The 211,248-nt window shown below is 41.9% G+C and overlaps 8 protein-coding genes across 20 annotated transcripts; 6 read left to right on the forward strand and 2 right to left on the reverse strand.

Moving 5' to 3' along the window:
* Positions 1-24,247: 24,247 nt before the first annotated feature.
* Positions 24,248-31,918, reverse strand: wnt7ab (wingless-type MMTV integration site family, member 7Ab). 2 transcript variants are annotated; one of them, XM_029506920.1, is made up of 4 exons: positions 31,562-31,918; positions 30,822-31,048; positions 28,113-28,384; positions 24,248-26,248 (listed from the first exon to the last, which is right to left on the reverse strand). In XM_029506920.1, the coding sequence occupies exons 1-4, from the start codon at positions 31,630-31,632 to the stop codon at positions 25,766-25,768; spliced, it is 1,053 nt and encodes a 350-aa protein (XP_029362780.1). In that variant the 5' UTR covers positions 31,633-31,918; the 3' UTR covers positions 24,248-25,765. The 2 variants fall into 2 exon arrangements, with proteins under 2 accessions (XP_029362780.1, XP_029362781.1); XM_029506921.1 differs by having other exon boundaries at positions 30,822-31,071.
* Positions 31,919-32,645: 727 nt separating this feature from the next.
* Positions 32,646-36,784, forward strand: fbxw12 (F-box and WD repeat domain containing 12). The gene is made up of 10 exons (XM_029506475.1): positions 32,646-32,838; positions 32,936-32,973; positions 33,120-33,286; positions 33,384-33,511; positions 33,702-33,908; positions 34,004-34,168; positions 34,343-34,553; positions 34,795-34,976; positions 35,103-35,233; positions 35,394-36,784. Exons 1-10 carry the CDS (start codon positions 32,737-32,739, stop codon positions 35,491-35,493), a joined length of 1,431 nt encoding a protein of 476 aa, XP_029362335.1. The 5' UTR covers positions 32,646-32,736; the 3' UTR covers positions 35,494-36,784.
* Positions 35,841-42,571, reverse strand: ptpdc1b (protein tyrosine phosphatase domain containing 1b). Its single transcript, XM_029505458.1, has 9 exons — positions 42,484-42,571; positions 38,842-39,007; positions 38,600-38,680; positions 38,384-38,502; positions 38,134-38,271; positions 37,010-38,034; positions 36,435-36,617; positions 36,224-36,334; positions 35,841-36,129 (listed from the first exon to the last, which is right to left on the reverse strand). Exons 1-9 carry the CDS (start codon positions 42,569-42,571, stop codon positions 35,995-35,997), a joined length of 2,046 nt encoding a protein of 681 aa, XP_029361318.1. The 3' UTR covers positions 35,841-35,994.
* LOC115046032 (protein bicaudal D homolog 2-like) lies at positions 42,243-85,089 on the forward strand. Of its 5 annotated transcripts, XM_029506111.1 has the most exons (12): positions 42,244-42,809; positions 59,345-59,557; positions 67,138-67,290; positions 67,903-68,117; positions 68,206-68,452; positions 72,821-73,078; positions 73,203-73,406; positions 73,520-74,068; positions 74,597-74,748; positions 79,621-79,852; positions 81,518-81,599; positions 83,239-85,089. In XM_029506111.1, the coding sequence occupies exons 1-12, from the start codon at positions 42,570-42,572 to the stop codon at positions 83,250-83,252; spliced, it is 2,559 nt and encodes an 852-aa protein (XP_029361971.1). In that variant the 5' UTR covers positions 42,244-42,569; the 3' UTR covers positions 83,253-85,089. The 5 variants fall into 5 exon arrangements, with proteins under 5 accessions (XP_029361969.1, XP_029361972.1, XP_029361971.1 ...); XM_029506109.1 differs by having other exon boundaries at positions 42,243-42,809; positions 81,518-85,089; XM_029506113.1 differs by lacking the exon at positions 81,518-81,599 and having other exon boundaries at positions 42,245-42,809.
* Positions 85,090-89,507: 4,418 nt separating this feature from the next.
* On the forward strand, positions 89,508-138,344 carry fgd (faciogenital dysplasia). Its single transcript, XM_029506236.1, has 19 exons — positions 89,508-89,846; positions 118,560-118,730; positions 121,587-121,788; positions 122,081-122,690; positions 125,160-125,249; positions 127,176-127,312; positions 128,120-128,276; positions 128,482-128,620; positions 129,937-129,995; positions 130,496-130,642; positions 130,753-130,845; positions 130,940-131,019; positions 131,170-131,200; positions 131,907-132,011; positions 132,494-132,547; positions 134,432-134,533; positions 134,692-134,820; positions 135,816-135,956; positions 136,923-138,344. The coding sequence occupies exons 1-19, from the start codon at positions 89,825-89,827 to the stop codon at positions 137,166-137,168; spliced, it is 2,715 nt and encodes a 904-aa protein (XP_029362096.1). The 5' UTR covers positions 89,508-89,824; the 3' UTR covers positions 137,169-138,344.
* Positions 138,345-149,330: 10,986 nt separating this feature from the next.
* susd3 (sushi domain containing 3) lies at positions 149,331-154,591 on the forward strand. The gene is made up of 5 exons (XM_029506717.1): positions 149,331-149,959; positions 151,549-151,743; positions 152,649-152,796; positions 153,068-153,235; positions 153,334-154,591. The coding sequence occupies exons 1-5, from the start codon at positions 149,872-149,874 to the stop codon at positions 153,635-153,637; spliced, it is 903 nt and encodes a 300-aa protein (XP_029362577.1). The 5' UTR covers positions 149,331-149,871; the 3' UTR covers positions 153,638-154,591.
* Positions 154,592-154,660: 69 nt separating this feature from the next.
* LOC115045673 (caspase recruitment domain-containing protein 19-like) lies at positions 154,661-159,098 on the forward strand. The gene is made up of 6 exons (XM_029505459.1): positions 154,661-154,682; positions 155,819-155,964; positions 156,062-156,218; positions 156,785-156,853; positions 158,326-158,391; positions 158,516-159,098. The coding sequence occupies exons 1-6, from the start codon at positions 154,661-154,663 to the stop codon at positions 158,638-158,640; spliced, it is 585 nt and encodes a 194-aa protein (XP_029361319.1). The 3' UTR covers positions 158,641-159,098.
* A 10,265-nt stretch (positions 159,099-169,363) lies between these two features.
* Positions 169,364-210,638, forward strand: LOC115045926 (serine/threonine-protein kinase WNK2). 8 transcript variants are annotated; one of them, XM_029505907.1, is made up of 30 exons: positions 169,364-169,672; positions 170,294-171,109; positions 186,553-186,725; positions 186,883-187,103; positions 187,182-187,339; positions 188,857-188,945; positions 189,416-189,635; positions 191,316-191,589; positions 191,671-191,786; positions 192,081-192,959; positions 193,581-194,798; positions 194,909-194,947; positions 195,455-195,646; positions 196,695-197,018; positions 197,250-197,293; positions 198,910-199,069; positions 199,167-199,283; positions 199,715-199,885; positions 200,141-200,183; positions 200,404-200,502; positions 200,886-201,688; positions 202,056-202,113; positions 202,214-202,272; positions 202,454-203,115; positions 203,886-204,112; positions 204,320-204,544; positions 206,391-206,489; positions 208,854-208,898; positions 209,398-209,699; positions 209,809-210,638. In XM_029505907.1, the coding sequence occupies exons 2-30, from the start codon at positions 170,480-170,482 to the stop codon at positions 210,160-210,162; spliced, it is 8,001 nt and encodes a 2,666-aa protein (XP_029361767.1). In that variant the 5' UTR covers positions 169,364-169,672; positions 170,294-170,479; the 3' UTR covers positions 210,163-210,638. The 8 variants fall into 8 exon arrangements, with proteins under 8 accessions (XP_029361767.1, XP_029361765.1, XP_029361768.1 ...); XM_029505905.1 differs by having other exon boundaries at positions 200,886-201,682; positions 202,190-202,272; XM_029505908.1 differs by having other exon boundaries at positions 200,886-201,682.
* The last annotated feature ends 610 nt before the right edge of the window (positions 210,639-211,248 follow it).

Below are 211,248 nucleotides of genomic sequence, written 5' to 3' on the forward strand. Positions count from 1 at the left end.
CAAAAAAGACTGACTTCTGTGATTGTGCACTAATTTTAGTCCCTTACTCTTCACTTGGTGAAAATCGTAATAACTAGTTAGACCCAGAAATATCAAGGAAACAATCAATACAGCTCTCGTCTGAGGCGTTCCTCTGAACATAACTCACAATAATAGCTACATGTGTGTGACTGACTGGAGCTTTCAAACACACCCAGTGACTGAGATGCCACTCGTGGTATGTACAATACATAACGAGCCCTCGAGCTGTGATTGATGTCTCTTTCCCCTAATTAGCTTTATCTGCTCTTCAAGATTAGTTGGTGCTGTGTTTCAGGGACAGTGAATCACACGTCCCAGACAGGGGAAGACACTCACATCTATTATGGGTTTAAGGACACTGACAGGAAGTTTTGAAAAGTCCTGGACTAAGGAAGAGGGGCTCTAGTTCTACAAAGGACAGATACAGCGCCGCAGTCATTGTACCAAAGATCACTGGGCCTCCTGTATAACCTCAGTATTATTACAAATGTGTTTGGTGACTTGTTTTCACTTTATCCGTAAGTAACCTCAACTAAATTACATTATCTCTTAAGGAATCAACTTGATTTCTTGTATCTTTTTGTGTTGTTTGTTTTTTTAAATGAAATTTGAGGCTGCTCAACTGTTTTATCTTGATTTGGCCACCTCAATCACTTCTTAAACTAAATTATTCTTGCAAAATTTAGACATTGGACTCATTCATCATTCGTCTTTTGCTGCAGGGAATCGGAGGGAAGGTCTGGGAAAATCTAGGTTAGGAAAATGAATGGGGAATGCTCTCCCTTCAGTCAGGAGTGAATGATGGCATACCCTGGAGCCAGGCACTCAATCCACATTGCTCCCGCTGGATCAAGGCTAGTGATTGTTTTGACCTATTATTAGTGTTATTTAAATCAATATGCGCTTCAGGCTTTTTTCCCAAGCTTTGCAATCTGCTTTAATTTTGCTCCTTTTTAGCTGCACATCAGTATCTGTTAACGATAGTATTGATAATTTTGACCTGAAAGGGCTCAGTTTTGGATAAAATGCACCAGGACACCAATATCGCTGAAGTCCTACTCTGAACATTTGTAAAAAAAAAAAAAAAGAAAAAAGAAAAAAAGAGAATCTTTTTTTTCAGAGCGTGGAAAATGTTCTTCACTATAGTGAAAATAATGAAAGCAAGAGTCTGAGAGGTTGGTTAGGTTAGTCTTTTGTTGTCCTGAGACAGTTTATGAGAAGAGGATTGGGTGTTGAATTGTGTAAATATATAAATATTTTTTTTGTTTTAATCTTGTCCAAAAAAAAAAAAAAAAAAGAAAGAAATTAAAAAACAGTCTCACTTACTGTGACTATATAGGGAGATTGAATCTCAAACAGATAAGACCTGGGCCCGGAGAAAATGAATGCAAAGGATAAAAATATTTTAATGATGACGATAATATCGATTTTATACAATATCAGCGTTTGTCTGGGTGCAGGTTGGAGTGAAGGTGGGGTGAGGGTGGATGGGGAGGAGGTGGAGGAGGGTGGTGCTACAAACATGCTTGCCTTTGATAGCTCAGGTGGTCATCACCTGAGGGGGAAAAGAGCATTAATGGGCATTCTCAGCAGCAGACAAGCACAGGCTAGTGCTCCCTCCTCCTTGGCTGCCATAAACAGGGGGAAGTATGCATCATTAGATTAGGCTAAAGCCAAACTACTGCAGTCGAGCCCACTCCGTGCAGTAGGTAGCATCATCGACTCCTACTACACACTTCTCAGTGCGATTGGCTGGGTCAAATTTGAGTCTCAGGGCACTACATCGGGATGGGTGAAATTGTTGAGCGGTTAACTGCCTCACAGGAAGTGTTGCTGTCATAGATTTTGCTTTCTTTCTTTCTTTCTGTTAGAAGCAAACGTGCTGACAATACAGTGTGATGAAAGAACACCTATCAAACGCGATACGTCGGGAAACAATAGACTTTGAAAAAGAGAGTTTATTGAAACATTAAAAAATCCTGCAGCAAATACAATTTCCATGGGTGGATCACATTTATTTAGGAATTTGAGCTAAGGAATATAAGGAATTGAACGTGAGACGAGAAGTGAGATATTTCGTTTGGCTAAACGCAGATTTAAATTTGCACAAAAAAAGAGAAGTAGAGTTGAGAAACAAAACAAAAGACAGAGGAATTTGCCTGAGAGGAAAATGAAGGAAGGTATGTGAAGCTGCTGTCACTTTGAGGTGCCTGATAGCTCAACTTGGCTGTCATAATATCACATTTTAGCAGATATTGCACCATATCCCGCGTATTAAACCCTTGTGAGAGGACTTGATCTCTTTGCATGAACATTAATATTAAACCCAGCCATAAAATTATGGCATGTTACCCCCAGCCTAATCTGTGAGAAGGAACGAGATGTAGAGTAGAATATGAGATTCAGCCCTCTGGGCGGATCGAGGAAGACATAGCTCATCCCTGCAGGAGCAGATTGACCGGAGGGCAAACTCCTCTCCGGGTCTCCTTGGGTGGGGAGATTTACTGGAGCCTTAATCACAGGCCGACACCTTGGCAGCAGGTTCTCTGGCCAATGGGAGAAGAGCGGCAGGTGATCGCCAAGTTAACTGCTATTTCTGACAGAATGTAATGCTAGACATCTTTGGCATGTGTGACTTTTGACACCACAAAACATGTTTTCTACTTTCTGGATCTACTGTACTGACTGTCAGATCAAAGATCGATGATCAGTGTGGTCTGAACTGTGAGTATTCATCTGAACATTAGCATCTTCAAGATTCTTCTGGTGTGATCCCATCACACATGGGTGTATTATTATTATTATAAAAAAAAAAAACATTTAAAAAGTGATTTTAACATGTATAATGTGTCCTGTTTTATTTTGATACTCACCTATTGCCCTCCCCTTCCTGCCTGTTTAATTGCCTGCCCTGCCCCAATGTATTGCACCTGCTTCCAGTTGTGTCTGCCCTGATGAGTTTAGCCTCTGCCCTCCTCTCCCTTTGTGCCAATTCAACTTGCTCTGTGAGACGAGGAGCCGGCGGATCAGCAGAGAGTCCTCTGTCAGTTCCTCTCAGAGTCCTGACCTGTTTTTGCCTTCTGCCTACCCATTCCTGTACACTGACAGACCTCAACCAGTTAAATGAAGGGCTGTTCTCCAAGCAAGATATCTACGTGTGAAAATAAAATTAGTGATGGGCGATATCACACTTCTACAATTCGATACAATACCGATATTACTTTCTGCCGTCTTTAATTAATACTGATACTGATGATATTTTATGTGATTTATTCCCCCCCCCCAGGTTTAAAGTGCGCCTGTCCCTTTTCTCTCAGCTGATGCTCCACTTTCTCCATTCGCCTTCGCCATCAAGACCACATGCTAAGTTGATGCTAGCATAGCATGCTACAAACAGTAATAGCTGACTGGAGTCATGGCTCTCTTCTGGTCACGTGACATGGGTGGACTAGTCCAACTTTATCCTGCAGTAGGGTGTTTCACCACGAAACCCTGGAGTAAGTTAGCCTATAAGACTCGGAAGAAACACATATGCTTTAATTTTGCATTTATTAATTAGAATGATAAATGTAATCGATGCTCAAATGAATACCGTGTGAGTACCGAATCGATGTGCCCATCACTCTTTTCCTATGCCTACGCTGCTTATGTGTCAGGGTCACAGGCAGGCCGGAGCCAACTCCAGGGGACACTGGTGGAGAGCTCATCCTGGACAGATCAGCAGAAAACAATCATTCATCAAGGAGAACATGGAAACCGCCCGCAGAGAAGCCCGGGACCTTCCAGCTGTGACGCAACACAGCCAATCGCAGGTAAGAATGTACACACCAATATCTTTGCCCTGCTTTGTTGCATCATCAAATTGGGCAAAAGGGGGAAAAAAAAATCATCAGGCCTCTCCCTCCTGTTAAAGTCATTGTCTTGCCACCTTGGTGGGCGCACCTTAATTATTTTTAGAACAGCACATTAGTGGGACAGTGCTTCCTGTAACACATCAGGTGATTCACTTCCACAGCAATCACTTCTAAAATTAAACATGAATAAATAACTTGCCCAACATTGTAGTGCTGAAAGATATTAGGAAAAAAACAAAACAAAACAAAAACATTTTTCCTGCCAACCGACAAGGCCCAAAACCTTTGGTATTTAAACTGAGATGATGAGATAATAAACGGATAGATAGATAGATAGATGTCATGTCGGTGATGAGGCTGCATCAATGGATCAATGTATACCAGCACACCAGCTGTGATCCAAATCATTAGTGCTTATGTATCTGTTTCACCAATGCCCTGAAAAAGGGCCTCCCCAATTTAAGCCATGAAATTTCACAATATTCAGCAAATGAATTTGCAAGATGCAACAGGTACTGCACTGCTTTCATGACTGTCTGCATACCAATGTGACCGCAGTCTAACTATTACTCTCTTCATCTCTGCCCCCTCCGGCACCAGGGTAGAAAACCCTGTGTTCTCTCTCCAAAAAGCCCTTCTTTAAGTCTTCAGCGGGATATGTACATTTGTTTGTGTTTATCCCTACAGCAAAGTCTTTTCATGAATAGGCCTTTCATTTATAGAAAAGGGCAGGATTGGGGGAAAATAGCGTTAAATGTTCGTGAGATAGATATGAAAGCGCGCACTACATCTGCTGTTGCAGCAAAGACGACACATTCACTCAGTTGTGCTGCCTGTGTTTTGTTAGGATTGATGCCTTTGTGTTTATTTGGTGTGAGTCTCGCTGTATGTGGCAGTGAACAGGTTCATTCTGACTGACAGCTGCTCAGTATTCTTATTCATGAGCACAAGCAGCAATCAGCGTAAATCACTCACTGCACTTTATACGCTTCAAGAAATATATTTTTTTTTAAGGACACGTTGATTTGCTGTTATATCTGTCTAATTGTCTAACTTGTCACTGATGCGAGTCATCACTGATGACTCAGGAGCGACACGCCCACATAATGGTCTTGCTGCAGTGGGAAATTTCCCCAACTCTTCCCAATAAGCTGCCGTTAACAAGCAACTGTAAACAGCTTCAGTTGACATTTAGCCATTTTTTTTTTTGGCTGGCAGGGGAAAGAGAGAGAGCAACCCAGTTGAATGTGTTGAGTCAATGTCACTGCAGAGGTATAAAAGAGAGTAAGGTGTGTTTTCTGCTCTGATGCAGAATGGACGGTAACACTGATGGTTATGTGTCCACGTGCGGTTTTAAGTAAATTCCAACATTGCTTCACCCAGATTAAGACCTCCTGACCTGCTCCCACATATTTTGTCAAGGATGGTCTTAGGATGGTGACAAACTTTGTTTCTTATGGACTTTTGAAGGTCCACATTGGAAACTGTATTCTTACTCACTTGTAATTTCAGCCATTTTTCTGCATGCTCGATGGTGAGAATGAGAAAATCAATGGCTGGATCAATTTATCAGGTGCAGCCATTTCTGACATGCATTCCACATTTTGGAGGTCACGGACTTATTTCAATTCCACGTGGTTGACAAATAAAAGGAAAGCCATGGAATTTGAGTGGAGGGTCAGAAGGGATATCTTTTGGAAGAATACTGTTCATCCTTCCACTGGGGTTGTACCCACACCTTACAAGGACACTGCTGTTGGTTCGTCCTTAAATTTGTGCATGTTGAATACCGAGGCTGCGGTTGGCAGTGCAGCTGTACATTATAGTTTTGAGATTTATTTCTCCAATTTTCAGAACACCTCCCAATGTAAAATGATGCAGTCCAACACCACAACAAATATAGCTTAAGTTATTTGAAGACCTTGTTGCTGTTCAAAACGTTATTGTCTGACTGTAGTAGTTTTTTTTTTTGGTATTAGATTCTACAGCTTCACCTAGTAAAATTTATGTTATGTAATATTGTTTCTTTGTAATTTGAGTGAATGCATTTGCATTTGTGCAAAAATACACATTATTCTCCTTTCAAATCTGCTCCATGAAAAATGAAACGTGTTTAAAACTCTTCTGTCACAGCTGCTCTTCCCTCCATCTGTGGCCTCATGCTTGCTCTCTCTCTCCACCGTCCACAGGTGCATTTTCCCACAAAGTTGGCGGATCACTGTGACCTTGATGCCAGCCATAAACTGCCGCTGCAGTGGAGATGGGCCAGTCAATTTTCAAATGGAGATGAAGACTTTCTTGGTGTTCTCACTGGCACTGATGTCATGCTGACTTTACAACGGAGAGAAGGCAGCTGTGACACAGAAGCCCGTGAATGAGACTGAGGGCAATGAGCAGGAGGAAACGTTTCGCTCCAGTGTCAGGGCAGAGCTGAGGGAGCTGAGAGACACGTTGGGAGAGCAAAACGAAGAGCTGAGGCATCTGCTGTCCAGAGTAACAGCCACTGAGAGCCTGGTGGAAGCCTTGGAGACTGTACTGAAACACTCACATCAGAACAGGAGACATTTACCTGAGCTTATGTGACGCAGCTTTTGGAGGGCAGCTTGACCGCTGCTGAGCTCCTGGCGGAGGAGCTGCAGAAGCACTGTGCCACGCCTTTGTGTTGCAATCATGCATACATTGCACGTTTTGTGTTTGCTTCTCAGCAGAAGCTCAGCACTCTGCACCAAAGACTGACAGACAGCGAACGGCCTGTGGATGAGTTGGAGAAACAGCAGGTAGGTAAAGTTTATGCATGGACCAGCAAAATAAAGTTTATGGATTCTGTAATGAACTGTGCGCACACGGTTATGAATGTGTGTGTCTGCGTGCTTCTGTGTCGTCATTTCAGGACAAAAGGCAGCAGTGCAGGGCCTTCAAGATACCAACTGAGGTAAAGAACTGCTGCCTTTGTGGTTTTTCTTGTATCTGGTTAAGTATGTGGATGAAAGTAACTCAGAGCTTGATTGTGTGTTGGTCATAGTGAGAAAACTGGCTTTTTCCACATCTGTCTTCACATCTGGTGAAGGTAACACTAACAGCGAAGGCTTTGCTCCACTCATCTACGGAATTGTAATTTTTTTTTTTTTCTAAATAACTTTACTTCGATCAGCTTTGATGGACCTTTTCTGTCTATACTTTAGGATATTTCACTGCACCAGTCAGAGGGGTGTATGACTTCAGATTTACTGGCCATGTAGCGCACACCCTGTGGTTTTAATAGGACCCCAACCACAGATGCTAAGGACAATCTATCTAATGGTGTGGTTTTGGAGTTACAAGTGGGAGATGTTGTATCAGTACAGATTTCTGGGGATGTTACTGGGATGACCAGTGCCACAGAACAACCTTTAGTGGATTTCTGCTGTTTCCTTTGTCAGACTTTATAATTGGAAACATGGGAACTATATTTAGGTCAATGCGCACCAATAACTGCTATTTAAGGGTACAAAATTTCTGAGAAATAAATTTAGATTTATGAGAATAAAAATAGCTAAATAAAGGTTTTCCTAATAACTAATAATTGATGTGTGATATATCTTCTACATATTTTTCCTTATTTTAACAGCTGAAATAGGCAACAACATTTTTTTTCTTTTTTTTTTTTTTTCAGCCTTTGGTATAGTAAATCAATTTATAAAACGAACCTTAAACTGACTGCTGGTTAGTAAACGCGATGCTGGGTGAGGGAGGTGTTATATTTTAAATATTTTTTTCGGCTTTAAAGTGAACATCTTAAACAACACTGTAAAAACGTGTCAAAACTACAAATGTTCACAGTTCTTCCCAGATTCATTCTACAAATTAAATTTAAACTGAGCTCATCATACACTTCTTGAAAAGTGCAATTTTCTTGAGCGAACCACCTCAATGAAATAGCTATACTCTGTTTAGACTAATAATTTATGCGTGCTATAATTTTTCTACAGAAAAGTTAATTCGCCTTGTTACTTTTCACTCCTTGCGAATATTGCAATATTATCATCTTCATGTATAAATCAAACAAAAGAATAAAACTAGCAAAGTTACTACCTAAAATTATTATCTGTAGAAGCACTTTAGAAAATTCGTAATAATAAAAAGCCTGCAGTTATGCCAAACCGCCATGTCATTCAACATAACACTGTTCACATCCATCCATTTGCTATCTGTACGAACTTGGTGTCGTGGTGATGATGGAGCCAATCCGAGCAGGGACGGGAGGTCGGCTCTGTAACACGTGTCTGTCCAAGCTGCCCTTGTCCTATCAAAAATTTGGAAGCAGGTTGTGGTCCAAATTAGGGAAATTCTTTTCAACAGTAAATTATTAACCTACCGTCACTAATTAGGTATTTCATTGACAATGCATTGGTAAAACTTTTGGTTCCTTTTTCTTTCTTTTTTTTTTTTTTGGCAGAAGAAGACGTTCAGCCCCAACAGATACAGTATCAGGCTGTACAGACTTAAGATAAACACAAAGAAATTGGTCTGTTAGTAAAGCAATTTATTACTGTTTTTTTTTTAGTGTTAGACATAGAACATTACATTTTTCTAAGTAAATATCCCCATAAAGTAACAATAAGCAAAAGACATTTTCAAACATAGGAAGGCTTGCGCAAAAGTAGTGCAGACACATGATGACACGTGAATATGTATGGATGGATAGTGTCCTCGACCTCATTTGAGAGAATGATGTCAAGTCTTGAAACAAAGCCTTCTAACAATGGCTCACTATGGATGAGGTGGACACATTAAATTATGAAAATGAGGAGGAACAAACTCCAGAATTCCTCAGATAAAGGAAGAAAATGACATCTCATGAATGTGATCATTGTTTCCTTTCCTTTGGTGTTTCACATCATAAACCTCCCGGTATGCAGCTGCATCAGCGTTTGAGCTTTGACTAAATCCAGTCAGACTCTTTGTTGTGCAATCATTCAGATCGCACAGAACACCATGCATATACATATACACAAACTGACATACACACACAGACACACATACTTACACAACAACACACCTCAGTTATCAGTCATCTACTACGGCTCTGATAACCATGATCAACACACAACACAGAGCCATGCAAGCTACACCTCCTTTCACTGTCAGTGTCTGTGGTGAGTTCTTTCTCTTGTGCTGCTTTCTACATTCCCCGCTATTTCCCACAATGCACAGAGAACGCTATCAGTTGTAATCCATCTAGAAACCATCAGATGCCCTCACAATCGAATTTCACACCCTTGCTGGAAGATATCGCAGTGAGAAAAACACAGTGGGCAACATTATTCTACATCTTTTGTCTTGTGAAGGAAAAATGGAGGCCATTCCAGAGTAAAGGGCCCTCAAAGGAGTAATTCAGCTGTGTTTATGGAAAGAGCCTGGAGTGCACTGGAGACGCGGCGTCTCCTTTGAATCTGATGAGGTGTTTAGATCAGACCTGCAGCAATGCTACGGCTAAAGAGTGCTGTTAGTCTGATCAAACAGCTGCCAATATGAAAAAGACTACCATATCCTCTCAGCACCCGCGGCTGTGTGAAATGAATACAGCCTCTCTAGTTTCCCTCTCACAGGCACCTCTTGGGTTGGAAACATTTTTTTGTAATTGCCTTTAATTCTATGTTAGGTGTCCCCACAGTGCCACTATTAACGTTAAGGCTAAGCTGAAGAAGCTTTTCAACCTTTGTCATCAGGGCTTTTGCTCATTTAGAGGGAATATTATTGATCTGACTTTAAGAACATAAGAAAACAGAAGACACAAAATTGTATCCCTGTTATTTTCAATATTCCAATTATTGCCATGAATTGCCATGTATTTTCAATTGACTGTTTGTGTGTGATGTTGTGACACACCCCGTTGTTTTGGCATAATTTAGTTGCTGATGAATCAGATGTCTTGGGAAATGGATCATGGTTGAGAGTCTTTAATGAGAGAGGGAATTGTCAATTTGAAAACCTCGGTCTTTGTTTCATGAAGGTAGTCTTTCATTTGATGTCTTTTTTTCTCTCTCTGGGAAGCTTAGGGAGTGAAGGCTCATTAAAGCCCATGACACAGCCGGGAGAGTTGCGTGTCTCTCTCTACCTCAGTTAGAGCTCTTCCAAGAGCATCTATTGAACTGTGAATGTTTTGATTCGGGCTGAGTTCAGCAGAGCAGGGCTCTGTTAAGTGTAATTTGGCATCTTCTTGGTGGGTCAGAGTTTTTCACAGAAAAGCAGCCGGAGCGCGGCAGCTGGCAGACATGTTCGAAAAGCTAGTGAAAGTATACTGACACACATGCCTCGTCTTGTATGCATGTGTTCCCACAGACACACACGCGTGCGCACACGCACACAGCAAGGGAATGACAGTATTTCACTTGACTTTAAAATTAAAGGACAGATTCATTATAGGATTATAAAGTCAGCTCTTGAAAAAAGAATCAGCATTTTGTGAGATTAGTATCAAATCTTCATAGAGAATAACTAATGATGGGGTAATTTATGGCAATAACATTACAGCAATTGCAAAGTAAATTAACATAAAATAGTCTAAAAGCAAATGATAACTGTCTGATTACGGCACACTTTGCTCAGTCTGCCCTTTTATTAGCGCTTTTCCAATGTTATTATTTGCAGCTTGTTAATCGTTTATACACGATAACATAAAATATTATTTCATTATTATGAGGGAACATGAAGGTGAGTCATAATGGCAGTTTATGATACGATTGTATGCAGGTGGGAGCCCCCACTAGGTGCTATTAGTCTTCTTTTCTGCACTCCAGAAACATGTTTGGTGCAAGCAAAGGCCCCAAGGCGAGTACATGTGCATTCCTTTCTGCCTGATTTAAAAGAGGAGTCTCATCTTTTTTTATGCACTTAGTTGATCAGAGATGAACAGGAGGCATTCCTTTATCAAAACCTTGGCCATAAAATGGTAGAAGTCATGTGACCACTCTGGAAATTTACCTTTTAATGTTGATTTGATCCATTTGCTGGTGCTCCGGGGGGGGGGGGGGGGGGGGGTGTAAAATTGTTGAGAGAGACAGCTTGGTATACAAAATTAGAACATCTCTTACAGTAGAAAATGAAGCTTTGTTTTATGTCTTATTTGTGACGTGTTTGCACTGAGGATTGCAGAGAAACACAAAAGATGATGTCACCAAATGGACGTGATGACCGCTGCTGTCCTGTTCGTGAGATGGGGCGGCCGACGTGCCAGCAAAACGTGAAGTCACACATACGCACAGAAACTCATGCACAAGCACATGCAGGCACACAGAGGGCAGCTCTGAGCCAACAATTCAGTGGAAATCAAGCCCTGCACAAAGGCCAGAGCATACAGATGCCTATCTAACTCAGAACCTACCGCCGCAACACCTGATCACATTTGGATTTAAATTGACCAAACAACACATGAAGAACAAGCTGAGAGAAACAGACATTTTTTCCTCTCTCGCGAAAGGTCCTATTCAAATGCTTTAACTTGAAATAAGAGACGCTGTGAAATGTCATAATTCACGTAGACCTTCTTCATTGGTCTGTCCGCAAAGAACATTTCTGAGGGTGCAGCTACATGAAAGCTTGTTGACAGAGGCCAGCTTTATTTTGCGCCAGGGATACAGACTCTTTGGCCCCCACCATAGATATTATAGCATGCTGTGTGAGTTTGTGCTGTTTACAAAGGATGTTAAAAATAGGACGATGCAAATCACATGGATTGGCCACGGGAAACCAGTAGCATCCAGCTGCCGAGCTGCACAGCCAGCAGTTTCAGACCTGCACTTCCACTCAAACCTGGCACATCTTCAACAAGGGAAGTTTACACCTGCAGATACAGACATGCCAATGTAATGTAAGGAAACAAAATATTCTGAAATATTTCGACAACTTTCTATATTTGTTGCTGAACATGAGAAGTATGAATGTGGATCGTTAGGAAAAAAACATATATAAATGGTGGCATTTCTACAAATCATCAAAAGTTGATGTTCACTTGTTTCCACATTATATAAAAAAAAATTGGATATTGGATAGATAAAATATGAAAATTTGAACATTAAATAAGGGGACGGCCGTAACACTGTTTACACTGGAGTAGTCATTTTGCCATACAATTAACTTCACTGTCAGCTACTGAAACAATGTATTTAAGTGATTTTATGAAATATGTAGGTTGCAAAATATTTTTCAAAAGAGTCACTGTACTGTTACAACCGTCACAGTGTGAAGGGACATTTCTAGGATGTCTAAACGCACATCCCTGAAGCCAATGTCAATGAGGATTTCCAGCGACGTAAAATCATTGTGTATCCAGCACACACAGACAGCTGTTGCTGTAAGCCTCATAGTCTGCAGGTGCTGCCGCTATTCCCTAACTGGTTTCTCATCAGAATAGTTCCCACAAGCGATTTGGAAGCTGCATGATGAGAATGCTGATTTAAAACTGGACATGTTTGTTCGGATTTGGACAAGATGCAAAGAAATGAGTAGATATAATTGCTATAACTACGTGACTTTTACATGTGCTGAGGGAGCTGGGTGATCTCTGTGCTAAGTAACATCCCTTCAATGGGAAACTATTCCTTTAATACCTATGCATTTGAATTAGGACATCATACGTCTGTATCTGCAGTTTTAAACACCTGCCAATGTTACCGCAGTTTCCTACGGGAGGCAGACAGCCGTCCGTATTGCTGTTGGAATGATGACTTGAATCCCCCTTTAACCACCAGCCTACGTAATGTGAATAAACAAATGATTGAATGAATGACTAAATCGTATTTATTGTTGTTGTAGCAACTCAAAACGCTTTGTACTGATGGAACAAACAAACAAGTAAATACAGCACCAAGGCTTTATGAGTTACAGCCCATAACCTTGAAGTGCTTTGCATCTGAAAACAAAGAAGACCAAAAAAAACCAACAACAACAGCAAAACACGGTGACGTAGTCTTATTTACTTTGGCTTGGTGCTTATCTACCGAGATGACATGTGTTTGATGATACACAGTTCTGGGTGGCCCCAAGAGGTTTCTGGGAGTCAAAACCTGGATACAAAACTGTGACTATCTACTGTATGTCAGCCTCTGCCAGCCTTTGAAGTTTCAGCTCCAGAGACATTTTGTTTATTATCTTATGTCAGGCTTGGCTTTTCAAATCAAGTGACCTTGTTGTGTGTGTGGGGCAATATATCTTTCACCCTCAACAGCTCGGTCAGATATGTCACACCTGACACAGGAGGTTGTGATTGGTGGTTATGAGAAAGTATCTACAGTCTGTTTCTCATTTTCCCAAATTTCACGTCTTACCTGCTGGCTGAGCTGTGTTCAGGATGCGTTTTCTTCCTGTTTCATCACCATTTAAGGGCACCGTCTTCTCCCTTTTAGCAGAGCAGTCTTTTCAACCAGTTTCAAGCTTCCTCTTTACTTGAGTGTTTTACCTGCAGGGCTGTGTTTTCTGTGCTTTTGTTCTACTCTGGCTCATTGATTCTAATATGGGCTTCCTGAATGGGTTATCTTCAGACTTGTTCCCACAAGAGCTGATGACTCAAAATGATTTCAAAGATGCATGATGAGAATGTAGATCTTTGTGGTCTTAAACAACTGGATTTGTTGCGATTTATCCTGAAGACCCGAATTGAAACTTCAAAGACCTTACAAGGAACACAGAGGTCTACAGACAATGGCATTGAAGCTGTGATTCTCTCTTCTGTACTTTGGGCAGATTAGAAGCCCCGGGGTCCTGAGGCAAGTGGGTTCCCCACTCCACACCCTGGCATATTCCTTCCACATCAGATGAGTTATGTAAACAGAGCAAGCAAACAGAGATAACAAGTTGCTGAGTATATTAAGATGTGCAAAAACGGGAATGACAGCAAGATCGGGATTGGATACAGATTGAGAGTCGGGGTCTAGCTATATTGGTCTGTCTCTCATTGGCCCAAATAGCTGAACAAAGGGGTTGATTTTCTAAACAGTCTGATGCATGCACGATATCCAAAGAATAAACTTAAAAAAACGGGTGATGCCAACCTCCCTTTCTCACCTCACCGAAGGATTAGCATTTTTCTTTCGTAGTTAAATATCTTGGCAACTGCAGGTGTTTGGAACAGATTTGGAACAGATTTACGATTCCACGCGCATGAAGTTGCAATATGAAAAATGCCTAAAAAGGTAAAAATGATATTAGTCCCATACCTTGAAACCAAATAGTTGCAAAACTTGAATCCATTCCAGTCAGCCGCCACCGTACTCTGATGATCCCAGCATGCTAGCAAAATGCTAGCATGTTAGCATGCCTGTGATTGAAGGCAGTGGAGGTGTGGCCTCATACCTGACATCTTCTCAGTTAGCATAAGACCTTTCTCGCAAACTGCTCGGTCCTCCCAACCCACCAACTATGGAATGCCTACTGTCTGCTACGAGTGGTTTCCACTCAGAGTAATAAATATTCTGCGTGTGAGCAATCGGCAAAGTTGTATAATGATGAAGAGTTGAGGCTTGCCTCGGAAGAAGCGGTGTCACCGAAGTAATGAGCTGGCTTCAAGTGTTTGTTTTTTCAAAAGACATTTCTCCTCTTCGTGGTGCAATCGTCACACAGTTGGCGGACTGTGTTGCGGCATGTTGTGCTCAAGAGAAAATGTGAACAGGGATTTGTTTCTGGGGTTCCCAAAATATATTCTCAATTGGGAAAAAACAAAAAAAACAAAACCAAACAAAAAACGTCCAAAAATAGTATCACTGAACATGAAGTCAGAAAAGAGTGCGGTCGGAGAGATTTACCTCAACTCTATTAGGCCTGGATGAAACTGAAGGTAGTAGTAATTATTACTCAAATTCCTCTGAGATGAGTAATGATTCAACCTGCAACTCCCATAAAAAGTATATATGGACTTTCATTTAGCCACCAAAACAACTACAACTACTTCTTTACTTGTTAAAAATATCCCCGGTATGTCTACGGAAACAGACCTGGGTGCTTATTCCAAATCATCACCCCAAAAAAAGAATATGAAAAAAAAAATTTGATTTTCCAGCAACAACATGCACAAGACAGCAGATATGCCCTGAACGCAAATACACACTCTGATTTCATGAGCAAGATTTGCACAAGCAATCACAAATAAATAAAGGTGTTTACTACATTTTAAATTACAGTTGTAAATGTAATGAACAGCTGCCAAATCTATCTATAGTGTGCAGGGGCATTTATCCTTCCCACAAAACACAGCAAAGCAACTTACCCAAACACCCGGGGCTATCAAAAACACACTGCTGCAGTTTGGCACCTTCCCCCTATTATATGCTTTTTGAGTGTTGCCCCATGATCATTTGATTATTGCATTAGACACACATCATGACTGTTGCTGTAATCTGACAAGTGTAAAACAACAAGAGTTTTTCTAGGACACTGTTGAGCTAATCAAGAAAGTCATCCAGCAGCATGTTTTTCTCCGCATCTGGAGTTTTGATTGTAAATCATTGTGTCCCCGGGTGCTAATGTGGGAGGGTTAGGGTTATTGCCGTTCTCCTCCATATGAAACCTGCCGTCTTTGTGCAAATATAGTTATGCGGGTTGGCACAGAACGCTGAAGGAATTTGCTGCTCTTCTTTTCATTAAATGCATAAATTCAGGAAGGCCAAACACTGGCCGACAAGACACACTGCTCGGGAGAAATCCCAGAGCGCATGTTGCAAAATGTAAATGTGCTCACTCAGTCAATCCCCCTCATCCATGATGGGATACTTCTGTCAGTGTGGCCCTCTCAAATGGAATTACTGTCATAGTTGGCAGGATGACTCTCTTCAGGTGATAAAAGAGGTGTTGATACAGAAGCATCTGGCAGGCTTCTGAGCTCTAGACAGATTCTGCTCTCACCCTCACTCGCCAAAATCAGGCCACAGACGACATCTGTTTGGGCTGTAGCTTAGCCCAGTTAGCTGCGATTGTGAATTTCACGTAGCACCTCGCTTGGGCAAAAGGAAAATGCAGAATTTGCCGATGCAATGTAGATTAAGGATAAAGTCGCCCAGGAGGGGAGGGTTCAGCAGGGTTTTTCCTGAATGTGCAGCCCAAGGGTTGTTTTCGAAATGTTTTGATTGATCACCAAGGTTCAGAGAGGAATCTCGCACAATTTTACACAAATTAGGAAAGAGAGAGAAGGGGGAAAAAAAAAACAACAAAACACCGGGATGCTCAGAGCCAGTGGCATTTAGGTTTGTACACAGACTGCAGTACAACCGCTTTTCCAGTATTCATATCAACCAGGTAACAAAATATACACACATGCAAAGACACTTCTGTCTCTCAGATTGGGCCGATATCCCTGAGGGACCAAAGCCATTTTTCATGTAATTACAGAAAACCTGCCCGACTGGCTTTGAGGCAGCTTGTGAAAGGAGGGACTGAGTCTTTCTTACATTGTACAGTAGAGCTAACCAGTTACTATTAACAAAAGGTAATTTGACTTGTTTCGCTTTCAGCCATTGGCACAGTTTTGGTGGCACATCAAAGAGTTAACAGCGGTGAGCAACAGTAAATTGGCTGGTTAAACAGATCAGGTGTTACAGTGGTTTCACTTCGTTTCAATCCATTTCACAACAGTTTTGTGGAAACTCATGATTTGTACTTTACTGCCCTTAAAAGACAAGTATGTTGTCTGGCTGCGCTACTTTTCTATGAAGTTCTTGCTAATTTAAATAGCTTTTAGTCGGCAGAGTGGATTTTCTTTTTTTTTTTGTTTTTTTTTAAAGGTTATAGGCCATACATCAGAAAACCAATTCCAGCAAACCCCTGCATTGTAAGTCAGGTTTTTGCATATTTGAACAGCTCAGTTTGAGTTTAACAAAAGTTACTGGAGCACCCATGGTCTTACCCAGGTACTTTTTTTTTGGCGGGGGGGGAGATAAAGAACAAAAAATCTGCTCATTTGTAGTATTTGTTGTTTCATGGATACTTAAACGTGTTAAATAAACAAAACTGATAGACTAAATTGATAATGACACCTTAGTTCGTATTTCTATGGCTTTTTCTATAGGCTTTTTGTGCCATAGGTGCGGTAATACAGTGCATTGTACATGGAACAATATAACAAACTGTGTACATAAAGGAAAATACTTTTGAGTATTTATAAAAGCACACACTCCAGTGTATGAACCGAGGAACTAGCAGGCTGAAGTTGTCGTAATATTAATTGTTTGACTCAAGCAACAAAGCTGTGTAATTTGTTCATCCCTACAAATAGAATGTCTGATCTGCTATCATCCTTCATCTCCTGATATTTATTTTTTATATGAGACATAATTGGGTGCGTCATTGTTTGCCTTGATGTTTAATTTGGCTTTAACAATCCATCTAGTTGTTTTGTCTCTCTAGACCTCACTTAAGCTACACCTTGTCTGCTCCCCATCTTAATCCTGCACACGTCTTCAGTTTGAGCTCAAAGCCGGGCGGTTCAAGCATGTGTTCACAATAGTGGAATTTTTCCGTTATTGAAAGACACAAATATATCATATGACCGAACACTGACAACTACAGTCTGCTCAGAGAGGGACAGTAGTAGAAAAGGAATTTCCCCCAGGACAGACTCGATGAACTGACGCTGTTGTTGGGGTGCGCAGCAGGTCTGCAGCAGCAGAGGAGGCGGCTGCTCTGAGGTAATGTTTGCCTCTGTCTCTCTTCCAGGTAAACCTGGCATTAGACCACTGATGTATTTCTCACATTCTGTCTCTCTTTTTCCTTTTTTGTTCTATCTCAGAGGAACAGTGCCGCACTTCATGAGTGTCCCATTTCTCATGAGCAGCAAAGGAAACTCCTGTTATATGATCCTGGTCCCTGACCGTAGGGGGCGATTCTCTCTAGTATCACTTGACCATTATTCACTTTCGTGATTATCATTAATGGTTGCATCAGTTGACTGGGAATAAAACAGATAGATGAGGCCCTATCATGTCAACAACACACCAAAAATCACTCATGCTCTATCACATAGCCTGAGGCTTGAGCTTCCTGTAGTGATCTAGTAGTCCCTGTAAGCCCCTGTGTAAATCCATCAGGAAACACTTTTCTCTTTCTTGCTAAATAATTGCGTTTTAGCTGTTTTAGCATGTTCGAGCCCCCGGGTTGTCTACACCTTTTCTTAAAGTGCTATATAACTCCTCAGATATATTGAAGGCATTAATATTGCACAGTTCACTTGTCTGACTCTCAGTGACCTTGTCAAGCTTCTCTGTGCTGCAGCACAGTTGTTTGATGTCTCAATGTGAGGACTTGCTGTCTGCAGCACCAGTCCACCTGTTACAGTCTGATGTGTGGTGTGAACATGTCGCGCTATCCATCATCAGGCTTCCTCATGCTTGAGCTAAACTTGCCATTGTGTTTTTTAATCCACGGGTCACAACTTTAAACACTGCTTGTTCCAGGACTATTCATTCTCTCTGCCACCAAATGTCGTTTCTTAGTGAAATTAGTTCAATGTTAAGAAATAAATGCCAAAACCTTTGCCCATCATATTTGCTTCTGGGATATTTTTCCGTTTGATACATTTTCTTTTACCTTCCTTTGATAGCATTTACTTTTCACCACAGAGAGCCAACATACTTGCATCGAAAATGTCATACAAGAAGCTAATAAACTGGCAGAACAATACAATAAGGTATAAACACTTTGCATGCACGTGCATGACACTCCAAAATACATGTTGAAACAACTGGTTTTGGTCTGAAGTTCCCGTATCAGGTGGTGTCAGATTATTCCTGCTCTGGATGCTTCTCAGGATTTTTTTTTTTTTAAGGATCATAGAATAACTTTCACTGCAGGTTTCTCACAGTCATGGAGTAATAAAATGCAGTCTCAGCGTGCTAGGTTTTTGTGCTGAATAATTTTTATTGAATAGTGGATTTAAAAACACACAAAAAATCCAACTTGAACACTAAACAATTTATGTATCAATTGTAAGGTTTAAAATGAATCCATTACCAGACAGCAAGTGTTTGGGGATCTAAAATATCACAGCTGAATTTTAACTGATTACTGATTAACAGTATGATATAGACATGTTAGCCTTATCTTCAAATTTCACGATGATAAGGAAGAAAAAATCACTCCCAATACTCACCTTTGTGTACATTTCTTCTTCAGGCTCTGATAATATCAGACTGCCTCCGGATGAGGAAAACTTGTCTGACAGTTTTTCTGAGAAAGCACTTATTGGAATGCGTCCTCCTTCTCCCAGTCTGTTTTGCAGGTGTCATCTCAGCAGAAACCATCGTGAGGACGAAGAACCACTTAGACTTCCTGTGAGTTTCTGTCGCAGCAGATACCGCTTTGTTCGGCCCACTCATCCTGTCACTAGACACCTATCTTTTTGAAAAGCAGTGATTTATGATGGAGGTGATCATTGTGGTATCTGTGCCAGCTGACAATGCTCCAGCTGCTTTTGTTCTCTCTTCGGGAGTCGCAGGTGACATCAGATCACAGTTGGATCATGTTTACTATCCTCTGTGTACAACTACAGGAGATACACTTCTTTCCAGCTCTGATTCTGCCTGCCCTCCCCCCCCCCCCTCCCCTGTGTGTCCTACTAACATTACCATCAGTGGATATCAGTCATTTATTTGGCAGCAAGAGAGAGAAAAAAAAAATCTGAAGACTTGTTGCCAGAAGCCCTTCAGGGTCTCTGTCACTGTCTGGCACGGTGTCAGGAGTCACTGCCCATTAGGCAGACTTTCTGGGTTTACTGCACCAAGAGGAGACCCTTGTTAATGAATGGCCAGCCAAAAGAAAATGTCACTTTTATTGCCTGTTTCCACTATTGTAAAGACAACAACAGCATTATAACATTACAATAACCATAAATCAATATACTGTAGGTAATAAAGCCTCTGTAAAATCATTAAAGGCAAGTGAAAGTGAGAATCTCTCCCCCTTCATCACTCTCTTTATCCCGTTTCTCTTTTGTCCTATTCTTTATCTCATTACCATCACTGAAGCCGAGCATCCAGCTGTGTTCCCCTGCCCTACAGAGAAACCTCTGACCCCGCGCTGAACTGCAGGATCATCTACCACTGTCACCAAATGACCTCCACGACTCTGAGGTCATTTGGTGCACATTACCTTCCTGTTTCAATTCTTTTCATTTTTAAAGCGAGTTAGGCACTTCATCTTGATCGTGCATGTATTTGTGGGATCCCAGCCCCCGAATGGAAAAAATGAAATATGCTTAGAGGAAGGAACAGAATGACCTGAGATACCACCTGCCAGACATCTCCACAGAGGCCTTTACCTTGTTTACAGCCAACACTGGCTATTATTTACAGGGAGCCACAGACATAAAACGTCATACAAGTGGTTATTACAGTTCATGACATCAGTGTCATGAACAGTGTGTGCTGTTAACCACATGCAAAGGCCCCTTTGTGACCCACACATACAAACTCTTAATTGTACCGAACACAAATTGCTGCGTGTCGTTACAGAAGGATAATTTACCTTCAAAGACTTTTCTATAATTTCATTTCTGTCCAGCGGCAGGAAATAAAATGAAGATAAGGCAATTGAAAAGGACCGTGGCACTGACTTCAAAACACTTTTGTCACCAGCATTGTGGGATACATATCAAAAGAAGTACTTTCAGGTATCTCTTTACCTCTTTGGGTTGAATGTGAGGGTGTTTCCATATCTTGTCAAAGCATGAGTGGAGAAAGGGAGAAGATTAATGATATAATAGCTCTGACCACACGGTTTAGTTATTTAAACTGGCAGCATCAGTTCAAATTGTTTCATGGCTTTCTGCAATGATACGTTTAGGAGCGTGTCCGGACAGGTTACATGATGCTAGAAGAGAGAATTCATTGCAAGTGCACAGCCAAGAGACAGGAGTTTGGAAGCTATGACACCATCAGTAAAAGTACATGTAGTGAGTGTTTACTTACCAGCAACTTGTTTGTACACCTTTTCTGTTGACAGACTGAGAAATTAGAAATTTAAATGCCGTCGGCATTGATGTGATTGCCTAATATAAGGATGGAAAAAAATTATAGTTGGCTGTGTTTCTAGTTTCATTTCAGTGTTTGAAAATGTGTCTCGATGAAGTGAGCACACAAAAAGGTTGCAGTGGCTAATGAGCCCAGTAGCTTGTCAAACAAACAATCAAATCAAGGAGAGAAGATGTCAGCTTCTCCTTTGCAGGGGGCAATGAAAAGCCGTCAGGTTAAGAATCTGGCCAGCTGACTGTCATGGTGTTGGATGAAGATCTGTGATTATATGCTAAGCGCCTCTGAGTCTTAAAGGGTTGTAGTGAGTTTGGTGTTTTTGTTCAAAACATCCCATGTCAGGACGCCCGAGACGTTGGAGGATTACTGTAAGCTTAGCTCAGGTGACGTCTTCAGTGGAGGAGGGTTGGTGGGAGGGGTGGGTGGTGGGGGCCAGGTATGAGGGCCCTCCATAGCTCTGTTCCAAAGCACTCTAAAAGAAGGGAAAAGTATCATATGGGGTGCTCAGATCATTTGAAGATACACAACGCACCATCAAAGGGAGCTTCTAAGATACTCACTCAAAGTTCTTATTACTCCTTTTCTCACACGCATTACTGTTCCATGATTACATATTTGAAGAGCTTTCAGAAGCAGGTTAAGTGGACTGGTATGTTCATTCAAGTCGTCAAGTCAAGTAAATGGCTCCTTCAAAATACCCCAGAGAGCTGATCCAGCCTGCGTTCTTCCCTTAATGCCCCTGATAATACCTTGAAGCTATTTGACCACTGTGTTTACCTGTAGAATCAGATAGACCATGGGAAGTCAGATACACCCTGTGAGGGCCAAACAGTTGTGGATCTCTCTTGTGGGGAGTGGATATTGTTGACTATCTCTGGCTTCCATCTCTCAGACTCAAACAGCATGGGTTAAGAGAGTGCATGAATGAGCTCTGTGCCCATACAGTATCTCTGGAATCACATAAAGACAACTTTGTGCCGTGCAATTTACTGTGCAGCACTCAGGTGCTTGTGCATGTCTCAACCAGAGGAAAAACAAAAGTATGACTGACATAATCATGTGTCAGAAGATTTATGGTCAGAGAGAGCGAAGGGTAGAGAAAAAACTGGAGAGCACATTTTCGCGCTCCTCCTCCTCCTCCTTCAAATTATTGTCTTTAGCGCTGTCCACTTGTTTGAGTGAAATGTTGGAAGCTGTTGAAACAGAATAGTTGAGACACAGAGAGCGCCGGTTTGACGAAGGCTGTGTATAATGGATGATTTAACATCTCTTTTACTATGAATTTATGAACCATTTCGTCATTCGCTGGTGGCACATTTCCAATCTTTGCAGGATTCCAGAGGAAAAATCAGAACAAAGTTGCAGTCTGTTTCACGCGTAACTTTAATTCTGTGATTAGCTGTCACACATAACAAATGAAGAGGTGAGTCTGCATAAAGTAATCAGATCACTTTGGGCCGCGCAATTGGGTTTTAGTTTCATAACAGGAACTGCAAAGTGTTGAAGTTTGAAAACGTTCTGCAGCATCAGATAGTTTTTGATTTCAGCTATAAATTTGGTCACTAACCAGCCTGACTAATGATAAAACAGTAAGCAGGATGGGTCTTGCTGAGATATTCTTTAAAAGACTCATTGCTGGCTTTGACACTAATTGCCGGCTGGGGCTCACTGCTGAGCTGTCCTGATGTAACAGGACATGAGAGCAGATAGGGAAGCTGTGGCACGCATCCAGCAATAATACAGGGGAGCGAGCCAGACTACCAACCATAAATCTACAGCTCCCACCAATCTCCGTCCTCCACAGGTGATGAGTGTGTGTGTGTGTGTGTGTGTGTGTGTGTGTGTGTGTGTGTGTGTGTGGTGTGTCTGTGTATGTGTGTGTGTGTCTCTTTATGTGTTTATAAACAAAACTCCAAAGGGTAAAGCAAACCCTACTTCAGGGCAACATGGATATTACACCCCTGAACATCTTGGCATGGGCCTGCTCCTGTTTATGGAGCAACACGGCTAAGAGTATAATTAGCATCTCAGTGATCCTGCAGGGTGTCTGACTTAGGCTGCGATATCAAAGAAGGTGGTGTTTTGTGCTTGTGAATCAGTGGAGATGAAGAAGTGACTGTGGCCTTTATGTGATGGTGTTTTGCACCTGACTGGAAAACACAGCAGGTGGATTATTCCACAGCTTTTAAAGAAGTAAATAACAGCCTCGAGGGTCTGATGGCCTAAATATTGGTTATTGACCCACATTTGTCGGGCACCTTTGTTCAGTGTATCCACACAAGCATGTGGTTTTAAAATGTTAGGTTATTACAGGTGAAAATAAATAGTGACACATATGAATGAATGTTTTTGTTTTGTTCATGAGATAATGGGATGTGTGTCTTACAACACAAAACCCTAGTTTAGGTTTAACCAGAGCTTTTGGAGCATCTGTCTTTTCTTATGCGTGACTCTTTTGTATCAATATTATGAAAGCTGAAAGCTTTTGTCAGTCAGAGACAAGCCTCTGCCATTATCCTGTTTCACGCCCTTTCTTCTCTCTTTGCTTTGGACAGATTTTCACCGCCAACGACACGAAATACGGCTAATCTACTGTAATTTATACCTGAATTCTCATGAGTTTAAATTTATTCTGGATGATGTTAAAAATTGGCCTTTTTTTTTTTTTCTCTTTTACAAGGAAAATGCCTGGAAAAGTTGTAAAAAACGGCACAGGTGAAAACTTTATATGCTACATTTGTCAATCCCAGGAGATTATTGGGAGCAGGATTTCGAGTCCTGTCTCCTGACTGCACTTCCAGGCCAATGAGAGAGGAATCTGTAACGACTGTGGGCTTTAGCATCGTTAACATTTCCCTGACACGTCGGCCGGCCTCTCTTGGAGACTGCCCCACATTTTCTTTGCTGCACTGGAGTTGTTGTAGCAACTAGTGGCCCAGGAGTGAATGAAGCAGATGTGCGAGTCATCTATCACCTGACAGCTCCCACTCCCCCAACTGAGCAAGTCATCATCGTGACAGTCTGCCGACCAGTCTCATCAATTACACTGGTACCCTACCATTAGAGCACAAACACGTTTCTCCGTGGACACATTCAACTGCTTCCCAGTCTGCAAGATGGGCCCTCAATTAAGCCTGAATAACTTTCCCCTCTCAAAGAGCGAATCTCTTTCTGTGCCTGAGTCTTGCTCGCATTGTACTTGTAGGGAAAAGCCTTTGAGGGCTGATTTATCTCCATGGCGACCGTATAAAAAATTGCGACTATTTATCTTTTATTTTATGACATTTCACTAGTGAACGGTGATGATGGTGCAAACCAAAACACGGCTGCAATTAACGAAGATTTACCTTCATGCTGAAAATAATGACTCTCAGTTAATTGATTCCTATTTAATGAGCACTTTGGTTAATGCATGGCACAATGTTGAACAACTCCATTATAAGGCTAATTTATGGCATTTAATCTGTTACGAGATATTTCTTGGTCATTTATGAACATTCAAGCACATTTTATGTTTGCAATACTACTGAAATCTAAACACCCCTCACTGTTTTATTTTAACATGAGGCATTTTCATTTGCTACGTCAACATCAGAGTGAGACTTTAGGAATGAAAGAGCAGTAAAGAAATCCGGTCTTGCTACTGTTATTTTGTTCCTGTATTCCATCAGTAGTAGTCATGAAATGCAGTAAACAAAGACTTTTGAACACAAGACACATATGAACAGTTTCTATCACTTACAATATACAACTATGGCAGTGACAGCAGGGCCCCACTTGCATATATCAGCTGTTTTGTGTTTTTTTGTTTTTTTGTTTTTTTCCCTCAAGGGTCTCAAAACAGGTGTCAGAACTTGACAATGAATATGCAAAAGATATAAATAAAACATTCATATAAAAATAGGCTTTTACAAAATATACTCTATTAACCAATATTTACCAAAAGTGGAAAATGTGCCCATGTTTTTGATCAGTGAATAAGTCAAGTTAAGCTTGTTAAATGAGCTTGAAGTGAGCAATGCCATTGAAGACGGTCAGTAGAGCGTATAGCCTTCTACCTCAACAAGTTGGAGTCTCTAGACTAGCAGCAAAAAGAGGGAAGACAAACTCTTGGGAAGGTCAGAAGGTCGGTGTGAGTAGCCTACAGCAGTTTTATCTGGAACAACATTATTCTACACGACGACACTTTATTCCAGGCAGATTCAAATCCAGTGTGTTAACCGTAGACAGGTTTCGGTTGCTTTAATCTACTAAAACCTCCCAACATTTAGTTACTTTTGATCCAAAGTGGACAAAATCAGTAGTTTCTTTTTTAATATAGAATAAATTAATATTAATAATTTCCATTCTCTAAATACAGTATGTTAAATATTCCAAATGGTTGTGTCGTTTCATCTGTGCACAGGGAGTGAAAACTACAGCAGTGTGTTCTGCCCAGCAATCACCTCCACCACAATTAATCTGCATTAGCAAAGTCCAGACAGGTAAGGTGTCAGTAGATGTCCATATAGCTTAAGGTCTTGACATTTCGCCTCGGTGACGAAGAGCGGTCACCGTGTCGCATATGTCACGGTACAGTTTTTCCCTTAATGGTGTTTTGTCTCCACACGCCATCCCGTCAAACACAACAATCCAAGAAGAGCAAAGAGCTTTGTGTGCAAAGGAATCATGACGCCCCATCCTCAGCTTACTGTATACACAGTACAGGAGTTCCTCTTTATGAATTAAAGGACTGCAATGGCAGCCCTTATGTTATGTTTAACAGTTCCAGTTTGTCCATGACAACACCGAGATAAGAACAAACATGCTCCCATACATCATCATAATCGCCTACAAACACATGCGCACACTCACACACGCGCACACACACACACACACACACACACCATCCAATAAATATTTTCACTTGCATGTGTACACCTCTGTCCTTTCACTGCAGGTGTTGCATTTGACGTAGCAGCACCACAGGAATTTGCAGTTACACTGCCAGACACGAGAGTATTGGTGTGTGTTGTATCCCCGGCCGCAGCACATCAAGTCACAGCCGCTGATGTGTTGCATCATAGTCTTGTTACACACTCGGCCCTGCGTCCCCAAACTCCCCGACACAGGGTCTGCCTCACAGTAGTTAGGCGACTTGTCAATGTACACCAGGTCTGTATCCATGGGCTTCCGGTAAGAGTAAGGCTTCTTGATCTTGAGGAATTTAGGGCGCTTGTTGCGGCTGGCTTTCACTGTTTCCACGTGCACGGCATGGGCATACTTCTCCTTGAGAATGTAGCCGAGCTCGCGGAACTTGGGAAGTGTAGTCCAGCAGGTTTTGGTGGTGCAGGAGCCTGAGACGCCATGACATTTACATTCCAGTCGCATGTTCTTCTCCAGGATCTAGGCGCACAAAAACAATTTAGCGATGCAGTAAGAACTAGCAGGCATAAAAACAAACTCTGGTGATGAGTGATTGTTGTACTCTCATGAATGAGAGCCCTACTAAATTATTAGATCCAATTATGTACCTTACTGTAATAATGGTTTTATTTCTTAATCAGGTTTCATTTCTGAAACCTGGTGTATACAACCCTTTGACTTGAAGGCAAGTCACAAATGCGCAACCTACTAACAATGTGACTGACTCCATAATACATTAAATACCACCCCACCGTATAGCAGTGTGATACCATATACACAGAAGCCAAAATAATGTATCAGATTTCAGGCTCTGTGTGTGTAGTTACCACACACAACACACAAATGTCAAGAGCGACTGTACAAAGCGTCGAGTGACTGGGATTACTGCTAAACCCCGAGCTGATGACAATGAGAAGAGCCATTGACTGAAACTGGAATTTTTGTCAGCAACAAGGCCAATTGCAACTTCCCCGTGCAGAAACACTCGGTCTACGACGTACGATATGGTCTTAAACAGTCGGTGGCGAGATATTTATACATCTGTGCTCTTGGCAAGTAAAGTGTAACACTAAAACCCAAATGCAGACATGAGAACAAGGGAACAAGGACCAAAACAACAACTTTTCCGTGGACAAACCACTTCATAAAACCCTTGGCTTCAACTGCCTAATCCATCAGTTGTTCTGTGACCAACACTTGTGACAGCCTTTGTCCTGACGTCGTCGACCAGGGAACTGTGAGCAGCGCTCTTGCTCTGTGTCACTGCTTTTGATTAGCATAAATAAAGGAGAAAGGGAGGGGGGGGGGTAAACTATCAAAACAGAGGGACTATTTATTAGCAGAAAGAATAGGAAAGAGACAAAAGTGTAAGCCCACAAATATGGTCTTTTCCCTGGGAGGCAGTTTAGCCATCCAGATAAGCCAACTTGAATTCATGGTCCTGAAACTCTCACGGAAAATCATCACTCTTAGCACAATTGTGTCTGAGGAGGTTTTTCAGCCACCATGTTGGACGTGTTGGTTTTGAGAATGAGGTGATTTTGGCACAGTTAGATCGGAAGAGGGGATATGAGTTAACTTGGGCAAAGCTGTTTCCTAACTCCAACCTCACTCCAGCCATTGGGCACAATACTTCACTGAATCTCTAACTTCTAGACTTACTGGAGTCTCTGCAACTCTGCAGGGATAATCAAAGAAAGCAATCAAAGGGCTACACACCAAGAAAACATCTTTATTCATCTGTATTTTATAGCCCCCCAAGATCTCATTTGGACAGTATGAACAACAATGTGGTTGAAAGTGTGGTTGGAGATGCAGGTGGCGTGCCGATAACTGCAGTTATCTGTTGTGTTCAGAGGAGTCTTCCAAACAACAGCAGAAACACGCCAAGCAACCAAACAGCAAGCACCCATTAGGTGCGAGCACAGTGCACCTGATGTGGGTTTATGATTTTAGAGAAATTGTGGGTGGGGATTGTTGCAAAGGTAACTGTATACTCTCCCAATGGTGCAAAGCATGGGGGGACTGGGCTAATGCCTTTTTGTACAGTGTCAATCTATTTTCAGAGCAGAGATCTGGGCTGTAATCAAACCCTGCCACTTACCTAGCTCTTAAAAGCAAAGCAAAAAGCAAACCTTTTATTCTACTGCTTGTTTCATCTTGGCCCTTTTGCCCAGGTCTTTGGCAAGGTTCACCCACCCCACAGCATGGCAGAGGCTCAGACCAGCCTGAGACTTCCTCTTGTTCAATATCACATCTAGTCTCCACTTGCCTTACAAGAATCTTCCTCTTTTTTCTTTTTAATTCTGAGAGTCAATGCGTTGAACAAAAACATGTCACCTACCTTACGTCCCACCTCATTGTTATGGAGGTTCATGAGTGTCCTTGCGTTCTGTTTGACCTCACGGGCATCGATGAACACTTTTGAGAAGCCCAGGCCGTAGCTGATGTCTGCCGAGCAGCCTCCCCACTTCCAGCCTTGGTCTTTGCTGTAGAAACCCTGCTTCTCCTTGTCACAGCTACAGTCACTCAGGTTACCCTGTGTGCAGGCCGCAGTGATGGCATGGGCCACCCCTGCTGCAATGATCGCATAGGTGAATGCGGCCTCTTTGCTGCCTGTTGGAGCAGGAGAGGGAAAAAAAGGTGATGAATAAAATGTAGCAAGTACATTTAGAATTTGTGAAGTACGTTGTTTCACCTCCACTTTAAGGGAAATACAGTATGTATGTAAGATGATTTTAAAAAAGGAAAAGGAAATTAATTATTGACAATGTGCTTACATCACTGTCTTACTGACACATCACTCAAAGGCTGCAGTGTTTTGAAACCTGACCTGGAGAGTGTCCTGTTCATGAACCAAAATGGCTGCTTTTGCTATAGTCAACAAAGCAGCATGAATAAGAGGGTTGTCGGGAAGGAAGGGCTATCGATCCGTTCAGAAACTGTCACATTCTGTGTAAACTCATAAGGGAATGACATCTGAATCTTTCGTTATCTCACCCAAGTCCAGCTAACAAATCATTTACACGCACACGGAAATATCGACAAATAAGTAAAGGTTAATCTGACAGGACTCATAGGAATATCCAGAAGCTAAATTCTCCAGTCTGATAATCAGTCAAGGAAAAAACCCAAAGTGTGATACATCTTTTCCAAAGCCGTATATAATGCAAACAAAGCGACGGTTTTTTTCCTGTAATACGTAACTATCCACAATAATATGTGCACATACATAAAAATGAATGACAAGTCCTCATTTTCATGCAAAAAGGAAACTGCTGGCTACAACATCCATCATATCTAGGTGTAAATAAACTCCTTATTTGTTCAAAACAAACATTGACCCTTTGTTGTGTTTCCTCCCGCCAACCAACGCACTATGTAAAGCTGCCCTTGCCATTGAAAACAAACAAAAAAAAAAACTCATATTGCAGCATCAATTATGTGGACGTTTTTCTAGACTCAATGGGCGCCGAGCCAAAAAAGAAGGTGTGTCAGTTCTGACTGCTCCGTTGTTAATTTTTCCCCTGCAGTTCTGAGTGCATGGGTTCACCACAAGAGATGGTATGAATTCTTCATGTCCTTGTAATGAGAGGTGGAAGATATTAAAGGCAGAGTGGACAAAAGCGTGTGTAAGCTGAACCGGGAGTGCCAGTACTCTCTTCTTCTGTCTCGTTTTGTTTCTCTTTTATCTCTCCGTGTGTTGCTTCTTTATATGGATATAATCTCGGACAGGTTAATGCAACTGCTAAGTTCAAGTACAAACTTACTTTAAGCCTGAAAAACTCAATATCGATGCACGTTGCATTCCTTGGATGCATTATGTCAGCTCACTGGTCAGTCCTCCCTTTACTTTAAGAACAATGGCGAGCGACACAGCTCCACTCAGAATGGGCATCAACAATGGCATTCATTTACAACCATTCGCCTTCTACGCTAATCTGATCGGTGAAACCAATCTATTTGGTATGGCTGTCCAAGCCATAGACTTCAACTCCCCTCTTGGAGACACAGACCAAGTCCCTTGATGGTCTAAAACTTCTTATTCACGAAGGAACAGATTGTCCAATAATACTGTTTTCCTTTCAACAGTATGAAAAGATAATCCTTTCTTTCCAATGGCAGCATGCGAGATGGCCCCAAACAGCCGGACCAAGCTATTGACTATTGTGTAAAAGTGGATTTGAATTTTCTTTCTTTATACTTGAATAGGTCTGGTTGACGCAAAAATAATTTTAAATTCTTGTAAGGTTTGTATCTAAATTGTTTTACAAATATAACTCTGGTTATCAAGTCCCTTTCAGTGTGGCTCAATGTGTAACTATACACAATACCCCATTAAGCCTTTCTTCAGCCAAGATTTCCTTATATTGCTTCCTCAACATCTGACTGTCTTTAATCCAATGTATCAATTTTTTAGCAACCAACAAACAAGCGACAAAACTCCAGCCACATTTTGTCGTCATCATGTTCATCCCGTCTTCGTAGGAGGGATTGTTGATTTGGACAAATTTGTTTCTCTGATTTGGTGCTTTCACATCTTGCTTTTCTCCACTGTAACCTATACCCGTGGTAAGAGCCGCAGTCCTTACAGTGGGAGCCACAGCACCCATCTCTGGACTGGATAAAGACCAGTGAAAATGTGTCTCCAGAGGCTCTGTCAGCCTGAAAAGAAAGGCTGCCAACATTCACAAGAGCTTTGTTGCAGAGCTGGCTTCAGAAACCTTTTATAAACGCTCAGAAAGCCCTCCTCAATGAAAAGTCCAGAGCAAAACGAGGCCTGATGTAAATGACACTTGTTCCTTATGTGACGCTTGCATACTAAAGACAGTGATACAAAGAAGATCGTCCTTTATTTCAAGAACAAATCATTGAATTATGTTTTATATAACTAAAATAAAATGCTATATAATTCCAAAGGGTATTTTTACCCCCTTTATCCATTTCTGTATAAATCTTGGAATTCTCTTGAATTTTTTTACAAACCAATTGCTGAGGTGATGGAGGGAAAAATCTAATTGTCAACAAACATTAGTAACAGATAGCAACATACCCACTTTCAACTCTTTTCCGAAGACTGTCCTCTCTCCCAGCGCAGAGCAGTTCCAGCGCCCGTTTTTGAACTGAAACTGACACTCGTTGATGCCCATTTGGGCTCCCTCTCCGATGACGATAATGGCATCGGGGCGACTCTGACAGATAATCCGCTGTCTGGGGGCCAAACCGGGGATCTTGTTACAGATTATGCTCGCACCTAGGGCCACCACCGACGAGAAGCCACTGTGAATGGAAGATGGATAGGACTGAGAAAAAGGAAATCGCAATCTTAACCCCCCGCCACCCCCCCCCCCTCCAATGTTTAATAACCCCTTTTGGAAATGGAAAGTTTTGATCGGATTATAGTTTTTTTTTTTTTTAATTAATAAAATATTCCTTGGTTACCCATATTAGGTTTCACTTAAATAGAGATTTTAAAACGTGCACCATAAAACACATTTTGCATGAAGTTAGCATGCATTAGTGGCAGAGTGTTTTTAAAAGTATGGAAGATAACCATAATAAAGGAAATGCCGTCCAGTGATAAGACCGCAGTTGCCACGAGTCAAAGGGAGATAAGTTGACGCGCTTCACTAAAAGTTTTATTTATCATGAATACAAACAAAGCAGACGAGGGGAACCAATCTGGGTTTTATTTTGAAGGACGGACAGGTAAAGGTTATTGACCGCTAAGAGTTGGGCAGAGAAGAGCGCGACAAGAAAGCCAACGAGAAGGCAAATGTATCCGCAGCTCACCCAATTTTCAAATAGACGATTCCGAGACAAAGTAAAACTCTTAAAATCCAGCGTCGTGTTCTCCGGCTCATTGCGGCCCCGCTCTCAGGCTCATGCACCGATCTGCGGAGTTGATGAGTAACTTGTGAGCGACGCTTCTTCTCCGATCGATCCCAGCCCCAGGTAACTCCAGCGGAACTCCAAAAAGGGCAACGGCAGCAAAAAAAAAAAAAAAAAGCATCAAAAACTAGCACAGCTCGGCGACTCTTCTATGAGGTATCATCCAGACTCGCTTTACTTGGCCATCCTTCTGCGGGCCCTCTTGTCATTGCGGGATGTCACAGGTAACCTGCGGGGTGAGCAAGTGCGGTTATCTCTTTCTCACAGTTCCTCCGGAGCCCGCAGGTCTTGGCTATATATCTGGCTCATCTACGTGGGGCGTGTTCACAGGAGACATGGGGCCCTGCTGAAGAATCCCGCCAGGGCTGAATCTCAACACACACACACACACACACACACACACACACTATGCTATGAATTCACCTTGACTGATTGGGCAGGCTATTTATTTGGCTGAGTTGAATGTTTTCATCAATTTAGAACTTGTGGAGATGTCCCTGTGCTTGCTTCACTTAAGTTATCAATATTTTTACACAAAATTCGCAAAAAAAAAAAAAAAAAAAAAAGATCGTAACAAAATAAAAAAGTACAGAAGTGGATACTCAGCCTAATCGAATCTTTTTTTCTTCTGCTTCTGTTAGATTTTAATTGGACGAATAAAGCCAATTCCCTCGAACAGGAGAATATAAGTATATTCTGCAATTTTTTGCGTGGGTTTATCAACCAGAGGGAAATGAAACATATAAATGCATTTATACAGCTTGACTTTGTTTTATATCCAGGAAGAATGAATCCACTCATCACTTGTATGATGTGGATATGAATGGCTGTGGTGTGCGCCGTCTGCGGTGCGCCTCTGGCCTGGATCAGTGTCGGTCACTCGGGATCGTTTACCTTTTGTTATGGCGACATCTGCTGGTCGAAGTCAGACTTGCCTTGTGACGCGCCTCCCCTTTTTTTGTCCCTTTGGAGTTTCCGTAGCGTGCCCAACATTTTGACAGCTTGTAGCTTGTTGTGCCGTGGTGTCGGTGAGTTATCGGTGATCAGGGTGGGAGATCATTGATGGCGGTGTGAGTATGGACCCCCACCGCCCACAGCAGCTGATCGGTGACTGTCTCATTCATATTTTTACTTTCCTAAACGAGGACGATTTAAACTCTGCCTCTTATGTCTGTAAGGTAAGGAGTGTCCAAATTGCGGAAGTTGCCCAAAAACTGCTTTGAAAAAGTGCCTTTTGTGTCAATTACTTTTGTTGTTGTTGTTGTTGTTTCTCAGGACTGGCGTGAAGCTGCAGAAACACCTTGGTTATGGAGGTGAGCTGTCAGCTCCTTTATTTCTGTCCTCCAGTGCAGAGATGCATTGACTTTGCATAGTAGGGGCTATAATGGTAGATTTGGGCTGTTGACCCCCCCCCAGGTCAAGTCAACGATTGTCACGTCATATTTGTGTTGCTCCTCAGGAGACTGTGTCTGCAGCGCTGGAGCTTTTGTAATCTTGCTGTGTTGAGGGGAGAAGATGTGAATCTGTCATGGAAAGGATACTTCGTGCGAAGGAGCTACTTGGAGATGAAGATGGCAACGGGGCGCTCAGGAGGATACACCTGCAAAAGCCTCAGAGGGCACAAAGGCACACACTCTCTTTCTTTTTACATGCGCACACTTGAAACTCATTAACATGACTCCATCGTTTCGGTCATCCCTGTTTAATGTGTGTCATCCATCAGACCGGGTGGTTGGGCTGGTGTATGTGCAGGGGAGTACATCCTGCCAGCATCCTGACCTGTGGAACAGCAGTGGCACAGTCTGCAGTTCCTCCAGGGACGGGACAGTCCGGGCATGGAATATCAAAAATGTCAGTGCACATCTCACACCATCATGCACCCCGAGAGACTACTACTGCTTTTAAATGAATTCTATGTTGATGGAATTGAATCATATGTAGACTTTGACTTTGACATCCATCCATGGATCATATTCAACAAGGTTGAAGAAGAGAAGAGAAAGTGTTTGTATTCACATCTTTATCACTTTCGCTCTCTCAGGGTGAGCTTCTGTGGTGCAGTCCTGTGCAGAGCCCATTGATGGGGATTGTAAGTGATGAACAGCGTGAAGTTGTGATCACAGCAGACTCCACGGGCCTAATCAAGACCTGGCAGAGCCAGACTGGCCAGGAGCTGGCCTCATTTTCAACGGCATCTCCGCACTGTACATTACTGCAGTACAATATCAACAACAAATGGTTTCTCACTGTAGGTAACGTCAGAATATCCTCTTTTGTTCATTTTGAAGTCATTTCTCTTTGATAAGGAAAGGCACACATGGCTCTCATTTTGTTTACTTCCAGGTTGGGACCAGTCAGGGATCTCTGTGTACACTATCTGAGTCCTCTTTGACTAAAAAGTCCAGCGTAATGGTGTGCGACACCTTTAAAGTCAACATACTCCTAGTTTCACCTGACAAAAAATGGATCACAGCTGGAACCATGGACAACAATGATTTAAGTCCAAAGGTATTTCTTGTTGTGTTTGACAGTCTGGTTCATGTTTGTTTTTCCTGCCCTGCACCTGTTCTCGCATTGCTTTCTTTTACGCCATTACCTACTATCCTAATCGCAGTGGGGCAATAGGAACAATGGAGCATTAATACACATCTAGCTTATTTCTGCTGCTTGCTTTGATCCCAGGTGATTTACACTGAGAGTTTGACCTCTCCGTCTGAGGACGAAGATCCTCTGTCCCAGTCTTTGCCAGTCCCTGGATGCCAGGCTGCTGTCTTCATACCCACCCAGCCTGCCAGACTGGCCATCATCCACCACAAGGATGGCTCACAAAACAAAGCCCTCACTGTCTTTGATGTCAGCATTAAAAAGACTAAGTACAAGTCAGAGATCCAGGGTGAGGACAGAGATATGTCTGGATTGATAAGTAATGCGCATTATATCTGACAGTGAATCTCGTAATAGTTATTTTAAAATTAGTTATTCAGCAGGCGAATCATTCAGTTGGACGCTATTTGCTCAAACTTTCTTTCTAGTGGATCACCAATACTCTATCTACAGTAGAAATGAACATTTCCTTCATTTTAAATATACAAGTTATTTTTTTCTAGACTCATGTATGATTTGTGTTGTAATAGTCCAGCAGGTGGAGTCCTCTCCCTTGCCAATGAACATCAGATCCTCATCCATTCTTCTAGACGCAAAGGGCAGCAATCACTTAGTGCTGGCAGCTGACCAGGAGCTATGGGTTTGTTCTTTGAAAGGAACTGTACTGGCTAGCTTTAAAGAGCATACCATGCCAATCTCCTCCATGTGCTTGGTGAGTTTTTGTCATTTGGATTTTGGAAAATATGCAATTACCTGTTGAAATTCTTTGTTTTGTAGAGTACAGTAAGCCCTCTGTGTGTCTGAAAAGACTTTTTTGTATGTGTTATCACATTGACAGGATAGCTTTCGTGTGGTGACAGCATCTCAGGACCTCTCCTTACGAGTACTGACATGGAAAAATGACAAAGGCAATGGAGCGACTCTAGAAAGCAGATACCACTTAATTGGAGGCTCTCACACAATGTCCAGGTACTATACTCTGTGCCATATTACTGTATATCTGCTACATTTGGGTATTATCTATGAATGTGATGTTGCATCAATATATCCTGATAATTGCACAATTTCTTGTGCTTTCTTTTCATTTTCCATTTAATTGTGGCTCAATGCTTTGTGTATGATGTTCCAGCGGGTTCACACACGTTGCCTGTGACTACACCAGCATTGTGGCCTCAGTAGAAGGGAAAGATGGGAAAGACGTCTTAAAAGCTTATTTTTTCACCTCCTGATCATCTTTGGCCCACAGAAAAGTACCCGCAGTGAGTTTACAAAACCCACTGGAAGGAGGAACAACTGCTTTTATTATCAAGTGTCACATACTGCGTACCCACATTATGATGATTTGTATATACAGAAAATGTACATGTAAACTTCATGAGAAGCTTTATTACATTATGGGAAAGGCATTGATAATCTGTGTGATACAACATGCTTGTTGAGGAAGTATTTTGTAGCTATACCCTTGGTGCTGAGGTATTAATGTAACCAGACTTAAGGCGTAGCTTATTGCAATTAAATATTCCGATATTCTGTTCTTTGTTAGAGCACTACTTAGGTAAAATAATACATATGCAAGTTAGTTGTCTATCTGTGAAAATAAACTACATCCAATAAATGTTTAGCCAACATTGACTATTTAGTTGTTAAATTGTCAGAAGGCACAGAGGCATCCTTTCTCCTCCATGGTGTTCATACAGAGCACCACACATACAGTACATGACTCAGTGGTCCTATGGTAAAGAGAAAGGAGACAATGGACTATCATCTGCTTCAATGGCAATGCATCTCATGTGTTCAAGGATGCACCGTAGCACTGAAGTCAATGACTCATAGAGTTTGCTCCCATCTTCTGAGTTATTTTCCATCTGTTCAGAAGCAAAAATTCTTAATTTCTTGGAACAAAAATCAATAAAGAGGGAATTAATTGTTGAACTAAATATAATGAGATGTTTTTCTTACCCAGGTGAAAGCCTTGATAGTGCGATTCAGAAATGTATTTTCAACCTCTTCTGGTATCCTCAGCATATGAGCCATACAATTTAATATGCAGGTTAATGTTTCCTTAGGAGCCTGAAAAAAGGTAATTTGGTTTATTTTCTTTTTTTTTTTTTTTTTTCATTGTAGAATTAAAGTTGTTTCAAATGTGAATCAGTACATAACAGCCTCTGACCTTGTCAAGTGTGTTGAGAACAGTTTGAGCATCAGTGTTGTCGGGGTTCAGGGCTTTGGCATCCTGAATGGAGATGACTGGCTCTTTCAGCTGCTCTAACCATGTCCACATAAGTCCACTGAGGATGAAGGGATCCCGCTCCATACACAGCCTTTCCCATGCACCACCTTGGTTCAGCTCTGCCTGCAGACATTCGGTCATTTTAGTCTCCATGTGACACAGGCAACTTGTTCTTTGTCATTACAGCATGTTATGGACATGGGTGTCTTTGTATACCATGTACTAGCAACTGTATGGTTCCATATAGTGTTGGTTAGTGGCTCATTGCTCTTGTAATTAAAAAAGATGATTTTGTTGTGTGCCATATAGGAAAAAAGTAAAAATGTCATATCATTGAGTTGATTGCAGCTTTTGGTTTTACTTGCGACTTTGTTTTGGTGATATTATGACATTTTAGCATAAAATCATTTTATGTAATGGACAGATTTTAAGCAATCCATAACTTTCCATGCATTCCGACACATATGGTCTCAATTTCATTTTCTACCACCACACCACTAGTTTGGGTTAGTTACCTGCCAGGTTAGGACTTTTATCTTGTGCTCCTCCTCTCCATCAAGAAAAAGGTCCAGTGCTAGTGCTTGTGCCACGAGGAATCTCCTTGCACCCAGGGATAACTCTGACTGCAGGGTGATAAAGGGAACCTCTGACTTCTCCGAATGATCCTCAGTTTGATCTTTAGACTTCAATGCATTCATTTCTAACTCCTCCCTCTGCTCTGCCTTCCATCTGGACAATATGCTGCCCTTTTTGGAAAAGTCATTATTCCCCGCTGACTCACTACGTTGGATGGTTTTCCGCTTTACTTTCTTCAGCAAAATAGATCCATCTTTCTGGTTTTCCTCATTCTTGATTTTCCACAGAGAGCCTGTCGAGCTGTGCGAGACATCAGACACATTGCTATTTGAACTGTGACGCTGGTGTCCATTGATTGACTCAGAGGGAGAAATTGTCATTTCAACATTACTTTGAGACAGGGATCCAAGAGGCTGTGTGAGGAGATTCAGCTGTGAGCCTAATCGTCTCAAATCGGACTCACTGTAGCTCAGACTTTTGCGGTGGTAGAAGATGGGTGGTTCATTGAAATGTCTTGGTAAGGTGGGTGTGCCTGGTAAGCGGGGCTCTGTTGTGAACAATTCAGGGCCCATCCTTTCAATGACACTGAGAGTCATCTCTATGTCTTGAATATCAGGGGCTTCCAGAATGTCCTCCTCGATCACCTGTCGGTTCACTGCAATGTCCAACAGCAGCCTGGACACAAGCTGCACAATCTTTGGCAAGTACTTCAGCTCCCTCCTTTCATTGCCATGCAGAATGTGTCTCTGGCGGTTCAGAAACTGCGAAAGTGTTACTGGGTTGAATCGAGGTTCAGCACAGGAAAACACACTCCTCAAGGGGGCAAGAAACTGGGCAAACTCTCTTACACAACGCAGCTGTCCTCGAGTTTGGATGGAACCAGGGCGTTTCGCACGCACATATACAATAGCCTGATTAGCTGTCATCTTTGTAGCGTAGGCCAAAAAACACGCCAGCAGCACACCTGGACAGACGAACAGAATAAATCCTTCATTGTACGACAGTTTGCAAAAAGCCTGATAAGTCTGAAGGTCTCGATGCACTTTTTTTTTTTTAGTTTTACCTGTTCTGCCAAGGCCAGCGTGACAGTGGACTGCTATCTTTCCCTCCTGTACAGCGAAAGCCATGACCTTCACCATGTCTAGCACAGTGGTGAGATTAGCCACGCCATAGTCACTCCAGCCAAAATTATAGAAATAAACTGAAATGGTAAGTAAGTTTTGGTTACACTTGTGCAGCATTAGCACATCATAAAACACAAGAATAATGCCAACAGATACAATGGGACCTTAATTATTGCATATGGTCCTTACTGTTGTTTTCCATGAAGACCTCTGGGCGGTATGAGAAGCCACTCTGCGGCTCCAGAGGGTTTCCACAGCTGGCATGTTCGCCAGGTATCTGAAGGTTAATTACTGTTTTAATACCAGCCCTTGACGCAAGCACATACACAAAGAGAGAGAAATACACTTAGTCATTGTTCATAGTCAGAAAGCAAGCTGCTAAGATTTTCTAAAAGTCATTTATACCTTCGGAATTGGTCAATAATATTGTATTCTTCAATTATTTGTGTAGAGGGTCTGGACATAGCGAGGAGATGATCTGTAACCCTAAAATAACAGAAAAAAAATGTGCTAGGATGTAAGGGGTATAATGATTTTTTTGTCTAATACACATAGCTTCTGAATTGTAAAACAAACAAACAAAAAAACTACCACTGTTATATTCTGTTGCACTATCGCAACTACAGAAGAAAAAGAAACAGGTATACCAGGATGAATAGAGGCCTTTTATAGCCTGTTTGTCATCACTCCAATAACCCGGGTTGTCATATTTGCAGGCTTGACCTCCACAGCCAATCGAGCATTGCATATGTCCAGGGATGACATGACGTATAGCTTCTCCTACGATTGTGTACTTTGCCTTGGGAGCTCTGACTGTTATTGTTATTGCAGGAAGAAAAGGAAAAAAATCCAGTGTTACACAAATACCTTTTAGTAATGGATTATTGTTTTGTTTTTGTTTTTTTAACAGCATAAACATCTAAAAACTACTTAAATCTTATGTGGCGTTTCAAATGCTTCGCAAAAGTAGTCAACAGAAAGACTCCATCAAATGTGGGCTGGTGTGCAACACCTAAATAATTAAGATCATCAGTGGTGAGTGCTCACTTAGAGGTGTCTAATCCTTGTCTGGCATTGCAAGTGTGTCATCAGGGCATCAGAGTAAAAATAGTTATTCTAATGGCACATTTGAAATCCATTTTAACATTGCATTTTGGTGAAATGTAAACCTGCAAATTTTGTTGTAGCTAACCAACTACTGACCAATAACCGTGAACAGATACAATTTTACTGATCTGACCTCATCAGTCTTACTTACGGTATTCCATCAGAGTTCCACCTCTCGTGTTTGAATGGAGTGCCATATGAAGAGTCACTCACACTGACAACCACAGTCATAGCACAGCCTGGACACACATATTTGCCTTATTAGACCATTTTATACTTTCTGGAAACAAACAGTGCAGATTCACTTTATGTCTGGAACACATTGGTGTACAGCCTGTATCTAAATCTGGAAAATGTCATTCATTAATAACCTTTTTTTTTTGCATTAAATTTTAGTTTTTTAGAGTAAAAAAAATATATTAAACATCATGACTAATTTCTTTACTACATTACAAGACAAGTCAGCAAGAACCATTTACAAATATGCAGCTTGATCCTGGATCAACATCATTAGTCATATTGTTTCAAATGTAAGGCAGACATAATCTATTTTAAATGATTGGGTATATGCTTTTCTTAACTGCTAACTTTTACTTTTGTAAATCATCACAGAACTAGATTCAGGGTCATATTTCATATACAAAATAGTCAACAATGAATTAGGTATTAAAGGAAGAAATAGAGCCAATCTCTCAATTAATATGTAATCAAATGTATTTTTAATTTTCAAAGAGTACTTACCTGTATTAAGTGAGATGAGATGCTTGTGACCACAATCTCAGAACACAAATGGTTTTGAATTGCAATCGCCAACATTTCTGACATCAACCTCAACTGCTGGGATGTTGTCTTTCCCTCTCAAGCTCTGTGGAAAGTCAATCCGTGGCCTCGCTTGATTTGATTCATTACAGATTATCTCTGTGTAGCCGGGTGGGGCAGCGCAAGTATCCTGTGTGCTCCTTTGTGGAAAGCCGTTGATCTCTACAGGATGATGAACCAAGTATGGGATTAAATTAACATTGAGAATGTGTGGAAAAGTTGCAGGGATGGTATCCTTTTTAACTGTTTCCATGCACAGGTTCGTTCCCTCTCTAGCCTGGGGGTGGGAGTGTAGTGCTATTCTTGACTTCTCCTGGATTAGACTACTAATCTTATTATTGCCTTAGTATAAAATGGAGGACCCACTCCTCAACAAAAAGATGCAAAAACAGATTAAACTATAGAAGCATCGTGTGGCAATTTTGCTGAACTGATTGGAGATATTATTATCAGCAATATATTTTGTTTATTGATGCCAATACTGTATATTAACCTGAACAGATTCTCTCTGTGATTCCTTCTATTTACGCCTATTGTTGTGACTAACTACAAACTAATTTGAGATTTCTTTTCACAAGAGGACACAGAAAAAGTGTGAATCACTTCTTCACTCCACTGCTCTGGTGCTACAAATAGTGGGACCTAAGTGACAAAGCAAGCAGATAAAATTTGATTGGCTTACCATGTACCTTGCTAAAGCTGGAGAGGTTTAGGTTACAAGGGAGAGAACAGTTTATAATGTGCAGTGTTCTGAGAGCCAATAATCCCAAAGTAATGCCGTGTACCTTTTTAGGCATCAAAAACAGGGTCTGGGAAAATTGCAGGCAGGATTACAATCGAAATTGTTTTGGATAGCTTTCTGTCAGTGTTCATTATAATATGGACAGATGCTTGGCTGTCAGGCTGTATTACTGTCTTGCTTTAAATTAGGCAATATTTTGCTATGCAGATTCTGGGACATAAATCTTAATACTCTAGTCTTTGAGAAAAGTGACGACAGATTACAAATAGCCTATTAACTTAGGTAATTAACTGTGAAGCTTCTTACAAGAGTAACAGAAGACCTGAGACATGTGGTGTATGTAAGATAAGAAAAGACTCAGAGTAAATCACAGGCATGTGATTTCAAGGCATATCTTACCAGTCTTCCTGTAACAAGCGTAGGACGAGAAATGAGACTGTCAGATGGTCTGAACAAGAGGAAAGGTGACAGTGTTAAACAGTAAGACAGCAAAGTAACAATGAATAAACAAGTTATTTACTTCAAACTGTAGTTCTGATGTGGTTCTGACAGTGTTCATAAGAATGAGAGGATAGTTTGTGACTGTAGACAAATAGGAAACTTTATTTCCTGCAAAAAAAAGAAAAAAGTTGACATTCTTTTTATATATTTTTATACATAGAGGAAGTATATTTTTGAAGCATTTTCTAAAATTATTCAGTTTTATACATACAGAGAATAAACTCTTAAATCGGGTAATAGTGACTTAAGATAAAAAATACATTTTGTAGATGCTACTGGTTCACACGTGTCTGTACTTATCCGAACAGATGAATTCGTGTATTTATCCGACAGATGGCAGCAGATATACAAGTAGCTGCTGTTTCAGCGCCGCCGTAAATCTCTATGACAACAAACTCTGCTAGCCGGAGAGTGATTTCCGTGCTCCACATAGGCAAGTGAACAGAGCCTAGAGGGAAATGTAGTTCTATTCATGGCATTCGTAGGCCACCGCCCACGGCCGCTTGTACTGCAAATACTACATTTCCCAGAAGGAACTGTAGTCCGTAGGCGCGGCCCCCATCTGGTTGCGTAGGCGTAAACGGACAGTTCAGCTGTTTGAAACAAGCCGGTGTCCAGCGCACGAAAATACCGGAAAGGACGCGAATCCGTTTTCAAATTAAAAGGCACCCATGTAGATACTTTTGGAAAACAGCAATGCATTTTTGAAGCTCTATGTGTCCACCCTTAAAATATATAATGTTATTATTTCAATATTCAAATAATACAGAGTATATCAGCACAATTGCATTGGTCCGTGCCTATTTATTTCGACAAGCGTTTTACTTTGAAGGTGAGAAACAGAACTTGTATTTCCTGTGTCTGGTCTTGGCAGCTGGGACTCCTGCTCCGGAGCTGAAGCTCCAAAAAGCCGGGGGAGAGGAGAAAGAAACGCAGGACCTCAGCGATGGAGCATTAATACGAAACAACAAGGAGCTCCCCCGTCGGATAAAAAAAAAAAAAAGACAAACAGTCCTCTACATGACCAAAGAAGCGGGACCGGCTACAAGAAACGCAAGCGCAACAATCATGCAATTTAAATACAGACGAATTTGAGCAACCGCTTCTTCTTCAAGGTTACACCGCTTGAAGACGCCCGGCATCTCCCTCATCCTCCTGTCGTAGATCAGCTGGCGTCTCGTTGGTTGGTCGTCACCGGTACCGACCATGTCCGTGGAAGAGCAGGGATACCCCGACGCGATGCTGCTGCTGGAGGCCCGGCCGGAGTGGATGCGGACCGAGATCGAGCGTCTCTCCCGGGAGCTGAGCGAGACCACGAACGAGAAGATCCAGGCGGCGGAGTACGGGCTGGTGGTGCTGGAGGAGAAACAGCAGCTCAAACAGCAGTACGATGACCTGGAGATCGAGTACGAGGCCGTGAGGCAGGAGCTCGACCAGCTGAAGGAGGTAGGCAATGTTTTAGAAATGATTTCTGTCATCCAGGATTTATAGGCCCCTACACATCAACTCTTACGCCATAAACCTCACGTGCATTCCTGGGGTGTATATATTAGAGATGATAGCTAGGTCATTGCCCATGTCATTTTTATTGTATTTGTATGCCTTTTCCACTACAATATCACAGACAGGCTCCTGGGTTTCTGGGACATTTGACAGGCACCAGCCAAAAAACGGCTCTCTGCCTCTTATCCTGCAAGGTCAAAGCTGCAGTGTGAGGATGGGATGCTGAGCCACCATCTCACCCCACCCCGTCTTTGCGCACGGTATCCCCACATTGCCACTGCCTCCTTTAATTATTTATACGACTCTTCTGGCCCTTGCCTTTAAGACCTTCCTGTGTGACTTACAGCTAGTTTATGCCTGGTGTGTTTCCACCCCCACCTCTGTAATGTCTCAGTCACTTGCAGACATGTTAACTGTACAGTTGTGGCCTTTGTTAGTGATCTGCTGTACTTTACTGTGCCTGGTTGTAAAAAAAAGCAGCCTAAGTAATTCACTGGTAAACTGCTTATTTATTTTGTTGTTGTTGTTCGCTTTCTCAAGTATATTTGGACTTAAAGGTGATACTAAAATGTCATGCTTACTTTAAAAATAACACTTGTACAACACTTGTACAGCCCAGTTAGGACCTCATCTGTGAACAAGAATTACTAGTTTATTTGAAAGGGGCGGGAGTAAGTTTGAATATTTGAAACTTCCCGCTCAGAAAAGAGAGGGATGAACAACTTGCAGAGGAAAGCAGACGTGTTATGACCCTGTGGGAATGGAAAGAATGTAGAGAGTGACGGTTCAAGCTGGGCCAGGGAATCAGATAAAGGATGTGCCTGTTTTTCTGAACAGTGGCTGGACTTAGTCCCTACTGTTGTATCACACTGTGAAACCGTCTTCACTGGAGCAGCAGTTTGTCAGTGCGTTGCGAATTCGATTAAATATTGAATCTTCTGAAAATTTTCTCTGCACAGAGTTCCTGCTTTGTCACAGGCTTGTTCATGGTTACTCACATCCTCCTTTGAGTTATGGGTTCTTCCTGTGTCCTTCCACAGGGCCAATCAGGCAACCAACAGCTGACAAAGCTGACTTGGTGGTAAGCCCCTTCTTGCCGTAGTAGAAATCTGCTCATCATTCTCTTGGGCTTTGTGCTATTCAGAGAAAAGAGACATACAGAGAGCTCTATGCTTCTCCCTCCTCTCTGTCTTCCAGTGGCTCTCTCTTTCTTTCTTGCTAGTGGTTGCTATTTCAAAAAATAGGAGGTCTGTGGGCTTCCTCAGCAACTCCTGCTCAGATTCCCAAGCATTTCTTTGGCAAGGAGGCCCAGCTCTGCCACAGGAGAATGACAGCAAAAAGCTCTCAAGCTCTGAATAGAAGAAACAGACTGGAATTGGCTTGAAAGAGTCACCATGGCAGCAAACGAAAAGAGAATATAAAGAAGTAGGGACATTTTTCTGGAAATGTTTTTTTTTTTTTTTTTTATACATACTTGCTTCAGAAATAATATATCATTGTGTGTCTGGGAGGACTCATAATGGTGTCTGGTCTCTTCTTCTGTTTCATAGGGAACAAACATCACCCAATAAACTCAATTGTTTGCTGTGGTTGAAGTTCTTTCTTTTCCATTTGACTGGGGTTATTTTGGCTGTAGATCACTGATCAGATGTTAATGTCTGAAAGACCACTGCCATGATCCTTTATTCCTCTACCCATCCCCCCTGCCCCAGCCTCTGTATGAAGGGAAGAAGTGATGCTATCAAAAGAGAAATACAAACAAATTCTTCTGAGATCCCTCTCCATTTCCTCTTTATTGTCCTCAGGAGAACAGTCAGTAAGGGGGAGCAAACACAAGATAAGCTACTGTTGCTGCAGGGGCTCAAATTAAAGCTTATCTCAGTGGTTGGTTTCCACTTGGAAATCCAAACTCATAATTCAACATATGACAAGACAAATGTTACATCAGTCACTTCGTGTTCTGATTGTTGGGGGACCTTTTGCAGAAGGTTGGTCAAACTGACCTGTGTGACTTTGCCCTCAGCTGCTGTTAAAGCACATAGGACAGTAATTTGTTTGGTCAGGTACAAATGCCATGTCTTGAGTACATGGCTACTATTTACACTGTTGGTGGCTGTGTTTGGAGGTCTCTTTTCTTTTCAAGGATCTAGACAGACTGGAATGGATTGTCTGGGAGATGTACAGAGTAGCTCAACAACGGATCCAGTGACCATAAACCTGTCCCAATAGAAAAAAGCTCAGATTTATGTGTATTCATAGCCACTTAAATGCCCAGATCTTAGATTTTTGTCTTGGTTTGGACAGGGACAACTGATCAGAAATCACCTTGACAGAGGGGCAAACATCCCCTTTCCTTTAGCCAATCTTCACTCCCTTGGACAGGACAATGATTTTCACTCCTTAACACACCTACACATACACACTACTCTTGAGGGAGGAAGATGGAGGAATTCTGTTGCTTAGTAACCTCACAGCTCTGAGACTAAATTGGAGCAGCCATGCTGTTTCCCCAGCAGGTGCTACTTCCAGACTATGCACACAGCTTTCTACAATAATATTATATAGTCATGGTATATTGCTGGAATTAACCATTAATTGGTAAATTCTATTAATTGGCTGCTCCTTTCTCTTCTCTTATGTATGCATCATATTCATATATAATTAACATTTGTTACCAGGTATGCAGCTATGAATATGTTAATTGTTTGCTGCATATCAACCAACCTCTCCCTTTGTCACCTCACTAAGCTGGCCTGACAAGGAAATCCCTCTACTGGAACATCATAGTGAATATGAGTTACTTGGTCCACTTCCCTTCTGCTACCTGCTATGGGAAACTGACTGGAACACTGCTAACTCTTATTACATCCACTTGACTGGTCATGTATTATAATCATACAACTTTTACTTACAAATTTCATATTAAACAAATTGAATATGTCAGACAGAATACTGTGTATTTAACTCAACAGTTTACAGTTTCTATTTAATCAAATACACACTGTCCAACTGTGAACTCGGATAAGGGCATACCTGCTCACGTAGATGAAGACTTGTGGACTTTTACCCAGTTACTATACAGATTGCAGAGTACAGGTTCAGACACAAGGTAAAAGTAGCTAATGAGATTACACTACAGTGTAACGGAGTGACAGCGTGAGGTGGTGTTCCGTCAGCTGTTGTTGATATTCTTAAGTGAAGCTATTCAGATGACATCACGTGCCACACCTCCATGGTTTAGCACACATCTGAGGGAGGTGTGTGCAGTCTGTACAGAGATCTGGAGAGGTTGTGGCATCTGTGATTTTCTTGACCTTTTGACCCGCTGCCTTTTTTTTTTTTTTTTTTTTAGATCTGTGTGAATATAACAAATTAAGTAGAACACAGAGGATAAATGACATCATCTTTAATCGAAAGACCACAGGTCATCTGACTGTCCCCACTTTGTTTGTTTTTCTGATACCAAGGAGCTCATTGGGTCCGTCAGCGATCTCACTGAAGTCATCCAGTTGCCCACAGAGCCTGCTCAACCACTGAAACACCCCTATCAGTGTAGCAGCAACTGCATACTGTGTTGTGGAATTCAACAGGACAATCAGCACCCTGAATATTGTTAAGCTCAGTAAAACCTGGGATCTCTGTGCTCTGCTTGCTGGACCTTTGTATGTTTGAATCCAAAGGGGTTAACGGGTCTTGGATGTTACAGATGAAGGGAGGTTAAATGCCAGCAGAACACAATGTATGACAAAGGAACGACTGAGAGAGGCGTCCCATTGTGGCTGTGTTTGAAAGGATTAGTCACTTTTGTCCCTTTTGAAATGGCAGATCACTAAAGGATATATCCCAATGTCCTTAAACAAAGATATCTGGTGTGACTCTAAGCCCTTTCTGTGGCGTTAAATGAGTTGGATGCTGATTGGACGTCAGTTTAGAATACAAGGAGGACACAAAGTCCACCTGGTCGCTTACATGAGGAGTAATAAATAAAGTCAAGCTCATACATCTGGATTAGCAAACTAGGCATCAGCTCATTAATAAGTTCCCCTCTCTGACTATCATCCGTTGTTTGTCTCATATGTCAGCCAGTCTTGCAGCTCATCACAAACTCCAAATCATTACTGTTTAGGACACATTGCTCAGTCCTTGTTTGTGTTCAGTTCTGGTTTTGCGTCTGTTACATGGCATTTGCTAAAACTTTTAACATTGTTTGGAGTATTCTGATCGGCCCTTTTATCCGTAGTGTCTTTTGTCGGATGACAAGACCGCAGTTAAGGGGTAATCTTTTCTAAATGGCACTAAATAAAGTCCCAAATCCCCTACTCTCTGGGCCTAAGAGGATGAATCCCAGCCGCTATGCACAGGGCTTACTGAGGCCTGGGAGCCTGCCAGGCCCAGCCACATTCATCAGGCTCCATAGCCAGCGACAGGTAGGTGCATTTTAGTGTAATGCTGCACAGAGATTGTCAGGTGCTCTTGGCAATCTGCCATGTTCTCTTTCACCTGGCCCAATAGCCTACTACACAGGCTGCCAAGCCTAGCAGTCTGTTCTGAGGGCTGTCAAGCCTGGCAATCTTTTTATTTAACCTTTACCTCAACATGACTCAAAAAAGTATGCAAAACATTGTCAAGTCCACCCACACAGTAACTTTACAAAAATCTTCCAGGAAGAATGATCCACTCCCAGGCAGATATAGCGCTCCCTGTCACTGGACAGCCATATGGTGAAGTAATAAGGGAATCAGCGTGCCTTGCTTTATGTATAGTAGTCCACTGCTAATCTGTAATGAATTTTAAAAGCTTTCTGTCTGTTAGTTCTAACTAACTTTTCTCTAAAAATGGCAAACAGTTCCCACCAACATACATACCAAATAAAAGCTCAGGTTTTAGGAGGTTAAATGAAAACTTTCATACCTTTGTGAAATCCTGCATAGGTGCAGGGTAGAGACAAAGGAACACATAATCATGGCCCTTGTAATGAAGGTGATTACTGACTGTGCGAGGTTGAAACTGTCTGATAGAAATTGTTGATGTATACACATAGAAGAGCATAGCCTTGTGACTTGACTATTTTTGCGTGTTCCAGATAACACACAGAGACTCGGCCCTCTGGCTACAGTCAATATGATCAAAGTTTTTAGGTAATGCAAATAAACTGTGTAACCCAAACAGCTGAAGAGCTAAGAAATGACGATGATTTAATTTAAACTATTTCATATGCTCGATCCCTGGGCAGTTGGAAATGTAGCACATAGTAAGTTTGAAGTACTCTATTTAAAAATCTCTTCAAAGATTTGCTAAGCTCAAATGTATGTGTAGATAAGTGGTATGGCAGCCCAGCAGGGTCATGATTCTAGCATTGTAATCCAATTTGTGAAGACTATTGCTGGATCAGGAAGAAGTCCAGGCTAAAAGCAGGAGATGAGGTCAAAGTAATGACTGTATGCCTCTGACAATACAACATGGTCCAGTCAGCCAATGGACCAGTCTCAAGTTTCCATTATCCTACGCTGCATAACCACAAGAAATTATTATAAATCCCTCAACAAAGAAGCCTGTGTGTATTCATCTGAGTTTTCATTGTTTGTGTAAGAAACACAATGGCTAATTATTCCTGCTCTACTACATGTCCAATTGTTGTGTATAGTTTCATTGTTTCTGTTGTGTTGCATATTTTATGTTCACCAGCTGATAAAACATTCATATTATTTATTTATTTTTTGGATTAAGGTAATCAGAATTATTTTCTGTTGCCTTTTGAATGGGTTTAGCATGTATTGGGGTAAAACACAGCTAATGTAGTAGATGAGTTTACCACCTTGCTACTACACTTTTTGGGCACAAGATAAGAAGTTGCATCATAGATGAGGTAGATACTTGAAACATATGCTGCAATCATAGCTGCAGGCCTATGGTGTACTTTTAAGGTCAGCTGAACCAGTTCAAAGCAGGGACATATTTATTTCTGCTCAGATTGCAGTGCCTTATGTAAACCAATGAGTCAGCTTGGCAGCTAGGTCGGGTTTAAGTTGGTAACTGTTTGTTTTAAGCGCTGCCACGATCATTACTTGAACAGAGTCTTAAGACTAAGTTTGTATCTGTATCACATTGTCCACAAATCATTTTCTTGTGTGTTACAGAATCCAAGCAACATAATCAGCAGAGAATATCATATTATACATTTCTCTGTAGCTTTGTGATTTGATACAAATATTGGCTATAGGTAACCATACTTTAGGGCTTTTATACAATCTGCGCAAAGCTCAACCAAAATGTCCATCTTCCTTCTATTGAAACTTAACTCTCCTGCCCCATGACCTGCATCCTGTTTACTCTCAATGAGCTTTTTATAGCAGATGGGGAAGCATGTGAAATATGACTCTGTATCAGTCCGGATATCTTTTAGTTCATCAGAGGAAATGACCACATGACGGTCACCTGGTGAATTATTACCAATGTCATCTCTTCTGAACGAAAAGAAAAATAACTAAACTACAACAATATAGATTTTGTCTGATTGTTTTTTTTTTTTTTTTTCCTTTTCTAGATGTCCTTGCCTTTTCTGCTGTGTTAATATCAGCAGTTGTTATGCTTTTCTTCCTTTCACAGTGCCCTTCTGGGCATTACCACAGCAGCAAAGACAGGGACTGACATTCAGTAACATTGTGGAGTCAAATAGTTTTAAGCCATTTTTGCATTTTCCAACGACTTTAACTTTCCTCGCCATATCTGTGGATATTTAATATATGTGCTGAATGAAAAATGTAGTTGGGCACCAGCAGATTTTACTCCCATACCACATACATTGAAAATATTTTAAACTACATAATAGTGGTTTTGCAAGTTTCCATCAAAAACCTATGGGATTATTTAATTTTAACAAATAGTAAGCAATATGAAATGCATAAATGCTGATGTCCTTTTAATGCTCTTTTTCAGTAACATGTCCCCACAATGAGGGATGATTTACTTTGAAAGGTTATGAAGTAATTTTGCCCTTTAGGATATGTTTATACATTTATATTTTTGGGAACGAGAAACAACCCCTAAGAGGTGGGACACACACATATTAGCATGTGTGATGAGCAGGAATGAACTTGTGCTGGGTATAAGTGAACAGATGGTGGGTGCCCTGAACTCCACCCCTTGATAGACACACATATCTGAGCAATGTGACTTGCCCCACCCATAATCTCCCACTTTTGTTATGCAGTTTCTTCTTTGTGCTTTGTATCAGGGCAATACAAGGTTCGGTGCAGTGGCTGAAGCGATCATGGACATATAGACACGCAGTTGTCTCTGTTTAACATGAGACACACCCATCTCTGGAGTCTATGAAATTCTGCATAGTCCAGTCATCTCAATTATCCCCTGACTGGGAGAGAAGCAGCTCTTTTCTCACATAAATTTATTATATCGGGGGCGATGAGGGCAGCTTCTGAATGGCATCTTCTTGTTTTAATAGACCATCTATTCAAACATTTGTAAACTCAAATTTAAAGGGCCATCGCCTTGGGGGTCCTTCAACACCACATAGCAATCAGAGAACAGCAATGTGTTTCCAGTCTCTCCAGACCCCAGTTCCACTCCCCGCCACCATCACCCTCGCCTCCACCTCGCTCCTCAGGCTCCTATTGGAAATAGGCTAGTTTAATGTCTCCCTGTTGCAATATACAGAAGTCTCAGGAAGTCCACGCTTTGAAACCCTGAGGGCTGGTGCAACAGGGGTGTGGGGGGGGGGGGCAAATGGGGAATAAAAAAGGCATCTGGCTTGGAGGGGGTGTTGCACACCCAGGCAGGGGGCAGGTTGTGTGCAGCAATAACAGCATTAGAGTTCAGGCTCAGAGAGAGCAAACAGAAAAGGAGAGGAGGGGTTTTAATTGGATGTGTGCCAGTCTCTCAGGGGTCCTGGAGAAATGGGAAAAGCAGACAGAGAATTTTTTTTTTTTTTTTTTTATTTTGGGGGCAGGGGTGCGGGGTGCGGGCTTTGGTAAATGCATGGGTTTCCTGTGGGAACCAGTGTGCTGTCTTTTAGGTGGGAGGAAAACAACCATTCCTTTATCAGTTGTCTTAATGAGTTTAAAGTGCATAAAAACCTCTTATCTTTTTTTTTTTTTTTTTTCAAACATAGTTTGATAAAAATTTATCTTGTGACAGAACTGTTTTCCCTCACGTGTGCAGTGTTCACGTTAGTTCATTGTTTTCGAGCTTATCATTCATCTTCCTATGTCTTTGTTCCTTAAATAGCCCTCCAACATGTTGTTGGTGAAGGGATTAAGGTATTGTAGCATGCATTGTACTGGGCACGGAATGAAAGAATATATTGTACATACAAAATCATTTGTGTGACGTATTCAGATGCTGGTTTCTATTTACTCTTGGGTACGTGCACACAGCTACGATCTGGTCTTAACTCAGGTAAGTAGCTTTATACAGTCTTTATACAGTGACATGGTCACATATGGAGGGCTTGCCATTCTGATCCAAGATTTAACCTCCCTGGATAGAGAGAATGTGCAGTCACATAAAGGTCCTAATTACTGCAAATGAGGAAGGGAGGTCATTAGTCTCTGTCTGGCTGTGAACAAGGGCAAGACCTGCCCAGGAGACTATGTTCTGGGTTTGGGTGGGTGACTGGAGAGGAAAGAGAGAGGTTCAGGGACAACACGTGGAAGAGATTGAGAGATAGCTCAAGCCATGTTCATGACTGAAATGGTGGGAAAATTGACAAAGTAGATTAAGAATGATGGATTGTATTCAAGTACTAACACGTGAGGTACATTAGATTGAAAACAAGAAGAAGAAGATAAATGGAGTTTCTGCTGACCAAACCCCCACCCTGTCAATTCTACCTCCTGATTGATTAAACATGTCTCGGCACTAATGGATGAGGTTGGGATGACAAGGGGAAAGGCTTTAGGGTGTAACGTCAGATATTCATTCATAAATGGCTGGTGGTTGGTCAGGTTAACCATAAACAAATGCACACAAGAATACATTCACTTACTACAGAGGTGTCCAAAACTGGTCCTGGAGGGCCACTGTCCTGCATGTTTCAGATGTTTCCTGCTCATCATCAAGCTCTGCTGAAGTCTGATCGGGGGTCACTCATTTGGATAAGGTGTGTTGGAACATGCAGGACAGTGGCCCTCCAGGACCTAATTTTGACACCTCTGACTTACTACTTAACTTACTACCCTCTTTTCCTGCAAACTTGACTTTGATTTTTGGAAGAAAATTTTATCATGTGTGTTGATGTGTGTCTAAATTCATGGATGTATCCATATATTTTTATGGGTGTGCCTGGCCCCAGATGCTCCCCTCCTAATGTCCAACGCTGTTGAACTATGGAAGTCAGACTCCACAGGGAGAAGTGTCTTTGGGGAAACAGGCTGAAATATGCACAAAATAGAGACCCGGTCTGATCCACTGCTAGTTTACAATGATACAAGCTCGGCAAGGTAGCAAAGAGCAAAATTAAAAATACTTCAAAGCAACCATAGACCAACACGCTCCTGTGCAAACAGATTTCAGATTCGGGGTGATGGGACATGGGTGAGGACCATGCCAATGAAGGAGGGAGGAGAGTAAGCTCTGCTAGCCTGAGCTCTGAAACAGCCATCTGTGTCAGTGGCACCATTCTGCCCTGCCTTTACCAACTGCCTGTCACTCCGTCACTGTAATTGCCATGGTAACCACAACAATGGTTGTTCCCCTGGGGTGTGGGCGCGTGGACCTGGGAGATCTCAACTAGACGCAGAATGTCAGGCAGAAAGGGGGAATCGACAGGCTGACTACAGGGAGGCACAGATAAGGCTGACTATGCATTGCAAATGACTGAGGTTGTGAATACCCTGAACTGGATTTCAGATGGAACATCGCAGAGATGTGAACGATGATAAAGAGTCCAGACTCTACCTCAGACGGCGATGAAACAGAATGCATCAGACCTATTGAATCTCTTTTTCTGTAGAATATTTAGCAGCTGAACAATGGACCCCATAGACAGCCGGGGGAAAACTGATCCTTCATTGGGATTAATCGACGACTAATATTAAATACTGAAAACAAGAGTAGATTTTAAAGCCATGTTGTTCACCTCTGAAATTGAACAACCCAGAATATGCTGTTTTTCATTGTGGAAAAGAAGAAAGAACCAAAAACCTTTCCTCTATACATGACTGATTTTGTACGATGCAAAAGCAGCCCTCTCCATTGTATTACACAGACCCTGAAGTCGAAATAACTGTCCTCAGGTCCACATTCTTTTGATTACTGCAAACGGCAAAATGGCTGTTTTCACCCTGTAATAACACAGGAGCCAGTCTATGAAAACCTGTACAGAGCCTTTAGGCTGGCTTAGACACTATAATTGGTGTCCTCTTTTTTTGCAGGTGTTTCACCCTCATAAAGTCGGTGTTTCTCTGAGCTGCTGTCTTTGAAAACATGTAATGAATATAGATCAGCAGCTTGTTTGAACATGAGGTTTCATCTGACCAAAGATGAGCTTCACACAGAATCTCTAATACTGACTTCACATTAGTGGCCTGTGTGGGAAGATGGAATAAAATATAACATGCAGTTTTTCCCCAGACAGGTCTGATGAAAGTGTGAACTAACGCTTCATCATCACAGGCCGATGTAAACAGGGAAAATATATGTAGGGATTTTGTCTTACTGAGCTCCTGCAGCCCAATTAAGCTACTGTGATATTTTTGATGGTTGAGGGCAGCTTCTTCAGAGAGGCATGCCAAGGGGCCTCGTAAGTCTGATTAGTGCCTTGCTCATATGCAGAGACCTGTCTATAGATATGTGTGCTTTGTTAGCTTGTGACTACCATTTTTGCCAAAGTCTCCATCCCCTCTAATGTCCTCTCTGTCTCGCTGTGCAACCCAGTACATCCACACCCTGCCATGCTTTTCTAGGTGTTTTTAGGAGGTTGATGTCTTTCAGTTTTCCGTCTGCTGTAGGCTAAATCATTTCTTTTTAAGGAACTAGATCTTGCAAACTCACATGTATGGGTATGTTTCTCCAACCTTTGTTTTCTTATATTCCCCGCAGAGTATTTTTTTGCCTTTGGCATGCAGTACATTGTTTGTATGTTTTGAAAACTTGGGGTGCATGCATTGTTGGCAGAACCCCTACAAGGCTTTGAACCTTTATCTGAGAAAGGAAAGCAAGCCCCGACACGGCTTTGAGCTGCTGTTCGGCTGTGCTGCAGGGCACACAAGGAAAATTGGAAATGCATGTCTGTGTGTTGTATCTGTGAGATTGTCCAAACCTGTGTGTGAATAATAACCCATTGGTTCAGAGCTATGCAATGAATCAATGTGGCTTTGTGCCAGGCAGCAGCTAATATCTCTGTCTGACTCATTTGCATTTCACTCTTCCTCTTTTCTTTCTTTTTTTTTAACTTAGAAATTATACAAGCTTATTTCTGGACCTTACAAAATTAGGATTCAGATTTGCTGATGTGGTCAGAAGTTACCAGGGGGGAATTCAACCCAGTCGTGGGATGAATGTGAAACTCTGTCTTTCCCATTTGCATCACACGCCCACTGAAGAGTGGAATCTGAAGTAAATAAATCACTTCTCTGTTCTATGTTCAAGCAAGAGTTATTGGCTTTGGCATGACACGAACTAATCAGTAACAGTACTCACAGTACATTAAGTTAACCAAAACAAGCATCACTGCCACGTGAGATGGGCAGCATTCCTCACAGAACCAGGTTAAACAGCCTTCTGATGCAGAAATAATAAGACGAGCTATGATGGCCCAAAGAAATAAACTTGCTCTGGTGAAGTGAGGCTGTTAAGTGTTGAATCAGTCTGAAGTGCTAGGTCATACACGTGTTGTAGGATGCTGCGGGTTTGCCAGATGTCTTTTGACCCCCTGTCCCAAGAAACCTGTATTCTTAACAGTTGATAGTGAATAGTTAAATATAGAAGCAACCCACACCTCAAAGCTATTTATCCCTTCAGCGTCACTCGGCTGTGCAGTGGCCTGTGAATGGCGATCGAGAGAGAGACGGAAACGGGGCGAAAGACAGCGTGTCTGTTCATCATCACCAACTCTGAGTCCACGTGAGCTGTGGTTCACGAGGCCGGAGAGACTATTCAGTGTCTCTGTTTATTTTTTCCGCTGTGCTCCACCTCTCTTCCTCCACAGCGACAACCCTGATAACACTGACCAGCTCTAAGTGTTGCTGAAACACTGCTTTGGCATTCTGGGTTAAACTCAGCTCTCTGGCCAACCCAATGAGTAACTAAAGTCATCTAAATGCCACGGCTGTGGATTGGTCAGGATTCATCACAGCCTGTCTTTGTCATAGCACAAGAACGCTGCTGAGTAAACTGAACGTCTCAGCTCCAAATCTGCATCTGCATCTGGAAAAAACTCTTCGACTGCTCTCATATCACGTTTCTGCATCTGGAGGCTGTACCATCTGCTATCTCACAGAGGGCATGTCCTGCTCTGCCCTGTCTGGAATCATCTAGTGTGATTATCATGTCAGCAGTTTGCCTCAAAATCAATGTTTGGATAACAGAAGCTGTCTCTCCACCTTTTTTTTTCTGTCATATCAGACTATATTAAATTAAAACTTTCCATGGATATGCCATTGAATGACGTTTGTTGACTTGTTTTTTTAATGATTTACTTATATTGTTTCTTGCTTTTCATAGTTCATGATTTTATTCTTCCTTGGGTTGTCTCTGGATTTTTATCTGTACATGTATTTTTTTTTTTTTTTTTTTCTTAAGGACACATGCCAACTCATAGAAGACATTTTGTAAAACAAAATACCTAGTTGATTTATGTATTACCCCACAGGATTGTCTGAGGGAAAAGTGGAGTTTTTGATCTGTCTCACTACTGTCAAACTACTTGTCTGGCTCCTCTTTCTGCCTGCCTGACTTTTGCATTTCTCCATCGTCCTCTACTCCCTGTCTTTTTGCAGTAAATGTTACTTTCCTAGTTCTTCTGCACGCCAAAGGCAAACAGCATCAGACCTAATTCCAGTGTATATTTACTGGGGTTTGGTTTTCAGGCAGGACACATCCCCCCTTAAATTCAGCCCTATGTACAGTTTATGTGCTTGTGTTAATTTCAGTGTACCTGCTGCATTAATTCTCAGTAGTCACATCTCCTGAAAAGCTCCGCATGCCACTCATTGTTCCCCCTTAATGTTACACAAACCCACCACTCTGCGATGGTAACAGGAACTGAAAATAGAAATTCAGATTTGGTCGACTGCAGCTCCACAGGGCCCCTGAGACCTGCATCATTGATCTGTTTGTTACCTGTCAGAAACACAGAGCCCATCTCCCTCGTGCTCTTGACTCACCGGATTAGAGGCAAATACGCAGGAGGTTTCTGAGCTGGGGTGAAACAAGAGTGCACTTGGTGGCCTAAATTGTCTCTGCTTTCATTGCATTCCATGCAAGGTGTTGCACTTAAGCAGTGGGGCTAAAGCATCCAGAAGCCAGTGTTTAGTCTTCCCCCTTTATTATTAAACAGGGATGAAAAAAGCAGAGAGATGTGATTGACCACTGAGTCTCACCTTCTAATCAGCGTTCTTGGCCTTTGAAAAACTGTCTTCGGTCAGTTAAGAGGAGGACACAATGAGCAGAACATGCTCTAACATGCCTTAAAGCACAAATATCAAAGCAGTCTTTGTTGAGTTTATGATAGTACCATCAAAGAACACACCATTGTGACAACAAGTTTTATTATTTATTTTTTTCAGATAGGCAAACACCGTGGGTGGAAAATAAGCCACTTTACCAGAGAAAGTACTGTTTTCATACAGACTACCAAAAACGCAGTCATGGCAACGTACTTCTTCCTCAAATTAGTCAGATTGTTTGCTCCCACACGGACGTCTTTATTTACACTTCTGAAAGCTTCCATGTGTTGATCAGATGATGCTTGGTTATGGTGAGAGCAGTGTAAGGGGAAGTGATTAAATCATTCTAATGGCTAACATCTGAGGTGACTTGTCTTATTTTATCATCTCCTCAGTCACGTGATGTTTTTGATCAGTCATTATGTACTTTGAGCCTCCTCATAATGCAGCGTCGACTACAGACACCAGCGCAGCAGGGTGGCTCACCACATCCCATAATATATGCCCTCATCTGGAATCAGAACTAGTGTTCTGTGGAGCATTTATGCCTCTATTGACTTTTGGTCATTGAGTCATAATGTAGGCCAGTTGTCTGTGAGGAAAATCTGTGAGGCAATCCAGTCCAGACATTATGCTAATGATTAAAGACCTGCCTTTGATTAGCTTTACAAGAGATTAATAATCCATGCTCACATGTCTAGTGTAAAAAAAAAAAAGCAACATATGGCAAGCTAAAGATGAATTATAAATTGGGTAGGCAGCTCAGTGGGATTAGAGGCTTGGTTGCGCGTGTCCCCAATTTGCCCTCCCCTAAAAGTAGCCTAAACCCATGGTTGGGGGAGCTAAGATTAAAGACCTTGAGTCAATGGGCTTTAGCCAGCGGCTCTACTTCATGTTGGAGGGACAGGTCTCTCAGATTGGACTGATTGGAGGGCCTTCGAGTCCCTATCCACTATGTGCCAAGATTATAATTGATGGGATTCCCCCTGCTTTCTGATTGGGTTAATCCTGCCTCCTGTAAAGACTTTCTAATCAAATGCAGACTCCTGCTGATGAATGGTTTAACTTTTGGAAAGGAGGGAGGAGGTATGAGGAAAGTCTTTAACACGTTTATATAGAGTTACTGGCATGAGTTGTTTATTGACAGACATGTTTCTTATTAACTTTGGTTGTAATATTACTGAAGCACCTCCCAGTGGTTAGTGTGATCACAACACTTTTTTTTTCTTCTTGTTGAAGAAGATATGTTGTAGATCAGCAACTAGTGATTGCATTTATTATTTTACTATGAGCCAATGAGCAGATAAAAGTACATTTTTAAATCTAACGCCATTAATTCCCAATTACAATGTAACTTGCTGTCTGTTATGTTAATGTTAAGGTTAACAACAGTGCAGCAGAAATTTGGTTCACTCTATTATTTATTTTATTTTTGCCTCAAATTTTTAGCCATTGAAACTGACTTAATCAACTCATTTCAGCACTCGTGTGTTGGCTCTGTTATGATTTCATCTGTTAAAGGGCATTTAATCACTTTTTTGTGTGTAATTACCCAGAAAGCTGCAATCAGCAATAATGTGGATGCGTTTAAAGAGGTTTGCCTGGGGATACATTTTTCTTAAAAGTAAGTCATTGTGTGTCGACATGAGTTTGCAACCTCTTATATTTGCAATCTCCCCGCATGGAGCATCATCCTTCCTGGATTGTGAGATATTTTCTCTTGCCACCATGCACGAGACGTGATGTCACGCATTTCTGTAACCCATTAAACTAGTTATATGTATTCGTCCTGCAAGTAGGTCAGTTCCATTTATACAAATTTCCAGATTTTCCTTCCGTTAAAGGAATTACTGGGATTAATATGATACGCAGTGAAATTGAAAATCCTGCAGCAGCCAGTCACGTGCATATGTGAGGGAGTAGTAGCAGGTCAGATTGCGCTGCAGATGCAAACAAGGTCAGATTTAGTGCCTCAGGTGACTTCAGATTACTGGCTGCACTCGAGCTGTGAGGCTAGATGAGAATCAGAATTTCCATTGACTCCCTGCTGATTACAGGAATGGAAATGCAATCTGTAATCAGTACAATGGCTATTTTGGAGCAATCTAACCTAGATTCTGTTGTGTTGATGCCTGCTCCTTCTCCCTCTCTCCATCTGCGTTGTCTCTGTCCACATTTTTTTGTTACTGCCTGGCAGGCCATTAACGAATTAAGGTCAAAGCAGAGGGAGCTCTCATAGTAGTCAAACACTATTTCATTTAGTGAGCACTTCTTCCTTTCAGCCTTTCTACAGAGAGTATCCTCATGCAGCATGCAGCGGCTGCAGCCTATATGTCATTCATAATCATCATTTAATGTCTATAGAATTCACCCCATTGCGTCAATCTGTAAACATCAAATACTATCTGGTGACCTTGCTCAGCTATGAGTGCTCCTCTTCTCAGGAACACTGGTTTATTTGCTCTACTTCTCCTGTGTGGTTTTCCCATCTGTGCAGTCACTGCAGAGCACGTGCAAGGGAGGCCGCCATCCTGCAGGAGGGAGAGGCGGTGGAAGGGGGGGCGGATGGGGGAGGACGGGATGATGTAGCCCAGATGGAGCCTAACTGATTATCTCTACAGGCAATGGCAGTATTTTAGGAGGGTTTTCTTTTAATTCTCTGTCCCCAGCTGAACCACAGTCAACTAGATCATTGTCCCTTTGAATTGACCAACTGGCAAATTAAGCTTTTGCCAGTTACAACCCTCAGTTTTAGCAATTTAACAGCCAGTTAATGGTTCATCTGATTTGTATCTGATTTGTCGGCTTATTAACAATACACAAACAACAAATTCTCCTTTACTTTATCTCCAGGCCTTTGGACAAGCCTACTCCAACCACAGAAAGGTAGCAGCAGATGGGGAGAGCCGTGAGGAGTCCCTCATCCAGGAGTCAGCCTGTAAGGAGGCGTACTATGAGCGGAGGGTCTTGGAACTGCAGACCGAGCTCCGCCAAGCCCGCAACATCCTTGCCAACACCCAGTCTGAGAATGAACGCCTGAACACCATCTCCCAAGAGATGAGAGAGGTAAGAGAGAAACACGTTGCAGGTCATTTGCCCTAGCTGTGACAGTTTAAAACAACTGTGTTAAATTTGGTCAGCTGGAAATGTATCACAAGACACAGGAAAAAAGCACTTGTGTTTATAGCTGTTCGTCAGAAGACAATTTTTACGTCAGCACTTTGAAGACAAACTCAGTTCTGAGTTGAAGCAGAGGACTGTGTCTGCTCTGTCTGCCTGCAGCTTTTGGGAACAATGGATGTGTTTGTTGATGCTGTCATCTGTTTCATTTCAGTTTGTCTGAACCTGAAACATAACAGATATTCATAGATTATCACTTTCAAAATTTTTCTACTTTTTTTTTTTGTGTGTGTGTGCAAAGAATAGTTTTAAATTATCGTCGGGGTTGCTGAGGCTTGTCGTCCTCTAGCATCACCAGCCCAATGACGACAGTACGAGGTGGAGCCCTGCGTTCAGTTATTACTGCTCCTACATTCATTCAGCTATAGGCCTTTTTATATTGCTATGTGATCCTGTTTTATGCAGGGCTTTCTATTTTGACATGCGAAGACAGGAGAAATCACTCTGTGATAACTGTCGGACATAGAGCAGGCGGACTAAAACAACACCTTACCTTCAGGCCTGATGTAAAGGGCTCCACCCTGTTGTGCTCTGGGGCAGGGCTAGACTCACATACACAAAAACATTGGTACCATGAGAAATGTGCTGTTTTACAAAAGACAACAAGAGCTTGCATGTCTAATTGGTCAATTAATCTTACATTAGTGTCACTGAATGACAATAATGTTTAAATTAGTGACAACAAACAACTCCACCCTAGACAAGCCTTTACCAGCTCGGTCGATGCAGTTAACTGTTTGGCACAAGATCACACGACTGCAAACCTAACTGCATCTACGAGAGTTCTCTGTTACTGCACTTGTCAGAATAATATCGGGTAATGACAAGCTCAGCCCTCTCTGAACTATGAGAACCAAAGAGGAGTGTGGAAATTAAAGAGAAACCCAATTTTCATTCAAAACAGTCATCCTCAGCTACAAATTACAATTCAAATTAAAATTGATGTATTGACCAGCCCTATAAGAGAGCAAAGAGCAAAGGTTGGAATTAAATAAAATAAATGGAATTAAAATGAGTAAGGAAGGGGGGAGTATCTGTATTTGGTGCAGGAATTATTTGGTTCTGACCACTCTTGAGTTTGACAGAATTTTTAGACTCAGTGATGTTATATTTTTTCCAAGCATGCCTTTAGCCTTTTTTTAAATTTCTCTATCTCCTCCTTCTGTATAATGCTTAGTTGTAGGCCTAGTAGCTCAGCCCAACAATACTGTAAAGCTTCCTTTGGTTGTGTGCTGTAGATTTAGGCGGGTCCACTGTTTTCGCAGGTCATGTCGGTCATTCCAATCTAATTGGTAGGGAGATTGTGGGAAACAGGGCCTCCCCTCCCGAGTCAGTCAGCAGCAGGCTTTACTGCTGTTTTCTCTGAGTCGCTGTTTGAGACAGATGTCAGTGGCATTTCTTACAGAGATTAGTGAAAAATACTTGGTCCTTCTCAACGATTTAAGTTCCAGAAACCTATAAAATTCCCCTATAATTAGGTCAACTGCCGCTCAGCTCTGAATCCAAGTTGGTATTAGAGAAGCAAGATGTGCCAGACATGTTTTTGAATATAGAATGAAAATAGATTCTCTTCTTCTCTTAATGAGACAACTTGAACATGGTAAATGTCTCCCTCTCTGCAGCGTATTTACTGAAAAAATTGGAAATATAGGTTTTTCTGCTCATCTTGATCTATGGTATAACTATTGCTGCACTGGGGACGATAAAGATGGCCTCTCAGCAGGTGCCTTTTCCATAATACACACTGATGCAACGCCATGGGCTCCAGCCAGCTCTAATTGGCTAAATAAAAAGGGCAAGAGTGTAAATCGTGCTATGTATGGGAGATGATGACACCCTTTTAATGGCACTTCTGTGGGTGTTAGGAGTGTGTGTGGCAGGCAAATGGAGGAAGCTTGGGTACTGAGGCTGGCATTGTGACCACACTGACGGGGCTGAAAGAGCGCTTTGTCTCCGGGGTTTCAAATTAGCCTAAAAAGCTTAGGCTGTGAGGGGGGAGACTGCATGGCAACGAGAGCGGTGCGAAAGAAAGAGACGGAAACCTAAAATCCGTTAAAGAAGGAGAAAAGTTTAATGAGGGTCAATTCAATGCTGAGGAAGGATGATTCCATTTTCCTGGGACAGCAATGGCTAATCATATTGAGTCAAGAGGGTAATTGTCTCAATATCATCATGGAATGCAACTGACAGTTGAGCTGTAACTGTTTCCTTTTGTGTTCAGGTTTTCTTTCTTTTGGTGCTGCATATTCACAAAGGTCCTGTATAAAATAAGCAAATGTAATCTGATGGTGTTACTCACCAATCAACCAATATAAAGTTTGCAAACTCCACAGATCCAGAAGCTTTACTCTGTACAGAAAAGGCTTTTGTCTGTGCACAGGACAGCCAATTCACTGTCACACAGTTACAGCATATCAGCTGGTTGCATACGTCACACTTAAACATGCCAGGCATTTTCTCATGCCAAAGACTCGCATGTTAGCCCCAAGCACTGATAAGATGGATTTCACTGCTATGATTCGGTCTACAGGATTAAACCTCCACAAAGGGCCAGTAACATTGTAAGGAGGTGTACTCTAATAGGCATGACTTCATTAAATTCAATCTCATGTCTGGAGAGGAATGCACCCATTGTGATGGCTGCCATTATCCTCCGAGGACGGGGATTGCCATTGCCTGCCTCTCAGGAAATTATCAAGCAAAGCTGGAGATAGAGAGGCTGAAGACTCTTATCAGCAGCTCTTCAGTTGCGCTATTCACACTCATCACACATCTAATGTGTTTCCACCTTGAGCATCAGCACGCGATTGCTTGCAGCTCCTCATTCACATCATTCAGTATGCCGTGTTGGCACAGTAATGCTTGCCCTCCATTTAAGAATCACTGACAGCCCGGTGGTTGAGCGGTTAACACGCAGGCCATGTTATCCCAGCATCCCAATTTCAATTCCAACCGAAGGACCTATGCTGCATTTCATTCCTCTCTCTCCCCCTACTGCCTGTTACCCTCTCTGCTACTCGCTGTCTTCAGAATAAAAGCATACATGAAAAGTGAAAAAAAAAAAAAAGAATCACTGATTTAATTCACATGCTCCAACCATTGGACCCTCACAGTCATATAAATAATGGCTATTGTGGTTTTGTCAATAAATGAAATGTGGAAGCTATATAAATGTTTAAAAAGATTGTTTTTTTCCACCTCATTGGCACAATGACTGGAGCATAATTTAAGTGCAACTTCAACTGGCTGGATTAAACACTTGACAAGCAACCATGTAACTCTCAAGCAACAAAGCAACTAATTTTTCTCTTTTGGTAACTGCTTTCACAACGCTCTGAGTTCCCAGATCAATGAATGCCAATAAATCTGTAACACACACACACACACACACACACACTGTGTCCTGCACAGTGATTCAACTAATGCTTTGGACATGCTCACATGCACATTTCTCCACTTCCATCAAAGTGACCTCAAAATCTCTAATTCACTATAGTGAAAAAGTGCATGTCCATGTCCAGAGTGCAAGCCCGCACTCTCTCTGTGGGCCTGTCAACCGTCACACGCTGGGCAAGGAACCAGCATCCACACGGTCACAAGATTCCTTTCACTTTTTATTTTTTAATTGCCTCCTTGAAAAGTGTGATGGTGTTTTCCTCCCCTAATGGAGTATGGGTCAGCTGAATAAGATAACGGAGAGGAGGGGGATAAAAGCAGATCTGCTTTCACCTACTTTCTGAGCTCTGACAGCAGCAGCCCCTGAGCTTCATTATGCCTGTGCTGTCTAAAGCCATACTGAGGGGGCTCTGAGCTGCACTGCATCTGTGATTCATCCCCTGAAGGTTATCCTGAGATGGCTGTGGCTTCGTAGAGTTAGATTTAACGTGGGATGATGTGACCTTGTTGCACTGCAGAGCCTATGGGACATTTAGTTCACAAGTTTATTTTTCCTTCCCCCACCAGCGCACTGAAGTCCAAAAGTGCGACATGATTATCATGATCTACAAGCAGAGGTGAATAGGGTTGTTCTTGCCCAAGACATTTTCATTTTATCTAATCTGATGTGATGGAGCTGAAGGCCAGCATGAAAATGGAATTCATTAAATGAGACCAGCTGTAGTGTTAGTGAAATGGCAAAATGGAGGTAGGTTGTATCAGGCACAGAAGCTGAGCAGCGGTAAAATAAAGACAATAGTGACCTGATGTGCTCTTGTTGTGCTGCCATTTTTAAGGGATGGTAATTTAAAAAGAAAACATGCATGTGCATTTTACTGAAGTGCAAAGTGAGTGGGACGAGAGGAATTGAATGGAACTGGATATTGAGCCTGTCTGTGCTTTTATAGTCTGGGCAGCTCTTGCTAGAGAGCGAAGCCAGGGGGTAGGGGCAGTAAATGTGGATTTTACAGAAATGTAAGCTGATTTCTTTGGAGTTATAAAGCAGCAGAGCCTTTAACAAAGCATTAAAAAATCCTAATCTACAGCTGTGTTAAGCCTGAAACTTGACGTGATGGAGCTCTTTCCCATAGAAATGGAAGTTACGGCAGCTCAAACACGTTGAGAAATTCACTCAAAGCCTTGGCAGGATTAAAGCAGGCTCAGCCTCACTGTGCTGTCAAAAGCATTTTAGTAAGAAAAAGAAAGCTTGAGTTGAAGTTGAAGTGAGAGTTCATACAATTCAACACTTGCTGACCTACAGAAATGTGACATTTTTGCAGCAATGTTTGAGCGAGACAGATTTCATGAGAGCAGAAAACAACTGTGTGTTATTCGGTCTATCCGTACACTCTTCTTGCCTGCCCTGCAAGATCACGGCATGACAGCGCAGCCCGGTATTTGTTACTGCCACCCACCTTTCGTGGAAATGACACTTTGGTCTTCATGTGTGTGGTGTGTGGGTGTGTTGAAGCAGCTGTCCAGACGTCACCTGTAGTGACAGCAGGCAGGGGGTAATGACTAGCCACACACAGAAGCCCTCCTCTTGTAGCAGCTCAGACGTTCTTTAGAAAATCACAGCTCCAGTGTCTAATCAGACACCATTTACATTCCCAGGAGAAATGTGTGTCCCATGTCTGATTAAAACGTTATTTACACTTTATAGCAACAGTGCAAATGGCCACTACAATCCTGAGTTAATTTACTCTAATCAACTTGTGTGCGGGGGGCGGGGAGTGTCCCCCCCCACATTCCCCCAATACACGTACACAGTCTCTGAGGAGATCAGTGGGGCACAGGATATGGAAACAAGGTGAAAGGTCATAACCCTGGTTTGCATTGCAGTCAGACAGGAGGAGGCTCTTAATCAGTTTCTGTGGTGGCCTGTATTCATCAGCACCAAACAGCACTGACCCTCCAGCTGAGGCAATTAACCCTGACCAGGAAGAGACCTTATCACCCAGCTGGTCCGGCTCTTTGTAACTGGCTGATGGGATAATATTCAAAATATCTATGAAATAATTCAGAATATGTCAAAGCTACCAAAGCTGAAAGCTAGAGGGAACGAATCTGTTAACTGACTGATTCCTGCTCCTTTTTTGGCTTTAATTCATTTCTCCGTCAGAAGTCAGGACTACTGTATACAGGCTTAGTGGTTGGACTGATCTGCATTGGAGGCTCATGCATTATTCAGTAATGCATCAACATCATGGGTTTCATGCAGCATGCTTATATTATTATAAGCACCCATGCTTATTTGACATGTGCAACACCCTGATGAATATTAATGCACTTTCAAACATCAGCCTCAACTCAGCTCTGCACACAGTAATTAATAATTTCACAGAGCAAATGAGGAGCACGTGCACTTCATCAGTGGGAATTTAGCAAAATAGTATTTGTCAGTGGACTTTTCTTTCAGTGAGCTAAAATATGCAAGTAATTTGCAATTACAGAGAACATAATTATAATCTCCTGACTCACATGAGTTAGATATTTTACAGAGCAAATTCTTTATCACCAATGCTGCATTAATTTGTAATACTCCACTATGAATAGTGTGCGAGAGGCAAATTTTGGCAGACATGGTGGAGATCAAACCACTGAGCTTCAAGTTTCTATGCATCAGGATACTTGTCACCACCAGCTTATTACTTGCTCTGTTTCAAAGAACCACAATTTCTTTCATTCAGTTTCAAGGCAGTGATGATAAAAGAAGGACTGACTTCCCATGGACGTTGAAAAGATCGTAGATCAGGGATTGTGATACAGCCACGTGGACAGTGTGAGAGGAAGGGGCCACCTGGTGAGGGATCACAAAGCTAATTGTCCCTCTGGTGTTGGTTTATCTCTGCCAGCTCTCTCAGAGAGAGACGACCACCGCCCCAACACACACACACACACACACACACACACACACACACACACACACACACACACACACACAGGCAAATCCCAACCTGTACACACACACTCTTAAAGTTACATGCTCGCTTGCATGCATTCAAGGTCACTTCAAGCGCCACTGAACACAAAGATCTGTTTCACATGCTTTCCCACCTCTTTCTCACATTACACACACACTCACACGTATGTGCATTGATTCAGCTCAAAAAGAGTGAGAGGCACATCGTCCCTTAGCAAGTCTCCATTACCTCAGAGCTTTTGTCTTGTGTTTCTCTGGCTAAGATGCCCCACCCCCCACCTAAAAGGCAGGATGATTCTGTTTTGGGGTGAGCCAGGAAGATGGGCAGGAGGGCTGTGATAAACCAGTAAAGAACAGGATGTAGGGTAAACAGGCAAGAGATCATGCAGTAAGGACACAGACAGCTCAGCAGGTTAGATCAGATCCTTCTGGCTTTCAGTCAGTGTCAGTATCTACGAGCGGGGGAAGGGCACCACTCTTACCACTCTGGCCTTTATATAATTAATGATGCCTTTCCTGGGAGAGCCAGTTGTCCTTGCTGTACATTATCAACACTGGTGTTTGCTTCTAATAGCTACTATATTAAGATAACGTTAACACTCTCAAAATGGTCATGGTCATAACTTCTGGTTTGAATTTGTGACCCTCTGAATTCTTCAGTCTTCAGCCTGCAGAGAATCAAACCTAATCTATGCCCTCTTCAGAAAATTAGACCATTACAGAGCTTCCTGGCCATTGACCCAGCACTTTGAATGAGATAAGTATGCTTCAGTCTGTGGTACCATCAGAGCTGGCAGTCATGCTCACTTGTGGGCCCACGGCCCAGAGAGACACCTGGTACCTCCTTCTCAGAAACAAACAGACGCACACACCAAACACAGACATATACATACAGACACACAGCCGGTACATCCAGATGGGCGCTCTTTCTTATCTTGCAAGATTTAGTACGTTAAGGAGCCAACGTGACAACAGCTACACTAAAGCAAGAATATCCAATCAATTAATCAGCATCTCACCCACACTCAGTCAAACAAGATTGAAATAGTGGTCACTGACAGCTCTTCCTCTTCTCCCTCTGTTCTGCCTACTTCCTTTGGCGCTGCAGAACAGCCAGATGGTGGAGCTCCAGAGGAATCAGCTGCGGGATGACATCAAGGAGTACAAGTTCCGGGAAGCTCGCCTGCTGCAGGACTACACTGAGCTGGAGGAGGAGAACATCTCGCTGCAGAAGCAGGTCTCCGTGCTCAAACAGAGCCAGGTGAGGACAGAGCAGCGCTGCAGCTTTTAGAGTTTAAATCACAGAAACTGTGGTAACGACGGGGATGCAATATAGAAATGAGGAGGGATGGGTTCAAGAATTAATGTGAAACCTTCTTCCCTTTTTGCTAATCAGCCTAAACTGTGGTCATCATCATTCAGACTCTTTAGTGAGGCTTAATTAAACTGATAGCCTCAGGCATCTGCTCTGGCTTTTTTAAACACACATGTACTATACACTGTCTTACAAGAGCTCAACAGCCCTACAGGCCCAACCCCTCCTTCAGGGACTACATTGCCATAGAAGCACAACCTCTGTAATATTCAGATTCAACTACGATAGTGCCAAACATTCTCTTACACTGTGAAGTAATAAATAACTTTCTTTGTTATTCCCAGAGACAGGGCTGCCGTCTGACTATGGAAGTGTTTGACAGACAGTATAAATAGGATCCAGTCAACCTTTTATCAATTAACCGATTAAAACTGTCTTTTGAATAATGTAACTCTTTTTCATATAACTGGTTTGCCATCCATTTTCATACGAGCAGCATGTACCTTCTCTGTGAATCCAAAACTCTTTATAAGTAGCTCTTTGTGCTACTCTGGTCAGGTGGAGTTTGAAGGGTTGAAGCATGAAATCCGTCGCCTGGAGGAGGATACTCAGTTCCTGAACAGTCAACTGGAGGATGCTATCCGCCTGAAGGAGATTGCTGAGCGTCAGCTTGGAGAGGCTCTGGAGACCATCAAGACAGAGCGTGAACTGAAAGCATCCCTGAGAAAAGAGCTGTCCCACTATATGACCATTGGAGACACTCTGTACCACAGGTAAACAACACAAACAAGGTCCTCACCAGTGTCAGTGTCCTCTGTGACAAGTAGTAAATCACACATTGGTCTCTTGTTTTTTCCTCAGCCCACTTAGCATCTCTCTGGATGGCCTCAAGTTCAGTGATGATGCCGCGACTGAACCTAACAATGATGAGGCTCTCCATGGATATGAAAATGGCTTCTCCAAGCTGGCCAGTGTCATTGCTGAGGACAACCGAGTCTCCACTCCCAAAAAAGAAGATCTGTTCCGTCCTGTGCCCAGCCTTGTTGACGACCTGCTGAGTGAACTTAATATTTCTGAGATCCAGAAGCTCAAGCAGCAGCTGATACAGGTTGGTTCACCATGGCAAATGGAAAACATTGTCTGTTAATGGTCCAATTACCAGTTCATTTCAGTAAGTAGTCATCCATTCTGTAGAGAAGAGAGAATTAAAATTAACAAATTCAAGAGCAGATTGCTCTTGTAATATGACGTTCCTGTGCCAGGGTTCATTTAAGATATACTCAGGAGTACATCTTAAATGCACCTTATTTTCCTCGTGTATATATGATTCACCATTACGTTGCTTCATTTAAACCTGTTAGCACAGAATAATAAGAATAAGTATGTTAAAGGTGTGTATGAAGTTGGGAGTATGTAAGTGGAGTTCTTGCTCTCCACTGTTGAGCCTGACTGCTGGAGGGATCTGAATCCCTTTACAGGGAAGTGTACACAAACTTGACTGGGCTGCAAAGCAGCAGGTGGTGGCATTGGAGGACCTGCCATCTGCTTGCTCATCACCCCACGAGGCCTGGTCCTTGCGTGACTGGGCACCATGGCTACAAGAAAGTACCGGGAACCTGTGGATAATAATTTTTTAGACAGCTTAATATTAACCCCTTTACGCAGAGGCCCTTTTTGGCAATTTCCGCCTGTTTTGGTATCACTGCAAATAAAGCTTTATAACTTCAGATGTAGTAATCCCAGAACTATGGCTGATGGCTTAAATGAAAGAAGACATCTGTACCTTAAAATATGGAATTGAGTCATTCCCTTAAAAAAAGGGCCATTGAAAAAACTATATTTAAAAAAAAATAAAAAACGGGTTAGAAATTTTTTGTGAAAACAGTGATATCTTAAAATTTTCACTATGAAACAGGTTGAATTTTACACATATGGTTCACACACTCCCTGTCCACGTGTACCAAATTTTAGATTGATAGGTAAAACTACTGAGGAACTATAGAGTGTTTACCAAACAGTGCCCCTTGGCAATCTCCAGTGTGCCAAACCTATCCAAAATGGTCCATTTTGGCTAAAATTCACACTGCAAGATTTCAGTGACATATACATTGGAGCCAATCACAGACATGATCGCTTTTAGGAACACCAGCTACAAAAGTAAAATTTCATTTGAAAATTGCATCTATAGGGCTGAATATATGGTGTCCAAAATCTATCCAAACACGAATTTGACCTATTTTTGCCTGTTTTATGAATGCTCGTATTTCACGGAGACAGAAAACGACGTGCGACTTTTTTTGTTTTTGGTGAGCAGGCTTGTTGAAACCTTTATCGGGAAATAAACTAAATTTTTTCACTTTGGTGTTGTTTCTATGACAGTATACGATTTTTGGAGGTGAAAGAAACGGGGTAAAGATAGTACACATATGTTTACAGTCCCTTTGTTGTTGACGTGATGCCGCTTGTTGTCTTGCCGGTGTGTCAACCGATTTGGTTTCCCCCAAATTCCTGTTCCCCTTTACGCTGATTTACTGCTGAGTCGTGCGTAGTTGCTAAGTTACCGTGCGTACTTAAAGAAGAAACGCAAATAGAAACACAGCTGGGTGTACGGAAAGCGACGTGGAAAATGAAATGTGTAGGTTACTGGTATGGTTTTTATTATATAACAAAATAAATTGAGAATGCATTTGTTCGGCTATTCTTTGTCAGTCTTTGTGTAAATGGATGCCAGCTAGCATAGCTGTGCGAGTGTAGCCTACGTTAAGCAAACCTCACTGCCGGATTACTTACACTAGTTAGTCGCTTCGAAATGGACTGCTAGCTAACTGGTTAGCATGCTCGGCTGAGGAACTGATGACATTATTTTTGACCTATAACGTTACTATTGCTTATCGTTCATTTGGAAACGGGCAGAGCACCTGCGAATGACATATTTCTGCTCCTCACCTCGGATTTTTCGTAATTCACGAACTCGTTGAATACAAGTGTGACCCTTTTACCATAAAGAACATACACTCACATGACAAACGATCATCCTGGCCGCAGAGGTCACGTGGGGTGCGGGAGCCAATCCCAGCTCACTTTGGGTTTGACGTCATCACGGTTAGGTCAGGTGACGTAAATGTGAAATGGTGAAGTAGCGCAAATGTATGCTGCAACTCGAGCAGCGCTGTGGCGCAGCGGTAACGCTGGCGCCTCGCACCTAGGTGGGAGGGGTTCGATTCCCGGCTAGGGTAGGTGATGTGAATGTACAATGTAATGTAATGTGATGTAACCCCGGGGTTAAGTAATGATGATGTTAATATGTATACATGATGTAAATGTAATGTAATGGTGATTGTATAATGTACTGTAACCTAAATGTATGTAATGTAATGGTGATTGTATGTAATGTAATGTATGATATGTAAAGGTCCATTCCCGGTGTGGGCACCTGAACCATTAACGGAGTTAATTGGTTGCGAGTAATGGACTGGGCTAATGCAGATACGGCGCCCCCCCCAGGACCTAGGCCGAACCAGACCAGACTGGTGACGGCACCCCCGCCTGGAACGGACCGAGACCAGACCGCAGACAGGACGTCCACAGACTAGACCAGTAAAAGAACGAATCACTGAGATGATTTGTTTATGGAAAAACAATTTTAGTGATAGTTAAGATTATGTTATAGTTGAGTTGTTTTCTTCCCAATTCTTCCTAATTGTAACCCCCCCAAACAAATGTTTTGGCCACCGAGCCTTCGCTAAACCCCGCCCCCATTGGTTACTGTTGCTATGCTAGCCTGTTGTCTGGAAAATGTCCAGTCAGCATCAGTCCGGTGATCAGAAGGGAAAAGAAAGAAGAATAAGAAAATAAAGGGTTGAGAAATTTTCTATACAAATGTTAAAAAGGTGGTGACGGTGAATTTGGGACGAGAAACGTAGAGCAAGGTAAGAAACAGGGCCGTTAGCTTGTAACGTAAGCTAATGCTAACGTCCATTAGCCTAGCTTGTATTAAAGCCCGATACAAAACGTTATCTTTGACAGGAATAGCTGAGTTTGGGAGGTCACAGAGACAGTGACATGGGGGGCAGAGGAATTTATTTAATTCGTTTGCATAAAGATATTGACCGCAAATGTAGAAGAAGTACTCCACCGCTTCAGACACAACAACACACACAAGGTCCGGGACACTACTCGTTGTTAATGTTTTGTGTGTGTGTAGGCGGACAGACCTGTATTATGTGATGAGGAGTTGGACCGTGTTGTTGTCAGTGATGTCCACAAAAGACATCCAAACTCTGGCTACAAGCTAATGAGTGTTCCATGTGATAATACGGCCACGATGTATGATGTAGTATGATCCGATCGTTATGGAGAAATAATCCAGATAGGATGAGGATTATACATTGTGGCCATATTCTTAACTGGAACACGTACAGACACGGCGTCCCAACCACTAGGGGGGCTGCACGAAGAGGTTAAGGATTTTTTTATTCATCTTCCTTCTTCAAACACAAACAAACTAGCTGGATTAATGCATGAGCGATGACGTTACCCATTGCCCCACTATGGGCAGTCTTCTGGTTCTCAACCTCAGCATTGTCGTGGTGAAGCTGGTGGAATGTGACAGAGCCGTGTTTGATATGACCCAGCAGCATGTCAGACTGCCTGCCAAGTCATTCCATAGATTCCCAACGTAGGAACCAAAAAGCTACCTTCATTTATCCAGTCATACCCTTTTACCTGACATCAGTTTATCGATTTGGTGCTCAGTGATCAATCCCAGAGTTACACAAATAAGATATGGTCCGATTAGTCCCAGCCAATCTATAATAGCATCCAATATAAAGTCTGCCAAAGTAAGAGGAGCACTCCAGTATCATAAATAATCACTTGCAAACTTGCGTTAAGATTAGTTTCAGTTGTATCTTATTTACATCGCATTTTTTTAACGTGACAAATAAGCAATCCAGGGAATGTAGGAGTAACCTGCCTTTCAACATAACAAGCCATGTTGGCTAAGTATGTAATCTTTTTCTTTTATTAATTATCATTTCATTATATATAGTGCACTAATGAAAATGCATGTACGACAGTGATACTTGTATATTATTTACAGATCAGTTTCTAAAATAGCACAGTGTTCAGTGTGTGCACATGTAAGATGATCCACCTGGTGTCTCTGCAAGCACTGAGCAACTTGTCAAGGTCGTCCTGACACAGATGCTGGGCTACTGGGCAATGAGCCTCACATACCTTGGCAGAGAAAACTTGATAGTGGGTAAAGTTACCACATGACAGATAATCCACTGATTTAATGTGATCTCTTAAGTCCAAAGCAAGAGTCCTTCACACTATAAAGTGACCAAGAAAATAAAAGTATGAAATTACATGTGTGCAATAAGTCAAGTGGTGCATCAAGTAGTTGGGTCACAGACTAATTTAATGACTAATGGCATGTCACTGCTGTTTGTGTATCCTCCTCTCTCCTCAGATGGAACGTGAGAAGGTCAACCTGCTCTCCACCCTGCAGGACTCCCAGAAGCAGCTAGAGCAGGCTAACGGTGCTCTGTCCGAACATCAGGAGAGGGTCAATCGCCTCACAGAGAACCTCAACGCCATCCGCAAGCTCCAGGCAAGCAAGGAGCGCCAGTCTGCCTTGGACAACGAGAAAGAACGTGATAGCCATGAAGATGGAGACTACTATGAAGTGGACATCAATGGACCTGAGATCCTGGAGTGCAAATACAAGGTAATTATCTTTTGGTAGTTGAGAATTGGTTGCACAAAATCTACATTATCAAGTCAAAGTCAATTCTGAAAATAAATATGCCACAATAGTTATGAGGCTAATTTCTGATTAATTTTCCCTCTAGGTTGCTGTGTCTGAGGCAGGAGAACTAAAGGAAGAACTGAAGACTCTAAAAGTAGAATATCAGACCTGTCAGTCACGTTACGATGAAGAGCGCAAGCGTCTGGAGAGCGATGTCACCACACTGGGAGAGAAGCTGGCAACTTTGGAGAAGATAAGTCAGGCAGATAGAGAAGAAAAGCTAAAGCTCGAAAAGGACCTGCGCAAGGTGAGAAGTTGCTCACCATATTGTTGCCATACTAAATGCTGGATTTTGGTGTTTTTCTGGAAGCTATAGAAAAAAACTGGCTAAATTGTGCAATTTCTTTTGCGTGTCTTTAGTTGAGCGATGTGGCAGGCGAGTCCCAAGGTAGCCTGAGTGTGGCACAGGATGAGTTAGTCACATTCAGTGAAGAACTGGCCACCCTCTACAACCACGTCTGCATGTGCAACAACGAGACGCCCAATCGCGTCATGCTCGACTTCTACAAGGAAGGTAAGGGCGGTCGCAGCAGTCCAGAGGGCCGAGGCCGCCGCTCTCCCATCCTGATCACCAAGGGCCTCTTCGCTGAGCCTGGTAAGACCGATCTGAGCGATGGAGTTCCTTCACCAGTCTCCTCCCTGCCTTCTCCTGTGTCTGACCATCGCCGCGAGCCGATGAACATCTACAATCTGGTGGCCATCATCAGGGACCAGATCAAACACCTGCAGCTGGCTGTGGACCGCACCACAGAGCTGTCGCGCCAGAGAGTGGCTACTCTGGAGCTGGGCACCGTGGCTGACAAGGACAAGGAAGCCTGCATGGAGGAGATCCTCAAATTAAAATCTCTGCTCAGCACCAAGAGGGAACAGATTGCAACCCTGAGGACTGTCCTCAAGGCCAACAAGCAGGTGCGCTTTTCAGTTTTTATATTCAAAACATCTTTTCACTAACTTGGTATCAATACGAAACATTTGTCAGTTTCCTTGAAAGAGAGAAACAGCAGACAAAAGTGCCTGCTATTTCAGGTCTATTCAGCTGTTGCAGCAAATGCGTTGCAGCCAAGATCGGTAACAAACAGTAGAGGAGACAGCAGCCTCATGGTGCCAGCTGCACAGTTTATCAGTGTTTAGGCCCCCATCACAGAGGCACTGTGTATGGAGCTCATTTGGTAGTCCTTTAAACTATGTGTGTGGTTCTTCAGTGACCTTCTGAACACTATGAAAGTCCCTCATAAACCAGATACCTATGGATTTTAAAACCGAAACAAACTATAATAACTGGAAACAAACCACATGACTTAATGACTAACAAAATTACAGAAAAAATAGCTCTCACTGTGGTCAATATTAGTTAGCATTAGACAGCTTGGGACAAGAAATTAACCCTTGACGTCTTCCAGCTGCCCTGATCCTTTTGTTCCTCTTGTCCACCCACAGACAGCAGAAGTTGCTCTGACCAATCTGAAGAGCAAGTATGAGAACGAAAAGGCCATGGTGACAGAGACCATGATGAAACTGAGGAATGAGCTCAAAGCCCTAAAGGAAGACGCAGCCACCTTTTCCTCTCTCCGAGCCATGTTCGCCACACGGTAGGAGACAAAAATCAGCTTTATTCATCCTGAATCCTGATATAAGGGCTTTTAGGACACACAAGAATTTCTCTGACATATGTTAACTTGCAAGCATCAGAAAATAATCTTTTAGTATTTCCGGGAGAAATTGCTATTTCAGCGTTGTTGTTGTTTTTTTTTTGTGTGTGTTTGTTTTTGTTTTTTTTGTGTGTGTGTGTGGTTTTTGTTTTTGGTTTTTTTGTTTTGTTTTGTTTTGTTTTGTTTTTTTATGGGTACCCACAAGATCCATGGCTAAGACAGCAGATTTGGGTTATTCTTCCTGTACATCTACAGCATTTGCACCACACAGAGATCAAACATAATTTAACCAGGTTAATTTATTGTGCTGCCTTTTATTATTGTAGCATAACATTTTAAAAGGAGGATATTGTTTGTTCTTGAGAATCACATTCAGGGCAGGATTCTCACAGCATGACCCTGACTGTGAAGAAACAGGAGGTGTCTAATCTGGGTATCATTTAAATATGTCACTTAAGTCATGTTTTTGACCAGGGTGTACATGTAATTTGTGTGTGTGTGTGTGTGTGTGTGTGTGTTTGTATCAGATGGTCTGACATACTTGCTAATCTTCTCTGATTCCAAAGAGAAGCCGGTCAAAGGTTCTGTGTATAATCCCACCTCATCTTGGCCTGGATTACTCCTTCACCCCTAAACACAGAGTGAACTCATGCACATCTTATTTTCTTTTTTGCGTGTGTGTGTGTTTGTGTGCGCTTGTGTACATCAATATTGGAAAAGGTTAGAATATGAGTAATAGGATGGGTACTTGGATGTAAATTTAGATGTGATTTTTAGTGATTCCACTCTTTCTTTCATACTTTTTGGAGGATGTTGATACTAACTATTTCTGTAAATATCAGCTCTGCTCCAGATGGCTGCCTGGAGATGCTTGAGACAGTCTTTCCTTATTGCCTTTTAAGACTCCTCCGCAATCCCAGGCAAAGCTCAAGCTGTGCAGAGGGAGAAGGGTGGGCATGGTATTATATGATGAAGGTTGCACAGGCAGCAGGGAAGGTGTGGGCAGCTCAGCACCCCTCAGCTCACATAATGTAATTCAATATCTTTGTCAATTGTGCTTGCTGAAGTAACTCCATATACCTGCAGTGTCTAATCAATTAGCAGCATGGGGAAAACTCCTCTGTCTGCACTTTATTGCTTCTTGGCGCACTGCAGAGCCAGACGGTTAGAGGTTGTTGGTGTAATGCTAAACTATTTTGACCAAAGGCAACAGAGGCTACGCAAGGACCGGATCCTGCTCCCACTGATTACTTTATTTTCTCACCTGAGGTACCCATGAGTTTCATCACTGATCACTGATATAACAGTGTGGGGATACATGCTATTAAGATGCAGAGCTATTGTGAAATATCTGGCTCCTTAAGCTTCTTTTTCTAGAGAGGCTTAAGATATTGAAACAGACATTAGAGCTTGCTGCTTATGGTCAGTGTTTTTACCCTCATGCACAAAAACACCTCTCCTGACGATGATGTTCTTGAGGCTCCAGCCACAGTAGTCTATCACTATTTTGGAGCTTATGCATGAATTACATTCAGTGTGTTTATGGGATTCATGCATTGGTATGTAAATTCTGCCCTATACGGTGTAGAGTTGGGTCAGGGAACTCTTTTAGAGGCTGGGGGACTCGCCTGAGAGAGGGTTCCCACACTCCCCCCGCTTTTGTATCCCGTTGTTGTTTTTTCCTGCCCCCCCCTCCAGTCCCCCTGTCTTTCCTCATCACCACACACTCGGTTCTCTAGTCGTCTGGAAAAGAAAGAGAGGAAGGAGACAGGTTTTCATTTAAAGCCCTCCACAGGAGCCTAATTTGACAGTCTTCTCGTTTTTTCATGGTAATCCTCACTCAGACAAAGTTTGTAAAGGTGGATTTCTGAGATGTGGAAAACTCTCAGATACAAATGTGTGGTCTTTGACAAAGTGGAATTAAAGGATTGTTTAGTTTTTTGTGTGAGCCTTTGAGAGTTGCAGGCTGTGCCTCATAAATGAGAGTTACTTGAAATGTTTCAAGTCCTGTGAGAATGTCATGTTTTTCAAGTGTGTGTATGTGCTTCCCTTTGTGTTCCTGCATGTGTGTGCCTCCACAGCTGCAGTCTCTGGTGTCATGTTAACAGTAAAATCCTGCCTCTAACATTCCTAAGACATGCCTCAACATACTCTCAACTCCGGCTCATACTGATACTACTACATACTGATGAACAGTCAAACCATTAGCCAGGTCACGTTTCTTCCTCAAATGTCTACCCTCAGTCGCCCTGCTGCTCTCTTCTCTGTTGTAGTTTGTCTCCATCTTTGTTCATTTCTATTCTGCTCTCTTCTTAATATCCATCCCACCATGACCAATCAAGTTCCAGACAAGACCACAGTGGAGGAGGTTGTGTGCATGTGTGTGTGTGCTATAAAAGCAATATTGATTGTGACCCACATCTACATGAATGTTGCAATAGTTGGCATTTCCTTAAGTGACACATACATTTTATTGACTTCAGCAAATCATCAGAAGATCCAGATAAAGTGCCTGTGAATATGACGACTGTTCATCGTAAAAGTTCCCGGACCCCCTCAGCTTTTGTGGCACCACACCCCATCAGTATGCCAAAAAGGGCCCTATTGTATTCCTCCAGTTCCAAGAATAGACTCGGTGTTTTTTTCCCGGGAAAAATGCACACCCCCTTTCACCCCCCACATGCAAAAGTGCCTGAACCGTCTGAGGGCACACCAGCCCCCCCGCCTCCAAGGTCACCCTACATCTCATACTGGGTTTAATGGAGCCTCTCTGATCCCTATTGTCTGGGTGTGTGTCCCACTGGGAATCAAACTGCATACACAAGAGGGGAGGGCATGGTTCATGTATGTATGGTGGCCAAGCCAGGCCAGAGTTCACAACCACGTGCAGTGGTGCCAGGAACCAAAACATCTGCCGTCATCTGCCTCTAAAATGTATGTGATTGTTTTTACTAAAATAAGAAGTTAATTTACAGGAGGGTATGAACTTTGTCTTGTGAGAGTCTTTTTCCAAAAATTTGAAGATACCAAAGTAAAGATTGATAATAGGAAATATTCAAAATGTTAATTCTTTAGAAAGAAAGAATTTTGCCTCAATTCTGACAGATATTTATGCTTATATTGAGAAAATAGGGTTTTTGTGACCTAGCAGTAAACGTCTTACTCTGGTGGAGGTGTATTATTTCAGTTAACCGCCAACCAAATAAAAACAGATCTCACATTTGCTGGGACTGTTATTCCTTGCAGATGTTAGAATACAAAAGACTAATTATATGACATGATCAAGATTTCTACATTTTTGTGGTTCTCCAGAGGTTACAAACAGTTTGGGCGTTTTCAGATCATATAAATACTTTAATACCACATCGCCAAGAGTCAGCAGGGTGGAGTTACCTGCTAGTGAAAGTATGTGAATGTTTGTGGTGCTGCACAGTTGCAGGATCAGGCAATGCTTACTAACATGTCAAACCTCTCCTTTCGCAGAGTTTTTCTGTCATTACTGAAGAAGGCCATTCCTATTGCTTAGTCAGCAACTGGAAAATTAGGGAAGGGCAAAAAAGGGAGAGCGTAGGAGATGGACAAAAACGCCACCAAGGAGGTGGCAGTGGGGAAAAAGCTTGAGCGGCAAGATAAGAGCCAGGAGAAAATGATGTGATTTAAGGAGAGAGATAAATGAGAGAGCAAGGTAATAAAAAATAGAAAAGGAAAGGTAGTTGCAGCATAAAAGTAACACAAATTTGAGCATGGCAGCAGATGGAGAGTGGAAATAAAAACTCCCCCATACATACTTCAAAATCTCTTTTGTTGACCTAGTTTTATGTGTCCAGCCTTAGACACAAGCACAGCCAGGTAAACACGCACAAGGGCACAGGGAATTTTAAAAAAGGGGAATAATGCCGCAGTGCAGAACCCAGTAATATTGAGTGGCAGTTAGACAGTTTCATATTTTCTACACGGTGGAGAGAAGAGACTCACATAGTCTCACTCCATCTGGAAAAGTGGAGATCAGGTGTTACCATCTACAGCTCAGTGCAATAAAGCCCTTCCCTCCTTTTTCTCCCATCTCTGCCTTTTCTCTTTAGTCTGTTCTGCAGGTGACAGAAAGGATCTCAGTCACCCTGAGGTTAACGCTTTCATCCTTTGTATGTGTGATCTATTCTTAACTTGTACCAGACATATCCTCCCTATATTATCCAGAGAATCTGTAAGCTAAACTGCAATGAGGGTTAGTACACTGAGGTCTTACGTTTAGCAGCCATAGAAACCCCCAAAGCATAGCTTTGCATCATGTTCAAAAGTATAAGTAAATAATTCAAAGAAACTTAATTTACTACTGTCAAACTGGATCATTTCAGTTAAGTCAGACATTGCCAACTGATGGTGCCAGAGAGACAATTTAATGCTCAAGAAGCTCAAAATAACATGTTGGTGTTGATATGACCAATGTCTTCATTTATGAAGTTTGCTGGAGGGGCATGAAATGGTTTATAAAATTAAAAATAAAAAAAATTGCAGGCAGCCTCTGTGGCGTCACAGCTCTGCTGCGTGGCTCAACATCTCCACCTGGTGGTGCCAAATAAATTGTTGTTGTGGTGAGTTTTAGTTTAATAGATGTTGGTGTCACCATTCCAAACATGGAGTGAAGTGCTCTGTGTGCAAATCATTTTAAAAAGCCAACAAGCCTCTCCACAGTAGAGTCAACGGTTGAAGATGGTAGTACCGTCTGGTGGCTACTGAATATTGATGGCAGATAAACATCTTACTATTTATTATATTCTCCTAATTCTACAGCTTTCTCTATCTCTCTTGCAGTTGTGACGAGTATGTGACCCAACTGGATGAGATGCAGAGGCAACTTGCTGCAGCAGAGGATGAGAAGAAGACCCTTAACTCACTGCTGCGAATGGCCATTCAGCAGAAACTGGCCCTGACGCAGCGCCTGGAGGATCTGGAGTTTGACCACGAGCAGACCCGCCGGGGAGGCAACGCCGGCCGGGCTAAGGCTCGCAGCAAGGCGGCCAGCAGTGCCGCCAACAACCCCCACGTAAGTCAGAGTCTCACCTGCTCTGGCTCTGGCCGACCAGAGCACAACAATGCCATGCCCAATGGCATTTTGGGAGGCCCTGTGGTCTTTTGCAGCGAGAAGTACAAGATCTACTGCGACTGAGTCAGCTGAGAAGTTTGCAAGGGACTGCTGTGTACAGAGGGGAGGGGGCCTACGGGCCGAACCCTCCCTGCCTTATTGTTAAAGAGCCCCACTTGCTCGCTTAGCTCCCCGGCCAGCCTGCGCTCCTCTAGGGACTGCTGTGTGACTAACCAGCTGCTTGTGTGTGCTAGTGTAAACGCTTAGGGGAATGCAGATGTATGTACAGTGTGCACTAGACGTTTGGACTGTATTAGACATATTTGGCATGTGGGTTATGAGGCCCTGGTTATATTGGGGGTTTTGTGGATATTATGGGGTGTCTATTCTTTCCGCTGTCATAGTGCTGTACATATGATGTAAAAGGTGGCAGCTTCTGTGCTTGTTTGGTCTGCCCCCTGAGTGTATTGCCTGGTAATAGAAACACATTGTGGGGGTGGGAACTTCTAAAGAGGATGTCAGTCTGACGTTCTTCGTAACTGTAAATGACATCCTCTGCTCTTCAGTTTGTCTGTTGGCATTGGTGCTCCTTAAAAAAAAAAACGCCACCCCTCCCTTTTCTCTTCTTTGCCTTTCAGTCCTGTTCCCCCAGGACTGAATGACCTGTGTCCAGCAGCCCACTGTCTAATCAGGTCACTCTTAAATGTTTACAAGAAAAAAAGGAACTAAAATATGCAAATCTCCCTCCATTTTCTTGCTGGGGGAGCACAATGTGATTCTACACAGAAATCCAAAACTCATCAGTGGGTTTTCTGATGAAATTGTTTGGGCAGAAAAGGAGCACCTGTGACCACAGGTGTTAATGTCAGGATCATGTTAAAGCTGTGATGCTAGTACACCAATACAGTAGAGTCAGTAGAATAGCATGGCTTTGCAGCTAAAAGTGCTTATCAGCTTTTTAACAGTTTTTCTGTTGTCGGGTGCGTGGTACAAGACAAACGTAATGTACTACAGGGCTCTACATTGTTAAGAAAAAAAAAAAAGAGGCGTTACTTGGTGTCTGGTGAGATACAGGAGGGCTATCTTCTCCATGTGACCCATGATGTTGCGATGGATTTTTTTCAGAGCCATATGATAAAGAGAGAAAGAAAGTTGGACAAATCGATCTCCATACCCAAATTAAGTGCACTTCAGCATAGGTGCCTCAGGTTCCTACTTCTGTTAAAATGGATTTAATGATTGCTGTGAACACAGATACAATATAGTTTTGATCAAAGAAGATTTTTTTAAATATGGAGCAAATCCTAGAAGAGCACAAATCTAAAAGGCACCAACATCCGGACGATATATCTGCAAACAAACCTGACCAACTGCTCGGCAAAAGTGCCTGTCATCTCAAACTCTTGATATATTTACCTATCTGTTGATGTAAAGCCCTATCCTTGTGTCTCATCTTGAGCTAATACTTTTCTTTTACTTCTCTCCCCCCCGTTCTCTGTCTCCCTTATCTATTTCTGGGAGATTGCTCAAATAATTTCTGTGTGGTTATGTGGCTGAAAACCCTTCCCCATGTCTCTAATCTGTGTGTTCTCGCCCGGTTGCCATCATGACCTTCTCTCTTTGTAGATTGTCAGCAGCACCATTCACCCTTTAAATAGAAGGAGGAATTATGGGGGGAAAAAATTGCCCTCTGAATATTTTTCATCAGGTAACGTCCTCATGTATGCTGTTTTCCCATTTTTTGTGCGTGTGTGTACATTAGTGTTGAAGTGAAAAGGCCCTCATGTGTGGTTCAATATGTTTGGAATATTTGGAAATGGAGGGTCCCTAATTTCTTTTTTTTCTTTTGTTGTATGGCGTGTGAGGACAAAGCGATGTACTGTTTTAGTATCCATAATAGCTTTAACCCTCACCGAGCTAGCATTACGCAAATGGAAAAAATTTAAGTGGGGCTTGTGTTTAATAAATCCATGCTTTGCTTGTGGATCATAGACACAATAGCTTTATGATACTAAAAGCAGGGTTGATACGAGGAACTCCTGCAAGATTTCTCAAATTATGAGTTTTCTACTACTACTAAGCTATATATTCTACTCTATATTCTTAATATGATCAAATTCAGGTTGCAATCTTGCAGGATCCTACCACAGTATTTCTTCCTTTCAGCTATGAAGAGGGGAGTTCATTTATTCCTCCAGAAACTTCACTTCAGCAGTCAACCCTGCTTGAATGTGCATCCATAAGCCGCAGCACACAGCATGGAGACAAGGCTATCGTACACGTTAGAATAAAAAACGGAAAAGAAAAAAAAATTAAAAGAGCAACCTCCGTAGAGAGGTCAATCACTCTTACGTTCAAGATTCACATAACTTACAAGTGCGATATGTTTTGTTTCTATCAGTTTTGCGCTGACAGCAAAAAGGTTTTAGGAGCCGAGGAAGAAGAACTACTCGTGTTGTAAAGCAGCTCCAGAGAAAGGAGATAAGAAAGCTAGACATGCTGGTTAAAGAAGCCAGATGTCTGGATGAGAGCTGATTCTGATAGTGTGGAAAAATAAGTCCAGTTAGTTTCCTGAAGGGGGAACTCCTGCTAATTTTTGGAGGAAGCTATTATATATAAAAAAAAAAAAAAGATAACTAGAAGACTATTTGCTTGATCCCCCAGAGGACATTGATTCAAATTAGATTTGCCCCCATGATTTTCCCACTAAAGGCTCAGTGGAATCGTTGAGCAGTAGATAGACCCCAGGATGTGATTGTAATTAGAATATCTTTTCCCTAAATAGATAAATTCCTAATTTTGCTCAGTCTAGTTTGAAATCAATGTCTGGCTTTTTTGGTGTCATAACAGCCTTCAACCTAAAAAGCTCCTCCTACCTCTGCTTGCAGGCTCCTCCCAGTCCACCTTTAAGTTTTACTACACATAATTATACCTAGTTTCTGCTCTCTTGGAAGCCTGCATGTAAAAAACCATGATCCATTTTTCATTAAATTGCATGGCACGTGAGAAAGACCCCTCTCCTTTGACCAGGGTGGTGGGACACAGCTTCAACTCTGTCCTGTGACAGAAAGGTTCATGGTACTTGTGAGGACTTGGCTTTCTAACTGCACGCGTGGGATAGCTTGTTGTGAATGTGCTTTCACGTCAACTCCTCAAAAATAGAATATTGATGTGACAGCAAAGCTCACAACATAGCATCAGCGGCCTCGGGGAGCTCCTAACGTCAGCTTGTGTTGCTTTGACTAACTATAGCCGTCGTTTATTTTCTCTGTGTGAACTCAGCTGCTCACCAATAATTGATAAATAATGCTCATGCTGATCATCTTGTTTGTTTCTCCATTTTGCAGTAAATATACAGTAGCTCTGCACGGATGATGACGTACCAACTCAAGGTCCATTGTTGCAGCTGATTGAGCTGATCACCGAAAAACAGTTAGCATTATAGGCTATTGGGAGAAAAAATAGCCGCATCTACAAAACATAGGAGAAAATGCCAGAATAAGTCAAATCAACTGTCCTTCCCTTCCCTTTTGAACGCTAAAAGGTGATGCAGATTACAGTTGGTCCCATTTTTGCGTGCTGCTGCTGGAAGCCAATTTCTCACAAGTTCAGTATAGCTGAACCGGTCTTTGTGATTGGCTAATATAACCCTCCAATGAGAAGCCAAGGGAGATGGGGTTTTTTTTTTTTCTCTCAAGTTCAATCAACAAGCATTTTTTGTTGTTTGTTTATTGTTTTTTGTTTTTGTTTTTTTTTAATATGCGCACTTTCATTATATAGGATTATAACAGACTATTACTAACCTATAGGAATGTGTGGTAGAACTATGGTTTGTGAGTTATTCAGTATAGTTTATAGGACTATTGGATTTTATGTCCTCCTGAATTACCTGATTTCTAAGAGACTATTTACTCCAGTAAGGGCTTCACAAACCACAGACCTACTATTACGACATCATCCTAAAGATTTTATCCATCAAATAATCATTCTTACATTGTTTTGTTACATCTTATATTATGCATTTTATTTTCCTTTGTGTTCGTTCTGCTGCCATGTTCTAAACAAAAAATCCAGGGTGATCAAATTCTGGGGTTTTTTCATGTATTTATTATTCCTAGGAATAGTTCAAAATAACGCAATGAAACTTGACGACGCTCTGACTCAAATAGGTAAGTTGTGTTTTGGGAAAATTTTGAATGATAAGATGTGCTTTTTCCAAGCTTCTTACCGAGGGCGTTCCACTGAAACAGGATCACTGACTTTCTGAATTCTCTGCAAGTGCGACAATTAAATTCCAAATTGGAATTGTTTCATTCTCTCTTTGTTTATCGTGCCAAATCTTGGTGCAACGTTTAGGTTGAAAAGAATTGAGACTCGGAAAGAAGACAAGCCGTCACTGAGAAAGACGTAATTCGGGCAATGGCTCTCCGTGCAAGCGCCGGGGTTTTGTTTTTGGTTTGTTTAATTCGTTTCTGACCAATAGTGCCTTTCATTGTTTCAAGGGAGAATCTTAGACTAGCATTTTATGTTTTCTGTTTTTTATAGGTGAGGACTTTGGGGTCAAAAATGACTGTGAGCAGCAATAAGTGCAAAGGGAAGTTCAACCCTTTCTGCATGTGTGAGATAGTTTTAAAATTAGCTCATTGAAACTGAAATTGTATTGAATTCTGCAGGTCAGTGATCCACTCAATAAATTCAGGGGTATTAAGAAAAGGTTGTTTTTTTTATCAAACTTTGGGAACCAAAAGAAATCCCTTTGGCCTCCTGTTATTGAACATGATGCTCCGAGCATCTCTAATGTGTTGGGGTAGACCAGTGTACTATTGGAAACATCTACGTATCTCTAGCTTGTTTGGTGATGGTAATGTGATATCAATAGTATTGTTGAAAAAATGTGCAGAGAGCGCATTTTATCTTTCTTTTTGTTCAATTTGAGGTTTGTTGAGGGTTTTTTTATTATTACGATTATCATTGAATCTTTTTTCGTTTTTTTTACATCAACTTTAAGCATTATGTTTTCAGTAAACAGAAAACATCAAAGCATCAACAAGCTTGAATAGTGCCATTACAGCCAATGCTTGTTTGTTGAGGCATTAAAGTTACCAATATGGACAGGAAGCTAAAAAAAAAAAAGTGCAATTTAGATACAGATTTACATTTTTAAAAAAAGAAAAGGTTTTCTGTTTGCTGGAAGCGATGGCATTGTGATAATATAATTAGCTGTGCAAACTTTATATTGTCATATTGTGTTTCAGTATTGATCCATAATGAGAGTTTGATATCTTTATATGAAATAACAACTTCACCTGTATGTTGGTATTTATTTGAATTGTCATGCAGTACTGTATTCTTATCAATAATGTGCATTATGATTAGTGGCATATTGATTACAGCTAAATGTCATATGCATGTTTTTCAGTCATGGGACCTTTACACAGATTTGAAAACAAACATGTTGACTTGTCAGGGTGTTTAAAAAAAAAAAGAAAAAGACGAATTGAGTCTGACGTATTACTGCTGAACTAATCCTATGAAAGTGTTTTGTTTGTTTTCAGTAGAGAAGTGGTATGTCTGTGTAAAGGTAGTCATACTGGCTAAAATCAATAAATGTGACTTAAGTTCCAAGGTGTTTCAGTGTTGTTATTCAAAGCTGCTCCATAGCAGCAGCAGGACACGATGGGTTAACCAGGGTGATATACAGTCTGCTGCAGTGTTCCCTTAGAGCGTTCCCAGCTGGAAGCCGGGGGCTGGGGAACTTCCCAGCTGTCTGAGCAGCTCCAGGACATGATCACATTTCACACAATGCACAAAAACACTTCCCCCCTCCAACCCTTCTTTCTCTGCTGTCTCGCTTAGACCTTGCTTCTCCCTCATGCCCCCTCCTCAGTCTTTCTACACCCCCCCCCCCCCCCCCTCTGCCTTCTGGAGATACGCCCACGCACTCACACCCAGTTTCTGTTGACCTTTGGTACACCCAGCACTTCGTGTCCAGGCTCTGGAGGCCTGTGCTCTGCCCAATTAATTCCGCAATGAAAATGGTGTTGGGCTCTCTCAAAAACAACCCATGCTTAAATTTATATTCAAAATATCTTGCTCACGGCCCTAAAGTGATAATGATAAACATGACACAAAGTGAATCATCTTTTATTTATAAGGATGAGTTTTATGTTCTCAAGAGATTTGGTTCTTGGAATCATGTCGATTAACTCCTGGAGTTTTAACAACAAAATAATACTCAGGCAGTTCAACTTTCATAATGTTGGGGAATTTAGAGATTATGCTCTTAAAAAAGAATAGTAAAAAACTAAAGCAGTGGAGGCCAAGACTTTTCATGTATGAACTAATCTGCACTTCCCATCATGGAATGAAACGGAACAGCAGAGAAAGGCTGATTGGTATCCTTCATGATTATTAATCTAAAAGCCATGTATTAATCTCGTGATGTGCCCTTTAGGTGAATGCGCGCTCTCTTTTTAAAATGTACGAGAACACACTGAAAATTTGACTTGCATTGAGGAGAAAACGTAAACACACCTGAAAACGGTTGCATTATGGGTCATGGTCACCCACAGACAGCTGTGATTTAGCACAGACAAAGCAATTGCTACCGTTTAACGTTTGCTCCCCCGATTGAATTTGAATGTCAGCGTATTAATGAAAGCGAGAGGGAACGAGACAATTCACAGACAACCAGTGACATCACTGCAGCAACAGAAGAGCTTTTGTTGTTGCCAGCCTCCTCTTACATGGTCCCTTCCCAGGGCTCAACTGGCAGAAGAAATAGGGGTCAGTGGGGTTCACTCCATGCCATCGGCCCTGCGCTATTAATATACAGGTGCTGTGATTATACTGTGGAAGGAGGGAGGTTCATACTGCAGGACAGCTGTTTCACAGCTCATCTCATGCACTTTTAAATTTCACCACCTGGGGTCTCCATACTACAGTTACTGATGCCTTCATAATCAGCTTGGGTCCATTTAAGTGACTTTAAGGTCAAACTTTTGTCTTAAAGAGAGAGGCAGAATGCGTGCGCGTGTGTTTGCACATACAAAGACTCTTCTTTATGTGTATCAGCCAGCGCTGTCATGTGATAAATCCACGTGGAGCCTGAAGGAACCATGATCAGCTGGTCTGGACGATCAGTGCCAATCGTCAACACAACACGTGTCACATGGATCTGCCTCAATGTCCAGCTGGAGACACACGTTTCTGAGCAGCTCGACCGGAGCAGAAATATTGTCTCTGAGGATGTTAACAACTTTATAGCCCGTGGAGTGTGAGCTCAGCCTCATGTTGCATTAAAGCATTCTTGAGCCCTGACACTGGACATGGGGTGTGTGTGTGTCCTCCCTTCTTAATGTGACTCATTGATCTGTCGGTATTGCCAACACAAAACACTTGGTGTGGTCGAGAGAAGGCAGGTAACCACGGTTACATCTGTCAAACAACAAAGTGCTGATTCAATTAGTAGGTGTCTTCAATTCACACCCTGAAATAGAGAGCAAAGAGTGTGATTAGGCATATGACAGGGCATTTACACCACGATGGTTTCTGAGAAGTGTAAAAAGCTCGAGGTGCCTCATCTCACACTTATCTGTGTCGACTTTCACACCAATGCATCCGCTTGGCTCTTTATCTGCTACATTTAGTTTGAGCTCTCTTCTTCTTTTTTCTTTTTCTTTTTACTCTCCTGCCCCTCTGTCTCTCACCTTTCCCCCTCTTCCTGTAACTCCCCCTCTTCCTCCCCCTTGCCTCCTGTTCTGGGGATGCTCTGTTCTGTGCTTATGAGTGGAGGAGCCCCAGGGAAGCGAAGGAGAGGATGTATCCCAGAGGGCTGTTTAGTGTTCTGCTTTCTGTGGACCAGCATGGACCCAGACAGGCTGACAAACAGCTCCATGCACTGGAAGGCACTAACAGGGGCACTGGTCTCTTTAAAACACGAATTCAGTCATTCACAGAACTCTTAGCTTTTCAAACACTGCACTGACATCTTCAGAACAATTTTCTACAGCAAAAAAGAAAACAGTGAAAGCAGAAGGGAGGGGATAATCTTGTGCTCTCATATTTGCTTGGATTTCCAAAATAGGAGACCTGTTTTGCAAATGAAGTGATCACAAAGCAGCCAGACAGCTGCCGTAGTAGCTCCCACACATACACTGTATTTATACAGCTTATTAGAGCACAGAGCAGGGCAGCGTGGTGGCCTTCTGCCTGGCAAGCAGCCAGATAGGGAGGCAGACTGTGTTGATCTGAGGCTGCTGAAAGTGTGCAGCACCAGCCCAAGCCACAAAAAGGGGTTAATGACGCATAGCTGAGTCGACACAGGCTTCAAAAAGATGGAGGGCTGATGGGACAGAGACACAGAGAGGGGTAAGGAGGGTTAATGCATACAGCAGGGAAGAATGGTAGAAATTAGTCACAACACTGACGTAACGCATTGTTGGCATATGGACCGACACAAACACAGGTCCTGTATTTAAGTAAACGTATTAACACACCAATCTGAAAACACTGCAAAAACAAGGAAAAGTTCATACCCACATGGATTATCAGCAAAATGTGTTGAAAGTCTCAAACATAAAATCCTGCCACACAAACGTGCGTTTCATTTTTTGACTTTTCCGTCACCTTTGCCTGCCACAACATCAAGTATCTCAAACTGTTATTTGCATCAAGTAATCACAGAAATTTAGAGGGTAAATTACAATTTTGGCTGTAATGCAAACAAATCATAGACACCTGAAAGGTCCTGCCTCATGCTGCTGTTGGGTCACAGGCCAAAAAGGATAAAAAAAAAAAACCCAACAACACAGTTTTAATCTTTAGCAACGCAAAGCATTTTTTACAAAAACGTGAAAAGACTACTAACTGTTGTTGTGTAATGAAGAAGTGTAGGCAAAAAAACAACGGCTCTCTGGGTAACGAACAGTAATTGAAATACAAAGCAGCACAGAAGCGGATTAGTGGGTATACTGAAGTTCTGTACTTGAGTAACTGTACTGTTACTTTCCAAAAGCACAGAGTAGTAGCCTTGTATCAGACTTCAAACCTCACACACACACACAAGCAACAAATAATTACATTTTATGGCTATAACAATTTTGCCAATTCCACTATTTATTTTCTCTTACTTCCTTTTAGGTCAGTACGGTATGATTCACAAAGGCAGCTGACAGCCTCCATTTATCTGGCTGGAAACTGGAAATAATCAACGAAGAGATCCGAAGAAAGCCTGAGCACTGACATGGAAACACATTGCCAGTTAGTTTTTATCTCCCGGCCTCCATTTCATCTGTGGAGTTTTATTCTATGCAGAGCCATCATCTGAAACATCCCCTCCTTTCTCCACGACTCCCAGCATCGTGTCTCCTATATTAACGTTAAAGAATCAACACCACAGCAGAAGAAAGAATAAAATCAGAGAAGATAAAGATGCTCCTTTTTTCAAGTGCTTGCTCTTTCACTTCTGCTTTCACGCTCAATGAATGGAACTGTCGTGCTCGCGCTCAGCGCCGGCGGGAGCGCGCATTCCCCCTTCCTTTTTTTTTTTTTTTTTCCTGCCAGCGGCTCCGAGCAGAGAGAGTTGTGTTTTTGAAAAGGGAGGAGAGAGGAGAGGAAGAGAAGAGAGGAGAGAGGACAGGAGAGGAGCGCACGGCTCTGACTCCGCACTAAAAAAAAAAAAAATGACCCGGGATACAACCTCCAGAGTCCGTTAGGAAGCCATGAAGCGTCCCGGAGCGTGTGTGTGTTTTTCGGCGGACAGGAAAGGGGGGCAGTGAAGTGGAGGAGCTCCTCAGTCTGTGTGTTGTGTAGTGTGTGTGTGTGCGTGCGTGCGTGTAGTCCGCCGTACGCAGGAGCCGCTGTTGAAGCCCGATCCTCCGAGAGAAAAGGACGCGATCAGCAGAGAAAGACCGGAGAGCAACTTTGTGCAAGATGCAGGGGGTTTCAGCCACCGGTGAGTAAATCAGCCCGCAAAACCTTCATCTCAAAAAAAAAAAAAAAGGAAAAAAGAGCTGCCTCTTTCTTAAGTTGTTTCCAAACCGGACAGGATTTGAAAAAAAGAAAACAAAAACAGTTTGCCAGCTGTCAGCGGGGCAGCTGCAGGCCCGCACCAGCCCCCCCCCCCCTCCTAAAAAAAAAAAAAAAAAAAAGAAACACCGTCCGGAGCTGTGTGTGAGTCCGGCTGCTGCTCAGACTCACACAGCAGCTCTCAGCTCTCTGTTGGGGAGCTTCAGCTGACATGGCAAGATCAGCAGCAGAGCCGGGCCAAACCCTGAGTCAAGGAGCTCTGACCTCACCATTAACCCTGTGTATGTCTGGAAAGCAAAGATTCAACAGACTGGGATGTTGTTTTAGAGGATGATAATGATGAGGAGTCATCGTCCTCATCCTCCTCTGTACTGTACTGTACTCTATGTGTGTGTGTGTGTGTCGATGCCGAGCTTATGAGATTAGAGATGCGTTGAAAGTGTTTGCAAGTCTGTCTGGGAGGACAGTTGGCAGGAGGACTGTTTTGTGTTTGTGGTGTTTGTGTGTGTCATAGTTTCATCCCTGCATCACATATAGAGATTTTAATGATGATGAGACAGCCAACTTTTCAGCTTGTATTCCACCTCAGTCACGGTGCAGCAGCACTGTTTGCTCTTCTTCCTAAATCGACAGTTCATTCTTAATGGTGTCCGGGTCATTGTGTCGTGTGCTGCTGTAGATGACAGATCTGAGGCGAATTGGCTTAATTCGCCCATCGGCTAACAGGCAGTGAGTTACTGTGACAACAAATCTCCAATTGAAATCCATCTACAACTCAAGACCTTAAAAAAAAAAAAAAGAAAAAGAAAAGAAAAGAAAAGGCCACAGAATGAAGTGCTAGCATGCAGACAAAAAGGGAGAGGGGGTGTGGTGGTGGTGATGGGGGGGGGTTGAGACGAATTGCTGATGGGACGATATCAGGCTGCAGCAGAGGTGAGCTATGCAGAGAGAAAAAGACTGTTTGTTGTGGGACTCTGGGGAGGAATCGATCTGCTGTCCTCCTGGCTGACTTTCTTTTTCCGGCAATCCAGCGGTGTATCGTTTCTCTCCCACACACACATTCGTTCCCAAGGCCTTGCTCTCTCTAGATTTTTCTTTTTTTAACCGTTCCTTCATTCTCTCCCACATTGTCCCAGATCAGTCTCTGCCCCCTCATCGCTCTGTCTGCATTAAACTCCCTCCCCGACCCAGACACACACTAAACTGCTGTCAGATGAGACATATGGATTTTTTTTATTTTTTTTTTTTATTTCCTGAAGTCCCCTCAACTCTATTTCAACACCATGGGAATCCAACCATCCCGATGCTTATTTTTGTGTTTACGATGGGAGGGTCGCAAGGTTGTAGCCTGCTTGCATCAAATCCTTAGAGAATCTATTAAAATAAACCACATCCCAAATAAACTGTGGCTGGATAGATACCCTGCTGCTCAGTTTGAGTTCCACCTGAAGCCTCGGACTGGATTCCAACTCCATAAACTTTTCTTCACTCTGTAAAGATGTGGCTCAATGCATCTCCTGTGCAAATGCAGGACAATGGTGATGGTTTGGCAGCAAAACTCCCGGCTGGATGTTTAGGTTATTTATCATTAACAAAAGCTATTGAGCCTCTCTGTGTTTAACCAAGCCAATGTAAACATCTCCCCTTCATGTTAGATAAACCTAGCGCACAGGAGTTAAAGAGGAGGGTGGTGAGAATATTATCTGCCTGGCTTCCTTTTAATTTTTTTTTTTTTTTTTTTTAAGCTTCGATACCTCTGCTGAGGATCTCAATGGTAAAACTTAATTTTGCATGTGAGTTAATGCAAAATCGGCGCACACAGGTGCTTTTTAAATCCAGGAAAGAAAGATAAACACTGATAAATGTGTCACAGACCCCACGACACTCTGTTAGCAGTGATACAGTAGAGAGGGCAGGGTGTCAGTCTGATTTGGCTCAGCCATGGAGGAGGGCCAGTGTAACCGAATCCCGAGTGAGGCAGTGTAGCTTGAAATATTGTGCACCCTCAGTTGCTGAACTGTTGATGGAAGGTGCACATTTTCTTGCCATACACTCGGCTTGTGTTGTCACACACCAGCGTAACGCAGCAATAGCGCAGCACCTCTGATATTTTTGGCTTCAGTCCGGAAATGAACTGTAACTATCAATGTTGACAATTAACAGTATCAATCATTTATGCCTTGCGTTAGCCTTTGTGGATCCTTTTGTTTCTAGTTTGTCTGTTTCACTATCCATTAAGTCTAATTATTGCCCATGATTCAAGATTCAACTGTACATTTCTCTATAATTAGGTTTATAGATCTCTCCACTTCCCGAGTCTTGTCTGTGAGTCTAATTCATTCCAATTTGTTATATTATTTCAAACTCACTGAGACAACATCCTGTCATCTGTGTGAGGTTACCAGGTTTGAGAGACCAAATATTATTTATCTTAATCTTTATCTATACAGTCAATGACAAAATTACTGAGAATCCTGTTTGCCAAAACAAATCCAACACGCAACTTAACATATCATCTAAAATTGTCAAAAAATAAATATAAAAAGGCAAATTGCATTTAACTCTGAGTTCTATATTATTCTGTTTTGTCAGCACTGTGCAGTGTGCTCCGATGGGCAGAGTTGGCTGTTTTTGAGCATTTCTGTAGCACGCTTCTTTTGTCGCTTACTGCCCAGCACATACAATCATACTGATAAGTCTGTGATAAGTCCTTGTTTAACTAATAATATCAGCTAAACAGATGTATCAGCCAGACATCTCTTTTTTTTTTTTTAAATCACTGGGGAAGTAATAGCACTGAACCTAGAAAGCTACAGTTGCATGGATGAGTTTGATGTTGACATTCGCACGGTGACAAACAGGCCAGTCATCCTACCATTTGGTATGTTCTTAGAAGCAGCAATCTCTAACATCCCCTAAACGCTCTACTCTTCCATGACTATGTCTCATTCTGTTTTTGTGTGTGTGTGTGTGTGTGAGAGAGAGAGAGAAAGCGTTAGGGAGACAGCATGACTTACTTCCAGGCCTATTCAGAAGCTTCAGGCTCTTTCCCATCCCATCCTGCCTGAGTGTCACATTGATTTTCCTAATGGTGGTCATGTGTGGGTCCTGCTGTTGCAAAGACTTTGGATAAGACAGAGTTGCAGTTTTTGTGTGTGTGTGTGTGTTTTATTCAGATTTTGTGCTGCGTTGCATGATGGGAGTTCCATGTTCAAGCCTTTACCTAAGCTTCCTGTAGACTGTAAATGCCTGTTATCATGCCAGGTAGTCACAGTGACTGTGTTAAATGGCCTTAGATCCACATTTACACTAGAGAAGAGAGCTCTTCAATAGGATTGCTAGTCTAAGATAAGACTGAAACACAAATGCAACACATTTACTGTAACATGGTCACTTCACTAAGCATTGGAGGCACTGAAACTAAAGTGGGTGTTATTCGAAACTGAATTGTTTTGCTGTTACTCTTACACTCTCTAGCCACAGCAAATACTTTGTGGTAAATGCGCATTGACACACTTGTTTAACAGGTTCTTGAGTCATTTTCAGCCACACTCCTTTGAGGGCGTATTTAAAATGATTCTGTGTTTGAATCTGTATTAAACAATATACTATTAGCAATTTTAAAAGGATGTTGTCACAACTTGTCACCACCTTTATTGCTCTCTCCATTCGGACGCAACATGTAAGACTATGTTTTGTTGAGAAATGTGGGTCGTTCATCGCGCGCCAGTCAAGTTATTAGAGTTGAAGTGTGCAATAAGGCAGTGGTATCAGATTATATATTTCAAAATTCAACTGAGTATTAGTCCGATACAAGTGACAATCCTCATCAGAATATCACAGTGACAGTTTACCTCAGCAGATTAGTAAGCGTGAGTTGGAGCGTGACAACAGGAGTGTTGAGTCCAATGCTGCTTGGTATTAGGATGTTTCTGTTCAGAGCAGCACTCCTTCCTGCACAATATGTTTATACTGGAGGTCTCTTGGCTTATAGTAGGCTCTGGCTGACACACAGACACACACACACACACACACAGAGGACGGAAGTGACCTAGATTTCCTAAATGGTACCAACTGTTGGGGCCTTCTAGAAATGGACAGAATTAGTCCGTGTCACCCAATAAAGGATAGACATGTCAAATATTTAGCATTACCCCAGAGACTGAATTAATCTCATCCTGGTCATCAACATAGAATAAGTTGCATGTGAGCCAGATGCTCAACTACTTTTAAGCTTCTTTGAGTGGGTGTGCTCATTCAGGGTCATTGACTGACTCTCTGTAGCCTGCCTAAAAATGGGAAAAAATGATCTGACAAACAGAAGAGAGAAAGAGCCCAGCTCAGTGGTGTCTAGCTGCCTAAAAGTCTTTATTTCTGACTTAGTTACAGGATGAGAAGGTCAGTTTCTCCACAGCCCTCTGTGTGTCTGAGTCTGTAGCTATCTCTCCTCTCCGTCTGCTGTCTGTCTGGACTGGACCTACACTGATGAGGGGGATTTTCCTGGGAAAGTCATATGGAAAGAAAAAAAAAAGCCTTAATAGTAAAAGCATGTTCCTTTCTATTTCTCTCCCTTTGTGTGTGTGTGTGTGTGTGTGTGTGCGTGCGTGCGTGTGTGTGCATTTTATGAGTTGAGCTCCTTTCTAGCACACTGAATGCATTGTGTTTTTCCTCTCTGATCATCAGAAGAGCAGGCTCTCTAGAAGCAGGGTTTCCTGTACACACTGGGGTGAGGCAGGGGGATCTGCAGAGGAGGCAGGCTGGGAGGAAGAGGAGGGAGGGAGGGAGAAAGAAGATCGAGCCAGGTGGAGGTCACCCTTAGGTTAAATGAGCACGTCTGCTTTCTGGCTTTTAGTTTTTCTGGCAACACAGGAGCCTGAGTTAAAAGCTAGAGCCTTGCAAAGCAATTTTATAAATCTGTCTACTGTCTGGTGACTGATATGTGCGATTGATCAGGCGGTAACAAGAGACTGAGGTATGAGCTTCAAGAGAAACAGCATAGCCAGGTTTGTCTGTCAACCGTCCAGCTCAATATGTAATGGATTAATATATTTATAAAATAATAATATAGGAACCATATAAAGAATAGCTGCTGGGTTCAGTTGCACCCCAGGACTTGTACTGCAAGGTCATTCCCCTGATTCGCTCCCTGTTTCCTGTCAGCCTCATCGCTAGTTACTCAATGAAATAAAGGTAGAAAAAAGAATTTCACTCATTGAAATTCCTTCATTTGTCCCACAATGGCCATTGTTCAAACAGCACAGACTAAAAAAAAAAAAATAATAATACAAAGACACAGAATAAGGGTAAAGTTAGGGAATTAAGGGAAAGGGGAAATAAGGATGAGTTCGAGTTATTCACAAATGCATGTATATATAACATACATCAATGAGCCACGCAGCTGTACTGAGTGACACCTTCCTTCATTGTGTCTGACATGAACTCTGTCGTCTCTTGTGAGTCAGTCCTGACATTATTCCAACGAACCTGTACGTGGAAAGAAATATACAGTTTTGCCTCGTTCACTGCTAAAATTCGCCGCATGCAGCTGAAACTTCATGTTGACCTTTTCATAAATATTTACATTTTCAGTAGGAATGAATTTGGCTTAGTGCCACAAACAGGCTGAAGTCAGGGAGTAGTGAGGTGCAGAGTAAAACGCTGTTGCTGTGATTCCTTGGCATCATCACCAGTCACATCAACAAACTTGTTCGCGTTGAAGAATGTGAAATATTAATGGAAGTGTCAAAGATTAATGTGTATATTTATATATACTGTATGTATCTCTCAGTGGTACAAAAATCCTCCAGGAACTCACTTGAGCTTATTATTTTTTTGTCAAGGTTACATTATCTAATGCAGGATCCTGGCTATGAGCTGATTTTTATTTTTTTTATTTTTGGATAAAAACTCCCCATGGTTGGATTTTCAAGGACGCTCATCTGTGAATTGAGCTGCAGAGCTGCAGCACGAGGGAGCCAAACATGGACATTGTTTAAAGGACAGTGTGAGGTATGTTTGGTATGTTCTTGCATTACATGGATGGTGTTTGTTAAAACAGTCCCTCTGAGAATAAAATACGATCGATGGCCCCGTCTCTTATTTACTGAGGTTGATTTCTATTCCTGCCGGAACGGAAGGACACTTACCAAAAATACTGCTTCAGGAAATATTAATTGTATATTTGCAAAATCACAATTGCTCCCCGCGGACTTTACATCCTCTCAGCTATGTTTAGTCCCCCCCCCACCCCAAATCACCACACACACTCCACCACTCACTCACCTGATACAGCCATAAACCAAGTTGTAAATGTCTTCCTAGTCTTGCTGATTGCAGCTAACAAAGGCAGCCTGTGTTAAATTCTCCATGCTCTCTCCCATGGGTGCCCTCCCACCCTCCACCCCCTCCTGCTCTGCCCTTCTGCTGTCATTAACTATTGTCTCTCTCTGCCTTTCCTCTTCCTTCCTTAAAGCCTGCATGTTATTCTTACAAATAAATTGTGCACGGTTTGGCTGCTAAAATCCAACATTTGTAAGACCTTCTAAATATTTAAAATGCCGTGGTGGGATCCACACACACCCACGCAGGCCTCGTGCCTTGTCTGTCAGGAAAAAGCAGGAAAAAGAAGTTTCTCTGCTCTTTTCTCCTTCACACTGCCAGTCTTAGCCTGACACAGATAAGATCCTCCTTAAATGGCACGACTGTTTGAACAGGGCTCTCATTTAGTGCTCTATAAAGCACTGGCAGATAGTGAAAGTTGTATTGTCTGCAGCCTTTCTGCTTTGGATGCGGGCATTCACCATTCAACAATCCCAACCTCTATGAGAGTTTTATTGCCGGAGTCTCTTGCTATTACTATGAGAAAAGCTGCTGCTGTCAGTGGAAAGGCTTTGTGGTACGATTTGTTATGAATGGAGATTTATCTTTCCTTACTAACTTGTGTTCTTTGAGAGTCATCTTACTCAAAATTTCAACTCGAACTGCTGACTCAGTAGCATGAAATAAAGCAAGAGAAACAGCACTTACAAGCGAGACTATAAACCTTTTTCTAATTATCAGATGGTGGTCTTGTTGCCTACCAGTTTTTCCAGGAAAGTTCTGCAGTCCGTTGTTGCTTGCTGTGTTGAGTGTGCAGCAGTGATTGAACCACTAGATGGCGCTGTTATGTCATTCCTGCAAACTTCACCACACAGCAAGTGAAAGAAGTGAAGGGAGATGATGATTTTCTCTTCAATAAGGACCCTGACCTTTACACTAACGGTTCACTGACGGTTTCTCACAGCATGAGTACGAAGGGATCTCAGTCCAAGAGTCAGCTCTCCAACCAGGGGAAATAAAGCGTATGTTTCGTTTTGGCATTACTCTGCTGTCTTTGTGAGTTACTGGTTGGCTAAAACCTCTCCGTGTCTATAAAAAAAAAAAAAAAGAGTGAAAAGGTATTCGCTTGAAGTGATTGCAGTTAAACAGTCGCAAGCCAAAAAGATTGAGAGCCACTGGCCCTTCTGGTCCCAAAGCTCTTTAGGCTGCTGCTGGGTACCTTTTGTGTTTGTGGAGTTTTCTGCACTGTCTGCTGTCTCTGGGCTCCAGACAGACCCGCAGCTCAGCCGCCAAACTGCTTTCATTCTGGGTGACATTAAGGTGCTTCACACTGAAGGTCACCCTGCCAAAAACAGGCTCTCCACCATCTCCTTCTTCCTATTATAGTCTGCACTACCCATCAGCCATTTATCATGCTATACCACACTGACTCTGTAATGACTTAGCGCCATTTTATGGCGGTGGGACCTGGACTCTGACGTTCAGCTTTAAATGGCTGCAGTTTGCAGTGACTTGCATTTTCGCCCAAAGTTGAGAATTTCTCCCTTTTCACATTAAGATGTGACAACTAGATCCTCCCTTTGTTCCAAACTGTCACCCTGAGATTTGAACCCGTGAGCCCCCCATGGCTGCTACACTGTGCCACCCACTACCAGCGTGCCTTGCACCAGTCACAGCTCTCATCACAGGACAGTCGTAACACCCTGTACTTAATGAGGAGATGAAAGCTACATCCACACAGATGGATCCTCTTCCTGCAACCAGTTGTAGATTATCTTCCTCAAACAGTTATTTCAGGCTTTCAGCTTTTTTTTTTTTTTTTTTTTTTTTTTTTTTTTTTTTTTGAATCCCTAATTCACTAACAAGCCCATCATTGGATTTGCATCGATCCTGAAAGGTCAAAATGTAATAAAACAACTAACTGCCTCAGGCTGCCTGGCTTCTGCGTGTGTGTCTGTGTGCATGTGTGTATGCATGCGTGTCGGCTTGTTCTCTGTCTGCCTCCTCATATGCCTGAAGCCAAATTATTGTAAATAGTTTTCTCTAGAAAGTACACGTATTGTAGGTTGTAAGACTGCCTTTTATCACCACGCTGCTCTTCATAGCTGAATGATGTGACTCAATTAGCTGGGACACACACACACACACTGTGCTGGCCTTCTGCAGCATGTCTCCGCTGCTGCACTCTGCTTGTAGGCTGTAAGTGATAAACAAAAACAAAACAGCTAGACGCCAGGCATCCTCCTCTAATCTTCTGGAAGAGTGTGCCAGCAATACACTTAAAGGTAAATCACTCATAACCACAACAAGATTCAACCCTATTGCAGTAAATAGCTTTAGGGGCTCTGTTCTCTAGATGAGACTCGGCATTGGATTGCATCACTGTTGTGTGTTATTTTGTGGAAGAAATATGACCGGAGTGCTGATCTGAGTTTCAGTGAGCTGCATGAGGTATGAATGTTTTCATTCATTCACAAGTGGAAGCTCTGGATGTTTTTTTGCATTCTGCCTCTGCTCTCAAAGGTCTTACAGTTTTTTAGTGCCACGCATACCACTGCAACTGCCACCAGTGGGGGACTGCAGTGTTTGGGTTCTCACTTAAGGTACTGCAACATCTAGTTTTCTCATAATCTTTGTGTAGCGGCACATGGACTACAGCATTTAGTAGATACTGTTGTTGATCAGATTCGATACATTTCCAGATCTCCGGGGAAACGCATCCAGAGTTAAAGGGTACTGGTTCAGTGAAGCGTTGGTCATTTTTCACACTGCTCTTTGGGGTGTACTTTACTTGCCATTGTGCGATCAATCATGTCAAAACCCTGCTGGTGACAAATGTCCTCATGTGTATTTCTTGTAGAGATATTCCCATCAGACAAATACACACCAACATATGTAGACCTACATCATCCATCACCTGCCACCTCACCCTATGCACCACCAGCTCTTAAAACATGAGGCGACTCATCATTTTTGTCACTAGTGTTCTGCTGCCAAGATGACAACTAACCAGAACTGTGTAAATACTCCGATGGAGTTGTTTGTGGCATCTTGAAGTTTCTGTCTTCTGTGGAGACTGAGCCGCCCGTTCGACATCGACATCACCCTCGCTCTGCTTCTTTCACCCCGCATACCTTGTGCCCTCATTTCATTTCATTGTGAGCGCTTTTTATTTTTACTGAGTTCCTCTCTCTATCTCTGGTGCACAGTAATCTCCACCGAGCTGTGCATAATCATAGGCCATCTGGGCGCTGCAGGGAGAAATGAGCTTGCAGCTCATCAGATGACCAAAAGCACCGTGGGTGGACACACATTCGTGCGCATGCACGCACACACTCAAATCGTATATACGCACGATCGCACCTTTAACAGTTACAAACCATCACACGGGCGTTCACTTCAATCACACCTTTTAAGCCTGTTCTCAAGGACAAACAAAGCACTACAGTGCATCACAGTGGAAATATACGGCACAGCATTGAAGCCAGATCACACTTTTTTAAGCACATAATGATGTTCTACGAGCAGAATGATGCACCTCAAAGCTGGTCAAGCAAGTGTGGCATGATTAAAAAAGCATATGGAGATATGAGTGGGTTACTATTTCTGCACTGTCCCAACTAATCTGTGCTTTTAACAGAATAAAAGAATCCAACCTCCAGACATAGACCAAATTCCAATAACAAGACTATTGTATTTATTTTATTTCTTTACTGGCTTCTCACCTGAAAATGTTTCTGGTCGGTGTGGCCCATTGAGATCATTACTAAGATGCTGACTGCTTTTTAATTCTAAATTCTCCCTCTTCAGTCTCATAGATGCAGCATATTGAAACAAAGAAGTCTATCCCAATTATGTTCTAATTATTCCACTGGGTGTTTGTTTTCTAACTGAGCCATATCAGCATCGCTGCTCCTTGTGAGTATGTAATTAATAAAACCAGGTTACTTTTTGTTACTTTTGATATTATTTAATTTCTCCCACCCAACAGTCTTTGTTTTTTGGGGATTTTATTTATTTATTTTTTTCATTTGTTTGTTTGTTGTTGCTTTTTTTTTTTTCTTTCTACTTTGCACCCACCTTCTCCACCGTCCCCCAGGGCCAGGCACCCACAGACAATCTGGGACCAGTATAGAAATACAACATTTAGATCTCACCACCACCAGTTGGCAGTGTTCTAACAAAGTGGAAAAGCAGCTCTAGTAGTCTGTTATGGGGGGTACATAGACACTCGGATTATGCTGAGCTCCAGCCTCTTTGTAATTCAGATAAGACCTTTGTACTGCAGCAGGTTTAAATTTAATAATGAATTAAAAGATTCTCTGGGTGAAATATTAATGAATCCTTCTTTAAAGAGAGGCTTTGAATCCTGAGCGAGGAAAAATGACAATGTGCTTGTTAGAGCAACGTAAAACATCTTTTTGGTTTTTAGCTGCTGAATGTTTGAGGAGTAAAGGTAAAGAAGACCGTCTGGGTCAATATCTTAGATGCTTTTAGTCCACAACAATTAAACCCTGACACACAATATAACCTGTCTTCATTCATAACTATCATCAAACCTTATTTCCTTCTGAGAGCTCTAATTGATCCCTCTATTGAATCTGTGAGTGCAGTTCTCCTCTGAGAAAGCTGATCCGAGGGCTTAGTGAGTCAACATGAATGTGTGTTAGTAAGAAAGGAAGACGCCGGCTGTGTCGACTGTGTCCTTCCTCAACCTCTCTCACTTTGTTGAGCTTTGTCTGGATGTTGTGTCTTGCTGGCTCTCCTGGACCTTCAGAGATGTGTGAACATAGTAATTTTCCCAGCTTAGGCTTTGATATGCAAGTGAGTGCGTGTGTTTGTCAGAGTGTGTCGTAGTATGAGTGCATGGATTTATTCACGTGCATGTGTGTCTGTGTTGCTCTCTTGGAAAAATCCTGGAGGTGGGTCAACATGCTGTGGAATGTGAAGTGTCTCCATGACAACAGCCTAGTGTCCTCCTTCCGGCTCTCATCTGCAGGGTGCATGCCAAAGCAACCAAACCAAGTGTGCCGTCGCGTTCAACCTCTCATTGATTTGAGCTATTTAAAAGGAACTTATTTATCATTGCAGAATTCTGCACCAAGTCTCATCTGACTCTTAACTGAGTCCTTGGTGTGTCTGCAGTTGAGTGGGACGAGATAAAAAGTGTGCATGTGTGTGTGTGTGTGTGTGTGTGTGTGTGTGTGCACGCAGATCAAATTAAACACAGTCCTTTGTAAGCCACTTGAAAGATCTATGGCGTGTGTTCAGGCTGTGCTGATGTGCTGTATTTAGTGTATTGTTGGTGGGATTGTTGTGTATATGTCTTTGTATTTGTTGCAGAACAAGGGTGGGCAAAGTTAAGCATGACATCATATACTGGATTTCCTAGACCGAAGGGCAAACATATACATGTCTCCATGCCACGTCTGGCAGTTTGAATGAACTGAGTTAAGAAACACATCTTTCTTCAGGTTAAAAAGTCTGTTCTTAATTCTGTGGTTAAATGGGGAAAATATACACATCCTGTTTTAATATAAAAACCAGGGGATGATTGGTATTTTCCATCTCCGTCTGAGTAACACAGGGATGGAAGGGAGCGTGTGCGGTTGGCGATGCCACAGAGCAGATGTGTGACAGATGCCGCTCCTTGGGTCAGTAGAGCAGTGAAGATTTAGTCTAGTGTCACTTGTCAATATTCCAGCGGGTTTATGTGCGACAGAGACGCCGAATAATCGTGCAGTTTCTTCGTTCTGGTCGGATGGAAAGAGATCATTGTTGTAATTAGTGAGAGTGGTAAAGGGTGACAGAAGGGCAGGAGAGCTGTGCCAGCTCGCCTCATTTTCTCTATCCTCTGTTCTGTCAGCAAATCCAGCTCTGTCTCTGGAAGCTTACAGGCTGTAACATGGATATCGAAGTCCTTCCAGTTCCCCACTTTTAAAGCCCAAGTCTACTTTGAACAGCGATCTCTGTTGCACATAATCTAAACAGAGGTTAAAAAAAAAAAAAAAAAAAGATGGCCAGAGGTTCAGCATTCCTCCCTAAACCGCAGCTCACATTCCTGTGTTTGGTATAAAGAGGGGGCACGAGCACCCTGCCTTATTAGATAGCCAGCAAAGGCTAGGCTCCATTCTTATTTGAGATGGGTTCCTGCCTTTATTTGGACCGGCCCTCAGGGTGGCTGCAGCACAGATTCTCTATCTCATCTCTCCCTCGTGTGAGAATATTTCACCTCAGCAGGTCTGCCGGTTTTAATACTGTGGACAGCAGCACCTACCCCCCCCCTTCCACACCACCCCTCCCAAACCATCCAATGTGATGCATAATTCACTGTGTTGTGAATTTCAATCAGTTCAGCAAGAGATGGCCTTCAATAAGCTGTTTCAGGTGAGGGGGTTCACACAGGAGGATGCAGCTACTGCTGCTGTTTCAACAGGAGGATCACTCAGGCCCCCTTTTAACCCACTCGCAGCTGCTCTCAGCTCACCTCCAATTTTAAAGCTCCTGCATTTCCTGAATCTAAATCGAACACGGTCTACCATCCCCCTCTTTACATTCTCCCTCTCTTCCACTCCTCTCGCCTTAAATACCCAGCTTTTAAAGCCCTGTTATCGTTTTGGACCTGCGGATATTCCAGCAGTGTTTCCATGGTTATTGGTGGCATTCGTCTGAGGGTTCAGAGCCGGCGTTGGGCAATGTCACCCCGTCTTTCATGGCGATGTCACCCCAAACTATTGAGTGGGGAGGGGGGGTGTCCGAGCGATATGGAGAGGGGGGTTGGTTGTAATTATATGTGCATATGAAGAAGGGTTGGAGCAGCTTGGGTGCGTCACCCCGGCAGCTTTTGTGATACCCATGTCAGTGGGGGGAAGTTGCACAGAGACATGGATGCACTCCCCAGAGACCTGCGGTAAAGTGCTTCCCCAAGGGATACAGCAACATTCATCATTTACACAAGACAAATGCAAAAATAATTCTTAGAAAAGAACTTTGAAAATATGAAATGATCCGTGAGTTTGTCAGTTGTCATAATTATAGCAAACTTGAAATTAAATGCAAATTATTTTCAGGAAGAACCACCAGGTTGGTACATCGACATGAACAATGAGCAAATGACCCATTTCAGGCAAAAAAAAAAAACACTAGTTATTTGCAAAAATCCTGGTTTTGAATCAGAATATATGCTTTGGATTGTTGGCTGCAGGAAACCGGCAGTGTAAAAGAAATTGGGAGCATTTTCCACAATTGTGTTGACTAGGTTAGAGTGGATTAGCAAAGAATTTGAAATAAAAAAAAAAAAAGATTATTTGCAGGCAGAGTAGGAAAAATCCACTTGTTAACACACAATGTTCCCAATAAAAATCTGATTAATTCCTTCAAAACCTTCCATCCTCTCCAGGTCACTCATATCCTCAAACACACACACACACACACACACACAGACGCACTTGCAACAACTGTGCAGGCACACCCACTGATACACACTTCCCCCATTTTTCAAATAACCACTTCTTTTCGTCTCTCCCTCCTCCACTCATCTCTCTTTCACTTAACTCTTCCCTCCTTCTCTATCTACCCCCTTTTTTTCCCCCCTCCCTCCTCCCGCTGGCAGCTTGGGCCGTCATTAGTTTCCATGGTGACAGTTGGGAGGCATTATTGCCGGCTGAGAACTGCTCCTGGGTTCCTTTCAGAGCGGCGGCGGCGGCGGAGGCATTGTTTAGTTGGCTGAACTGCTCTGAATGGTGTGGGGATCAGGACAGGGAGAAAGCAGAACAGGAGGACCACTTTTTTTTGGGGGGGGCGGGGGGGGGGGGGGCAGGGACACTGTGGAGGGTGAAGAGGAGGTGGAAGAGGAGGGGAGGAACAACTGAGAGGGGAGGGAGGGGAGAGAGTCGACGAGGGAACGGGAGTAGTAGCAGCAGTAGCAGACTCATGCCGTCTCCCTGAGAGCACTCATAAAACATCCAGGCTCCTCAGACAGCCTGCTCCTCGTGGCTCAGTGCTGGATCACATTGGACTCTGCGTCTCTCTTTTTATACCTGCTCGTGTCAAACAGCAAGAGATGAAACAATCTACAGAGATTTCAGGCTGAGTTGGAAAGCAGAAGGCAAATGGCAAACTGAGTTTAACTGGTGAGTTGATAATGCTGCTTCATCATCTGTCTGAAATAGTCTACGTGTATTTATATGGAAATTATATATGCACACTTGAGCTTTGCTTAAACATGTGTCCTATTAGGTTTTTCTATATTTTAGTGTGTATGTTGAAGGTGCTGCAGCTGCTGTACCAAATATACATAATATACATTTTCCCCCAATCCAATCGTCTGTCTAGGCTGTGTTTGGGTGTGTGGGCTATAAGCTCTGCTGAATGTGGGTTAATTCTCACTACCCTCTGAAATATACATGGCAGTCTGCATGTTTTATTGAGAACGTGCATTGGGGGCAATTTTCCGCTGCCTTGGTTCTTGGATTCCCTGCAGTGTTTTTTCAGGGAATTTCTGAGTGGTACAGCATATGTTGTGTTTTGGTTCTAGTTTGTTTGGTTTTCACTTTCATCTATTCAACAGTGTGTAATTAAGAGTGAGAGCTGAGCCCTCTGGCTCCTTTAGCAAGTGATGTGTGGTGAGTAATGTAGTGAGAAGCGAACAGTGCCAGTGTTTTCTGGGCTTCAATGCCGTTGTGATGTTTTTCCGATAAAGCAGCAGCTATTTTTGCTCTGAAAATCTTCCAACTTCCAGTAGATGCACACTCACTGAAGGTGTGGCTGAGGTTGCATTCATTGATGCCTCAGTGATGCCTCGGTGATGTCATAACTTGGCAACAAGACAGTGATTTTGGTGATGATTTAAACGTTAGCTGATAGCGAAGCCCTGCACGGGTGCACTGCTTGTTCAGTGCTGGCATGTTACTGTTTGTGTTCGGTCTCTTAGGGTTTTTTGGCACACTATAATTTAGCTGACTAGGGAGTTGTCTTAAGGAGCGGGGAGTCTGAGTGTTTCTATGACAACCAGCAGCAGCTGTCTGAGCCGAGCCGAGGCCGAGTGTGTGGCAGACACTGTGGCATTGCCTAGAGACTGACAGACTCTACACCTAATCAACGACCTTTTGACCCAGATCAATGGCATGGTGCTGAGCCAAGCAGCTACGGGTTTTGGCTGACATATATATATGGTAGTACGACGCCCGCATTGTGCAGCTGCTTACATTTCCTGGAACATCTCAGGCTTCACTGGTGACAGAGCAATATGATCCTCTTGGGTTGGCCAAGTATTTGTGTTGAAGCAGAATTCACATATATCCACGTAATTGTGTCTATTTGATGGATTTATTTTTAACTGTGATGAAAGTATGACCAAATTTTTCTGTCCTTGAAGTGGGGTCATTTTATATATTCAGTGTATTGACAAAATCACACATATCACATGAAAGACGGCTTTGAAGGAACAAACCACAATATAAGAAGAAATATCGATGCTCAATGAGCTTTTAGTAGGATGAAAATAAACCAGTTATCTACCTGTGCCCGCTGACTGATGATTTGCTACAACAACTACATTTGCTAAAAGACATGAATGATTAACATAATGACTACAACTGAAAAGCATAATTGCGCTCATTAGGGAAAAGTGAAAATGAAGGAACACCATCGGTCGTTACCTGTCAATCGAACTGTGAATCTGGCAAGCTGGTGTTTATTGTAAAGCTGCCATGTAGAAGCTGCCTGTTCTCAAGGCCAATGCACAAAGACTCACACAGTAACCTTGTGTGAAAGGCAAAATCCTAAAACCCCCTGGGCAGTGGAAAAAGTAGTGAGTCATGTTTCACCGTTTTTTTTCTGCGTCTGGACAGGTTTAGTTTTAGAGAAAGCCAAGGGAAAGGATGTCTTTAGCCCACAGTGTCCACAAGTATTTAATGCAGGGGTGGGTCTGTTATGTGAAAGCAAACATGCTATGAGGGCCATTAGTTTGGATGATTGCATCTGCATTTCTGCATCTTTAAACTTCCCCGGTAAGCCTCAGTGTTTTCTTTCTTTCCGTTCACCTCATGTCGATCTCCGATGAACTCATTAAACTCATGCTTGAGGTTTGCTCCTCATTCCTCAGTGAAATCGGAGGGAAGGAAATGCTCCATAGTGGTCAGACAACTGGTGGTGATACTGACCAAGCCACGCACAAACAGAGAAACCCACACACAGACACATCACACATGCAGATGCCACATTAAACAGTCATCCTTATTAGTGTTCTTCACCGCCCTGGTAATTATACTCACAACTTCCTCTCAAGCAGGGAAGCCTGGTGACTTCCTCGACTTAGAGCTGCTGGTGCCATTTCCTGTGGCGTTGGCGCCGTAATTATCGGAAACAGGAAGTAAAAAGTGAGGCCAGGTCACTGTGAAAGCTGCTGATGGATGAGCAGACACCAGTGGCACACTTTCTCAACTGATGTCTGCATGTCTTAAAGTGTCTGATCTTGCAGCCGAATGAATACACAGTTCCTGTCTGATATTACACTTTCAGTTTGAACTTTGACTTGCATTCTTCAGGCTGGGCAGCAAGAAGACACAAGCATTTTTCTTCTTGTATGTAGGTTTGCCCTTATGTCTTTGCGTGCTTATGCTCAGTGTGCGTGTGTCGTTTACTTACATTTGGTCTGAGCAGTCAGTCGGAAAATGTTAGGAGCTCTTTTGTCTCCAGTCAAGCATGTGTGTTGTCTTTGTATAAGCCTTTAGCATCAGACAGGAGAGGAAAGAGAAAAATCACACACAAACGCTCATTCACCAAAAACAACCCCCTCTTGCCAAACTCAATCAGAGTCGTGACTAGTATCTTTTTCATCTGACCTCAGTCAGGGGGGAGAGCGAGCGAGACCATTTGCATCTAATTGTTGTCTCCTCTTTTAAAAACCGCCGCTCACATCAAAAGCTTACAAGGTTTCAGTGTTAATGCTGATAGTGTCTTTGTAGTGGTGTCCTACTGCTTAGGACAGGATGAGGGATGGCGTCCAGTGGCCAGTAACAAGACATTTAATGAATTTCTGCCTAGTGCGTGTACAGTGCCCACAGGTTTTTAAGGCTACCTGTGCATGTGAGCCACTATTCCGTGTTTTTCTTTTAAAATGCACTTTCCTTTAGGGATCTTTGAGGGGAAAATCTTTTCCTGCTATGTTCACATTAAAGGGGGAGGGGGGCCTTTAATGTCTGCTCGTAAAGTGGAAAGTCAGTACCTGTGCACACATGGAGCTACTTGCAGTAAGTGGGGAACTACCATAAATGGTAAATTTCAGGACAGTAAGCTGTTCTTAGCGATTTCCCAGTTTTGTAGTTTACAAAGCCTCACTGATCTTTCTCGGCAGCAGAAATCTGGTAATGTGCTAATGCGAAAGAAAGAAAGATTGTGGTGATCGTGAAGCAGTTGGAAATGGTAGAATAGAAGCAGTTCTTGCTCAGGCCTGTTTCCATACATTCGTCATGGAATCCTGATGTTGACATCTTGTCACAGCATTACCAGCAGTCCTCCTATTGGGAGCTCAGTGCTCGGCTCGTCCTTCAGACCGCTCAGACCCCCTTCAGAGACGAGCTGTTGCAGGCATTAGAGGTGACAGATAGCAGAGCTCCTGCCGCAGCAGACTGTGCTTTTCTGCAGCTCAGTATATACGCTAGCTTAAATCACCCAATACGCGGTGGATTCATGATAAATGTGCATGCAAAATGTTATTTCTTCTGCGCATTTTGCATTTTATGTTGGTGTAAATTACGCACATTAAGTACTTAACGTAAGAGTTACAAAGTCAGACGTGACAAACAGGAACTGAAAGTATTAAAAGGAAACAATAATAACTTTTCTAATAACAATTCACAGTTCACAGTTATGCAAAGTTTTAGATTCCTTTCCTCCATTACCTTTCTGTTTAGCTCTTTCCTGTATGAAGTGCAAGGCAAAGATACTTGACAGAGCGCCTAGGGGTCATTTATAGAAGAGGGCTTTACCACATTAGCTAGGCGGAACAGAGGGGCCATGCTCAGATGACCATGAAGTGAGTGGAAATGAGGGACCACTGTATCTACTCAGTGTGATGTGCAGGATGTGCATAAAAGAAGCTGCTGGTGCAGAGTTAATCAGGTTTGACTTCTGAAGAAAGTGCTTGTTACTCGTGCCACAAAGACTTCCCATTTCTGGTGATTCATCACAGCAGTATCTCCCAGCATGTTTTAGTAATTCAGCATTACCTTCAAGATACTCCTTGATTTTTTTCAGGAGTTTTTCAGGAGCTATTCATTAATGATTCCTCAGTTATCAGGTTGCTGTCTTGTTAATTTTAAAAAATCACTTCAGACTTTTCTTAGTTGGCTCGTCATCATGAAGTACATGTTGGATTGCAATGATAGCATGTTGATTAAAGATTTGGTATCTGTAAATCATGAGAGTCCGATGGTTAATGCGCAATTATGAGAACATGTGCATGTACACGAGCACATGTACTGCAGCGCATGTAGCTTTTTGCATTCTATTTCAGGTTTAGACAGTGTGACTGGCCTGCTATGTTTGACGAAGTGTATAATAGGTCGACCCTGGCAGGCCCATTGTCTCCTGTATGGGTACACTAGCACGGCTGTGGCCAATGCAGTGCTTTGAGGGGAAATACTGAAGCCATTAGAGAGGAAATAGGAGCCTTTATTAGTCCGGCTAGTTTACACCTGGCTTCCATAACAGGCCTCCCCTTGTACAGTGATTTATAGATGTGTGTGCGTGTTTATGGTTGTTCGTATGTCTTGGCCTCGTGCTCTCAGAGCTTAGCTAATTCTGCCCTTCACAAACCTCACGTTAAAAGGGTTTCAGTCATTTAAGTTTCCATTCAAGACTGTTCCTGCAAATAATGCTAATTAAGTCTAGTCCCTGGCTGGTATTTAAAAATATTCTCAGCTTTCAGGTTTTGGTGACTCATCAAAGAATCTATAACCCAGTGAACTTGTGTCACTTTGTTCATAAGTCTAGACACAGTGACAGTGATGTTCACTTCAAATGCTCGTTGCTGGAGACATCGCATTGCTGATGCTGCTATTCAGGAGCCAAGTGACATTTTGAAAACGATTCTGACGTCAAAGATCAGTGTTGAGTACACGGTGACCTTTTTGTCTCTGTGTGTTTGTTGGTAAAAGTCCAGTGTGTAGCAGCATAGAGGGGCAGTGACAGGGCAGAGACTTGTGCCTCTCCCTCAGCCTTCCAGTTTCATCAACCCAGCCCTCTACGTCACCACACCCTTTCTGGATTCAACCAACCAGACTGGAGCGCATAACGTGTTGACCTGTGCTGGGCACGGCCGTCCCCCTCTGAGACCCTTTGACTGTCAGCAGCCTCGTAGACACTCCCCTCCACATGCTGACATCCGTCCTGCCTGGAGCAGATGCAGGGTGGTGTGGTGGGCACCCATCCATCTCACCTAATGTGACCACACGGCTCACAGAGAATCGAGGCAGAGACAACTTTAATTGTCAACTTTAATGAGTACGTGCATTTTCTGATGAAATGTTTTCTAGAAAATGCATAAAACTTTGCACACACACTCACACGTTCATCTAGGAAAAAAAAAAAAAGAAAACGCTTACACCCTTAAAGTCGAATGGCTTAACCACAACTGAAGCTATGAAACTACTCTCTCATGCTTTAACTTCCTCATTTTCAGAAAATATAATGTCTCAGAGAAAGCCAGTGGGTATTTACATATTCAAGTTTGTATAATCCGTCTTCCTCTGTGTACAGTGGAATGGTCCATCTCCTCATTTATCAAGGAAAATTTTAAAAGAGACCCTTTTATTTACATTATAATTGTTATTGTTATTTAAATAGAGCACTTTCAGATGACGGACCGTTGGTCTGAAAAATGATTTATTTATTTATTTTAGATGTTGATAATTTTTTTCAGAGACGGAAATAGTCAAAGACATATCTTAACATCTTAACCCCGGTGATGCCCTCAAATTTATTTATTTATTTATTTATTTTTGTCAGCGCAACAGTCAACAGTTCAAGTGCTCTTCATAGGCCATTTCCCTCTGTTTTTCTGCTGGGGCACACTGGCTTTTCCAGAGGTGTAATTCTGTGGCTTTGAGAGGTGTGTTTTTAGTCCCCTGTGAAAGTGTGGCTTGTGTTTTATTCGGGAAAAGGAATGATTTGGTCAACAGTGTTTTTTTTGTAGTCACTCAATGTTTTCCTGTGGTCGTAGAAGAGCACTTCGCACCACGCTTTAGAATGCTGGCAGATCACAGTGTAACGGTAACAATGCTGACATGAGTTAAGTGTTAGTAATTTTGCGGCCTGTGCCACGGTTGTGTTTCTAGAAAGTTAAGCGACTGGGCTTAGCGGCAGAACAACGTATGCATGTGGGTGTTTAAGTGTGTGTGGGGTTGCTCATTTGGCGGTGGCATACACAAATTATTTGGCATGCGTTAATCAGTCAGCAGTTCATCAATCATGCATGTCAACCAGAGGACCATTCTTCAACTGGTCTAGATCACCACAATGATCGGTTAATCCCGCCAATCAATAAATGGTAAAATAATCAATACATTTGCGCTTCAGAAACCCTTCGTCAGTACAAAGAGTGATCAAGTCTGGATCCAGAAGATTTAATTGTGTAATCCTCATTACATTGGAGCCTCTCAGGACAAAGCATGATTGAAATTTGTTTAGAAAATGCTATTTCAGGCTTTGGGTGCTGATGACTCATGAAGCAGACCTGTGTTAGCTCGGACCTTCCCCCACCCCCTGTGGGAATGGAAAGAGCAGGAGTATTTTTTTCCAGCACAAGCAGTTAGAAATTCCCTCTGTTAGGGGAGGTGTGTCAGAGGTCGGTAAAAATGGACTGAGAGCAGAAGATGGACTCCAGCTCAGCTTTGCCCTGGTTGTTGTGCAGAACTGCCAATTGGATTCCGCAGTGAAAGATGCCATTGAGTGCGGCTACAGTAGGCTTCAGTAGTTTCTGGGACAGTCAGACAGTTATCTCCACAGGCAGGTTTGTAAACCCCCTTGTTCTTCTGTGTGTGTGTGTGTGTGTGTGTTGCCCTAATTGCCAATCTGTGGCTGCTTCCTTTACAGTAAATGCTCTGGGCTACTCTACTGCACTGCACCCAGACAAATGAAAGTCCTGTTATGGCTGTGAATTAAACAGGCAAGAGGCCAAAAGTGTAGAGGCCACTTGCAAATGTGTGGCAAGTCACATGTTTAATGAGGTATCTTAATCATCCCCTCGCCGTGTCTTCACGTCACTGTGCTACTTACTGTAAACTCTGAGTTTTTGCCCATGACTTATCTGTATTTGTGTAGTTGGCAACAGGATTTTAAGGCCTTGAGTCACGCTGTAGGAAAAAGGTCAATGACTGTATCCTCACTTAACCTCAGCGTTTGGTCTGTTCTGCCAGGAAGGACGGAGCGCTGGATGGTGTGTCTGCCCGCCGTCTCTCTGTTGCAGTGTGGATGTGAAGGATATTAGAAGTCCGCTGATGTCTGAAATGTGTGCCTGAAGGAAGCGAAGTAGTTCTTCATAATTCAGCATGACCTACCTACTATAATAGCAAAATGGATCACCATAGTTGCCATGGGAATAGCCTCCTCTTTGGTTTCTCATACTGAAGGGTAATTCTTTCTAGATTTATTTTACTCTGCACAAGGATGCTGCCCCTGATATTATCCAGTCACTCTTTTTATTTGAAGTCTGTTCGACTTGTTGACAGTTAAAGTGTGTTATTACAGGAATTGAAAGCAGATGGTCCTTTTTTTGCCTCAAGGTATTTACAGCGACGACTGTGTTTCTGCTGAAGCATGTGAACACAACTTATCAGTAACACCTTCATATTTCCTGCTTGGCATTGAAACCATTCAACTATACTTTATATCATTACTCTATTTGCTTTTTTCAAAGAGTTTTCTGCTTTCACAACAGTAAGCAATGACTTTCATCGAAACTTTCCAACCATCTGCTCTCTCCTCATCCTCTTTTATGCCTCTCAGTGTCTGCTCGCTTGTCCCCCCCCCCAAAAAAAAAAAAAAAAAAAAATCGCATGGTCCTAATCTATGGGAGCTGGTGAAATCCCCCCACTTAGTGTGGGAGACATGTCGGTGTGCCTGCTGTGCCCACTGGCCTGATTTAGGAGGAGAGGACAAGCCTAACAAGATGACTTACCCCCACCCCTGTCGAATCTTGGGAAGCCATGATACCAGTGAAACTTAAGGCACCACAACACACACACACACACACATATTCCTCAGGTCTAACGAAGGGATTGACAGCAAGAGTGTAACGGTGATTCTAACAGAATGTGAAGAGGAACAGATGAATATAGATTTGTAATCTGGGGCCAGATGCTACTCTATGTGATTGCAGAGCTGTTGATCCTTCTGTCCTTGTGATTGTACGTTTGTGTGTGTGTGTGTGTGTGTGTGTGTGTGTGTGTGTGTGTGTGTGTGTGTGTGTGTGTGTGTGTGAATACACTCTGTGGTGAACGGTTAGTTGCAGCCATGGGGGAAATCTGATGATTGTCAGAGATTTAGGATGTCCTAGTGTAGATCCAAGAGCAGTGCTGCCTCTGTTGTATTTCCTTTCTTGGTGTATGTGCAATAGGTCCCATCAAAGCGATAGCCCACCCACTCTCTTACGTTATTTATTTTTTTTAGGGTAAAGCTGCAACAAAACTAATAATAATAATAATAATAACAATAATAATAATAATAATAAACTAATAGCTTTGCCAAAACTTAAAATGTTTGCTGTTTCTCGTTTTTTCCTTTTTGTTTGTCAAAAGAAAGATCACATATAATATATGAATATAAATTAATGCAAAAGATATAATTCTTAATTAATAACATAAGTCAGCTATAATGGAATTGAATTGCTTTCAGGTGAGAAAAAGTATCAAAACAGGCAAAGCCATTTTTCAAACCACCCTGTCAGGATAATATGTTTCTTTTCCCAGCATTATGTTCAGCCATATTGTACGTAAGTATGACCACTGAGAGAGCAAATTGTCTTTCTTAAGCCCTCTGCTAAACCTTCCAGGTTGCACTGACTGGCTTATGTGTCAACTTCCCTTTATAAACCCTTAAGTAACCCAGAAACATGCATCCAAACTTGTGTTGAGTGTGTTTCTCTGTGGATTTCTGTCATTCTGCTTTGTAACTGTTTGGATAATAACCTAAAAGCAGATCAAGGTCATCACTATCTCCTACAGAGGGGGGTAGAAACACTGAGAAAGGAGAAATGAATACAGTGTCAGTCAACTTCTCCATCACTTCCATCATCTCTGCTCTCTCCTGACTACGATTTATGTTCTCGCCATCTGTTTTGCTGCATTTTCTTTCTCTTGTAACATCAGGTAACATCAGGCCATGTCCAGAATGTGTGTGCTTCTCTGGGGGAGTTTATTAGCTAAGTGGCTCATTGTCCATTAGAAATATATACCATAAGAGTTACTATAAATGAGAGACTTCACCTCCAACAGAAAGCAAAAACCAGATCAATATGTTAAATGTCAGGAGAGAGAGAGAGAGCTAAACAGACAGGGACACAGTCGGGGTGAGAGGAGCAGAGTTGGTGTGATGCAGGAAGAGAAACTGGGAAATTTGATGGTGATGTGGAAATAATGAGGTGCCATACTTGGAGAAATTTTCTCTGGGATTCAGCTATACCTTACTGGGGAATTGGCGGGTTGGTGGAAGTGATGCAAGCTGGGATGTCAGCTCAGCTTCACCAGGGGTTGGTTTGTGGGGCGGAGACCTGATTGACTGGCTGTCTGACTGGGAAGACTGCTGAATCTAAATGATCTGTCACCGAGACAGCACTGGGGCGAGAGAGCTGTACTCAAGGGATGATGGGTAATAAATGACTCTTGGGGGGCGGGGGGGGGGGGGTCGCCTCAGGGCTGAAAGTGACTGACAGCCAGCTAGGTTTGCGTTTTGAATCTGTGTCTCATGTGTTTCTCAGTTTGGGGAAAAAGGAAAAAAAAAGCAAAGAGCATTTGTTCCAAAATAAGGCATTCGTCGTTTTTTTAAGGAAAGAACAGTGGCTGTCTCACATTACAAAAATTTATTATTATGCTAATTTTGGGTTACAACTGACAAGTTGTAGATAATGAAATCTGTCATCTTTTTATGATATTTATTTTTCAAGCAAGGCGCAGTATTGTAGTATATAAACAACAATGTAGACAGTGATTAGACCATAGATGATTATGAGGCGCCTTATAACAGACAGCTCTGAAGACAATTAATTTCAGGTAGCCGTTTACTCCAACATAATTACCAAATTTTGAAAAAAATCTAAACAAAACAATAATTCTTATTATTTTTATAAAGCCTCAAATGTTTGCTATTTGAATTATGAGTAGGCATTAAACGCTGAAATGCTTTATCCAGAAAGCCATCATGGATCCATGAACTTGTGCACTCATTATATGATCAGATAGTTTCCAGTTTTAAGCAAGTTTTTCCGAATTTGTTTTTATTTAGACAAGGCTTTTGGACAGCTGGTTGCAGTAATTTATGGTCTGAAAATTTTGATGGTATTATCGATAGGCAAGAGAGTTTACAGCCACGTTAGCAGTCTTATGAGTTTTTGATTAGATACAACATAGTATTGTGCTAAATACTCATGCTGCATGTCAACTGGCTCATAAAGAAAATGCTATTGGACTGCCTTGAAGTATTTATCATGTTTACAATGTTCACTATTTCACTTTAGCCTGTTAGCATGCCAACATTTTCCATCTAGCGCTAAACCAAAAGAGCTGCTAAAGTTTATGCAAATTTTATCTAATTAGATGCCAGATGGAAACTTCCCCATTCTTCTCACACCAGTTGAATGGCTGTTAAATTTAATTAACAGACAAATCACTCAAAACAACAAAAGGTGACCTCCAGGTGGCGCTCGAGGAAAGGCAGAGAATGGTAAAATCATTAAAAGTGAGCATTTGCAGAAATTGCGAAAGCTCCACACAAATATCCCAAAATTTGAAAAGATACTTACATGTTTTAAGTAAAAACATTTGAAGCCTCCTGATGTGATAGATGCTATTTTTAATATAATAAAGAGTTTTATAAACTGAGCTGAAATTGTTCACATTATGTCATATCAGAGTTTGAAATGAAAAATGAAATGAAATGAAATCCAGACTTGTATATGCAGCAGTCAGTGTGAGACTCATTAGCTTTTCCTCTTGTGACAGTGACACAATGTCAACAGATATTTGGAAAGGCCTCGTACTTTTCACTGTGGCGGAAGAGAGGGGGAGAGTATTGTTTCCACTATCTTCCTGTCTCATACCTGAAGGTATCTGAATGTTTCTGGTGAGTTAGGTCCACTTCACTGTGTTTATAAATACAGTGTAATGCAGTCTTTCAGGTTGCAATGCAATCTGGGTTCTGTTGGTTCTTTTTCACTTCCTCAGTGAAGGAACAATATGTCTATGGTTAAGAGGATGGGCGGTCTGATATTTGGTGTGCCTAATTGAAGGGATGCGTCGTGACTAATGCTGAATAATACTCAAATTGTTTCTGCAGGGGAAGGTTGTCACATGAGTGCAGCGGTGATGATATGCTCGGACGTGTAATGTCGATCTAATTGCCTTATTCGTCTTCTCCATAGTAATGAGCTTGGCACAAAGCTGAAGAAATTCATGAGCTCAGATCACTTCTCTGCTGTGTGCTTCCATAAAAGCCAACAAGTTACAAAATTAATCTCATCACATTGGCCCTCTGAGTCCAAACCGGTTAGCTGACAGATTTAAAACATGGTTAATAACGGTGATGTGACAGTGTCTGTTGAGTTGTGTGATATGTGTGTTATTGAAACAGTGCGTAGGGATTGCCAGGCCTCCACAGTGACTCACAGTTATGTCACTTTGGCCCAGGGAGGACGTGCGTGAATCAGGTTTGTCAGGTGAACAGACAGGCGCAGCTCCTCGAATGCGCATGGGAAGGGATAGGTGAACGGGTGTTTGAGTGTGATGTCGGACTGAGTTATGCAGGGTGTGTGTGTGTTTTTGTTAGTTTGTCAAAAGAATGAGTCTCAGCTGCACACACGGTCTGGGAGAGAAGGACTGGTTTTGATGTTAACTGGGACTGTGTAGGAGATTTTTCTACTTACTTGCACTTTGGACTTTGGATAAGTGAAACTGAACAGTTGGAGGCAAGGTAATGTTGGCTAACCAGCTCCGTTCTAAGATTATACTAACTGGCTACTTGTTTGGTATGTGTTATAATGTTTAATAACTGCTGCTAGTGACAGCTTTTTCTGTGAATGTACTCACCGTGTATTCCCTGCGTGCTGTCGAAGGATGCCATCTGATTTTATACTTGATTTGTGAGTTTTTAACGAGAAACTGTGAGTGTCAGCTCCCCTCACTCTGCTGTGTCGTCAGCTTACTGTTTGGTGTTGGGCTGTGTGATATGAGGGTTTTGTGTGTTTCCATAGGTACCAGCCACTATGTATCTGTCTTTCACTGCTGTTTGTTTTTCCCAGGAATGACCCGGCCAGCCTCGGGTCACAGAGTCTTGGATAAAGGACTTGTGAAGGGTGTGAACCCCTTGTTGTGGTTTCTGTTGCTAGGGACTGAATTCAAGGACAGTCAGATGAATAATCTGGCACCTATAGTATCTGTGATCCTCTGTGGAGAAAACACTTTTTCTATTTTTAAACCTGCTATTCTTCAGAGTTGAGAGGTATGTTTGTGGAAGCCTCTTCTTCTCCCCCTGCCTGCTCTGAAGCTTGCAGTGTGCCACATGGAGCAGACGGCAGAACAGGACTCATTACAGACTGAATTCTCTCCTCCACTGCCTGGAGCATAGCTTAAAAAGCACCAAATTAGATGTGCCAGAAATCTTATGGGGGCTCAGTGCAATATTGTGCACTAATCTAGTTGAGAAATAGTTGGGCCAACTACATCAGGTTCCTTAGCCTGAAGGAACAGAGGTGTGTGACTGAAGTCTCCGTGGTTATCATCATCTACTGAGGGACATCGATCCCTCGTAATGGACGAGACACTGGATCGACTGCCATTGTTTCAAATCACAGTAATATGCATCCACAAGTAACTATGGACGTCATAACTTCTGTCCTTTTGTCAGAAGCTGTGGGTAGACTATTTATATTTCTTTATTTGGTGCGTCAGTAAATGATGGAATACAAAAATCTGGGTTGATGGATGGATAAATAGATCGATTGATTGATTTACTTTATTGTTCCAACTTACCAACTTAGATTGCAAATAAAAAAGAGTGCAGAGTATTCATACAGTAGACATACCGTACAATACTTAAAAGAAACTGTAAAGTTAACATATAAGAGAAATAAATAAACAAAAGAATATCACCTCATTGGGCTTGGGCTTCATGTTTTTCTTCTCTCTTTTTTTTTTTTCTTTATTCATGCACAATTAGGACCTACTTTCTGTTTTCTCGCCAGTATTTTTCGTCATCACTTACTGTAAGAGCAAAATATTCTGAACAATATTCACATGTGAAGTAAAGACAATGTGTGAGTGCATGACATAAGAAAAGTTGAGTCTGGTCATAACCTTTTTTTTTTTATTTTTTTTTGGGGGGGTTGGTCACCAAATGCCTAAACAGAAATAGGAGTGTGTAGCTAAAGCTCAACACAGCCCATAGACACAGACTCTGTAGCTTATGTCAGTCAGTCCCAAATAAACCGTCCAGGTGGTGTGAATGCTCACAAGCACACTTTCTATAGTGCACAGATCACGAAGCCGCATGTTTTTTACACCTTTACTTTTATCAAATGAGCTGAGTACACAGTTTTACTTTGAGCTTGTTCTAAATAAGAAAATACAGACCCGTGTCCTCTAAGAGAGGTAAGACAGATGATACCAAAGAAGCATGCTCACACTCAAAGCACTTCATTGTCCATCTCAGGGCAATGGAAAAGTGTTGCTGATGTTGCAGATCACACAATTCTACATTATTAAGCTGCTTTTGCTCTCATGGTGCTCACACAAACAATCCGTTTCCAGGCAGGGTCCAGATTAGATGGCGTTAATCAGATACAGGTCTATTGGAGAGCATGAAACAGACCAATTTATGCAGCCTCTGCAGCTCTCTGCCTGCCTCAGGCCCGGTGTCGGGATCAATGCTGCAGAGCGTCTCTTTTCTGGGTGAGGGCAGTATTCTGAGTTCAAGGTCATTCACCTACAGTGCTGCACACCCCTGCGTCGCTGTAACAGGATTACACAGCGGTTGTTCATGTGTGTTTAAACTGATCTCATTACATCGATCGATTTATGATATTGTCTTTCATCTTGCCTCTGCACTGCAGACCTCCCCGCCTCCTCTCTGCAATACTCGTGTGGCTCAGTGGACTACCTGTGCTCTCCACGGCTGGTGAAGAAAGGTCCGACCCCCAGACCATGTCACGACAGGCCCGCCATCAAACCCCGGCCCCAGCCCTCCACTTCGCCGAGATCACCAACTGCACAGAAACCTCAAGGTAAAACACCGCAGCGCAAGCGAGGGCCCTTCAAGGCCAATTTTGACATTGGTGCCGTCATTATAATTGAAAGGTGCAGCCAGATCAGACTCCTGCTATTGAGCTGCCATTTATTCTGCTCTGACAACACATGGTGCGTGTCAGCTCTCTGGCCTCACTCTGTCGCTCACACAGCTCAGTAGGTCACCTCTGCAAGAGCGGCTGGTGAAATGCAGGGAAGTGCCTCCCAAATGTTTGTGTTTAAGCATGATTCATTTTGATGAATGCTAAATATATATATATTAAAAAAAAACAAAAAAACAACATGTTATGTTTGCGAGGACATTCTAGGTCATGACACCATAGGCTTGGTCCCAGTACACAATTATTCAAACTCTTTTGAGGAGAAGTTGAAAGACTGATCTGAACAATTCTCATTGTTCTGCATATTTGGAAGCATAGGAAGCATTTCAATATACACCGGTAGGCCACAAATACACCTTTGCAGAGACTGCTGATGATGGTAGGAAGCATTTCTTGGCTCAAAACCTCTTGTTGTTTAAAAAGCCATAAGTAAACCAAGCATTATATATAATATGCTCCCATTCTTTTTCTGAGTATTGAAAGTTACATAGCCAATATAACAATATAACCCAATATAACATACAAATTTAGTTTTTTTTTTCTTAGAGCAACAGTTGAAAACCCAAAGATATTCTGTATGCAGCAACAAATCAAAATGGAGGAATTGATTCAGAGTTATACCTTCTGATTCGTCCGGTTCGACATCCAGGTATTCACAGTTGTTCTTACACATGTCTCTGCTCTCTCTGGGTGTCTCTTTGCCACCAAAGACCCTGGAAGGAAAACCTCATGCCAAAATGATAGCCCATTATGGTTATAAAATTCCAAAAATGGGACTGAAAATAGGTCATTCTGTCATGATGAAGAGGAAATACCTTTATTAAAACAATCTGACAGGGACATTAATATGCTTAAAAACAAGGCAAAGAATTATGCCATCTTTCTATCGTGCACAGAATAAACTGATCTTAATTTAAATTGGCCTATTAGTTCTTACTATTATATCAGTGATATTACTATTATATTATTATATTATTATTGCTTCCTGTTTTTGTTCCACTCGCAGTTCATCCTGATAGCGCAGTTATCTGAACACAGGCAGTGCGGTTATGACCTTGGAGCTAGACATTTTGGCAAGCAGGATCTATAACGTTTCCTTTGGTCAAAATTTAGGTACAGTGATGTAAGTTCCAGATTCCCTCAAAATGTTTCTAGGAAAAACTGCTAAAAAAAAAAAAAATGGTGAACTGCACAGTTATGGGACAAACAGACCATCTGAGCCAGTATGCGCCTCTGTAGTAGACACTTGTTAACTACAATCTGATTACTTTTCAAATAGTGCTACGAAAATAATTTCTTCTTCTTTTTTTTTTTTTCGTCTGAATTTGTCCTCATAGTTCACCACTGCAGGGTGTCAACCTTATATGAGGACGATGCAGTCTTGCAGCTAAAACTAATTTTATTATTTCTGTTCATTTATGTGACCATCACAAGCCCTCGCTGGAAGCTAGTTTGTGGATCTTTATTGAGTGGAATGACTTTGTGTGGCAGGGAGGGCAGTGCTCAGTGGATACAGGGGGAGAATAAAGGACGGGGAAGGGAAGCAGGTGGTGCTGGTAGGAACTGGTGGAGTGAAGGACGCTGTGCTTTTCCTTTCACCTCACTCAGGATTAAGAGAGTCCAGAGGGTGTTCTGTGTAGAACTCTGGAGAGATGGGGGTCCAGGTAGGTGGACAGAGGAGCCGAGTCAAAGATGGGGTACATAGTGATGGAATGAAAGAACACCTCAGCCCATTTTAGGCAGGATTCATCAATTCTTCATGATATGACCCAACACGAGCTGGCAAGTGAAACCACACGTCACATGTCTACCGAACGCAGCGTGCGGATACGCCAGCTGTCAGAAGACCAAGTTAACTGTGGGAGGCATCCTCTGTATTAGCCTTCCTCCTAATAAAGACCCAGTACAATCTGCTGCTGAGTAAATTAAAGCCACTGGCCACTATTCGAGGCAATGCGGTACCCACACTTCATTTGCTATATTCAGGTTTTAATTCAACGTATTCCTGAAACTTCACAATATATCAAAATCATTCCGAAACTGCTTGCCGTAGTAGATACTGTAGATGGTTATAGATATATAGATGGCAGTTTCATGGTTAAGGAAAAAAAAAAACTAGATAGAGGAGAGAAAGAAGAGACACAGTTGTGTTTTCCATCATTTTTATTGTAACATATATGTAAAGTCTCATCCACACAGTTACACACACAAAGACAGAGGAAGTGCTTGAATTGACTGTGACATATCTTCACATTTCCTGATTTCAGACATGAATATTTCCAGAAATGCAAACGTATAAGCAGAACGGTGAAATACCCTATTGCGTGAAAGTATGTTTAACTGCACTGTGCATTCAGAGCTCTGTCATTTCTCCGTCACTTTCTTTTAACATGATTGGAACTGCTGTGGCTTTACACGCAGAGCTCAGCATCCTGTTCCGAAATAAGGAAGTTGGCAGACAGTTGAAGCTTATAGCCGGTCTCACTCTGAACGGCTGATCTTGTTTTATTTTTTTTTTTATTTTTTATTTTTTTTTAAACTGTATTTTTCCAGTTTGGATTTTTGTCTTGAGAATTTGGAAGGAATTAAGCAAGCTTAACTCATGAACTCCATCATGGAGGTTTTCTCACTTGGATTTATCCCCGTAACCTAACTGTTTGTGTGAGTATCTGCAGCCTTATGCGTCTCTCTTGCTCTTCTACTCTTGTCTTGTCTGGATCGCTGCATCTGTAGTGCCCCCTAAACCTGCACACCTGCTCGCCCTTGGGCAAGACAAGAAACCCAAGAGGATTCCCCCAGCGCCCTCCAGGCCTTTGCCAGCACCTCCTCCTCCAACTAAACCAAAGCCCACTCGAATCCCTTCTGGCCCAGGAGCCCAGCCGCAGAGAGAGGCCCAGAAGGTGGGACTGCTCATCGAGAGGTTTGAGAATTCAAAGTAAGGCATCGTCAGGAAGGAATTTTATCTGAAATGTGGTCTGCCATGTGGTCTCACATACATTGTTTTGTTGCTCAGTTTGTGCGTGTGGAATTAAAAGAGGAAGTTTCCTTTGTCCACCTTAGCATGTTTCTCAAATTCATTGCTCAGGAGGAAACTTAAGACAACTTTCTCAATATTGCCTTTTGTTATTTTTGCAGTCGGAAACACAAAATAGTGCAGTAATTTTTTATTTCTCATCAGAGAAAGTCTTCCTGTCTGTAACTGTAACTGCGTCTTTTTATTCTCTTAGGGTCCCCATCCTGGGGGTGCTCCCACGGTCTGTGTGTCTGAGAATGGATGCTGCGTCCGACATCAGCTCCTCCTGCATCCAGGACACCACAGTGAAGGTTGCAGGAGACTCCTCTCCTGTAGATAAACTTGCACTTGGCACCTCCGAACAGACTGACGAGGTCTCTGACCTTTCCTGTCTGGCCTCACTGCACATCGGCGGTTCAGATGATGCCGCGCTGGACGATTTGCAGGCAGAGGACGACATCACACACGGCAATGGTTGCCTTGATGATGTGGAGCGGGAGGAAGGCTCCTCCCACGAGCTCCTGGACAATCACGACTCCTTGGAGCAGAATGGGAAGATTCCCAACCGGGACAGTGGCATCGACAGCCCCTCTTGTGCCGCCGAAGGGGAGGTGTTCCCCAATGAGGACGCCATTGATGAGGAAGATCACTATGACAGTATCACAGAAACAGAGAGCGTGTCCTGCTGTGTTACTCTGGGCAACAAGCGTGACTCAACGCAGGATGAGGACAGCGACCTAGATGAGGGGAGCAGTGGGGAGATACACTCTCTGACAGATACACAGACTGGATATCTGACAGATACATCCTCAGAGGCACACAAAGTGAGTATCTTGCATGCTTCAGCCTCATCATGTCATAACCATAAACCTGAACAACCATAATCTAAAGTCTGAATAAACCCTCCTTTACCTCCAGGGTAGTCATTACTGATTCATAGTTTTCTCTATCCCCCCCACCATAACCTTTTTAATTTATACCTATGTTGCATCATAAATTTAAACAGCATGTCTGAATTGAGCTCATCCTGCAGGTCAATAAAAGCTCCATCTAAGACTTTCATGCCTTTCGTGTAATGGAAATAGTAGCTTATATCTATTATTATCTCAGCCTATGTGAAACATTTCAAAGAATGCTTCTGCATGAAACATTAGACACTCCTACAGCCTCGGTTTTCTGCTCAAGTGGCTGACCTGACTGTAAAAGCAGCTCTGCTGTTACATAAAAGGATGAATACCTGCCCAAAAGCTGTAACAGGAGCTGGTGATGGCTTCTGGATGAAAGAGTCTCCCCACAGAAGTTTCAGTTTTCTTATGTCCTTCAGTTTGACTATTGATTAAACAACACTGATATCTCAAACAGTGCACATACTCTTCCTGGTGGAGGCTCATATACAGTAAGCCACCGGTACTCGATTTATTGTTGATCAACATTTGCTGTGGTAAAAGTATCAGGGTAGAGTCTTAAAATATACCGGTATACCAAAGAAGAAGAAATTCAGGAGGTGATGGCAGAAAGATGAAACAATGTCAAATGAGCGGAGACCAAAGCTCAGAGAAAGAGAAAATGTTAAGACAGCACTAATTCTGAGCAGAGTGTCGGTAAACCAGCAGTGGAAGCTATATTGTGTTGTCTTTGTCAGTCCAGCTTAATGCTTTACAACACACCCACAAATGTCAGATGAGCACAAAAAAATATGCAGCCTCAGCTGACCACCCACACCCAGAGCCTTTAGGGGAAAGGTATCTCTGCTCTCCAGTGCTTCCTGATCCCACCCTGCTGTGCAGAGGAAGGGCGTGTGTTTGTGTGTGGCTGAGGTTGTTGGTCTTTCAATGTATGCAACTGAATGTTTCTGACACTACAGCTGGCATGTTGACGACAGTATGACAGCCTCGTCACAGAGGATGTGGGTTTTCACTGATGTGCACTGCAAGAAGATAAGACGGGGACAAAAAATAAAAGTTTTGCTGACGTGGTATCGTTTAATGTGCAAACAATGATATTTTCACTTTTGTGAGAGTACTAATGGCTGTAATAAAGCTGCAGCGAAAATGCCACCCTCTCATACATGCTGTTCCTGTAAAAGAGTGAGTGTGTATGTGTGTTTACGTGAGAGGCAGCTTTTGAGAAACCCACGTTGCTGCAATAGGCAAAGTGTTTCTGTGTATGTGTCACTGAACTGAACTTTGTCAGCATCTTTCATCATATAATCCTTTCCCATCTCAATCTTCAACAAGTCAGAATGAGAGAAGGCGGCGGAGGCAGCCCTTCAGTTTCGCTGGATCAGTTTATGCTGCTGAGCTAAACCACTGACTAGAATAGGGCTCTGTGAATGTCAGCCCGCAGTAATCGGCTGCACATGTCGCCGACTGTTGCCTCGAGCTGAAGCATTAAATAATAGGTTTGCTGATATTTTGGTTTTTGTGTAAAGTCGTAAGGCGGGGGGGGGGGGGGGGGGGGGGGGCATCAACAACAATTTAATTCTCCTACTTATTGTGTTGCCAAAGGCAGTTTATTTCTTTGTGCCATACAGGACTACTGTGGTCCAAAAACTGTTCAGAACACATTAGTGAGACACACCATGCAGCGGAAGATATGCTCCTTCATTAATATGAATGTGGGCATTGTAGTCCGTCCTGTACACCATCCTCCCGAGGGAAGTATTCACTAGAGGAAATAAATGTCCTTTTCATTCCTCTTTGAGTCACTTTGCGTAAAACAATTCAAAATACCCACCAGTTTAGCCTTTTTTTTTTTTTTTTTTTTTTTAAGATCTACATCTTCAGAAGGAAGCTGTAGTTTGGGAGTTGGGATATATTTAGTAGGTTTAGTTTTGTTAACTTAATAAGTATTGGGCATTTTAATGAAAACAGAGCAATTTTTATTGATTTCTCTCACACACAAATATATAATAAGTGTAAATTAACATTAAACATTTTGACTTTTTTCTATGTATAAATTGAATAATCCAATTTAGACTCAATTAGTTGTGTGGAAACAATGACAGAAATGGGAAATGAAATGAGCTGAATGAAAAGAAAACATGCCAAAAAAATTACAATAACTATGAAGTTAAATATATACTTTATGTAAATACAGTGTGTGTCTGTAAATGATACTGTATGTTTCAGTTGACTGTGTAGATGTGTGTGTGTGTGTGTGTGTGGGCCGCACTTTAATTTTGAAAACTTGTGATATCTTGGCCTCACAGGTAAAAGTTGGTCTCAAATATTGAAGAATGGGACGTTTCCTTAGTAATGTCGTTAATCCTTGCTGTTTGCGTGTCCCCTCAGTGCTCGGAGGCTCAGAGGCTGTTGAACATTGCCAAAGAGCTTCTCCAAACTGAAGAGGCCTACGTCAAGAGACTCAACCTCCTCGACCAGGTAACACTGTGCTCCTCCATCCGTTGCCTTCTTCGCTAGCGGCTTTGTGTTGTCTGGCGGTGTAATTCGGTTCGTCTGTCCCAAATTTCAACCTCCAGTGAGTGAGCCAGTGGTCTCAGGCTGGTGAGTCAGCTGTGATCGGGCTCAGGGCTGAGCTGGATTAAAACAGGCACTATGATCCGCTGGACAACAACCCTTCCTCTGTTGAACAGATTACTCAGAGCTGAGTTACCGCCATCATGTGAGAACATGTATGCGCGTGTGTGTTTCTATTCATAGCTGTGCAGCATGCGCATGAACATGTACACAACTGTTTGTACCTCCTAAGGGGCACATGCTTGTATTGTGTCGCAGTGTCACGGCAGCTCTACAACTATCTGTGTCTAAATCCTTTGGATTAAAGATGTGTGTTTCCTTCTTTACTGGGTTTATAATTAGAATGCCTCTGGGGCTCGATGATGCTTCCCAACTGTAGCCACCCAGAGGAAGTCACCTTATTTAACAAAATTAAATATAGATAATAGGAGGAACAATTTGCGCCACGCATCAAACACAACAATAATATTCTATGAAATACTTTTTTTTTTATTATACAACTAACAAAAGATGCCAAATCAAATTTAATAAGTAGTTTAATATCTGCCGTAGCCTCTGGGTGCGCTGGTTTTATGTGGAGCAAATTAGCTTGGGGCTGTGATTCACAAGATTATTTCATTTATTTCACTTTATTTGATAAACTTTATACTCCCACAGGTGGGAATTCTGCCTTGAACCGATCACCCATACTGAAGCCAACACATAAAAACAACACACACACACACAACACACACACTACATTTATTTCTCAAATTGTCAATATTGCCTTTTCCAATTTCCCATAATGCCATTTGACATTCAGATTATTCATGATCTAAAAGCTTTCAGTTTACGCTTGCTGGACGAAAAGACAACGGACATTCAAAAGTGACGCCAGGCTCCATCTTCCCTCCTTTCACAAATGTAGCTCTTCTCCTGCTCACCATTCTGGGCTCCAAATTAGTTTGAGCCTTCCTTTAGATTTTGAAAATGGGTGACAATGTTTTGTCTGAGTCTGTTAGTGATGAGACTTTACGCCAGTGGTTGGCTCTCCTTCCTCTTTGCTCAGCTCATGTGGTGGAGGAGATGCGCCGCTGTCCAATCACAGAACAGCTATGGTTTATTTGCTATTGAGAGCAGAGAACCCTCACAGTTAGCTTCCTGTTTTTGACACACAGCTTTCACAACATGGAAACATTAGAGCCCATCAGTTGTTGTGACTGGGAGGGAAGCATAAGATGATGGAAGTGAAGATATCCTGACTTTTAACTCTCTGGATTCACTGCGCCATTCATCAGACCTGTTTTGCCCTCAAAACTCTTACTGACCTAATTTCTTAGGTCATGCAAAGTTACAACGGATATTATACCTTTTAATTATGTACTGTGACAGACGTGTGAAATCAGTGGCGTTAACATTAAGTAAACTTGCATTTTTTTGTTCCAGTTTCTCAAATGTTATGATCTTTTTCACTTTATTGTAAGTTCACAATACCAAAACATTGTTGGATGCCATTGAAAGACATATTTGTCCTTGAGTAACTGCAATGCCACAATAATTTGTCTTGGAAATGTTCGATATTATTAGTGGTTAGCCTCTGTGTGATTTTTGATGTATCAGTGACAGTTGTCGGCCGTTGCTCTACGATCGCAACTGAACTCAAAGTGATGTGTTCATGAATTTTATTTGATAGTTTATCTCCCAGAAAAAGGTTTTAGTTGACTCATATCAAAGTGCTGTATGTATGAATAAACAAGATCTAAACTGCTGTTTAATAGGAGCCAGATTCAGTGTGTTTAGAAATAGCTACACTCGTCTTTGTTTACAGATGTTTCTTCTTATTGTCTGCAGGTATTTTGCACTAAGCTCACAGAGGCTGGAATCCCTCAGGACGTCATTACAGGGATCTTCTCCAACATCTCCTCCATATACTGCTTCCATGACAAGTTCCTGCTCCCCGAGCTCAAGACACGCATTACTGGAGAATGGTGAGCAGATAAACACTTGGCAGCCCAGCCGCTTTCCTGAGGCATCAAAATGCAATGTTTTTGTGGAGAAGGTTTGGCTCAGTGATGGTCAGTTAGGCCGTTGGTGTTGGCTGAATCTCTCAGACAGCTGGGCAGCAGTGGGGGGCATTATTGTCAGGTTTTCAATGCTGCCTGCGCTGTCAGAGTTGTGGATTGAGGTCATTTTCTTGTCTTTTTTCTCAGTAAGCGTGAAATTAACCTCCGTTGTGTGTGATTGTGCCAACATCAGCCACCCTTTGTAGATAATGACTCCTCTAGAGGGCTGTGTTTAGGGAAATCACCTGTCACAATATTTTCTGGAACACATAAAAATTTTTTGGACTCAGACTGAAAGACTTCATAAGAGTGACATCCAAACAACAAGTCAGGAAAGTGCACTTGGGTAAGAGATTTCATACAATGGATTAGTTTGTGAAATCCCCTCCCTCATGTTCTTTCTCTCGTGTTCCTCGCTCATGTTTCTGGAGTTTGCGTTTGTTTCTTACTAATACAGAATGGCATCAGTGTTTTCTTCCTTACAGCTGTAGTCATGTAAATGTATGAGTTTAAGGAAAACTTAGACTACAGATCTCACTGTTGTAAGTGAGAAACTGAGCAGATCAGATGTTTCAATGGATTTCGGGGGAATTGATGAAGTTTCAGAGTGATATGATTTGAATGACTGTGTGGAAACTGAGGGAAATCGTAAAAGACAATTTCTTTTGTGCGTGTGTTGTTTATTACGTCAGTGACAAGCTTGTTGTTACGTTGTGTTTATCTGTGCTGTAGGGACTCCAACCCACGTATCGGAGACATCCTCCAGAAACTGGCTCCATTCATGAAGATGTATGGAGAATATGTGAAGAACTTTGACCGAGCCATGGACCTGGTCAACACGTGGACTCAGCGGTCTTCGCAGTTCAAGAGTGTCGTCCAGAATATACAGGTAGGCCTCTGTGTGTGTGCTTATTTGTGCTGATTACTGCTGAATTGTTTTCTCTGGGGGAAAAAAAGCCTGACCACATGTTTCCAATAACTGTGTGTTATTTTAATCAGATCCTGAATTTGTTGGAATTAAAATTTTCCCCCATAAAACGACCTTTCTTGTCATTAATACCTTCAAATCTTTGTTTTTGTGCTTGCAACAAAAGAAACAGGATGTGTGTGGGAACCTGACATTGCAGCACCACATGCTGGAGCCAGTCCAACGGATTCCTCGCTACGAGATGCTGCTCAAAGACTACCTGAAGAAGCTGCCTGATGACGCTCTGGATCGAAAGGATGCAGAGAGTGAGATACTCAGACGGCTGTTTTTTCTGTCATAGACTGGTCAAATCTTCCATTTACATGTCAACAGTGAAAGCAAATAGACAAAGGACGACAGTACTCTGGTTAAGATAATTCAAATGCCCTCAATAAGTCGATGTGACATGAAAACAAAGACGTCACTGGAAAGTGAACCTGTCCAGAACCACATTCCGAAAAACTTGACATCAAACAAAGACAGTACTGTGACTGTTGAGGGACAGAAGGAAAAAGAGTATGAAGTGGAGGATCGTGTGATAGACAGCCTCGGTCCTTGCTGTGAATGGCCGCTTTCCCAACCATGAAACCAACACACGATCACGGGGATCATGCGTATTTGAACACGTCTAAGAACACAGCTCAGCACAATCCTCGTTTGGGAACCACTCTTTGGCCTTCTCTCAATGTCTTCCAGATTGTTTTCAAAATAGTACGTACAGAAAGCAGCTAGGCAGAGGCAGGCAGGTGTGTGACAGCTTGGCTATGTAGTATGTGAAAACATTGGTGGTTGATGAGGGTCGACAGTCCTGACCACTGCATCGCGGGTGAGGAGAGCCCATAGCATGAACCTTCAACTTTCAAATCCGAGGAGAACCATACCCATCATATCATTTACATATACTGTACATCAAACAGCGGGCTGGAAAATCACCTTTATGAACACAATGCACCAATTAGAATCTATGAGATTATAACAAAAATTATAACTGCTCGATGAAATTAGTGTCTGTGTGAAGACGCACATCTTTGCCTCAAGGGGGTCCTAATGAGGATGACTGCTTAATTTAATCTACTGTGGAGATAAAGACAGCTATGCTGTCTATTGTTACACATCAGAGATGCAACACTTTGTGTCAATAGATGACTTTTCATATCCAAAAATTCAATTTGACATCCAAAGTCCTCACATATCCCTGCGTGCATTTCACCAATCTTAAGCTTCTGCCTGCTGTGTTGTTTGGAGTCCTAGAAAAAATCGTGTTGGTCTTAATCATTTTGGCCTCATCTTCCCCGGTTGTGTGTCTCTTGTCTCTGTTTATGTCGACCATGAGTAAGCTGACCGACTCAGGTGCTCTCTGCTGTGTAATGCACGCAGTACATTTCATGCTAAGACTGTGCATGTTAAATGCTTGATCCTGTCTGCAACATAATTATTACTTTCTTGCTACTACTAAAGGGTGTGTGGGTGTGTGTGTGTGTGTGTGGGGGGGGGGGGTGTTGAGAGATATTCACAGGAGAGCCTCCTAATTTGAGGGCCTGTTTTACATGTGTGTGTGTGTGTGTGTGTCTGTGTGTTACAGAGGCACTGGAGTTAATCTCTACTGCAGCTAACCACTCCAATGCAGCGATCAGGAAAATGGTAAGACTACTCCACAGCAGATTTCACTGTTTTCCTCTCTTTTTTTTATTGTTGTTGTCTCTTTGTAAACTTTTTCTCTGTCTCAAGCCAGCTGTGTGTTACTCAATCATAGAGTTGCTGATGTGTTTGTCTGAGAGGGTGAACACGATGAATTCGTACAGACAGGAAGTTGCCGTTTCCTGCCTCGAGTTTCACAGCCTGACTGACTTTCTTCATTTAGCAGTCATCCTCCTCATCTCTTTCCTCTGTCTGCCCATAATACTGTTTCTCGCCTTATTTAAACAACTTAAGCAGACAAATGGTTTATGAATCAATAAAGAAATATAATACCTCTGTTACTGCCTTACTGGAAAACCCATGAATGAGCTTAGTTTAACTGAGAGAAAACAAAAAAGAAAAAAATACTCCCTCTGGTGGCATCTGGTTTACAGCTCAGTCTGTGTCTTCTGGTATTTTCTCTTTTTGCTTTTCTTCATCATCCTGTTGTCTGATGCTTTCAGGAAAAGATGAACAAGCTGCTGGAGGTTTATGAGCGGCTGGGGGGAGAGGAGGACATAGTAAACCCGGCCAACGAGCTCATCAAAGAAGGACATATCAAGAAGATGTCTGCGAAAAATGGAACAGCACAAGACCGATACCTCTACTTGGTGAGAGAGAGTTAGAGAAATATCAGACAGCTAGAGCGTGTCTGTATCGCATCATCAGGCTTATTGTCTGCGCTGTTCATCATCTGCAGTATATTTTGCCTCTGATCTAGTTCAACAACATGTTGCTGTACTGCGTGCCTAAGCTCAGGCTGATTGGACAGAAGTTCAGTGTCCGAGAGAGGATTGACATCGCTGGCATGGAGGTGCAGTTCTGCTTCTCAAACCATTTCACCTCATATGTTTTAAAATGTACTCTGCTTGGGTAAAAATCCGATACCCTTTGGTTATCGCCCTCAGGTGCAGGAGAATGTGAAGCAGAACCTTCCTCACACGTTTGCCATCATCGGCAAGCAGCGCTCGCTGGAGCTGCAAGCCAGGTGAAGACGTGAATCTGTCATGTTCAGGGGTTCATAAATGTCAATTCCCGCTTGCTTGTTGTTGTGGGTTGTTTTAGTTTTTTGGGCTTTTTTGTTTGTTTGTTTGTTTTCAGGCCAGAAATAATCTCCTGATCTTTTGTTGCTTCACAGGACAGCTGAGGAGAAGGAAGACTGGATTCAGGCAAGGATCACATATAGTGCACTCACAGTGTCTGTGTGCCATGCACACTCACAGCATGCATTTACAGGGCTATGCCTTTGGTAGCTACATTTCATTAGATAATAGAATTAGCATTGAAATGCTCTCCACACTCACTCAGTGTGTTTGGGAATATATTCCCAAATAAAGCCCCTCATTATTGCTCATTTAGCTCATTACAGCAGAGTAAGGCTGATTAAAACATTTTTGCAGGCTGGACAGAATGGTGGCATATTACAGAGGCTTTTTTTAATTTATTTTTTTTTTCAGAGGGGGTGAATAGAGTGAGCATTAAGGAAAACTTACAGACACTGTTTCTGTAAAGATACAAGAGAAGGTTTATACATTTTGCTGGTTGGGCAAGGTTTTGGTTTTGGGGTTGTTTTGAGAGCTGTGATATTCATTTGTTTCCCATTCAGTTGGGGAAAGAAAGGGCACTTTTCCACTTCAGTTTATCTTTTTCATTTGAGTCAATTTAAAGCAAGAATCACATTCTGTAAGATTCAAAACATTAGGACTGCTGCAATTCGGCAGTTTATTCTCTCTTCGGTCTTGTGACAAGCACAGAAACAATAAATCCATTGAAAAGCAGATGTGTGTGATCAATAATCCATCTCTTCTGTTTGTTTTCCCACTCACCCCCATGTGATCTACCTCCTTCCTCCTCTAAATCTCTCCTGACTTTTAGGTGATCCGGGCAACTATCAAAAGGCACAAACAAAACAGCGAAACATTCAATAAAGCTTTCAACAGCTCCTTCTCTCGGGAGGACGACCATCTCCCTGACTCACCGGTTAGTCACCCACTCCTTCAACCAGTCACTTCATTGATCACTCAATTAGTGGGTCATCAGATGCGATGAATCATGGGAAGCTGTTTATCTCACAAAGCAGTTGGTCACCACCTCATCTTTGTCTGCTTGAACTCTCCATCTATGGACGTGGCAGTATCATGTGCATTAACCAGACACATAAAGGATCTTTTTCTTTCTATCCTGACATGAACACGCAAACCGTCTGCAAGTCTCCTGTCCCAGAACTCTCTCATGACCTAATAGGGAAAGCCAAGTCAAAGTGTATACAAAACTCTTATGGATCTGGTTTGACCCACTTTGGGCAGGCTGAAGCTGGACCCTGGCCAATGCTAACTTTGCACAAGCCAGAGGACTAAATTCAGCAGGTCCAGGCTGACACCTAGTGGTGGAGGAGCTACAGGAATAAGCCGATTCCCCCACAAATGAATAAGTAAATATTCTCTGATGGTTCTGCTCCTCAGGGTCCCTGGTCCAGCACATCCATGGACTCAGACAGCGAAAGACTGCATGAAAGGGTAAGGTAGTATTGTACATATACATTTACAAGCAAACGTACTATCACCTGACATGCTGGTGAGACTTGAAGGAATGCTGATTTTAAAAAGACAACTTAGAACCTTATAAATGCTAAAATGAGGTGTGGACCGCCGCCACGCTAACTGGCTGCATTATCTTTATATTACTGAGGCGTTGTCTGATTAGCCCAGAGCCTGATGAAGCCCACGTTTATTTAGGAATATCCACCATGTAAATTCAATAATTGCCTGAAATAACAAACTTCTTAAAACTATTTTTTAATCCTATAAGAAGGGACTTCAAGATTATGTAATGATAGTCCCAATGTCACCCCAAGGCCACTTTTATTGGGAAAACAGTATTACCAAAATAATTGGCAAACTAATCTAAAAATGGAATTATCATAAATTGAACTTGAAGTCTTGAGCCCCCAGGGTCTGAAGCCCTTGGGCTGTGGCCTATTATGTCTGGCTGGCAGTCTAGTTTTTCCCTCAAGGCTTATAATTTAATGGGTAGTTTAATGAAGGGAAAATCTATGACTTTATCTTTTAATTTTAAATGTGATCTAATTAGACATTTTTATGGGGAAACACCAGCTCAATTTGCATGTTTTCCTTGAATTTTGAAATTTTGAGAAAACATTTTATATATATATATATATATATATATATATATATATATATACCTGAGCTGACCTCGTTACCAGAAGACTGAGTTTAATGTGCACTGTTTGTCTCGCAGGGGGAAAACAACACGTTTTGAGTGTTTATAGAAATGAATTAAAATGGAGAAATCATCATTGCACTTTGAAAGCCATCGCTGGTGGCAGGTAAAGATCAGGAAACATGGCTAAAAGGTAGCAGGAAAAAAATTGCAGCCAAATGGCCCTTCACAGCACACATTGCCTTTTAGTGGCAGGTAAAGCAAAGCTGAAATTGATTATATTAAAAGCAGTTCAGTTCATTGGATTAGTTCTGGGCTCAAAATGTCTTGTCAACAGAGCTCATTGCTCACGTGTACCAGTTAGACACTGTTGATGCTGCAGACTGCCATTAAAAGGGAAGAGGGATGTCTTGTTTTATGTGAAACTTTGTTGAATGGTGATCCAAAGATTTCAGGGAAATATCAGTTGTTTTCAGGATGTTGGGAGTTTAATTGTTTAAAATTTGGTTTTATATATTTAAATAAGCACTGTGGGCCAATGAACTGATAGGGCTGATGAATTAAAATTTAGTGAGGTCGGAAATAAACACAAGCAAACAAGCAAGACGATGAAGTCTTTACGGTTTGCTCACATCCTCGCAGACCTGCAGTAAGAGGCCATTTAACTTAAAACTGCACAAGTGCATCCATCCTAACTACCATTACTGCTACTCAGTTTCACACAAACATCTAATAGGATAAAGTAATAAAGTGATGCCATTTTGGACCCTAATGGCCAACAGTGTACCTGCAATTTTAGTTTTAGTTTTATAGTGTTATAGGTTGATAGTGGTGATGATTATTATGCAGGGTACACAATGACAACCGATCTGTTCATTTCTCTTATCGAAAAAACAGCCATTTTTTCCTCACTAACCAGCTGAAAAAAGTCAGCTGTTGCGTTATCTGTGTAAACAGGAGATGGATTTCACTCTTCACAGCAGACTTAACTTGCTGTGGACACCCTCTGACCTCCATTTTAGTTGTTTAAGAAAGCGATACTGAGTCTGTGGGTGTTTATAGTCCTGTGCTTTTGTTATTAGAACAGAGAAATGGAAGCTAGGAAGCCAGGCAAACAAAGGATGTGGGAAGATGAGCTGTAAGATATTCTTTTTTTGTTCAGGCTGAATACCTTGATGTGAAATTCTTAGGGGGTTGTTGTTTTTTTTTTTTTCTTCCAGAAAAGTTCTAGGAAAAAGGACAAGGAGAAGCAAACATGTAAAGGCTGCAACGAGAGCTTCAATTTCACCAAGCGCAAGCATCACTGCAAAGCCTGTGGAGTGGTGAGCACAGATGGAGCAAGAGAAATCTGGGCACTGTGTAGAAATGAAGGGATGAAGAGAAAAGTCAAAAAACAAGTGGAAATGTACTTTCAGAATATGAACTCTTAACAACCGAGTTGCTTCTCAACACTGTCTCTCTCCTCTCTGTCCTTCTGCAGGCCATCTGTGCAAAGTGTTCAAAGACCTTGGACAACAAAACTAGCCGAGTGTGCCCGGTGTGTTTCGAAGCCAGCCTCAGCCTGGAAACTCTCGGTGGTGGTGAACAGAAGAGGAAAGCTGCGCCTGAGGTGAGACGCACACTTGAAGACAACCAGAAACAAGATCCCACACACTGAGAAATGGTGAACAGCGTGTGCATAACTGTTTATTTCTCTGCCTCGATTCATGCCGGTCCAATGAAATCCATTTCTCCATGTCGTACCGGTGCTTAATGTTGAGTGAAGTTCAGTAGTTGGACTGAAGTTGGCAGCAAACGGAAAGGACGCTAGTGTATTTAATAAGTTCTGTACACAGTCTCTCTAAAATACTAAAGCCGCTGTGTGGCCTGTTACTGTACGCACACAGATTGCACAGAGGCAAGATGTACACATGTGAATATGCATACATTCACATTGAAAAATCAACTAATCCCGCTTTGATGACTAATATCATAACGAGATCTCAGCTTAAGCAGACCCAGTCGTCTCTGCTGACACATCAGTCTGGCTGCTTCAGGTGTTACTGCCACTGCCAGTCTGAGATCGGGTGGATGGATGAACACGATAGTCTGGTCACACTGAAGAGCTGACAGGGTGCCGCTGTTTATATATACCCTTGAAATTTTCAGATGATTGAGCATAGATTCATTCAGCCCAGTGTCTAAATGGCATGGCTCTCCAATAGAGAGAAGAAAATGTCCTCTGTGGTGAGATTAGTCTCCACATGGGGGAGCCGGAGACCAAGCAAGGGTGAGACAAAGGGCAGCAGGAGCTTGAACACTTGTCCATGTTCAAATCTCACTGTCCTACATTACATTACATTATGTAATGATCAACCACATGAGAACATCTGCCATCATTTACTCATTAAAATCTTATCTTCAGCACACGATACAGATGCATTTGAACCACGTTTACTCAAATCATGAGCAGTAACGATTCTAATAAGCAGAATATTTACTGTACATAATGTTAAAAAGAATCTATAATAACAGTGTTATTCTGTATTTACTTATACAGTGCACTAATCACTGATCAGAGGTGGGACCCCTAACGTATACTTCTGAATTATTGTGTGTCTTCAGAGACAGACTTCCCTAACAGGGGAGAACTGCTTACTATGTGGCCACCTCCAAGTGCAGGAGAAAGGGATGAACTGGAACAAGACTTGGGTGGCTGTCACCAAGGCCGAGCCACTGGTGCTGTACTTACAGAGCAATGGACAAGTAAGATTTCAACACGCACACACAAATTCACGTGATGATCCAGATGTTGGTTACAAAGTATACCTTTCCATCAGTTTGAGGATTCTATACTTTATTAATACTCCACCCCTAATTTCTCGATGTAGTGACCCCTTACAATACATAAGGTTATCATACATGGCCCCCCTGTTCAGCATTCTGTAAATAAAGGACAACGAGCATTACTAATGTTCCCCCGTGTGGCCACTCGCCTGTTGTGCTTAGGCCATCACTTTGGTGATCCTCTGCTGCATCTTCCTATACATACTGTCTGCTTCTTCTTTTTGAAGCTGGACTTCTGTGCAGCGCAGCACCAGCTCACATCCCCAAGTGTGTGTAAATCAGATCTAGCCAATCCTGCCTGTGCCAGGTTGTCTGAGCACTGTCTGCGCTCTGTAGATTTGGGCCAGGAGGATTTGGTTGCCCTGAATCTGCGCGCAGGTATAGCAACCGTCAGTGACGACGCAGCTCGATCTGCCTGGGTTTTGCTTTGCGCTGACCAGAAGAAGCATCTCTTTGGATTTACTGTAACTCCTTGAAATCTAGGATCTGAATTGAATCTGACTGATCTGGATTGCTTAAATTAAACAAAATACCTTAATACATTCATGTCATTCATATCATAGTGTGATGGGGTTAGAGCACAGAAGGGAAGCCAGTCTGTTAAAGCCTCCCTGGGTTTCATTTCTAAGACTAATGTCCCAATCCCACTGCAGAAAGCCGCCATTCCAAAGATTAGGATTAATGGGAGTTGGATGAGCATTCCCTGATTATACAGAAAAAGAGTGAAAGGAGGGAGGAGAACAGGGTTTAATATACATGCCTGGTGGAATGTATGTAATGTAAAATGAAGAAACGGTCTGATGGTTGTATTTAGTGTATATCACCTTCATGAAAAGGTCATAAACATTTCAATACCACTAGATTCATTCCAATTGGTCTTTGTAGGACTCCAAGGGAGCAAAGGTGGTGCCTCTTCCTGGGTTCAAGGTGAGCGTGATCCCGTCAACGGCAGCCGAGAAGCCAGAGATCAAACATGCACTCAGGCTCAGTCACACCCAGCAAACTTTGCTGTTAAGTGCCCAAGATGCAGAAGTTCACGCCAAGTGGTTGGACGTCCTTTCCAAAGCTGCCCGCGGAGAAACACCCACAGATGCATCAACGAGCCTGAGTGAACACAGAAAGAGCCAGTAGTGGCCAGGTTAGAGCCAAAGGACTCGCGCCCCCTCCCTCCCCCCGTTCCTCCCTCCCTCCCTCTCCTGTGTATAGAGCACACATTACTTGAATTCACTTTACCTTGGCACTTTTTGTTTTATTTACTTTTGAAAGGACCACTCAATCCTTCCTATGCCACTTCATTCTTATCTTCATCACCTCACAGCCTCCTCTCCCTCTACTTCCCATCTTTCTGCCTCTCTGGAACAAAAACTACACCATTATGCCACCATTGCCACTGTATGTATGTGTAGTTAGGGTTCGGTATGCCCCTCCCTTTTCAACAGCAGTAGAATCTCTCTGAAGAATTCATGTTTTATTTGTAATATAGCTGAAGTAAGGTTCCTGTATGATTATTATTTTATTGTTTGTTTTTTTAAAGATGAAGTTTCTTGTACATTATCTGACTGTGTTGTGAAGCATTAACTTCGATATGTTTGTGTTTCCATACGTGTGAATGTGTGTGTGTGAGTGTGTGTGTTTGAATGTGAGCCCAGTTTCATGTTTATTAAGTATTGAATGTTAGCGTAAGACACCTGTGGCACCTGTCTGTTCTCTTCAGTCCTGTACGGGGACACAGTGGCGGTTCAGTGGGTATTGTACAGTATGTATACTATAGTACGATGTAAGGAAACAAAGAAAAAATTTTAACTTAAAAAAAAAAAAAACACAGAGATGTGTACACTTGTGGCTGGCCACCTGATGCTCCCACTGTCAGCTCCCATTCTACTGACCCCCAACTCATACTTTTTTTCTCCCAAACTGGCAATAACTCCCTCCTGCTATTGTCTTGGGACCATGACACCTCTGATCCAGTACGTTTCCACTCTCGTTATTGTGACTCATCCACATGAGAGTATGCAGCCAGAAGGGGATCACATGACCTCAATTCTGACCCTGTGCTGCAGATTGGGAAATGAATTAGAAAATAAATCCTTTCTGTGTACTTTTTCTCTCTTTCTAAGCATAGAAACCATTTGTCTGCTTGTCTCCCTTTGGTGTTGTGATGGAAACCAAGTACTGTACTGTAAAACTGTTTCTTCTGCCTTTCCCCCTGTACACTGCTCCTATCAGCACCAGCCTTTAAGCAAAAAAAAACAAAAAGAAAACAAACAAAAAAAAAAAAACCCAGACAATTCATTGGATCTCTTTGTGCATGTAAAATCACTCATATTTATGTACCGTGCTTTGAAATCTTGTCCTTTTTATGCTCCAGAATTCATTCTTGTCGTACTGTAAGCAGAGTCAGCGTTGAGTGTTATAAACATGGTTTGTGCACAGTGGAAAAGCAGTCAAGCGTATCATCAATAAACAGATGTTGTGGTTCCTTTAGCACCACACTTTTCAAGCAGATCTTTCTGTTCTGATTTTCTTCTTTTTTTCTAGCGCTGATTTCAAATGCCAAACAGCATTCGAAATCATCTTAGATATTTGAACTAATATGATGGAATGTAAGATGATCAATGTTGCACAGAAACTACTGTATTTATTGCAAAAACATGTCTGTAAATGATGTTTCAACACCATCTCGGATTGCTATAAGGTAGCTTTAGTTCCTTTCCTTCATGTTTGCTCCCAGGTTTTACTTCTGTTTGTGTTATCAGTCATGACTGATAATAGCACATGAGTGAGAAGTTCATTATAAATAATAATAAGTGTGTAAGGAAACAGATAAAAAAAAAAGATGTTGTTGGTCATTATTGTGCTCAAATTTCCATATTTACTTGGCCCTGAAAATTTAATTTTCATTTCAGAGCCATCTAACTTTATTTAGTCTCTCGGCAGGCCTGGACTTCAGCACACTAACGCTTTATCACCTTCATTAACATCGGTATGCTAACATACTCACAACAATGACGCTAACATGCTAAATGCTAAACAGATATCAGACATGTTCTTTCAAGCCGCTTGCATGCTGGCATTTGTTAATTTACTGTAGACACAGATCAGTCCGTCTTCGCTTCAGCTGATTTGTTGGTTCTGAATGAGAGAGACGGTAAATCGAACAACCATCAGTTTGTTATCTCGGGGTAACAAATTTGTTAAATTGTGATCTAGAGATATCTGCATTTAAAGAATAATCTCATTCACAAATTAGACGAGGGGAAGCCTTCACCTTATTTTCTCCAGCCCAGCTTATTTTCTCATACATGTAGCCCACAGCAACCAAATTAGAGGCTGTGTCAGGATGTCATGTGGCATGTCGGGATTTAAAAGCAGACGCAAATGGCAAAGATGTTACAATGCTTGTGTTTAAAATAAAAGTTTTTATTTTTGTTAATTTATCACATAAAGCTGTTGGAAATAACACTGGTTTTGGAGGTGTTAAACCAAATTGCTAGGCAAATTTGAAAATTGGCCTGAGCCGAAAAAATGCGGTCACCAAGCTTATAAGTCATTATGAGAGAAATGGCATTTTATGGTGTCGCAATCGAAATAATCAGCCAAAGTTATTAGATTTTATTGACTGCAGAACAAGATTTAAGTTAAGATTTAGCTAAAATTTCTTTTTTCTTTCTTTTCGTCCCTGTGTTTACATTTTTTCATGGTCACTTCTTATCTGCTATCATATTGTGTGGGCTCTGTATGTTTTTTTGGGCATATGAGCACAAGTGTTTGTGAGTGTTTTTATATGGATTCAGACTGCTGAGCAAGATGGCTCAAACGGTGGGAACAAAGGCCTTTATCGACATGAAGTCAAGTAAACTGCCTTTGCCTGCTGTGTGCAGCAGTATAGCCAGCTGTCACCATGAGAACAGCACTGGAACTCTGTACTAAAGTCACTTACGAAAACTTCTCAACATTGAAAGCAATGCAAGCAGAGCCCTTTAAGATCAAACTGCTATCAGAGGATGATGACTCCAGATTCTTGGTTTTTGTGGATCACACAACTGAATCTGATCATTTTTGAGTGTAGATAAAGAGAAAATATACATTTATTTCAGTTAATGTAAGTTAATCTGTGTTTGCATCTTTCGTATGCAATTTACCACTCAGTTCAATGTGCCCGGTGCGATGGTTGGATAATCCATGCTTTAAACTTTGCATCAGTTCATTTATCACCCCCCTCCAACCTCAAAGGACTAGACAGATGCAAAGAAAGGAGAGACACAGGTTACAGAAATCCATTATCAAGACGGTTGAGCATTTGAACTGCATGGCTGAGTTCACTCATTCATCTTCTGCCGCTTATCTGTTTCCGGGTCACAGGGGGTGCTGGAGCCGGTCCCAGCTCACACTGGGTGAGGGCGGGGTACACCCTGGACAGGCCAGCAGTCCATCACAGGGCCAACACACAGTCACACTCGCACTCAGAACTACGGACAATTTAGAGTCGCCAGTTAGCCGAAATGTGCGCGTCTTTAGACGGTGGGAGGAAACCCAGGCAAGAACTCCACACAGAAAAGCTCCAGGCCCGGGAACCGAACCTGCAAGGTTTTTGTTGTTGGGCAGCAGCACTAACCACAATGCCGCTGTGCTGCACCATGGCTGAGTTCATTCTATTCATTAAAACAACATGTACGTATTCTTAGAAGAGGTCCAAATTGGTGTAGAGAAGCTGTAGCAGCTGCCTTAAGGACATGTGGCTACATCTTGATTTCATTCAGTTTCGTCTTCCCTCCCCTTGTTCTCTCTCCAAAGTCATTACGCTGTTTTTGCAGTTTTTGGAGGCATAAACCTCAAAGTGCATTTACAAGAAAAGGAGAGAGGAGGGATATTGATAGTTGGTATGAACCATAACTTCTTTATTTAGCAAGTCAACACTAAGTGTCAAAATGATAAAGTGGAAGGCTGGTGGCTCAGTGGAGCCGTGAGCTGTGGTGCAGAGGTAGAGACAAACTGCTGACTGCTTCCTTCTGTCACAGTTTTACATGCTGTACATAGCAAGTGGAGTACAGTGGGTACTGTGTCTACTGGAGGACAGAGATCATGCTGAGATAAGCTCTCATCTCTCCAGAGTCCACTCCTCTAAAACCCCCAGCGCAGCGTTGTTGTTTGACTTTTTTCTCTTTTGAAAATGTGTCTGAGGAAATCTTTTCAATTGTTTCAGTGGTGGAATTGAGGGTCTGAGACTGAGGTTTACGAACAGGAAGTTTTGCCTGTTCTGAGTCATTTGTAAGAGGGAGTGTGTTGTGGTTGGGCAATGCAGCTGTACATTTTATTTATTTATTTATTTGTTTTGTTTTTTTTCGGCACCTAAGTCTCACACCTCTCTTTCTGGCTCCTGGGTCTTCTTGTGTGCCAGTAACAGCTGACTTGTCAACTTGACCTCCATCATAACCCTCAAGGCTTCCTTTAATGACTCGATTCATCGAGGGCACAGATCCCTTTAAAAGGTTGATTGTACTGAACCGTTACGGTCGCCAGAAAGGTAACAGAAAACAGTTGTAGGTAAAAGCCAAAGACAAGCAGAAGATTTCTGATCAAGATCATTTGTCCATGGCTTCGGGTGAAAGCTTCGATTCTGTGCTAGTTGTTGTACTATAAGAGTGGAGCAGAAAGGTTTAATGGGAGAGCTGTAGATGCCACTGGAACATAAGCCTCTTACCAGCTGTTTGTGTGTGTGTTTGTGCATCTGTGTCGCCCAGAATCATTTTAAAACCCCTGCTGACCCACCTATGTGGGAAAAAGAGGAAGAACAAATTACCACCTTCGCTTTAATACACTCTTACTTTTCTTCTCTCTTCTCTTCTCACATTCACATGAACTCAGCTGTTTTCTGACTTTGCCAACGCGTTGGAATAAGCATGAAGGCTTTGAACACGATGAGAAACTGATACTGGATCGTTATATATGCTTCTAAAATGTATTTACAAAACAAGAATCTTAATATGTTTGCTCCTTTTCCCCTTTGTGTCCCCTTCCCCTTTTGTTTATTTGTGGTTGTCCCCTCCCTCTCTTGGTCCCTGGCTTCATTAATAAGAGGTAGCGTACTTCCCTATGTCTCTTTGTGCTTACGATCCTCTATGGTGCCCAATCCACCAACCACCCTGCCTTCATGTCCAGCCACTCCCCCCCACCTGCTGCATGGCCACCCCAGCGCCAGCTTCCCATTTGGCTACCATTTTGTCACTAAGAAGCCTTAAACCATCTCCACCTCGGTCGAATATTAAGTTGCTTGAGGCAGGTTCTAAAATATATACAATATAACAGCAGATAAATCTTTCTGATTCAACTTGTTTTATGTTGGCTGCGTTGCATCACACTTCCCTTGCCATCATAACTGCTGCAACACCTACACATAAATGTAGATACTGCAATCAGTAGTGAAGCAGACACTTCTCTATTCCTGTAAAGGATGTGGCTGCAGCAGTTTCCTGCCTGTGTTGTGTTTTTCACTCTTGCTTGCTTATATGAAGCTTCATTTACTTGTGTCTGTGTCTGTAATGTCAGACCGTTTTGTAACCAGAAGCCATGTTTCTCTAACCACTCAAAGGCACAAAATGCACTGAGCATATGCTTGGTTATATTTTCCCCCTTTAACCGACAAATTTTCAGATCTTAGATAAATCTTAGACACACGTCAAGTACAGTTTCATATCAGTTGTATTATCAGGGCTCCTTGCTGAAACAAAAATTAAAACATAAATCTGCACCGTGGGGAAATGTGAAGGTCTGAAGGTACATGATAGAGGTTTTCCAGGTGATGATGAATGGGGCAATAGTAACAATGTATCCCTGGAAACATCATTCACACCAACAGGATGTAAAAAAGAAGAAATTACATTCACATTCACAGCCACCGGAGAGGGTGCTCATTCTATCTTCGTAAATTAATAAGAAATCATTAAGCTGGGTTAATGATTATGATGATTTGAAGTCTATTTAAATGAACGTCCAGAACTAGATAATCCATGGTTCCACTTGTCCGAGCACCCATGGCTTTGGCTTTCCCTCAAATCCCTTTAGTAACACTCTCTCGCAAAACATATCAGCACTATTTCACGGTACAATAGAGTATTTCCGTATTCATTCTCAAGTCAACTTAGTATTAATGTATTCCCCTCAGCTTCACATCTGTTTCATTCTGACAAATATGCAAATGCATGGGAACTTGCTCACACATACACTGAACAAAAAGCCATCCATAACATGGCAATGTCTCCTCTGGGCCATTGAACAAATGATGTTGTAAAACACCAGAACTGAATATCCTATTATACAGAACATCTAACATCTCATCAACAACTTGTATGGAGCACTGTGGAATGACATGGCTGTGGCAGCGTTTAAAGCTCACTGAAACAAAGAAGAGAAAGTCATTTGGAATAACAACAGTCATTTCAGGATGAGTTACTTGCCAAAAGTGCATTTAAAACGTGAGGTGGAATAAGGATAAAAAGACAAACAAACAAGCAAAATGTTGACTGGAAATGAAGACCACTGAACATCTACGCCTGTGCCTCTTGTCCCGGACGGTCGCCCAGCCGCCCTGACTAGATCCCGGCTGCTCCGGGGGGGAGGAAACTCTCAGCTGCCCAAAGAGGTGCTCTGGGGGGGTGTGGCTAGCTGCACTGGCACATAAACTGGGCTAGCCCGGCTCTAACTCACTAATTCTCTGTCATCGTCCTGCATCTATGACAAGAAGTAATGTCATAAAAGGAGACAGAGGAGGAACTAGACGTGTAGCACACGGAACAGGAGAGGAGAAGGAGAAGGAGGAGAGAGAGTGGAGCGAGAGAACTAGAGGATATTGCTAATCGTTTAATTAGATTAGTGGGGCTACAGAATCGTCTGAACAGTTTAGGGAAAGAGAAAAGAGGTTGAATTCTTAGCTAAGCATAAGTTCACTGTCTATCAATCAACAAAGTGTGTAGTAACCGTAGTGTGAGCAATGGACTGGGCTGCAGCACGGAAAAGCGGTAGATAGATGGATTATCTGATCACACGCTGACTGACTTGGTGTGATACCGCCACAGACCAGACCCCTGACCCCCCCAGAGACAAGAAACTAAACCAGAGCCCTCCAGAGACTGGACCTGACTAGAGACTAGACCAGACCCTCCCCCAAGAGACTGGATCCTTTCACAGACCGGGCCCCTCCAGAGATCAGAACCCACCCCCCTCCACAGACTAGAGACAGCTTTGGTCATGTTACTGCTGTAACTATGTGAGTAATGAACGAAAGATCCAAAGAGCCATAGTTATGAGTCCTGAATGAATCACTCATTTCTACACTGAGCCTGTGCAGCGGACTCGGAGACCCTATTTTATCAGTCGTGAACGAATCAGCCATTCCTACACAGAGAATATGCGGAAGAAAGACCTATTCGTGACCGAATCTGAGCCTGTGGTGCGCATGTGCGGACCAGGGAAAAAAGAACGAATCACCCACTGAGATGACTTGTTACCCCCGAGTCATACGAAAGATGAGTTCAAAATGAACGGATCGTTCACGAACGACCCATCACCAGTCGAGCTAGCCATTAGCCACCAGCTGACAGCTCAGCTGCTGCAGGAGCAGGTGAGTATGACCTGCACGGTCTTTCTTGGAGTTTTAGGGAGTTGTAGCTGTAATGCTAAACTTTTGTGTACAACAGTAGCGTTAAGGCAAGATGGCAGCTAATTTAACCCAAATTTCATGACACGCCAGTTGTTTAGTTAGATGGTCTTTTTCGATTATCATGGGTTGTTTGTGAACTCTTTCTGCATCATGTGCTTCGTCATTTTCTGGTCGGTCAAGTTTTACAATAACTTTGAAAACCTTGCTATGGAAAAAGTAAAAATCTTCAGTTAATGCAAAACTGAACTGCTGAGCTACAATGAACAAAGATCTAAATCTGGGTCGTGAGCGCACCATCCCAAAGACTGACTTTACAAGAAGATGTTTTACAGACACATCTTTTTCATTTGTCACACGTTAAATGATGATAACCCCATAGGTGGTGACTGTCATGATTTGGGTAGATGCAGCCAAAGGAAAAGGACAATTACTGCAATGCACACATAATGGCAGAGAACTTCTTCACCAAAATCATCTGCAGATTGAAAGTTTTCTTAATGTTGCAATGTGGAACTATTCACTGAAGCATTGGTCTCATTCCCTAATTTTTGTAATTCCAAGCCAAGCCATAAACTGATTACTGAATACATTTAAAAGGGAATAAGCATGATTGACAAGAGGTTTAATTGTCTATTAAGTGCTATTTGTATGCAAGACAATAAAAGTCTGTGTCGACAGTCAGTTCCTCAGCACAGTTTTAGTGGGACCAGCTGTGCGAAGTGTTCACCCAATCCGGCGTAAAATGAAAAAGTAACATCTCTATGACAGCTTAACAATTAAAGAAATGAATCAATGCCGCATATGGCCAATGAGTGGTGGGGGGTATTTATTCTGGGTGAGCGTTTATCTTACACATCCTTTCAGCTAATGAGGCACGTAGGCTTCTCCTCTTTCTGGACATGTGAAGTGGAGGCACTTACGGCACAGGTAGGTGTGAAGTTTCACTGTAGTATCAAAGAAGTTCTCTGCCTTGATCAAAAAATATTCTTGTACAAATAGTCAGACGATGAAAGTACATTATATTGTTATTGATTACATTACTTTTGTACTTGTAGAAATAAATATTTAGATCGTGGATCAGCAGTGTGGACAAGAAGAAAAGGTAAAGATGATTGGCAAGTCCATCCACTTATTGCTACTCTGGACATTCAACAGCTGATAATCAACAATATACTATTATGTTACTTGTTGTATGATGTGTTTAAATGTGGCTCACCATAATTCAGCTGGTTATACTATGAGTCATGTTGATGTATGTTGCTTCAAAATCTTTTGGCATGTGCCCATATCCGTTTTTCATTTTTAGCATTTGCCCCTCTGGATATCTCAGCTCATGAAACTCAGTCAAAAGTTTTGGGGTAAAGCTTTTTTTGATGTTGTTCTTTTCTTTTTAGCACCACTTGGTTTCTAAGCTGGTAATCATGGCTGCTTTTACAAACTGGAGGGGCTCTGAGCCCAATCGGCTGAAGGACTGACTATACATCAATACCCTCCATAACTCCCCTTTATCCTTTATTTGATGTGTTGTCTTCAGCACCAGGTCCAGTGGGCCTCATCCCTGGTTGCACTTTTCGTATTAAAATTTTTTGGCACACATGGATGTGCAAGCAGCTAAGGTATTTAAGGTAAGGTAGTTGTGACACATTGAAGTTGGTGTTTCGTTCTTTCATTGAATTTCTCCCTCTTTGCTCACTTTGATCACTATTTTCTTCCTCTCTAGCAACAGAGGAGCAGAGGAGACAGGGTGCAGGATGACATATAAGGTGTTGCAGAGTTGGGATTGACGTAACATCTGACTGGTCCAACTTATCTTTCTGTTGGGGATAAGGATAAGTAGGTTTACCAATCAAAGATACATTTCTGTGGAAATGAAAATGTCAGGTGATCCACCACTTCGCTTAATTCTAGTCCTCTTCTCAACGATTAGTTTCCCTGACAATATATTAAAAAATGATGGTTTGTCAATAAGTCTGAAAGCAAGATATCACAGATACAGACAGAACAGCAATGTTACGGTTTAAAATTTGTCACAGATAAAATGGCTGGTGTTATCGAATGTTGTTTAGTGTGAGCCGAATGCAGCTTAAGCACTGTCTCAGTGTCAGTCCCGGCATTTTATACTTTGCACTTTCACTTTAGCGAAATTCTGCATCCTTTTGAAATGGATGTTAAAGTGAACCCCTCTTTCTGCTTTATTCAACAAATCTCACATTAAATCTACATATAGCTGGCTTCCTCCACGCAGCAGTACCAGTACATTAATGCTGTCTCTCATCCTTTGTTGTGTCTGAGAGACTCTGCGTATGTAACCTCTTGCCTCTTGTAAGCAGTGCACATTTCACTTAGTAATGTGGCAAAGAAATGCTTGATCAACGCACTTTCCTCCAAAAGTCTCATTCTTCTGTCCTGCCACCCATTTCCTACGGGCGTTGCCTTTTATTTCTCTCACTTCCACTCTCCCTCTCTCTCATTCTGTCTCTTCTTTTCACTCCCATTCTCAGCAAATATATAGAGGTGTGGATTTATGGAGAGGCCTAGTCACTGGTGGCCATAAGCAGCCTGAAAAAGTGATTTGTTCAGTGAATACAGACACAGAATAGGGAGAGAGAGATGTTGAGAACGTCATGGATAGATCACCAATGTGCAAACGAAAGAGAGAGAAAATGGAGTTGTCATTTAGGAACTGGTTGCTACTTAATTTGACAATGGATGTCAAGCACATGCGTCTCTTAGATTTACATCCTTAATCGCACGGCCCCCAGGAAGTATTTCATTCTAACACGCAAGTTTCAGCCATTACATATCAAACTTGTTTTTTTTTTTTCCTTTTTGTTTGATGACTCAGACGTGTAATAGTGATCCTCTGTGAGCTTTAGATGCTCAACATATTGTTGGTGCTGGATGGTCCAGCGATGCGCACTGAGATCTCACGGGATGTTTGTTTTTTCACATTGGAAACTAACCAAGGACACATTTAGAGAAGGCACCTTCAGTCTCCTCCACCTCAAACCTCTAGCCATATGTGGCCCGCTTTTAGCTGCAGTGTTGATGAGGCCAGTGGCAGTGAGAGGTGCTGCCCCTCCAGCTCTGCTTAATTACCACCCCCCTCCCCCGTCCCTCAAGCACAGCCATTGTGTCAGGGGCAGAGTGAACATGCGGCGCTGACCTTGCCCGACTTTTATCTCATTTCAGAAGGTATGATTAATCACAAAATGCCAATATTTCTGAATTCCACTTCTTTGTATGAACATTTTGTTGATGCATTATTTTTGGTGCCTCTTGGTAAGCTAAAGTAACCAATATCAGCTTGGCTCCTTTTTTTTAAATGGAGGCATAATCGAACGTCCCAGCCTCCATTAAAGAGTTCGTCGTTGTCAACCGAATGGCAGCAGGTACGAAACATGGAGGCCTGGGCACAGAATAAAGTGGAGGATGTTCAGTCCAAACCGTACCGGCGGAGAGAATGTCAGAACACATTAACCGTTGCTGTAGCAACTATCTCCAAATCTGTTGGAGCAGACAAATTTCTCAAACGACCTAATACCCTAACTCTCTGTTCATCTTCTTCATCATCATCCTCTCCCTCCTCCTTGACCACGTGAAGATAATGCAAAACAGTTTCAAACGTTCAAATTCATCGCCACAAAAGGGGTCACCACTGTGGACACTCAGGCCTACGTCAAAGAGGTGTCACAATATGTTGGTAGAAACAAACACTAAAACTGTGCGATGTTGGGAATTGAACTTGTGTTAAAAGTTACATTTTAAATGTATGAGTTTTAGAAAAATTGCTTTGCCCCTGCAAATTGCTGACAAGTAGGGCAAAAGCAGCTGCCTCCTAAGAACCGTGTCGCTCCATGACATTAAAGGGCACAACAACCATTATATTGTATAGCTCTCAAGCATTCACATGGTTCTCAAGTCCTCTAATCAGCTATGCTAATATATTCATGAATGATGAGGCAAACTGTCTGAACAGAGGCTCCCGGTGTGCATGCAGGTTGTGCACAGATGAACAGAGCTGTGCCTGCGGATACACTTATCACACACAGTAGAAACTGCCTCATGCATGCACAGAATCCTCAATGACATTAGAACCATTGTACAACCCCAAAAACAGAGCAGTGTTGCTTTTGGATGTGAAGGCAACCTGAAAAAAGGAACACACGCATATATATTAGTCTGTACTGTAATGTTTTTGTTTAGTTTTTTTACCTGCTTTAAGCTTTAAGTATTTATTTCCTAAAGTGGATATTTAAAAAAAAACATCAAGTGTTTTTCCCTAATTTATTCTAACGTTGGCCTTATTTTTATCCGTACAGCATAAAAGGTTTGTAAAACAAGAGAATTGCACAAGTGAATGGCTTAGTTGGTTTCACGCCACAGGCGTGTCACAGAAAGAGAAGTGAGAGCTGACTTAAGAGTCAGAGGTGCGTAAACCGTTCAACAACAGCGGTTTTTATGTTTTACTTTGAAATCTTCCCCGTGCGAAGTGCATTCAACAGAATTCCTTTGAATGACGCACAAACCATGCAGACCAGATCTGAGCTGGAAGATCCCCATCTCTGTCTCACACTTTTCCTATCCACATCGATTCAAATCTCAAGCTGTGCAGTAACTAGCCAAGTCAAAAACCTCTCGTTTTTCTGACGTCCTCGGGATTCATAAGCTCACTTCACTTCACTTCACGTCACTTGTGATGTTAGTTTTGCGTACAGCCCTGACTGGAGCAGCACATCCTGCTCTACACCAGCGGTGCGACATCCTGCCCACAGAGTGCTGGTTGCTCATCACTCTCCTCCCTCACCAAGAGCAGTGCTGATATCCAACTTGACCTGACCTGATGTAATCCACAAAGTCATTTTTGCCTCGGTCAACAAGCTCCCCGCCGACCGCCTCGTCTCCTTTTTCGCCCTCGACTCGAGCGCTCATCCGCTTTGCGCGACGGCGCGCTGTCCCGCCAGGGCATTACGATAAGTGACTGCCGGGGAGGACCGACTGCGTGAGGACTCTGAGCGGCGGAGAGCAGACAGACAGGCGGACTGACTGACTACAGCGGCCACGGAGCCCCGGCTTGTTTACCCAGCGGCGGGCGCCGAGGATCACCGCAGCGCAAGGGCGACCCAACGCGCGGGCAGAGGACCCGGTGGGGGGTGGGGGCGTCTGTCTGTCACCACCATGTCAGCGGTTTCAACAGCGTCAGTAGCAGATGTGTCAAGGAGGGATTTTACGAACGGCGATAACGACGGTGTCCGGAATAACTTGGGTAAGATGGGAAATAACAAGCGCGGTTCCGTCTGATTCACGCAGGAGTGCGGAGCGTGGGAAGAGTGTGGGACGGACGTTTGTTTGGCACTTTGCGCTTATTCCAATTCTATTCATAACAAGCAAAGGAGGGTTTCAGATACACCGTCTTTAGTGAGATTGTGACTAGAAGTAGTGGGTCTTATTCAAACTTACCTCAAAATTCTCATGTGCAGAATGCATGTGTTATTGATGACAGTCTTGTATTTCCTCTTGTGCAACAGTGCATTGTTTTAAGAAGAGCATTAGTGTGGTGGCAGTTTCCTAACAGGCCCTAACTGCTTTAGGCTTAATAGTAAATTTCGTATTGATGAGACGTAAATATCGAAATAATTGAACATATTTGACACCCTACGATGCAAAGCATGATGTGTGGGAGAGTTGAAGCTGAAGCTGGTGAGCCTCACTTTTCCTCAAGGTTTCATTATCTGTGTCAAACAGAAAAAGAGGAAATGGAGAGGGGACGCTCCTTCACACGTTGCACAGCTGGGCAGCTCACATGCACACAGACACACACTAATAGTGCACACATTTGTTACATAAAAGGGATGCTTTCTGCTTACCGGACACGAAGTGGGCTCTGGTGTTACATAAACCTGGATATGGTGCTGAGCTTATGCTAATGGCATTTAGTGAAGTATTTATCCCAGTTGTGTCTGGCCCAGAGTCTGTCGATGAACTTTTGGCTGGGTTGTGGCCCTTTTTTTCTGGCACCAAGTGCACCGAATGCTTCTCTTAAAAATGCAGCCTCACCATCTTCTTATATTTTTCTTTATGCTATAGCTAGAGAGGAATTTTCCAAAAATTCTCTGTAACATTTCTTGGAGGACACCAAGAGCAGGTTTCCCTAAGCAAACAAGCTGGGTTGGGCTTTTCCTGGATCCAATCACATCCGACATTATCCCTCCCAGTTCTGTTGGAAATCACAGAGTTGATGTCATTGTGTTTATTTGCATTCCAACAACATGTCTCATGATGAAGTGATACTTATGTTGTAGATTCATTGTGCCAGACCTCTGAGACCTCTTAGAATACGCTGAGTACTGCGCTGGGTTGTATGATAACCAGTCGTTGAGCGGGGGCTCCAGATGGTCTGTGTGTTTCCACAAGCCTCGCAGGCGTTTTGTTTAGTGATTTATCTCTTTTCCTGCTTCGATACCGCCAGAATTCGATGCAGCACAGCAACGGGTAGGGGGGGCCGATATTTTGTCACGCAGTGCTGTGCATCCCTGCAGGGGTTCAAGGCTGACGGTTGTGGAATGACGGTCCCATTCCTCTCTCAGTCTCATCTGCAGTGCTCCGTTCTTCTTTGTTGGTCATATTGTTCACCTTGGATTGCTGTTGTGGTTTGTTGGATACTTAGTTGTCTGACCATCACAGTAAATCCAAATATCTGTTGAAGATGCGATAAATTATCATGCATCCTGACTTTAGGGGAACTTCTCCTGATGAATAAACATCTAACATCTGCAGCATAATTCAATCACAGTCAGTTTTTTCATTGCACACAATCTGATTTGTAACCAGCTCACCATCGGTTCTATCTTTTAGGCCAACCCCAGGCTCAGTGTACGCCCATGCCACTGCCTCCCCTGGGCACCCAGAAGATCATCCAGGGCAATGGCACTAATGTGGGTACGGTCATTTCCCTGCAGTGCCCAGCCAAACACAAACTGGTTGGACAGGAGTTGAAATGTGTCTTGGACGCCAACAGCACCCACTGGGTGGGGGAGACCTATTGCAAACGTAAGCAGAAGCAGCGAAATTAAACGGAGAGTTCATGCGTTATGTGTGTGAATTGTGTGTACATATTGAATATTCGAAATGCTTTTATTGGTAGAAACTGCAGAGCCTGCATAACCTAACCTTGGACAAGCTTAAATAGAACCAAAACATATTGTGATAAGCGGCAGCATAGTGGTTAGCACAGATGCCCCACAACAAGAAGGTCGTGGGCCATTTTGTGTGAAGTTTGCATTGTGGAGTCTGTATGTTGGCCCTGCGATGGACTTTTGACCCGTCCAGGGTGTACCCCGCCCTCGCCCCGCACCCCCGAAAGGGATAAGCAGTAGAAGATGAATGAATAAATGAATTATGTATATATAAGTTTTGTGGCCATGGACAATTTTACATGGCAACTCTTAAGTTAGCGGACCTATTTGGCTTGCAATAATTAAAGCTCTACATTATATGGGAACACCTTTGAACAAAATAATTTCTTGCTTGTAGCTAAAGATCTGTAAATCAGAATATTAATGCCAATGCAGGTAAAGAGAGACAAATTTAAGCAGGTGGAATTTCAGTCAGTCGGAAAGTGGAAAAAATGACAGTAGGAGCTTAATTATATTTCAGAGCCAGTCATCTTGAGAGAGAATAAGTGAAACCAAAAATATCAAAAATGGAATTTATGTTTTGCTTTGTTTTTCTTCCTCCTGTGATAAGCTTGCAAGTTCATTTTGTTGGAAAATTACTTTTTTCTCAGTCTCCTCTGGTCAGACAATAATGATGCACTAATGGCAGACTTTATCAGTAAATCCTGAACAAAGTGATAGCATTTGTGGAGCTTGAGTCAAAAAAAGGAACTGCTCTGCATGTATTTTGAAGCATGATAATTGGGGTTGTGTAGTCAATTCCTCTCTGTGTCCCTCCAGCTCTGGCTCCCTATGAAGACTATGGCTTCCGTGTAGCTGTTTTGGCATCTGTTGTAAGCTCAGCCATAATCCTCCTGATGTCCATGGCCTTCATCACCTGCTGTTTGCTTGACTGCATCAAAGAAGACAAAAAGAAGAAACAGGAAATGTGAGTGAGAGTCAGGAAGAGGTGCAAGAAGTGCACAATTCGCTTAAAAGTAGAAATGCTTTCATGTAAATTCTCAAACATTTTTTGAAATTTAACAGAACAAACATATAATCAGCTAAACATTCTTATGTCTACAAGTCTGTCTAAGTACAATATCATCAATATTATCAACAGCTAGAATACACTGATGTGTATTGCATTACACAAAATTATTAGAATTTAAAAACTAAAATAATAACATTAGGGTTTTAATTCCTCTAATTATGAACAGGGAGCCAGATGTTTGGCAATGGGACGAGCAGTCCCTACATGATGAGGACAACAGGTCTCGCTACAGCCATAAAGGCAGGAACAACAACAACAACAACACCCAGGAGAAGATGCTCTCTCTGTGGGACCCCCACAACCTAGCCATGTGTGACAATATGCGAGCCTGCAGGTGAGACATGGGCAGAGTTTATCCTAATTGGAGAAAAGGGGAGGAAGAAATCTTAACAGAAACATTAGGGAACAAGCCTCTTGTCTTTTCCTCTACAGATATCACCAGGAGAATGCCTACGGTCCGGCCTGCACGTTTGGCCCCGCTGCTCTGCTGGCTGCACTACCTGGGCATGACCATGACCAGCCGCTCTTACCACAAAATTCAGAGTCCAAACAGATGTCTGGTCCACCTAAGTATGTTGGACCTCCTCAGTCCTCCTGTCAAACCACAAACCAAGGCCAGGTCCAGATTTCAACAGTGGGGTCTGATTTGGTGTGGCAGTATGGACGAGAGCAGAGCAGTTTTTATGGAGTGAACCCGTCAAACACAGACGAGGCCCAGCCAAAGAATTTTCCATAAGGATCATATCAGTGTGAGGAGGTGAATGTCATCAGTCACAAACTCGTTCAACGTCCAAATATGTATAAAAGGATCAGACTTATCAATGAGGACAACAGGAAGTAATCACTCAAGACTCCTGGTTGTTTTGTTGAAATTGTTATGTATGTATTTTTACACAGTGCGAGGGCTCTGTAGGCATACTGACTCTTTACAGACTGTAATGGCACACTGCCCTCTGTCTGAAAAGGCAAGCACATGCACGTTCAGGACACCAGCCTCTTTGGATGACACTCCCAAGTGTAATGTCATTGGGTTTCCTTTACCATAACTGAGTCGAAAACAAACAGTTGTGATGAGGTTGAGGTGAAAGATTACACTGTTAATTGGGGACAATAAAGGAGACACTGTCTGGAAAACTCGTGTCAAGGAAGAAACGGCCTTTGGAGTAAGGAGCTGGATAGTAGACAAGTTTGTAAATATAATTTTTAAAGAATGTTAATGAATCAAAGATGTGTACTGACGAGTGGCACTTTATTGCAATGGAAAAAGTGTGAAGGTGTGCATTTCCTTCTGCGTGACAAGGCCATTCACAGGGCAACGGCACAGTCATTTAAGGTGCAGGTATGTGACAAATTAACGGAAAAATGTAAATAAACTAGTGGTGAAACATAAAGATGCGTAAATGCGTTTTTGCTTCCATGATGGACTGTTCAGTCATGAGCTGTGACCAGATCTGTACCCAGCTCAGCATCATGAGACAAGAAATGTTCGTCTCTCCGGGGTGGTGGTTCACAGACTTCAAGCTGCTCTGGAGGTTTACGGTGGCCCGGCACCTCAGTCCTTAATCTGTCACCCACATCTACAGGAATTGGATGAGAAAATTGTGATGAAACATCCATTTAACAAAATGTTGTTATTTTGTATAGTAACACCTCCAGACTCTAAATGAATGAAATAAACCAACCAGCTGCACCCGCTGGGTTCAGCGTTTAGTCCTGATAATCTGCCTGCCACTTCTGTCCATCACCGTCCGTCACCTAAATGTGGTCATGTGACCCTGGAGGTCAGTCACATGACTCCGGGCGTCGAAGCGGTCAGGCCGTCAGCTGGAGCCGGGTCGGCCGGAGCTGTGTGCGTGTTTTATTTTTATTTTCTTTTTTTTTTTGAACAACGTGGAGACCCACGCCGCTCGTGTGTCAGTATGACAGGTTCGTGAATCGACGGTAAGGTGTTTGTGTGAAGCCCCCAGTGAAGCCCGCGCGCGCTGATTGTCGGGATCTGCACGCGCTCGCGACACTTGTTGCACAGAATTTCCAGTTTGATGTGTATTCACGCGCTCGTGACGGTGAGCAGAAGGGGAGCCGCTCGACAGCCCGCAGCCATCTTTCTTCAAGCTCCTGCCTCTGGCAGTCACAGTCGAAGTTGGAGCGCAGTTTTTTCATGGCGAAACTGCATCAACCCGAAATTAGGAGGAAGCGGACTGATTCAGTTTCACTGCAGCTGCACACCAGCCTGCATAGATTAGATCATAATTTATTCCACCAATCAGCCGCCAACACTTTTTTCTGTTTATTTTGGTTGATTAAAACAAAACAAAAAAAATCCTTCTGAAAATTACAAACACAAAACTGCACAGGCAAATATCTACAACGACCGCGAACAAGACTAACTTCTGGGGATCTAGCCTGAAAGCATGCAAATTATTTGGGAAGGACAGCAATGGTGAGTTGCAGTGAAATTGTGGGACCTTTTTCCATTATTGGCACGATAATGAAAAAGGGATTGTATTTACTGTAGGCCTCTCCGGTTTTATGTTGGAGCATATTTCTCTTATTTATAACCCAGTGCCCATACATTAGAGGGAGCTAATTTTAGTATCATCATTAAGCTATTCACATAAAGTGTGGTCAGATGGTCAATGCTGCAGCAATTGTAGTCACCTTTCTTAATGGGAGAATAAACCTCTTAGTCGCTTATTTCTGGAGCAGGGTTAGGGTTAGGGACTGATGCCAAGATCAGCTTACAAAGAAACTATTTCAGACTAGACATAAAGTCTGCATACCTGTGATTAGAGCTTTGTTGTGTGCTCTAATTATACAGGGTCATTACTTGTTTCTTACCTTTCCAATATAAAATAAATGGAATAAAGGTGGCATTTTTCGCTAAAGGTGTAATTTCTTTTTTATCTTCCTTGACTAGACGCTGACTGCTACCATGAGCAGCTCCAGCGGGATGCTCACTTCCTGTGTTCAGAGCCAAGGATGGACACCCAACTTGTTGACAGGCTTGTGCTTCAGCTGAACAGGATCTACCCTCAGATACTCAGTGACAAGGAAGCCCACAAGGTCATTACACATAATATGCTGCAACAGCAAAAAAAAAAAAATCCACTCAATCTGAATGGCTGTGTGTATTGAATTAACTCAGCATGTGTCTCTGTAGTTCAGGAGCCTGAGCATGCCCACCAAGGTGCGGTTAACTGAGCTGCTGAAGCACCTGCATGGGAAGGGGGAGGAGGCATGTCATGAATTCTACAGGGGGCTTCACATTCACGCTGAGGACATCTACTGGAGCCTGCCCACCCGAGTCAGACAAAGAGGTAAAACACGGAGCCAGCTTTCTCATACTAAAGTGACTGGGCCTAGCAGACTCAAATCCAAATTTATATTTGAGACGTACATTAGAGCAGAAATATCTATCCAGTTTATTTGGAGAGCAAAATGAAAGCAGGTGTTATATATAGCACACTAAATACAACAACGTAAAATAACTTCTGGTGATGACGCCAGAGTTGAGGTAACACATGGGGGTGAGCGGTGGATAGTCATACACCATTTTGGAGGTTATTTCAAAAGTTCCTGTGTAATAAGTAATAAAAGTTTTTACACTGGCACATTATCCATTAGAAAAAGCTTCTCTCTGCTTCCTCTATTTGTGTTGTTTTTATTGGTACACATAGGTGTAACTCTAACTTATTCTTTAATTAGTAACAACTTTGGTAAGTATCCAATTATAGTGGACCCCCCTGCTGTGTAACTGAATTATCCCATTTAAGATACAGAGTGGAGCCAACGTGCTGCCTGGACTGCTGCTCACTTGGGAGTCTAACACTAACAAGCTGTTATTTTAAGTTCACCCATGAACCATTTTCATTTTCTGTTCTAGAGATGGCAGACCCAAAATGGACTAAAAATGCAGCAGTTAACCCAGAGAGATTTGTGCTTAATGACAGAGGTAAATCTGATCAAGTGTTGTGCTGACTACAGTGGAACAATATATACATATTGGGGTTTTTTTTTTTATGTATATCCTCAAATGAAACTGCTAATCTAAGTATTTCCTCCTTACGTGGTGGTGTAAAATAAAAGACCAACTATGCTTAATTTCTAATTTTAGCCGGATTACTTATGTGCACTGTAAAATACAACAGATGACCTTTTTTCCATATTTAAAAACAATATTAAAAAGACATTACAACTGAAATGCTTTTGACATTGATAATCCATCACATTATACAAAATACCAGCTTTAGTTTTTGTTGCTAAAGAAAGGCGCTAATGTGTTCCTGGACTAAACACCAGATTTCTTAATCCAAGAAACAACAAAAACATTCATCGGCAGGGCACTCAAATACTTTGTTAGCAGCTATCTATCCAAAGTCCTTGCTCAAAACTTTATAGACTTTATATTTTAGACTTAGACATCTCGTAAACTTATTCTAAAATTGGCATTTCCCTCAGAGACCGAATTTGTTGCCTAATTAAATCATGTTAGTTAACACTAAAATCACTCAGTGAAGCCAAACTTTGTAAAAAGCCCAATATGACACAAGGGTGTGTCAGTACATTTCATGAAGAATCATGTGACAACAACAACAAACAACACTAACAAACGATCCAGCAGTATTACATATAGTGTTGAGTGAATATGATTGGCATTCAATAAAAAGGTATGAATTTGGAATGGTGCTATGAAAGGTAACTAATAAATTACCGTTAATGGGCCAAAGGTAGTCTTTAATCTGTCTTTTGACTCTACTTGTTAACATTCAATTTGTCTACATGATGGTTATGGTGGGATTTTTATAAGTTTTTTTTTTAAGATGTATGCATCCAATTTGTGTAAATATGTCTCAGGGAGACTATATACCCCTCACTTATCCACAGATAAGCACCTTAAGCCCGAACTAAGCTTTGTTCTTCTGCAAACATGGCTCTTTAGTGAACCTTTTAACCCCCAGAATCAGAACGTGGGCCCCGCTGGTCTGCCCTGCTTCACCTTCCATCATCCCATTACATTCAGGGCTACAGCTTTGTGGGTCAGTTAAACTCACATGTAACTCCCCCCCCCCCACCCCCCCGCAAATCCAAAACAGCTTCCTCTGTCCTGCATTCCTTTGAACTGTCAGGGGCACATCCACTGGGTCAAAGGTATGTCAGCAGGGAAATAGGTCATCAGCTGTGTAGTGAGACTCTGAGACCCAATCATACAAAGAAATGATCTGTTTAGTCTTTGAATCACAAGACAACTGTGTTTTTCACAGAGCAGCTTTGGACTAATGACTCATATACTGTACACATATATACTACTGAACATTTTAGTTAGCTTTTTTTTACTACGTTCTTTCAATTCAAATAATTTTTAATGAAGGCAACAACCTGTTATTGATCCAACATGAAATTTCTTCCTTCTCTTTTCTTCGGCAGGCCCAATGTTCTTCCTGAGCTGTTTCAGTTTTGTATTTGGTGTTGCAATGCTCTACTATTATGGAGGTGAGACGTGCAGAATGAGTGTTGAGACTTATTTGTTCCCACAACAAAACTTTCTGCTTTCGTTTGAAAACCAATTTCTTCATATTTCTTAAGATTCTTTTGTTGTCACTCTGTCTATCCACAGAAAGTGAGACACTAAGATGCACTTGTCCGCTTCTTCACTGCTCTGCAGCAAGACTCAGCAAAGGTGCTAAAGATGTTTTCATAACCTCCTCTGAGGTTGGAAAACTGAAAAAAATAGGCTGTTAATGTGTTATGAATGCTTAAAAACTAGCCCAGAGAAAAAAAACCACCCTGAAATTTGCCATTTTGCTGTGCCATGCTCATATATGCTTTCAGAGCTATAGAGCTATAATAACTAACTGATGTGTTTTATTTATTTATTTTTTTTAATCTCCAATTCCCACTGCTAATTCACTAGTACTTTTGTCCACGAGTCTTGACAGGATGCATTATATGTATAGAGCTAATATTTCTTCTTCTTTTTTTTTTATTATTATTTTTTTTAACCTTAAGTGAAGATAACATTAACTGACCATGACTAAGTAACTGCTGTAACTGTTAACGTAACTTGATTTTTATTAGTGCTGTGTACGTAAACAAATACAACACTACAGTTTCTTACACACACAGCTGATCTTCTCACCAACTTTCAGTGCCTATAAATCTCATGATAAAGAGAAAGTTTAAATTCTACTCAAAGCACCCTAACAACGGTTAACCTTTGCTCAAATAAAGCACAAGGCATGTTTGATATCACTTGGAGTTGCATCTCATTTTTATCCTGAATGACATAGTCTTAAAGGTGTCTGATGAAATTTATTAGCTTTTAGAAATGCTATAATTCAAAATACAGTAATTACCCTTTCTAGGTTTGTCTGGGACTGTTTAGTCTGTTGCTTGGACATTTATGTTTGTTTGGTTTGGGGTTTGTTCATGGTTTTTTTTGTATAGTCAACATGAAATGGTAATGAAGATAAAATTAATCTTAGTGACTGAAGTGTATTAGTAAATGCTCTAGAGGGCACTGCTCCCTCATTCAGCGCAGCAAAGCGAAACAAGGATAATGGAAAATGTTCTGCTGTGCTATTGCAATGCAAAAGGGAGTAAGAGACAACCCTCATTAATTAATAATGACAATCAAATTGATTGAATGAGCAAGGCCAACTTAATTAAATGCTGCTTACTTGACTGCTCATGGACCTGAAAGTATTTTATACTCACTTTCAAAGCTACAGTAATGAATTAGTAGGAAAATGGCCACATCAAAGATGGAATATAAAGTACAGCTCTGGATTGCACAGGTGTCCTGGGAGTTTTGTTGCATTGAGCAGCATTTTTTCATTTCTATCTTCTCTGCAAAGAGAAAGCGACAGACAAGATAGGAGGGATGAGGAGGTGCTAAAGCAGGTTGGAAGTGTCACCAGGGTGATTGTTCAGTTTGAATGCTGAACAATCACCCAAGGGAGAGAGAGCTATTAATAGAGCTGCTTCACAAGTCCCAAAACTCTTCACATCCATGGATGTTCGACCTCACACTGAGACAGTTTGTTGAACTTCAATTGCTAAACTGGGTGGGTGCCAGAAGTATACCAGCCGAAGATATACAGCATGCATGTATATATATATATATATATATATATATATATATATATATATATATATATACACACATTTATTTATATGTGTATCGGTCTACAGATCTGCCTTGAGTGGAGCAGTGTGTGTCATCAATCTGGCTCCCGGCTCGACTGGCTGTTTCCACGGTTACCAATGATAGTTGTGGAGGAGGAAAAGGATAAGATGATGTTGGTTTGTCATCTGAAAGGTTCTTTGTCACAATTGCATTGAAGAAATTATAGATACGGACATGAATATTCTTCAGGTGTTTAGCAGATAATTATGTGAAACACTGCTTTCACGTTATTGTGTTAGGCTGCTGAAGTGTATAAAATGAGCATTTGCTTGGACTCTAATTTGGGTTTCGGTGACATAGCATAAACACAGTCTAATTAAGGCTTCCATTTTAACAAGTAGTTCTTCTGGGGTCTGTGCTGTGTCAACTGTGACTCACCAGCTGCTGTCGGTCCAAAGAACCACAGACACACTCCAGGTTTGCTCATAGCACAAAAGAGTTGTGGTTCAAACAGACATTGTTATAATTGAATGTTAGGCATGACGCCTGTGGTTGAGGACACATGTGTCCGTGCAGTTAAAGCTGGGGCGCTGTGGGTCAGAGTTTTAGGTCAGAAGAGGCACACCCTGCTCTGCATGCATGTGCTCAGCAGACCCATCAATCCTTTTGGTCCAAGTCGTCTGGACAAGCACCATGACATCTTGTTCGAACGTCATTGGCGTGATTAAATATTGAACCATGTTCAGCTGTCAGCATTTATGTTTGTGCGTGTGTGTATGTGCAACGGTGGTTGTGCCTTTATGTGTGGCCAGTGCTTGGGGTCATTCTCGGGCAATGAAGGAGGCAGACAGTGCAAGGTCACGTGTGCCTGACTGCTGTTGTCTCAAGTTTCCTGTTTGTCCATCAGGAACAAATGTTGTGTTGCGTACACACCAGTGTCCTTTGTCCATTTACACGTATCTCCATTGTTGTGTGTTGTTTCTCTGTGCCTGCAGCATTGCAAGCACAATGATTTTCTCGTTAAAGAAAGTGGTTGGATGTAGTTTTCCGTTGGAAATTTCTCTGTGAGCCTGGAGAGGTCAGTGTGTTTGTAGGTCAGGTAGGGGTTTGTGAAGGTCAGGTCAGGTCAGGAGAAGAGAGGACCAAAAACATGCTGACTACATGGATGTGTTTGGCAACAAACTGCACAGTACGGCAAGAGAGAAAATACCTGTTTGAATAGAAAGAAGGGAGCAGACAAAGTGTGAAAATAAAGACTCTATGTGACTAGCAAAAATAGAAAGAATACGTGTGTGTGCTTGTTTGTGTTTGTGTTTGTGTCTGTTCTTGGTCAGTCACTATGTTTAAGCCAGAACTCCAATGGAGAAGATGTTGACTAACATGATGATAAGAACAAGGCCTGTGGCCAAGTCCAGCATCTTTTTCTCATCATTCAGCTTTCACCAATCTGCGGACAAACCCAACTTTAACAACATACAAACACACACTCACCGAATGTCTATTTCAGATCAACAATCTACTTTACTCTGGGACTCGAGCCATCTCATTACTGCAAACAGATTTATTGTCAAACGTAATTCAACATTTACTTCATTCTGGTTTCAGAGGCTCTTGTGTTCATGGGCGATCAAACAGAAATGGAGGGTATTAAGTATTTCATTTTGAAAAAGACACACGGGGAGAATGCAGTAATATAATAAAAAATGTTTTTACTGATCAGTTAGTTGTTGAATTCACAGATGCATGGGCCAAGACATTCTGTCAGCAAAAACATAAAACCACATTGGCTTCAGCTAATAATGCATCATCAATAATTGAATAATATCCCAACATTTTAAAGATACTTTAAAATGCATGAATAAAAGTTCAGTTGGCTGTGCAATGAATCAAAAAATATATCAATTTCCAACCTGTGGTGTCATGGAGTACAGTGCCTTCACAATAAAAATCCCCCCAAATATTTTATTTTAGGCATCAGTCTATCAATATTGTGAATTCAATGAGATATCTTAGTCAAAGCACACAGGAAGAACAATACAGGAAACATAGCAAGTTCTTATTTCCTGGATAACACTGCTTCATTTCAGTTGTGCTTTTTAAGCAACAATCTAACATCAAACAGAAGCTACTTTTAAAAACATGACTCGGTGTTGTAATAAGTGATTGCTACATAGTTCACAAAGCTGTCAGTTAGTTTCACAGGAAATGTCCCATAAATAATTCCAAAATGAAGTTGTGATCAGGAAATTGTGTACTTGTGTGTGTTGGGGTGAGTGTCCTGTATCTGTGAGTCACAGGCACATGTTCTGTGTCCATGTGTTTGCGTGTATTTGAGGGACATTACCAAAGGTTAAATGATGTGAAGATCCCGCCTAGATGTGTGTGTGTGTGTTTGCGTGTGTTATGTGCCTTGGGTGGGGTGGGTTGGGCTAGGAGCTGGGGGTGGGTGGGTGGTATGTAGGCCACTCACATCACGCACCACTGGATCCATTAGACAGAGCTGGGTCCAAGGGAGAAAGAGAATGAGTTGGGTGGGGGGACAGGACAGGGCAGGGGTTGGGTTGGGAGCCGGGGGATGACAGAAAGGGTAGCAGGGTTCAGAACAGTCAAAGAAAATGAAAGACGAGGAATGAAAAGAGCAATGAGATGTGTTTGATATTCTGGTGGAGACAAAAGAGTAATGGGAAGGGGTTGGTTATTGTGGGCCAGTGGAGTCAGTGGATTTGGGGGGGGGGGGGTAGGCTGAAGGGGGCATTCGTTCATGAATGTCTGATGCCTCTCACATGCTTACCAGCCTTTCTTCACACGTGATCCTTAGGAAAGCATATCAAAACGTTTAATATCACAAAGATTCTATTTTTTTAAACAGTGCAAATGTATTGACTCATAAATACTTAGAAACATTAATATTCATCAGGGTGTGTCCTAACCATTGGAATCATAGCTGATTATATTTAGATCATACTGCTAAAAGAGAGGCATAGTATAATCAGGGTGGTTACATTTCAGGCATAGAGAGGATACTGACAAACATTTCTTTATTTTTTTTCCACCTGCGGGAGCTGAGATGAGTCAGTGTGACCTGGCTAAAGTTCACTATCCTGCTGTGCGGTATGTCAGAGCAAAATGATCTGCAGCCTCCCCTGCACTGGTGCATTTCATCCTTAATCATCTTTACAGAGCTGTATTCTTAACCCCCAGTCATAAATTCAGACGTACTCAAGCTGAAACTATAAATGTGTGGACACTTTCCATTTAAATTCAGTTGAATCTTTTTTTTTTTTTTTGCCCCGTTCAATTAATTCCATGACTTGTACAATGACATGTATTGATGTAATTACACACATACACAACAAAATATCCCCTCTCTTGATTCCCCCCAAGTGCTGACAGCAGCATTAATACCAAGTGAACTCTCACCTGGTGTCAGGCCTAGTTGCTATGGTTACAACTAGAGTCCAGCTGGTAATGGGTTGTTTGTCAGTAGTCAGTGGACTTGACATTGATGAAACGGATGCATTGTCGAGCAAAAGGTGGAATATCTTCAATCCTTCTGAAGGAGAGGTTGGAGGGCAGTAACAAAAAAGGCAGGTGTATGTCAGGAGATGTGAAGCTTGCCAAAGAACAAAGAAAATGCTGATATAACAAAAGGGCTTGGGCTCTGGTGGATTTCTCACCTATTCAGATAAGCAGGAGTCTTACTGTGAGCTGCAGACAGAGGGAGATGCTGATGGGGGTGGCATTGTGGTTCGTGTTCAGTGGGGCTGTGCTGCTGGGCCAGACATCTGGATGGAAACCCCGAGGAGAGAAGAAAGTTACCAAGATAAATGTTTATGGCTTTGAGGTAATGCCTGATGGAAGAGTACCTCGAAATAAAGAGAAAAGCATCTTCTGTGCTGCACTGTTTCACAGAAGAGCTTCCTGTGGAATTGATGTAAAGAATCCAGCTGTTGTTCTGACCTAATTAACACAAGAAGCAGCTCTTACAGAGGAGTGACCTTTGAAAACCGAGCTCTTAGTACGGCAAAGAGATACTGACACACTGGTGGCTGACCCATTAAAAGGTGCTGAACATGAGCAAGCCAGTGCGTGCAGTGTTGAAAACTTCCCACATCATTACGGTTTCAAATGATCACATTCAGTCTGGAGTCTTTCTTGTTCTTTGCTAAGGTGAAATGTAAGTGAACTCCCATCGTGTCACACTGCTGTGAGCTGCACGTTTCAGCTTTATAATTTACTATTTTTTGGGTTTTTCCAGTTCACAGCTGTGTGTCTGACTACTCACTGTCTTGTGTTTGAAAACATACTGGTGGGTGGAGAGGACACCGAGTCTTAGGTCTTGCTCATCTCCCTGCCTGATAGAGCAGGATTACAGTGTTGCCTGGATAAGTGCACTTTATGAAAGATACCTCATTAATCCCAGTTTCTGTGATGCATTCTCACCAAGATTTTACTTATATATCAAGCAGCTAATGACGGGAACCAAAATACACACAATCTTCATTATACTGCTCACAGCAGGGACATAGGAACCGGGAGAGTACGACCACCTGCATCCTTTTGATGAATGATCAACAGGTAAAAATAAAAACATTTTCTAAGAAAGGGCTTTTATTTAAAAATGATTTTTAAAACCTATTGATTTTTGTGTGGGTGGTGATTATGCAACAAAGGATTAGCATGGTTGTGCATGTCTGTTTCCACTCCATCCCAGTGGACTCTGTACCGAATAGAGAAAAACAGCAGGTGCTGGATAAACTCCGCTTGTCTGCTTGTAGATAAATAATAAATAACTCGCTTTTAAATGATCAGGATACGTCTTCTTTAGGAGCGCAGGTGGTGAATGAAAATCTTTTTTGATCTTTTCTTCAGCAAAAGTGATGCCCACCTACTTGAGCACGGTCGCTGAAGATCAGCCATGTCAGGCATCTGTGAACATGAAATAATCAACACTGCGCTGGCAGCCCTTTTTTCTCACAGCTCACCCCGCAGCTGCAGAAACCATAGTTTGTCAGAGATTAACCAAACCACATAGCGGGTACAAACTGTTTTCCCTCTGCCCAGGGATAGAGGCAAAAAGAGACTTGGAGACCTGCACCCTCTAATTTGCTACAGGGGAGGTTACGGCTGAATTACACAGTCTTTAGGAGATTCACAACAATCAGCTGGCAGGGTTGAATTGATGTGTGAGGGGGAAGTACAAGCTGAACCATAGGTGTGGTTTGTGGGGGTAGAAGAAGAGCATTTACTCCTATTGCAGTACTTATTTTGATGACCCCCCCCCTCCTCCAAATTCTGCTACAACTACTGGAAAAGCCATGTTTAAGCCTCCTGATGAGACTTCACTTTTCAAGACACAGATGTCGTTGGACAAGTTCTTCATTTGGCAGCAAAGCTTTAGGTGTAGATTTTATCATTTGGCACGGCTTCATGTGACTGCAGAGACAGCCTCACAGCATCCAGAATACCTTCAAGAAAAAAAAAAAAAAAGTCTTCCCAAATCCTTTTCACTAAGAGCCAGAACACCCTCCATTACGACTCAGCTCTTCAAAACATGTTTCCCTACATTCCACGAGAAAAGCAATGTGGTGTGGTGTAATGCCCTTGTGACTGATTTGTGCCAAACGCCACAAATGGCACACTGTCATGACGTGTCAGGGTCAGCCATTCTGCTCTCAAACACTAACACAGGCTTTTCAAAGACATCCCTTTATCCTAGAGTCAACAACCCACAGTGAGATAATGCTTGTTGTGAGATCATAGGTTGGAAATGTGCAGTCAATATGTCTAGAAATTGAGAGGATTAATTTTCTCCAAAATTCACCAACAAACATGATGAACTTTTAACACATGCAGTGTTGTGTACACCACAGACCACAAACTCAGTCAGTCCAAGCACTTTGTTAGGATTAATCCTGCTGTCTGCTCCTATCATATTGCTGAGAAAAGGGAACAAAGACGAATCACAGCAGAAGAGGCAGGTACAACAAAAGAGGCCATGATATGCCGTACTGTGCAGTCACATGAAGTTGGAAAAAAAGGGAACACATGCAGGATAATCAGGCTTTCATTTGGATAATAGGTCGACTTCAAAAATGTGGAGGATAACTCACGTTTGTATATTAGCACTGACGTTTGGTTTCCCCATTTGAAAAACACAGCATTTGTCAGTCACTCAGGCAATTCAGATCTATTGTTATTCAGCCCAATCTAATTGAAAGGGTTCTCATTAAGGCAGTTGTTCTGCACTGTTCCCAGGTTCCGCGAATTATTCACACTGCATTCCTTGTCTGACTCTGGGGAAAGTAAGGAGTGAGACATTGGCAGAGTGTGTGTGTGTAAGTCAGAGAGAGATAGTGAGGGATTTGTGCATCAGACTACCATAACACATAAATTTGCGTACCTACTCTCTGCAGCATCACATCAGGAGGCACTTCTGTTACAGTATGTAAGAGAACAGACAACTTAAATACTTTATTCTTCGAGATACTCTTAAACTGATTAACGTTGTACTTGCATACTAAGATGCATTTAAAGAATTCCAATAGATTAATGAATAATTTACCAAGAAATAAACATAATGTTTAATTCATAAATGCGACGTAATAAATAATATGTGGTAAATCTTCATATAACAATCGTCTACCTTTGAATTTTTTTTATTTTGATTTTTAAAAAATTATTTAATTAAAAAGGACCATCCAAAGAAGACATAAGTAATGTGGATAATCATAGCCACGATAACCTTGATGTAGACTGAGATCTTCTAAACAGGTGAGATCATATTTGTAAATGTGAATGGGTTCTAAAAACATTTTACCTGGTAAAATATAGGTTCAAAAAAACCCAAACAATTTATTTTAAAAAATAAATTACGCAGAAAATCTGATCTGTCTGAGTGCAATATTCAATACGAGTGCAATAGGAATCATTTTCAGATTTTAACGTTTGTGGGAATGTAGAGGGGTAACTGGGCAAAAGGTTTAATAGCGAATGATCAGGGCAAAGCAGGAAAGAGATTAAAGTTGTGCTGATTCATGTACTGCAAAACATCGTTCTTTACATCTACAGCTCATAAGTGAATATAATTGTGCCATATCTTAAAACACTTCCCATATGTCTGTTCCATGCAGCTGGACATGCTGCAACTCCTAAATTCCAGAGATTAAATCAAAACACTAAACTAACTAACTGAACAACAAAACAGGCTTTCATTTGATTATTCAAAGACCAGCAAGAGTTTTGGCAGAGTTACAAGAAAATTAGGTAAACACACCTAGTTTAATCTCTCCCTTCATCATCACATTGACTGATTACAGTAAAGATAAATACCAAAATGTCAGTTAAAGTGAGATGACAGTTGTTTTGTTTTGTAGCACTAACTGGCATGCGGAAAGCTACTTGCATCATGCATGACACTATGTATGGCATGGTGCGGCACTGAGTTTATCATTTATTTAATTGAACTTGCTGTTGTTCAACAGCATGATGAAAAAGCAAAAGAACTTCCATCTGGAACTGCAAGACTATGTGTTTCTCTATATATTTTCTTTCTTCTACATCAGCACTGCCTTGCTCTCCATCCATCATGTCCTATCAGCAGCCTTCTTCTCTCACTCACCGCAAGCTCTGGCTCTCCCCCAGATGAGGATCGACCCAAGTGTAAATCTAATTTCCATGAATCTCTGTAGGGCCTTTAGTTTTACAGCCTTACATGGTACAAAACATACATGGCTGTTTCAGGTTGTGCTCTATCCTGTTACAGCCGAAATATGCATCATACGACCATCTGATATCAATGGAAAAAGACAAAAGGACATGCTTGAGAATGTGCTCTAGTGGTGCGTTGAAATCTAACACAGAATCTGATTAGTCTTAGATTTCAGTGTAACAGGGGAGCAGACATTAAATGCCTGCAAAAAGTCTGCATTAAAGATCTTCACATCCCAACCATGGACCGATTCCATTCTTACTGACTCACTCTTGTGGGAGACACATTCTAAATGGGACCAACTGCAAACAAATTGCTCATTTTATCAAGTGTACCAGTATTGTATTCTGCATCTGTTGGCTGAGCTCCCTCAGTCACAAAGAAATATCTTGCCGCAAGGGTCACTCTCTCTCTTCTGCCTTGCCTTCCTCAAACACATACACACATCTATCTGAGATGAAATGATGCTATTAAGACAACCTCTATGGCAATGGCACAGTGAGGGCCATTATACCACAGTATATTGCAATTACTTGTCAAATGGCAAATTCAGTCGCTACATAAAACACAATAAACACTCATTGTCCTGCAACAGTCTGATTGTGGCATGCACTATGATGACATTATGTAAAAGTAAAAGTATGTGTATGTGCATGTGTTTGTGTGTGCACTTTGACCGGTGAAGTGGAAACAAAGGAGGGTATTCATTATGTATAAGGCCACTCAGGTGCAAAACAATGTTTCACCCCTCCACTGAACTGACTGTCATCTGACCCAACACGCCTGCGACAGACACGAAGAGGATCTATGTTAAAAATGTTTTTTCTTTGTCGATTTGCTTCTTTGTGGCCATGCAACAAATTACTCATAATATTCTGTGTCATCTATGTATCTATGTATGTATATCTATCCCTCTCTGTATATGCATACATATTAACTCGTATGTATATTAATTTGTACTTATGTAACATTCATCTCCATACACCTGTTTGGGACTTGTTGGACTTTTCTACGATGGTATATCAATGGCTTACTACATGTTACATAGTAGTAAGGCACAATGCACTATTCATATGTTTTCCTTTAAAAAAAAAAAAGAAAGAAAAAGATTTCAGATATCATACCGCAGTTTAATTTCTCCTGTTGCTGCTGTTAACCATTTCCTCATGTGTGCTGCTGCACCTCGCCTGCATGCCGAGGCCTTTAGATATTAAGCTGCAAAGTGGTTTCCTGTGTACATGGAGAGAAAATGGGAGCAGCCCTCTGAAAAGAGTAAAAGATTGCGATTGCGCATGCAGTCATTCTATTAAGGTATCACAACAGTGATAATATATTTATATATGTATCTATTTTTCTTTAGAACAGAGTCTTGTGAAAGCTACCCTGACAGGGAGACACGTGGTTTATCTAATTCACTTTTTGCAGATAAGTACTGCATTGAGTCTAAAGAAGTGTTGGTCTTTTCATGTGAGCTGTGTGTTACTTTGCTGTAGAGCAGGACGGGCTCTGTAGAGTCCCACCGAGCCGTGTGATTGGCCGGCCGGCTCCGGTCGTTACCAGGGGCGTGGATCCGAGCGGACTGAATGGGAAACACATTTTCTGCGCCTGGCCGCCGGTGCGTTAAAATAAAGCAGCGAGACGATGACAAGCGAAAACTGGGGTCCGTGTGAATTCATCTCCGAGGGGAGGTCGAGAAAATGTAAACCTCCGGTGTCTTAAAGCCTGCCTGGACTGCTCTTCAACTACAAGCTCCGCATACTAGACACGACAGAGAGACCGAGCGCATCGACAACTGCCTTAATTGCAGCCGAGGAGAGGGATGTGAGGACGGGGACGGGGACGGGGATAAAAGCGGGCTGTTATTTCTTTCTTTGCTCACGTTTATTCATTTCTCCTCCTCGTCACCGTGGGCTCTGTGTTAAGTCGAGCAAACGGTGAGTTGAACCTGAATTTGTCGTGGTCGTTTGGGCGAAGCTGCTGTGTGGGAAAATGCGGAGAAAACGCAGAAAGGGCGTTTTTAAAGTCCACCTTTTGTCGGCGACGGGCGGCTAACGTTAGCCAGGTTTCCCCCTCCACGCCGGACCTGGCAGGTTGGCTAGCCCGGGTTTAGCCCAGCCTATTCGGTTGCTTTTATTTAATTTCATTTCATTTTTATTTTTTTGTCTTTTTTGGGAGGGTACGATAAGCCGCATATGTTTAATGCAATTGCTGTGGGAGTGTCTGAAGGTATTATCTAGAAATTGGCCGTATTTAATACCGGTGAACTTAAGTTTTTAAAATGTCAAACTTAACGCTAACTCGTGTCGTCGGAGCCATTTTTGCTAATCTCTCTTTCACCTGCACGACCATATTTTCCTGATTAATATGATAATGTGTTTTTTTTTTTTTAACTCTCTGGTTAGTCTTTTTTCTTATCTAAACCTCCTGCTTTTACTAACACCAACTACTTAAAGATGGACGCCCCAAGAGAAAATCCTGTTTATAGCTTTAGCATCGACGGTCGTGCTGACAAATGTTGGGTTAAGTTTGATTAATTGACAACATTTCCTTTGCAGCTCTCCACATCACATCGGATATAATCTCGTCTCTGCCATCCATCCCCGTGTTTTGAGGGGCCTCTGCTAGCAAACTGCGTCACCGAGTGGGCGCTGCAGGTATCCATCTCTAGATCTGCATGTTGGGACGTCTGGATCATGGCACGAAGGACCTGGAAACCAAAGTGATTGAAGTCATAGATCATTATGGAGCCGGAGTCTAATTCAAACTCTGGTGCCCTACAAGAACTGAAGTATCCATCTGTGCCCAACTCGCAGTGTGAGCTGGCCATGGGTGATGGAAATGGTAGTCTGGTGGAGTCGGTGGTGAGAGGTGGGAGTGACCCCAGTGCATACCCCTCATCCAGCTATCAGAATAGTGTGCGCCAGAGATTCATCAGGAGGAGTCTGTGGTTTTCGGACACAGACGAGCAGGCCTTTGAAGCACCTGAATGTGATAACAGGAGTAAGATCCTAAATATAAATCTGCGAACAATAGTCGACAGGAATCGGGGGACTAGTTGTGGGGTACCAGAGGGTTCGAACACTGAAAGTGAACATGGACAAAGAGACAGTGCTACTGAGAGTGCCAGTGCGGACAAGGAGAAGGAAAAGGGTGGAAATGCATTAAATGTTACATCCAGTGATGGTGCTAAGAGTGCGATCAAGGCGGCCAGTGAGGAGAATGAGGAGGAGGCAGAGATGAAGGCGGTGTCCACATCACCAGGAGGAAGGTTCCTAAAATTTGACATTGAGCTGGGAAGGGGATCCTTCAAGACGGTCTACAAGGGCCTTGATACCGAGACCTGGGTGGAGGTTGCCTGGTGTGAGCTGCAGGTAAAGTACTAAAGCTGTCCAACAGATATAGTCTGCAACACCTAAGCATAATGCCAGGTATAATTGTAACCAAAATTCAACAGCTGCAGAGGTACAAAATAAACCTCATTCTTAAATGTCATACATGATGGGCATGAAAGTCACTTGAAAACAGCAGAGGATGCTCAATACAACTCTGTATTTTTGTTTTAGTAGCTCATCTAACCATCTTCACATTTTTGTGGTCTGTGGGGGGGGAAACAAATATAATTTTTTTTAGTAGCTCATTGATTTTATTTGAAAGCAGAATTGCGTTACACTCACGGGAAGCCCAGTCTCTGCACTCTGTCAGTGAAGGTTCATGCATCATGATGGTATAACAGTGATCAGGACGCTGTCAATCACCCAGAGTCTCACAAGGGAGTCCACTAAGTTGCTAATGGGTTACCACTAAATTTTAAAAGGGTATGCACAGGAAAAGTGACAGACAAGTGTTTACTGCTGATGTAGCGATGCATGTCACTACTGATGTATAGTGATCAGCACTTTAGCAAATGCACAAGGAGAATCTATCTTGTCTGGCATTACACAGCCACAAAAAAATCACCAGCTTAGACTGTGCAAAGGTATCAACTAATTATTTCTGTCCTTTGAAGACTGCAACAGGGATTATCTCTCTCTATCTCCCCCTCTCTTGGGTTTAAGGGGGGCTAGCATGACAAGTAAGCATGACTGACGCCCTGAAAGAAATAAAACCTGTACTGCCATTTGTTATTCTTTTACCATTCAGATTAATATAGTTAAAGATTTATTTTACATGAACTGTCCTTCATTTTCACTCTAGTCTCCCATCTGATAATGGAATGACACAGAACTGTTATTGGGGTGGACTATGCAGGGGATGCCTGTGCATGCTCCCACCCAGCAGTGTATCTGTATGTTATGAGCTGTACTACTCCCTGCCTCCCTCCCTCTGTGCAACAGGAGGGAGGGAGGCAGGCAGGCAGAAAGCATCTGAAGTGCACTGGAGCCTGCTGGGAAATGTATGGTGGTCCTTTGGTCTCAAGTGAATACTAAGCTTGGGAACCTGAAAAATGCTGTGTCAGTAGACATGAGCTACTGAAGAATGCAGATTGCTTGATGTATTGAAAAGGACTAAACCTGTTCTGTGGGATTTTAGCATTACAAGACAGTGATGCATCTCATCACTGGAACAGATTTTAAAGATAACATTGCAATAGCTAGGAATGAGTTGAAATACAGTAGTACTGAGAGGCACTTAGTAATTTCATTTGGTTGATGAGGTCATACAGACTGATAGTAAGAGTGATCAATCCCATATCTCCCTCAACTTGACAGTACTGATCTGCTATTGGACTCAGATGATTTGACATAACCCTAACCATGGAACAGAAACCAATCTACTGCATGTTATTCTTCCCTAGTGACACATATTAAAACCCCCTCTAGTGGACATTTAAAAATGGATGTTAATCACAATACTAGTGGTCTTACCTCACAATGTTTCTCAACTAGCCACTTTTTTACATGCAGTAATAAAGCTGCTAAAAAAACTGCTAAGTTTAAGACACAAAACTCTATGCTAACCAATTCAGTGTACTCTTGTAGAGTAACACTGGCTTTCTGTGCAGATCAGTACCATTAATTCCGACTTTGAGTTGAACTTTCTTAAGGTAGCTAAAACGGTATGTAACCTCGTGCTGATACATTTTTCTCCTGTAGAATAAAATGGCATAAGCTGTTTAGGACACGTATGAATTCAAACTGTCATTGTAAGTTGTGGAGAGTCGGATGGATAAGGTTTGGCAGATACATAAATGCTAAATTTGATATAAACGTAATTTTTTGTGCTTCAACTAACAATTTAACAATCTTAACAATTAATTTATCCTGTGGTCTGTAAAATTTCTTAAGAAAAGGAGAAAATCAGCTTTCAGATTCTAAGGAGATTTTCATTGTTTTACGTTGTTGATTTACGTAATTGTTCAGTTGAAAGAAAGTTCATTTGTATCTATTTTAATCAGCATTTTGCTGTTTAAATTTTGCTGTTAAAGTAATGTTACCAGGTTCTAAACCGTGAACATTCCCTACTTTTTGTTGTCTTAATTGCAGTTATTTTGTTTTATCTGTGCTTTGGACTGTTCATTGAATAAAACAAGACATGAGGCAACTTTTCTCTGGGCAAAAAATTGCAAATACATTGTCTGACCAACAGTACAAAGATAATAAATATAAAATAGTAAAAAAGAATAGCTTTGTGATAGTTTCAGAATAATTTTGCTTTCTTCGCAAAAAAATGTTTGATTATGAAAAATGATTAACAACAGATACTTCCAGCTCCATTCCATTTACTTTATTAAGCTACGCAAAGCCGTAGTGTGCGATTTGGAAGTTGTGCCATTGTGTGCTGGAGAAAACTAAAAACATCCTAAACCTGAGATTGGTGGTCTGAGTCAAGAATCCACTCTCATATGAATGTGAAAATGCAGGTATAAACTAGTGTTCTGCTTTCAGCCAAAATAGTGTAGAATTTGTAGATGTGTTGTGCATGTTTACTCTTCACTGTTGCATATAGTTGATGACAGCTTTGCATTGCTCAGTGAATTTTTTTTTTTTCAAAGAAAACAGCAGAGGATTGATATGTTAGATGGCGTAAAAGAGATATGACTGTGATTTTCCACTGTTTTCCTTGCTTGCAGTGGTTACATGCTTTTCTTGCCGAGAAATTTTAATCTGGTCCTGTGTTTATGCTTCCTTTGCCCCACCCTCTCTCTCTCTCACCCCTTGCCCTTTCCTCCCATGCCCATCTCCCCCACATTTCTGTCCTGTGCCAGGCTGCTGGCATAACACAGATGGCCATGGCTCAGGCGAGGATGTTAATCTGAAAGAAAGATGCCTGTTGTGAATTTTTTATTGTTGTGGAGAAACACTTCTTGTGCCTGTGTTTACCTTGTCTTGTTCTGTCATTGCTTGCTGAGATTTATTTTTTAAACTTTGGAAACTTCCCGTTTCTGCCAATTGTGGCTCTGAATACAGATTTTTATCTTGGTGTTGAATGTTATGAGCGCACTTGGTGATAGAAAGTTTGCTTTTGAATTTGTGCAGACTTTTCTGTGGTATTTGGCAACGAGTTTGTTGTTCTGTAGATTAAATCTAGTTCTTATTTGAATGCAGAGCTGGCTGTGATACCTTGGCATTGATGTAAGGCTGCCTGTTTCTGGGTATTTGCAGGAGATCTAGGCATTCTTCATCCAAACAAACACAATAAATGACACCATGAGTAACTAGGTCAATATCTTGGTTACAAACACTCAGTTTTTCTCTAAAGCTCGATTAGATTGGGCCATGTTATCGGACGGAAATTTGGTTTTGAGCATAACTTGTTGTTGCCTGCAATTAACCTGCACAGGGCTACAACTCTTCCTTGACTGCTCAAATGGAAAACAAAGTTGGAGAAGCCCAAGTGGGTCATTGGTTACAGACCATTTGGCTTCAAGAGGCCTGGGGAAGGAAGGGCAGCCAGACCCAGTGGCTGGAGCTAACAGTTTTTTTATCAGTGGACCCCATCTTCTGGCATGTTGGAGCCCCTGTTGCTCAGCCAGTTGAAGGCCCTGAGGAATGAAAGCCCAGCCAGGGAGAGTCAGAGCAGTGCGGTCTGTGGTATAGCTGCAGTAGACTTTCAGGTGCAATGCTAGGTAAGGGGATTTAGATCTTGGACACCAAAATCTTTGCACAGTGTTAGTTTAAATAACAACCACAGTAGTTAATGTGAAGTCCTGTAAAACACCTCATAGTTTTGACAACAAAACTTTTCCTCTTAGAAGCCTTTTACATTTAGAGTATGTGGCAGAGCTGTTTTTCTGAATGGCATAGATGTGCCTAATAAAGTGGTTAGAGAGTGTACATCTTCATATTAACAAAGGATATTTGAACAAATACTTTTGAAGTCATTCATGAATTGGTCTATGAAAAAGGGAGATGCTCTTCCCATCTATTAAAGTTAAAGAGCATATATGCAAGTATAAAAGTGTCTGTTTTGCAGAAAAGAGCTGAAACAGATGGTGTTTGGCCAATAAGGACTTCCCAGTGTAATGCAATATCCCAATGACTGTTGATTATCAGGTGTGTCGTTTTGGGACTTTAAAGGCGACAGCCTGTACTTTTAAGATGTAAATGGAAGTTCTGTATAATCTGTTTTGGTGAGGACTAGGATTTAAAGGGGGTGAAAGATTTATGGTAAATTTCTATTTGAAAAATAATCCAAATTAGTAAATTTCCATGGGAACTAACTGGAAATTTTGGATAGTTTTAAATAAACTGTATCACATCCAAAGATAATCATAAACATTTTGTTTTGTCATCAGCAGAGAGTCATGCAAAAGAATAAAATGAACATGGCCCATCCTAGGCTTCAACATCCTCCATGTTCCCCTCATCAACATCTGACTCTTCCTTTTCACTGTCACAGTCCATCCTTGTTGAGGATGATGCGGGGTCAGGCATAGTGTTTTTTTTTTGTTTTTTTTGTTTTTTTAAATGCCATCAGTGTTTCCACGCTCACATTTGTGAGCATTATTCACATTTATTCCTGTTAAAATTGCTGGAATTTTGTAATTTTGTGAGGATGTGTGTATGTCCCAGGGACGTTACTCAGTAGTAGAGCTGCATATCTTGCGAGGCCCCAGGTTCAAACCCCAGCCACAGACAGAGTGTTTGCCACTCCCAAGCCCAGATAAATGGGGAGGGGAGCGACGGGAAAGACAGCCGGTGTAAAAACCTTGGCCAAATCAGTCATGGTGTGGTGACCCTGAACAGGGAAAAGCAGAAAGAGGAGAGTCAGGAAAAAAAAAAGTAAGGGGGTTCGTGTTTACTTTTTATTTTCAATGCATGTGACTGCAATTTTTCTCAATAAAGACTTTAGTCTGTGTGTCACATTATATATTAGAAAACAATTAAACTAAATGACCAGAAAATCTTTTTTTGTCTGTGTTAGGTCATTCTTTCTCAAAATAAAATGATAGATTGATGACTTATAGTCTCCTTCATTGTATACAAACATTCTGAGCCTAAGAATGTGCGCACAGCTTGGGGTCACAGCTTGCGAGTAATACCTAAAAAGGAAACATTTGTTTACTTAGTTAGCTAACACGTTTAGCTGTCAACGAGAGCGCTAGCTGACAGATAATTACAAGCCAGCTACCTACGTTCACCACAAAATACCTTTAGGCAGCATATGCTTCATAAGCATTTACAAACAATTTTCTATGAAACCCAGGCTTTTCAACATAATCTAACGGAAAGGGTTAATAAATGATAATTTACCTGAGATAAAGTGAGCACTACAAACACAAGCCTCTTTGACTGCAGTAGCATCATTCCAGTCTTCTCAATGTTTGGAGCCACAGACAGCATCTATTTTTTTTATTTATTTATTTATTTATTTTTTTGGGAATGGGTGAGATCCTGCAGGTAACCTGAAAAACTTAAAACCACTGCTGGTTCTATTGTCACAGCCAACTAAGCTACAACAAGGCATTGCTTTGTGATGGACATCAACTCTGGGATAGCCAGCCAAACGTTGTTGCTAGCAACTTGCTGCTATCAAGTAACTTGCCGCCAACACCCATCAAAATTCCGATTGGGTAGGATTTTGATTGACAGTGACTTCGCCCAGTCAGAATCCAGGAAAGCCCTAATTTTATTTATTTTCTTTTTAAGAGAAACTTGACAGAATAGTAACCAAAACAGCACAAATATTTTCTATTTATTGTGTGTTTAGTGAAATTAGACCAACGGAATGTCCCTTAAGCATTTAGCTGTCCTGTTAGAGCTTACGCAAAGTGATGTTCAGTGGTTTTCTGACCCCAAGCTGCATGCATTTCTGACGTTGCACTCGTAGGGGTCTATACCATTAATTTATTATCAAAATGGCTGTCAAGTTTATGCCGTGGTACTCTTGTGAAATTTTGCATGCTGTAGTTTTTTGTTTTTTCTTTGATCATACCAGTTTTTAGTGAGTAACTAAAAGATAGATACACCTGTAGCACACCCACACTCCTGCAGTGTAACCTTGAACTGATGAAGATTTAGTCAAATAGGCTTTGTCCTCTGTTGCCTTTGTCCAGCCATAGGAAGTGTCACAACAGCTCATTAGGACTGCTAATCCCTTTTGGAATTTAAAAGATTTTTTTTTTTTTTGTATGAATGATTGTGTTGTGATTCTGTCTCCTGTTTAAGCCTCCTGCTTAGGCTCTGTGGTATGAAGACAAGGTTTACTTTTTGGGCACACTCAATTTGACCTCTGCATCACTAAGCTATTTATGTAATAAGTTAACGCAAATGGTATCATTTAGTGCATAGTGTTACTCACTATGATGATAAACTTCTAACACTTCTAACAGACAGTTGACAGAAAAGCCCTTATTTGTCTTACTGTGTTTTGAATAGTCTAGCTTAAGCACCACTGCTGCTGAAATTGTGAGGACTGTGTGTATATTATGTATAATTTGTTTATTTTTCTTTTATTATGCATGTTGGTTTCATGATTTCTCCCTGACATTATGATAGGCCCTAATGAGGCAACAGTGGTACCAAAGGTGTGGCCTCATGAGTTGTATGTTAAGAATTCTGCATAACCCTCCAAAAAATACTGAAAACTATGTTCCTTGCATTGAACCGTGCCACAGAGTTGCTGATTTAAACTTGCATAGTAATTTTGGAGATGCATATTGTTAGGGATGGAAGTTGATGTCTTCAGTATATGAGGGCTTATATATTAATGATACTGTAAATCTTACCTCTGTTTCCACCATTTTACCTTTTTTCAAAGGAAAACTAACAAGATTTGGTCCTCAGTGGGTTCCCCTTGACAGCACAACCAGAAATAGGTGTTCAGTTTCACAAACTTTTATTGTGGAAGCTTGGCCGTAGCCACAGAAAGAAATCCAACTCAAAAGTGCTGCTGTTGCGGTTTTGTGATCATCTGTCTCTGATGATAGATTTCAGTCTGCTTGTGTGCTTCCTCCACTCCCCTCCTTGGCCCTGATTCCTACTATATCTAGAGAGTGCATGATTGGTAATGTGACCTAAATGAGGTTCACCTGTGACAGGCTGCAACACCACTCCCCTGCTCTCAGAGTGTTGGTCTGCTCTGCCCCACAGACTACCTCCGTGGAGTTGCCCGGCCAAGTCACAAATTGCTTTGAAGGGCTGTTGCTATCGAATATTTTACTAGTCAAGTATTCTACAGAAAATTCAATCAATTAATCAAGTACTTGCATAAAACATGTTTTTGTTTAGTGAAAGAGAAATTATAAATAGACATGAAAAAAAGACAGACATTTCACTCCACCCACACCGGAGGGGAAACAATCAGGAGCTCTCCATTGACTTTGTATTGTGTGAAGGTGTCACTTTTCACTCTCTGTGTGCCAGCAAACACAAACAAATGCCCAAAAGCTGCTGTGTGGTAGGGTGATCTACTAACAGGGTAAAGAACCCTGATCTACGTTTTTATAAGCCGCCGAACAGAAAAATTTTGCTTTTAAGATGAGAGAAGTGGACACAGGCAGTAAGATGAGAGGCGCCGTCAGCTTCACATCAGCCTTGAAGACCGGGCAGTCAGAGTTGGCTAGTTTATAGGTTGCTCATTTAGCTTTCCACTGCTAAAACCGAACACTTCTGCCCTCTCCTTCCTTTGTGTGCGTGACGTCCGGGCGTTGTGCTCTGTAAAAATTAATTGATTCCTTGAGGCAAAAAAAAAATCCTTGATCATTTTCGAGGAATCTTTTCAGCTGAATTGCTGTGGTAAATCTGCAATCCCGTGGAGGCCTGGGGTACCTCCCACACTGTTCTTAATAGATTACACACTCTCTTTGTGTAAACAGCACAAAGGGATATTGGTGTGCATTTTGGTGAAATGGCCCGATGAGGTCCATAGCGATAGACTCAAGTGGGACCACCATTAACACAAATGGGCGCAAAGGCGCTCTGGGTATCAATGATGGGTTCACCAGCTGGCATTCTGAGCAAGCCGCACACTGGTGGTGCACATCCCACCCCAGATGCCTGGGCAGAGAGTCAGGCCATTATCCACATTATACCCCATGTGACCAGCCACAGGATGGTGATGAGCACCACCCCCACCACTGTATCTAGCCCTAGCCCTGGGCTGGACCAGATTCTTGTGTATCAGGGACTGTTCACAGCCCGAATCCACAAGTGCCCAGTGTTTACCCTCTCGGTCTTTACCGGAGCACTGTACGTATCTCTTGATTGGGGGAGGGGTGCTGGCGGGCCATCCACCCGGATCACCTGTCCCACCTCTGTCATTGGGCCTTCCTGCTGAAAGTGTCCATGCAGACTGCACCCCCAGCACTAAGCGTCTGGGTGGCCCCCTGTGGGAAGGACACAGCAGGATGGACATGCATTTCTCCCCCTCTGAGCCCCCTCACAGGTGTTGGGCCAATGAAAATGGCCAGTCTGTCAGCTCTGCCCTGGTGACTCAGACATTACGGCGGTGACCCTCAGTGGATACCCAAGCCAAGCAAGGACCACTCTTCTGATGTTCTCGTACCTCCCCTGTGCACATTGAAATTGGCTTTGGCGTGTCTGACCTGAACGTGTTTTGGTAAAGGTGTCATGGAAACAAGGCTGCTTTTGAATTTCCCATGCAGCGAAAGGCCTTGCCTTGGCTTTGCATGTTCAATGTTTAGTCTGGTTCAGGGTATTATGCTGAATCAAGGCTGTCTCTCTGGCTCTGTGCCCGCACACTGCAGCGGATGATAAAATGGTCAGTTGGGGCAGTGAGCTGGTGTTGGCAATGTTGCACTGTTCAGGTCAGGGCATCACTGACTGGCACTCAACAGTTCTCTGCATCATTTTAGGTCCAACACTCATCACTAGTGATTTGAGGAAAGGGTCAGTACAAGAAGACCACTCACCTTCCAAGTGCACACTTTCTGGCTTGCATACATTAATGCTGGCCTCATTAGACTTTAGTCATTTACATAGTCTTTGAGAAGATTTGTGAATATTTATCCAAGTTCAGAACAGATGGGAGAAATTGCCACCCTGGTTATCATAGTACCACAGCTATTTGTAGCTGCTATGGTTTTAACAATCTGCCTTATGTCTGTGTGTTTCCATTAAGCATGAACGTTTGGTGTCTGTGCGAGAGTGTGTTTTGAAGATGTCACCACCAGCTGTCATGTCTCAGGTTCTGCTGGACACACTAGCTGCTGCCTCTTATCCAGTATAAAACCTTGTTGATTACAATAAGATAAATATTAAAATGTTATCACTAGAATAAATGGCCAGTAGGCCAACAATTTCAAGTAGGAGAGTATCAGCTATCCTGAAAAGGAATGCCATGTAAATTATGTTGAATCTGTTTTGATTACTGTTTTCCTTTTTTATTCATTAACCGCTGAATTATATTGGTAGCTATGTGAAAAGAAATTGCTGCAAAAGCCTTTTTGTTTGGGGCAATTTCTTAAAAAAAAAAAAAAGAAATTCTGTAACGATTGGAATTCAGAAATATGTCTTTGTCTTATTATTTCTGGAATTATGAAGTTCAACCATTAAATAGCCTACGCCTCCTTGCATATCTCTGTCATAATGCCTCTGCAAATTCAGGGAATCCAATTTAACTGTGTTATGAACTGTGTGTAAAGAAAAAATAAAAAAATAACATTGCTGGATATTTATGGATACTTCATTCTTCATTCATAAAACTCAAATATTGATATCAGAGTTGGCCACTGTTAGTCAGATGCTAAACAAAGATGTGATCATTTGACAGTTGTCATGGCCATTGCATAAGCAGTATGAATCTTTTTGGGAGACAAATATGTAATCAGCATTTTTTGTTTCTTTGTCACTGTGTCATAGAACTATTTGCTTTTCAGCCTGCGTATTTTGTCTGACAGGAAAGAGGTTTACATGAGGTCAGTGTGATTTAATCCACATTGGCTAACTCGTGGTCACAATAAGATACACTCATACTCATGTTAACACACAGCAGTGGCACAATGCTTTGTTTTGGAAATTTGTTTTATCATTATATACAGTTAAATAACACTGTTGGGCTGTGGTGGTGTCTGTCATACATCTCCTCCTAAAACCTTTCCTTAATTCCTTTTTACTCACGCCCAGTACATGCAGAGACGAGAGTAATCATTTGGTCATAGACTGATTTGTACTAGAGCTGATGTCTTAATATCACAGTATATCAATGGTTTGTCAAATTGTTCCTGTATTTAAGACTCTTCCTTGACAGGGGTGGGAGAGAGATGCATATGTTCTTGTTCTCCCCTCCTCAGCTTTAAAATGTTATGCTGTGCTACCATGAGTGCCAGTGTGCCAGTTGGCACAGCGTTGTCGCTAGGTGGCTGCATGGTAGATTAACACTGAAACAGAGATGATGGTACAGTTTCAGGCCAAAGCCTGCAGTCATGACTGATGGGACACAGTTCAGCTACAGGCAGTCTGCTGGCTCATGGCTCAACCTTCAGCGTCTTTTCTCACAGCAGCTGGAGCACTGCATTGACTGTCTATTATAAGAGATGGATGCAGAGGGTGGCAGGGTGACAAAGTAAATTAGCATACTGTCTCCAACGTGGCAACCAGGGTTCATTTGCCATGAGCACAGATAGCCACATTGTTGAATTGTCTAAATTAGCTTTGAATAAGACACGGCTGTAGGCGAGGTTTTCTTTGGCATTGTGGCCTGCACTGAACAGAAATATCCTGCATGGATCAATGATGCATTATTATTAACATTCCTACTGAACTAAAGCCTTCATTGAAACGTTTGAGTCCTATATTTATAGCCCATTGTTCGTGTGTGTGTGTGTGTGTGTGTGTGTGTGTGTGTGTGTGTGTGTGTGTGTGTGTGTGTGTGTGTGTGTGGTGTGTGTGTGTGTGTGTGTGTGTGTGTGTGTGTGTGTGTGTGTGTGTGTGTGTGTGTGTGTGAACATTTTTCTATGCTTGTCTTGACTAATTTTAGTTGAAATAATTGTGAGGACAGTTTCATCACACATTCCAAGGGCTCTCTTTCAGGGTTGATTGTAGCATTCATGTTGGAATTACATGCAATGTTAAATCTAATGAGTTTGTTCAGGTATATCTATAAATGTTACCGTGTTTTCAACAGCCCAGGTGGAGTTATCTTTTAGTAGAAGTTGTTGTCAATTTTAAATGTAAATCTCTGTCACACTGTTGTTACTAACTCTGAATTTTGCTAATCTGTTCTTTTTAACAAAGGATCAAGATGAGGCCAAATAAATGAGGAAAGAGGAAATTGTAATTAGAACACAAAGCTTGTGGAGAAAGACCAATCTAATATTGTCTGCACTTTAGCTGCCATAATTACAAGTAATGCTTAAACCTGTTGGTTTCCTTATTCATTTAGTCCCCTGGTTATGGAGCTCACTGGTTGACGGATCATAGAGATTTTGATATTAAGTAAAAACTTTGTGTCAACGGGAGCACAGATAAAAAGGGGCACTACACAAGACGAACTGGATGGTGTCCATTTTTCCACCTTTTTTTTTTTTTTAATCTTTACTATTGAGATGATGATTTAGATGCAGGCCAATGTCTAAGAACCGCTATATTGAAAGGAATCTCTTCTGTAACACTTTTTTTTTGTATATTACAAAACATAAAAAAATTAAAGGATATTGTTTAATAAAGCGATAAGTATTCTGAGAATAAAACGAATGAACCAGTCTTATATATTTTTTGTTGATCCCCAGGTGTGGGAGATTTTTTTTTGGAAATCCTGAAAATGTGAACCTTAATACACATGTATGAATATCTATTAATGGAAAAAGCTTAGCAATACATTGAAATTCAAAGCCATTTATTAAACGTTTAAGTCATTTGGCAAGAAGTAGTCAAATTTTTTTAAAATGAGTTTTATTTGTTAATCTGTTGTTAATCAGTCGTAGATATTCATCCTACATTAGCAACCTCAATCTATGTAGCACCAAGCTACTTTTTTTGTTAAAACAAATGCAATTGTAGTCGGAAATAGTGATTTACCTGTTTGACTTACCTGTCCACACACAGTTGTGCCTATGCACTGCATTGTTGTTGTTTTTTTTTTAACTTCTGTTTTTGGGGTAAATCCTTTTGATATGTTTTCACAGCTGTCAACATACCTTAATAGCTATATATGTTGGAAAACAGGATCTTGCTGAAATAATTTCACTTGAAGGAGCAGGTTGACAGATTTGTGGTGCATGACCTAAGTTTTCCATTCTCTGCGAAAGATCAATAGGTGAATAAGCAAAGTTGATTGTTATTTTCTACATCAAAGAACACATTTTGCCTATAAAACGGGCCATATCAATCACTTATCCCAAATATAAGGTATTTATGTATCATCAATTTTAATATTCAGTGGTATAGCAGTCGAGTTGGTTGTACTTTTGCTAGAACGACTACAAATATGTAGTTTATCAAGGCTCCAGATAAATGTTGTTACTTGACAAGACTTGTCAAGGAATCATACTGATAAACAAAATATTCACTCTGCCAGGACTTGACGGAGTGATAACATCTACCAGTGCATACTGACTGTATAGTTTCTGCTAATGCAGTCACATTATACATTGTTGCATGTAGAGGAAGTATAACAAGGAGGTATACCTCCTGCATGCTTCTTGTATTGACCCCATAGATCCTTAGCTAAAGTAATTGAGCTGATATCCATCTGTCCACACTAAGGATATTTTCTTGCTAAATGGACAGTATACAGTAAAAAGATGTGATCAGGCTAGGGACTTGATTACAACACACAGTTTTGCAATTACATACTGCCTATGCCAGTTCCCAGGACTAATACTTTAATCTATATCCTGGACCCTCCAGAGGCCCTCTGTTCTTATATGCCCCTGTTGCTGTATGAGCTACCAGAGCTGTGGAAGTAATAGAGTTTGGTACACAGATGCAGTGGGTGGGAGCAGAGTGGAGCACTGCTTTATAGATTGCTTCCTGCTTGTGTCACAATCTATTTTTCTGTCCCTGCTGCCCAGTATGGCTTTGTGTGTGTTTGTGTGTGTGTGTGTGTGTGTGTGTGTGTGACCTCGCCTGGGCAGCTCAACACACTGCTGTAGAAACCTGAGCCTTTTCTTTAAGCAGGTTGTCAAAAAGGGCTTGATAAGATTCTGAAAACATAAATAAACCCAAGACACTGATGCTTCTGTTTGCAGCATTGCTCTGATTTCATGTATAAAGCAATAATGAGTCTCGCTTGTTCAGAGCGCACATCCTCACAATAGCTATGAAGCAATGAACAAGTCTCGTATACTGATGTTTCAGTGATATGCTTTGTCTGATGTGTATGTTTGTATGTCTTGGGAGTGACATTCCTCTAGCATCTCTGTGTGCAAATGTATCTGTCTGTGTCTTCCCATGCTGTGCACAGCACCTCTGTGCCTACATGTGGCTTTTGAATTATGCAGAAGCCCAAGTGTCTGCTCAGAGCAAAAAATATAGGTGGTGGGGAGGGAGGCTGTGTAGGGCTTAGGGGACTCTGTGGTGGGGGTTTGGGCGGTTGTTTGGGAAAAACTGCAGGTTTCCTGAAGATGAGAATTAAAAATGATGAGAGGAAGTGGGAAGATATTGAAATGAGAGGAAAATATTGCCTAAAGGCACAAAAACCGCAATGCTCAGGGGTTAAATTTAGCATTTGGCTGTCTTTCATTGCTCACTCTCTCTTTTTAGACCTCTGTTTAAGGTAGACTTCAGTCCATGTGCTGCCCCCGTGCAGCAAAAAGCACTGAGATAGCCCAGCCCAACCTGGGCGGCCCTGGCCCCAGCCATCCATTGCTCAGTTTGCCTCATAAAAAGGGTTCTCTGCAGAGCTGAATTATTCATGGGACTTCAGAGGAGTGTGGTGAAAATCCCCACACATTTGTCCCCTGCACATTTAGCACACACACACACATGCACACACAGACATGCAATGCTTATCATCCCATTACGCCACTCTTCAACACATTACATCACAGCACCTCTTGCTTCATTGATGATTTTCAGGTTAATTCAGGGAGACTTTTCTTTTCTTTTTTTTTCAGTTTCTTCTCACTGGGTGTTTACTGTATTTGAATAATGAAATAAATTCGATCTCGCTAGGTCGTGTTCATTGCATTCCAGCATCTGTAATGTCTGTCTCTATAAGGGGTGGGGTCATGTTTTTAGTCCAAGCTCAGCACTGCATGCGTCGTGTGTCTATTATGTAAGTTGCAGTTGTGGTGGTTCTAAAGAAGGGAATCAGAGTAGAAACCATTCCTGCAACCTAGATCAACGTGTGAGCTCAGCCTTTCAGAGAACAGGAGAGAGAGTGGTTATAGAAGATGTATTTCCAAGTGTTTGCGTGGGATGTTTGGTGATGGAGAAGGGAGTGGTTGGTGTTAGTGGTGCAGAGAGGGAGACGGATTGCAGATATGGGGGGAGGGGGTGGCCAGCAAAAGATAGTGAGAAAGAGAGTAAGTGTGCAAGTGAAAAAGATGGAAGAGATCAATGGCATGTAACCTTTAGCCGCAGTGTGTCGTGGCTGTGACCATGATAATGTGTGGGTTCATTCTCCCCATGGAGCTGCCTTAGCTTCAGTGTTGTTCAGCATCTTTGCTTCCAGTTCAATTAAAACTAATCAGCAAGGGTGACAAATGAAAAGCATCAAACTTAAATTACATGTTTACTGTAAATGTCATGTACAGCTAAAATATATAAACCAATCCTTGTCTATGCTGAAAGAAGCTACTGATCTAAATTCATCCCGGATGTAAAAAGTGCAGACTGTAATCATCTTTGATATAATATGGTTTAAACAGAGATTTATGTGTGGCTATACAACAAGACTGACACATCCTTTCTCTTACTCACTGCCTTTCCCTCATACTAAAACACACTGGATGAGCACATTTAAAATGGGTGAGGAAGTGTGTCCAAGGTGCTGGCTTCTTCAATCTGGTGGTTCTTGTGAAGCAAATGCATTCCAATTATATAATTAGAATCTAAGGTTATAATTTGAAAATAATATTTTCAGCAGCATGTCGGCATAGTGGTTAGCGTTGTTGCCCCACAATAAGAACTGAACCCCTGGCCTGTGTTCAGTTCCTGGCTTAGGGCCTTTCTGTGTGCAGTTCGTATGTTCTCCCCGTGCTTGCATGGCTTTCTTCTCGATACTCCAGTTTCCTCCCAACATCCAAAGACATGAATGTTTCGGTCTAAATTGTCTGTAGGTGTGAGTGGCTGTTTGTCTCTGCCTCTGTATTGGTCCTTTGATGAACTGGCAGGTGTACCCTGCCCTTGCCCAATGTGAGCTGGAATTCTCTCCACCTGGAAACGGATAAGTGATAGAAGATTAATGAATTAATAAATTAATAATGATTAATTATTAATGTCTGCTATGTCTGTCATCTTTCCTCTAGGATCGTAAGCTGTCAAAAGTGGAGCGTCAGCGATTTAAGGAGGAGGCAGAAATGTTGAAAGGTCTTCAACATCCCAACATTGTTCGTTTCTATGACTTTTGGGAGTCGCCCTTGAAAGGGAAAAAGTGCATTGTTCTAGTAACAGAACTCATGACATCAGGGACCTTAAAAACGTGAGTACTTCATGAAGGCAAATATAGTGCGGGAAACTGCTGAAGTGAAAGTGAAATTGCTATATTGTTACTATAGTTTCTGTATTCATATACCATAAATATATTTTGTTATTCAAATATTTTTAAGGTAACTTGCTTTCCTCTCATTCTCCAACAGCTATCTAAAGCGTTTCAAAGTAATGAAGCCCAAGGTGTTGAGGAGCTGGTGCAGACAGATTCTGAAAGGCCTCCACTTTCTCCACACCAGGACCCCACCCATCATCCATAGGGACCTCAAATGTGATAATATTTTTATCACTGGGCCTACAGGATCAGTCAAAATTGGGGATTTAGGACTTGCAACACTCAAAGCAGCTTCCTTTGCTAAAAGTGTCATAGGTGAGAGATTTTGAAATATAACTCTCTACAGTCACAGCAAACAGTAAATGATGTATTCATTGGCTGTTCTCTCTTCAGGTACCCCTGAGTTCATGGCTCCAGAGATGTATGAGGAGCACTATGATGAGGCTGTGGATGTCTATGCCTTTGGCATGTGCATGCTAGAAATGGCTACCTCTGAATATCCCTACTCCGAGTGCCAGAATGCTGCTCAGATTTACCGCAAAGTCACAAGTGTGAGTGCAGCCATATACAATTTTGCAACTTGGTTCAGAAATTAGGTAGGTGGGGAGAAATTCACTATAAATTTCAAGCATTTGACTCTTGTTCTAGAAGGCACTAGAGGTGCACTAATTATGTGTTAACTGAGCAGATATTGTCTGCACCATTTAATATAATAAGTTATGAATTTATTCCTATGTAGTCTATATATATTATTTGTAAAATGGTTATGAATATGTTCCTCAATCTTAAGTATATAAGCATGTTTATGTTTCTCTCTTCTAAAATAGAACTTGCAAGCTTATGCGTTCTCAGCCTTGAATTTCTTGGTTAAAGAATTTATTGGGCCATATGGGCTCACAGAGGGAGTCCAAATCTCCTTAGTTTTTTAGATAGAGCCTAAAGGCATTCCATTTCAACCAGCCTGCCTCTGTTACAAAGCGTATTGTAAACTGTTTTTAGATTAGTGGGTGTCTGAAGTCATGATAGAGATCCTGATTTGATGAAAAGTATTGATTTTCTACCCTTGAGACTTGGCAGCAATGGAATCTCAGAGATGACTCTTTCACCTGCTCTTAAAGATCTGAAGGCCTCTGCCCACATTAATAGTTCGGCAGCATCAATGCAGAGGGCTCTGGAAACTGTTTCTGCATTGTTTCCATATGCATATCAGACTGCCCTGCAGGGAGCACTGCAGAATATTAATAGGAGATTGATCAAAGAGAAAACCTGATAGCTTTATGCTATTCCCTGAATACATACAGTATGTAGCTGCATAATTGGTACGAATATTAATGTGGATGATGCATAAAGATTATTTCAGAGGTAGAAAGATAGTTTGGTAGGTCAGCGTACTGAACTAAATCAAATATAGTGTGATGAAATAATTCTACTATTTTAAAAGTGGTATTCTGTAATAGAGGGACATGCTATTTAAATTAGGCTGAGCAGAATTTTTTATCAAAATTCATGATCCACATGATTATTTTCCATCCATATGCTCAGTATAATGCGAGGAGGAACAATCATTGCGAGGCCAGCTGTGCTCTAATTATAGTGTCTAAACAAAGCAACATTCAGCAACCAGAGCAGACTGGAGACACCTGCTGTTTCTGACCAATGAAATCAAATCAACATTCATTGAATGAATTCATAATGGGGATGTATCTAAGAATTGAAATGGGGCTTGAGCTCCAGTTAAGTGAACATGTCTGAGATACCACATGACAATTCTCAACGCTGCAGGAGTTGGTTGAGACATTTCTATGGATGCTTCTGTGTTTTTTTTTGTTTTTTTTTGTTTTTTTTTTTTTTTGGGGGGGGGGGGGGGCTTGCTAACTTGGATTAAAACTGACCGCAGCTGCTGTGCTCTTCCAAGGCAGGGTGTGAGTGTGTGACATTTAACTTTCAACAAGATTTGGGGTGGAGTATCACAAGAACTTCCCCATGCTCTTTCCGTTGTTTTCCCTTTGTTGTTTCTCATTTAGATGGCATCCTTTTCAGCATTTTGTTTATCTTGCCTCTTCCCCAGGGAGTAAAGCCAGCCAGTTACAACAAGGTCATGGATCCTGAAATTAAGGAGATTATTGGGGAATGTATCTGCCAAAAGAAAGAGGAGCGGTGAGTGGATGTCTTGATGACTGTCCAGCATCCATCCCACAGGGCCTACAAGGTGCCCTGTCATCTTTCGTGCCTTGTCTCACCTCCCCTGCTTCATTGGAGTGTTACTGACAGTTGGGCTCTCAGTGGCACTGCAGTCTCCAACCATATCTGCAGGGTGTCTTTCAGTCCTGTTTGGTTATGTAATAGGTTTGTGCACAGAGGAGAAATCATCCACAATTAGCTTCCACAGACTTTTTATTACCAAAGCATGGCTTGAATTCAGTGAGGGACTTTGTCCTTGCAGCATAGGTAATGTGAGACCACTGATGTCTAATTGTAGTAGACTCGGCAGAAATATGCTTTCACTATTAATACACAAGAATTTGTATACCACAGCTCAATAAATCCTCAGTATCACAGATGAGCGGCTGCAGTGTTTGTAGTACCAATTGGTACCAGAATCTGAGTTTCCCAGTTCCTTCTCCCAGGTACACCATCAAGGATTTGTTGAACCATGCTTTCTTTGCTGAGGACACTGGCGTGAGAGTAGAACTGGCTGAAGAGGATGATGGGAAAAAGGCTTCAATAGCCCTAAAACTGTGGGTGGAAGACCACAAGAAGTTAAAAGGGAAGTACAAAGAGAGTGGCGCCATCGAGTTCACTTTTGACCTGGAAAAGGAGGTGCCTGAAGTCGTGGCACAAGAAATGGTGAGTGACTAATTATTCTGACATATAAAAGTTTGAGAGGATTTGGCTTCCAGTGACTTATTCCATTATTTTACGTTGTTGTTTTGCTGCTTACCCACAAATTGACATTTATCATCTAGACACGGTTTAAACCTTTTAAATCTTTTGTAAACAGTAAATTTAAACAAGTTAGTGTTAATCCATTGACGTTAATGAAGTTTTCTGTGCTTTGCCTGTTCTTTGGTTTAGTAAGTTTTTGTTGTAGGCAGTGTCATGTCTCATCAGTGAGGAATGCACTCAAATGCAGACCGATGGTGATAACTTACTGTGCTATTCCAGGAATACAATGATTGAGTTTTATTTTTTACTTTTGTTTACATGGTTTTCTCCAGTGATCATGAGATAAGGTGCTCACAGACTCCGCAGTAAAAATCCGGTCTGGAAATAAAACACATCTTTCTCTGTGTGGGGGTTATGATGGCACTGATCTCAAGCCTTTAATATCATTCATCAAACATTTTACAATGATATGAATGTTTCCTTAAATGCATTATGAGAGAAAGGCAATTGAGTTAATGCCAGCTGTAAAATATAATTATTACTGTTGTGAGGTTTTGCTCCTACTGTGAAAGACATTCAAATATGACAGTTACCACAGTCTTGTAAGCATAGTTAGTATATTATTAAATCTCTGTTGGAATGCTGAAAATACATTGATATACTAATCAATGCTCTTCACTATTTTTTAACACTATGGCTGCACAAATGAATGACTCTCACTGACATTTCATTCTTGGAAATTGACTTTTGATGTAAAGACAATATGGCACTTGATGGATTTTCAACAGATAAATACTTAAATTTAATGTAAAATACACTTGTAAATGTTTGAACATAGAAAGGGAAACAATAATAAATACATATTGTATTTATGACACAGTATGGCCCAAATGTTTAATATGATCAAAAGATGAAGAGATGACATTTTATATCCAAATGGTCAAAGGAAAATTGTACTGTGACATCATAATGTTTTGTAAAAATTATTTCTGGTCATTATTAAATGCTGTAAAAAATATGTTCCTATATCTCCTAAAATTGGCTGGTTGGCAGAGGCATAGCACAAACAAGGCAGCTATCCTAGTTTAATCACTTCTTTTCACCAGTGTCTTCCTTTTTGTTTCCTCCTTCTTGCATATATCTCGTCCCCTTTTTCTTGTCTACTGTCTTTCCATTGTTTGGTGTGTTCTGTTTTGGCCTTGATCAAGCTTCAATGCCAGACAAAAAGAGGCTTTTCTGTAACAATTGCCATGGAGATGAAGGCAGACATGTGGACCCACAGCACAATGAGATTGTATGGCCAGTACGCTTCCATGTCACGCCAGTCCTCACACACACTGAATAATTTCTCTCCAGACAGGCAACCTGGGAGATATCATGTGCAACTATGTATTCTATACACTGTTTTCTTCTTTGTTATTTGCATATGTCACTGTCCTGTTGAAAATAATGAACCCACTGTTGACAAAGGGAATAGTGTCCACTGCTCCAATCGCTGTTAAATGGATTGCATATTCCTCCTTTTACTTGGTCTTTCTAGCTCCCTCACACACTCCCATTTGTAATGCACCCTTTCTTCTCTTACATGCTCAGTGCTAAAAATATCCTGAAAGTTATGCTCTTTCCTTTTTAATGTGTCAGGTGGAGTCTGGCTTTTTCCACGAGAGTGATGCTAAGACTGTGGGAAAGTCGATCAGGGACCGTGTGGCACTGATCAAATGGAGAAGAGAGAGAACAGTGTCTGCTGCAGTGGATCAGGTTGAAGGAGGACACAGGACCCAGATGACACCATCTCTGGGCATCTCTGCCGGGGCTGCACATGTAGGACAGCCCCCTTTGCTGGAACCAGAAGAGCCAGAGGCAGACCAGCGCAACCGGCTGCGTAACTTACCAACTAGTACAACCTCAGTAACTTGTAAGAAAATCTCTTCTCCTCTACCAAAAAACATAAATATTTGACTTTTCTTATGAGTGTGTGATTTGTTTATCTTTGCAGCAGACAGCACCCTTGACAGTGGCATGGGCTCCACTGTGTACTCAGACTCCCACAGCAGCCAGCGGAGTGTCCTCTATCAGTCCCTGTTGGAGCCTATTACCATGGCAACGCAGCAGGTCTGTAACAAAAGTATACATATCTGCGTGGACTGTATGTATAATCAGATTAAATACACAAACTTTTGAAAGAAGCCAATGCTCACATGGCCTAACAACATACTAAATACAATTGTTTCTTCCACACTCTTAAAAGGAATGTCTCAATCTTAAAGATGCACATTATCCTTTAGTGGCAAACAAATCTGTCATTCTCATCACATTATATAACATGTTTTTGTTTGTTTGTTTCTTTTTTATGATCTGATCATATTGAATAACCCATATTTCACTTTGGGGTTGCTGCTCAATCAGTGGCAGAGCAGTAGCCCTTCTCTGACAGATCGGCCTCACTCCTGTGAAAAGGGTGAAATATGGGGTGCAACACTGAGCCCAGAGCTCAGGAGTCGATTGGGAGCAGCAGCCCGAAGAGGAAGTGCCCCTGTTACTGACAGTCACAGGGCAAATCTCATTACTCAACATCATACCCTCAGCCAGTCTCAGAGGTCACCTAGTCCCAGCCCCCCAGTACCAACAGACCAGTTAGAACTTAGTCCATCTGAACCTCACTCAAAGGCTGAGGATGGTTTGCCATCCCAGAGTGCTCTACCAGTGCTGCAGGTGTCACCTGTCTCTTCACTCTCTGAGTATCGCCGCCTTAGTGACACCAGCATCAGAGAAGTATTAGAGACCAGTGAAAACTTAACACTGCCTGTGCCAGGTGGGCGCAGACACTCTGACCTGAGCAGTCTTCTGACTACCTCCCATCAAAACCACCATCTTGCAATGAATAAATCCCACATTTGCCAGGCATGCCTCTCTTTGCTTTTGAGGTCACGAGAAGACCGCTGCCCTTCTCTTATTATGCCATCACAGCAGTGCCCTTGCGACTTCAGACACCAACCATCCTCTGGTGGAACAATGACAACTCCTGGGTATGGTCGTCCGAAAGGTTCTGGTGATTGCTCTGATTTCTCACTGCTGCAGAAGTCCCTGTTCAATATAATCAGCCGCAAAGCCCCTTGTCACACCACATACATCCAAACCTCACTGCTACAACCCTGTAGCGATGGAGATGGCAGTCTGAAGAGTCATGTCTTGGGTGACAATTCAGGTCGGGACCAAGAACCCTTCCACGACAGCAAGGATAGATTCTGTGCTGGCGAGCAGCAAGTTACCGAGGCAGTGGGAGTGGTAGGTCATAGCAGCCAAGTCATTTTTGATTCCCATATGGGACCAACACCTTCTTAACTGATTTTTTTTTTTTTTTTTTTCCCCAAAAGAAGCAATTATTATTCTGCATGGAGCTGGTCTGATCTCCTGTCTACTGTCTTGCTATGCATATGCCCCCAGGGGTGACCATCTTAGAAATCATCAAGCTTGCTTATATCAGAGGACGATGACACAATCTCTAACAAGTGCAATCTTTTCTGATTAATCCTAACCAATCCCTTCTAGAGCTGACCTAGATTTTAATATTTTTTCCTTTTTGCTTTACTCACCCCATACCAGAGCTGCATTTCTTCTGAGCTTGCCTTGCTCAGACTGCCTTTGATTGAAGAAAGGGTCTCCTCTTGGTCACCTGCTACTTCTCCTTTGTGCCCTTATTTTAGCGCAGACCTATTGCTGCCCACTAATTGTTGAAACAGATGTTCCATTAACTATTTTTATCCTTCATCCTATCATTATTTTGTATCTGTTATGAGTTAATGCAATTGTCATGGTTATTCACTTTGGAAGATTTTTATCCACAACATGAAAAATTCTCTTAAGATGGTCTTACTACAATTCCTGTCTTGTTTTTTTGTTCCTTAGACCAGTTCTGCAGGGCAGCAGAATCAACCATCCATCCAGGTCTTGCCTTCTTCCAGCACACCAATGCACACACCACTTCAGTACCTCCAGCCTGGCAACAGCTATCCTTCTGCTCCGTATGTTGGTCAGCCCAGTGTTGCAACACCAAATCCAGCTAGTCTATGTTTAGTCAACATCCAGCATGCAGGCAATTCTGCTAGCTATGTACCCTCGAATGTGCAACAGACCCAGTCATCATCAAGTATGTCAGCATCAGCTATTCCACAACATATTGCACAGAGCCACCAAGCACCAGGCCAGCAACAACGGAAAACAACAGCAGCAAGCTCTTTAAGGTTTCCTTTGCAAAGCCATCAAACATGTCAGAACTTTGTGGCTCCACCCCAACAACAGGCTCAGTCTACATCAGGATATCCTACTCCAGTCCAGCAGCAGACTACAGCTATGGGCAACTTGCCAGCGCAGCAGCCAGCACAAAGCTACCCACTTGTATCTGTAGCCTCAACTCTGGCAGCCTCAGCCCAGTGTCATCCTGCACAAGCTCCCAGTGCACTGCAGCACATCCAAGCTACAGTCAGACTGCCAAGTCAGCAGACTGGTCAGAGCTCTTCCTCACCAGCACTATACAGCCAAGAGACACCCATTCGGCAAGAGCACCAACAGCCCTTAGTGCAAAATACTCAATCCAGTGTACAACAAACACAAAATGCTGGACAGGCGTATATTCAATGTCAACGCCAGCATAATCCAGATACTGTGCATCCCATTCAGCATCAAATAGCACAACAGTCTACCCACCAATCTCAAAGTCTTCAGCCCACTGGTCAGCAAGAGTTGCAAACTGCAACTCTACAGCAGCATAACAAGAAATCAATTCAAGCAGCAGCTCCACAGCAGAACCAGTGTATGTCCAAGTCTACAGTCCCTCAGATTCATACCCCAGCTTCTCAGCCCCATCTCACTGCAACTCCAGTTGTGCAGGCTGCAGCTGCACATCCGTGTTACCCTGCTGCAGGTTTATCTGACACTGCCTCTGAGAGCTATGCACATTCTACCCCCAATGCTCTGCAGCATTTGACTACTCCGGCTCAAAGCCAGTACCACCCTGTACAGTCTACTGCTGCACCACAGACCTATGGAGAAGTTACCCACGCAGTGGGTCCTCAAAGCCATCCAGCCTCTGCCCACCCTAGCCAGCCTGCGCATATTGTTCAGCAGGTGAGTGTTGATGTCGTAGGTTATAGTGAGGTGGCATATATAGTGCCTCAGCTTCTAATATTTGTTTGTTTTCCCTTCTGTGACCTCGCCCTATTTTCATTTTTCATCAGTTTCAACCCTATCTTTGCAACGCAGCTGTCCTGACTCAGGTAGAATGCCTTTGTCTCCATGCACTTTCACTCCAGGGCTCACTGTGGGAGGGACAGAAAATTATGGACTGAAACATTTTAATTTGTTTTAGGGCAGTGCTGTTGTTTTGGTCCTCCTCATAATATGGTACCTGGTTTTGATTTGTTGCAGCTGAATTGGAGGCAGCTGTGCTGATGGACAGTAGGTGAATGAAAAAAACAGAACAGCCCAATAAACAAGAGTTTCCTCGGACAACAGCCAACAGAGAGATAATGGAAGCAGTAATGAAAACAATAACAGTGGTTTTAGCTGCTGCATCTGCCAGCCCTCCCAGGCTTACTGTGTCTGTTTTGTAGGGCACAGTAATAGTAGAGTCTGTCTTATTCCAGGCATAGAGACAGGGTGAATAATGTAAGCTATTCTGATCGGGTGCTTGAGCAGGAAATGCAAATTTCCAAACAGACAGACGAAAGTGGAATCTTCTACAATATTGAATTTCCTCTGTCCTCCTTTTTGTTGTTCTGTAGAATATTCCTGCATGTCAAAGCATCTCGCAGCATGGACAAGATGGGCAGGGCCATGGACAGAATTTAAGCCAGCCTACTTCAACTATTCATACCCGAGCACTTCCTCCTCAGCAGTCAATGAGTCAGGCTGCTGTTCAACAACTCCATCCTCTGCAAATATCAACGTCTTTACTACCAAGACATGCACCCCAGGTATTGTTGGCTGCATCTCATTACACTCACAAGTAACTTACTTGGATAATACCCATCCATTTTTACTGAGTCTCAGCTGTTTCTTTTAGGTTGACTTGCATTTAGTGAGTAGTGACAATATTGACTTGGAGCAAATTGTCTTGATGCATCATCCTCCTATGCTTGAACTTAGTTTTCTAGACAATTTGATTCCTTTATTTCTTCCCTTTTCCTTTCCCCTTCAGTTTCCTTCACAGTATCCCACAGTCCAGGTGATGACAGCTGTGACTGACTGTGAATCCTCCTATCCTCAATCCTGCACTGCCCCTCACCCCTCAACCTCTTCTCTTAATCACATTTTCCTTTCTCCTGCACCGACTCTTCCCGTAACACCCTCTGTATCACCTCTATCCCCTCTGCACATTGAAAATAGTTTAGTTTCACCCATCCCAGTGTCTCTTATACCTTCTCCCTTACCCATGATGGGCAAGATGGGACCCACATCTCCACAACAGCAGCCCGTGGCTGTTGTGCAGCAGAGTGTTAGATGTGAAGCTCATTCACAACCTGCATTTATATCTGCACTAACCACTCATTCCATTCAAACACATATTTCATCCTCTCGAAATGCACACCCTCCCACAAATGGCAGCACTGAGCCTCTGATACAGGTAATTACGATGGTGAAAATGAAGTGCATATGTTGACCAAGAGGTGTAAACTAGAATTTGTGTATGTGCCTTTGTTAAAGGTGGCTTTACTTAACTGATCCTTAATTGTTAAAATCTGAGTGGTTATTTTTCCATTTTTGTTTTTATCACAAAAAAGTCCCTCTCTTGTGAAAGTATAAGCATTGTATTAGTGTGAATTATGCAGATTGAAAAATTACTTAAGTCCCTGGTTTAAGTTGTAATATAAACTATAAGAATATTTTGTTGGAATTCTATAAATAGCATAGCAGCCATATACATGTTTGAATATCACAATATCTCTCAAAGGATTCCTAATTTTGCAAGAATTAATTATTATAATTCTAATGATAAAGTGTTATCTTGTTTGTCTTTTACAGCAGGCTCCCCAGGCCCAGATCAGCCATCCGGAGCTTGTCCCTTCTGCTCCACCTGTCCAGCCTATACTCTTTTCCTCATCTATGCAGAACGGGGTTGACCCAGGGAAAGTCGCCACTGCTTCCCATCTGGACAGCAATAACCTGTGCCAGGTGGCCCCCCAGGCCCAGGCCCAGAGTCAGCTTCAGAGCCAAATTCCTGTGCCGCAGCCTTCTGAATCTCAGAGAGCATCATCTGGTTCTTTCAGTTCCAGTCTGACTCAGCAGAAACATCTCACTTCTGTCACTGGATCCGCAGGTCTGGGTCCACCAGAGACCAATGCAGAGGTAAGGATTTATAACTTACTTGCTAATCCTTAAATCTTGTTTTTTTTTTTTTTTTTCCCGCATCTATATTGCCTTGAAAAGATACTAAAGATACGATACACTCTTGCATAATATAATCTTTTTTTTTTTCTCAAATTGAGAAATAATAGACAAGAGTATCGTGAGATATTTTATTTTGACAATGATGCCATTTTCCTAGGCTCTTTGTTGATAGGTTTTGTTTGTCTGTAGGATCAAGCTGCAGAGAAGCACACTGCAGGACAGAGCTATGACAGGTACTGTTTTTTCCTTAGCAGTCACTCAGGATGAAAAGTCAATAATAAATACGTTCTGGAAAAGAGAAAATTTGGTGTCAAATTGACAATCTCTTGAGAGATCCTTCTGTCTGACAAGCAGTAACAAAGTTGTTGACATAATGTACATGGTCTGTAACAGTTTTTAGACCTCTTTTATTCTGAGAACTTGCATAGAGAAATTATACATAGCAGAACCACATTTGTTGTTGATGTTTTGGACTAAATTTCTAGAGGCAGAGGTAGTTTTTGTTTATCTTTACAAAACATGGAGTGTGTTCAACCAAACAACTTAAAACTAGCTGGCACCTTTCCTAAAATAAAAATGGTGCCATTAGTTGTATTACTTGTCTTGTAATGTGAATGTAATTGAGCAATTTATTAGGTTCTCTTTTTCTGCTCTGACAGAAAGTTGACCAAAGGAAACCTTGCCAATAGACACAATCTCTGTAAAACCAGGGAACACTCTGAGATCAATCTGTTGATCTTTAATGTCATTATGTCCAGCATTGTCTTTGGCTCCTTTCATTCAGGAAGTCAGCTGTTATTTCATAATTGATAGCATAGCAGCAAGTACAATTCTAAGTAGATCTGCCATTAAATTATGACAGGGAAATTGGTGAACTGGCAACGGGACTATGGATGTCCAAGGCTCATTGATGCATCTTGGGGGCAAAGGCTGGCTCAACAAATTGCTAAAAGATTTATGCAAGCTCTTATGGAACATGAAGTGCATCAGAGTTTGTTGCATATTGTGCTGTCTAGACGCAGACCAACTGTCCATGTACACCTGTCCACCGCCAAAAGCTCCAGCAATATGTATATGAGCATCAGAACCTAACCAGGGATTAATGGAACGTGGTGGTCTGCAGTGTTGTAGGGACCATTATTCTGCCAGAGTCCCTAAATCTCTGTGGGATGTGCTGGACAAACTTAGTCTGAATTTAGAGGTTACAGGACTTCAAGTATCCGTGAATTTCTTGGTGCCAAATGCCACAGCACACCTTCAGAGGTGTAGAGCAGTCCAGAACTTCATGGGTCAGGCCGGTTTTTGCAACAAAAGGGGATCCTACATGATAACAAGCAGATGGTCATAATGTTAAGGCTGGTTGTGTATATATCCCCTTCAAATTTATGTTGGGTTTAATGTCAATCTTCACTGATGTATCAGTATTGTATGTATTGCCATATCCTACACACATTCCAGAGTAATAGTAAAACAAAAGTATACAAAACCTCACTTAAAATTCAAGAAGAGGTAAACTCCATTAGCCTCCCATCTCCAATTACAAAAACACAATTTTTGTCTATTCTCCTCAAATAAAATGCAAGAAAGACTTGTATAAAATCTAACTTGTATGTTAAGGTATGTTTAAAAATATTAAAATGCAATAAAAATATGTAAAAAAAAATGTTTTATTAATTCCCCCCTTTGGATATAGTATATATCGTTTTCTAAGGAGTGAAATGTACAACTGCTGGTACATTTGTAATCTTGAAACCACACTAGTCCAATAGAGCTGTCTGATATACAGGCAATAATGCATATAGCAGCACTTAAACTGATACCTGTACCTGCCTTCTGTCCCTAAAACTAGTGTCAACTCTGATGCCACATCGGGGAAGGAAATGAGTGATGGTTGTGAGGGGACATATGGAAGTAAAGGTGAAGGCAAAGTCCGCAAACACCACCGTAGGTCCACACGTACTCGCTCTCGTCAAGAGAAGATTAGCAGGCCAAAGCTCAGCATTCTCAATGTGAGTAGCGAAAAAATAATTCTAAAAGGGGTGTAATTAAGGCCATACTCATACATATGTTATACTAGACAATGTATTTTGTCTTCTCTTTGGACAGGTGTGTAACACTGGTGATAAGATGGTAGAGTGTCGATTGGAAACTCATAACCATAAGATGGTTACTTTCAAGTTTGACCTGTATGGAGATGCACCAGAGGAGATTGCCACATACATGGTAAGTGTGAGACAAAGTCACTGCCAGGTCTTTGTATTGTGCTGCAAGTTGTAAATCATTTGAGATGCTTATAGCTCAGAATTCTGAAAGTCCCTGTGTTGCTGTTGTTAACTGCAATGCAGCAAAAATCCTTTTTCTCTGTCTCTTGCTCTTTCTCTCTCCTCCAACCCCAGCCAATTTATATTTGGCTCATGTTTATAGATAGATAGATGAATATTTAATGGCATAACTGCTCCTCTAACGTGCCATGTATAAAATCCTTGGTCCAAGGCAAATACCTTTTCATAAAGCTTCTAAGGCAAGATGTTAAATTTCATTATGTGACGTGAAATGCTTCGGAATAAATATACTTAACAAGTGATGCTAATGTAGTCATCTGGTTTTCTTTAACCTTAAATTGAAAAGAGAAAAATCAAAATGTTTCCTCTCAGGTGGAGAATGATTTCATTCTACCTCTGGAAAAAGAGGTCTTCATTGAACAGCTAAAGGACATTGTGGACAAAGCTGAAGACATGTTGAGTGAGGAGACAGAGGGTGAGAGGAACTCTGATCAGAGAGGCAGTCCCAAACTGAGTGAAGGAGCTGACACACTGGGAACAGAGGTGTGTAGGGAATTGCTGACAGTTAATACTTGTAATAGCACAATCCTTTGAGTGCCTCTGCCTTGGTTACATCTTCCTGACTGCACTCTTAAAATGACTTTGCATGGAACACTGCCAACAAGAGTGACATTTTGATGTAACGGAATTTATTTATGAAACTCTTTAGCTCATTGCGGAAACCCTTTAAATATCTATTAAATCAATACACGTGCACCAATCTGTGTAGTAATCCATTGTTTTGTTTTGGGATTGAAGGCTTCAGCACCCAGCGCACCGCAGATGGTGTACCAACAAAATGGTAAGGCTTTTGGCCCCCATAAACTCATATTCAAAATCCACCCTCTTTTAAAATGTCTGGTTAAACTTTACGGCTTTTTTGTTCTTAGAAATTCTTATGATCCTTCTTAAGATGGATGTTGGAATAATATGAATGTAGTGAAAGACAATCTGTTTGAATTCTCCCATTTGTTGTTATTTTGCTTTAAGGTGTGTTTTTTCTTTCTTTTTGTCCTTGACAGTCCTCCACACTGGCAAGCGCTGGTTTATTATCTGCCCTGTAGCAGAGACGCCTATGTTAAACAAAGAGAAAACCACAACACAAACCTCTACAGCCCAAGGTATTTTGCATGGTATTTACTGCAAAACCACATTATTTAATCTCAGGGTTTGTATTTTCTTCCAGGGTTATAATTTCTACAGAAGTAAATCAATTGTTTGTGTCTAACTTGCTGTTTATATGGAATATGCTGCATATGGGTTACAATGCGCTTCTGTGTAGTTCAGCTTCTGGGGTCAGTTATGTAAGAGTGCTCCTGCATTGGTTCTAGGCAAAAATGAAGGGCAGGATTTATACTCCAGCTGACAGAGCCTGATTGGGGAAGAAAAGCAATGATGTAACACTCTGGCACTCACAGGACCCAGACCTTCTTTTTCATGGCCTTGACTGTCTCACTCCCAAGCTGTTCTCCTACTAATTAACTCTTCTCTTTCCTTTTTTCAGAATCTGAAAAGTCTGCTTTGTCGTCAGTATGGCCTAACAGCAATACAACTGCATTGACTACCCCAGCTCCATCTTTATCTTCACAAGTCCAGCCCTCCTCCTCTCTGCCCTCTGCTGCTCAGAGCAGAGTGCAACCTCCAAACCAAAATATTTGCAAAGCCCAGGTGCAGCAGACTCAGCCCGGTTTAACTAAAAACACTCGTGCTGCTGCTGGTGTTAGCCACCAAAACTCCCTTCCTGTGGAAGAATCTTGCATCTCTGCTGTCTCTATGGTGACAGACATGCCATGCTGTGCAATTGTGCCACCTGTCTCTCTGGATGTGAAGGCTACTGATAAAGCAGCAGTTAGTAGTGCAGTCTCATCTCAAACTAGCCAGCCCAATGAAAAGGCCAGTCCTACGAGAGAACTACCTCCTCAGCTGAGCTCCCATCAATCTGTGGTCCTGCAGCAACCCTATGCCACACCCATGCAACCTGGGACAGTTACCTCCCAGCCCCAGAGCCCAGCGCATCAGTCCTCTCAGAACTCCCAGACAACAAACCACCAGCAGCCACCAGGTGGGGGACCAGGAGAGTCAGACAGTGATGGACCGCGCAGAGTGGAGTTTGTTGACCGTACTATCAAAACTTTGGATGAGAAGCTGAGAAACCTGTTGTACCAGGAACACGCTCCCTCACAGCCTTCAAGCACGGCATCTGACCTACAGGCCTCCAGCACAGAGGGAGTCAGCTCCCCTCCAGTCTCAGACAGCCAGAGCAGTGAAGGAGCACTTAGCAAGAAGAAAGGGGACCCCCTGGTAAAAGTGTGTGTTGTGTGTGAGAGAGAGAGAGAAAGGCTGGTCAGAAGCTATGTTAATGGCAACGTCACTAAATCGTTTTCCTTCACTGCACTATTGATTTTACTATTGGCTGTAAAGAGCAAGCATGATAGTGTTTTAGAAAGAGGGCGGTACCAAATTTAAGGCTGTCAGCAAAGAAATGCGTCATTCTCTCTCTGGCAGCTTTATTTTGTTAAGGGTTTAAGTTATTCAAACAAAACTGAGGTCAAGAGAAGATAATAGCATGCCTTACACTAATCCAGCACATCTAGTTATTTACCATTTTCCACTCTCCACGCTCAATTATTGTAATCTCCCACACACACTCACACACCTGTCTTTCTCTCTTCAGCCTCAGATTCCTGAGCGCACAGAGAGTGTGGGTGCACTAAGTGACTCTGCAGTAACAGGTACATAACATTGTTTATATAACGTCTATTTCACATTATCACTGCATGAGAGTTTAAAATTGGTTTGTTTTGAAAGATATTATGCTCTTTGGCCCTTTAGCCCCAAACAGGGCTATTAAAGGAGGAGATGTGGCTTCCAGCTCCAAAAACCGCTTTCAAGTGAGAATGCTTTTTTTTTTTTTTTTAAGCTCTGAATGAGAAAATCTGCTAAATGGAAATGTAATTTTATCAAATTAACTAATATTTCTAGCCATTACTTAATTTTTGCCACCATTAGTTCAGTTCAGTTCAGTTTATGGACCCTGATTTTGTCATGAATGTAAACTTTTCTCTTTTCCAGATCATCCCCACTCCACCAGATGCCATTTGTCGTTTAGAGAAAAGCAAGGCAAGCTGCAGCCCCTGTAGTTCCCCAGCACCGTTGAGTGACTCTGGAGGGTTTCATAGCCAGACCCAGGGACCAGGAAGTACAGAGCAGAGCAGTGGTGCTGTGGGCAAGTCCTCTGTGACAGCTGCAACTGAAGATGACAATACAGGAGCTTCCAAAAAGCATAGTTGTAATCGCCACTCTGCCCCTCCTAACTTCTACCAGGCCACCTCCACTTCCAGTCCTGATATAACACCAGTCCATATCCCCCGTGCCCAGACCATTGACACTCCGACTCATCACTTTTACCGCCACTCCTCTCACCTATATTCTGACTCAGCAGATGAGGATAGCAGCAGCATAGCTCTCCCTCCGGCCCACCCCACTCCACCAGCTCATGCCCTTTCTGAGCACAGTGGTAGTGATCTCATGAAGAGGGCAGTGGCCTTTCTGAGGCGCTCTGGCCGGAGCAAAAGTGAGCAGAGTTCGGATTCACCAAGCCAGCAGATGGTGGCTATGAATGGTCACGCTCCTCAACCTGCTGGACATGCCCACTCAGCCTACATCAGTAGTGACAATGACTCTGAGTTTGAGGACGCTGATATGAAGGAGGAACTCCAAAAACTGAGAGAAAAGTAAAGTAACACACTTTGACAGCATTGTGCTAACTGACAATAATAATATATCAGAAAAAGAAAATAATTTCAATTGCCGAATGTTACTCTTTTAATAATCATGACTGACTTACCATTACCCCATGATTCAAATAAGGCATACCACGACATATTAGTGTTCATTTAGTAAATATCACACTACAAAGTTATTTGGAACAAAAAAGTGAGCTTTATTGTTTGTATGTCAATGTTTATAGATTGTTTACACAGTAGCCACAACATTTTGTTTCAAGTCAATTCCTCCTTCAAATTTGTGGCATATTAAATAAAAACACAGACAAAACAAGCAAACAAACAAGACCCATGACGGAACACCCACAAGAGAAGGAAAAAAAGGGTGATCTAACTATCACCAAGTGGACTTTATTACTTTAACAACAGTGATCTACCTTTGATATGTCACATGTACTGTAAAAGTAATATCAGTTGGGAACTTTTAAATTATTGTTTTCTATCAGTATTTTTAGTGACCATGTAACAAGCTTACAAAATGGGCAGATGCACCAAGATGCAGTTTGTCAACTAAGTAACCAGTATACTTATCAGAAGAGAATGCTCTCTTTGTTGTGGGTATAATGACTAATTTAAATAATTAGAGACACTATAATGAATTAAGCAGAGAATAGGTTACTGAAGGTGGTTTATTAAAAGACCATGAAATTGAAAAGCACCCTCTCAATGGTCTTTAAGAAATAATTTAAACTAATTTCTGTTCTCATCTCCTTCACCAGACACATGAAGGAGATCTCTGAGCTTCAAGCATTCCAGAGGAGTGAGATCGAGAGCTTGTACAAGGAGCTGGGCAAAACTCTTCCCCCCAATGTCGGCCTACTTCATGCAGCGCCCCCAAGTGGCCGCAGGCGAAGAACCAGCAAACACAAATTGAAGGCTGGAAAACTGCTCAATCCAATGGTGCAGCAGCTTAAAAACAATCTTAACACAACCACTGAGAGGAAAGGTATGTATATAGGTTGAGATGAAGGGGTGATGGTTTGTGCGATAATTTTTGTGCATGGGAGAGGGTTTCCAGGCTGAAGCACATATTTAGCCAAAGTGGGGTAATATAAAAAGGCATTGTTTCAGAAAAATGTAGGTGTGCATGATTCACAGAGTGATTCAACCTGAGTCATGCTTTTTTCTTTCTTTTTTCTTTTTTTTCACCAAGGTGATAGTGCTGCCAGTTCATCAAGCTCCCCAGCAAAAAGTTCAATTCTGTCAGAGGGCTCTGCTTACTCCAGTGGCAGCCCCAGCTCCACCACTCAGCCCAGCTTGGCCCCAGAGCAGGTCCACACACAGCAGCCCTGTTCCTTGAAAGGTTCTTTCTCCTCAGACAACATCTACTCCGGCCTACACAGTGATGGAATGGCCAGCCAAGCAGGCCCTGGCCAAGGTACACATTACAGTTTGTCTGTATGCTGGTGTGTATGGATGTGACATGCTTGACACTAAACAGCCATTAGGGTTAAAGTAAACACTTACAATTTCATCTTATCAGTGCTGTCCATGGATAACATTGTTCAAATAGTGATCAAGTGGTTCATCTTGAAGGAATACAAACACAACCAGGATCACATTATACTGTATTTTGGAGCACTTAAACGCCACATATATTCACAAAATTGAAGCCCCTTAGACACATAAATTTGCCCATTTACTCATCAGGTGGTTAGCAACTGTTGGATTAAGGAAAGCAGAAATGGCTCTTGTACTATGAATGTGTATTGTTTTCTTGTACATAACATCTGTCTACCAACTAGTCTGGATACACTGAGGAGGAGTTCCTAAACCAATAATGATAAATATCCAATGTGTAGTTGTTGGACAAATTAAATGGGTGAAAGACAATGAATTAATCAATTCATGCCAAGAGCTAGATGTATAAATGACATAGACCTGTACTTATAATAAAAAAATTCAAAGGAAAACATTTTAAAAATGCAATCAATTTACTATAAAACACAGCCAAAGTAATAGTTTCAATAATAAAAATAGTTGATAAATATGGCTCCCTGTTTTGCAGGCCATTGTATTACTAAATCATTAAACCAAAAGACTGGCAACTGTACTAGAGCCAATTAAAACCTAAAACTGTAAATAAAGTCCGCTGTCAGCCAGTCCACAAATGGACAAAGTGGAGAGGTGTGTGTGGCACAAAGACTTCTGTGCAAGCTGCTTTGAGGCAGACATGTGCTCGCCCACTTATCTTTCAAAACAGCATGTCCTCAATAATTCAAAACTTGGCCTTAAAATTTAAATGGATGAGTATTAGAAATTACACCCCCTACAGAGTTGTCATGAAGGAATCACAAAATGGAGCTTTGGAGACCAAAATAATTTTTCATACCAGGCTGTAAACATGTTTATTTCTGTGGTAAAGTTGGGCAGTTTAAACATGGAGTCCATGGGGATTAACTCGCTTTTGGAGCCAGCCTAAAGTGACCATGCGAAGAACTATATTTAAGTTTTCAATACTTCAACACTTCAATACTGTGTTGGCATAATTTTTAGACTCTGGATTTTGCAGCTTGACTAAAACCAGGCAAAAAAAAAAAAACTAAATACATGATTCTATCTCATGAATTCCTCCCCAAGCTGCCAGTTTTCTACTTCAAGCTGGAGCAGTTTGCTGTGTTTTTTTTTTTTTTTTTTTTTTTTTGTTTGTTTGGTTGTTTTTGTTCGACCTATTTTAATTTATGTAGTTCATAACAAGTCAATTGAACTTGAATCATAATAATATTTCTTAATTTAGTCCTTATTATTGTTATGTATTTGACATTTTTCAAGCACTGCAAAATTTTTTTTTCAACAGTATGAACTCTTAATACATTTCAATCTTGACTTTTAGTGTTTCTTCTAGTTTTATACTACAAGGCCTTCAGTGGACGGATGAACTGTAAAAACTATATTTGGTCCTGTTAACACCAGACACAGACAAGCAAATAATTAAACCCAAAAGGAGGACAACAATATGATTACCTGATTCTTTTGTTTGTTTTCCCTAAATGTAGATCTTTGACATCAGTTGTAATCGTGCTTAAATTCCATAATCAGATGGATGATATTTAAGACCATTAATCACCAGATTATACAGTTGGATCCTGCATATCCTGCACTCCTTCTTAGTTTCCTTTGCTGGTGCTTTTGATGGTAGGGGTTTCTCATCCCAGTCTCTGTGCACTTTTACAAAGTGTCTCTCTTGTTTCTTCTCTTCTTCCCTCTTATATTCATTTTTACAGGCTGGACGGTTTACCACCAAACGTCAGAGAGAGTCACCTATAAATCTAGTAGCAAACCACGCACTAGATTCCTCAGTGGACCTGTGTCTCTGTCCATCTGTTTGTATTTGTTCTTTTCTATTTCCTCTCACTTATTTCCATCTTCTCTTTTATTTAACGTACCTCTTTTTTCTTTCATCCAAGTTTCTTTTATTTAGATATAATATAGTTAATCTTATATCTCACTGTTCTCACAGGCTTCCTCACCAACATTATTTTCTTTACTATTACCACTCACCCTTTCCCTCAACAATCTTAAAGCTTGTGTTCTACATTTTTGAAAGCCAGAGGATAACCATCAAATGCAAATGTGTTTTTTGGTACGGTAAACTCATAAAAATGAGTTGAGTCTGTCTAGCATGGGCTCCAGTAGAAGAAAAAGCTTGCACAGCCAGAAAATGTCCTTTCTTTTAAGCAAGAAACAGATCAAGAGTGCTTTCACTTATGAGCCTATAGCAGTTAGGAAATGGCACTTGTTGCCATACCATTTGAAAATCAGGCTCCTCTGATATAAATTATGATTCATTTGATAAAAACTTCTATACCAGCTCCCCCAGTTACAAATGATCAACCCATTTTTGATCATTTGTCTCTACAGTACAGTTGAAGGCTGAATTTCAAAAATATTTTTTGTTTTACGGATTTAGATTTTTGGTTGCGATTAATATTAGATTTTAGCTGTTTTTTGTTTTGTTTGTTATGGTGAAATATATGTCTAAGTAAAGCTTTTTTAAATGGATTGTTGAAAATACAGTTCCCATAATTCTTAATGCAAAATACAGTTGTTGTTTTTTTTTTGTTTTTTTTTAATCTTTATTTGATTTTTCCAACTTGGAACAAAAAAAGAGACAAAACAATACAACAAAACAAAAAGGAAATATGAGGCAGCTACAACATTTCATAGAGGGACTCAATGAAAATCTGTTCATGAAAAAGAAATACAGAGTGCAGCTTCTTAACACGCTTGCTGTGATTTGTAACAAAGCCTTATGCTTAAATGAAGACATGGTGGGATGTACTGTCTTTAGTGGCCCTTAAGACTAAACTAGAACCAGATGAGTAACTATTGGTTCTATAAATTCATTTCTATCCCAGATTTGCCACCAGTCAGTAGCGCTGCATAAAGACACCTACTGTAGATTAAAAAGGAAACATTTCCAGGGTGTGCATATGTCTTGTTAATCTGTATGTGTGACATGAAATACTTATAATATTGAAGTGGTAATAATTGTAGATATTCATCTGTACAGCCTTTCCTCTGGCAATTATAGACAATTCACAGAACCACAGTTAGATTCATAACCATTCACTTGTGGGTATAATACCTCCTCCCTCTCATACAAATGCTTTGTGCAGTGCTTCTGGCTTTAAAGACACAGACCCCACTAAGCTCACTCAGGCTTGTGAATGGCTGGTTCTCTCCAAACATGGGCCTGAGGTCAGATCTGAAATGAGAGCGTGCCTGCTCATAGAAGTGCGTGTATGTGTGTAGTGTGAGAGACCCTTAATACCCTATTTATTATTTGTTGTGTCTTTCCATCCACTGTTATTTTGATAACATCTCCCAAGTCAAGGCACTTTGCCCAAGTCAGTCGGACTGTGTACACTAACACAGAAATTCCCCCAGCCCTTCCCTGATAGGCAGGGCCATTTGCTGTGAGGAGAGCGCTCTCTGTCCCTCATGTTTGGACGGAGAAGACGTGCATGGTGTTGGCGCCAGGCAGGGCACTGATGGAGACTTGCTCCGCCATATAAAGGGCTGTATCATCAATATTACTACTTTTCTTTTCTCCTTCCACCTTTCCTGAGTTACCTGCATGTTTATTACAAGTGCTGACTCTGATGAGTTACAGCTAGTATCCGTGTGCTCTTTCAGTTTGAAGTTTTATTTGTTTTGTGGTTCCACACTTTGTTTTCACAGGCATTCCCACTTCGACAAAGGGATCTCTTTTTAAGCCAGACTCCAGTCGACCTTTATTTATTTAATTTTTTATGTATTGTAGAAAACCCCATTATCCTGATTTTCCCTTGCCAACTAATGGACCAGTAATTCATACAAAATCTTACCAATAAATCCAAATTATTCCACGCATTATTTACAGGATTTATTATTAAGTTGATAGTAACTGTACTTAACAGATTTCTGTCCAACATGAAGTCTTTTTTTGTTTTGTTTTTTATGTTAGGTGTACTTTATAAAAGTCAGCATCTTTTCATTGATTGACCACTTTAAAGAGAACACTTAGGCTCTTTTACAGTCCTCCTCACTGATTTTAAACCCCTTGTCCTCCTTTCCTCCTTCTCTCTTTCCCCAATTGTTTTGATAGCTGAATGTGCTTTTGAAGCAGCTTTTCCACATACTTGTGGTGTGCAGTGTGTTCTGGCCTAACTGTTTTTGTCTTGTGCTGTTTTACCTTTTTATAGGGTCCACTCTGAAACGACTATGTCTAGGCAAAGAGCGCAGTAGTAGTAACTATCTCATTTACTTTCTTAATGTCTCTTTCTTACTGTCCTCACTATTTCAGTCCTTATGTTTGTATGTGCCCTTAATTTTCTCTTCATTTCTTTTGGCACTTTGAAAATGTAGTTCTTGTGGTTACTCTTCAGATCGTTGCATTGATTTTCATTTGTTGTTGTGCATGGCGGTGTGCCTACATGTTATGATTGCTGAATTCAGTCATTGCTTGCATATCGATCATTTTATGTGTCTATAATTCCTCCACTCAGTCGTGTTTCAATCCTTTGGCTGCTATGTCGGCAAAATATGTGTCACAGTTGCAACTGTATACACATTTACTACAGCCTCAACAAAACCCTTAGGACTACTCCTTAAGTAGTGGAAGTCGGTATTCGTGAGGGTGAAATTAAAGGTTCACTGTGTCTTAAATTATGCCACGCAGTAGCCAACTGATTTGAAAGTCATCTTTGATTTACTTTGCAGATTTTTAAGGCCTGTATGTCTTTTCAGGGTCTTCTCTCAACACCACCACAGCTCAGCCAGCCTCCAGTCAGACACAGCCATCACTTGCCACAGCAACACCCTCACCTTCTCCTCAGCCAATAACACGACTTGCTCAGGTCCAGACCAACAACAGCAACAACAAGAGAGGCACATTCACAGATGATCTTCACAAGCTGGTGGATGACTGGACGAAGGAGACCGTTGCTGCAGCCACTCAACCACGCCTCTCTCTGAACCAGATTAAACAGCAGAGACGCCAACAGGACCTGGAATGCAGAACACCATCCATGGGAGCATCTACACATGAGGTATTTGAATTAATACTGTCCACTCAGGGATAAGCTCAATTTATGACATTTGATGTAATTATAAGGTTCCATTTGCATTATTTTGCAAAACAACTCTCTTCTGTTTCAGATAAAAGACCATACGGGTCCCAACAATTTTCAGCTGCCTCTTTCCTGCCCCCTGACTGCTGCTTTAGGCCCTGGTATGCTTACAAGCCTGTCTCCCAGCTCCTCAGCAATGCTCTCTCCTGGGTACCTCCTGTCAGCAGGCACCTATGGCATGGTTCAAAGCCCTCTTTACCCTCAGCAGTGGCCCGGTATGCCTAATCCTGTGGGGTCAGTGGGTCCTGTAGGCATGCTTGGTGCTGCAAGAATGATGCCCTACAATGCAATGGCAAACCCGGGAATTCAACCTTACCCTCTGGTCATGCACAACCCTGAGAATGGCCCTTGTCCAAAAACTACAAACACTAGGACTGCCTAATCTGCTAATTTTTGAGTTTGTCAGTGTGTACGGGAAGGAAGGTGCAACTTCAGTCTGCTCTGGTTCACCAGAGCTACAACTGTACATAATCTGATACTGTAAATAACATGATAGTGTTGATATTCTTGATACAACACATATCTGTAGTAAATTGTGTGTGTGTGTGTGTGTGTGTGTGTGTGTGTGTGAGAGAGTGAGTGATAAGTATGTCTGAATACCTAATGCTTTTGGCTTTTGTCTTGACTAAACTCAGCCATACAAGACATTTTGTCTACAGTCATGAAAACATATTTCACTATATTCTTTATGTAGTTTCCAATTGGTTTTGCCTTTCTCTGTTTTATGTACACTTTAAACACTACATTGGAATCCAAATACCAATGGTCTGAGAAAGAGGAACAGGACAGTATTTATAACATTTTTTGAAGGAATGTAGTGCCTTGAACATTAATTCTGGTTCAAGCCTTTAAGGTGCAGAACCCTGTTGTTTTTTTGTTTTTTGTTTTTGTTTTTTTTTTTTTTTTTTTTTTTTTTGGGGGGGGGGGGGGGGGGGGCGTCAGATTATTTTTATTTTATTCAATTTTGTTTTATTGTCACCTGCTGCGCCTCTGATTGCTGTGAGCTGGAATGAGCTACAATCATGAAACTTGGCCCAATAATTGGAAATGATATGCATGCACACACACACACACACACACACACACACACACACACACACACACACACACGTGCAAACAAATATGAGCCTAATTGGTCAGATTGTGGCACTGCAATTAAGGCCCAAAAATCTAATTTTGGAAAGGCCATGCCCCTCACGTCATAAATCCCCATGACTTCAAGTGTAACACCGAAGTCCACACACAACTTTCTGGACCATGAAAGTTCACCATGATTGATTTTCTGCCATTTTTGACCACAAATATTTTATGTATCTGAAATCCATTGGAAGAAGCAAAAAAGTTGTATAGCTTGTTGATAGTCTTTTGTTATCAAAATTTAGTTATCAATTGGCCATGACACTTTAAGTATCCAATCTCCATAAATCTAGTAAACATTTCAGTGAGTGTTTGGGAATCGGCCTCCCAA

The sequence above is a fragment of the Echeneis naucrates genome, chromosome 7 (genome assembly GCF_900963305.1).
Source record: "Echeneis naucrates chromosome 7, fEcheNa1.1, whole genome shotgun sequence".
Classification (NCBI taxonomy): domain Eukaryota; kingdom Metazoa; phylum Chordata; class Actinopteri; order Carangiformes; family Echeneidae; genus Echeneis; species Echeneis naucrates.

Coding starts and splice junctions, on each gene's coding strand:
- wnt7ab (XM_029506920.1), bottom strand. CDS start 31,632: ATGAGCCGGAGAACACGACGCTGGATTTTAAGAGTTTTACTTTGTCTC. Junction 28,385..30,821: donor CGGAAAAGAGTTGAAAGTGG/GTATGTTGCTAT, acceptor CTGCTCCAACAG/GCAGCAAAGAGGCCGCATTC. Junction 26,249..28,112: donor ACAATGAGGTGGGACGTAAG/GTAGGTGACATG, acceptor TTGTGCGCCTAG/ATCCTGGAGAAGAACATGCG.
- fbxw12 (XM_029506475.1), top strand. CDS start 32,737: ATGGACCCCCACCGCCCACAGCAGCTGATCGGTGACTGTCTCATTCAT. Junction 33,909..34,003: donor ACAACAAATGGTTTCTCACT/GTAGGTAACGTC, acceptor GTTTACTTCCAG/GTTGGGACCAGTCAGGGATC. Junction 35,234..35,393: donor GGCTCTCACACAATGTCCAG/GTACTATACTCT, acceptor ATGATGTTCCAG/CGGGTTCACACACGTTGCCT.
- LOC115046032 (XM_029506109.1), top strand. CDS start 42,570: ATGTCCGTGGAAGAGCAGGGATACCCCGACGCGATGCTGCTGCTGGAG. Junction 59,558..67,137: donor TCTCCCAAGAGATGAGAGAG/GTAAGAGAGAAA, acceptor TTGGCGCTGCAG/AACAGCCAGATGGTGGAGCT. Junction 73,079..73,202: donor TCCTGGAGTGCAAATACAAG/GTAATTATCTTT, acceptor TTTTCCCTCTAG/GTTGCTGTGTCTGAGGCAGG.
- ptpdc1b (XM_029505458.1), bottom strand. CDS start 42,571: ATGGTCGGTACCGGTGACGACCAACCAACGAGACGCCAGCTGATCTAC. Junction 38,272..38,383: donor GGTCTTCATGGAAAACAACA/GTAAGGACCATA, acceptor TTACCATTTCAG/TTTATTTCTATAATTTTGGC. Junction 38,035..38,133: donor CGCTGGCCTTGGCAGAACAG/GTAAAACTAAAA, acceptor TCGTCTGTCCAG/GTGTGCTGCTGGCGTGTTTT.
- fgd (XM_029506236.1), top strand. CDS start 89,825: ATGCAGGGGGTTTCAGCCACCG. Junction 89,847..118,559: donor GCAGGGGGTTTCAGCCACCG/GTGAGTAAATCA, acceptor TCTGCACTGCAG/ACCTCCCCGCCTCCTCTCTG. Junction 130,846..130,939: donor TTGACATCGCTGGCATGGAG/GTGCAGTTCTGC, acceptor TATCGCCCTCAG/GTGCAGGAGAATGTGAAGCA.
- susd3 (XM_029506717.1), top strand. CDS start 149,872: ATGTCAGCGGTTTCAACAGCGTCAGTAGCAGATGTGTCAAGGAGGGAT. Junction 151,744..152,648: donor GGGGGAGACCTATTGCAAAC/GTAAGCAGAAGC, acceptor GTGTCCCTCCAG/CTCTGGCTCCCTATGAAGAC. Junction 152,797..153,067: donor AAAAAGAAGAAACAGGAAAT/GTGAGTGAGAGT, acceptor AATTATGAACAG/GGAGCCAGATGTTTGGCAAT.
- LOC115045673 (XM_029505459.1), top strand. CDS start 154,661: ATGTGGTCATGTGACCCTGGAG. Junction 156,219..156,784: donor CACCCGAGTCAGACAAAGAG/GTAAAACACGGA, acceptor TTTCTGTTCTAG/AGATGGCAGACCCAAAATGG. Junction 156,854..158,325: donor ATTTGTGCTTAATGACAGAG/GTAAATCTGATC, acceptor TTTCTTCGGCAG/GCCCAATGTTCTTCCTGAGC.
- LOC115045926 (XM_029505905.1), top strand. CDS start 170,480: ATGGAGCCGGAGTCTAATTCAAACTCTGGTGCCCTACAAGAACTGAAG. Junction 187,340..188,856: donor TTTACCGCAAAGTCACAAGT/GTGAGTGCAGCC, acceptor CCTCTTCCCCAG/GGAGTAAAGCCAGCCAGTTA. Junction 194,799..194,908: donor CTGCGCATATTGTTCAGCAG/GTGAGTGTTGAT, acceptor ATTTTTCATCAG/TTTCAACCCTATCTTTGCAA.